The sequence below is a fragment of the Oncorhynchus clarkii genome, chromosome 22 (assembly GCF_045791955.1).
Source record: "Oncorhynchus clarkii lewisi isolate Uvic-CL-2024 chromosome 22, UVic_Ocla_1.0, whole genome shotgun sequence".
Lineage (NCBI taxonomy): Eukaryota > Metazoa > Chordata > Actinopteri > Salmoniformes > Salmonidae > Oncorhynchus > Oncorhynchus clarkii.
Window position 1 is genome coordinate 4637050 of NC_092168.1, and position 288358 is coordinate 4925407.

The 288358-nt window shown below is 42.3% G+C and overlaps 2 protein-coding genes and 2 pseudogenes across 7 annotated transcripts in view; 2 read left to right on the top strand and 2 right to left on the bottom strand.

Moving 5' to 3' along the window:
* The first annotated feature begins 3730 nt into the window (after positions 1 to 3730).
* Positions 3731 to 20648, top strand: LOC139380342 (ras-related protein Rab-17-like). The gene is made up of 5 exons (XM_071122955.1): positions 3731 to 4337; positions 8506 to 8657; positions 10740 to 10865; positions 11194 to 11287; positions 17218 to 20648. The coding sequence occupies exons 1-5, from the start codon at positions 4151 to 4153 to the stop codon at positions 17352 to 17354; spliced, it is 696 nt and encodes a 231-aa protein (XP_070979056.1). The 5' UTR covers positions 3731 to 4150; the 3' UTR covers positions 17355 to 20648.
* A 17627-nt stretch (positions 20649 to 38275) lies between these two features.
* Positions 38276 to 164439, bottom strand: LOC139380649 (melanophilin-like; annotated as a pseudogene).
* On the bottom strand, positions 92036 to 98816 carry LOC139380926 (piggyBac transposable element-derived protein 4-like; annotated as a pseudogene).
* A 101209-nt stretch (positions 164440 to 265648) lies between the features above and the next one.
* The window catches only part of LOC139380209 (collagen alpha-3(VI) chain-like), a 100877-nt gene continuing 78167 nt past the window's right edge, over positions 265649 to 288358 (top strand). For 5 of the 6 annotated variants that reach the window (XM_071122697.1, XM_071122699.1, XM_071122700.1 and 2 more), the window contains exon 1: positions 265652 to 265911. The gene's annotated coding sequence lies outside the window, so the exon portion shown is untranslated. Of the gene's footprint in view, positions 265912 to 288358 lie in introns of all 6 variants that reach the window. The other variant, XM_071122698.1, reaches the window with a different exon arrangement.

A 288358-nucleotide genomic window follows, 5' to 3' on the forward strand; every position in this document is an offset into this window, starting at 1 on the left:
GGAAGTCCAGGATCCAGCTGCAGAGGGAGGTGTTTAGTCCCAGGGTCCTTTGCTTAGTGATGAGCTTTGAGGGCACTATGGTGTTGAACGCTGAGCTGTAGTCAATGAATAGCCTTCTCACATAGGTGTTCTTTTTGTCCAAGTGGGAAAGGGCAGTGTTGAGTGCAATAGAGATTGCATCATCTGTGGATCCGTTGGGGCGGTATTCAAATTGGAGTGGGTCTAGGGATTCTGGGATAATGGGGTTGATATGAGCCATGACCAGCCTTTCAAAGCACTTCATGACTAGAGACTTGAGTGTCACGAGTCGGTCGTCATTTAGGAAGGTTAGTGTTCTTGGGCACAGGGACTATGGTCGTCTGCTTGAAACATGTTGGTATTACAGACTCAATCAGGGACAGGTTGAAAATGTCAGTGAAGACACTTGCCAGTTGGTAGGCTCGTGTCACTGGGCAGCTCGCGGCTGTGCTTCCTTTTGTAGTCTGTAATAGTTTGCAAGCCCTACCACATCCGACGAGCATCGGAGCCAGTGTAGTATGATTCAATCTTAGTCCTGTATCGACGCTTTGCTTGTTTGATGGTTTGTCGGAGGGCATAGCGGAATTTCCTATAAGTTAAGGGTTAGAGTCCCTCTGCTTGAAAGTGGCAGCTCTACCCTTTAGTTCAATGCGGATGTTGCCTGTAATCCATGGTATCTGGTTGGGGTATGTACGTACGGTCGCTGTGGGGACGACATCATCAATGCACTTATTGATGAAGTCAGTGACTGATGTGGTGTACTCCTCAATGCCAACGGAAGAATCTCGGAACATATTTCACTCTGTGCTAGCAAAACAGTCCTGTAGCTTAGCTTCTGCTTCATCTTATCACTTTCTTATTGACAGAGTCACTGGTGCTTCCTGCTTTAGTGTTTGCTTGTAAGCAGGAATCAGGAGGATAGAATTATGGTCAGATTTGCCAAATGGAGGACGAGGGAGAGCTTTGTACACGACTCTGTGTGTTGAGTAAAGGTGGTCTAGAGTTTTTTTCCCTCTGGTTGCACATTTAACATGCTGGTAGGAATTAGGTAAAACGGATTTGAGTTTCCCTGCATTAAAGTCCCCGGCCACTAAGAGCGCTGCCTCTGGATGAGCATTTTCCTGTTTGTTTATGGCCGTATACAGCTCATTGAGTGCGGTCTTAGTACAGATGAAAACTTTTGGTAAATAGTGTGGTCTACAGCTTATCATGAGATACTCTACCTCAGGCGAGCAAAACCTCGAGACTTCCTTAGATTTCGTGCACAAGCTGTTGTTTACAAATATACATAGACCATCACCCCTTGTCTAACCAGAGGCCTCTGTTCTATCCTGCCGAAAAAGCTTAAAACCTGCCAGCTGTATGTTAATCATGTCGTCGGTCAGCCACAAGTCAGTGAAACACAAGATATTACAGTTTTTAATGTCCCGTTGGTAAGATATACTTGCTCATAGTTCGGCTATTTTATTATCCATTGATTGTACGTTGGTTAATAGGACCGATGGTAAAGGTAGATTACCCTCTCGGTGACGGATCCTTACAAGGAAGCCTGACCTTCGTCTTCAATAACTCTGTCTCTTTCTCCTGCGAATGACAGGGATGAGGGCCTTGTCGGGCATCTGAAGTAAATCCTTCCCATCTGAGTCGTTGAAGAAAAAGTATTCCTCCAGTATGGGGTGAGTAATCGCTGTCCTGACATCTAGAAGCTCTTTTCGATCATAAGACACGGTGGCAGAAACATTATGTACAAAATAAGTTACAAATAACGCAAAGAAACATGCACAATTGGTTACAGGATCGTAAAATGGCAGCCATCTCCTTCGGCACCAATCAAAAGCACTAGCCTTGATAGTAGGTCCACTTAATACAGGTATGTCAATGTAAGCTCCATCAGTCCGCACTGTAGTTCTACCAATCTGTTTTACGGCCTCTGCATATGATACATCATGACTCTGAGCATATGATATCTCTGAGCATCTCTAGCCTTTCTCTGTACCTGGCATCCAACAAATGCTGCAGGTGTTCTCCCCCAAAATAACCCTCATATTGCTTCCACATTCCCCATAATCATGTTCCCCTCCACACTTGGCACATCGTTTCTTTCCTTTACACTGAGCATGTCCCATTCTTTAGCATTTAAAACAACGCAGTGCATATGGGCCAAATTCTCAAACAATGAAACTAAGGAATCCTATCTGTACTTTTCTCAAACCTCAGCATCACTGATAAGCTTTCACTTCTTTGACCCACTTTCCTTCTGATCAACCTTTTGGCCTCAATCACTCTGCCCTCCTTCACATTTTCTTTAATATCACCCATCGACATATATATTGGGACCCCAGTGATCGTTCCATTCAATCTAGCATAAATACCAGGGACACAGCTTTTAATCTTCTTCCCATTAAGCTTTTCCATGGCTACCACACAATATTAACAATCTACCATTTCCAATGAACCAAGCTAATTTCACTTCACTTGCCTCTTTCTCTACGGCATTAGTTAGTCGGATAGGGTGTAAGTGAGGCCCTGTGGTCTCAAACACTATCACCACTTTCCACTCCAACACATCATTACTCTTGCTTCCTACCTTGACCCTCTTCATGCTTTCTTTACTAGACGCTCCACTGCTTTCTGTATCATGATCTCTCTTCTTCCTATGTCTTTCCAATATCGGCAATAGCGGTCCTTGACCCTCATCCTCCCGCTTCATACCATCAGAACTGAGACCTATATTGTTCTCATTCCAGCACAGCTGTAGCTTCACCAAGTCTTTCTAAATTTCCTCCATTTCGTCTGCACTTCTCCCCACCATTTCCGACCTCCAAGACTCTCTCACACTCCCCTTCTCGCCATTCGCCATCTTGACCGATCCATAGACTATCCGTCCACCCAGCAAGGACCCCAACTCAACCATCTGCTGGACACAGGGAAACACCAGGCATTTATTCACAACCCCCCGCCCCTCACTAACCTGCAGCACCTGGAACTAATCACAATTTAGTTTCCAGTAATCTCTCCTCCTTCAGTCTTCTTCTTCTTTGGACTTTATATGGTAGTTGGCAAAAGTCTTTAAGGTGAATTACCACCACCAACTGGACTGGAGTGTGGACCTCAGTTCATCCTTCAATCAACCACGTGGGTATATGCTCCTAAAAACCAATGAGGAGATGGGAGAGGCTGGACTTGCAGCGCATCAAGCTTCACAAATAGAAACAAGTTTAGTGCCTGGCTACCGGACGGTCGTTGACGCACGCGAGCAGTGTGGGTGCAATGATTGAATAACATGCATGTGTACATTTATTTTGCAACGCTCGCGCACCAGACGCATGCGGTGTGGTCAGCATACCAAACATTGTCCTTCAGGCCAAGATATTATTAGGTTTGACATAAATCTTTCATAACAAACCACATAAAAAATCAGGCCATGCATTCCTGCAGGACATGATGGTTGTGTATGATGGTTGCGTTAAAGTTGTTTTATTATAATCAACAATAAAGTAGTAGCCAGTGAAATGACTCACTTGTTTTTTGTATTTCTCATTGAAATAAATGTAATTGTCAAGCTATATGTGTATGATGCCTTTCAACATCAGTCCATTATCCCATGTGACTGTGGGTATTTTGAAAAGCATGATTAAGTTTCAATTCCTTTATTTTGGTGTCCTATGCAGAAACCAAAGTAAAGAAGCGAAGTTAAAAAAGGCCATATCCCATATTTATCAGAATTGCAGCACTGCTCTTGCAGCTGCTCTCTGTCTCTGGGGAAATTAGTCTTGTTTTTGCTTTAGCACTTGTATTGTCTTTATCTTGACCTCTTATTTACCGTTTCTTCAGATAGCAGAATTTTTATTAGCTTTACCTTTTTACAGCCTAGCTGGTGTGAAGTGTTATATTGTGGTCTGCGATCCAACGTTGGACTTTGGTTTGATCTTCACCTATAACAAGATAAATTAGAGGACTAACCTTCATAATCCTCTAAGATTTTACTGGTTTCACATGATTAATTTAACCGTCTTGTGTACTTGTGAGTTCTAAAGCTGAAACTACAACACCAGATATTTGGATTCTATGACCGCTGGCTTTGTCTGTACCAGCAACCGTGGAGTATCCTGTGGGTGTCCCTCCTCTCTGGATGGGGAAGAGAACTCAAAGGAGGGAATCAACAGGGCCCCGGTCACCTGGGCCAACAACTCCAACAAGAGACACCAGGACAATACGGGTGAAGATGGTGCTGTTGGGAAGCTCTGGGGTGGGGAAGTCCAGTCTGGCAATACGTTTCAGCAAGGATGAGTTTAAAGGCACTTTACCCACCGTAGGCTGTGAGTACACATATACGTGATATAATTCTGTGTCATTAGTAGTATTAGGGTGGATACATGTGTATTGGTATCATATGCATGGCTATTACAGCATTATGCTCCTAGTGCCAAAGGTATGTATGTACTTCTGTGGCATGTTATTTCAGCTGTGCACATTTAGCGTTTTTCAGGAGCTTGTTTTTTCATATAGTAGTATCTTATTTTATAGCCCTAAGCTAAGTTGTCTCTCTGGTATATTTTGTCAAGAACATTGTTGCTCTGTTGTTATTTGAATACAAGATGGCTTCGCAGTCAGACATCTTTGTCTTGTCCCATGTATATATATTTTTATATATTTTTCTTCGCATTCTTTTTAATATTTTTCCCAAACCTCAACTTCAAAATACTCTCCTGCAACCCGCCTCACCCAATGTGGTGTGGATCTGTTTTTTTTCTAACGTATTTCTATTTACCTCCGAACTGGAATACCTCAACTGAAGCTAGCTAGCTAACTAGCTACCAGCTATCAACTATCAGTAAGCTAATCACTGCTAGCGGTCATCAGCTAACCTTTAGCTCGGAAAGCTCTCACCAGTTCGTACAACGCTTTTCAAACCAGAGCATACCGGACCTATTTTTCTCTCCATTTCCCTGGATTCTTACCGCAAACTCTGAACCCTTTCATCTGGATCATGGCAGCTAGCTAACCGCAACCCGGGTTGACTACTCCTGGCTAACGTTTCCGTCCCCGGAGCAAGCACCAACTAGACTGGGGCTAGCCCATGCTAGACCCATCTCCCGGCTAGGGCTCCTGGGATCCTGAAGCCCACTCCTCGGCTACAATATCCCACCCCTTCTACTGCCGGTACGGGGCACGGAACCCTGCCGATCCTTCACGACTGGAATACCAACATAATCTGCACGAGGATCCCAACATGCCCCTCAGGCTCGACACCCCGTGAAAGCCCATTCTGCTAACCGTGGCCTGCTAGCTATCTATAGCATATTGGACTGTTAGCTGATCCACCGGCCAGTTTCTTGGACCACTATACCCATTTTGCCAATTGGACTTGGACCCCTCTGCTCCTTGGAACCCTACTAATACCACGACTGGTCTATAGACGTCAACGCACGAGGAGGCAAAAACAGACTTTTCCCCCATCGCGACGTCCCTCTAAGGCCCTTATGCTAGCTTGCTAGCCCCGGCCTGCTAACTGTCTGAATCGCTGTGTCCCCAGCCAGCCCAACCACTCACTGGACCCATACAATCACCTGGCTATGCATGCCTCTCCCTAATATCAACAATATGCCTTGTCCATTACTGTCCTGGTTAGTGATTACTGTCTTATTTCACCGTAGAGCCTTTAGCCCTGCTCAATATGCCTTAACCAACCATGTTGTTCCACCTCCCACATATGCGATGACATCACCTAGTTTAAACATCTCTAGAGACTATATCTCTCTATATATTACTCAATGGCTAGGTTTACCTCCAATGTACTCTCTTCCTTCCATACCTTTGTCTGTACATTATGCCTTGAATCTATGCTATCGTGCCCAGAAACCTGCTCCCTTTACTCTCTGTTCCGAACGTGCTAGACGGCCAGTTCTTATAGCCTTTAGCCGTACCCTTATCCTACTTCTTCTCTGTTCCTCTGGTGACGTAGAGGTTAATCCAGGACCTGCAGTGCCTAGCGCCACTCCTATTCCCCAGGTGCTCTCATTTGTTGACTTCTGTAACCGTAAAAGCCTTGGTTTCATGCATGTTAACATTAGAGGCCTACTCCCTAAGTTTGCTTTATTCACTGCTTTAGCACATTCTGCCAACCCGTATGTCTTAGCCGTGTCTGAATCCTGGCTTAGGAAAACAACCAAAAACCCTGAAATTTCCATCCCTAACTATAACATTTTCCGCCAAGATAGAACTGCCAAAGGGGGCGGTGTTGCAATCTACTACAGAGATAGAACCCTACAAGTTTCTATCTTACTATCCAAGTCTGTACCAAAACAATTTGAGCTTCTACTTCCTAAAATTCACCTTTCCAGAAACAAGTCTCTCACCGCTGCCGCTTGCTATAGACCACCCGAAATTGTTGCAACCCCTATTACTAGCCTGTTCAACCTCTCTTTCATGTTGTCTGAGATTCCCAAAGATTGGAAAGCAGCTGCGGTCATCCCCCTCTTCAAAGGGGGGACACTCTTGCCCCAAACTGCTACAGACCTATATCTATCCTACCCTGCCTTTCTAAGGTCTTCGAAAGCCAAGTCAACAAACAGATTACCGACCATTTTGAATCCCACCACACCTTTCCCCGCTATGGTTTCAGAGCTGGTCATGGGTGCACCTCAGCCACGCTCAATGTCCTAAACGATATCTTAACCGCCATCGATAAGAAACAATACTGTGCAGCTGCATTCATTGATCTGGCCAAGGCTTTCGACTCTGTCAATTACCACATCCTCATCGGCAGACTCGATAGTTGGTTTCTCAAATGATTGCCTCGCCTGGTTCACCAACTACTTCTCTGATAGAGTTCAGTGTGTCAAATCGGAGGGCCTGTTGTCCGGGCCTCTGGCAGTCTCTATGGGGGTGCCTCAGGGTTAAATTCTTGGACTGACTCTCTTCTCTGTATACATCATTGATGTCACTCTTGCTGCTGGTGTGAGTCTCTGATCCACCTCTTTGCAGACGACACCATTCTGTATACTTCTGGCCCTTCTTTGGACACTGTTACCAACCCTCCAGACGAGCTTCAATGCCATACAACTCTCTTTCCGTGGCCTCCATTGCTCTTAAATACAAGTAAAACTAAATGCATGCTCTTCAACCGATCGCTGCCTGCACCTGCCCGCCCGTCCAACATCACTACTCTGGACGGTCTGACATAGAATATGTTGACAACTACAAATACCTAGGTGTCTGGTTAGACTGTAAACTCTCCTTCCAGACTCACATCAAACATCTCCAATCCTAAGTTAAATCTAGAATTGGCTTCCTATTTTGCAACAAAGCATCCTTTACTCATGCTGCCAAACATACCCTTGTAAAACTGACCATCCTACCGATCCTCGACTTTGGCGATGTCATTTACAAAATAGCCTCCAATACCCTACTCAATAAATTGGATTCAGTCTATCACAGTGCCATCCGTTTTGTCACCAAAGCCCCATATACTACCCACCACTGCGACCTGCATGCTCTCGTTGGCTGGCCCTCGCTTCATACTCGTTGCCAAACCCACTGGCTCCAGGTCATCTACAAGACCCTGCTAGGTAAAGTCCCCCCTTATCTCAGCTCGCTGGTCACCATAGCAGCACCCTCATGTGGCGCTCCAGCAGGTATATCTCTCTGGTCACCCCCAAAACCAATTCTTCCTTTGGCCGCCTCTCCTTCCAGTTCTCTGCTGCCAATGACTGGAACGAACTACAAAACTCTCTGAAACTGGAAACACTTATCTCCCTCACCAGCTGTCAGAGCAGCTCACAGATCACTGCACCTGTACATAGCTCATCTGTAAATAGCCCATCCAATCTACCTAATCCCCATACTGTATTTATTTATTTATTTATCTTGCTCCTTTGCACCCCAGTATCTCAACTTGCACATTAATCTTCTGCACACCCTACTATCCAGATGTTAAATTGCTATATTGTAATTACTTCGCCACCATGGCCTATTTATTGCCTGACCTCCCTTATCCTACTTCATTTGCACATGCTGTATATAGACTTTTTCTACTGTATTATTGATTGTATGCTTGTTTATTCCATGTGTAACTCTGTGTTGTTGTATGTGTCGTACTGCTTTGCTTTATCTTGGCCAGGTCGCAGTTGCAAGTGAGAACTTGTTCTCAACTAGCCTATCTGGTTAAATAAAGGTGAAATAAAAAATAAAATAAAATAAAATAATGTACAGTGGGGCAAAGGAGCCTCTTAAAGAAGAAGTTACAGGTCTGTGAAAGCCAAAAATCTTGCTTGTTTGTAGGTGACCAAATACTTATTTTCCACCATAATTTGCAAACTGGCCACTCTAACTTCGTATTAGGGATGTGGATTAAAGTTTGAGTAACATTGTAGTATGTCATTGTGCTTAACCTCAGGGATCTAGTTGAAGAATGTTGCCTGTTAGGGTAAGTTACTGTATGTCTTCATTCTACCTGGTGTCACAGTATATTCTGTCCCCCCCCAGGTGCCTACTTCACCCAGGTGGTGTGTCTGAGTGATGTCACATTTCACTTTGAGATCTGGGACACGGCGGGACAGGAGAAATACCACAGTGTTACCCCGCTGTACTACAGAGGAGCCCATGCAGCACTGGTGGTGTACGATATCAGCAAACGAGTAAAACTAACACACAAATGCAAACACACGAACACAAACTGTAACTTTTTCACTCATCATTATTCATGATAAATGTAGAACTGTCCATAACCATGGTAGCATCGACATTAATGTAGAAGTGTTTAGAAATATATTCTATTTATATTTACACTAAAAGTGACTGCAAAATTACACAATCCATTATTTATTTATATTGGGCACAAAATAATCTGAAATACAACCAAAACAAATAGCTAATGCATCTAACAAGTTTGTAGAGCCACAAGCTTGATGTAATCATTGTGTGCTAGAAATATGGGACCAAATACTAAACTTTTGACTGCTTTAATACACATAAGTGAATTTGTCCCAATACTTTTGTTCCCATAAAATAAGGGGACATTGTACAGAAAGTGCTGTAATTCTGAAACGGTTCACCCGATATGGATGAAAATACCCTCAGATTAAAGCTGACAGTCTGCACCTCATAGTCATTATATACACTACCGGTCAAAAGTTTGAGAACGCCTACTCATTCTAGGGTTTTTATTTATTTTTTTACTATTTTCTACATTGTAGAATGCAAGGGAAGACATCAAAACTATGAAATAACACATATGGAATCATATGGAATCATGTTGTAACGAAAATATATTTAATATTTGAATTCAAATAGCCACCCTTTCCCTTGATGACAGTTTTGGACACTCTTGGCATTCTCTCAACCAGCTTCATTCAATTAACAGGTGTGCCTTGTTAAAAGTTCATTTATGGAATTTCTTTCCTTCTTAATAAGTTTGAGCCAATCAGTTGTGTTCTGACAAGGTAGGGTTGGTATACAGAAGACAGCCCTATTTGGTAAAAGACCAAGTCCATATTATGGCAAGAACAGCTCAAATAAGCAAATAGAAACAACAGTCCATCATTACTTTAAGACATGAAGGTCAGTCAATACAGCAAATGTCAAGAACTTTTAACGTTTCTTCAAGTGCAGTTGCAAAAACAATCAAGCGCTATGATGAAACTGTCTTTCATGAGGACCGCCACAGGAATGGAAGACCCAGAGTTACCTCTGCTGCAGAGGATAAGTTCATTAGAGTTCCCAGCCTCAGGAATTGCAGCCCAAATAAAAACTTCAAGGAGTTCAGGTAACAGACACATCTCAATATCAACTGTTCAGATGAGACTGTGTGAATCAGGCCTTCGTGGTTGAATTGCTGCAAAGAAACCACTACTAAAGGACACAAATAAGATGAAGAGACTTGTTTGGTCCTTGAAACACAAGCAATGGACATTAGACCGGTGGAAATTTGTCGTGGAAATCTCAAAATTTGAGATTTTTGGTTCCAACCGCTATCTTTGTGAGATGCTGTGTGGGTGAACGGATGATCTCTGCATGTGTATTTCCCACCGTAAAGCATGGAGGAGGAGGTGTTATGGTGTGGGGGTGCTTTGCTGGTGCTTTGCTGGTGAAACTGTCTGTGGTTCAAGGGACACTTAACCAGCATGGCTACCGCAACATTCTGCAGCAATACGCCATTGCATCTGGTTTGGGCTTAGTGGGAATATAATTTGTTTTTCAACAGTACAATGACCCAACACACCTCCAGGCTGTGTAAAGGCTATTTTACCAAAAAGGAAAATGATGGAGTGCTGCATCAGATGACCACAATCCCCCGACCTCAACCAAATTGAGATGGCTTGGGTTGAGGTGGACCACAGAGTGAAGGAAAAGCAGTCAACAAGTGCTCAGCATATGTGGGAACTTCTTCAAGATTGGTGGAATAGCATTTCAGGGGAAGCTGATTGAATGCCAAGAGTTTGCAAAGCTGTCATCAAGGCAAAGGGTGGCTATTTGAAGAATCTCAAATATAAAATATATTTTTTGGTTACTAAATGATTCCATATGTGGTATTTAATAGTTTTGGTGTCTTCCCTTGTATTCTACAATGTAGACAATATTACGAATAAAGAAAAACCCTTGAATGAGTAGGTGTTCTAAAACTTTTGACCTGTAGTGTAAGTGCTGCAGTACAGAGCCAAAACAACAAAAAAATGTGTCACTGTCCCAATACCTCTGTCACTCACAGTGTGTGTGTTTAGGAGAGCTTCATAAGGGCCCAGATGTGGCTTCGGGAGCTGGAGAAGCACTATATTCCGGCTTCCACCGTGATGGTACTAGTAGGAAACAAGGGAGATCTTTCAGAGCTGCGCCAGGTGACATTACAGGTACTGTACTCACTGTATACAAACAACACACACAAATACACACTCATGCATAGTCACACTTGCACCAGCCCCTATAACACACCACATACACTGTACATATTACAGCAAACAAACACATTCACCCAGGCTGTAGGGAGACTCAGTCATACATACAGAATGTCCCATGTGGATATTAACGGTACTCCTATATGATGATCAATCTGACATAAACATCCCTTCACACACACATACACATTGTACTGTACTTTCACATTGGTCACCACATGACAGCAGTGCAATGTACCACTCATATTTGATTAATGCTTGATCCTCTCTATTCATTTCATAGGAAGGGCATAGTCTTGCCGTTGACAGAGGCTTGCTTTTTATGGAGACCTCGGCCAAGTCAGGGAATCAAGTCAGTGAACTGATGCTGGCTATTGGTAAGTAGTCAGGCACTCTAGGTGTGAAAATATTTCTCAATTTATGTTCTTTGATACTCATAATTGTGACAGCTTTGAATTTGTATCTCTGAAGATAGACCACTAGAGGGCAGCAGATAGACAAGCAAATATTGTTCATATTTCTTATAATGGAACAATATGGTCGATACAGAAAAGTGAGTAAGCAACAATGCTTGGTGAGACATATCACATGTATTTATAAAGCCCTTTTTACATCAGCAGATGTCACAAAGTGCTTTACAGATACTAAGCATAAACCACAAACAGCAAGCAATGCAGATGAAGAGGCACGGTGGCTAGGAACCTAGGAAAAAACCTAGAGGGGAACCAGGCTCTGGTGGGTTGCCAGTCCTTCTGGCTATGCCGGTGGAGATTATAAGAGTACATGGCTATTAAGACCAGATCGTTCTTCAAGATGTTCAAAAGTTCATAGATGACCAGTCAGTTGGTCAGTGCAACAGGTCATTATCTCAGGAGTAAATGTTAGTTGGCTTTTCAAAGCCAAACATTCAGAGGTCAACACAACAGGTGCGGTAGAGAGAGAGAGAAAGTTGAGGACAAGGTAGCACGTCCGGTGAACAGGTCAGGGTTCCATAGCCGTAGATAAGGTTCCATAGGACTCCATATAAGACAGGAGAATTACATCAACCATAACTCTAGCCCCTCAGCACATAGACTATTGTAGCATAGATACTGGAGGCTGAGACAGGGGGAGGTCTGGGGACAATGTGGCCCTCGGACAGGGCCAACCAGGCAGGATATAACCCCACCCACATTGCAAAAGCACAGCCCCCACACCATTAGAGGGATATCAACAGACCACCAACTTACTACCCTGAGACAAGGCTGAGTACAGACCATTAAGATCTCCTACACCGCACAAGCCCAAGGGAGTGCAAAACCAGACAGGAAGATCACGTCAGTGACTCAACCCACTCAAGAGACGCATCCCTCCTAGGGACGGCATGGAAGAGCACTAGTAAGCTAGTGACTCAGCCCCCGTAATAGAGTCAGAGAATCCCAGTGGAGAGTGGGGAGCCGGCCAGGCAGAGACAGGTTCCTTGTTCCAGTGCCTTGCCTTTCACCTTGGCACTCCCTGGTCTGACTACACTCAGTCATAGGACCTACTGAAGAGATGAGTCCAGACCGAGTCTGCGTCTCTCACATGGATAGGCAGACCATTCCATGGAAATTGAGCTCTATAGGAGAAAGCCTGGCTTCCAGCTGTTTTCTTAGAAATTCTATGGACAATATCAATCAAAAGGAAATCTGGGCTTGCTATCGCTTTTGTTATCTGAAAGAATACTAATGTAGGTATCTCTCCCCCTTATAATTTGGGATCAAATATGCTCTGAAAGCAAACATGTTGACATGAGTACCCTGATATCGTGGAATTTGTGCCATTTTGAAAAAATTGTTAGATTTTTACAGAAATTACTTTTTTCTGTTTTGTAACTACACTTTGATTTATTTAGAAAGTTAATCTTAATTTAAACTTATTTTTGTTGTATTTATTGTTTTTCCCCTGCGTCTAGTGACCGTAGTGTACGTGTAGGTATGTATGGCAGGAAAAAATCAGAGAGATAGGTTGGAGCAAGCCCATGTAATGCTTTGTAGGTTAGCAGTAAAACCTAGCACTGGAGTAATATGATCAAATGTTTTGGTTCTAGTTAAGATTCTAGTAGCCGTGTTTAGCGCTAACTGAAGTTTATTAAGTGCTTTATCTGAGTAGCCGGAGAGTAGATCATTGCAGTAATCTAATCTAGAAGTGATAGCTTTTCTGCAAAATTTTTGACAAGTTTCTCAGTTTTGCAATGTTACGAAGATGGAAAAAAGCTGTCCTTGAAATATTCTTGATACTGTATGTTCGTCAAAAGAGAGATCAGGGTCCAGAGTAACACAGAGGTCCTTCACAGTTTTATTTGAGATGGTTGTACAAACATCAATATTAATTGTCAGATCTATTTGTTTCCTGGGACCTAGAACACGCATTTCTGTTTTGTCCATGTTGAAAAGTAAAACATTTGCCACCATCCACTTCCTTAGGTCTGAAACACAGGCTTGCAGGGTAGGCAATTTTGGGGCTTCACCATGTTTCATCGAAATATACAGCTGTGTGTCGTCCGCATAGCAGTGAAAGTTGACATTGTGTTCCCAAATGACATCACCAAGAGTTAGAATATATAATGAAAACAATAGTGGCACTAAAACAGAACCTTGAGGAACACCGAAACTTCCAATTGATTTGAGGACAAACCATCCACAGAGACAAACTGATATCTTTCTGACAGATAAGATCTTAACTAGGCAAGAACTTGTCCATTTAGACCAATTAGGGTTTCCAATTGATGGTCTCTATTTCCTTTGTTTTGCATTTATTTAGTATGGTCAGGGCGTGAGTTGGGTGGGCAGTCTGTTTGTTTTTCTGTGTTTTGGGTCAGTTCTATGTTTTCGGCCTAGTATGGTTCTCAATCAGAGGCAGGTGTCATTAGTTGTCTCTGATTGAGAATCATACTTAGGTAGCCTGGGTTTCACTGTTTGTTTGTGGGTGATTGTTCCTGTCACTGTGTTTGTTGTCACAGGATAGGACTGTTTTGCGTTTTCACATTTCTTGTTTTTGTTAGTTTGTTCATGTGTAGATGAATAACCACCACGCTGCGCTTTGGTCCGCTTCTCTTCCTCCTACAGACGTGGACATGGGAGGAGGAATTAGACGGAAGAGGACCCTGGGCTCAGCCAGGAGAATATCGCCGTCCCAAAGAAGAACTGGAGGCGGCGAAAGCGGAGAGGCGCTGGTATGATTGTATGGCTACGCCAGGTAGGAGACCTGAGCAGTTGTCCTGTGGTTATAGAGAGACCGGGCAGGCACCGTGTTATGCTGTGGAGCGCACGGTGTCCCCAGTGCGGGTGCACAGCCCGGTGCGGTACATTCCAGCTCCGTGCCATGAAGCCGGCTCTACGCATCTGGTCTCCAGTGCGTCTCCTTGGGCCGGCTTACATGGCACCAGCCTTGCGCACGGTGTCCCCGGTTCGCCTGCATAGCCCAGTGCGGGCTATTCCACCTCGCCGCACTGGCAGGGCGACCGGGACCATTCAACCGGGTAAGGTTGGGCAGGCTCGGTGCTCAGCTCCAAAGTCACCACCTCCACACCCCAGCAGCTCCCCGTACCAGGCTGGCCCATCGTCCAGAGCCTTCCTCCTCTCCAGCGCTAGTCTCCCGCCTCTCCGGCGCTACCAGAGCCTTCCTCCTCTCCAGCGCTGCCGGAGCCTCCCGCCTGTCCGGCGCCTCTGCCGGAGCCTCCCGCCTGTCCGGCGCCTCTGCAGAGCCTCCCGTTCCGGCGCCTCTCGGATGCCGGAGCCTCCCGCCTGTCCGGCGCCTCTGCCGGAAACTGCCGGAATTTGCCCAGCGCCGCCACCTTTGCCCAGCGCCGCCATGCCCAGCGCCGCCAGCGCCGCCCGTCTGCCCAGCGCCGCCAGCGCCGCCCGTCTGCCCAGCGCCGCCAGCGCCGCCCGTCTGCCCAGCGCCGCAGCGCCGCCCGTCTGCCCAGCGCCGCCAGCGCCGCCCGTCTGCCCAGCGCCGCCAATGCCGCCCGTCAGCCAGGGGCCGCCAGTGCCGCCCGTCAGCCAGGGGCCGCCAGTGCCGCCCGTCAGCCAGGGGCCGCCAGTGCCGCCAGTCAGCCAGGGGCCGCCAGTGCCGCCAGTCAGCCAGGGGCCGCCAGTGCCGCCAGTCAGCCACTAGAGCCCCTCCGCCCGGAGCAGCTGCCCCTCTGTCCCGAGCAGCTGCCCCTCTGTTTTTTGTAAATTGATATTGCTGTCGTAAATGTTAGCAACACCTTCGCCTTTGCAGGATGCGCAGGGGACATGGTCACTGATGTAACCAGGAGGAGAGGCCTCATTTAACACAGTAAATTAATCAGGCTTGAGACATGTTTTAGTCAGGGCAATCACATCAAGATGCCCAAGCTAGATTGAGGCACAGACAGTCTGTGGGGATAGCTGAGCTGTCTACACTGACTGTGCTAGTGGCAGACTCCACTAAGCTGGCAGGCTGGCTAACAGCCTGCTGCCTGGCCTGCACCCTCTCATTGTGGAGCTAGAGGAGTTTTATAGTCCTGTCTATATTGATAGAAAGCACCCCTCCATAATATGAAAGCACCCCTCCAGCTACGATGGAGTCCGTCACTCCTCAGCAGTCCAGGCTTGGTCCTGTTTGTGAAAGAAAGAGGGCAAATTATTTACAATTCTATCTTTTGGGAGGGGCAGAAAGCAGTTTAACCAGGGATTGAGTTGTGTGACTGTAGAGCTCATCACTCGTCCTAACTGGGAGGGGGCCAGAGACAATTACTTGATGCTGACATATTTCTAGCTAATTTACATGCTGAAGATATGTTGCGCTTGGAGACCCCTGACTGTTTTATCCTAACATTGTTGGTGCCGGTGTGGATAACAATATCCCTATACTCTCTACGCTCGCCAGAACCCTCTTCAGATTAGCCTTCACGTCAGCATCCCTGCCCCCTGGTAAACAGTGTATGATCGCTGGATGATTTAAAAAAAAGACTAATATTGAGGATAATGGAGTCACCAATGACTAGGTTTTCAATCTGTTAGAGCTAATGGTAGGAGGCTTCAGCGGCTCAGAACCTGTAACGGGTGGGGAGGCCTGAGAAGGCTCAGCTTCTGACTCCGACTCGCTGCTGAATGGGGATAACCGGTTTAAAGTTTCTGTCGACTGAATGAACGACACTGGTTGAGCATACCGACAGCATTTCTTTCCAGAAGCCTTGAGAAAATTGTCCGGCTGCTGGGACTGTGCGGAGAGATTTATACTACTCTCTGTACTTACTGGTGGCACAGACGCTGTTTCATCCTTTCCTACACTTAAATTTCCCTTGCCTAACGATTGCATCTGAAGCTGCGCTTGCAACATGGCTATCCTCACCATAAGGCGATAGTTCTCCTGTATATTATGAGTACAGCGACTGCAATTAGATGGCATAGTGTTAATGTTATTAACGTTACTTAGCTTTTGTGGCTGGTGTAGGTCCTGTAGATAGGCTGGACACATTACATTTTTAACAATGCTTTTTTCTGATTAAAAACTAGTTCATTGCATCCGCCGTGGAGCCCAGTTTCATAATATGACCATATTTACCAGCTGCTTGCCATAGTTTATGCATGTCTGTCTATTTCGCCAAATATCTCGCAATGTGTATATTTAGATTTTTTAAAGTCGGATGCCATTTTCTTTTTTTTTCTTTTTTTCTTTTGAATTTTACTCCTTTTTCTCCCCAAATTTGTGGTATACAATTGTTTAGTAGCTACTATCTTGTCTCATCGCTTACAACTCCAATACGGGCTCGGGAGAGACGAAGGTTGAAAGTAATGCGTCCTCCGATACACAACCCAACCAAGCCGCACTGCTTCTTAACACAGCGCCATCCAACCCGGAAGCCAGCCGCACCAATGTGTCGGAGGAAACACTGCGCACCTGGCAACCTTGGTTAGCGCGCACTGCGCGCGGCCCACCACAGGAGTCGCTGGTGCGCGATGAGACAAGGATTTCCCTACAGGCCAAACCCTCCAGAGCTTGGGTGCAAACCCAGAGTCTCTGGTGGCACAGCTGGCGCTGCAGTACAGCGCCCTTAACCACTGTGCCACCCGGGAGGCCGGATGCCATTTTAATCAAGAGAATCTCCTCTTTCTAATTATGTAAATCTGGGCAGCGAGCTCGGTTGTCATCGTTCACTAGACCAGAAATAATCAGACGTATTCATTTTTTCCCGATTTTCTCATTACCTAGACATAAGCACAGGTGTGATTTTGTGGTTGTGGTAACTAACACTGGCTGTGGAAGTGCTGAGTGGCATATAGAAGGATGCGGTGTGTGTGATCCCTCTCTGTCTCAGCCCACAGGGTGAAGAGGTGTACGAGTGAGCATCAAAGCGGTCTGACAGAGTGGCAGGAGACAGAGTTAGTGAACCTGCGCCGCTCTGAGACCCTACAGCACCCTCTTGCATCCTGCTGCCCCTCCATTGGACCCTAATGTGTGTTGTGTGTGTGTGTGTGTGTGTGTCTGATATTTTTGTGAGGAACTGTATGTTCAAAGATTTAAGTTTAAGACAATGACTTCTCAATGACCTAAGATCAGCTCAGTTAATCCCTACCATTGTGACAATGAGTTGTCATAATGCTGCATCAAATGTACGTTATCTGAGGGGCGTTGGCAGACACAATGTAAGTAACTTAATTTATGTGCCCCTAATTGCACCGAATACCTCTGTTTATCTTACAGCTATTTTATGCAGTACTCATGTGCCTATGAACCAGAGTTACAATGTCAGCACTGAGGTGGTGTGCCCTAGTAGGAAGTCCACTGTGTTCAGCTCACCATGTACTATCAGCTCCAATATAAACAACATGAGCAAGTCTACTGCTGATAAGCTTCCCAGTAAATTATTAAAAACAATTAAGTAACCCAGAAAAGTGCTAGAAATAGTCAATAATGTTCTTGTAACAGATGACATCTATATTCTGACTGTCTCTGACACTCACTTAGATAATACCTTTGATGATACAGTGATGGCAATACCTGGCTATAACATCTACCGAAAATACATACATGCCAACAGGGGTGGTGTTGTGGTCTATATTCAGAATATCATTCCTGTAAAGCTTAGAGAGGATCTCATGTTAAATCTTATGGAAGTAAAATGGCTACTAAAGCCCATTCTGGTGGGAAGCTGCTATAGACCACCAAGTGCTAACAGTCAGTATCTGGATAATATGTGTGAAATGCTTGATAATGTATGCGATATCAACAGAGAAGTATATTTTCTGGGTGATTTAAATATTGACTGGCTTTCATCAAGCTACCCACTCAAGAAATAACTTGACTGTAACAAACTGTAACCAGTGCCTGCAACCTGGTTCAGGTTGTCAGTCAACCTACCAGGGTAGGTACAAACAGCACAGGAATGAAATCATCAACATATATTGATCACATCTTTACTAATGCTGCATAAATTTGCTTCAAAGTAGTATCCAAATCCATAAGATGTAGTAATCGCAATATAGTAGCCATATCTAGGAAATCCAAAGTTCCAAAGCCTGGGCCTAATATAGTGTATAAGAGGTCATATAATAAGGTTTGTTGTGTTTCTTATGTTGATGATGTAAAGAATATTTTCTGGTCTGTGGCGTGTAATGAGGAGTAACCAGACGCTGCCCTTGACACATTTATGAAATTTCTTATTCCAGTTACTAATAAGCATGCACCCATTAAAATAATTACTGAAAAAACTGTTAACCCCCCTTGGATTGATTAGGAATTGAAAAATTGTATGGTTGAGACGGATGAGGGAAAATAAATGGCAAATGGGTCTGGCAGTACTGCAAATTCAGAAATCATGTGACTAAACTAAAATAATAATTTAAATAATCTATACTATGAAACAAATTAAATTATATGAAGAATGATAGTAAAAAGCTTTGAGCACCTTCAATTAAATGTTGATTCATTGAATCAGATGGCCCCATTCATCACAAAACCCACATGCCAGCAACAAATTCTGACACTACATATCCAGGTATATCTGACCAAATTATGAAAGACAAGCTTTGCACTTTTGAATTCTGTAGATTGAGTGTGGAAGAGGTGAAAAAAATATTGTGGTCTATCAACAATGACAAGCCACCAGGGTCTGACAATCTGGATGGAAAATTACTGAGGAGAATAGCAGGTGATATTGCCACTATTTGCCATATCTTCAATTTAAGCCTGCTAGAAAGTGTGACCTCATGCCTGGAGGGAAGCAAAAGTCATTCCACTACCAAAGAATAGCAAAGCCCCCTTTATTGGCTCAAATAGCCAACCAATCAGCCTGTTACCAACCCTTAGTAAACTTCTGGGGAAAAAATAGTGTTTGACCAGATACAATGCTATTTTACAGTAAACAAATTGACAACAGACTTTCAGCACGCTCATAGGGAAGGACATTCAGTCACAGCACTTACACAAATGACTGGTGATTGGCTGAGAGAAATTGATTATAAAAAGATTGTGGGGGTTGTTTTGTTAGACTTCAGTGCGGCTTTTGACATATTCAATCACAGTCTGCTGTTGGAAAAACGTATGTGTTATGGCTTTACACCCACTGCTATATTGTGGATAAAGAGTTACTTGTCTACTGAACACAGAGGGTGTTTTAATGGAAGCCACTCTAACATAATCCAGGTAGAATCAGTTATTCCTCATGGTAGCTGTTTAGGCCCCTTTACTTTTTTCAATCTTTACTATCAACATGCCACTAGCTTTGAGTAAAGCCAGTGTGTCTATGTATGCGGATGACTCAACATTATACACGTCAGCTACTACATCAACTGAAACAACTGCAACACTTAACAAAGAGCTGAAGTTAGTTTCAGAATGGGTGGCAAGGAATAAGTTAGTCCTAAATATTTCCAAAACTAAAAGCACTGTATTTGGGACAAATCATTCACAAACCCTAAACCTCAACTACATCTCGTAATGAATAAGGTGTAAATTGAGCAAATTGAGGTGACTAAACTGCTAGGAGTAACCCTGGATTGTAAACTGTCATGGTCAAAACATATTGATACTACAGTAGCTAAGGAGCATTCTATCCATAATAAAGCATTGCTCTACCTTCTTAACAACACTATCAACAAGGCAGGTCCTACAGGCCCTAGTTTCATTGCACCTAGACTACTGTTCAGTAGTGTGGTCAGGTGCCACAAAGAGGGACATAAGAAAATTACAGTTGGCTCAGAACATGGCAGCATGGCTGGCCCTGAAAAGTAATTGGAGAGCTAAAATTAATGATATGAATGTTAATCTCTGTAAGAAGTGTTGACAAGCTGAATGTACCGAGCTGTCTGTTTAAAATACTAGCACACAGCTCAGATACCCACGCATACCCCACAAGACATGCATACCCCCCCAGAAACCAGAACAGACTATAGGAGGCGCACAGTACTACATAGTGTCATGACTACATGGAACTCTACTACACATCAGGTAACTGATGCAAGCAGTAGAATCAGATTTACAAAACAGGTAAAAATACACATTATGGAACAGTGGGGACTGTGAAGAGACACACACAAAGGTAAAGACACGCACACGCATACATTATAATATTGTTGTATGGTGGTATTATACATTTTGTATTGTAGTTATGTAGTGGTGTAATAATGTTATATGATGTACTGTTTAATATTTTGTTTTATATATAATGTAAGTGCTTTAATGTGTTTGGACCCCAGGAAGAGGCAGCAGCTAATGGGGATCCCCAATAAATACAAATACACCAAGTCACCCGGCTCTGTCATATCCTCACATGGTCTCTCCTATCATTGCTATGCAGATGACACTCAACTACTTTTCTCCTTCCCCCTTTCTGACACCCAGGTGCACATGCATGCCTGGCAGATATCTCAGCTTGAATGTCGGCCCACCACCTCAAGCTCTAACTCGACAAGGCGGAGCTGCTATTCAACCCGGGAAGGCCTGCCCACTCAAAGACCTCTCCATCACGGTTGACCGCTCCCCAGTGTCTCACTCCCAGTGTGCAAAGAACCTTGGCGTGACCCTGTCGTTCTCTGCAAACATCAAAGCAGTTCCTGCAGGTTCATGCTCTACATCATCTGTAGAGTACGACCCTACCTCATACAGGAAGCGGTGCAGGTCCTAATCCAGGCACTTGTCATCTCCCGCCCAGACTACTGAAACTCGCTGTTGGCGACAGAATGCTGCAGCCCGCCTGGTTTTCAACATTTCCGAGTTCTCCCATGACACCTCGCTCCTCCGCACACTCCACTGGCTTCCAGTCAAAGCTTGCATCCACTACAAGACCGTGATACTTGCCTATGGACCAGCAAGAGGAACTGCCCTCCCTACCTTCAGGCCATGCTCAAACCCTACACCCCAACCTGAGCACTCGGTTCTGCCACCTCTTGTCTCTTGGCTGTCCCACCCCTCCCCTATGGGAGGGCATCTCTCGCTCAGCCCAGTCCAAGCGCTTCTCTGTCCTGGCACCCCAATGGTGGAACCAGCTTACCTCTGAGGCTAAGACAGCAGAGCCCCTGCCCATCATCCAAAAGCACCTGAATCCCTACCTCTTCAAAGAGTATCTTAAATTATCCCTCCCCCCAAAAACCTTCCTGAACCAACACTTGCAATTGACTCCCCCCCCCCCCTAGCTCTGACTTTACTGATAGCAAGTTTACTGATAAAAAGTGTACTTACTATGCCTGTCATATGTGGTTGTCCCACCTAGCTATCTTAAAATGAATGCGTTAACTGTAGGTTACTCTGGATAAGAGAGTCTGCTTAATGACTAAAATGTAAATCTCAAAATATATCAGCATAGGACTCTTTCTTTCACAATGTTTTTGATTTTATTTTTCTTCACAAGATACTCAAGCAGTATTTTTTCAGAGGATCGTTCCAAGTTTCCAAAAGTGTTGCATCTTATTTCTTGCTGATTGAAAACATGGTTGTAGGTTGTGTTCATTAGGGCACGCAATGTGAAATGTTTAAAAACTTTTTTCAGGGATCCTGGGTGGCGCAGCAATCAAAGCACTGTACTACAGTGCTGAGGTGCCACTACAGCCTGGGGTTCGATCCTAGTCTGTGTCACAACCGGCCGTGACCAGGAGCCCCATAGGCCGGGGCACAATTGGCCCAGCTCCGTCTGGGGTAGGTAAGGGTTTAGCCGGTAGGGCTTTCCTTGGCTCATCATGCTCTAGCGACTCCTTGTGACAGGGCTGGGCGCCTGCAAGCGGACTCCGGTTGTCAGTCGAATGGAGTTCCCTCTGACACATTGATGCGTCTGACATCCGGGTTAAGCGAGTAGTGTGATAAGAAGTAGGCAGCCAGGTGGGTCATGTTACGGAGGACGCATGACTTGGCCTTTGCCTCTCCCGAGCCCATTAAGGAGTTGGAGAGATGTGCCAAAGGACCTAATTCGGGAAGAAAAAGGGGAAAATAAACATAAGCTTGTGGCCATACCACTCTGAACACGCTTGTTCAGGGTCTGGCCAGGTTGTACTGGGACGGGAGACCGCCTGGGAATACCAAGTGCTGTAAACAAAACAAAAGTTTTGTGATGGAAAAATGAAACTTGCATTTCTCGTTGGATAAATTAATCCAGGTAATCCGTTTTCTCCCATTTGGTCCTGAATGAGCATGGCCCGGGTCTTTATTGTGTTACAGAACTTGAGACAGAAACTTAGGGCTACTTGCAGTTCTATGATAATATGAGTGAGATATCTCACTTAATGGGGATTTACTCAGGCGTATTCTCCAACGGAAATACCAATCCCACCATATGTTGGAGACAGACAGGTCGAGTGGTGAATGAGGTAAGCCCCTTTCCTCTTCATAAGATGCCACTTGCCCTGCCTCTGGTCATTCTCAAGCATGCCTCTTTCAAGCAGGGAAAAGTGGTAAGATATCTCACTCATATTATCATAGAATCGAGGTTATGCAAGTAACCCTAAGTTCTATTCAAAATATACTATCATCTCTATATCTCACTTTATGTGGATATAAACTCCTCCCGTAACACAGGCATTTTCTCCGAAGCCAGGATATTCCTAACAATATCACCCATCAGAGGCCTCAACACTGAAAGTATGCGCCAACAATAGATATGTGACATCCACTCAGTAAGACCTCATAAACGTATGATAGGTGGCCTAAAAAGCCCAATACTCTCGCTCCATCCAAGTAAAAGTACAAAGTGCATACTGGACACAGAGGAGATGTGAGGGGTGGGCAACCAAAAGCTCTAAGGTGAAGCAAGCATAGTTGTCACTAACCTTGGACATCGAAGGTTGGATCGGGTAATAAGGTTACTTAGGAAATCCCCTGCCAACAGTAGGCAAGAATGGTGTACTTTCACCTTGTATAGCTCAATCACTCATTTTGCAGGCAGGTAGACGGTAAAGCAGCCAGAAGGAGAGGTGTTACCTCTCCACGCGTTCCACCAGCGGTCCGGAAGCCCTAAAAAGGCTTCCAGACTAGGTGCAAGCGATGCCCACCCTCTATCAAAAGAAAAGCAGAGGGTTTAACCCAACTATCGGAGCCTCTATGACAGGCTGAGATAGTGGTTTGAATGGACCTTCTTAGTGGAGATCTTCCCTCTGTCCTGAAAAGGTTATGTGATGAAGCATTAAACGCCCAGGATACAGAGCATTAAGAAATTATCTGTTCAGGCCAGACCACTTCTGAGCGTAAAAGAGGGGCACTGGCACTCTGGATGCTGATGATCCCGAATGGCAGGTGTGTCTCATTCAATCTTTATCTCTCACGGGTCACGCCCAGAGGGTAATGGCATGGTTGAGGATGGTAGATTTCTCTGTGCGTATGGGTCTGAGGATCAAATCAAATCAATCCCAGTGTAACTGCAACTGACAGGGCTGGTTGTAAGCAAGAGAGTGATCTCCGCAACCAAGGTATCCCTGGTCATCGAGGGGGCTCAAGGAAGAGGGATAAGGCTATTTTAATGGAGTGGAGAGAGCCAGGCATGGAGGAGGACTCACCCTAGTCAAAGTGTCAGCGCTTCCATCCTTTTGTCAACAGTATGTGGGAACGGAGCCTCTGCGAAAGAGTACACACAAATGTCTGCAGCATCGAATGTCACCAAGAACACAGTGGCCTCCATCATTCTTAAATGGAAGAAGTTTGGAATCACCAAGGTTTTTCTTGTGCTGGCCGCCCAGCCCAACTGAGCAATTGGCGGAGAAGGTCCTTAGTCAGGGAGGTGACCAAGAACCCAATGGTCACTCTGACAGGGCTCCAGAGTTCCTCCGCAGAGATGGGTGTCACATCTGGAGAAAACCTGGCACCATCCCTATGGTGAAGCATGATGGTGGCAGGATCGAGGCAAAGATGAACAGAGCAAAGTACAGAGAGATCCTTGATGAAAACCTGCCCAGAACCTCAGACTGGGGCCAAGGTTCACCTTCCAACAGGAAAACAACCCTAAGCACACAGCCGAGACAATGCAGGCGTGGCTTAGGGACAAGTCTCTAAATGTCCTTGAGTGACCCAGCCAGAGCCCGGACTTGAACCCGATCGAACATCTCGGGAGAGACCTGAAAATAGCTGGTAAGCGACACTCCACATCCAACCTGACAGAGCTTGAGAGGATACGCAGAGAAGAATAGGAGTAACTCCCAAAATACAGGTATGCCAAGCTTGTAGCATCATACCCAAGAAGACTCTACGCTGTAATCGCTGCCAAAGGTGTTTCAACAAAATACTGAGTAAAGGATCTGAATACTTATGTAAATGTGATATTTAACTTTTTTATTTGTAATACATTTATAATAACGTATTTTTGCTTTGTCGTTATTTGGAAAAAGTCAATACTTTCCAAATGCACTGTATTTGTGTGTTGGAGTGTCAGTGTAGAATGTGATAAATGTCAGGATCTGCCTCTGCCTCTTCTCTATCATTGCATGTCAGATTTGTAAAGCTTTGGGATGCTTGGTGACATGTCCTTTCCTTTTGCCTCAAAGCTGATCAAACTGGTCCCGGAGCCCAGCCACAAAATCTCTCCAGGAGGCCACCAAATGTACAGCGTTAGACAGTACTAATTTTGGACTGCCTGAAGGGTTGTGCTTGTATTCTGAAAACGTTGGAGTGTTGTGTTCCACAAGTTACAGAAAAAGCTGACTCAAGTTTATCCATTCGGGTATAGAGCGTTAGAGCCTCATTACGTGTGGCCAGAGTTAGATTTTTGTCCTCAAATACTTATAGAAAAGACTGAATAACATTGGCATAATTGAGGCATATTGCATTTGTGGCTTGTGCATGGGCAGACCACCTTGTACCGGAAATAGATTTGAGGGTTTCAATTCGACTGTTTACATTTGGTTGTAAACCTGATGTTATCTGCTATCGCCAAGTGGATTTGGAGCAAAGTGATTCTCCTGTGTGACTTGTTATAGTAAGGAACTTTAGGAAACGCTCCTCAACTTTACCATCAGGCGAGACATATCTCATGATAAAAGTCAGCTGATCTAAGTGGGTAACATCTGGCGTGGAATCAACACTGATAGAAAAATATTTAAATATTTTATGTTCCAATATTAATTCTAGGAGTACCCTCTCTCCCATTAACTGTACAGTTGATACAAATGGTAGATAAGACTGGTTGCCTCTTCCAGCATTCCTGTATCTTGCAGCGTGTTCATGTAGAAATGTCAACTTCAAGTATATCCAAATAATTGTCATTTGAGATGGAACCAAATAATTTGTTGTCCAATAATGGCTGCTGGTCTCAAATGGTTATTTTAGCCCCGAGTCAATTAGTCCTTTTTCTGCAATCCTAGAGATCCATGTCAGCATGCATTTGCGATGGGCCTCTGATCCGTCATGTTCGGTTATGCACACATTTGCATGTTTCCAGTACAAGTCACAAATTTTGACATGTTATCCTTTTCCCCGAACAACTGACACACAAAACAAAATAGACCGTTTTGAAGGAGAGTAAAAGAGCCACTCATGGGGAACAGACTCGCCATTCAAAAGCTTGCGATTGCAAAAGAGTTTTGAAAAGGATCACTTTTGATGTTTGTATTGTTTCTTTGAGGCTGAGAAATCGGCATTCCTATTTTGGCCTGATGTTGGTCCCGCTACCCCTTTATCTACCCAGTAGGTCCGTGCCCTGTCATTGACCTTCACGCTGTCATCGACTACGCTGTCATTGACCAATATCCCTGGTCGAGGTATGTGTTATGAGGTCTGGTGGTGGTGTCCTTTGTCAGTTTGGAACCTTGCGGTTCGCCAGAGAACAGTTAAGTAGGAAGACAGCGATCTAGTCATGCTGAGAAGATCTTCCCGAGTTAGAAAGAACTCTTCTCAAAGGAAGAGACGCAATAATGACCAGAGGCGAGTGGTGTCTTGTGAAGAGGAGTTTTAATCTCATTCGCCATTCGACCTGTCTCTGTGATTGGTACTTCCGTTAGAAAATGAATCCCCATAAAGACATAGACAGGAACAAGGACACTAAGGACAATCACCCACTACAAACTCAAAGAATATGGCTGCCTAAATATGGTTCCCAATCAGAGACAACGATAAACACCTGCCTCTGATTGAGAACCACTCCAGACAGCCATAGACTTTGCTAGATAACCCCACTAGCTACAATCCCAATACATACACACCAAAACCCCAAGACAAAACACACCACAATACAAAAACCCCATGCCACACCCTGGCCTGACCCAATACATGAAGAAAAACACAAAATACTTAGACCAGGGCGTGACAGAACCCCCCCCCCCCCCCTAAGGTGCGGACTCCCGAACGCACCTCAAAACAATAGGGAGGGTCCGGGTGGGCGTCTGTCCATGGTGGCGGCTCCGGCGCGGGACGTGAACCCCACTCAGTCAATGTCTTAGTCCCCTCTCCTCGCGTCCCTGGATAGTCCACCCTCGCCGCCGACCATGGCCTAGTAGTCCTCACCCAGAACTCCACTGGACTGAGGAGCAGATCGGTAGGTAGATCTACCAGATCCTGGATGGCTGGTGGTTTCAGCAGATCCCGGCTGACTGGCAGATCCTGGCTGACTGGCAGATCCTGGCTGACTGGCGGATCCCGGCCGACTGGCAGATCCCGGCCGACTGGCAGTTCTGGCAGATCCCGGCTGACTGGCGGATCTGGAAGAGTCTGGTTGACTGGCAGATCTGGAAGAGTTTGGTTGACTGGCAGATCTGGAAGAGTCTGGTTGACTGGCAGATCTGGAAGAGTCTGGTTGACTGGCAGATCTGGAAGAGTCTGGTTGACTGGCAGATCTGGAAGAGTCTGGTTGACTGGCAGATCTGGAAGAGTCTGGCTGACTGGCGGATCTGGAAGAGTCTGGCTGACTGGCGGATCTGGAAGAGTCTGGCTGACTGGCGGATCTGGAAGAGTCTGAAGAGTCTGATAAGAGATCTTATCAGTATCTTATGTATTCTAAATTACCGCCCATTTGGAAAAGGAAAATGCAATAAATATTTACTCTGAGCTGTGCTTCAATAGGTTGGTGGTAGTTGGAAGGCCGTGTTGCCCAACAGAGATCTTCCTTGTCCTTTGAAGAGTGTCCCTGGTGGTAAACTGAATATGTTGTAGTAACGTCGTTGTGTGGTAAACGGGATAGGTCGTCCGTCCTTTCCTAGCCCACGTTTACAGTGGCTGCTGCTAACTCTATGGCTAGGAAGTATCACTTCTGGTGTGAAGAGTTCAAAGTTCATACCAAGTTGCCATGCTTTATGCTGATGCTATATTCTGGCTGGTCTAGTCGAAATTCATCCTTTCGGCATGGAGGTCGTCACCTTCACATTGAAATTCAATGCTAATTTTGTTAGGTTCTTGCTGAGGTTATCTTAGTTCTGTAGGTGGTCTTTGTGTAACGGTTTTCTGTATGAGAAGGAGAGTCGGACCAAAATGCAGCGTGTAGATTGCGATCCATGTTTAATAACCAAACGTAAAACACGAATCAATACAAACACTACAAAATAAAGAACGTAATGAAAACCTAAACAGCCCTATCTGGTGAAAACACATAGACAGGAACAATCACCCACAAACACACAGTGAAACCCAGGCTACCTAAATATGGTTCCCAATCAGAGACAATGACGAACACCTGCCTCTGATTGAGAACCATATCAGGCCGAACATAGAACTAGACAAACTAGACATGTAACATAGAATGCCCACTCAGATCACACCCTGACCAACCACAACATAGAAATATACAAAGTAAACTATGGTCAGGGTGTGACAGTACCCCCCCCCCAAGGTGCGGACTCCGGCCGCAAAACCTGAACCTATAGGGGAGGGTCTGGGTGGGCATCTGTCCGCGGTGGCGGCTCTGGCGCTGGACGTGGACCCCACTCCATAATCGTTTTAGTCCACCTCCTTAGCGTCCCTAGATAGGTTACCCTCCTTAATGACCGCTCGGGACAGAGGGACAGCTCGGGACAGAGGTAGCTCGGGACTGATGGGTAGCTCAGCACTGAGAGGAAGCTCAGCACTGAGAGGAAGCTCAGCACTGAGAGGAAGCCCAGGCAGATAGTTGGATCTAGCAGATCCTGGCTGACTGGAGAATCTGGAAGAGTCTGGTCGACTGGCAGATCTGGAAGAGTCTGGTCGACTGGCAGTCTGGTCGACTGGCAGATCTGGAAGAGTCTGGTCGACTGGCAGATCTGGAAGAGTCCGGTCGACTGGCAGATCTGGAAGAGTCCGGTCGACTGGCAGATCTGGAAGAGTCCGGTCGACTGGCAGCTCTGGCTGCTCCATGCTGACTGGCTGCTCCATGATGACTGGCAGCTCTGGCTGCTCCATGCTGACTGGCTGCTCCATGCTGACTGGCAGCTCTGGCTGCTCCATGCTGACTGGCTGCTCCATGCTGACTGGCAGCTCTGGCTGCTCCATGCTGACTGGCTGCTCTGGCTGCTCCATGCTGACTGGCTGCTCCATGCTGACTGGCTGCTCTGGCTGCTCCATGCTGACTGGCGGCCCTGGCTGCTCCATGCTGACTGGCGGCCCTGGCTGCTCCATGCTGACTGGCGGCCCTGGCTGCTCCATGCTGACTGGCGGCCCTGGCTGCTCCATACTGACTGGCGGCCCTGGCTGCTCCATGCTAACTGGCAGCTCTGGCGGCTCCTTGCAGACTGGCAGCTCTGGCGGCTCCTTGCAGACTGGCAGCTCTGGCGGCTCCTTGCAGACTGGCAGCTTTGGCGGCATCCTGCAGACTGGCAGCTCTGGCGGCTCCTTGCAGACTGGCAGCTCTGGCGGCTCCTTGCAGACTGGCAGCTTTGGCGGCATCCTGCAGACAGGCAGCTCTGGCGGCTCCTTGCAGACTGGCAGCTCCTTGCAGACTGGCAGCTCTATGCAGACTGGCAGCTCCTTGCAGACTGGCAGCTCCTTGCAGACTGGCAGCTCTATGCAGACTGGCAGCTCTATGCAGACTGGCAGCTCTATGCAGACTGGCAGTTCTGAACAGGCGGGAGACTCCGGCAGCGCTGTAGAGAAGGAAGGCTCTAACAGCGCTAAACAGGCGGGAGACTCCGACAGCGCTGGAGAGGAGGAGGGCTCCGACAGCGCTGGACAGGCGAGGCGCACTGTAGGCCTGATGCGTGGTGCTGGCACTGGTGGTACTGGGCCGAGGACACGCACAGGAAGCCTGGTGCGGGGAGCTGCTACCGGAGGGCTGGGGTGTGGAGGTGGTACTGGAAAGACCGGACCGTGCAGGCGCACTGGAGCTCTTGAGCACCGAGCCTGCCCAACCTTACCTGGTTGAATGCTCACGGTCGCCCTGCCAGTGCGGCGTGGTGGAATAGCCCGCACTGGGCTATGCAGGCGAACCGGAGACACCGAGCGCAAGGCTGGTGCCATGTATGCCGGCCCAAGGAGACGCACTGGGGACCAGATGCGTAGAGCCGGCTTCATGGCATTAGGCTCGACGCTCAATCTAGCCCGGCCGACACGCGGAGCTGGAATATACCGCACCGGGCTATGCACCCGCACTGGAGACACCGTGCGCACCACTGCATAACACGGTGCCTGTCCGGTCTCTCTAGCCCCCCGGTAAGCACAGGGAGTCTGCCCAGGTCTCCTACCTGGCGTAGCCATACTCCCTGTTAGCCCCCCCCCCCAAGAAATTTTTGGGGCTGCCTCTCAGGCTTCCATCCGCAACGTTGTGCTGCCTCCTCATACCAGCGCCTCTCTGCTTTCACCGCCTCCATTCTACGATAACCTTCCTCGCACTGCTCCAGCGAATCCCAGGCGGGCTCCGGCACTCTCCCTGGGTCGGCCGCCCACCTGTCGATCTCCTCCCAAGTAGTATAGTCCATACTCCTGCTGTCCATAACGTCCTCCCATGTCCATTCCTCTTTACGCTGCTGTTGCTGCCTGTTGACACGCTGCTTGGTCCGTTGGTGGTGGGTGATTCTGTAACGGTTTTCTGTATGAGAAGGAGAGTCGGACCAAAATGCAGCGTGTAGATTGCGATCCATGTTTAATAACCAAACGTAAAACACGAATCAATACAAACACTACAAAATAAAGAACGTAATGAAAACCTAAACAGCCCTATCTGGTGAAAACACATAGACAGGAACAATCACCCACAAACACACAGTGAAACCCAGGCTACCTAAATATGGTTCCCAATCAGAGACAATGACGAACACCTGCCTCTGATTGAGAACCATATCAGGCCGAACATAGAACTAGACAAACTAGACATGTAACATAGAATGCCCACTCAGATCACACCCTGACCAACCACAACATAGAAATATACAAAGTAAACTATGGTCAGGGTGTGACACTTTGTCCTTCTTACATAGGGCTCTCGCCCTAATGTACCCGGAACAGCTTATTATCTGAACACTTTCAATATTGGACTATCACCCTAATGTCATCGGAACAGAAAGGTACATTTTCGTCAAGGGCTTTAAATAGGAGGGGAGAGAAGGGTGTGTTTCATAGTTTATAACCAATGTCTCTTCACATGGGCGGGCCACTGAGTGAGCAGAGCTTTAACCTTATGAAAATCCAATTCTCTCATTTGGAAGCTAAAATTACATTTAATCTTTTCACAAGTAGTTTCAAATTTAAACATTTAAATTGCACAACAATTCAATGTGAATCTGATTATGTGAACTAGAATGTGTAAACTTTCCAAGATACAGTTTATGTCACCCTTTCATCTGCCATTATGTCTCAGACGCCAACTGATCTGGCATCATATTCATTGAGTACCAACGTGTCACGGCTTCTAGGAGTAGTGGTTGGAGGAGTCAGGCGCAGAGAGCAGGGTAGTTCCAAGAACAGAGTAACGGTCACGCCACACACAAGGGCGCATAAATACACAGTTGAACAAACAGGACTAAACTGTCCGGAAAACGGAATCCACAATAATCCACACACCATGAACAGAAAAACAAGCCCGCACAAAAGCCGGCGGGCCTACCGGGTTTAAATAGCCCACAACCTAAACCTAAACAAGAAACAGGTGAAACTAATCAGACAAAATGAACTGAAACAGAAAAGGGGATCGGTGACAGCTAGTAGACCGGCAACGCCGAGCACCGCCCGAACAGGAAGAGGCACCATCTTCGGCGGGATTCGTGACACAACGTATATTTTCAACTGGTTGGATTACTGAAATATGGTTCCTTTCCTCCCACCTTTTGATGTTCCCAGACTCTATGTTTAACAAAGGCTTTTCAAGAGTCCTTCGGTAGAGTCAAGAGAGAGGAAAGGGAGAAAGGTATTTATGGGGGGTCATAAACCTTACCCACAAGCCAACGTCATGACACAACCATCAGTAAACCCCATAATTGGAAGGTGTACACAACCAGAGATACAGTAATGTGGGTCTCCTGTCCTTCATGAGATCACCAAATTAAACACACTCGTCATGACTTTACCTTAAGTGTCCACGGACCACTCCCACATTCTCAAAAATAGAAATATTGTTGAATTATTCAAACTTGATGTCCAAGTATCTCTCTCTCTCTGTTCCACAGTTGACATTCCGAACACTACAGAGCATAGGGGCAGCGTATTTTATGACCGACCATAACACAGCCGGCTTCCTGCTCTCCCCCTCTACGAGAGAGAGCAAGCTGTAGAGCGGACCCACTGTAACCGGAGAGTTATGACAAGTTACACAGGAGAGTTATGACAAGTTACAATCCTAATGCCTTCCCTCTGTGGAGAACCCCATGTGGCTCCTAAGTGTATAGTCTTCTGCAGCCTTCTCTGACACTCTCCTCCTTCTGGTGCCATGATATCTGGCTGTAGAACTCTCTCCCCTCCCTGACTTTAGCCAACCGATCCCTGGTTTGTTGTCCTGTAGCCCGGCAACTATGATTCTGATCACCAGACATACTTTTGGTTATTTAGTGTATGTGGACACTTGCTCGTAGAACATCTAATTCCAAAATCATGGGCATTAATATGGAGTTGATCCCCGCTTTGCTGCTTTAACAACCTCCACTCTTCTGAGAAGACTTTCCACTAGATGTTGGAACATTGCTGTGGGGACTTGGTCCATTCAGCCACACTGATCTTGACAAAACATTTCTGTTATGGATGACCTCGCTTTGTGCACGGGGACATTGTCATGCTGAAACAGGAAAGTGCCTTCCCCAAACTGTTGGCACAAAGTTGGAAGCACATAATTGTCTAGAATGTCATTGTATGCTGTAGCGTTAAGATTTCCCTTCACTGGAACTAAGGGGCTTAGTATGAACCATGAAAAACAGCCCAAGACCATTATTCCTCCTACACCAGACTTTACAGTTGGCACTATGCATTCGGGCAGGTAGCGTTCTCCTGGAAATTCAGATTTGTCCTTCGGACTGCCAGATGATGAAGGGTGATTTGATCTTAGGCTTGTGTGTGTCTGCTCTGCCATGAAAACCCATTTCATGAAGCTCCCGATGAATAGTTATTGTGCTGACGTTCCTTCCAGAGGCAGTTTGGAACTCGGTAGTGAGTGTTGCAACTGAGGACAGACTATTTTTACGCACTATGTGCTTCAGCACTCGGTGGTCCCATTGTGTGAGCTAATGTGGTCTACCACTTCGCGGCTAAACCGTTGTCTCCTAGATGTTTCCACTTCACAATAACAGCACTTACAGTTGACCGGGGCTGCTGTAGCAGGGCAGAAATTTGACAAACTGACTTGTTGGAAAGGTGTCATCCTATGATGGTGCCACATTGAAAGTCACTGAGCATTTCAATAAGCCAGTTCTACTGCCAATGTTTGTCTATGGAGATTGCATGGCTGTGTGCTTGATTTTATACACCTGTCAGCAACGTGTGTGGCTGAAATAGCAGAATCCAATCATTTGAAGGGGTATCCACATACTTTTGTATATATAGTGTACTAGCCAATCAGCTACAGGCAATTACCTGCGGGTTTGGACCCAACCGGATGTTTTTCAGTGGAAATGGAAAAAGAGCCTGATGCGACTTCCACTTTTGGATTTGAACAACAAGACACTCCATCTTAACTCCTCCTCCACATTTACTGGGTTGGTTCAACAGTGCAGACGAGAATCTCTTCCAACAATTCTTATGCTGTAGCCCTTTATCCTTTATCACTTGTATGGTGTTCCCTACTACTTTAAGCCTATGTTACTAGTCTTTATACCTTAGTAATCTTTATACCTTGCACACATTATTAACTGTCTAATAATAGGGGGTGTCGAGGAAAAAAATGAGCCAGTGTGTTAAAAATGCCAGAGACGATTGTTGGTCCAAGTCCGGCCCTGAACCTCCCTGTAAAATGACTGTAATATGAAGCGTAACTAAAAATGTTGTCCAGAAATGTTAAAGGTTACAATTTAGAGTCAAAGCCAAGACAAATGCACAATATGAGACAGATGTACTGTATGTAAGAAGAGCAGAATTCACCATGACACGCTAGTTTCTAAATGTTTTTATTCAATCACATCACTTCTTAATATACAAACAACAAGGAGAAATAAAGAGGCAAAACAGTTTCATGATGTATTTAATCCGTTCGCCAGTCTTTGTTTTCCATGTTGGGAATACAGACTATGTGTGGCGAGGGCCAGCCTTTGGATTCTCCCGTTCGTCCGTCGCCCAAAACGTCCTACTGGTCGGATCCCTCGTCCTGTGTACCACGAGGCATTGATGTCTGGATCTGAGTGACATAAATAGTTTTTTCAAAAGAAAAATAGAAGACACATAACCTTTCTGAAAATAAATAATGACGTCAACGTTGGGGGAGCTGAGAAATATAGGTGAGGTTGTAACAGAATCTGTGGAGTGAAAGGGACTGTGGGAGAAGTTAGAAGAGAAGGAGGGGAGTGTGCACAAGAACATGGTAGGAGAGAGTGATTGTGTGAATGCGGTCCAAATAATGAAAGTGGCGAGAGCGACCATATGACTTTATAGTAAATTAGTTTGAGTTAAAGGAAAGATGAAGAGTAAAGAAAGACAGAGATGGGAAAATAACATACTTATCTCCATGGAGCTCTGTGGATACCCAACGTGTGTCTTGGATAGAGTCCGTGACAGCAGTAACATGAGGGCATAGAGCACCGCACACACCCTCATGGTCATCATACAGATGTCGATCACTGAGTCCTAGGCTGGGGCAGACGTCAATCTGGAACAATAAAGTTTTACTTCAGAATTGAATTCTGCTAAATGAGCATAGGTTCATAGAAAGTAAATAGCATTCATCATGCAAATAATATAAATCAATGATCAACCAGAACCAATTAACATAACTTTATTGATTATAAAGGTGCTATCGAATAATGTGTTCATTGAATAACAATCAGAAGATACAGTACAACAGAAAACCAAACTCCTAGTACATGTCTGTCTTCTGTTGCCAAACTATCATAAGCGCAATACACTGACTACCAAACTATGCATGAAACAATTCTGTAAACATTGCATGGACTTACAAGAAAATAGCACAATACCCTAAGTGTTGAAAACATTGGGAACCCTTGCTCTTTCCATGACATAGACTGACAAGGTGAATCCAGGTGAAAGCTATGATCCCTTATTGATGTCACCTGTTAATTCCACTTCAATCAGTGTGGATGAAGGGAGGAGACAGGTCAAAGAAAGATTTTTAAGCCTTGAGACAATTGAGACATGGATTGTGTGTGTGTGTGCCTTTCAGAGCGTGAATGGTCAAGACAGGGTGCATGGGGTATGATAGTAGGTGCCAGGCACACCAGTTTGAGTGTGTCAAGAACTGCAATGCTGCAGGGTTTTTCATGCTCAACAGTTTTCCATGTGTATCAAGAATGGTCCACCACCATAAGGACATCCAGCCAACGTGACACAACTGTGGGAAGTATTGGACTCAACATGGGCCAGCATCCCTGTGGAATGCCTTTAACACCTTGTAGTCCATGCTGACGAATTGAGGCTGTTCTGAGGGCAAAGGGGGGTGCAACTCCATATTAGGAATTTTAGGTTGGAAAAATGTTGGTTGAAAGTTGGTTGAAAAAAAGACAAAATGCCTTTATATTGATTACTATTTGAAAATCCAATCAGTCTTCCATATTGATTCAACGTAATCAGATAGATTTTTTGGAGGTTAAAATGACGCAGAACCATCAGTGATTCATCCAGTTTTTGCTATAGGACTTGGCTATGAAAATGATTGCAGTGCCTCTAAAACACAATAGAAAAATAGCATTGGTAAATCCTGGGGATACACTGGTCAAGGAGTTCACTTGACATCAAATATGCTTCAGGCGTGTAAAAACCAATAGTCAAATTTGCTCAAAATATAACAGCTATTAAAATAAAACATCTTAGAGTTAATTCAAGGACATTTAAGAGTAAAGAATAGAAGTGAAAACTTACAATGTGGAGAAGAGCCAAGTATCCTTTGGCTTTAGGAACCTCAGGCTTCAGGTTGTCCCTCTGCTTGAATGGAGAATCTAAAGAGAATCTTCTGTTCCGATGGCTAGCTACTTGAGTGTAAGAAGTATGATAGACCAGAGTTACTCAGTGTATTTAGTCTTTGGGGAGCTGAAGTGTCTTGGCATGCCTCTGCTTATCCTGTGAGGTGGATGGAGTTGAGGTGTACGGCTGTAGTGGAGAGTCATTCAGAAAAGGACCTGCTCTGGAAGTAAGTTTATATCCACACAGAGGGGATGCTGATGTCACATTGCACATTGCGCGCACACACACACACACACACACATTGTGTCTCATTCCACTTTTGTGTACATGGATATTAAACATTGACATCTTTCTCATGAGCCTGTTATTACTTGAGGCAATATAATAAAACAATGTATTTCTCGTTTTCATGCGTCCTACTGTATCTGTACATTTGGTGACGCTGCGCACATTAGCTGGCTAAACCTGACCTTACCATACCACTTAACAAACCCTAACCACTCGTTAGCATTCATAAAATGATCGACTTTACCCTAACCACTTGCTGCATGTTGCAGTTTCATAAATGGGTATAAATGAAAGTTTAGCAAAAAAATAAAATAAATGTCATGTTTGGTTGAGAGGTCAAGTCACACATGCATCTTCTCATACATTCACACAAAGCCAATCATGAGCACATAGATGACTCACATCCTCAGTGACACCTATAACTGCATCATCTGAAATTAACAAGATATACTTACAAAACCATGAATATGCACAAACTATACAATGGTCTGAATAAATGAATTATTAAAAGGCAAGGTATGCTGCTTTCTGTAAATAGCCGTGACCACAATCCTCCATTCATGGTCCTACTTTAAATTTTGGAATAAGTGGTGAGAAAATGGAGGAGCGCAGTATATGGAATATTTTATGTCCAGCAAGGGGATTAGGAGAGTTATTAATGTTATTTAACTACATTATGACGAGCTTCCATAATGTATTTAAGGGTTTATTTAATATAATGAGTTGTGCAATCCCACTCCTTCTGTATTGTATGTTTTATTGGATAGAGTAGAGAGAGTGCTGTTGACAGCTTGACCACCCAGGCCACACAAGTGCAATGTGGGTTGTGCGGATTTTCTCTTGACCATAATGGGTGGTCCCATATAGATAGGACAAGAGTGAAACAGTATGTGTTGCGCAGAGTAATGTGTGGTAGCTATCTGTAATGGAATCCCTGCAGTGTGTCTACGTGCCCTCGCGACAGGCATTCAGCTCGTTCAGAGGCCATTTCATGACAAGGCTGGTGATAACGACATGGAAAACATCTTAGTCTCACACCAGTGGACCTCAGCGAGACCTTTCAGAGGGATCTTAGTGAGAGAGAAAAAAAACATTTTCGCTAAGGCAATGCCCGGGCACGTGGCATACTTTTCAATAAGCAGCAGCCCGAAGAAAACTAATATCCTAAGAGTATCTGATTCCATCCCCATGGCAAAGGAAATGTCGTGATCAAAATATCGCCATGTTTTCTTATAGACGGAATGAATCCTATGTCTATGGTTAAATTATGATGAGATAAGACTCCATCTGCAAGAAATACAAAAAACTTTACAAGGCTACAAATAATTATTGGTGTGTAAACCTGTGGCTGAATAATAAGACGGACGAGGAAACATATGTTGGGAGGAAAAAGTAGTTGTTGAAATAAATATCATTGACCTTGAATTTATTGAGTCATTAATGACAAAAGTGGAGGCGTGAATAAAAGACAAACACAAAAATATTGACTTTGTTTACATTTTAATTAGTACAATGTCAAAGGTGTTACTTGGCACTATAGTATTGGAAACATGGTTCACATACTTTGTAGTGATGTTCACACTAGGATATCTACTAATAAATATAAAATAGCAATTAATGGTTCATGCAGAGGATACAAATTCATTCAAATTAATTCATTCAGATGACTACAAATGTACAGAGCAATTCAGTAGCAGAAAAGCAGTATTAAGTCTATTGTACTAAAAACTACATGAATGTTACTTTACTGTTTAACATAGTACAATAGCGGCAATCAGTTCTAACCTCTTGCATCATTCACGCACCCATGTTTGTGTGTATATCCTGAATATATGCCCTAATATTAAAGCATCAAATTGCTGTATCTATTTGAACAGTCTCCTACACCGACATAACTAAATGTCCCTCTATTCCCTTTATAGTGCACTACATTAAGGGTTAAATAAATACAATTAATATAACTACTTTTGACTGTAACCCCATAGGACTCTGGTCAAAATAAGTGCACTACATAGGAAATAGGGTGCCATTTGGATGCAGAAAAAAACGGCGTAATGGGAGGGCCCTTCCAAATAAAATATTGAAATAGTGATTGTTTATTTGACCGAGACGAACGCCGACAGAACGACGCATCGATCTCTGTTAAAGCATCCGAGCGAGCGAAACAGCGCCTCTCTGTCTCAGTATGTGTAAACCATGTATCTGATGCTATCTGGACCAAAAGAGTCATACTATTTCTGGCCACAAAGCATCAGATACATGGGCAACATATAGAGGGGCGCTGTTTCGCTCGCTCGGATGCTTTCTCCCGTGATACAGCTTCAGCAGAGAGGAAGTGGCAAAGCGTGAGGGCTCACTCTTGCCATAATCTGTCCAGTATAAATTCAATGCGTTTCTATGGGAATACCCATTGTTATGTTGGAGACATGAGCAACTCGTCATTATATACAGATCTCTGGTTTCAGCCTCTTGCTAATTGGTAAGGAAAGTTTGCGTGTGCACAGTGTACTGTTAAGATGCTGGATTGCCCTTAAGTAAATGCATGTTTCTCCCAAATTATATAATTACTCCTGTGTAAATAAAATAATTCAAAACACTTCACCAGGGAGCATGATTTAGCCACAGAGGATAATTAGCTTCTTTAAAAAAATAGCTATGGATTTGTTCAAATCACAAGTGTGTTTGGGAAGCCCACAATTTGTGTAGTGCGCGTGGCAATAGGTCTACCTGATTGAGTTGCGGCTGTCAGTGAAAAGCGTCTAAAATGTGTCTTGAGTAACATTCATTGCGAATGATTGTTCGTCAGTATTTGAAAAATCTTCCCAACACTCCCAGCCTCGATAATCAAAGTCATTGATTTTGATACATGAAAACGTTATTATTGAAAATGTGCGTATAAAAATAATCAGAACTGTCACGCAGAAAATGGTAGGATAAATAGTAAGCTTCCCGAACTTGAAACCCACGAGCTGCGGATGGGCTTTACTATTACACCAATTAAAAAAACTGTGAACGCGCATGACCACGCATGAGGTCCCGTGAAAAAAACGGGCCCGCCTATGGAAAGCAAAGGCAGTCCAAATTATTTGTTCTGGCGCCGGGTCTGGGCGCAGACCATCACTCAATCTCTTGTCACTTGATGTCAGAAAGCATATAGACTGGAACGCAATGGAGAACCATATGTGCCTCCTGGAATTGGTTTATCAATTGACCTCTGAGATTTAGTTCCTACAAAGTGTTCCATGATCCCTATGGAATGAAGCCTATATGAGAAACAGCTTCAATTCTCTGGAGAAAACCCTACATATAATTGTGTAATCTGTTAATAGTGAAGTTAATAAAGCTTTTCAACAGGCTCATTCAATAGTAGTACAAACATGAGATTACAGTTAATGTACTATGGATGTCTAAGTCTAGTCATAAGTACATTTTAATAAAGTTGGCAGTTACATCATTGCTATAATGTTTTTTTAGTTTTTTTTACTGTTCAACAAATGCATTAAGACATTGTAACATGAAGCATAACATTTCACATTCTTGAATATAAATAATATTAGAAATAATATTGAGTAAATGTAATAAACAAACAGAGAGGTAATGGCATTATTAGGTTCAGTTCACAATAACGTATAGCCAATGAAAGAACTTGACACAAAATGGACTCCTGCTCCAGCAGATTCTCTGTTATAAGAATCACTGTACTCAGTTACAAGATGCTCAACTTCCTCCTCAATGACCCTGTGCCATTACTGGTTTCTGCAGAATGGAGAGTGAGAGAGAGAGAGAGAGAGAGAGAGAGAGAGAGAGAGAGAGAGAGAGAGAGAGAGAGAGAGAGAGACAGACAGTGAGAAATGGGGAGGAGAGGGAGAGAATGCTTTGATTCCATTTGAGAGTGATTGGATGATTATCCCAAACATGACTGACTTTTAAAACTGGGACATTGGGACACAAGAATAGTTCAAAATGTGTCACATAAATACCTTTGATGCTTAGTTGTTAGGTCAGCTGAAAAGAAAAGACTGGGACCACAAATTGTAAATCATACCGATGATTATAACTAATATAATTTAGGGCCACCTAAAATAGGCTGAAAAACTAACTATACCTAAGGGGCTGATGAGAAAGTGTTGTGTGTGTGCAGTATTCCTCCCACACTCATACAGCGCTCTCATAAAACTCTTGTAGAAGTCTGGCAACTCAACGCATTAAGTAATCCTCCACTAAGAACCCTCTTAAACCAAACTAGGGGTGTAACCACGTTTTAAATCAACACGAATAAGAAATACATTTTGGCATTGAACAGCACCACAAACAACTTTCTCTTGCTCGCCTCTTTCCTCATCCCTCCCTATTCTCTGTCTCTCATCATATTCCTCTTATCAGCGTTCAAAGCATGTGTCACTGAAATGGCGGCAGTGCAAAACAATCAAGGTCGATTTCTCTATGGGAGTATCTATGGGATAGAGAACGTCGTTGAGTGCATCACAGTGTTTAGAGCCTACACAGGCAACTGACGATGAAAAAAGTGAACAAAGGTTCAGCCAGAATGACTCTAAGCCTCACCACCCTGTTCTAATGACTATGCAATGTAGAAATAAGAGCATGATTATACCTCTGCAGCCTTCCATTTGGAGCCCAAAACAAGAGAAACAATGTTTTGATTCTTAGATCCACACCATTTTATGAGCTCCGGTAATGAATTAATTACCCAATGTACCTAAACAACAGAAACCCAATCAACACACAGATTAACCAAAACCAACCACATGTGGAATAAACCCAGAGAGTATGAAGGAGTATGCCAACAAGAGAAACACCACACAGAGCAACCAGTGCTTAATTTGGCATAGGGCTGTAGAGTAGAGGGCTTGCAAAAGTTGCACACATTAGGCAACATTTTGGTAGCCTAGAGACCGGGAAAAATGTGGCCTTTCATAAACACATTTCTTGCAATTCTACATCATTTTAGATGACTGGAGACTTTAGCACAATATTTTTTAATACCTCACAAATTATCAATATGACATGCTACTTTGACACTGACATACTGAGAATCTGAGATCAATAAAAACAACCTCGTCTTGAATCCATCAATAGCCTAGACCTAGGTGTGTGGTGGAGACACATATTGTAGGCTACAATATGAGGAGGAAATTATAGTCCTAAAAAAGCTTTTCCATTTCACTGACTCACCCAATGATGCACAGCTCACTCAACGCTGATGGCTGACACGCTCGTGCCCAAAGCTTACTCTCTCTGGTTTTACTTTGTAAAACAACGTTGTCAGCACAATATGCCGAGTTGGAAGGTGATCATTTGGTAGTCTACAGACAGATTAGTCTTCTCTTTTCAGCAGGGTTCATTTGTTTTCCAACCTGTTTTCCCGGGATTGGATTTGAACTATTGTGAAAGGCCTGTCTTGGCTGCATGCTGTTCACTGACAATTTTGCCACACATTCCCGACTGTAGGCATGCCTAGAAATTGGCCTACACATAATCCACAGCTAGGCATTTAAAAAAAAAGAAAGCTGTTCACTGACAATTTTGCCACACATTCCCGACTGTAGGCATGCCTAGAAATTGGCCTACACACAATCCATAGCTAGGCATTTAAAAAAAAAAGAAAGCTGTTCACTGACAATTTTGCTGAGCATTCCCGACTGTAGGCATGCTTAGAGATTGGCCTACACACAATCCACAGCGCAGCTGTGGCTAAATTATAGGTACTCCTGGTGTAGTATTCAATATTATTTCATTTCTTTCTGAACAGATTATTAATTCTATAACTGTGGCAAATGTATTTCAATTTATCATGGGTGCTGCGGCACCTCCAGCACCCTTCCATGGATTTGATTCTATAAAGAAATAAATGAAGTGCAACACTGGAGAGATGAGAGTTGCAGGCTCATGTCTATCAGAGCAGAGAGAGGGAGATGGATTATAGAAAGTGAATCTCATTTCAGTTCTGTGAGAGACATAGACTCGCTTCTCTCACCACAGCAATGGCCACGTGTTGGTCTATATAGGCCACAATGTTACGCAAACCATAGGCTAAACCGGGGCCGGCCCAACACAAATCAATTCTTTGTATATCAGGCGCGTTTTCACATTACGTTTTTTAAGGGGACAGGAGAATTACAAAGGAGTCAACTTGAATTAACTTTAATAGCTTTGATTATAATTTTTACATTGAAAACTCTTCCTCTTCACCTGGAAGTTGCGTCCCAATGTCTCCTTCCTGAATTGTGCACTCGTTCACCACTCCCAACAAGTTTAAAACATTGGATTGGTGCAGGCATGGGCTAGAGTGAGTTTCCATATTCCACAAATTTCCTTTCAAATTCAAATTTCCTTGAACAAGTGCACTTTCCTTCATGAGATTATTAGAAAGCAACCACTGTATAAAGTTGTTTGCAACCTCTCTATAAAGTGTTTTTGGGGTCCCCCACAAGTATGTCTTTTCTCATGTAGGGAAGTTCCCGGTAGCGTAGTTCTTCAATCACCATAGGAGTTAGCAAGACAGCACAAACAGTTCTGGTTCCTGGTGACACTTTAGTTCAACTATAGCCCTCACTCTGACATAGTGCTGTCATAAACATTTGATAATGTCATGTAGTGAAGCGTATTATGACGATCAACCAGAAACATATGATAATTGACATACTATAAACCTGTAACAATGTATGACACGGTTATGACTGTCAAAAGCATGGGAAGTGTTCCAAAGTTTCTTGGCCAATTGGTACACTCAGGAATGAGCTCTGCAATGTTTCTCAATCCTATCATGTTCTAAGTGAAACAAGGTTAAGACTTTAGGGTTACGAGCCCCTGTAGATTCTGCTAGCGCAGCATTTTCGGTTCTTACTTGTTGGAAGGTCATAGGCACTTCTCCTTCTTTGGGGAGGGACAGTTGACTAAAAGAAACAAGAGAAGAAAAAATAATGCTATTGTGAGGAGGACCCTGGACGCACATGAAGACTCAGCAGTAGTCTGATTCAAATTAGACACTGAGACTTTCCACGCTCTGTCTATGCTCTGTTAAGGTGACATGGGAGTTGATCTGTAAAAAAGTAAAAAAAAGCTTGTTTCATCTCTTGGAGAGCCTTGTAATCAGCCTATATGGCTGAAAATGTCACTTTAAGAAAAATACACATAACACCATGTTTTGTTTTCCATAGTATTACGCAATCTACACATGCGGGTCCTGTTTTCATCAAAATCATGAATAAGTACAGAGATACTCAAATGTGATTTTCACAGGTCCCAGACTCTGCCCACCTTACCTTTCTCCTGGTCATATCCACAGACATCCCAGCAGCACTCAGGGCAGCGATCTTGTTCTCGATGTCTGTCACCTTCAGGGGAAAAGGACATTTACTCAATGGGCCTGTGTCTCCTGGTCCCAGATTAAGCCTGCTTTTGGACTAAAAAGGTAGCTCAATAAAAAATCCCCATAGAAAGTGCTTTTTTAATCCAGGAACAGATGATTTTTAAAGACCTTTCTGAACAATGTGCCTCCTTGGTTTGAGGTGTATGGCTTGAGATATGCTGGTCAACCATCTCTAACGGTTGACTACACTAAGGGGCAGTGGCGGATCCAGGCATAAGCTGCATAATCGGTTGCTTAGGTCCTGATCGAATACACCAGGTGCAATTGGGTTGTGCATCAGCAGTTTCTCTCTTGTTATGTCAGTCACTGACAATCAACTCAAAAATCAAATCAAATTGTATTGTTCGCATAAACATAGTGCATTTGGAAAGTATTCAGACCCCTTGACTTTTTCCACATTGTTACATTACAGCCTTATTCTACAATATATTGAATCGTTTTCCCCCCCTCATCAATCTACACACAATACTCTATTATGACAAAGCAAAAACAGTTTAGACATTTTTGCAAATGTATAAAAAATGAAGAGAAAAAAATTGAAATATTACATTTACATAATTATTCAGACTCTTTACTCAGTACTTTGTCGAAGCACCTTTTGGGTATGATGCTACAAGCTTAGCACAGCTGTATTTGGGGAGTTTCTCCCATTCTTCTTTGCAGATCCTCTCAAGCTGTCAGGTTGGATGGGGAGCGTCGCTACAAGCTATTGTCAGGTCTCTCCAGAGATGTTTGATCAGGTTCAAGTGCGGGCTCTGGCTGGGCCACTCAAGGACATTCAGAGACTTGTCCCGAAGCCACTCCTGCGTTGTCTTGGCTGTGTACTTACAGTCGTTGTCCTGTTGGAAGGTGAACCTCTGCCCCAGGCTGAGATCCTGAGCTCTCTGGAGTAGGTTTTCATCAAGGATATCTCTGTACATTGCTCCGTTCATCTTTGCCTCAATCCTGACTAGTCTCCCAGTCCCTGCCACTGAAAAATATCCCCGCAGCATGATGCTGCCACCATCATGCTTCACAGTAAGGATAGTGCCAGGTTTCCCCTAGACGTGACGCTTGGCATTCAGGCCAAAGAGTTCAATCTTGTTTTCATCAGACCAGAAAATCTTGTTTCTCATGATCTGAGAGTCCTTTATGTGCATTTTGGCAAACTCCAAGCGGGCTGTCATGTGCCTTTTACTGAGGAGTGGCTTCTGTCTGGCCGCTCTACCATAAAGGCCTCATTGGTGGAGTGCTGGATAGATAGTTGTCCTTCAGGAAGGTTCTCCCATCTCCATAGAAGAATTCTGGAGCTCTGTCAGAGTGGCCATCGTGTTCTGAGCAATCAGCGAGAAGGACCAACTGATTGCTCAGTTTGGCCGGGTAGCCAGCTTTAGGAACATTCTTGGTAGTTCCAAACTTCTTCCATTTAAGAATGATGGAAGCCACTGTGTTCTTGAACCTTCAATGCTGCAGACATTTTTTGGTACCCTTTCCAGATCTGTCCCTCAACACAATCCTGTCTCAGAGCTCTACAGACAATTCCTTCAACCTCATGGCTTGGTTTTTGCTCTGGGATGCACTGTCAACTGTGGGACCTTATATAGATAAGTGTGTGCCTCTCCAAATCATGTCCAATCAATTACATTTTCCACAGGTGGACTCCAATTAGGTTATAGAAACATCAAGGATGATCAATGGAAACAGAATGCACATGAGCTCAAATGTGAGTCTCATAGCAAATGGAATGAATACTTATGTAAATAAGGTATCTGTTATTATTGTTAATACATTTGCAAAAATGTTTAAAATCCTGTTTTCGCTTTGTCATTATGGGGTATTGTGTGTAGGTTGATGAGGAATAAGGCTGTAACGTAACAAAATGTGGAAAAATTCAATGGGTCTGAATACTTTCCGAATGCACTGTATTTAGCATATGTTATTGAGGGTGTAGAAAATGCTGTCATTGAATTAGCCATATCAGCTAACAATTTTTAGCGACATAGCTGGCTAGACTAACTATCTAAACTTGTAAACTCAGCAAAAAAAGAAACGTCCCTTTTTCAGGACCCTGTCTCAAAGATAATTCATAAAAATTCAAATAACTTCACAGATCTTCATTGTAAAGGGTTTAAACACGGTTTCCCATACTTCTTCAATGAACCATAAACAATTAATGAACATGCACCTGTGGAACGGTTGTTAAGAGACTAACAGCTTACAGACGGTAGGCAATTAAGGTCACAGTTATGAAAACTTAGGACACTAAAGAGGCCTTTCTACTGACACTGAAAAACACCAAAAGAAAGGTCCCCGCTCATCTGCGTGACTGTGCCTTAACTTCTCTAGGGTAGGGGGCAGCATTCGGAATTTTGGATGAAAAGCATGCCCAAATTAAACTGCCAGCTACTCGGGCCCAGAAGATATGATATGCATATATATGGTATATTTGGATAGAAAACACTCTAAAGTTTCCAAAACTGTTACAATAGTGTCTGAGTATAACCGAACTGATTTGGCAGGTGAAAACCTGAGAAAAATCCATTCAGGAAGTATGTTTCTTTTTGGTTTTGTAGTTTTCTATTCAATGCCATTACAGTATCCATTGACTTAGGACTCAAATTGTAGTTCCTATGCCTTCCACTAGATGTTAACAGTCTTTAGAAATTGTTTCAGGCTTGTATTCTTATAAATGAGGGAGTAAAACCAGTCTGAATGAGTGGACCCTGCCGTGTTACAGAGCTTTTTCATGCGCAATCCCGAGAGAGTGCCTTTCTTGTTTACCTTTTATATTGATAATGTTATTGTCCGGATTAAATATTATCAATTATTTAGGCTGAAAACAACCTGAGGATTGAATATAAACATCATTTTATATGTTTCTATGAGCTTTACGGATACAATTTAGATTTTTTGTCTGCCTGTTTTGACTGCGTTTGAGCCTGTGGATTACTGAAGAAAACTCGAACAAAACGGAGGTTTTTGGATATTAAGAGACTTTATCGAACAAAAGGAACATTTATTGAGTAAAAGAATGTCTTCTGAGTGCAACCATATGAAGATCATCAAAGGTAAGTGATTCATTTTATCTCTATTTCTGACTTGTGTAACTCTTCTACTTGGCTGGTTACTGTTTGTAATGATTTGTCTGCTGGGCTATGTTCTCAAATAATTGTAAGGTATGCTTTCGCTGTAAAGAATTAAAAAAAAATCTGACACCGTGGTGGGATTCACAAGAAGTTAATCTTTAAACCTATGTAAAATATGTTTTGTTTTCTGAATTTTTATAATGAGCATTTCGGTGTGTCACAGCATCATCGGACTGAGCTTGCAGTCATTGCCTGCAATCTCAACGCTGTGCATTACAGGGAAGACATCCTCCTCCCTCATGTGGTACCCTTCCTGCAGGCTCATCCTGACATGACCCTCCAGCATGACAATGCCACCAGTCATACCACTCGTTCTGTGTGTGATTTCCTGCAAGACAGGAATGTCAGTGTTCTGCCATGGCCAGCGGAAAACCCGGATCTCAATCCCATTGAGCACATCTGTGACCTGCTGGATCGGAGGGTGAGGGCTAGGGCCGTTCTCCCCAGAAATGTCCGGGAACTTGCAGGTGCCTTGGTGGAAGAGTGGGGTAACAAATGCTGTCATATGCAAGAATGCAGCTGGTGTCCACACCAGATACTGACTGTGACTGGTGCAGTCACATGAACTTATTCAGTTTATGTCTCAGGAGATGCACCAGCTGTTGTTAATAACAAATATCGGGCACGCATGGCACATGATGAGCCCTGCCACCATTGATTTTGATAGTCATTATCATTCAGATATCATCTTAGCATTGGCATAAGTCAGAGGCTGCTGTAAAATTGCAAAATCTTTCTATGCACCATGGCAAAATTTGAAGAATTGCAGGAAATGAACACTGAAATGAATTGTCTCTCCACCATCAGGAGGAAATACAGTGTCTAAGCCGGCCCGCATTGAAAATGCAGCTGTATGTTACTACATGTCGTCGTTAAAGTGAGTCCAAAACGATTTGGACACAACTCTGTAAAATATAAGATATTACTGTTTTTAATGTCCCGTTGGTAGCAGAAATCAAAATCAAATCTTACTGCTGGCAACATCATTAGAATTATGCCCGCCCCCATAAAGGCCATAAATATAGTGCAAACATTTAGTATGTGGAAAGGGCAAGGCTTTTTCTTCTCCATCAACATTACCTTGTACAGTACCAGTCAAAAGTTTTGTCCCACTTAAAAAGATGAGAGAGGCCTGTAATTTTCATCATAGGTGACAGACAAAATGAGGAAAAAAAATGCAGAAAATTACAGGCCTCTCTCATCTTTTTAAGTGGGAGAATTTGTCCTGTATATAATCATGTAGTAACCAAAAAGGTTTTAAACAGATCAACATATATTTTATATTCGAGATTCTTCAAAGTAGCCACCTATTGCCTTGACAGCTTTGCACACCGGTTAGTCCAGGATTGAGACTCCTAAAGGTCTTACTCACATCGGCTACAGAGAGCGTTATCACACAGTCGTCCGGAACAGCTTATCCTGCACCAGCGATTGACGCTTTACCCCTTGTCTTACCAGAGGCTGCGGATGTTGCCTGTAAATAGATGCACTTATTGATGAACAGCTGTATAAGAGCCTATATTAGCTAACAAAACAGTTCTGTCGCATCTGTTCAGCCACAACTCTGTAAAGATTTATGGAGGGAGAGTATGCATCTCTGTGTGTGGAGTAAACTGTTTTTAACCTCTGTGCACATTTAACATGCTGGTAGAGATTGGTAAAAGAGTTTCCCTGCATTAAAATCTCCGTGCTTGTAGTTTTCCTTTGTCCACTCATTATTAGTGCCCTGCGATTGTACGTTGACCAATAGTACCGTGAGCTGTTGTTTACAAATATACAGAGATCGCCACCCCTTGTCTTACCAGAGGCTGCTGTTCTATCCTGCCGATACAGTGTCTAACCCGCCAGCTGTATGTTACTCATGTCGTCGTTCAGCCACAACTCTGTAAATTATAAGATATTACTGTTTTTAACAAGGCACCCCGATCTCCTTCTGCGATATCTCTCTCTCTTTCTCCTGCTAATGACGGGGATGAGGCCTTGTCTGGTTGTCTGGAGTAAATCCCTCTCGTCTGACTCATTAAAGAAACATTATTTGTCCAGTTCAAGGTGAATAATCACCGTTCTGATGTCCAGAAGCTCTTTTCAGTCATAAGAGATGGTATCAGCAACATTGTGTACAAAATAAGTTACAAACAATGTGAGAAAAAAACAAAATAGCACGATTGATCAAGAGCCCATAAAACGGCAGCCATCCCCTCTGGGCACCATCTTTCGACCATGAAGGCCTGATTCACGCAGTCTCCCCTGAACAGTTGCTGTTGAGATGTGTCTGTTACTTGAACTCTGTGAAGCATTTCTTTGGGCTGCTATTTCTGAGGCTGGTAACACGAATGAACTTATCCTCTTCAGCTTGTTACATATTGACTGGCCTTCATGTCTTAAAGTAATGATGGCCTGTCATTTATCTGCTTATTTGAGCTGTTCTTGCCATAATATGGATTTGGTCTTTTACCAAATAGGGCTATCTTCTGTATACCACCCCTACGTTGTCACCACACAATTGAATCGGTCAACCACATTAAGAAAGAAAGAAATTCCACAAATTAACGTTTAACAAGGCACACTTGTTAATTGAAATGCATTCCAGGTGACTACCTCATCAAGCTGGTTGACAGAAGGCCAAGAGTATGCAAAGCTGACATCAAGGCATATTGTAACTACTTTGAAGAATCTCAAATATTAAATAGATTTGGATTTAACACTATAAAGAAAAACCTTTGAATCAGTAGGTGTGTCCAAAGTTCTCACCTGTCTTGTGTTTTTTTTCTTGAAGCTCTGATTGCTAGGGTCATTTTAAGATGCCACTTTGGCACAGTGACTCACTACCCAAACCAGACGTAACTGGTTTCAAGTGGCCAAGAGACGCCATGTGAACTCCTACTTCTTACTAGTGGACAAACTGGGAATCAGACATCAATAAATAGGTAGAAACCTCCTCATATTTGACCGACCAGCTCAAATCGGTCTTATGTAGCAACATTTTTAATTGTGTTTTTTACACTGTATAACAGTAGAGACTCATGGTATATCATACACTACAGGTGAGGAACAATGGGAAAGTAATTCTGCTTTGATAGTGATAAACTTGTAAACTCACTTTTGAGAAAATGGCCTATGAATGTTTTGGTACTACTACTGTTAAGCCTTTCTTTGTCTAAACCCATTCAGCATCGTTCACACCCTCTTAAGTTTCAGATCCACCCATCTCTTTCACCCTTTCATGCGTAAGTTCCAAATATCTCTAATGGTCACCCCAGTGTGAGTTTTTTTATGCACGTGATGTTAGAATGTTCTCTCCATTGCAGAATGTGATTGTTACGCAACAGTACATTTCAAACCAAAGCACGCACGCATAATCCCTGTTTTTATTTATAGGCTGTTTTCAACTTGTCAATTTTAAATTATTGAGGTGTGTTACGCCTCATTCATTCACATAAAAGTAGTCATTTTTACTTTTACGGACCACTTAATGTTTTTGACATTTCTGACCCAGACAAAATTCCCCAAATACTTCCCAATTGTTTGTGCAGTTCAAGTCTGCAGACATTTGCTCATCTCCCGTCCTGCACACACGTGTTCACATTTTCTATCTGTTGCCTGCATCGCAATCATAGTTGTTTTCTTTACCAATAATAACTTTGGAAATGTGTGCGTTTCTATCAAAGTAAGTGCCCTATTACGTTATAATAGTTTCTGCATGTTGTTTCTACTGTCGCATGTTTTTGTGTATATTCCTTATAACCGCGGACACACGAGGTAACGTTACTCATTTCATAACCTTTATGGTGTTATACTCAATGTTTAGCTAGCTAGCTACATTCTTCTATTAGCTCTGGAAAAGTATTAGAAGTATTAGCATGTGTTGTATTTTGAAGCTACCCTGGCCTTATGACTCCCAAGTGGCACAGCGTCTCAGTGCTAGAGGCGTCACTACAGACACCCATGTTCAAATCCAGACTGCGTTTCTATCAAAGTAAGTGCCTTATTATGTTATAATAGTTTGTGTGTCATGTTATACTGTTTCTACTGTAGCTCACTGTGTGTATGGAGCATAATATATTTGTGCATATTCCTTATAACCGCGGACACGCAAGGCAACTTTACTCATTTCATAACCTTTATGGTGTTATATTCAATCGTGCTTATGTAGCTAGCTACAATCTTATATTAGCTCTGTAAAACAATGCTAATTGCGTCAGAAGTATTGGCTTGTTGTATTTTGAAGCTACCCTGGAGAACTGGAAAAATATCTTCTTATACCACTAGGTCGTTTTCTGAGTGCATTCCACAAAGCTGTTTATCATGTCTGCCTCATCCACTGCCCCCATTTTGAGGTTATAGTCAAGAACGCAGTCTGGTTTGATATTTCTTTCTCCCGTCAAGTGGTCCACCTTCCCTATGGCCGACATGGTTGCTGTATGGACAGTGGAGAGGACATGGATGTCTCGTTTGTCCTGCCACTTTACTGCCAGCTGTTGACATTTCTTATTTTGTTTAACGGGTCATTTAGGATGGCAGTAGCATTGTTGATGAAATGCAGTCATCGCAGCAGAACTAGGAAGAAGACTTGGGAAGAGGGTGGAAAAGAAGGGAGTTGCAAACATAGGATCTGTGCTCCAGCATTCTCTTAGGGAGTTCTTCTTTACTATCCCCATGAGAAGGACTGTCACCAGCAAGGTATACATTTCACTAATTGTGGTTGTCCCCCCCACTCCTGGCTCTCTCTTCTCCTGTAGCTCCAAGGCATTGTGATTGGTCTCTGCTATTTCTCCCACCAGCTCCTCTGTCAGAAACAACTTGAAGCACTGCCTCAGATGGAAATGGCAAGGGCCGTTGCACTCAGACTGGGACTCATCAAAGCAAACAGCAGGGCCAGGGGGGGTGAAATGGCTGTCAGCCTTCCAGCTACCACAGAACTCCTGTACTTCATCCACTGTCGGTCTGCCTCCATCACCACCAGCATCTTCAAAGGGAACTGGGAATTAGTCAGTGGACAAGGGGTCCTCAGATTCAGGGTTCTCACGGGCTGGGGGGAAGCTCCTCACTGTCACTGTCAGAATCTGATTCCTGACTTTCAGACTCATTGTCAGAATTTTTTTATATCTCCAGAATTTCTTCATTTGTGAGTTGTCTCCTTTTGAAAGACATTGCTAATGCTACAGCTTAGCTCACTAGCTACATACATAAACAACAACAGTGAATGGCTCAGAGTGAGAGGTTACGTGATTGACTGCCTGCACGCGCCATTTGTATCAATAAATCACTATCAGAAAATGTTTTGTGTGGTATTACTGATATATTTACTATTTTATTCACGTTTTTCAATTACCGGTGATCTGTCGGACCAAAGATGCTATAACAAAATTAGGTGAGTAAGGGTTCACAAATTTTGGGAGAACTTCAAGAAGTGAATGGTGGGATGTGAACGATGGTAGATGACACACCCCTTCAACATGCATACTATAAACAGACCAAACTCATCTGGTCTTCTCTTATTATCTTTGGTTTCTGTGAGGAAAAAAAGTATGACTGCGTGCTGAAACGAATCATCATTGGATTACTTTTGATTTCTAGAAAGTGTTTTACTCAATTATTTTGATCAATGTTGAGCTCACTCGTGATATGATTAAATATACATAGTAATTGCTATTAGCTAATTCATATTGTAGTTTGTCATCCGAGAGTTAGAAAATATGACCGCTTGTGTTTGGTCAATCTTTCCTCAGTTAGCACTAGGACATACAGTGGGGGGAACAAGTATTTGATACACTGCCGATTTTGCAGGTTTTCCTACTTTCTTTTTAAAAATAGCGGGTGGGGAAGTGAAACTAATGTGTGATAGTAAGAAGGAGAGATGTTGTGTGGGAAAATTGCTTTGTTTCACTCGATCTGTCCAACTTATCACCTTATCGCTGCTAAAATGTCAATAAAACACTATAAAGAGTTTATATAATGTGTGATTACATACCTATTTGAAGGTTTGTGTCGAATTTGAGTAAACAGTTTTTTTGAGAGTCGTGATCGCTTGCAGTGACGATGCAAAATATGACTAGGTATCCCCCCTTAACCCCATCACTGTCCATTTCTTGTTTTTAAACGATGAGAGAAGTGCTACACCTGGTGGAGAGAGATTGTAAGACAGAAATAGTTGCTTTATGCGTGCTGTACGTTACGGCATGACATGTTACGATGTAACGTAGGGTCAGTTTTTTCAACTTTGCACAGTTGGTGGCTGACTAAATACTTTTTTGCCCCACTGTAAGTATTCAGATCCTTTGCTATGACACTCGAAATTGAAATCAGGTTCATCCTGTTTACATTGATCATCTTTGGTTGGAGTCCACCTGTGGTAAATTCAATTGATTAGATGTGATTTGGAAAGGCACACACCTGTCTATATAATGTCCCACAGTTGACAGTGTATGTCAGCAAAAATCAAGCCATGAGGTCAAAGGAATTGTCCGTAGAGCTCCGAGACAGGATTGTGTCGAGGCACAGATCTGGGGAAGGGTACCAAAAAATGTCTACAGTATTGAAGGTCCCTAGGAACACAGTGGCCTCCATCATTCTTAAATGGAAGAAGTTTGGAACCACCAAGACTCTTCCTAGAGGGAGGTGTACCAAGAACCCGATGGTCACTCTGACAGAGCTCCATAGTTCCTCTGTGGAGGACAACCAACTCTGCAGTTCTCCACCAATCAGACCTCTATGGTAGGTTGACCCGAAGGAAGCCACTCCTCAGTAAAAGGCACATGACAGCCCGCTTGGAATTTAGGCATCTAAAGACTCTCAGACCATGAAAAACAAGATTCTCATGTCTGATGAAACCAAGATTGAACTCTTTGGCATGAATGCTAAGTGTCACATCTGGAGGAAACCTGGCACCATCACTATGGTGAAGCATAATGGTGGCAGCATCATAATGTGGGGATGTTTTTCAGCGGCAGAGACTCAGAGACTAGTCAGGATCGAGGGAGAGATGAACGGACCAAAGTACAGAAAGATCCTTGATGCTCCAGAGAACTCAGGACCTCAACCTGGAGCGAAGGTTCACCTTCCAACAGGACAACGACCCTAAGCACACAGCCAAGACAACGCAGGAGTCACTTAGAGACAAGTCTCTGAACGTCCTTGAGTGGCCTAGCCAGAGCCCAGAATAGAAGCCGATCTAACATCTCTGGAGAGACCTGAAAATAGCTATGCAGTGATGCTCCCCATCCAACCTGACAGTGCTTGAAAGGATCTGCAGAGAAGAATGGGTAAGATTCCCCAAATACAGGTGTGCCAAGCTTGTTGTGTCATACCCAAAAAGACTCGAGGCTGTAATCGCTGCCCAAGGTGCTTCAATAAAGTCGTTAGTAACGAGACTGAATACTTATGTAATGTGATTTTCTGTTTTTCTTGATTTATAAATTAGCACAAAAAAAAGCTTTTTGCTTTGTCATTATGGGACATTGTGTGTAGATTGAGGGGAAAAAAAACAATTTAATACATTTTAGAAGAAGGCTGTAACGTAACAAAATGTAGAAAAAAACAATGGGTCTGAATACTTTCCGAACGCACTTGTATTTTATGTCAAACCTAGACTTTCAAATCTCTTATCCCTCAATGTTTGACAACTGTAATATTCGCATGATTTCTGAGCCTTGATCAGAATCCCACAGTTCAAAGCATATGTTTGTAGGACTTGTAGATTTGAAACCAAAATGTACTTTGAGGGTACTATACAATATTATGTGTTTAGAACATTTCACCAGAGGGTGTCAGAGTTGAACAGGTTAGTAGTCAAAAGTGTTGTATTTGGTCCCATATTCCTACATCAAGCTTGTAACTCTACAAACTTGGAAGCAGTTGCAGTTTGTTTTGGTTGTGTTTCAGATTATTTTGTGCCCAATATAAATTAAATGGTAAATAATATTGTGTAATTTGAGTCACTTTTATTGTAAATAAGAATAGAATATGTTATGAATGAATCCTAATTAATGAGTGAGGAAGTTAGAGGCATAAATACAGAGTTGTAGACTCAAGTCACATGACTTTGACTCGAGTCACAAATATGATGAGTTGAGACTCAATTTATTTTATTTTCTATTAGCTTGAGACTTAATTTGGAGCATCAAGACTTGACTAACTTGAGAGTGATCACTTGAATTGACCTGGCCAGGTTTTGTACCGTTTTGTCACAAATTTTGTGGCACAGAGTCAACGTGGATTACTCTCCACGCAGCAGCCAGACACAGTAGCCGTAGCATCGCCATTGCAAAAAATCTTGCAACATATTGGCCCATGGATTGAACCCGAAACCTTTCACTCTACCTAAGTCGGGTGGGCTAGCGAAAAGATTGCTGATTTCGTCAAATTGTAGGGAGGATTGCCATAATAAATAAATATGCGGTTCCAAAAAGTTTTGGTGATCAATAATATTAACTGTTTGCAAGCTCACCAACGATGGGGTATCAAGCAACAATTACTAGCATACACCTACTGGTCTTTTGGTATGTCAAAATTTACAGAAATGTATCATTTTATTTGAAGTATTAAGCGTGCATTTGGAATTTGTTGTTACAATGAATTATTACTGTGGCAAAGAAGCACCATAGACTTTCTCCAAACTCCCACTGTCACTCCTGCTCCCTCCCTTCCTCCGGTGCTCGATCCGGTCTACTAACCACTGGTCCTGACAACCCACATTGCGCACATCTGGCAACCATCATTGCGCACACCTGCTCCCTCCCCATCGTTAAGCAAACCTGGACTTCATCACCACCCTGATTACTCTCCCTTCATATAGCCTTCAGTAAGCCTCAGTCATCAGGCAGTATTGATTTCTCTCACGTTCAGTATGCTTCTCATGTTTGTTATTTTGTATCGTTTCATTATTAAAATCACCTTCTGCCTGACTCCCTGCGTATACGTTACACCCGCCAGTGGAAAGTTCTTTGTTCTCTTGTTGAAATGTTTGCTGTTGCTTCCACACGTTTAAATGCATACAGTATGTGGTAAATCTATATTTCATTATTGCAACATTTAGACGTTTCTAATTGCTTGATACAGTACATTTTCAATGACCATTTCTGAGTGGGCGCAATGTTATTGTGCACATGAACATTCTCAAGACTCAAGTTCTGATTATTTAATTCAACGCATGGTTTCCTTTGTTCATAATTCCCAGGTTATGTCGGAGTTGCCTGTGTCCTATGTTTCGGTCATTCTGGTTGTACATAATGAGCTTTTTTTAGGGCGGGGAGCTTAGTGGTTAGGCGTTTGGCCAGTAACCGAAAAGTTGGTGGATCAAATAACTGCTGACAAGGTAAAAATCTGTAGTTCTGCCCCTGAACAAGGCAGTTAACCCACTGTTCCTAGGCCGTCAATGTAAATAAGAATTTGTTCTTAACTTGCCTAGTTATTTAACTTGCCTAATTAAATAAAGGTTAAATAAAAAAATACATTCTGTATTTGCCAATGGGCCAATTGCTTATGGGCGCTTTCCCCTGCCCAGGGGTTGCTGACATATGCCACAGCTTACAATGCCTGAAATGGTATTTTACATATCAGCTAACCACCTATGTATGTAGCAATCGGTCAGTCAATGACACAGTTGATGACATGGCTTGCAACCATTGGTTGATGCATGCAATGTCTGAGCAGGGGAACGCAACCTTCATGATTTGGTTTCTCAAGAGGAGGCTGTGCCTTCTTGCCATTTACCTGTGTCCGTTCAGATAGGAAAGGGTTTTAAGCCTGATACAAGCTATTTATTTTGGGCTATTGCACGTGTGTATATTTGGTAAATCTACTTGTATATTTTGTATTATATGGCTCTTTCACCATTGGATCACCAAGACCTGTAAATACATCTACACTCTGAGCACGTCAACCTGCCTTGCATTCTGCTTATTTCATGCATGGTTTCTAAATGGTTCACCCGATATGGATGAAAATATGCTCAAATTATAGCTGACAGTCTGCACTTTAACCTTGTAGTCGGTGTATAATTTCAAATCCAAAGTGCTGGAGTACAGAGTCAAACCAACAAAAAAAGTGTCACTGTCCAAATACTTTTGGACCTCAGTGTAAATTGACCCTTACCTCGCTCACTGTGCTCTGTACTGTGGCAGCGGCCATCGCCACCTTGCCTTCCAGCTCAAACAGCTCTGTGGTGGTGGTGGGACGGTAGCGGGGCAGAGAACTGCCCTCAAGGAAGCTCCTGGAATGTCCTGTTGAAAAATAGGCCTACAGAGAAAGATTGGGACGTTAAATGAATGACGTAAAATTAATATAACCTTAGGCTACCCTAAAATCCACTTTAACACGAAGGCCTTGCTATGTTCACCACCTAATTGTACTGGAATTAGTTGTTCGTAATTGCTATATTTTAACATGCATTATGTACACAATTCTGCCAATGATTAACCAATCTGCATCTATGCAACATGTTCTGATACATCTGCACATCTATAGAGGACATTGACGGCCGAAACTTCTTGTTTTTAATAGTTGTGTATATATAAAGTATCATGTTTTTAATTGTGAGAGTTGCTCTTTTTCCTTCTCAGTGCTCATACAATTTTATCACATAACACGTTGGTTGAGCGCCTTTTACTACTCTCTACATCAAAATCAAATAAAAAAATGTTTGGTCGCGTACACAGTTTAGCAGATGTTATAGCGGGTGCAGCAAAATTGTTATCTTACTAGCTCCTAACAATGCAGTAAAATGTCAAACAAGTACACAAATAATTTAAAAAACAATGACAAGAAATCAAAAAATGTCAGAACGAATCCAATTAACAACCCAAATTGCATTAACAGTAATCAAATGAAATCTATGCTTATACAGTGGGGCAAAAAAGTATGTAGTCAGCCACCAATTGTGCAAGTTCTCCAACTTAAAAAGATGAGAGAACTGTAATTTTCATCATAGGTACAATTCAACTATGACAGACAAAATGAGAAAAAAAAGAAAAAAATCACATTGTAGGATTTTTAATGAATTTATTTGCAAATTATGGTGGAAAATAGGTATTTGGTCACCTACAAACAAGCAAGATTTCTGGCTCTCACAGACCTGTAACTTCTTCTTTAAGAGGCTCCTCTGTCCTCCACTCATTACCTGTATTAAATGGCACCTGTTTGAACTTGTTATCAGTATAAAAGACACCTGTCCACAACCTCAAATAGTCACACTCCAAACTCCACTATGGCCAAGACCAAAGAGTTGTCATAGGACACCAGAAACAAAATTGTAGACCTGCACCAGGCTGGGAAGACTGAATCTGCAATAGGTAAGCAGCTTGGTTTGAATAAATCAACTGTGGGAGCAATTATTAGGAAATGGAAAACATACAAGACCACTGATAATCTCCCTCGATCTGGGGCTCCACGCAAGATCTCACCCCGTTGGGTCAAAATGATCACAAGAACGGTGAGCAAAAATCCCAGAACCACACGGGGGGACCTAGTGAATGACCTGCAGAGAGCTGGGACCAAAGTAACAAAGCCTACCATCAGTAACACACTACGCCGCCAGGGACTCAAATCCTGCAGTGCCAGACGTGTCCCGCTGCTTAAGCCAGTACATGTCCAGGCCCGTCTGAAGTTTGCTAGAGAGCATTTGGAAAAGGAAAGAATGAATGGGGCCATGTATCGTGAGATTTTGAGTGAAAACCTCCTTCCATCAGCAAGGGCATTGAAGATTAAACGTGGCTGGGTCTTTCAGCATGACAATGATCCCAAACACACCGCCCGGGCAACGAAAGAGTGGCTTCGTAAGAAGCATTTCAAGGTCCTGGAGTGGCCTAGCCAGTCTCCAGATCTCAACCCCATAGAAAATCTTTGGAGGGAATTGAAAGTCCGTGTTGCCCAGCAACAGCCCCAAAACATCAGTGCTCTAGAGGAGATCTGCATGGAGGAATGGACCAAAATACCAGCAACAGTGTGTGAAAACCTTGCGAAGACTTACAGAAAACATTTGACCTCTGTCATTGACAACAGAGCGTATATAACAAAGTATTGAGATAAACTTTTGTTATTGACCAAATACTTATTTTCCACCATAATTTGCAAATAAATTCATTAAAAATCCTACAATGTGATTTTCTGTATTTTTTTTCTAATTTTGTCTGTCATAGCTGAAGTGTACCTATGATGAAAATTACAGGCCTCTCTCATCTTTTTAAGTGGGAGAACTTGCACAATTGGTGGCTGACTAAATACTTTTTTGCCCCACTGTATACACTGGATGAATTTACACAAGATATGCTAAGAATATGTACAGCAGTACATATCAAAATAAATAAATATACGGTGTGTGTATAAACAGTGTAACTAAAATGCAATGTACGGCAGTAGAACTATTAGAATGAGCTGTCGATACAAAGTATAAAACCCTGAGGCAAAATGGATAGAATTTCAGGGAATTAGCTTCTGGACCACCCCGTTCAATAGAATGTTAGAATGGGCATGGTGTCGAAGTCAGTGGATAGATCTAGGAGGATGAGAACAGAGGAGGCAATCAGCTTTGTGGTGTGGGCCTCTGTAAGCCTCTTTGACACAGAACAGCAGTCCCTGTTGAATGACCCATCTTGAAGCCTGACTGGTTAGGGTCAAGAAGAGAGAAAGACAGTAGTTCTGAAAGATAGCAAGAGAGTTGGTCAGAGAAAGCACACAAGTGTTTTAGAAATAAGAACATACTGGTCTGTAGTTTTTGACATCAGGGGAGTCCAGTGTTAGTTTCTTGAGGAGGGGAACAACTTGGGCCATTTTGAAGTCAGAGGGGATGCAGCCAGTGGTCAGGGGTGAGTTGATGAGGGAAGAGAGGAATGAGAGAAGGTCTCCAGATATGGTCTGGAGGAGGGGATGGGGTCAAGCGGGAAAGTTGTCGGGCAGCCGGACAACACTAGTTGCAGAACTTAATCTGGAGCGAGAGGTGAGAAAGAGGTCAAGACGTAGGGTAGTTCTGTGTGAGTGGGACCAGTGGACTCAATAGGCTGAGTGAATGAGGAGCGGATGTCATCAACCTTCTTTTCAAGTGGTTGACAAATTCATCCTCAGAGTGGGAGGAGGGAGGGAGTGGAAGGAGGAGGATTAAGGAGGGAGAAGTGGAAAATAGTTTCCTAGGTTTAGAGGCAGAAGCTTGACATTTTGAGTGATATAAAGTGGCTTTAGCATCAGATACAGAGGAAGAGAAGGGAGTAAAAGGATGATAGGTCCTCCAGGAAGTTTAGTTTTCCTCCATTTTCACTCAGCTGCCCACGGCCCTGTTCTGTACGGTCACAATGACTTACTCAGCCACAGAGCAGGAGGGGAGGGCCGAGCCGGTCCGGGAGGAAAGGGGATAGTGCGAGACATAGGATGCAGAAAGGGAAGAGAGTAGTGTTGAAGAGTTGAATCAGGAGAAAGGAGGGGAGAGGATTTAGCAGAAGGGAGAGATGACAGGATAGAAGAGGAGAGAGTAGTCAGAGAGAGATAGCGAAGATTGAGGAAGCGCAAAACCATTTAGGTAGGGGCTGAGTGGCTAGGGTTGGAGGAGACAGAAAAGGAAACAAAATAGTGATCAGAGACCAGATCAGCCTCTAGTAAAGATGAAGTCAAGCAAATTGCCTGCCTTGTGATTGGGAGTGGACTGGGAAAGTGTGAGGTCAAAAGAGGAGGGGAAAGAAAGAGTTGGAAAGAAATTAATCAAAGGCAGACGTCGGGAGGTTGAAGTTTTCCAGTACAAAGAGCTGTAAGCCATCGACAGGAAATGAGCTTATCAAGGTGTCAAGCTCATTGAGGAACTCTAAGAGCACCTGGCAGGCAATAGATAACAACAATGTTCTTCTTGAGTGGACAATTGACAGTGACAGTATGGAATTCAAATGAGGAGATGACAGGTGAGTGAGAGAGTAAAGAGAAGAGTAGCCCTGTGCCACCACTGTCATGAACAGATGCTCTTGGACTATGAGAGAAAACATAGTCAGATGAAGAGAGAGCAGATGGAGTAGCAGTGGTGTTAGGGGTGATCCATGTCGCCGTCAGGGCCAAGAAGTCAAGGGATTGAAGTGTACCATAGCTGAGATGAACTTGGCGTTCTTGACCGCAGATTGGCAGTTCCAAACGCTACCAGAGACCAGGAATTCCACAAGGGTTGTGAGTGGAGGGTACACTAAATTAGAAGGGTTGCAAGGGGTGGGGAGCGTCTGTAAAGCCTACAGGGAGAGGCACAAACAGGTATAGAAAACAAACACAGTTGCCAAAGCTACAAAAGAGCTAAATGAGATCATCAGAAAATAACTAGGTAAGATATTGAGAGAGTGGTGTGGAGCTTCCTCGAACCACTCCGCAGAACAACTCGGCAGAACCGTCTTAGTTTTGGGACAAGACTTCCACTGACATGACTGCCGCCTACAGCTGCCACTGAGAAAACATGGGACACTAATTGATAATTGCCTTACAGAGGTGAAGAGCACACCTCCCACTAATTACTGATTGCCTAGGAGAGGGGAAACCACTCCCCCTCCAATACAGCCACTGATTACAAAAACAACAATAGTCACAAATTGCCCTTCCACTTAATCCTGATTGATGTGTCAACAATCATCTGCAAGTTATGAGCAGTCCACACAGCAAGTACTGGAAAGACACAGCAATTAAAGTAGATGGCCCTAGCTAGCAAATAGACAAAGACAACAACAGATAAGTAAAATGTTTGTCTAAATCATTCCTGGAGAAATTAGGAGTCCTCTAGCTAGCTACCACTATAGTCATTCTATCACTGTTGTATCGTTAGCAAACTTGATGATTGAGTTGGAGATGTGGGTGGCCACGCAGTCATGAGGGAACAGGGAGTACAGGAGGGGTCTGAGCACGCACCCCTGTGGGGCCCCTGTGTTGAGGATCAGCGTGGCAGAGTTGTTGTTGCCTACCATCATCCCCTGAGGTCAACCTGTCAGGAAGTCTAGGAGCCAGTTGCACAGGGAGGGGTTCAGACCCAGGGCCCTGAGGTTAGAGATGAGCTTGGAGGGCACTATGTAGTTGAAAGCTGAGCTGTAGTCAATGAACAGCATTATTACATAGATATTTCTCTTGTCCAGGTGGTATAGGGCAGTGTGCAGTGCAATGGCAATTGCGTCGTCCGTGAATCTGTTGAGGTGGTATGCAAATTGTAGTGGGTCTAGGGTGTCGGGTAAGGTGGAGGTAATATGATCCTTAACTAGCATCTCAACACACTTCATTTTATTTATTTATTTAACCTTTTTTTCACTAGGCAAGTCAGTTAAGAACAAATTCTTATTTTCATTGACAGCCTAAGAACAGTGGGTTAACTGCTTTGTTCAGGGGCAGAACAACATATTTTTTTTTACCTTGATGACAGAAGGGAGTGCTACGGACCGATAGTAATTTATTTAAGTTACCTTCACTTTCTTGGGTACAGGAACAATGGTGGACATTTTTAAGCAATGGGGGCAACAGACTTAGATATGGAGAGATTGAATATGTCCGTTAACACTCCAGCCAACTAGTCTGCAGATGCTCTGAGGACGCGGCTTGGGATGCCGTTTGGGCCGGCTGCCTTGAGTGGGTTAACGCTTAAATGTCTTTCTCACGTCGGCCACAGAGATCCGGCACACAAGGTCCTCGTGAACGGAGGGGCCCACGTTGGCGGTTCATTGTTGTTTTCCTCAAAGCGGGCAAAGAAGATGTTTAGCTTGTCCGGGAGAGAGGAGTTGGTGTCCGCGATGGCTGGCTTTCCCTTTATAATCTGTGATTGTCTGGAGTCCCTGCCACATGCGTCTCATGTCTGAGCCATTGGATTGCGAATCCTCTTTGTCTCAGTACTGTTGTTTTGCTTCTGAATGCCTTATGGAAGTCATAGCTGGTCTGTTTGTACATGTCCATGTCCTACCTGTAGCAAATTATTATTTTTCTATTCACTTACTGGCTAAGAGAAACTGCGCTATTAGACTTGCTCACCAAAGGCTACAGGTGGATAAGACAAAATTCTAAGACATGAAAGAGACTTCATTCATCCTGAAAAATGTATCTATCCAGAATAGTGTGTTACACACAGTTTTAGAGTCAACATCATTTTGGCTAGATGTACTCTATGTCCTTCTTTTCATTAAGTTGCTATTATTGAATCAAACCCAGATGACGCGTTTCAAAAAAGGGGCTGATGACAAAGAAAGAGCTCTATTAGAGTAACGCCTGACCTTTGAACTTCTGTTCTGTTTCTAAGGTAACACATGCTTTAGAAGTTCAGTAATGAAAATCTTCAATATCTGAGCACAAAATGTCCACCATTCTGGCTTCACATTTTGAATGAATAGATGTGGCTGCCCTAAAACATTGAATGGTTTTAACTTCAGGTGTTGCATGGTTTTTGCTTTCCATTAGATGCCTTCACATCTTAATGTTTGTTCACCCATGAGCCTTTACAACTTAACGAATAGATACATTGTGTGTGTACACAAATATCTGTTCTAAAAAGTTGGTGTTTTGTGTCATTGGGTGTTAAATGACATGTTTGAATAAACACCTTATCACGCTTTAATATAATTTATGGTCAGGTGATAATAACGAGTTTCAATAAAAAATGTCCAAAATATGTTGAAAAACCCATGTTCGCTTTTTCAAGCGAACATGATTGAAATCTGTATTGAAACAGTTTTGAATTTGCAGCAGAGACCACTTAAAGGAAATATGTTCCCTGTTCTGCCAATTTTTCAATAAATCTGTTAGAAACGAGCTGTTTGAGAAGGAACATGTAAACAGGGATGCTCAGCAACTTGAATAATGGCTGAGCATGCACTTCAGTGAAGTGGCTGAAAAAGCTATTCTCCAGCCAATGATATCCAGTGAAAAAAGGTAGAATAGATTGCTAAAAGATTAAAAGTGAAGGCAAAACCTACACTGCAAAAAAAGTATGTATTGATTCAACGTACAACTATAAGGCAATTAGCTGCAATAGAATTGTGAGTTCTCAACAAGATTTCACAAAAACATTTTAAACATTGCAAGCTGGTTGCCTTACAATTGTACGTTGAATTTCTGCTAGTAAGTTTATATATCCATAACACAACGCAAGTGTGACAACTTTGCTACAATGGGCATGTTTGTTTACAATATATGTGTGTGCGCATGTTTGTAATGTTGTGCATATGAGTATTAGTGATGAATTTTTTTGTAAACTTACATGCAAATCTTCCATTGACTCAAATATCTCAGGTCAGGATTCAGTGCATTGGAGGTGTGTAATAGGATGAAATTGAGGTGGTTCGGTGAAATAATATGATGATTAACCTTGCTTGAGACCTAAAGATTTGCGTTAGCTCCCTGAGCTATTGCCTTAACTTTAGCTTGACGGGCTAACAATATTGTGGCCCACAGATGACTGAGGGCAAACCCAGTCGGTCACCCTTGCGTTTCTCTACCTGTACTTCAGAGGGCTCCTGCAGTTCATCAATGGGTGGGCTGATCATGATGCCCGGTCTGGAGGAGGGTCTGGAGAGGGACCCGGATGGGCTCACGGGCGCCTCCCCCACCCTGGGCTCTCCTTAGGGGATGGGGGCCTCTTGGGTTCATCCTCCTCCGAGGACAGACCCTTGTCACTGATGTTGCCCGTCAGCTGGTCCAGCTTCTGCCTCAGCTGCAGTTCCTCCAGGTCCACCTCCTCCCACTGGGGCAGGGGAGAAGTACAAGACTGGCCCTAGGAAAACACAGAATGGGGAGAAATGAGTCATCACTTATAAATATGGTTATTTTGTTTGTTTAATTTCATTACACAATGGCATAATGATTATTATGTTATGGGAAAAAAAAAGCATTATTGTCCCCCACGATGAGGGGATGAGGGGACAGAGGATCCGTGGACCTGTCTCTGTCTATTAGTACATTCGTCACACGTGATATCTCAGACAGCACTGACCAATTTTGACGGCACATGGGTGAATGATGCGTCTGAACATAGAGATCCGGCATTTACAAATTTCACTGATTGGCCAGATGATGGCGCTATAACAAGCGATTGAAAATGCTAACTTTGAAAGGTCACGCCTCCCACCCCGTTTGACCTAAAGTCGTGAAATTCTGTACGTAGGTCCCTCTCCTGCCACAACAGCTTCAATGCGCCTTTGAATTGAATTTTTTTGGGGATAGATTTTGGGATAAATTCTTGGCATAGATTGTACAAGTGGACCTAAACCATGCCAGGAAAATGCACCCCACACCATAACATATACTTTGTATCACTCATTTACTCAAGTGATTTTATTTTATTTTGGGAGTTACTGGTATGTCTAGTCGGAAAGGCAGTATTTTGGGCAGCATGCGTGCCAAATATACAGCTTGTTGCCATAGAAGGCTTTTGGAACCTCTTACTCCCGCAATGTGACTGTTAAACTCATGGGTACACTAGCAATGGCTGCAAGTCCTGACTTGAATGCGAACTGTCATCTATGGATTATATTTATATGTTTTTTTTTACCTTTAGCTTCCCCCCCCCTCTCAAAACAAAGTCCCTGGGCGCTGCATCATTCGTGGGGCACGACATGGTTACTGTTGCCTTGTTTGAAGTTGCGTTACTTGCTATACCAGTTAAAACGCATCTATATATTTTTGTTTAGAGTTGAGCATGGCAAATAATTCAATAATAATAGAAAAAGAAGCAGAGACACAAAAGTAATTAAATGTAATCCAGTCTGACAGAGCAATGGACTACACAAACTTACTGTATGAACCCCCTTTATTAATACAATAAAATCCTGCTTTTAAAGGTGAAGACACTATTACCATAACAATTTTTACAAAATAAAAGTCTTAAATAAATCATAGCAAATATTTTTGACTTTTCTTTTGTCAAGGAAAATTGAATTTATCAGAGGGTTGCTGAACAGATAGACTACTGTAATAACTACATAAACATAGGCCTACTGCAGATGTATTATTTTACAAACAATTCTTGACAGATGTTTATAGGGATGAATAATATTCTATAGTTGTGTAACCAGAAGCCAACATTTTTCAAACGTCCAAATGTTTTCTTGACTTTGTACGGGAGATGCTTTACAGATGCTTTGCAGATCCTGCTTTCACAAAAATGTTTACTGAACGATAATTAATGTAATAGTGCATTAGCCACAAAAAGGCAAAGCATGATTCGTTTTGGAAGCAAAAAAGAATGAGCAATCAAGCTCAAAGCCTGCCTTGTTTATAGTGAAGTGTTTTGAATTTAACTTAATACACATTTTCAAAGGTCTGCTGGTTTTCCCCTGGCAACTGACGGCTTGGACACGAGGTCTCGGAAGTGTCGATGCAAAAATGTTATCTCAGACTTGCGTGACAAACCATTAATCATGAGATTTTAGTGTATATGGCTCCTCTTCTCTCATTAACAAATGGTTAGAGTGAACCTGCTTTCAGGTATAACATTCATGAGACAAAATAGCTTTTGAGCATACCAATAAGTGAAAAACATAGAGCTTTAGAACCGACTGGTGTAGAGCACTGTCCCAAACATTCTGTTCTTTGTACAGTCTCTAGGGGTAAGGCCCTTTACCTGGTCATAGGGGGATGTCACTTTCTGTTCCAGACGGTTCAGTAGTTTCTCAATGACCGACATGCGTCTGTTCAGCTCAGTTATCTGCAGCAGAGAGACACACACAGAGACAAGGAAAGGGAGGAAAGGAGAGACAGGAAGACAAAATACCCATTGTGACTGTATGGTATGTGTTGTAGTGTAAAACCTGCACTGTGTATAAAATTAAAGCACAAGCTTCAGCCATGGGTTTTGGGTCATTCAAGCATGGTGGTGGCTGCATCATGTTATGGGTATTCTTGTCATCAGCAAGGGAGTTTTTTGTTGTTGATAAAAATAAATGTAATAGAGCTAAGCACAGGCAAAACCCTACAGAAAAAGCTGGTTCAGTCTGCTTTCCAACAGACACAGGGAGACAAAAATCACCTTTCAGCAGGACAATAAGCTAAAAACACAAGGTCCAATATACACTGTAGTTGCTTACCAAGATGACATTGAATGTTCCTTAGAGGCCTAGTTACATTTTTGACTTAAAATCAGCTTGAAAATCTATGGCAAGATTTGAAAATGGCTGTCCAGCAATGATCAACAACCAATTTGACAGAACTTGAATAATGTTTTTAAGAATAATGTGCTACTATTATACAATCCAGGGGTGCAAAGCTCTTAAAGACTTACCCAGAAAGACTCACAACTGTAAATCACTGCCAAAGGTGATTCTAACCTTTACTGACTCAGGGGTGTGAATACTTATGTAAATTTGATATTTCTGTATTTCATTTTCAATAATTTAGCAAACATTTCGAAAACCTGTTTCCCTTTGTCATTATGGGTTATTGTGTGTAGAAGGTTGAGAAAAAATATAAAACATTTAATTCAAGCAGTAAAACAACAAAATGTGGGATTAATCTAGGGGTATGAATACGTTCTGAAGGCACTGTATCTGAAGCAGTGGGTTCCCACCCAAACCAATAAATTCTGAAAACACTTCCACAATTATTGAGAGGTCCAAAACCGCATTCCTTTCAATTTTAATGAATGGGTGCTATTTTGATCTACAATGCTATCTGCATTTTATGTATACTGAACAAAAATAGAAAAGCAACATGCAACAATTTCAAAGATTTTACTGTTCATATAAGGAAAATCCATCCATAAGGAAAATCCATCTGTAATAAAGCCCACAAAAGGGCTTTATTACAGATGGAAATACTCCTGACAAAGTTGGAAGCACAGAATCATTTAGAATGTCATTGTATGCTGCAGAGTTAAGATTTCCCTTCACTGGAATTAAGGGGTCTAGCCTGAACCATGAAAAGCAGCCCCAGATCATTATACCTCCTCCAACAAACTTTACAGTTGGCACTATGCATTCGGGCAGGTAGTGTTCTCCTGGCATTCACCAAACCCAGATTCATCTGTCGGACTGCCAGATATAAAGCATGAGTCATCACTCCAGAGAATCATTCCAGAGTCCATGGTGGCGATCTTTACACCACTCCAGCCGACACTTGGCATTGCGCATGGTGATGTTAGACTTGTGTGCGTTGCTTGGCCATGGAAGCCCATTTCATGAAGCTCCCGACGAACAGTTCTTGTGCTGAAGTTGCTTCCAGAGGCAGTTTGGAACTCGGTAGTGAGTGTTGCAATGGAGGACAGGTGATTTTTATGTGCTTACGTGCTTCAGCACTCTGGGGTCCCGTTGTTGCTCCACTTCACAATAACAGCACTTACAGTTGAATGGGGCAGCTCCAGCAGGGCATAAATTTGACAAACTGACCTGTTGGAAAGGTGGCATCCTATGACGGTGCTACGTTGAAAGTCACTGAGCTCTTCAGTAAGGTCATTATACTGCCAACATTTGTCTATGGATTGCATGGTTGTGTGCTTGATTTTATACAGCTGTCAGCAACGGGTGTGGCTGAAATAGCCAAATCCACTAATTTGAAGGAGTGATCACATACACTAAATATACACAAGAGTATCTACAGCACCAGTTTGATTGAATCCAGCTCTTGATTTGAAAACACAAGATGAATGCCTAGTCTAGCAGTACACAATAGACAGATCATATGCCAGATGAGCTAACATAGACACTGAGAAAGGCTTGCCAATGGCTGCCGAAAAGAGTTTGGAGACTGATGCATAGATTGATGTCATGCCTTCTTTTGATCTCTGACAAACACATGTTGCTCTGCTGTCTGCTCTGTGTTTGACTGAGCTGCTCTCTTCTTCTCAACATCTCCCTAACTGCCCTAGTGTTGCCCAGATGTGAGACTAATTTAGCATGACACAGGGTATCTCAATATTTTCGAAGGTGGGAATGAGAGAGAGAGTACAGCTGGGATTGAGAAGATAAAGCTCTTTGATATTGCGACAGACGACTGTCTTAATGCCTTTTTGTTTTGTTCTTTTCTCTGGCATTATCCCCTCCTCAGTGATAGATGATCTGATCGTTTTGGGAAACATTCATATTTGATAAAACATTTATTTAAAAAGACATGTTGTGTTATGTCTCCTATCTTCCGATAAAAAACTCGATACAAGTAGTGAAATAAGCTATATTTATGTTGTGGAGAGGACATTGATTGATTGATTCAATGATAAACTGACCAACTAATTAGTTGAGTGTTTTTGCTTGATTGACAGACATAAACATGACCATGTCAATAGTTGTACATGTACAGTGCCTATCATAAGTATTCACCTCCCTTGGAACCTGTCACATTTTGTTGCATTAAAAGTGTGAATTAAAAGGATTTCATTGATTTTTGGTCATTGATCCACACAAAATACTCCATAATGTCAAAGTGAAAAGAAAATTGTTTGGTCCCTCAGTCAAATAGTGAATTTCAAGCACAGATTCAACAACAAAGACCATGGAGTTTTTCAAATGCCTCGGTAAGAACTGTTACATTCTCTAAAGACAAACCTAAATGTTGTCGCCCAACAGAAAAAATAACTAACAAAGTAGTCACCTTGACACCCACCATGGATGCCCACTAGATTTGCTTTAGAAAAGACAAACTATAAGAAAACCCCACATGAACTGAGGATAGTGAGTAAGAAAGCACAAACTATGAATATAGACCAACTAAACAGGGGTAAACGCCAGATTCAGGCTTTGTTTGGCTATGTAAAGTGAAAGAGCTGTAGCTCGCAACTCAGCTAATGTGAGGCAAAATTATTAGCCCCTTTACTTTCAGTGCAGCAAACTCTCTCCAGAAGTTCAGTGAGGATCTCTGAATGATCCAATGTTGACCTAATGACTAATGATGATAAATACAATCCACCTGTGTGTAATCAAGTCTCCGTATAAATGCACCTGCACTGTGATAGTCTCAGAGGTCCGTTAAAAGCGCAGAGAGCATCATGAAGAACAAGGAACACACCAGGCAGGTCCGAGATACTGTTGTGAAGAAGTTTAAAGCCGGATTTGGATACAAAAATATTTCCCAAGCTTTAAACATCCCAAGGAGCACTGTGCAAGCGATAATATTGAAATGGAAGGAGTATCAGACCACTGCAAATCTACCAAGACCTGGCCGTCCCTCTAAACTTTCAGCTCATACAAGGAGAAGACTGATCAGAGATGCAGCCAAGAGGCCCATGATCACTCTGGATGAACTGCAGAGATCTACAGCTGAGGTGGGAGACTCTGTCCATAGGACAACAATCAGTCGTATATTGCACAAATCTGGCCTTTATGGAAGAGTGGCAAGAAGAAAGCCATTTCTTAAAGATATCCATAAAAAGTGTCGTTTAAAGTTTGCCACAAGCCACCTGGGAGACACACCAAACATGTGGTAGAAGGTGCTCTGGTCAGATGAAACCAAAATTGAACTTTTTGGCAACAATGCAAAACATTATGTTTGGCGTAAAAGCAACACAGCTCATCACCCTGAACACACCATCCCCACTGTCAAACATGGTGGTGGCAGCATCATGGTTTGGGCCTGCTTTTCTTCAGCAGGGACAGGGAAGATGGTTAAAATTGATGGGAAGATGGATGGAGCCAAATACAGGACCATTCTGGAAGAAAACCTGATGGAGTCTGCAAAAGACCTGAGACTGGGACGGAGATTTGTCTTCCAACAAGACAATGATCCAAAACATAAAGCAACATCTACAATGGAATGGTTCAAAAATAAACATATCCAGGTGTTAGAATGGCCAAGTCAAAGTCCAGACCTGAATCCAATCGACAGCAACTTACAGCTGTAATCAAAGTATTAACTTAAGGGGGCTGAATAATTTTGCACGCCCCAGTTTTTGAATTGTTAAAAATGTTTGAAATATCCAATAAATGTCGTTCCACTTCATGATTGTGTCCCACTTGTTGTTGATTCTTCACAAAAAAATACAGTTTTATATCTTTATGTTTGAAGCCTGAAATGTGGCAAAAGGTCGCAAAGTTCAAGGGGGCCGAATACTTTCGCAAGGCACTGTATATACAGGTGGTACCGGTACAGAGTCAATATGCAGGGGCACCGGTGTCGAAGTATTTGAGGTAATATGTACAAGTAAGTAGAGTTATTAATAAAGTGACTATGCGTAGATAATAACAGAGAGTAGCAGCAGCGTAGAGGGGGGGTGCAATGCAAATAGTCTGGGTAGCCTTTTGATTAGATGTTCAGCAGTCTTATGGCTTGGGGATGGATAGAAGCTGTTTAGAAGCCTCTTCAGTCTCCTGAGGGGGAATAGGTTTTGTTGTGCCCTATTCACGACTGTCTTGGTGTGCTTGGACCATGTTAGTTTGTTGGTGATGTGGACGCCAAGGAACTTGAAGCTCTCAACCTGCTCCACTACAGCCCCATGGATGAGAATGGGGGCGTGCTCGGTCCTCCTTTTCTTGTAGTCCACAATCATCTCCTTTGTCTTGATCGCATTGAGGGAGAGGTTGTTGTCCTTATACCACCTCCTCGTTATAGGCTGTCTCATCGTTGTCGGTGATCAGGACTACCACTGTTGTGTCATCGGCAAACTTAATGACGGTGTTGGAGTCGTGACTGGGTGAACAAGAAGTACAGGAGGGGACTGAGCACGCACCCCTGAATGGCCCCCGTGTTGAGGATCAGTGTGGCCGATGTGTTGTTACCTACCCTTACCACCTGGGGGTAGCCCGTCAGGAAGTCCAGGATCTAGTTGTAGAGAGAGGTGTTTAGTCCCAGGGTCCTTAGCTTAGTGATGAGGTGGAAAGGGCAGTGTGGAGTGCAAAAGAGATTACATCATCTGTGGATCTTTTGAGGTGGTATGCAAATTGGAGTGGGTCTATGATTTCTGGGATAATGGTGTTGATGTGAGCCATGACCAGCCTTTAAAAGCATTTCATGGCTACAGACGTGAGTGCTACGTGTCAGTAGTCATTTAGGCAGGTTACCTTAGTGTTCTTGGGCACTCGAATGACCCTGCTGGAGAGGAAGTGAAAGTCACTTGCAACCTTATGTTACAGCCACCAGACACAAACAGAGCAGACGAAGCCAACAAGCATCATTCTCTGTTCTTGGATCTGAGTCAACTCGACCCCAAAAGAGAAAAAGAAACGAGAATGACTGCTCATGACCTATCCATAAACCGGAAAAACATTGTTATGCATTTTGAAAGGTGCAAGAGTGATGCCAAAATGGCCACGTTCTCACAGTTCAGTTTTTAGCCTGCTAGCTACGTTAGTTGCTAACCTTAGTGTGTTTAATGTTCAGCTAGCTAACAAGTCTACTTAGCTAGCTAACATCTTCTGTATTCTGACTGTTTTGTATTCAAATGAATCCAACGATAGCATCATGTAGCTACACTGCATAAACCCCACAAGATGCATAATGCTTTATTTCAACTAGCTAAAGCTAAATATGCAGATTGCTGACATGATAGTGCGTTTCCTTTGTAGATAATGCTAACTACCTAGGTGGTTGCATTATTTTCAGCCCAGGACCACTCCAAAAAATGAATCTAGCTATAAAATTCAGTACGGTAACATCACACAAAAATATATTTCTCAGGGAGATACAGGTGGAGAAGGTCTGATTTCGAGGGAACCTGAGGCTGTAGAAGTTGTGGTTGTGCAAACCCCAACACAAGAAATTCTCACAACCAACAGAAAGAAAACCCAATACAAAACTTTTTTAAACATTTTCTATTTTTCTATTATACTTATTCCCCCGGACGAGCCAATCCAAAACAAAACTTACATCTACAATACAGCAAAACGTGCAGCCAAACCAAATGTGCACCAGGTCTACTTACTGGCAAAACACAAAAATCATATTGACTGCCCACCCTCGAAAGAACAAGTTGTCCTTACCACGGACAAGCCGAACTTCAAGGGAAAACTCCTGCAACATCAGAAGACAGTGAAAGGAGTCAGCGTTTTGTGGAACTAGTCTTTTGCAGGAATATGAGAGGATTGTGATCAGTATAGACAACTTGCGGAGTAGAAGCCGACACAAACCTCAAAGAACTGAAAAGCCAGGATCAAAGCGAACGCTTCTTTCTCGATTGTGGAGTAGTGTTTTTGATAGGAGGTTAACTTCTTTGAAAAGTACCCCATAGTGTGCTCAATTTCACTGTCTTGCTGTAGAAACATAGTACCTTCTCCTTAATTACTGGCATGTGTACAAAGAAAATGGAGAACGGCCATCTGGAGCAGTAAGCACCGGTGCGGAGACTAAAATGGCCTTTGTCTTCTAAAACACAGCTTGACAGTCTGAGCTCCAACGAAAAGTGACTTTAGTACTGGTCAAATCCGTAAGCGGGAAACAGCCTGGGCAAAGTTCTTTCAAAATGCCTGGTAGTAGCCAGCCATCTCCAAGAATCGGCACAGTTCCTGGCGAGAAGTTGGCACAAGAAGGTTATTGATGGCCTCCACTTTTGCCATGACTGGTCAACTTTTCCTTTGCCCACCACTTTACATTGGTATTTTACTCTTTGACAGGTTAACTGTCAAGTTGGCAGACGCAAATAGTTCAAACCGGCACCATAATATCCTGAAGGTGTTCTGGCCAGGTGGCACTAAATACTACCACATCATGATACGAAGAACCAGTTTTCTGCCCATCCCTGTCTTTGGGCACTGGGGAAAAAGACTGCTGAAAACTTGTAGTTTGAGGTGACTTATCTGCATAGTTTTTTGTGTAGGGATAATAAGTACTTGGTGCCTTGCTTGTGAAGGTAGTTTTATGTGTCAACACAAATTCATCTGTGAGAACTGTGCTCATTAATGTAGGTAGCAACTCTTTCTTGAAGGCAATTCTTGAACTACTAGAGCAGTATGAGTGTCTTTAATTCTTGACCTCTTGAGAAGCACCCCACCAAAAAGACATGCTTGTTCCTATGTGACAGTCTTTCGGCAATGTAGGGAACTGTTCTCTCAATGGGGTAAGAGCCTGAAAAGTGAGCTTGTCCCAGAACAGGCAACAAAAATGCGACTTCAGGCCATTCGATCATACAGGACTTTCATTTTCATTTACGTCTTTTCCATACGATCACTGGCAAACTCAAAGGAGCGGTTCAATCTGTATCGAAAAGTGCTAATGTGCTCCAACGGACCTCTGACATAATGTCCAAACAAGCTAATTCGGACTGAAACTGAGACTCCTGAACATTCTCCAGAACTGCAAATAGCACTATGGCCACCCAAAGTGCTATTTGCTTATGCAACTTTCAAACTGATTTCACCAATCTTATAACACCTACATTGTTTGTCAGTGACAGAAACTGTACAACAAAAGTGTTGTTTGAACACATATCTAGAGCTTCAGAGTAAGTCATGAGTGACTACAACAATACTGCAACTACTATAATCTTGGAAAAAAAGATCCCGGACGAGCCCCTAATTTGTTACGTATCCTGAAGACAAACCTGGATGTTGTCGCTCAACAGAAAAATTATCTAACAAATGAGTCACTTTGACAACTACATAAAAACAGAATGGGTTTCAAATGGTGTCTGAAAGTTGGCAAAGCAATACAATTTCCCCTCATTTTTTTGTGCACTGAGCAGATTTAATGTCTTCTGAGCACAAACTTGAACATTGCGAAAATTCTGTGCAACTTCCTGCGCGTGTTTACTGTGAACACTGAGGCTGTACCCACTTTAAGTTACAGTTTTAACAGTGGCAATGTAGGCTACTGTGGCTATTTGATCATAACGTAGGCCACCCAGAGAAGCCTACCATCAAAAGCAAATGGAGAAAATGCATAACATTTGAAACCAGATTCAGGAAACTAGGCATATGTCACAAGTCACGACTTCACAGGAGAACCGTTTGAACGTAAAAACTTTTTTTTAAATCAAAATGTGGTTTTTGGCAGAAATGCCGTCTCGAACATGTGAACAGAAAAAGCTAGCAACCTTCCCACTAGCCATGATTGGCTGAGATAACGAGTGGGCTGGACATGCCGAGAGAGGAGAGAGGATTGGTCTACCATATAGAAGGCTTCTGTCTATTTGAGCTCGTCAGTCTGTGTTGGTAATCCTGTCGAACGCTGTTTTTTAAAAGATGTATTGTGTAGTGGAGCTACATAAGTGTTGCTCTCCACTTTCTGGAGGATCAAGTTTTGAAATCAGTGAAATTAGAGTATGATAGCTAAAGAGATGGATAAAACACTTGTCTCTGGATTACATCTTCTAACTATGGGCAACTGTGGTATGGCAATCCTGACAGGGAGACACGTCCATCACGCATGATAATGTAAACAGGTAAGATTGTCGAGTGTTAGATGTTAGCTACATAATTACCTCAATTACCTCGACAACGGTGCCCCCCGCACATTGACTCTTATCTCTTAATTTTTTAATACCAGTGGTAACAACAACTAAGTATCTTGATTTTCATCCAGACTCTAACCTCAGTTGTGACACACGTGGAGCAGTCAGTGAGGAAGGACTCAAAACGCCTGTTCTTGCCAGAAATGGCCTACCCACTGAAGATCTGGTCACAGTCTATACTACACTGGTCAGGCCTTGTCTGGAATACAGTGGAGTGTGGTTAGTTGGATGCAGTAAAAAGCAGTAAGCCCAACTAGATAGGGTGCAGAGGAGGGCCTTGAGGATCATCTCCAGAGTTAGAGCAGTCCAGCCACAGCTCCCATCACTGCAGAGCATGCGAGAGCAGGCAGTAGTGCACCTAGTGAAGGACATGCACACTCTTGACCATCCACTGAATGAACAGCTCCCTCCAAAAAGGAGGTAACTGCATCTCCAGGCTCCTGAGAAACAGCCACAAACTGTCCTGTATAACTGCCAGTACAAACTGCCTGCGAAACACCACTCCACCCACTGCTGTCATAACTCTAGCTCTTAAATGGTTCTCCCAAAGGTTCTCTTTCCATCCCTCTAAGTGAGCATTTCTCCTTTGCCAAGATAATCCATCCTCCTGACAGGTGTGGCATATCAAGAAGCTGATTAAACAGCATGATCATTACACAGGTGAATCTTGTGCTGGGGACAATAAAATACAACTTTAAAATGTGCAGTTTTGTCACACAACACAATGCCATAGATTTCTCAAGTTTTGAGGGAGCGTGCAATTGGCATTCTGACTGATGGAATGTCCACCAGAGCTGTTGCCAGAGATTTGAAAGTTAATTTCTCTACCATGAGATGCCTCCTCCAATGTCGTTTTGCAGATCACGTGACACCGGCACATTTTGGAATTCTAACACCTTAAAACATTGTGTTTGAGCTATATAATTCTGTATCATTGGATTAAACTATTTCTTCTGCATCCATTGTACAATTAGTCTGTGTGGTTAACAGGGGCTGAGCTAAAGAGGTGTTTGTGAGACAAGTATGGATCCCAAAGGTTTCCGGTCCGGGTCTTTTTTTAAAAAGATGTCTGCTATCTATGAAAAGCTGAGACTCTCACAAACATGCATGATTTGCTCTATGACGCTCACAAGCTACACGAGTCATTAGAAGGGGTTCTTCTATATAGCAGAGCATTGTTGATCCCAGGACTTAGTGTCTGTAATACTGAATTAAGCTCACATAGTTGCTCTCACAAACTGCAAATTCTACACATGTTTTACTAACTGGTTGGATATTCATCTCTGAGAAAACATTTTCTGTATTTACAGCATTCATATTAATTCATTTTTGTCAGGTTTTTGCGTCGGATGACCTTTTCTTGTATTGACGTTTGTGACTAGATTTCCCATTTGAATTTGATATACCATTTCCAAGACTGTTTTTTTGGTACATTTTCTAAAAGTACATACTCAGAGTTTAAACATTAAATATCATACACTGCAGTTGGGGGAAACATTCTTATTTAAAATGTGATAAACGTGTTATTCCACCTTGTAGACAAGTACCAGAAAACCCCCTTAAGTTTTTCACACTTGCTCGAGAGCTCTTTTCTTGAGTAAGCCCATTCAGGTTCATCCATACCCTCTTAAGCTTTAGTTCGACGCATCTCTTTAAGTATTCCCGTCAGGCCATGTGCTAAACTGAGTGATTAAGGTGGTGTAGGAAACAAGTGGTTGAAGTAGTAACCTAAAAGAAGGTACATCTCCAGGTAAACATACACTTTATCTAGTCCTTGACCTATATCCTAACATGTTGTTCTTCACATTGTTTCTGGTAAATACAAATATATCAAACTATATACTATATATATAACAACAAAAAAAGATGTGAAGATGGGCCGATAGACAGGGCCGCCTTGTTTCTTGTTTAGCTCCTAAGCAACTTTATAGTATTATTTTTAAATGTTCTTTCTCATGTTATTAGCCCAGAATTTTGTTTTGTATTATTATATATAGCCTGAAATAACTTTTGGATATCAAAGAGGCAGTAACTCACCAGCATTTTGACCAGGAATACGACTTTCCTAAATTGGAACCTTTGTTTGTACGTTCCAAGGCGATTTAACTTATCCCAGACGCCGCCGGAGAAGAAGTATTCGGAGTGGACTTTTAGTCTGACTCAGGAGGCGTGCACACCCTCCACCGCATCCGGGTATATTACTCGCTTATTTTCAGTCCCTGGACAATAAAGTTGAAGAGCTCAGGGCGAGGAATCTTCTTCCAGAGAGGCATCAGTGACAGTAACATGCTCTGTTTCACAGAATCATGGCTCTCTCCAGATATACTGTCCCCATCCATACAGCCAGCAGGGTTTTCAATACATTGTGCGGATAGGGATAATGAACTCTCTGGGAAGAAGAAAGGCAGAGTTGTATGTCTCATGATTAACTACCCATGGTGTGATTGTGGTAACGTACAGAAACTCAGGTCCTTTTGTTCAGCCGACCTGCATATCCTGAGGCCGCATTTTTTTATAGCTAAAGATAAAGCAAATCTGAGAAAAACAGTACCAAAGTTCTATCAACACATTGCCTGCAGTACTCACACGTCAAAAACACTCAACCGTTGTTACTCTCTGTTCCGGGATGGCTGCAAGGTCCTTCCCCGACCTCCCTTCGGCAAATCAGATCACGACTACATTTTGCCCCTCCCTTCCCATAGGCAGGAAGTACCCGTGCTAAGGTCTATTCAATGCTAGTCAAGACTGTTTTCATCTCGAGGACTGGGACATGTTCTGAGAATAACATTAACGTATACACTGACACGGTGACTTCAGCGTATAGGGGATGCTGTTCACACTGTGATGATTAAAACTTGACCAAAAACCGTAGATAGATGGCAGCATTGAAAGCGTGAACCACTGCATTTAACCACGGCAAGGTGACTGGGAATATGATTGAATACAAATAGTCTAATTATGCCTCGGCAATCAAACAGGCAAAATGTCAGTACAGAGACAAAGTAGAGTCACAATTCAACGGCTCCGACACGAGACATACAGTGCCAGTCTAAAGTTTGGACACAGCTACTCATTCCAGGGTTTTTCTTTATTTTCACTACTTTCTACTTTGTAGAAAAATGGTGAAGACATCACATCTATGAAATAACACATATGGAATCATGTAGCAACCCAAAAAATGTGAAACAAATCAAAAAATTATTCAAATTTTAGATTCTTAAAAGCAGCTTCCCTTTGCCTTGATGAAAGCTTTGCACATTCTCTCAACCAGCTTCATGAGGTAGTCAAGAGGAATGCATTTCAATTAACAGGTGTGCCTTGTTAAGTTAATTTGTGGAATTTCTTTCCTTCTTAAAGCGTTTAAGCCAATCAGTTGTGTTGTGACAAGGTAGGGGTGGTATACAGAAGATAGCCCTATTTGGTAAAAGACCAAGTCTATATGTCATGAACAGCTCAAACAAGCAAAGAGAAATGACAGTCCATCACCACTTTAAGACATGAAGGTCAGCCAATATGGAACATTTCAAGAACTTCGAAAGTTTCTTCAAGTGCAGTTGCAAAAACCATCAAGCGCTATGATAAAACTGGTTCTCATAAGGACCGCCACAGGAAAGGAAGACCCAGAGTTAGCTCTGCTGCAGAGGATAAGTTTGATAGAGTTAACTGCACCTAAGATTGCAGTCCAAATAAATTATTCACAGAGTTCAAGTAACAGACACATCTCAACATCAACTGTTCAGAGGAGACTGAGTGAAACAGGCCTTCATGGTCGATTTGCTGCAAACAAACCACTACTAAAAGGACACCAATAATAAGAAGATATTTGCTTGGGCCAAGAAACACGAGCAATGGACATTAGACTTGTGGTAATCTGTCCTTTGGACTGATGAGTCCAAATTTGAGATTTTTGGTTCCAACCGCCGTGTCATGTGAGACGCAGAGTAGGTGAACGGATGATGTCCGCATGTGTGGTTCCCACCGATAAGCATAGAGGAAGATGTGTGATGTTGTGGGGGTGCTTTGCTGGTGACACTGTCAGTAATTTATTTACAATTCAAGTCACACTTAACCAGCAAGGCTACCACGGCATTCTGCAGCGGTACGCCATCGCATCTGGTTTGCACTTAGTCCCACTATCATTTTTTTTTCAACAGGACAATGACCTAAAACACACCTCCAGGCTGCGTAAGGGCTATTTGACCAAGAAGGAGAGTAATGGTTTGCTGCATCAGATGACCTGGCCTCCACAATCACCCAAACTCAACCCAATTGAGATGGTTTGGGTTGAGTTGGAATGCAGAGTGAAGGAAAAGCAGCCAACAAGTGCTCAGTGTATATGGGAACTCCTTCAAGACTGTTGGAAAAGCATTCCAGGTGAAGCTGGTTGAGAGAATACCAAGAGTGTGCAAAGCTGTCATCGGGAACACATTATTCCATTTCTGTGAGTAACTTGTCTGTGGAAATTGTTCAGTTTGTCTCAGTTGTTGAATCTTGTCATGCTCATACAAATATTTACACATGTTACATTTGCTGAAAATAAATGCAGTTGACAGTGAAAGGACGTTTATTTTTTTGCTGAGTTATATATATATATATATATATTAACTTTTATTTAACTAGGCAAGTCAGTTAAGAACAAATTCTTATTTACAATGACGGCCTAGGAACAGTGGGTTTACTGCCTTTTTCATGTACAGTTGAAGTAGGAAATTTACATACACCTTAGCCAAATACATTTAAACTCAGTGTTTCACAATTCCTGACATTTAATCCAAGTAAAAAACTCAATGTTTTAGGTCAGTTAGGATCACCACTTTATTTTAAGAATGTGAAATGTCATAATAATAGTAGAGTGAATGATTTACTTCAGCTTGTATTTCTTTCATCACATTCCCAGTGGGTCAGACGTTTACATACACTCAATTAGTATTTGGTAGCATTGCCTTTAAATTGCATAATTTGGGTAAAACATTTCAGGTAGCCTTCCACAAGCTTCCCACAATAAATTGGGTGAATTTAGGCCCATTCCTCCTGACAGACCTGGTGTAAATGAGTCAGGTTTGTAGGCCTCCTTGCTAACACACACTTTTTCAGTTCTGCCCACACATTTTCCATAGGATTGAGGTCAGGACTTTGTGATGGCCACTGCAATACCTTGACTTTGTTGTCCTTAATTGGAAGTATACTTGGGGTCATTGTCCAGTTGGAAGACCCATTTGCCACCAACCTTTAACTTCCTGACTGATGTCTTGAGATGTTGCTTCAATATATCCACATAATTTTACTTCCTCATGATGCCAACTATTTTGTGAAGTACACAAAGCCCTCCTGCAGCAAAGCACCCCACAACATGATGCTGCCATCCCCATGCTTCACGGTTGGGATGGTGTTCTTCGGATTGCAAGCCTTCTTCGGATTGCAAGCTTTCCTCCAAACATAATGATGGTCATTATGGCCAAACAGTTTTAATTTTGTTTTCTCAGACCAGAGGACATTTCTCCAAAACGTACAATCTATGTCCCCATGTGCAGTTGCAAACTGTAGTCTGGCTTTTTTATGGAGGTTTAGTAGCTTCTTCCTTGCCGAGTGGCCTTTCAGGTTATGTCGATATAGGACTCGTTTTACTGTGGATATACAGTGGGGCAAAAAACTATTTAGTCAGCCACCAATTGTGCAAGTTCTCCCACTTAAAAAGATGAGAGAGGCCTGTAATTTTCATCATAGGTACACTTCAACTATGACAGACAAAATGAGAAAAAAAAATCAGGAAAATCACATTGTAGGATTTTGAATGAATTTATTTGCAAATTATGGTGGAAAATAAGTATTTGGTCACCTACAAACAAGCAAGATTTCTGGCTCTCACAGACCTGTAACTTCTTCTTTAAGAGGCTCCTCTGTCCTCCACTCGTTACCTGTATTAATGGCACCTGTTTGAACTTGTCATCAGTTTAAAAGACACCTGTCCACAACCTCAAATAGTCACACTCCAAACTCCACTATGGCCAAGACCAAAGAGTTGTCATAGGACACCAGAAACAAAATTGTAGACCTGCACCAGGCTGGGAAGACTGAATCTGCAATAGGTAAGCAGCTTGGTTTGAATAAATCAACTGTGGGAGCAATTATTAGGAAATGGAAAACATACAAGACCACTGATAATCTCCCTCGATCTGGGGCTCCACGCAAGATCTCACCCTGTGGGGTCAAAATGATCACAAGAACGGTGAGCAAAAATCCCAGAACCACACCAAGTGAATGACCTGTAGAGAGCTGGGACCAAAGTAACAAAGCCTACCATCAGTAGCACACTACGCCTCCAGGGACTCAAATCCTGCAGTGCCAGACGTGTCCCCCTGCTTAAGCCAGTACATGTCCAGGCCCATCTGAAGTTTGCTAGAGAGCATTTGGATGATCCAGAAGAAGATTGGGAGAATGTCATATGGTCAGATGAAACCAAAAGATAACTTTTTGGTAAAAACTCAACTCGTCGTGTTTGGAGGACAAAGAATGCTGAGTTGCATCCAAAGAACACCATACCTACTGTGAAGCATGGGGGTGGAAACATCATGCTTTGGGGCTGTTTTTCTGCAAAGGGACCAGGACGACTGATCCGTGTAAAGGAAAGAATGAATGGGGCCATGTATCGTGAGATTTTGAGTGAAAACCTCCTTCCATCAGCAAGGGCATTGAAGATGAAACGTGGCTGGGTCTTTCAGCATGACAATGATCCCAAACACACCGCCCGGGCAACGAAGGAGTGGCTTCGTAAGAAGCATTTCAAAGTCCTGGAGTGGCCTAGCCAGTCTCCAGATGTCAACCCCATAGAAAATCTTTGGAGGGTTGAAAGTCCGTGTTGCCCAGCAACAGCCCCAAAACATCACTGCTCTAGAGGAGATCTGCATGGAGGAATGGGCCAAAATACCAGCAACAGTGTGTGAAAACCTTGTGAAGACTTACAGAAAACGTTTGACCTCTGTCTTTGCCAACAAAGGGTATATAACAAAGTATTGAGATAAACTTTTGTTATTGACCAAATACTTATTTTCCAGTTGGAGAAGTTGGAGAACCTGCACAATTGGTGGCTGACTAAACACTTTTTTTGCCCCACTGTAGATACTTTTGTACCCGTTTCCTCCAGCATCTCCACAAGGTCCTTTGCTGTCGTTCTGGGATATATTTCCCTTTTTCACTCCAAAGTACGTTCATCTCTAGGAGACAGAACGTGTCTCCTTCCTGGGCGGTATGACGGCTAAGTGGTCCCATGGTGTTTATACTTGCGTACTATTGTTTGTACAGATGAACGTGGTACCTTCAGGCGTTTGGAACTTGCTCCCAAGGATGAACCAGACTTGTGGAGGTCTATATTTTTTTCTGAGGTCTTGGCTGATTTCTTTTGATTTCCCCATGATGTTAAGCAAAGAGGCACTGAGTTTGAAAGTAGGTCTTGAAATACATCCACTAGTACACCTCCAATTGACACAAATGATGTCAATTGGCCCATCAGAAACTTCTAAAGCCATGACATCATTTTCTGGAATTTTCCAAGCTGTTTAAAGGCACAGTCAACTTAGTGTATGTAAACTTCTGAACCACTGGAATTGTGTTACAGTGAAATCTGTGAAATAATGTCTGTAAACAAAAATTACTTATGTCATGCGCAAAGTAGATTTCCTAACCGACTTGCCAAAACTACACTTTGTTAACAAGAAATTTGTGGAGTGGTTGCAAAACAAGTTTTAATGACTCCAACCTAGGTATATGTAAACTTACGACTTCAACTGTATACTTACCGCCCCATGTATACGTACGTATGTACATACAGTATATCACAAAAGTGAGTACACCCCTCCCCTAACATTTTTGTAAATATTTGAGTATATATTTTCATGTGATAACACTGAAGAAATGACACTTTGCTACAATGTAAAGTAGTGAGTGTACAGCTTGTATAACAGTGTAATTTTGCTGTCCCCTCAAAATAACTCAACACACAGGCATTAATGTCTAAACCGCTGGTCACAAAAGTGAGTACACCCCTAAGTGAAAATGTCCAAATTGGGCCCAATTAGCCATTTTCCCTCCCCGGTGTCATGTGACTCGTTAGTGTTACAAGGTCTCAGGTGTGAATGGGGAGCCGGTGTGTTAAATTTGATGTCATCGCTCTCACACTCCCTCATACTGATTGGTCACTGGACGTTCAACATGGCACCTCATGGCAAAGAGGATCTGAAAAAAATAATTGTTGCTCTACATAAAGATGGTCTGGGCTATAAGAAAATTGCCAAGACCCTGAAACTGAGCTGCAGCACGGTGGCCAAGACCATACAGCGGTTTAACTGGACAGGTTCCACTCAGAACAGGCCTCGCAATGGTCGACCAAAGAAGTTGAGTGCACGTGCTCAGCGTCATATCCAGAGGTTGTCTTTGGGAAATAGACGTGTGAGTGCTGCCAGCATTGCTGCAGAGGTTGAAGGGGTGGGGAGTCAGCCTGTCAGTGCTCAGACCATATGCCGTACACTGCATCAAATTGATCTGCATGGCTGTCATCCCAGAAGGAAGCCTCTTCTAAAGATGATGCACAAAAAAGCCCACAAACTGTTTGCTGAAGACAAGCAGACTAAGGACATGGATTAGTGGAACCATGTCCTGTGGTTTGATGAGAATCAAGATAAACTTATTTGGTTCAGATGGTGTCAAGCGTGTGTGGCGACAACCAGGTGAGGAATACAAAGACAAGTGTGTATTGTCTACAGTCAAGCATGGTGGTGGGAGTGTCATGGTCTGGAGCTGCATGAGTGCTGCCGGCACTGGGGAGCTATAGTTCATTGAGGCAACCATGAATGCAAACATGTACTGTGACATACTGAAGCAGAGCATGATCTCCTCCCTTCGGAGACTGGGCCGCAGGGCAGTATTCCAACATGATAACGACCCCAAACACACCTCCAAGTGAACAACGGAAGTGGACAATAAAGTATATTTTGAATCTAATGGCAGGTAGAATCAAGGCGAATTGGAATATTCTCCAAAATAATGGGGCATGGAGCAAAGTAGTGTGATGAGAATGTCCCTTCGTACAGTATAACTTTAGACCGTCCCCTCGCCCATACCCGGGCGCGAACCAGGGACCCTCTGCACACATCAACAACAGTCACCCACGAAGCATCGTTACCCATCGCTCCACAAAAGCCGCGACCCTTGCAGAGCAAGGGGAACCACTACTTCAAGGTCTCAGAGCAAGTGACGTCACCAATTGAAACGCTATTTAGCGTGCACCACCGCTAACTAGCTAACATCCGTTACACAGGGCACCTCTCAAGGGGGTTATATCTGGCATCTCGTGGGAAGTCGATGTTGAAGTATTCCTGGAGGGATTGATGCAATTGTGGTGGGAACCACGAAGCCACTTCTTTCGAATGCCCGACAAGGATGAAAGAGAAATAAGGTGGCCAAAGTCAGTGCTGTTCAGAGCATTTCACATGCAACAGCTGTTAAAACAGTTGAGGGTTTGAATTATGCTCCTGAAGAGTCCATGGTGGTGGATAGGCCAGCATTGCGGCTGCAGGGGTTGCCTTTCACCAGCAGGACCCTGACATTTTAAAGGTTAAGATGGTGGACTTTGTGTCCTTTATAGCTATGGTGATTAATGGCACTGCCAAGGTGGAGAGACGGTCCAGGAAAATCTATATCATTGTGGATGCGGTGGAGCGGTTCCTGGGACTGAAACATTTCTCGGCGGAGGAGTTACATGAAATATTGCCAAAAAGCTGTACCACCCTCTCAGGCCCTAGAGCTTGAGAAGGGAGATATGGAGATTTGAAAGAAGAAAGAAGAGTGAGTTTTTGCTTTTGTCAATGTACTATTTTTATTTGGGTGGATTAAGTTAGTTTCGCTATCACGTCCGGATTTGATTTTTACATTGTTTTGGTTTTTCAACCCGTCCAGTTGGTGGCGGCTTTACATATTTTGGGGTTGTAGTCTGCCATAAAATGAAAGATGTCACGTAGTAGAAATGCAAAAGTGTTGCTCTCCACTTTCTGGAGGACCGAGTTTTGAAATCAGTGGAATGCCGATTGGAATTAGAGTATGATAGCTAAGGAGATGGAGACAATTCTGGTGTTTGATTGCAAATATGCAGACGGAGTCAAAAAGAGAACACTGAAGGATGTTGTATAAAACACCTATCTCCAGATTACATCTTCAAACTAAGGGCATCCCTGGCATCCGTCACAGAGAGGGAGAAGCGTCCATCCAGGTATATGGGTAAGATAGTCTATCTAGCTACATTTTCAGATATTATACCTTTTAACTTTGTCAGGTATTCATTTTCATTTCAAGTTAAAGTGTACTGTTAGCTAGCTGGCTATCGTTAACTGGCTGGCTCGCTAGCTAATGTTACGTGTATGATCTGTGTAGTAATATTATTTGTATCTTAGAGCCATTTGCATTGCTAGTTATAGCCTAATGTTAGCTAGCTAGCTAACATTGAACCTGGTTGGTTAGATACCTGCAGATTCATGCAGGGTAGTAATGTTATGATTTGGGATTATGGTTCATTGTTTAGCGAGCTAACTAAATGTCTAAAGAAAAGACTCCACTATGCAAGTAACCATTTCAGTACACCGTCTGTATCCTGTGCACGTGACAAATAAACATAGATTTTATTTGATATAGCAATGAAACAGTGTCCAAGTTCACATGTGAATCCATAAAGAGATGGGTGAGGCTAAGGCTTTAGAGGGTGTGAACGATGCTGAATGGGTGTCAACAAAGTAGAGCTCTCCAGTAGGTTTACCAAAACATTTTAGCAACCAGGAAACAATTCTAATTTTAGCAAACAGGAAATGGCGTAGCAATTTCTCTATAGTACATCTAAGTAAAAGGTATTCTGTTATTTGCGTTTCTTCTGCTCAGTTTTCTTGGGAAGTTGTGTCATTTCGCTCCACTTCACACTGACAGTGTACCATCACTATAAGAAAACTCTGCAATGTCTGGTTCAATGACAATGTTCTTGTTACCCAAGTCAAGGATTTGATCATCATCTGATTCATTTTCAGTCTTAGAGAGTCAGCTCGTCTTCCTTCAGAAATAAGTAAATCACAACATTCTCAACAATCAAGGCTAGCCAGGAAGAATCCTTTGTTTCTCCATGAAAAATAAAACTAGCTAGTAACAATTTATTTTTCATTCATATCACCTATGAGTTTGTTATTGAGGCACATGAAAGTACACATGTTTAATAAGGCGTTTCTGCCCCCCCCCCCCCCCCCCCGAATAAACATTGTTATGAAAAAATATTATTTGAATTAGAAATGTCGGTTTTACAGCACACTTGAGAGATCCAGACACATTTGTCAATAAAACAGATGAATGCAACTGTTTATGTCAAATTGTTTTGTGTTCTACTTGTAGCCTTGGTTGTCCTGAAAAATTAGTTGTGAGGCTAAATAGGGGTTGGACATGCAGATAAATGAAATGTCGATTTTTGCTGGAGTCTTGGGTCTGATAGGGTTAATCCCACTTTGTAACACAATAACATGTTAAAAAATCCAGGGGGGGGGTGAATATTTATGATCGGCAAAGGTCGGAGTCAGTAGTAACATATGAATATGATGCAATATCCTGTTCTCCATATCTCCCTTCTAACAGCTGTGTCTCCACTCCATGTGTCACACTGATGTTGTTCCCTGTGTTGGTGGGGACCCTGGGTGAATGCTTGCATGAGAGTCTCAACGTAACTCAGCTCAAGTGATCACTTCCTGTCTATGTTACAGAACCAACATCCAGACAAGAGTTCAACGATTATGCAAGATAAAACACTCAGGTTGTGTTTACACAGGCAGTCCAAATCTGATATTTTGCCCAATTATTGACTCGATCTGATTGGTCAAAAGACCATTTAGTGGGAAAATATCAGAATTGGTCTGCCTGTGTAGACACAGCCTTACATACACTTATCCTGGCAAGACGGTTGGTCTCAATGGATGGTTAACTATTCATTATAGACATCCTGCAAACCTAGTTGGAGTCCCATGGTGTTTGTGGGTGTGTCATTTCCAATGTCCTATACATCTGGCGGAGCGGAGCCCCTTAGTGTGTCTGTGTCCTTTACCTGTGGCGGTGCCCCGTGGTTGAGGCTTTCCTGTGAGGAGAAGTGGCTGTGACTACGTCGGCGCGACGGCAGACGCTGGTACTGGCGCTGGTACTCTTCCTCTTCCTCCGAGTCCTCCAGGCCATACAGTTGTCCGCTGCTGCGAAGGTGCCCGTTGTTGGCACTGCCACACGAAGACTGGCTCATCCTGGACAAGGATCGTGCCCGCATCATCCAGTTCTCTGGGTACGGCACCTCGTCTGTCCGGATAGAGAGTTCATAGACGGGAGGGCCTAGTGAAGTTATTATTACGGAATCCATGTTCATGTAGGAAAGAGCAAGAGATGTTGTACCTAGTGTAATAATGTGTACCTTTTGGGTGATCCGTTATATTCTACTTCTAGCAGAGTGCGTTCTTGCCAGAGTGCATTCTTGGTTCAAATAGTATTGGAGTACTGGAATACCATATTGAGTGCCAGATAGGTTGGATTTGCACTTTTTGGACTATTCTATTTTGCTCCAGGAAAGCTCAATCAAGCACAGCAAGGGTTGCAAAGCTACCAGTAATCTATGGCAATCTATGGTAACTTTGGTCATTTGTACTTAAATATATATATTTTTTAAGTTATTCATATATAGTATTCATTTTTTATATCTATGTTCATATTGTCCATGAGTTTTGGTTCAAGAAAAAATTGCCTAATTAATTAAAAAAGCATCTAATAAACAATGCCATTGTTTTCAATGAGATGCATCACTTCAATGTATTGACTTTTTTCACAACCAGTTTGCCAACAAAACATTGGTTGTAAAATAATATTTCATGCTGAAATCCTAATATTAAACACCAATGGTGTTCACTAAAATGATGGTTTATATTTAGGATAATGTTTTACAGCTTTGTCATACATTTTTTACATTTAAAAATCATCAAATTGTATTATTTTATATATTTTACGTGGCCACACAGAGGGCCAGAGATAATCAGAAGTGATAATCTGAAGTACCTGAAAATGCCACTAGATGTCATCTGTTAAAATGAATTTGAAAAACGTAAACGTTACCAAAGTTCTCGTAGTGTAACGGTAAACTTAAAAAGTTACAGTAATATACCCTCCCTTTGCAACCCTATTAACAGGTAAGGCATTTAGGCTTGGCCCTTGGCTACATTGTATGTATGTACTTTGTGTCCTAATATCAATGAGCACATACACTTCTTCTATTGTATATAGTAATGTATGTTAGTGGGGGTGTACGTCTAACACACATGGTGTAGTCCTCACCGAAGCGGGCCGGCTTGTCCAGCAGACTCATCCGGCGGCTGTGGAGGACCTCCGTGTTGAACTCGGAGTGTCTCTCACCCTGCTCCTCCAGGATCTGCTGGAACATGCAGGCCATGTCGGCCTCGGCTGTCAGGGACTCCCGTGTGCCGCCCTCCAGACTGCTCTGTGGACTCTGGAGACATCACCACCACCACCATGTCAGTAATTCTCTAGGCAAGATTATTTTAGAAAACATTTGTTTTTCACTAATGTTTGTCATCGTGCCATTGTGTTGTTTTGAGCCCGGCTGTGCTAATTACAAACAAGCGCGAAAATTAGCTACCTTTAACCGTTCTACCAGAGTTTCACTGCGATTCTGCTAGTGGCCTGCGTCTATCAAAAATGATGCAGCGACCAAAGATTATCAGAGGGATTTGCAGGCTGATGGGAAATCAATTTCCAACTCTGAAGTGATGTAACAACCTAATGTTAGCTAGCTTGCTAGCCTAGCTGGGTCAGTTAGCTAACTTAACATCCTGTATTAAACTGTATTAAACTCTGAAAGCCATCAGCTAAGTTAAATCAAATAGATATATTTTGGCATACACAGTCAATCAAGGTAGCTTATGACATGATACTGCTAATTTAGTCATTGCTAGACTGTTAGCTACCTTCAGCATATTAAACATGTTTGTTTGTTTGTTCTATCTTTGACTGACATTAGCTAACGTAAGCTAGCTAATGTTACTCTTATTTGGTAGCCAACTATTCCACCCTTGTTTGGAAAACACTCAATTACTAAAAATATAATTTTTGAAATAGCCAATTCACTCTCTGTTTGTGGGTTGGTAGCAATGATGAATGTGTTTAAATCATCTATGGTTGATTGGCTGACAATATTGAAATGTCCATGTTAGGTATGCTTAGCTAGCCAGTCTAACAGAGATCAACACAATTAGTGGGGTGGCTAAATTGTGTATGGTTCTGTACTCTGTTGTAGGTGGTACAGAATCTGATTCCACCAACATGCGCTTCTAACCCCTAGCTCTTAGACAAAATATTTACAAGCTAACGGTTAAAATAGCTGAATGTACAGTAAGCATGGTTTAAACAGAAATTGGGTAGTGTTTGTATGGTTTGTGTTTGTTATGGGTAACAGGTGTTTAGAGGTAGCCTGAGAACCACAGAATACCTTCCAGACCATGTAATCAATTTAGTCTACCCCTCTTTTTTGTAAAAATCACGTTATCTGGAGTCATTCCACAGTGCCCTGCTAACAAATACCCCAAAGCGGGGGCATTTTGGGTACACAAGCATGAGGGAGCGGACACACCTTGCAGTTCTCAAGGGGCACTGAAAGGTATAAAATGAAGACTACAATAGTAATGTCACAACCACCTCATTCTTCTGTCTGCAGATTCTCAAAACACAAAGACGAGTCTAAGAATAATACAAAAAGCAAAAACATACAAACAATAAAAAATAAAACATTGTAATAATAATATATTGAATGCATTAACAGAAATAACCATAACCAAACAAACATTGTAGCTTAGAAATTATGGTAATTAACGGTAAACCTACTACTGGTGATACTGACTCCTGAACATCTAATCAAATGGGTACCCCCCCCCATTTTACGCTGCTGCTACTCTCTGATTATTATCTATGCATAGTCATTTTAATAACTCTACCTACAAGTACATTTTACCTCAATCACCTTGACTAACCGGTGCCCCTGCACATTGACTTTGTACTGGTACCCCTATATAGCCTCGCTATTGTTATTTTACTATTGCTCTTTTAAATGTTTTTATTTATTTCACCTTTATTTAACCAGGTAGGCTAGTTGAGAACAAGTTCTCATTTGCAACTGCGACCTGGCCAAGATAAAGCATAGCAATTCGACACATACAACAACACAGAGTTACACATGGAATAAACAAAACATACAGTTAATAATTCAGTAGAAAAATAAGTCTATATACAATGTGAGCAAATGAGGTGAGATAAGGTAGGTAAAGGCAAAAAAAGGCCATGGTGGCGAGGTAAATACAATATAGCAAGTAAAGCACTGGAATGGTAGATTTGCAGTGGAATAATTTGCAAAGTAGAAATAGAAATAATGGGGTGCAAAGGAGCAAAAATGAATAAATAGCAGTAGGGGAAGAGGTAGTTGTTTGGGCTAAATTATAGATGGACTATGTACACGTGCAGTAACCTGTGAGCTGCTCTGACAGGTGGTGCTTAAAGCTAGTGAGGGAGATGTGTTTCCAGCTTCAGAGATTTTTGCAGTTCGTTCAAGTCATTGGCAGCAGAGAACTGGAAGGAAAGATGGCCAAAGGAGGAATTGGCTTTGGGGGTGACCAGTGAGATACTGTATACCTGCTGGAGCGCGTGCTACGAGTGGGTGCTGCTATGGTGACCAGTGAGCTCAGATAAGGCGGGGCTTTACCTAGCAGAGACTTGTAGATAACCTTTAGCCATTGGGTTTGGCGATGAGTATGAAGCGAGGGCCAGCCAACGAGAGCGCACAGGTCGCAATGGTGGGTAGTGTATGGGGCTTTGGTGACAAAACATCGAATTTGTTGAGTAGAGTGTTGGAGGCTATTTTATAGATGACATCACCGAATTCGAGGATCGGTAGGATGGTCAGTTTTACGAGGGTATGTTTGGCAGCATGAGTGAAGGATGCTTTGTTGCGATATAGGAAGCCAATTCTAGATTTAATTTTGGATTGGAGATGCTTAATGTGAGGCTGGAAGGAGAGTTTACAGTCTAACCAGACACCTAGGTGTTTGTAGTTGTCCATGTATTCTAAGTCAGAGCCGTCCAGAGTAGTGATGCTGGACGGGTGAGCAGGTGCGGGCAGTGATTGGTTGAATGGCATGCATTTAGCTTTACTTGCGTTTAAGAGCAGTAGGAGGCCATGGAAGGAGAGAGAGTTGTATGGCATTGAAGCTCGTCTGGAGGTTGTTAACACAGTGTCCATAGAGGGGCCAGAAGTATACAGTATGGTGGGATTCGAAATGGTCGGTAATCTGTTTGTTAACTTGGCTTTCGAAGACCTTAGAAAGACAGGGTAGGATAGATATATGTCTGTAGCAGTTTGGGTCTAGAGTGTCACCCCCTTTGAAGAGGGGGATGACCGCGGCAGCTTTCCAATCTTTGGGAATCTCAGACGATACGAAAGAGAGGTTAAACAGGCTAGTAATAGGGGTTGCAACAATTTCGGCAGATAATTTTAGAAAGAGAGGGTCCTTACTCATTTGTAGGGGTCAAGATTTTGTAGCTCTTTCAGAACATCAGCTATCTGGATTTGGGTGAAGGAGAAATGGTGGGGGCTTTGGCGGGTTGCTGTGGACAGTGCAGGGCATTTGACCGGGTTAGGGGTAGCCAGGTGGAAAGCATGGCCAGCCGTAGAGAAATGCTTATTGAAATTCTCAATTATAGTGGATTTATCGGTGGCGACAGTGTTTCCTAGCCTCAGAGCAGTGGGAAGCTGGGAGGAGGTGCTCTTATTCTCCATGGACTTTACAGTGTCCCAGAACTTTTTTGAGTTCGACAGAATGCACATTTATTTTAGGAAAGCTAAGGCTAGCTTTTTCAAACTGCCTGTGTATATTTGTTCCTAACTTCACTGAAAAGTTGCATATCACGGGGGCTATTCGATGCTAATGCAGAACGCCACAGGATGTTTTTGTGCTGGTCAAGGGCAGACCGGTCAGGAGTGAACCAAGGACTATATCTATTCCAAGTTCCACATTTTTGGAATGGGGCATGCTTTTTTAACCCTCCCGTTGTCCTGGTATTGTGTCTAGTCCCCGCGTCCTCCGGGTCACCCTGTCCCGTCCTGGCTAAAAGCCCAATGTGCGGAAGTGTGACAGTAGGCATGTGAACAGCCTTTGCAGATGTATTTCTTACACCTGCAGCACACCGTGTCTGTCTTGGAGTCCTTCTTGGGTGGGCAGAGCTGACACCTCTTCCTCTTACTTGCCCCGGTGGCCCAGCGGCCGTGCCAGTGGCGGGGCCCTCGCGCTGTTGATCACGAGGCGCCGCAGCCACCGCCGCCGTAGCACTCTGTAGGACTTTGACAAGCGCTGACGCCGCTTCGGTGCGGGGCAGATGCTGCCTTCTTTGGATCAGCGGCTCGAGGAACACCCTGCGCTTGTTCCGCTTGCCAGGCATCCAGTCGGGCTTGATCTCTCGCCATATGACAAAGGCGTTGTAGGAGGACACGTCGAGGATGTTGTGGAAGACGACCAGGGGCCAGCGGGCAGTCATCCGTCTGCAGCTGTAGGTGCCCACCACCTTGTCTAGGTTGTCCACGCCGCCCTTGTTGCAGTTGTAGTCTAGGATGAGGGCCGGCTTCCTGTCGCGGCGATCGCTAATATGGCCCTCTGTGTGCAGCGTGCTCAAAAGTAGCACGTTCTTGTTTCTCTTTGCCAGGTAGGACACCAGAGTGGCGGTGGGCGTGAAGGCGAACCTGGAGGACAGGACCTGTCTGCCCCTGGACTCGAGCAGCGCGGGCGGGAGCTCGGCCTTGTTCTTTCTCACCGTGCCCACCATGGTGAGGTTCCTCTCGAGGAGCCGCTGGCCCAGGTCGTAGGAGGTGAAGAAGTTGTCGCAGGTGACGTTGCGACCGCTCAGGCCCGTTGTCAGATCGAGGACGACGCGCATCCCCTGGTTCTTCTCGGGGCCTCCGCCGACCGCCTTGCCGGTGTACACTTGCATCTTCCAAGCGTAGCTGGACTTGGCGTCGCAGGCCACCCACGACTTGATGCCGTATTTGGCCGGCTTGCTGGGGATGTACTGACGGAAAGGACAGCAGCCTTTTGGAAAGGGGACAAGACATTAGTGTGGTTACTGTGTCACGGGGGGCCAAGGGCCAACTTTTGTGTTACACACACTGCCAGCGCTGCTACAGCCGCTGCTTGTACCGCTGCTACGGCAGCACTGCCTCTCTGTATAGACATATAAGCACGCGCGCGCACACACGAAGCAAGCACAAGCGCAATCACAAGCACAGTACCTCTGAACGGGACCAGTTGCTCGTCCACCGTCACGTCGGGCCCCGGGTTGTAGAGGGCCGGCAGCCGCGCCTCCCACAGGTCCCAGACCTCCCGTATGGCCGTGAGTTTGTCCGTGGCGAGTCTGGCGGGTCTCGACTGGTGGTCGTCAAATCGCAGCAGCCTCGAGTACCTGTGAAAGACCTTGAGCGGCATGGTGGCTCGGAACACGGTCCTGCCGCTCTCGGCGTCCCACAGGCTGGCCGCGGCCTCGCCCCGGGACCTGTAGACGCCCGCTAGGATCAGCAGCCCTACGTAGGCGCGCAGGTCCGTTACGTGGGTCGCCAGCCGTCGCCGTATTTTCTGGCCCCGTGCAGGTTCGTCATTTCCACAATTATCCTTTCTATCGCCGGTGTGACAAACAGGTGGAAGGCGGACGCGATGTCGCGGGCCTGTGTCGCGGCATAGGCCGTGGGGCTCGGAGTCTGGTCCGGCCCGACGTGGCAGATCGCGAGGGCCCCGCTGCGGCGGCCGTAGGCCACGGGGGACCACTCGATTTTGACGTTTTTCGACAGCAACGGCGGCTCCCGTTGGTCCGGGGCCGAGGAGATCTCTTCCTCGCCGCGGTCCTCGCGCTCGTCCTCGGGCGGCTCTTCCTCGGGTCGCTCTCCCTGAGAAGAGGGAGAAGAGGCATCATCGACCTCGCGGCGCTCGGGGTTGTATTCCTCCCCGTCTTCGTCTTCCGAAACCTCTTCCTCCTCCTCCTCCTCCTGGCAATCCGAGTAGTCTTCTTGGTCCACGCTGGACAAGATCTGTTCTAGAACCTGCGCGGCCGTAAAACGCGTGGCCATGGCCGCTCGGCTCCACTGATCGGGTCCGCTGAGCTGCGGGCAAGAGCGCACTTGGCACGGGTGGGGCGCCGGTCACTTTGTGTGTGTGTGTGTGGGTGTGGGTGTGGGTGGGTGCCGCTGACAATATTAGTATCCTCTCTACGTAGGGCCGGCCGGGCCGGCTTACGCGGGAGACCGAGACCCGAAAATGCTCGAGGCTCGCTTGCGCGCTCGTGTGTAGCCGTGTGCAGTCGACCCACCCCAGCCGAGCAACAAGAACACTCGGCAGCTCACTAGCGCACGACGGAGCACATCTGGACCTGTGCAGCGGCTGGCATGGTCGCTCTGAGCCACGAGCGCAACAAGAACACTCGGTTGCTCTCTAGCACACAGCGGAGCACGTCCGGACCTGTGCAGCGGCTGGCAGGGTCGCTCTGACCCGCGAGCGCACAACCTTGCTACACTCGCAGATGCTCTAGTACGCTCCGCGGCAGACGCCTCACCAGTGGCTGACAGGGTCGCTCTGACTCGCAGAGCGCCAGCCCTGGAAACACTGGGCCTGGGTCGCTCTGACCCACAGAGCGCAGAGCGCAACAAGAACACTTGGCTGCTCTCTAGCACACGGCTGAGCACGTCTGGACCTGTGCAGCGGCTGGCTGGGTCGCTCTGACCCACAGAGCGCAGAGCGCAACAAGAACACTCGGCTGCTCTCTAGCACACGGCAGAGCACGTCTGGACCTGTGCAGCGGCTGGCTGGGTCGCTCTGACCCACAGAGCGCAGAGCGGTGAGCCCAGAGCGCAGAGCGCAGAGCGGGGAGCCGGGCACAGCCTCGCCACACTCGCAGACACTCTACTACGCTCAACGGCATACGCCTCGCCAGTGGCTGACAGGGTCGCTCTGACTCAGGAGCGCAGAGGGCAGAGCGCGAGCCCTGGAAACACAGGGCCTGGGTTGCTCTGACGAGCGCAGAGCGCAGAGTACAACTACAACACTCGGCTGCTCTCTAGCACACGGCAGAGCACGTCTGGACCTGTGTAGCGGCTGGCTGAGTCGCTCTGACCGAAGAGCGCAGAGCCCAGAGCGCAGAGCACAGAGCGCAGAGCGGGGAGCCGGGCACAGCCTCGCCACACTCGCAGACACTCTACTACGCTCGAAGGCATACGCCTCGCCAGTGGCTGACAGGGTCGCTCTGAGCCACGAGCGCGACTCTAACACTCGGCTGCTCTCTAGCACACGGCGAGGCACGTCCGGACCTGTGTAGCGGCTGGCTGAGTCGCTCTGACCCAAGAGCGCAGAGCCCAGAGCACAGAGCACAGAGCGCAGAGCGGGGAGCCGGGCAACAGCCTCGCCACACTCGCAGACTCTCTACTACGCTCGAAGGCACACGCCTCGCCAGTGGCTGGCACGGTCGCTCTGACCCGCCAGCGCAAGAGCGCCAGCCCTCCACACACAGGGCCTGGGTCACTCTGACCCGCGAGCGCAGAGCACAGAAAGGGGAGCCCTCCACACACAGGGCCTGGGTCACCCTGACCCCAGGACCACGGGAGGGTTAAGATGGTGAGGAAGGCACTTTTAAAGAATAGCCAGGCATCATCTACTGACGGGATGAGGTCAATGTCATTCCAGGATACCCTGGCCAGGTCGATTAGAAAGGCCTGCTCGCAGAAATGTTTTAGGGAGCGTTTGACAGTGATGAGGGGAGGTCGTTTGGTCGCAGACCCATTACGGATGAAGGGAATGAGGCAGTGATTGCTGAGATCTTGATTGAAAACAGCAGAGGTGTATTTGGAGGGCGAGTTAGTTAGGATGACATCTGAGGGTGCCCGTGTTTACGGATTTGGAGTTGTACCTAGTAGGTTCATTGATAATTTCTGTGAGATTGAGGGCATCAAGCTTAGAATGTAGGATGGCTGGGGTGTTAAGCATGTCCCAGTTTAGGTCACCTAGTAGCACAAACTCCGAAGATAGATGGGGGGCAATCAATTAACATATGGTATCGAGGGCACAGCTGGGGGCAGAGGGAGGTCTATAGCAAGAGGCAACAGTGAGAGATTTGTTTCTGGAAAGGTGAATTTTTAGAAGTAGAAGCTCAAATTGTTTGGGTACAGACTTGGATAGCCTGCAGAGTTCTGTATTACTATCTCTGCAGGAGATTGCAACACATGCCCCTTTGGCAGTTCTATCTTGGCGGAAAATGTTATAGTTAGCGGTTAAGACATCTGGGTTGGCAGAGTGTGCTAAAGCAGTGAGTAAAACAAACTGAGGGAGTAGGCTTCTAATGTTAACATGCATGAAACCAAGGCTTTTACGGTTACAGAAGTCAACAAATGAGAGCACCTAGAGAGTGGGAGTGGGGCTAGGCACTGCAGGACCTGGATTAACCTCTACATCACCAGAGGAGAAGTAGGATAAGGGTACGGCTAAATGCTATACGAACTGGCCGTCTAGCACCTTCGGAACATAGAGTAAAAGGAGCAGGTTTCTGGGCACGATAGCATAGATTCAAGGCATAGTGTACAGACAAAGGTAAGGTAGGATGTGAGTACGTTGGAGGTAAACCTAGGCATTGAGAAATTATGAGAGAGATATAGTCTCTAGAGACGTTTAAACCAGGCGATGTCATCGCATATGTAGGAGGTGGAACAACAAGGTTGGTTAAGGCATATTGAGCAGGGCTAGAGGCTCTACAGTGAAATAAGACAGTAATCACTAACCAGGACAGTAATGAACGAGGCATATTGATATTAGAAAGAGGCATGCGTAGCCAAGTGAACATATGGGTCCAGTGAGTGGTTGGGATGACTGGGGACACGGAGATTCAGACAGTTAGCAGGCCGATGATAACAAGCTAACAGTTAGTAGGCCGGGGCTAAACAAGCTAGCAGTTAGCAGACTGGGGCTGGCAAGCTAGCAGTTAGCAGACCGGGTTTGCAAGCAAGCAGTTAGCAGGGGCTAGCAGTTAGCAGACCGGGGCAGGCAAACTAGCAGCACTTTAATTATTTGTTACTTTTATTTCTTGTTTTTTAAGGTATTGTTCTTAACTACATTGTTGGTTAAGGGATGTAAGTAAGCATTTCACTGTAAGGTGAATGTGACAAATAACATTTGATTTGACTGGTGTACCATCCACGTGGCCTCTGCAAGAGATTAGTCCACTCAGACAGGCGTGAATCAGACAGGTGTCTAGTGTGCCATAGTTTTTATAAACATATTAGCCACTATTCGAATAAAAAAATATCAGTCGACCAAAACCAAACAATCGACCAGTTGACTAAATGGGGTCAGTCCTACAAATTAAAACCAATTAGTGGAAAAAATATCAGAATTGGGCTGCCTGTGTAAACACAGCCAGTGTGGCTCAGCTTAAGACAATGTCGAACACACAGCAGACTGCTGAGGGGAGGACGGCTCATAATAAATGTCCAGGAAAGGAGCAAATGGAATGAGATTTGATGTATTTGATACCATTCAGGCTGTCGTGACCGCCTGAGAGCAGTGGATTACTGAACAAAACGCACCAACAAAACAGAGTTTTTGGGACATAAAGGGGGACTTTATCGAACAAAACAAACATTTATTGTGTAACAGGGTCTCTTGTGACTGAAACCATATGAAGATCATCAAAGGTAAGTGATTGATTAATTTTATCGCTATTTCTGACGTTTGTAATTCCTTTACTTGGTTGTAAAATGTTTGTATTTCAACGGATGTTGGCCAGGTGGGACCCTACCGTCCCACCTGCTTATAATAACACTTTTTTGGTTACTACATGATTCCATATGCGTTATTTCATAGTTTTGATGTCTGCACTATGATTCTACAATGTAGAAAATAGTAAAAATAAAGAAAAACCCTTAATGAGTAGGTGTCCAAACTTTTGACATCTACTCAACGAGTACCATTGAAATACTTTTAGCCAGTTGAGTCCAAAGTTTCTTCAAGAATGTCCTTTTCTATTTTGCTTATAAAATCCCAAATTGACAAAGTTGTAACGCGACGATTCTCTTCACTGCAGATCCCTAATCTATGGATTTCACATGACTGGCAGAGGTGCAGCCCCTTGGCAGCCAGGCCCACCAACTGAGGAGCTTTGTGAACAAGTGGTGGCGGTGGGGTTATGGTATGAGCAGGCATAAGCTATGGACAATTAACACAATTGCATTTTATAGATAGCAATTTGAATGCACAAAGAGATCATGAGGTCCATTTCATGCCATTCATCCGCCGCCATCACCTCATGTTTTAGGATGATAATGCACACCCCCATGTCGCAAGGATCTGTACACAATTTCTGGAAGCTGAAAATGTCCCAGTTATTCTATGCCCTGCATACCCACCAGACATGTCACCCACTGAGCATGTTTGGGATGCTCTGGATAGACGTGTATGACAGCGTGTTCCAGTTCCTGCCAATATTCAGCAACTTCGCACAAACATTGAAGAATAGCGGGACAACATTCCACAGGCCACAATCAACAGCCTGATCAACTCTATGCGAAGGAGATGTGTCGTACTACATAAGGCAAATGTTGGTCACACCAGATACTAACTATTTTCAGATTTTTTATAAGGTATCTGTGACCAACAGTCATGTGAAATCCATAGATTAGGGACTAATGAATGTATTTCAATTGACTGATTTCATTACATGAACTGTAACTCAGTCAAATCTTTGAAATCGTTGCATTTATATTTTTGTTCAGTGTAGAGCACTAAGACTATCTGTTTATCCATGGATAATTCCCTCAATTACCTCGACTGTCCTGTTCCCCCCCGCATATTGACTCTGTACCGGTACACCCTGTATATACAGTAGCCCCTGTATTTAGCCTACTGTTATTTTATTGTTGATACTTAATTATTTGTTATTTTTCTTCTTTACTTTTATTACATTTTTTATATGTACATATATATGTACATATATATATATATATATATATGTACATATATATATATATATATATATATATATATATATATACTTTCTCCCCAGTTTATTTTAGTAAATACTTGCTTAACACGTATTTTTCTTATTGTTGGTTAACCTGTTGTATTCAGCACATTTGACAAATACAATTTGATTCGATTTGATTTGATGAAGTGTGGCACCAAAAGTCTTTGAATTCACCGAATCACATTTCAGTTTAAATCGACATACATCTCATTCTGAGATGTATGGTATTACCGGTTTAGTACACAAGGGGGCGCCAAGAAACTAAACATACCTTTGGGTATCTTCCTAGAATGCTAACAAAATTAGCACAAGTTATATATATGTGCTAATGAGCACAAACGAAAATAAACTATTTACAGAGACAGGCAATCTAGCTCATAAAGTTGTACATATATAGGTAAGAGTTACCAAATGTCATTTTTGCTGAAAGTTTTGAAGCAAGCTTATCTGCTCTGAAGTAGCATGTGTACACTCTGTGTCTGTCTGGAGTCCCTAGGGCAATTGGCCTGCCTGCTCTGCTTGGAGCAGATGGGGGAGGAATGGACAGGCTGAGAATGGAGAGAAAAAAAGGCAAGCAAATCAAAAGATGTCAGTGGCAGCTGTATAGATAACTTTGACTTCTCAAACACAGGAGAAAGCTTACACAATATGATGCCCCATCACCTTATTCAGTCAGTAACTTACTTAGATAACTAGCAAGTTAAACTTAGGAGTTGTGTTAATGCATAATTCTTAATTTTTCACACGGGAAAAAATATAAAACGAGTAAGAAATCCATTACTGAGCTTTGTAAACGCTGATCTAAAATGCTTCTTATTGTAATTTCTGCTCTGCATCAGACTAACTTTGTGCATCTGTTGCACTTCTCCCCACTTGGATGAGAATTCACTGAATGGGTATTCTATCAGCAGACAGCCCGCTCTGACTGGTTTTGTAGCTTTTATCTTCTATTTGGTAGGCCTACTTTTTTCTCGGTGTAGCCAGCCTACTTTTCTCTGGTAAAATTCCAGATGAACTTTAAACAAAATATTAGGACATGCAGCTGGCTACATTACTTCTATGATAAACAGAAAAATGATGGCCATGCATCGTTTTTGCAAGCTCAATTAGGCTACATGTGTGGCTGCCAGCCAAATAACTTTGCATTTCTGTTGTCATTTAATGAAAATGAAGTTGTTTTCTGTCAAATGTGTTGCACTAATGTATTTTCTGTGAAGGAAAACTATAGTTGCACTTTCCTGATCAGTCTATTGAAGCAAAAAAAAACACTGTTGACTTTCAATATAAATCATGTCCCCTGCCAATACACAGCTGGACTCACCCGCTCCCCGCTTTCACCCTTTGTGCTATTTACAAACATATGACTGGTTCAATTGTTCTGGGGAATTATAGTAAGCTTCATAATGTAAAATAATGTGACAGTTGAAATGAAGAATGTGATCTGCTTTATCTCCTAATGTATTGCACAAGTTGACACCAGGTATTTACTTAAAAAGTAGCTACAAATACAACAACATATTGAACAAATAAAAACTTTTAATGTTATTGAAAAACCATCCCCTGGCTATTTCAAATACCCAGGTATATAGGCCCTGAAAATTGTCAAAGACTCCAGCCATCCTAGTCATAGACTGTTCTCTCTGCTACCACATGGCAAGCAGTACCGGAGCGCCAAGTCTAGGTCCAAGAGACTTCTAAACAGCTTCTACCCCCAAGCCATAAGACTCCTGAACATCTAGTCAAATGGCTACCCAGACAATTCACATTGCCCCCTCCCCTTTCCACATCACTGCCACTCTCTGTTTTCATCTATGCATAGTCACTTTAATTAACTCTATGTACATACTACCTCAACTAACCGGTGCTCCTCCACATTGACTCTGTACCGGCACCCCCCTGTATATAATGTTATTTTTTACTGCTCCTCTTTAATTACTTGTTACTTTTATCTCTTATTCTTATCCGTATCGGTTAGGGGCTCTTAAGTAAGCATTTCACTGTAAGGTCTACTACACCTGTTGTATTCGGTGCATGTGACTAATAACATTTGATATATACGGTATACGGCCCAAGCCTATTAACAACAGTTACAATAACTAATTGACAATAAACTAAACTACCTTCTTACAATCCCTTGTATTTACAAAGTGAAGACCTGTTGCACACAAAAATGCCATGTTAGCCCTAGCACATAAAGTCAAGTAGTTTAGATTGGTCTGGAGATATTTTGAGCCTCCCCTAGGGTATCTGGCTGGTACAATGTGATTGTTTTATTGAATCAAGCTCAAATGTGTTCCAGACTTGATAGCGCAACTCAACATTCACAGTTAAGAATTATTGTCCACTTTGAAAGCGAAACCAGAGGAACCATGCTGACTAGACTGCATGAATAAAACAATAGATCTAGAAATATGGCCAATTGAATATAGTTACTGGATTAAAGTTAATGCCAAGAAAGACACTACTCTGTGTGTGTGTGTGTGTGTGTGTGTGTGTGTTTGGTTTTATTATCCTTGTGGGGACCAGAAGTCCCCACAAGAATAGTAAAACAAGTAAAATTGAAACAATTTTAGGCATAGGGATTAGGGTTAGGGTTACAATTAGTGTTAGGGAAAATATGATTTTTTAAATGGGAATCAATTGTTTGGTCCCCACAAGGATAGTAAAACAAACATGTGTGTCTGTGTATGTATTTACGTATGTATTGTGTGGTTATATGGGTGTACCTTTTTATTTTTACAAGCCAGGGCTATGAGAGAGTCAAAGGGAGACAGAGGACTTTCTCTTCCAGTCAGTACCTGACAGGATTCTTGTCGAGACAGAGAGTGGGTGGAGTAGTTAAGGTCCAGACCGAAGTCGACGGGGTGCACAGTGAGCAGTCGCTTGGTCGTTTTCATCTTCAAAAGAGTAGAGATAAAGACATCATCACACATAGAACCAGGAGAGAGGAGAGGAGACAGGGAGGACACCAAAGATGGGTAAAGGCGGTGAGTAGTGGCAACTCTCCACTAATGAGAACTACTGAGACACACTCAAGAGCTCTGATCCCCTCCAGAGCTCTTGAGGGAGCTCAAGATAGAGAACCTTATACCTGGAATACAACCTTTCCTCTTAATGTGTACCCTAGTGGGGTTAGCATTGGTCCAATAAGCATTACCATGCTGACATGTTTTTTAGGAAGATGATCCTTTTACTGAATGTGACAACAGATGTTTGTTCTTCTTTCCAATACTGTATGAGTCAATAAGGCTCAGTTGGTAAAACACAGCACTTGCAATGCCAAGGATAAAAGTATTTGCTAAATGACAGATATTATGCAGGCCATGCAAATGCATTATTCCCATGGTTTGGGTGGGCTGCCATACGTTGAATGACAATGAGGACGACGTTCCCTGAGTAAATATCACTATATGATGGAAATATCACCATAAGTTTGTTGCTGTGGTCATTTATGGGAGATGGTGTCACATTTCCTTTTTTGGAATAACAAAGGATCACCATATGCTAAACTGAGGCTCTTGAAGGTTGGATTTGAGTTGTTTCAGAAATTAACAGTACATAAGAGGAAATAAGCATTTCACCCAACTACACGGCTCATGTCTCCCTGAGTCATTCAAATGACTTGTTCTGCTCACACCACTTGAGGGTGCTCTCCCTCTCTATCTTTCCCAAGGTAACCAAAGCAGGAAATGCTGGTAAGATCATGCTAAAGTTGTGAATCATAAACATGAAAACAGAAGTATTCACTATCACTTCAATTGCAACAACAAAATTAGGTTTAAATCATAGGCTAAATGGACATGGACTAGCAAGTGTCTTCACTGACATTTTCAACCTCTCCCTGTCCGAGTCTGTAATAGCAACATGTTTTAAGCAGATCACCAGAGTGCCTGTGCCCAAGAACACTTAAGGTAACCTGCCTAAATGACTACCGACCCGTAGTCTGTCGCCATGCAGTGCTTTGAAAGGCTGGTCATGGCTCACATCAACACCATCATCTCAGAAACTCTAGACAAACTCCAATTTGCATACCGCCACAACAGTGCCACAGATGATACAGTCTCTATTGCACTCCACACTGCCCTTTCCCACCTGGATAGAAGGACCACCTATGTGAGAATGCTGTTCATTGACTACAGCTCAGCGTTCAACACCATAGTGCCCTCAAAGCTCATCAATAAGCTAAGGACCCTGGGACTAAACACTTCACTCTGCAACTGGATCCTGGACTTCCTGACGGCTGCCCCAAGGTGGTAAGGGTAGGTAACAACACATCCGCCAAGCTGATCCTCAACACAGGGTCCCCTCAGGGAGGCGTGCTCAGCCCCCTCCTGTACCCCTTGTTCACTCATGATTGCATGGCCAGGCACGACTCCAACACCATCATTCATTTATCCAAGATGGTGTAGCAGTCAGACGTCTTTGTCTTGTCGTGTCCCGTGTATATTTATTTTTTCTTCGTATATATTGTTTATACACTGCTCAAAAAAATAATGGGAACACTTAAACAACACAATGTAACTCCAAGTCAATCACACTTCTGTGAAATCAAACTGTCCACTTAGGAAGCAACACTGATTGACAATAAATTTAACATGCTGTTGTGCAAATGGAATAGACAGCAGGTGGAAATTATAGGCAATTAGCAAGACCCCCCCAATAAAGGAGTGGTTCTGCAGGTGGTGACCACGGACCACTTCTCAGTTCCTATGCTTCCTGGCTGATGTTTTGGTCACTTTTGAATGCTGGCGGTGCTTTCACTCTAGTGGTAGCATGAGACGGAGTCTACAACCCACACAAGTGGCTCAGGTATTGCAGCTCATCCAGGATGGCACATCAATGCGAGCTGTGGCAAGAAGGTTTGCTGTGTCTGTCAGCGTAGTGTCCAGAGCATGGAGGCGCTACCAGGAGACAGGCCAGTACATCAGGAGACGTGGAGGAGGCCATAGGAGGGCAACAACCCAGCAGCAGGACCGCTACCTCCGCCTTTGTGCAAGGAGGAGCAGGAGGAGCACTGCCAGAGCCCTGCAAAATTACCTCCAGCAGGCCACAAATGTGCATGTGTCTGCTCAAACGGTCAGAAACAGACTCCATGAGGGTGGTATGAGGGCCCGATGTCCACAGGTGGGGGTTGTGCTTACAGCCCAACACCGTGCAGGACGTTTGGCATTTGCCAGAGAACACCAAGATTGGCAAATTCGCCACTGGCGCCCTGTGCTCTTCATAGATGACAGCAGGTTCACACTGAGCACATGTGACAGACGTGACAGAGTCTGGAGACGCTGTGGAGAACGTTCTGCTGCCTGCAACATCCTCCAGCTTGACCGGTTTGGCGGTGGGTCAGTCATGGTGTGGGGTGGCATTTCTTTGGGGGGGCCGCACAGCCCTCCATGTCCTCGCCAGAGGTAGCCTGACTGCCATTAGGTACCGAGATGAGATCCTCAGACCCCTTGTGAGACCATATGCTGGTGCGGTTGGCCCTGGCTTCCTCCCAATGCAAGACAATGCTAGACCTCATGTGGCTGGAGTGTGTCTGCAGTTCCTGCAAGAGGAAGGCATTGATGCTATGGACTGGCCCGCCCGTTCCCCAGACCTGAATCTAATTGAGCACATCTGGGACATCATGTCTCGCTCCATCCACCAACGCCACATTGCACCATAGACTGTACAGGAGTTGGCGGATGCTTTAGTCCAGGTCTGGGAGGAGATCCCTCAGGAGACCATCCGCCACCTCATCAGGAGCATGCCCAGGCGTTGTAGGGAGGTCATACAGGCACGTGGAGGCCACACACACACTACTGAGCCTCATTTTGACTTGTTTTAAGGACATTACATCAAAGTTGGATCAGCCTGTAGTGTATTTTTCCACTTTAATTTTGAGTGTGACTCCAAATCCAGACCTCCATGGGTTGATAAATTTGATTTCCATTGATAATTTTTGTGTGATTTTGTTGTCAGCACATTATGCACAACTATGTAAAGAAAAAAGTATTTAATAAGAATATTTAATTCATTCAGATCTAGGATGTGTTATTTTAGTGTTCTTTTGAGCAGTGTATTTCTAACCTCAATTTCAACCTACTCTCCCGCAACCCGCTTCACCCAATGTGGTATGGATCTGCTATTTTCTATACTTTAGAACGGGAACCCCCAACAGAAGCTAGCCAGCTAACTAAGTCAGTTAGCCACTGCTAGCGGTCATCAGCTAACCTCAGCCCGGACAACTCCTGTCAGTCTGCACAGCGCGATTCAACCCAGAGCATATCGGACTGCTTTTTCTCAAAAACATCTACCACATCTCTGGATTCCAACCGCAAGCCCTGAACCTTTTCACCTGGATCATTGCAGCTAGCTTGCTGCTATCCAAGTGGCTACTCCTGGCTAACATCTCTGTCCCGAAGCAAGCACCAGTTAGCCTGGAGCTAGCCTCGTGCTAGGCCCAGTTCCTGGCTAGCTAAAGAGGTCCATCAGTCAATTTCTTGGGCTACAATACATATTTTGCCAATTGGGCTGGACCCTTTTACTGCCTACACGAAGCCCTGCTGTTCTGCCGACGTAACCGTCCGTAACCGTCCAGACTCTTCCGTCACGACGTCCCCTAAGGCTCCTTCTGCTCGCCTAGCTACTCACTACACCCTATGATCACTCGGTTGTGCATGCCTCTCCCTAATGTCAATATGCCTTGTATTTCACTATACAGGCTCCAGCCCTGCTCAATATGCCTCAGGTAGACCTTTTGTTCCACCTCCCACACATGTGGGGATCTCACCTGGTCTAAATGATGTCTTTAGAGACAAACCTCTCTCATCGTCACTCAATGCCTTGGTTTACCTCCACTATATTCACATCCTACCATACCCTTATTTGTATATTATGCCTTGAATCTATTCCTCCACGCCCAGAAACCTGCTCCCTTAACTCTTTGTTTCCGAACGCACTAGACGACCAGTTCTTATAGCATTCAACCGTACCCTTATCCTACTCCTCCTCTGTTCCTTTGGTGATGTAGAGGTTAATCCAGGCCCTGCAACGCCTAACTCCATTCCCGAGGCACTCTCATTTGTTGACTTCTGTAATCGTAAAAGCCTTGGTTTCATGCATGTTAACATTAGAAGCCTCCTCCCTAAGTTTGTTTTATTCTCACTGCTTTAGCACACTCTGCCAACCCGGATGTCATAGCCGTGTCTGAATCCTGGTTCAGGAAGGCCACAAAAATCCTGAAATTTCCATCCCTAACTATAACATTTTCCAACAAGATAGAACTGCCAAAGGGGGCGGAGTTGCAATCTACTGCAGAGATAGCCAGCAGAGTTCTGTCTTACTATCCACATCTGTGCTCAAACAATTCAAGCTTATACTTTTAAAAATCCACCTTTCCCGCTTGCTATAGACCACCTTCAGCCCCCAGCTGTGCCCTGGACACCATATGTGAATTGATTGCCCCCCATTTATCTTCAGAACTCGTACTGTTAGGTGACCTAAACTGGGACATGCTTAACACCCTGTCCATCCTACAATCTAAGCTAGATGCCCTCAATCTCACACAAATGACCAATGAACCACCCAGGTACAACCCCAAATCCGTAAACACGGGCACCCTCATAGATATCATCCTGACCTGATCAAACAGAAATTTGCATCCTGTAGCTCAAAGTTCAGGGACACTAAAGTCCATGGAGAATAAAATAACCTCCTCCCAGCTGCACTGAGGCTAGGAAACACTGTCACGATAATTGAGAATTTCAACAAGCATTTTTCTATGACTGGCCATGCTTTACACCTGGCTACCCCTACCCCGGTCAACAGCTCTGCACCCCCCACAGCAACTTGCCCAAACCTCTCCCATTTATCCTTCACCCAAATCCAGATAGCTGACGTTCTGAAAGAGCTGCAAAATCTGGACCCCTACAAATCAGCTGGGCTAGACAAACTGGACCCATTCTTTCAAAAAAATTATCTGCCGCAATTGTCGCAACCCCTATTACTAGCCTGTTCAAACTCTCTTTTGTATCGTCTGAAATCCCCAAAGATTGGAAAGCTGCTGCGGTCATCCCCCTCTTCAAAGGGGGAGACACTCTAGACCCAAACTGTTACAGACCTATATCTATCCTACCCTGCCTTTCTAACATCTTCGAAAGCCAAGTTAAACAGATCACCGACCATTTAGATTCCCGCCGTACCTTCTCCGCTATGCCATCTGGTTTCCGAGCTGGTCATGGGTGCACCTCAGCCACGCTCAAGATCCTAAACGATATCATAACCGTCATCGATAAAAGACAATACTGTGTAGCCATATTCATTGACCTTGCCAAGGCTTTCGACTGTCAATCACCACATTCTTATCGGCAGACTCAACAGCCTTGGTTTCTCAAAAGACTGCCTCGCCTGGTTCACCTTCTCAGTTCAGTGTGTCAAATCGGAGGGCCTGTTGTCTGGACCTCTGGCAGTCTCTATGGGGTGCCACAGGGTTCAATTCTCGGGCCGACTCTTTTCTCTGTATACATCAATGATGTCGCTCTTGTTGCTGGTGATTCTCTGATCCACCTCTACTCAGACGACACCATTCTGTATACTTCTGGCCCTTCTTTGGTGTTAACTAACCTCCAGACGAGCTTCAATGCCATACAACTCTCCTTTCGTGGCCTCCAACTGCTCTTAAATGCAAGTAAAACTAAATGCATGCTCTTCAACTGATCGCTGCCTGCACCTGCCCGCCCGTCAAGCATCAATACTCTGGACGGTTCTGAGACTTAGAATATGTTGACAACTACAAATACCTAGGTGTCTGTTTAGACTGTAAACTCTCCTTCCAGACTCATATTAAGCATCTCCAATTCAAAATGAAAATCTAGAAATGTCTTTCTTTTTCGCAACAAAGCATCCTTCACTCATGCTGCCAAACATACCCTCGTAAAACTGATTATCCTACTGAACCTCGACTTCGGCGATATCATTTACAAAATACCTTCCAACACTCTACTCAGAAAATTGGTTGCAGTCTATCACAGTGCCATCTCTTTTGTCACCAAAGCCCCATATACTACCCACCACTGCAACCTGTATGCTCTCGTTGGCTGGACTATGCTCTCGTTGGCTGGCCCTCGCTTCATATTCATCTCCAAACCCACTGGCTCTAGCTCATCTATAAGTCTTTGCTAGGTAAAGCCCCGCCTTATCTCAGCTCACTGGTCACCATAGCAGCCCCCCCCCCGTAGCACATGCTCCAGCAGGTATATTTCACTGGTCACCCCCAAAGCCAATTCCTCCTTTGGCCACCTTTCCTTCCAGTTCTCTGCTGCCAATGACTGGAACGAATAGCAAAAGTCACTGAAGCTGGAGACTCATATTTCCCTCACTAACTTTAAGCATCAACTGTCAGAGCAGCTTACAAATCATTGCACCTGTACATAGCCTACCTGTACATCCCAATATTGTTATTTATTTATTTTTGCTGCTTTGCATCCAAGTATCTCTACCTGCACATTCATCTTCTGCACATCTATCACTCCAGTGTTTAATTGCTAAATTGTAATTACTTCGCCACTACGCCTATTTATTGACTTTTCTATTGTGTTATTGACTGTACGTTTGTTTATTTCATGTGTAACTCTGTGTTGTTGTTTGTGGCGCACTGCTTTGCTTTATCTTGGCCAGGTTGCATTTGTAAATGAGAACTTGTTCTCAATTGGCCTACCTGGTTAAATAAAGGTGACATTTTTTTTTAATAAAAATTTAATTTGCCGATGACACAACAGTGGTAGGCCTGATCATCGACAACAATGAGACAGCCTATAGGGAGGTCAGAGACCTGGCCATGTGGTGCCAGGACAACAACCTCTCCCTAAACGTGATCAAGACAAAGGAGATGATTGTGGACTACAGGAAAAATGCATAGTCACTTGAATTAACTCTACCTACATGTACATACTACCTCAACTAACCAGTGCCACCTCACATTGACTTTCTACCGGCACCCCCAGTATATATTGTTATTTTTTTACTGCTCCTCTTAATTACTTCTTACTTTTATCTCTTTTTCTTATCCATATTTTTTGAAACTGCACTGTCGGTTAGGGGCTTGTAAGTAAGCATTTCACTGTAAGGTCTACTACACCTGTTGTATTCGGTGCATGTGACTAATAACATTTGATTTGATATGATATGTGGTATTACATTTCTAAACTTTGACACAATGGCCCATATTCACAAAGCATCTCAGAGTAGTAGTGCTGATCTAAGATCAGGTCCCCTGCTTTAATAATTAATTATGGTTTAAAAGGAAAAACTGATCTTAGATCAGCAATCCTACACTAAGATGCTTTGTGGATATGGGCTCGCGCCCCCCCGCTGTCCATGTGATCTTATTCATTATGATCTAAAAGACAAAACTAATCCTAGATAAGCACTCCTACTCAACACTGTAAATACAAGCCAAGGATTATTGTATCAGCAGACAACAATGAGAGAAAGTGCTTCGTTTTGGTTAGTTATTGTGATTTGGAACTCAACAACCAATCTAGACTGTCAGACAATCATAACAAAAACCAGCAGGAGACACTTCAAGGTCTCTCTCACACTTTCTCATACACTTGACGTTTCTGGGGCTTGCATCCCAAAAGGCAACCTATTACCTATGTAGTGCACTACTATTAACCGGGGCCCAAAGGGCTTTGGTTAAAAGAAGGGTTTTTGGGATACAACCTGGCACTCTTTAATGTTTGTCATGATCTATGACAGCCTGGTATTTATTCACCAATAATGCACCGGGCCAGCGCTGACTCTGCAATGCCTTAACCCTGACCAGCTGCTCATCAGGGTTAAGGGTCAGCAAAAATGACCAGATATATAAATCATCTCAACTGTTAAACAACATGAAGGGTCCTCCCGAGTGGCACAGTGGTCTAATGCAGTGCATCGAGGTGCTAGTTGTGCCACTAGAGATTCTGGGTTTGAGTCCAGGCTCTGTCGCAGCCGGCCGTGACCAGGAGACCCACAATTGACCCAGCGTCGTCCGGGTTAGTCCGGCAACGATGTTCTTGTCCCATCGCGCACTAGTGACTCCTGTGGTGGGCCGGGCGCAGTGCACGCTGACATGGCACGGTGTTTCCTCTGACACATTGTTGCGGCTGGCTTCTGGGTTAAGTGGGCATTGTGTCAAGATGCAATGGTTGGGTTGTGTTTCGGAGGACGCACAGCTCTCGACCTTCACCTCTCCCGAGTCCGTACGGGAGTTGCAGCGATGACACAAGACTGTAACTACCATTTGGATACCACGAAAAATAAAAATAATAATATAAATTAGGATTTTTTAAATATATTTTTTAAAATATAAATAAAGATGAGTTTAGATGGTTTAGATCACCTAGCTTAGGCCAATGATACAGAAGATGCTACATAATATATATAATATTTATACCATTTAGCAGATTGTTTTGTCCTAAGCAACTTACAGTCATGCGTGTATACATATGGGTTGTCCTGGGAATCGAACACACAATCCTAGCAGTGCAAGTGACATGATTTACCAACTGAGCCATACAGGACCACATATCTTTCAAGTAGGACCAATTAAATGACTTATTGTTGATATAACATTTCATCCTTTCCTAAACTATGGGCTAAGGCGGCTGTACAAACATGTCCACTTTTTGAAGTCTGAATTCGCCTTTACTTGCACACAGGGATGTCTCAACCATAAACATGAACTAAGGTGTCTCAAACACTCAAGAAGACCTGTACAAGCAACTTAACCCTCATACTACCAACATATTATACATACATGGATTACCAACTGGGGTCATTTTGACCCCAAGAAGAAACTATTTGAAAAAGTAACAATCATAGCCAAATATCAACTTCATTCTTATAAAAACATAATTAGAAATCATTTTATCAGAAATAAAGAATAACCAAAATATACTTATTTTGGCTAAATTACAGGTCATTTGTATATTCTGTCAAATGAAAATATATATTTCCCCTTAAATAATGTACAGCTTTTGGTAACACTTTATTTGGACATGCCACCTGTAGAGATCTACAGACTATCAGTAACATTTCAACTAACTATCTACTAACCCTAACCTAACCTTAAGCCTTAACCTAACCATAACCTTAGGAAGCAGTTGCTTATCAACAGATAGTATGACCATCTGTACAGCATCTACAGATGGACTATCCAAATAAAGCCTGACTCGTCTTTTTGTCCATATTACAAATCAACATAGGCACTAAAAAGATAATTTGATTGATTTGTAATGAAACAGCAGGGAGCAGGTCTCGAACCCTCAACCTTCTAGCCCGAGGTCTGGCGCGCTATCGACTGTGCCGCAAAAGCATGCTCGAGCGGCAGAGTCGATTTCCGCGCTTATAAACCCAGGGTCGTTGCACGATTATCATTTAGACTTTAGAATTGTGCCATATTTTGGGGCGGTACACCAACATTTGTAATATACTTAATTTTATTGACAAAAGTCCATTGATCCTGAGAGGAAATTACAAAGAATATGCCTTTGTTTTCTTTATTCACTTACCCCAGCATTAGCATCGCTGTCATTGAAACAATGGGAGTGGTTGAGCCTATGGCAGGATGATTCAAAAAGCATGCTCAAACTAAATGTTATAGCAACCCAAATATCACATCAACAATTTCAATTTCAAGTTGCAAATATAGAATATTGGAAGATATTTTGGGAATTCTGGTATTTATATAACGTTTACCGTAGAAAAACTATTTTTCTGAGAATACACACCAATACAGGTCTGATCCCTATGTGTACATTTAGAGGGTAGCTGGTAATTATGTACCCAGATAAACTTAGATTCAAATAAAGGTCCTATTTACCAAATTACTATAGGCTGAATTAGGAGTTTTTGGCTGGGGAAAAATGTCTGTACTATGAGGGTTAAAATAAACATATAAAACGTATAAGACATAAAGCAGGTACTGTAGAGAAACTAGGTTTTCATTTGTGTATACATGTTACTATGTGTCAAGGTCTCAATGCTTCAGCATGGATTACCATTGAGAAGACCCAGCCACATTTAAAATGATATACTGCTGTATGCACACTAATGAGTCACTGTTCATTTTACATTTTGTGTTTGTTTTATGGATATGGAACGTACAGTATAACACAAACGTTTCCCATAATTGTTCATAGGGTAAGGTTGCACATGTGTGTTCTAGCCAAGCACAAGCACAACCGACTCAACTATTCCACTATTCCTCAAGACCCTTTGTTAGTTGAATCGCAGGGCTGGAATAAAAATGTGCAACACTCGGGCACACCCGAGGACCCAAGCTAAGAAACACTGCCATAGAGGGATGTCTTCTACCCACCAACATAAACAGTCAAGGACACAGTTGACTGATTAACACTATAGGGCCAACCCGAACCATACTGTGCTGGCTCTGATATTTTCTCTTACATTGTCCTTTCGCGAACAGTTCCAGCAACTTTGGTGTATGTGAACCCAGGCCATCCCAGTATACTTTGGCTTGGCTCGGTAGTGTGAAAAAGGTAAGACTGTAATTCAAGAAGTCAGGAATTGAGAGTGGGCAATACCATTCTGTAGTGTCGTCCATCTGCCACGGTGTCCATGTTGTTCTCATCATAGAGATCTGATGAGGAGGAAGAAGTGTCTCGTGTGAGTTACATTTTTTTTTATTTTATTCAATTCCATAAGACTTAAATTATCTCTCAAAAAGCAACTGTGCTGGGCAAAACAGTGCACGTTTAAATACATTAGGTACATGCATACACACATTACATAATAAAGTGCCTTCAGAAAGTATTCACTTTTCCACAATTTGTTGTGTTACAGCCTGAATTTAACGTTGATTACATTTAGATTTGGTGTCACTAGCCTACACACAATACCCCATAATGTGGAATTATGTTTTTTGAGCAAATAAGTATTCAATCCCTTTGTTATTGCAAGCATGAATAAGTTCAAGAATAAAAATGCGCTTAACAAGTCACATAATAAGTGGCATGGACTCACTCCGTGTGCATTAATAGTGTTTTAACATGATTTTTAAATGACTACCCCATCTCTATACCCCACACATACAATTATCTGTAAGCTCCCTCAACTGAGCAGGTAATTTCAAACACAGATTCAACCACAAAGACCAGGGAGGTTTTTGTGGTAAAAGAGGTTAGTAATGTTTGAGCCTGTTGTCGGGACCGGCCTGCGGCATATTTTGCAGAGGACGGTTTCTGGTCGGTGTCAGACTTTTTATGCCTAAACCACGTCCAAGCGACCGAAGTAGCCCCTCTTTTAGGTACGAGCTCTGTGTCTCCGTGCTCTGTGTCACGCTCACTCTCGTCAATGTTTGTTTGTGTTGCAAATTTCCTTCTACACGGGAGGTGTGGAAGAAAGCAAAGCGTCGTCCAATTGACGAAAAATATTGCCGTAGTGTGATTTGCAACATAACAAAATAAACGATAGAAAAATGTCTATAGTTTTAGATTATGCTCTATCATCACATGATATATATCGTCATATTGCCCAGCCCTAACGTACAGTGCCTTCAGAAAGTATTCATACCCTTGACGTATTCCACATTTTGTTGATAGATCCTCAATTCAAAATGGATTAAATATTGATTTTTTTTGGGGGGGGGTTCATTCCTCTCCAGCAGCTGTTAGGAAGGATGCCTATATCTTTGTAGGGACTGGGTGTATTGATATACCATCCAAAGTGTAATTAATAACTTCACCATGCTCAAAGGGATATTCAATGTCTGCTTTTTTTTACCAATAGGAGCCCTTCTTTGCGAGACATTGACTACGCAAGAATCATGTGAAACAAACCCCAGACTGAGACATTGCAAGAGGCTTTTGCCCGCAGCACACCATATGGCAAAGAATCACAAAGATGGAAGGAGAGAACAGCTGCCGTTACAACTTACATCTGCAAAGACATGGCCTCAATGTATACAGTCGAGAAACGGGGGTTTCGTGAGTTGGTGCTAACACTCGATCCAAGGTACCAAATGCATATTGGTACCCCCCCAAAAAATATATATTTTAGGCCCATATTTATTTTGTTTGCAACTGTAGTTGAAGTGTTTTCTATTTACCTTTTTAGATTTTATACATTCATATTTTATATTTTGTTACATGCTTAATTGAAAATGTGCACAAAGGTTTTAAATAAAATGAGAAATAATCAAATATGACTAAGTACCTTTTATTTGTTGAGTATAATTCAAAATGCAATAAGAAATAAGCCTTTACAGGTGACCACATTTTATATAAACAATTTATTCATTGAATTTACAGAAAATGTCTGTGTGGGTGGAACAATTCAGTTTGCCTGTGATGTGTATGCCGAGGAACTCAAAACCCTCTCCACTACTGTCCCGTCGATGTGGATATGGGGGTGCTCCGTCTGCTGTTTCTTGAAGTCCACAATCATCTCCTTTGTTTTGTTGATGTTGAGTGTGAGGTTATTTTCCTGACACCACACTCCGAGGGCCCTCACCTCCTCCTTGTAGTCCGTCTCGTCGTTGTTGGTAATCAAGCCTACGACTGTAGTGTCGTCCGCAAACTTGATGATTGAGTTGGTGGCGTGCATGGCCACGCAGTCGTGGGTGAACAGGGAGTACAGGAGAGGGCTCAGAACGCACCCTTGTCGGGCCCCAGTGTTGAGGATCAGCGGGGTGGAGATGTTGTTACCTACCCTCACCACCTGGGGGCAGCCCGTCAGTGAGTCAAGTACCCAGTTGCACAGGGCGGAGTCGAGACCCAGGGTCTCGAGCTGGATGACGAGTTTGGAGGGAACTATGGTGTTAAATGCTGAGCTGTAGTCGATGAACAGCATTCTCACATAGGTATTCCTCTTGTCCAGATAGGTTAGGGCAGTGTGCAGTGTGGTTGAGATTGCATCGTCTGTGGACCTATTTGGGTGGTAAGCAAATTGGAGTGGGTCTAGGGTGTCAGGTAGGGTGGAGGTGATATGGTCCTTGACTAGTCTCTCAAAGCACTTCATGATGTCGGAAGTGAGTGCTACGGGGTGGTAGTCATTTAGCTCAGTTACCTTTAACTTTCTTGGGAACAGGAACAATGGTGGCCCTCTTGAAGCATGTGGGAACAGCAGACTGGGATAAGGATTGATTGAATATGTCCGTAAACACACCAGCCAGCTGGTCTGCGCATGCTCTGAGGATGCGTCTGGGGATGCCGTCTGGGCCTGCAGCCTTACGAGGGTTAACACGTTTAAATGTTTTACTCACGTCGGCTGCAGTGAAGGAGAGTCCGCAGGTTTTGGTAGTGGTCCATGTCAGTGGCACTGTATTGTCCTCAAAGCGAGCAAAAAAGTTATTTAGTCTGGGAGCAAGACATCCTGGTCCGTGACGGGGCTGGTTTTCTTTTTGTAATCCGTGATTGACTTTAGACCCTGCCACATACCTCTTGAGTCTGAGCCATTGAATTGTGACTCTACTTTGTCTCTATACTGACGCTTAGCTCGTTTGATTGCCTTGTGGAGGGAATAGCTACACTGTTTGTATTCGGTCATGTTTCCGGTCACCTTGCCCTAGTTAAAAGCAGTGGTTCGCGATTTCAGTTTCACGCGAATGCTGCCATCAATCCACGGTTTCTGGTTTGGGAATGTTTTAATCGTTGCTGTGGGTATAACATCGTCAATGCACTTTCTAATGAACTCGCTCACCGAATCAGCGTATTCGTCAATGTTGTTGTTGAACGCAATGCGGAACATATCCCAATCCACGTGATTGAAGTAGTCTTGAAGCGTGGAATCAGATTGGTCGGACCAGCGTTGAACAGACCTGAGCGCGGGAGCTTCTTGTTTTAGTCTCTGTCTGTAGGCTAGAAGCAACAAAATGGAGTCGTGGTCAGCTTTTCCGAAAGGAGGGTGGGGGAGGGCCTTATATGCGTCGCGGAAGTTAGAATAACAATGATCCAGGGTTTTACCAGCCCTGGTTGCGCAATCGATATGCTGATAGAATTTAGGTAGTCTTGTTTTCAGATTAGCCTTGTTAAAATCCCAAGCTACAATGAATGCAGCCTCAGGATATGTGGTTTCAAGTTTACATAGAGTCAAATAAAGTTCGTTCAGGGCCATCGATGTGTATGCTTGGGAGGGAATATATACGGCTGTGATTATAATCGAAGAGAATTCCCTTGGTAGATAATGCGGTTGACATTTGATTGTGAGGAATTCTAAGTCAGGTGAACAGAAGGACTTGATTTCCTGTATGTTGTTATGATCACACCACGTCTCGTTAATCATAAGGCATACCCCCCCCACCCCCGCCCCTCTTCTTACCAGAAAGATGCTTGTTTCTGTCGGTGCGAAGCGTGAAGAAACCAGTTGGCTGCACCGACTCCGATAGAGTCTCTCGAGTGAGCCATGTTTCTGTGATGCAAAAAACGTTACAGTCTCTGATGTCTCTCTGGAATGCTACCCTTGCTCGGATTTCATCAACCTTGTTGTCAAGAGACAGGACATTGGCGAGTAGTATGCTAGGGAGTGGTGAGCGATATGCCCGTCTCCGGAGCCTGACCAGAAGACCGCTTCGTTTGCCCCTTTCACGACGTTGTTGTTTTGGGTCACCGGCTGGGCTCCGATCCGTTGTCCTGGGTGGAAGGCAGAACACAAGATCGCTTCGGGAAAGTCATATTCCTGGTTGTAATGATGGTGAGTTGATGTTGCTCTTATATCCAGTAGTTCCTCCCGACTCTATGTAAGGAAACCTAAGATTACCTGGGGTACCAATGTAAGACATAACACGTAAAAAAACTAAATTACTACATAGTTTCCTAGGAACGCGAAGCGAGGCGGCCATCTCTGTCGGCGCCGGAAGTTGATTTGATACGTATCGTTATCAGATTATGAAATGACCTATATAGGGATATGACATTTTGGCCATATCGTCCAGCGCTACTGTACGTCAAAAAACATTATCATATTAGCAAAGACTAATTTAGCATTAGCGCAAAGGTGCTTTTCTTTTCTATATTGTAGCTGTATAGTGTTTGTTTCTTTTTATAGCTCTCTAAATAGATAAGGTAATGGAAATGCAGGAGCTAAGTGAACTTTTAAGAAACACACGTCAGAGAGCAAATCATATGGTGCTTCTGTCTGCCAGCACGAAAGCAGCACAAGTAGGTAAAGTGCGAGCACACAATGTGTTTCTCAGTCTCTTTTTATGAGTGTGTTTATGAGTGACTTGCTTTGCTCAGTAACATTTTGTTCTACTGGATCCTGCGCTTATTGAATCAGAGGACACAAGGAGACAGGGAGAGGAAAAGAGAGAGAGAGAGAGGAATAGAGAGAGCGAGGGAAAAAAATAGATGCTAAGTGGGAGAAGATTTAAGGATGAGCAGCTGCTCTGCAAAAAAATAAACAACAAAAAATTGAAAGATAGTAAAAGTTAAGATCGTGCAAATTAAGTAATGGCCGTGCAGCAAACAAATGGCACAGTAGATGCTTAAAACACACATGCACATGCTCACACATGCTATGCATGCACGTGCACACACATAAAAAATACACCAAGTTACCCTCTAATAAATTCCACAACACTCTAATTGACCTAAAACGTCCCGGACTCGAATACCTCTGTTGGCATACCAATGTGCGGTGGTGTAAAGTACTTCAGTAAAAATATTTTAAACTACTACTTCTTTGGGGTATCTGTACTTTACTACTGACAGTTGAAGTCAGACGTTTACATACACTACAAACTATAGTTTTGGCAAGTCGGTTAGGACATCTACTTTGCGCATGACACAAGTCATTTTTCCAACAATTGTTTACAGACAGATTATTTCACTTATAATTAATTGTATCACAATTCCAGTGGGTCAGAAGTAAACATACACTAAGTTGACTGCCTTTTAAACAGCTTGGAAAATTCCAGAAAATGATGTCATGGCTTTAGAAGCTTCTGATAGGCTAATTGACATCATTTGAGTCAACTGGAGGTGTACCTGTGGATGTATTTCAAGGCCTACCTTCAAACTCAATGCCCCTTTGCTTGACATCATGGGAAAATCAAAAGAAATCAGCCAAGACCTAAAAAAAACAAATTTGAGCTCCACAAGTCTGTTTCATACTTGGGAGCAATTTCCAAATGCCTGAAGGTACCACGGTCATCTGTACAAACAATAGTACGCAAGTATAAACACCATGGGACCACGCAGCCGTCATTCCGCTCAGAAAGGAGACGCGTTCTGTCTCCTAGAGATGAACGTACTTTGGTGCGAAAAGTGCAAATCAATCCCAGAACAACAGCAAAGGACCTTGTGAAGATGCTGGAGGAAACAGGTACAAAAGTATCTATATCCACAGTAAAACGAGTCCTATATCGACATAACCTCAGTAAGAAAGAAGCCACTGCTCCAAAGCCACCATAAAAAAAACAGACTATGGTTTTCAACTGCACATGGGGACAAAGATTGTACTTTTTGGAGAAATGTCCTCTGGTCTGATGAAACAAAAATAGAACTGTTTGGCCATAATGACCATCGTTATGTTTGGAGGAAAAAGTGGGAGGCTTGCAAGCCGAAGAACACCATCCCAACCGTGAAGCACGGGGGTGGCAGCATCATGTTGTGGGGGTGCTTTACTGCAGGAGGGGATGGTGCACTTCACAAAATAGATGGCATCATGAGAAAGTAAAATTATGTGGATATATTGAAACAACATCTCAAGACATCAGTTAGGAAGTTAAAGCTTGGTTGCAAGTAGGTCTTCCAAATGGACAATGACTCCAAGCATACTTCCAAAGTTGTAGCAAAATGGCTTAAGGACAACAAAGTCAAGCTATTGGAGTGGCCATCTCAATCCCATAGAAAATTTGTGGGCAGAACTGAAAAAGCGTGTGCGAGCAAGGAGGCCTACAAACCTGACTCAGGTACACCAGCTCTGTCAGGAGGAATGGGCCAAAATTCACCCAACTTATTGTGGGAAGCTTGTCGAAGGCTACACAAAACCTTTGACCCAAGTTAAACCATTTAAAGGCAACGCTACCAAATACTAATTGAGTGTATGTACACTTCTGACCCACTGGGAATGTGATGAAATAAATAGAAGCTGAAATAAATCATTCCCTCTACTATTATTCTGACATTTCACATTCTTAAAATAAAGTGGTGATCCTAACTCACCTAAGACAGGGAATGTTTACTTGGATTAAATGTCAGGATTTGTGAAACTGAGTTTAAATGTATTTGGCTAAGGTAATGTAAACTTCCGACTTCAACTGTATATTCTTGTCAATGTTAACTTTTACTTCACTTCATTCCTAAAGAAAATATTTTACTTTTTACTACATTACATTTTCCATGACACCCAAAAGTACTGCTACATTTCGACAGGAAAATGATCCAATTCACACATTAATCAAGATAACATCCCTGGTCATCCCTACTGCGTCTGATCTGGAGGACTCACTAAACACAAATGCTTAGTCTTAGTGTTGGCGCGTCCCCCTGGCTATCTGTCAATAAAAAATAATTTTACTTTTGATAATTAAGTACATTTTAGCAGTTCAATTTACTTTTCATACTTAAGTACATTTAAAACCAAATACTTTTAGACTAAAACTCAAGTAGTATTTTACTGGGTGACTTTCACTTTTTATTGAGGGATTTTCTATTAAGGTATCTTTACTTTTACTCAAGTATGACAATTGAGTACTTTTTCCACCATTGCCAATGTGTCGGGATGTGACAGGCTAACTATGTGCCAGCCAACCCAAAGGGCGCTTGGTAAGTGGCCAAGCTACAATGCCCACGGCTCTGCCTAGAGCCGCTGTCTTTTTCAATCAAATAAATGTAAATGAAGTTGTATTTAATATTTTACCTTAATTAGATTTCCTAAGCCATAACCAAATTGTGCTCTGGCTAGCTGGTTAATATCTATGTCTGTCAGACTGCCCTTATCTAAACGATAAAAATACATCCACTTTAAACATTACCTAATAGGTTTTACGGTAAAATATGTTTGTGCTTCACAAGAAATCAGATTCCAAAGTCTGAAAAGCCCATTCTTTACTGTATGTGGATGGAGTGAGTGAGTGATCAGTGAGACAAGCCGTTCTTGGTAGAGTGTCTATGGAATGACACTGGACAAAGCCATTGTGCTTGATAATTGTGCAGAGACACAGAGCTCTACTTACTGTGGCTTTCGGGCATGCTGTGTGTGTCATCTTCACGAGGCTCTGGGAGGGAGAGACAGAGGGAGAAAGACTAACTATCTGAGGTAAAATCAAACAATTCAAAAGAAAGGCCCCTGACGTCATCAGTAGTGATGGTCCCTTTGTAAATAAATGCACAATCAGAGATAATCTTGATGACATAACATAAAATGTAAGGATACACTGTTGCTATAGCTGCTTATTTCAATGTATGCTCATATGTGAAGAATGAGACTTGTACTGTGCATTTGTTAAGAAACCTTATGTAGTTTTGCTCCTCAACAGAATGGAAAGTCTCAACATAAGTTTTTGTAATAGTCTCTCTGTACACCAGAAGACAGTGGTGTGGGGATGACACCCTCTGAGCTTTGGGGGCCTCATGGACCACTGTCAGAAAGGATTGTGTGTTTGTGCACATGCACACTGTTCTGGCGTATGCAGCATGTGTGTGTGATGCAATATGTTCACATTGGTATGTGCTTGCGTGTGGACTCTGTATAGACTGTGTATGCATCTGTTTGTATATGTATTTGTAGGTGTGGGTGTTTCTGTGTATATCTTTACATGTGTACATGTACATTTGCCTAAATGTGTGTTACTAATTTAACAAAAAAGCAAAACCGGTGTCTGTTCTCTTTTGCCCTGTATCTGGCCCATTGAACCCTGCAGGATTGGATCAACCAAAGACATGACATTTCAGACACAGAGACAAGACGTGATCATGCAATCACACAGACTGCTGGATCCAGCCAACCAGCTCCCTCCTCATCCTACCCACAATCCTCCATAGTGACTTAACTCTTTTCCCTATAATTCATATTTGCATGATTTCCTTTTCCTATAAGCAATGTCACAAACTCGTCAGGGCCAATACATCATAGGTCTCATCGTTTTAAAGAGGCCTTGGGTGTTGCTAGCAGGTAAGCTCCATTGTATAGTTAACATCAGGCAAATAACATGTCAGTTTTGCTTGGATTAAACCCAATCGTCACTGCGTTAAACTTTAAACATGTCAGACAAACATACACAAAGCGTTTCATTGCTATGTCAATAAGTCTGGTAACGTAGGCAACGTCCGGAACTGATTGAGTCATATAGGAACCAACGGAGGCAACGTTTCTCTAACATTGTTGGTCAGTGGAGGATAAAATGGCATGACATTTAGACTGAATCCAGGCCTTTGTGCTCCAGTACTCTTAACACAGCTCCACACACAGTTGTAGGAAGCCAGAAAAACAGAAAAGATGGAAAAGATTAAGTCCCTCTGTCCTATTTGGCAGGCAGCTCCCTGAGAAGGGCTTACTGACTGAAAAGAGAGAAAGAAAGAAAGAAAGAAAAACTTATTTCCTATGATTCAGAATTCACAGAGTGGGACAAATTAGTCATGTGTATCACTCCAGTCAAGTTTGCATGTAAATCTTCAACACCCGAAAAGCACTATGCAAAGATGGGTAAAATGTTACTTTAACAGATTACAAAAGCTCCCGTGTTAGATATCATGCAAATGTTGGATTTATAGAGTGTAAATGGTAAGTTGAGAAGGGAATTGGTTTAATTGGTGACATTTAAAATGCCTGCATAGGCTGTTATAAACACCATCATTTTATGAGTTGTGTTTACAAAAAATGACGACCAGTGATTTAAATCATGTCCGATTCCAGAGTTAACATGGTGATGCATACACCACACCACTGACCTGACATGGCCTGACATTGTAATCATTTTGGGTGATATTTTCTATACCATAGATGCAGCCTACAGTAAATACATTCCATCCACCATGACAAGAAGTTATTAACTTCCAGCCACTGTATAAAGCTTTTCATTTATTGTATATTTAGAACAATAAGCTTCAGCAGATCTTGAGCAACAATAAACTCCCTACTGTACCTAGTGGGCTCTGTAGCACTGCTGCCGTGTGCTACGGGGTTTCCTAAGAGTTTATACAGGGGTGATGGGGTCTCCTAAGGGCTTGTTCAGGTGTGGGTATGGAACCCATAGTACCCACCTCTCAGGTCACTCTGGGAGGCGCTGAGATCGCCACTCAACCTCTTGTAGAGCGAGCGCATCACCTTGGCACTGCCAAAGCGCTTGAAACGGGAGCGCACATTCTCATGGTACCACTCCAAAGTGCCAATCTTAAGGACCCTGGAGAGAGAGAGAGAGGACTTCAATAATGGCTGGCTATACAGACAGATGGATGAACAGAGCAGGGACAGACATTGACAGATTTAATAGACAAACACTGTAAGTTACTGTATGGCTCCAAGGTTTAAATCTGAAGCAGCTATTCTAGGAGTATGTTCTTGAGGTATATGTTGAGCCTTTTTTGTTGTTGTACATTAACGCATCACTACGTCAAGGAAAATATAGTATCCTTTCAAAACAAAGATATCTACATAATAGTTTTTAAAAACATACCTTATCCTGGGTATGGGCTAAGTTGAGCACGCCTACAAATGTATATACTGAATCAAATATTACCAGAACCTTTTTAAAACCCATGTCTATCTTTATTTCCCAAACACAATTGAACACAATCAGAATCACTTTGTCTTTTAGTAATTTTAAGCATCTGTTAACACATGTTTAAAACTTAACATAGGCTTAACACCTAACAAACACTTGTACTGTTTTAACACTTTTAACATAGGCCAGGCCATGGTGTTACCTCATATCCCAGTGATAATGCCTTGAATTCAATTTGCTCAACTTTCCATTGGCTCAAGCATTGGCTCAACTTGCCCCACAGCAAGCTTTTTTACTATATTAGCCCAAAAAGCTACAAGGATGCACTTTCATATTATGTTTAGGACTTCATATTGAAGTTTATAGATACACCAACTGATGAATAGAACAGTTTACAAAACTACAGTATGTTCTTTGGTTTACATAAAATAATCATGAAACCTGTACCCCAAATAATTCATTTGATGGTGGAAATCAGTTTTTTGGACCTAACTTGTTTACCACTTTTTCCCGTGTGATTTTTTCCTTCACAAGAATGCATGAAATTATGACCTCTTCCTAAATATTTGTTCACATTATTCATTTTGTGTATAGTTTCCTAGAAACAAGGGGTGTCTCAACAAACCCTTAGGCTGAACTTACCCCACTCTCCCAAGTGAGTAGGGTAAGCATTTCAATGTCAGGAATTGTGAAAAACTGATTTTAAATGTATTTGGCTAAGGTGTTTGTAGACTTCCAACTTCAACTGTATAACATGGTGCAGTCACCACCATGCTTGAAATTATGAAGTGTGGTACTCATTGATGTGTTGTGTTGGATTTGCCACAAGCATGATGTTTTTACTTTAGTGCCTTATTGCAAACAGGATGCATGTTTTGGAATATTTTTATTCTGTACAGGCCTCCTTCTTTTCACGCTGTCATTTAGGTTAGTTTTGGGGAGTAACCACAATGTTGTTGATCCATCATCAGTTTTCTCCCTTCACAGATATTCAACTCCGTAACTGTTTTAAAGTCACCATTGGCCTCATGATGAAATCCCTGAGTGGTTTCCTTCCTCTCCGGCAACTGAGTTAGGAAGGACGTCTGAATCTTTGTAGTGACTGGGTGTATTGATACACCATCCAATGTGTAATTAATAACTTCACCATGCTCAAAGGGATATTTCATGTCTGCTTTTTTATTTTCACCCATCTTACCAATAGGTGCCCCTCTTTGCGAGGAATTGGAAAACCTCCCTGGTCTTTGTAGTTGAATCTTTTTTCGAAATTCACTGGGACCTTACATATAGTTGTGTATGTGGGACACAGAGATGAGGTAGTTATTCAAAAATCATGGTAAACACTATTACACAGAGTTAGTCCATACACATTATTATGTGACTTGTTAAACACATTTGAACTCCTGAACTTATTTAGGTTTGCCATTTCAAAGGGGTGGAATAAGTGCTTTTCATTTTCAGCTTTTCATTTTTAATTCATTTCAAGAAAATTCTACAAACAATCCATTTTAAATTCAGACTGTAACACAACAACATGTGGAAAAAGTCAAGGGATGTGGATACTTTCTGAAGGCACTATATATTAGCATTACAGTTGTTGTGCTAATGTCCTAACCTTAGCATGTTTGTTCAGTTCACCTGGTCATATGGCAGGAGTCGCACACCCAGCTGACATACTTTTTGTTGTAGAGGCTTCAGGCCCTAGCATGTCAGCATATTTTAGCGTGAAGGTTGTTATACCGAGATGTTAGTATTAGTATGTTTCTCCAGCTCACCTGGACATGTGGCAGGGGTCGCATACCCATCCGCGCTCCTTCTTGTTGTAGCGGCTGCAGGCTTTGCAGGCGTACAGCTGGCAGTCCAGACACTGGCGCTTGCTGTTAACAAGGAACTTGAAGGGCTGCAAGCAGCGGATGCAGTGGGACTCTGTCAGGCTGGTCCCAGTGCCCAGCAGCTCTCTCTTGGTGTCCTCCTTCTCTAGCTGCGTCTTTAGCTCCCTGCAAAATACACAAGGTTGGATGGATAAATTGATTGACAGAGAAATATAAACAGAAGATGATGGATAGCTTGGCAGAGAGGCTGTAGAGTGCAGGGATTATCAACTAGAATCAGCCGAGGGCTGATTTATTCTTGAGAGGATGGTCAAGGGGACGGAAAATAGTTACAAATAATTTGTTGTCTGCAAATTGACCGCAAGAAGCCCAAACAGATAATATTAGACTAAAACATAATAATTTCAAACCTTGCTTGAATTTGTATACAATCACATAGAATGAGTATACCAAACATTAGGAACAACTTTCTAATATTGAGCTGCACCACCGCTTTTGACCTCAGAACAGCTTCAATTTGTTCTGGGCATGGACTCTACAAGGTGTCGAAAGCATTCTACAGCTGGGCACAGGAAAAGGAATGCTCGCCCTTTTTGATTCCAATGCTTCCCATAGTTGTGTCAAGTTAGCTGGATGTCCTTTGGGTGATGCACCATTCTTGATACACACAGGAATCTGTTGAGCGTGAAAACCCGAGTAGCGTTGCAGTTCTTGACACAAACCGGTGTACCTGGCAGCTACTACCATACCCGTTCAAAGGCACTTAAATACTTTGTCTTGCGCATTCACCCTCTGAATGGCACACATTCAAAATCCATGTCTCAATTGTTTCCAGGCTTAAAAATCCTTGTTTAACCTGTCTCCTCCCCTTCATCTACACTGATTGAAGTGGATCTAACAAGTGACATCAATAAGAGATCATAGGTTTCACCCCCCCAAAAAAGCTATATATTTTTTTTGCCCAGAAAACTTAGGTGGCCAAATAAAATCACCTGCGGGCCAAATTCACAGTTGGGGAAACCTGCTGTAGTGGATGGATGGATGGATGGATGGATGGATGGACAGACAGAAGTAAAGACAGAAGAATAGACATAGAAAAGGCCAATGGAGGGACAAACTGACAGTAGATAGGACAGACAGTAGATTGATTATTCTATAACAGTCACAGGAGACAATGGCCCAATTTCTCTGTAAGCCGGCAATCAGTCCCTTTCCTATCCTGTAATATGTTCAGGGATGGACCAAGGCATGCGTATCCTTGGGCTATCCAAAGTAATGAAGGTGCACTGGTATCTATAAAGGCTTTCTATGAAGCCCGAGAGGCACGGCTCATATCTGTGGTTACATATATTTTACATAAGCTGCAAACATGGCCCCGGGAAACAAGTCCATGAGGCCATGTGAGCCATCTCATATACAGCAACATGACTAGCCCAAAGGCTAAAAAGCTATCACTTTGCAGATGAAAACCGAAGCATTATTGCTTCCTTTAAGCGGTACCATATGTTTATTTATTTTTTGCCAAATATAAAAGCCTTGCTTGCTTGTAACAATAAAAGACAAACGTAACATATTTACAATCCATGGTAAGGGAATGGTAAATGTCATAATGTGCTTCTTGATTGAAAACTGACTTTTAGCTAACTTGTTTAGCTCTAACCTGCATTAAGCCAATTCGTTCACAACTGGCTGCTGGGCTGGTGGCTGCATGGGAGTTCTCGGTAGCAGCTGGAAACATGGAGATTTCCATGCATATTGATACAGTACCTTATCTGCACTAGACATGTAGAGTTAGTAGAACCTGACAGAAAAGTTCCATGTATGCATAATGGCTGAATTCTAACATTGGACATACAGTTGAAGTCGGAAGTTCACATACACCTTAGCCAAATACATTTAAACTCAGTTGTTCACAATTCCTGAAATTTAATCCTAGTAAAAAATCCCTGTCTTAGGTCAGATAGGATCACCACTTTATTTTAAGAATGTGAAATGTCAAAATAATAGCAGAGATCATTATTTATTTCAGCTTTTATTTCTTCAATCACATTCCCAGTGGGTCAGAAATGTACATACACTCAATTAGTATTTGGTAGCACTGCCTTTAAATAGTTTAACATGGGTCAAACCTTTTGTGTAGCCTTCCACAAGCTTCCCAAAATAAGTTGGGTGAATTTTGGCCCATTCCTCTAGACAGAGCTGGTGTAACTGAGTCAGGTTTGTAGGCCTCCTTGCTCGCACACACTTTTTAAGTTCTGCCCACACATTTTCTATAGGATTGAGGTCAGGGCTTTGTGATGGCCACTCCAATACCTTGCCTTTGTTGTCCTTAAGCCATTTTGCCACAACTTTGGAAATATGTTTGGAGTCATTGTCCATTTGGGAAGACCCATTTGCCACCAAGCTTCAACTTCCTGACTGATGTCTTGAGATGTTGCTTCAGTACATCCACATAATTTTACCTCCTCATGATGCTATCGATTTTTGTGAAGTGCACCAGTCCCTCCTGCAGTAAAGCACCCCCACAACATGATGCTGCCACCCCCGTGCTTCACGGTTGGGATGGTGATCTTCGGCTTGCAAGCCTCCCACTTTTTCCTCCAAACATAACGATGGTCATTATGGCCAAACAGTTATATTTTTGTTTCATAAGACCAGAGGACATTTCTCCAAAAAGTACAATCTTTGTCCCCATGTGCAGTTGCAAACCATAGTCTGTTTTTTTTATGGCGGCTTTGGAGCAGTGGCTTCTTTCTTACTGAGGTTATGTCGATATAGGACTCGTTTTACTGTGGATATAGACACTTTTGTACCTGTATCCTCCAGCATCTTCACAAGGTCCTTTGCTGTTGTTCTGGGATTGATTTGCACTTTTTGCACCAAAGTACATTAATCTCTAGGAGACAGAACGCGTCTCCTTTCTGGGCGGAATGATGGCTGCGTGGTCCCATGGTGTTTATACTTGCATACTATTGTTTTTACAGATGAACGTGGTTCCTTCAGGCATTTGGAAATTGCTCCCAAGGATGAACCAGACTTGTGAAGATTTAAACATTTTTTTGGCTGATTTCTTTTTGATTTTCCCATGACAAGCAAAGAGGCACTGAGTTTGAAGGTAGGCCTTGAAATACATCCACAGGTACACCTCCAACTGACTCAAATGTTGTCAATTAGCCTATCAGAAGCTTCTGACATCATTTTCTGGAATTTTCCAAGCTGTTTAAAGGCACAGTCAACATAGTGGATGTAAACATCTGACCCACTGAAATTGTGATACAGTGAATTATAAGTGAAATAATCTGTCTGTAAACAATTGTTGGAAAAATGACTTGTGTCATGTTCAAAGTAGATGTCCTAATCGACTTTCCAAAAATATAGTTTGTTAACAAGACATTTGTGGAGTGGTTGAAAAACTAGTTTAAATGACCCCAACCTCAGTGTATGTAAACTTCCGACTTCAACTGTACATTAAATAAACTCAAATTGTCCTTGATCTCAAGGACCCAATAATACAGTGCGGAGAACAAGTATTTGATACACTGCTGATTTTGCAGGCTTACCTACTTACAAAGCATGTAGAGGTCTGTAATTTTTTATCATAGGTACACTTCAACTGTGAGACGGAATCTAAAAAAAAAATCCAGAAAATCACATTGTATGATTTTTAAGTAATTCATTTGCATTTTATTGCATAACATAAGTATTTGATCACCTACCAACCAGTAAGAATTCCGGCTCTCACAGACTTGTTAGATTTTCTTTAAGAATCCCTCCTGTTCTCCACTCATTACCTGTATTAACTGCACCTGTTTGAACTCGTTACCTGTATAAAAGACACCTGTCCACACACTCAATCAAACAGACTCCAACCTCTCCACAATGGCCAAGACCAGAGAGCTGTGTAAGGACATCAGGGATAAAATTGTAGACCAGCAAATCATATGTTTATATGAATATGAATATGAATATGTACATCAAAGACATTGATAAAAAGTTTTAGTGAATGAATTAAATGGAAGAGCAGTAATGTGTAAGCATAGAAAATGTGTAATCGTACATAAAATGCAAATGCTTAAACTGTATACAGTAGATGCTAAAACAAATGTAATAATTTACAAGGTTTAGAAACAAGTAGGGTGAATTCATATAAATCAGGTCTTCACATTCAAATTGCTGCAAAGAAACCACTGCTTAGGGACACCAATAATAAGAAGAGACATGCTTGGGCCAAGAAACACGAGCAATGGACATTAGACCGGTGGAAATCTGTCCTTTGGTCTGATGAGTCCAAATTAGATTTTTGGTTCCAACCGCCATGTCTTTGTGAGACGCAGTAAGTGAACAGATTATCTCTGCATGTGTGGTTCCCACCGTGAAGCACGGAGGAGGGGGTGTGATTGTGTGGGGGTTCTTTGCTGGTGACACTGTCTGATTTATTTAGAATTCAAGGCACACTTAACCAGCATGGCTACCACAGGATTCTGCAGTGATACGCCATCCCATCTGGTTTGCGTTTAGTGGGACTATCATTTGTTTTTCAACAGGACAAAGACCCAGAACACCTCCAGGCTGTGTAAGGGCTATTTGACCAAGAAGGAGAGTGATGGCGTTCTGCATCAGATGACCTGTCCTCTACAATCACCTGACTTCAACCCAATTGACATGGTTTGGGATGAGTTGGACCGCAGAGCGAAGGGTAAGTAGCCAACAAGTGCTCAGTATATGTGGGAACTCATTCAAGACTGTTGGAAAAGTGTTCCAGGTGAAGCTGGTTGAGAGATTGCCAAGAGTGTGCAAAGCTGTCAAAGGCAAAGGGTGGCTACTTTGAAGAATCTCAAATACAAAATATATTTTGATTTGTTTAAAACTTTTTTGGTTACTACATGATTCCATATGTGTTATTTCATCGTTTTATGTCTTCACTATTATTCTACAATGTAGAAAATAGTAAAAATAAAGAAAAACCATTGAATGCGTATGTGTGTCCAAACTTTTGACTGGTACTGTATATCTCACTAGGTCAGGATTTTTAAGCCTCCATACAGTGCCTTCGGAAAGTTTTCAGATCCCTTCACTCTTTCCACATTTTGTTAAGTTACTGCCTTATCCTAAAATGGGTTAAATAATAAAAAAAAAATCCTTAGCAAGTCCAGCCAGAGCCCAGACTTGAACATCTGTCACGTCCTGGTCTTAGTATTTTGTGTTTCTTTAGTAATTTGGTCAGGCCAGGGTGTGACATGGGTTTTGTGTGTGTGGTATGTTTTGTCTTGGGGTTTTTGTTAGGTATTGGGTTTGTATTATAGTAGGGGTTTCTAGCAAAGTCTATGGCTGTCTGGAGTGGTTCTCAATCAGAGGCAGGTGTTTATCGTTGTCTCTGATTGGGAACCCTATTTAGGCAGCCATATTCTTTGAGTGTTTCGTGGGTGATTGTTCCTGTCGCTGTGTTTATTTGCACAGCCAATCCAACAGTTTCTGAAATGTTGTCACTTCCTGAGATCTGTTCGGATCTCAGATATGTATTCAAATAGATTTTTAAAAAGTAGTTACTTTCTGAGATCGGTAGTCAAATAGTAGTTGTCACCTCCAAAGTAAATATTTGTTTTCCCAATTATATTTTTTTACTTAAAACTATAGCTATCCCAGGTCTGCAAGGTTCTGAACCTTTCACTGAATACACCCCTGGTTAACAGACTTATGCCATGATATGGGGTCATGCTTTTCGAACTGTGCACGGTTCTCAGGAGTCAGAATAGGAAGGCTACTGCTTAGTAGCTATGCAAGATGGTGTTTCAGAGATACAGCAGTACAGCTGTGAGGCATTAGCAATGGGATATACATTTTATATCTGTTAAATCTGTCCTCCTCTGAAAGCCCAAATCCCAGGGACTTGGTATATATCCTGTGCCTTCCTGATTTGAAAAGCGAGGATATCCGCACCATGGGCAAAGTCCTAGCTAGTTGCATGGAGGCGTGTGGCAGCATCGTCTCTCAAGGTTCCATTCAAGACCCCTCTGGTTAGAGATCCGGAAGATACGCACCTGGAAAAATAACTACCTTACAATGAAGGCTAGATGTGACATGTGCAAGTGTTAACATGTTTTTAAATGTAAAAAATTATACATGATAGCATTAATATGCTATGTCAATAAAAGCAATTTCACTTGGAATTTTATTTCGTGCAAACTAATAAAAAAACAATGTTTTGCACATGATCTTTTTGTACTTCAATTGTAGCCTGCTATAGATACAGTAGATATTTATGTTTTCTCTTTCAATGTGATCTTTAGTGTAGACAGATTGAACCAAGTTTGAGTCTGTGTAAGGGTTCTAAAAATTAAATAACTTTACAAGTAGACAGATATTAGAGAGGTTTTATAAAATACACAGGATTAGCATGTCCCTAGGATTACATTAAACTAAATTGATTATGACCTTAAACCAGAAAGTTCTGCTTAGCTGGCACTCCTTGGGAGTCCTGGTATGGGAGCCAGACATCCACATTCTTGGAAGATCCAATTCAGCAGACTGTTCCCATACAAGGATATCTCCTGGATGCCCATCAACACCAGTCCCCCCTCCCCCCACACATCCTTCATAGCCCACATTAAGTTAAGGGGAGTGAGAGAGAGAAGAGAGAATTATAAAACCATAACATAATAGTTTCCAGAGACGGAAAAGCAACCCACGGTTCAGAGCAGACTACTAGGCATTAAGAGACATTTTCCCTTTCGATCCCAAAAACCTCAGCTTGATTTGATAAATCTTTGGCCAAACAGTTCTGCTAAATGGACCGGTTTCAACATTACAGTTACATAATGCGGGGATCAATGTGAATGCATATATACAAGAGTAAGAGTGTTTATCGTAAGGTGTTAACACCGGTGTCCTGGCAAAATTCCCAATTTAGCCCCATTTCCATCATGGCCACCGAATTACCCCTTTGTTCCTAATTGTCACATAGTATCACACCTCACCTCTCCTCTACATAAATGCAATCAGTTATTATAATATTATTAAATTAAAGCTTCATTCTGGGATTCAAAAAACAACCAAATGGCCATCCCGCCACTTGTTTTGGTATACAGATCATCCCAGTTTACAATTGGCTCATTCATCCCCCCTCCTCTCTCCTGTAACTATGCCCCAGGTAGTTGCTGTAAATGAGAGAACGTGTTCTAAGTCAACTGACCTGGTAAAATAAGGGTAAAATAAAAATAAATACAGCTGACAGATGGGCCTAAGAAAATGTAACCCCTCTCAAATGCAAATGCAAACCTCTAATGAGGGTTATGGCCTGAGTTTTAAAGTGGAACTGACAGCGTTTTAGCAACATGAAATCTTTTTAAAATCAGCTCAATATACACCCCCAGGAAGAATATGAAGCCTTTAAAAAACATCTGACAAGCAAGCAAATAGATATGGTAATTTAAAAATGTTATTAAATTCGTAGAATGTTTGGGAATGACGTAGAGTAAGCCATTTGTGAAACTTCTATAGAAATAAAGAGTGGAAACGCAGCCGTGCGTTTGGACAGTTAATAGACACTGCAGTAAATTATACATCTGTCTTGTCTATGACCGGAGTCGACACAGACAGGTGTGCCATTGCCAATCAGAGCTACAGCAGGCCTATATGCAAATAAGCCCTTTGCCACATGGGCAGTGTTACCAACAATATTTAGTGGGTTTTCAGACCTCTCCAGCGACTTTAATTGGTAACATTTTCTAGCGACACATTCAGCTACCTACACGGGCCTATCATTCACTTTGAACTGGACTGTGTGTTTACAGTTATAAACGATGGGGAATAATAACCTGCTCACCCGTCTGCAGCTTGTCTGCCAATGCATGCTTGTCCAAAACCACATTTTGAGACTGAATGGGAACCCATTTGATCGATGCCAAAATACACTTGATTGACAACTAAGAGTTATATAAACAGTCAGCATAGCATGCTAACAAAGTGATTCACCTTTCTTGCTAGTTAACCAAACGACACCTGGATCTCTAGCTGTAGCCACAGAAAAATAATATGGGGGGAGAAGTTGGCAAATCATCCACTCTTCCAATGACAACATCCTCCAAGCAGATAGGTAACACTAGGCTCCTTGTTTTTAGCTTGCTAAATAGCTACATAAATACAGTTGGAGTTGGAAGTTTACATACACCTTATCCAAATACATTTAATCACAGTTTTTCACAATTCCTGACATTTAATCCTAGTAAAAAATTCCCTGTCTTAGGTCAGCTAGGATCACCACTTTATTTTAAGAATGTGAAATGTCAGAAAATTAGTAGAGAGAATGATTTATTTCAGCTTGTATTTCTTTCATCACATTCCCAGTGGGTCAGAAATTTACAAACACTCAATTAGTATTTGGTAGCGTTGCCTTTAAATTGTTTAACCTGGGTCAAACATTTTGGGTAGCCTTCCACAAGCTTCCCACAATAAGTTAGGTGAATTGTGTCCCATTCCTCCTGACAGAGCTGGTGTAACTGAGTCAGGTTCGTAGGCCTCCTTGCTCGCACATGCTTTTTCAGTTCTGCCCAAACATGTTATATGGGATTGAGGTCAGGGCTTTGTGATGGCCACTCCAATACCTTGACTTTGTTGTCCTTAAGCCATTTTGCCACAACTTTGGAAGTATGCTTGGGGTCATTGTCCATTTTGAAGACGCATTTGCGACCAAGCTTTAACTTCCTGACTGATGTCGTGAGATGTTGTTTCAATATATCCACATAATTTTACTGCCTCATGATGCCATCTATTTTGTGATGAGCACCGGTCCCTCCTGCAGCAAAGCACCCCCACAACATGATGCTGCCACCCCTGTGCTTCACGGTTGGGATGGTGTTCTTCGGCTTGAAAGCCTCCCCCTTTTTCCTACAAATGGTGATTATGGCCAAACAGTTCTATTTTTGTTTCATCAAACCAGAGGATATTTCTCCAAAAAGTACAATCTTTGTCCTCATGTGCAGTTGCAAACCGTAGTCTGGCTTTTTTATTGCGGTTTTGGAGCAGTGGTTTCTTCCTTGCTGAGCGCCTTTCAGGTTATGTCGACGTAGGACTCATTTTACTGTGGATATAGATACTTTCCTCCAGCATCTTCACATGGTCCTTTGCTGTTGTTCTGGGATTGATTTACACTTTTCGCACCAAAGTACACTCATCTCTAGGAGACAGAACGCGTCTCCTTGCAGAGCGGAATGACGGCTGCGTGGTCCCATGGTGTTTATACTTGCGTACTATCGTTTGTACAGATGAATGTGGTACCTTCAGGCGTTTGGAAATTGCTCCCAAGGATGAACCAGACTTGTGGAGGTCTAAAAAAAGAATTCTGATGTATTGGCTGATTTATTTTGATTTTCCCATGATGTCAAGCAAAGAGGCACTGAGTTTGAAGGTAAGCCTTGAAATACATCCACAGGTAGACCTCCAATTGACTCAAATGATGTCAATCAGCCTATCAGAAGCTTCTAAAGTCATGACATAATTTCATGGAATTTTCCAAGCTGTTTAAAGGCACAGTCAACTTAGTGTATGTAAACTTCTGACCCACTGGAAATGTGATACAGTGAAATAATCTGTAAACAATTGTTGGTAAAATGACTTGTGTCATGCACAAAATAGATGTCCGAACCGACTTGCCAAAACTGTAGTTTGTTAACAAGAAATTTGTGGAGTGGTTGAAAAACAAGTTTTAATGACTCCAACGTAAGTGTATGTAAACTTCCGACTTCAACCGTAGATAAGCTAGCCTTTTCTTCGTAAGCCATTCTTGTGATTTTTGTTGAGCACCCCTCCATTGCTTTGTTTGCAAAAGCATGAAGGCCCACCTGAACAGATAAACTAGCCTGTTAACACCGTTATGACTGACTAGTGATCATTGCTCTTGCAGTTTGATTGTTTTAACATTCCCTGTTACATTCATGTGTTTTTGTCCAAAATATTGAGAAATTGAAACTGAAACAGTGCATCCCAAATGGGTGGCGGGAGCAAACAATGTACCAGGCCAAGTGTGATTTACAACCTGATAGCAATATTTGTTGGACTACCAAGAAATGTATAATATGAAATGCATCATTCTAATTGATCATTAGAAAACCATTTTGCAATTTTGTTAGCACAGCTGAAAACTGTTGTTCTGATTAAAGAAGCAATAAAACTGGCCTTCTTTAGACAAGTTGAGTATCTGGAGCATCAGCATTTGTGGGTTTGATTACAGGCTCAAAATAGCCAGAAACAAAGACCTTTCTTCTGAAAATCGTCAGTCTATTCTTACAATAGTCATTTACAACATTAACAATGTCTACACTGTATTTCAGATCAATGTCATGTTGTTTTAAAGAACCAACAATGTGTTTTTCTTTAAAAGGACATTTCTAAGTGACCCCAAACTTTTGAATGGTAGTGTATACCTGCACTTTCTATTTGTCTGTTGTCAGTTCATCTTGTCTTTGTTTTTTCCTGTTACTTAAGTTTTTGTTTATAGTCTTCCCGGTTCTGACCCTTCTGCCTGTCCTGAGTGCCTGCCGTGAAGTACCTGCCCGATTCTCCTGGATTACGAACCTCAGCCTGCCCTCAACCTGCCCTTTGCCTGCCCCGTGTTATAATAAACATTCTGAGATTCAAATTATCCAGCTCCTTTGTCTGCATCTGGGTCTTATCCTGAGCTGCGATAATTTAACTGAATCCATCTAATCTGCCAACAATGCCTTACTCTACATTATGCTATTTTGAGTCAAATAGGACCTATTTTTAAAACCTTGGTTTTGTAATTTTATGTTTTACTGATATTATGATTGTCTGTTTGTTTTATCTGCAAAGTAGTTAAAATGCAGTTCCACTTTAATTAAAATAACCTTTTACAGTGTTCAGATCAAAAATGATGCAAAAAATAGGTTTATCTGACTGTAGCCTATCAATCATTTTGTTTTCCGTACTGACATAACCTTGACGTTTGTCAACGACGTGTATAAATGGAAGCATATAAATATATAAAAAATATTTTAAGAAAACATGTATTATTTGGCCTTAATGCTATGAGCACATACAAACGCATTGAATAACAGATTCACTACATTGAAAACAGATTGTCCGGCCCAAAAAAATTGAAAGAAGGTTTGTTCTGAAGTGTCTATCCTAAACTCAGCAAAAAAAGAAAGATAATTCATAACAATCCAAACAACTTCACAGATCTTCATTGTGAAGGGTTTTAACACGGTTTCCCATACTTGTTCAATGAACTGTAAACAATTAATGAACATGCACCTGTGGAACGGTTGTTAAGACAGTAACAGCTTACAGACGGTAGTCAATTCAGGTCACAGTTATGAAAACATAGGACAATAAAGAGGCCTGTCTACTGACTCTGAAAAACACCAAAAGAAAGATGCCGAGGGTCCCCGCTCATCTGCGTGAATGTGCCTTAACTTCTCTAGGGTAGCATTCGGAATTTTGGATGAAAAGCATGCCCAAAATAAACTGCCAGCTACTCTGGCCCAGAGGATATGATATGCATATAACTGGTAGATTTGGAAAGAAAACACTTTAAAGTTTCCAAAACTGTTACAATAGTGTCTGTGAGTATAACAGAACTGATTTGGCAGGCGAAAACCTGAGAAAAATCCATTCATGAACGTGCCTTAGGCATGCTGCAAGGAGGCATGAGGACTGCAGACGTGGCCATAAAATTGCAATAAATTGCTACTGTGAAACGCCTAAGACAGCGCTACAGGAAGACAGGACGGACAGCTGATTGTCCTCGCAGTGCAAACCACGTGTAACAACACCTGCACAGGATCGGTACATCCGAACATCACATCTGCGGGACAGGTATATGATGGAAACAACAACTGCCCGAGTTACACCAGAAACGCACAATCCCTCCATCAGTGCTCAGACTGTCCGCAATGGGCTGAGAGAGGCTAGACTGAGGGCTTGTAGGCCTGTTGTAAGGTAGGTCCTCACCAGACATCACCGGCAACAACGGGCACAAACCCACTGTTGCTGGACCAGACAGGACTGGCAAAAAGTCTTCACTGACGAGTCGCGGTTTTGTCTCACCAAGGGTAATGGCCGGATTCACGTTTATCGTCAAGTAAATTAGCGTTACACCGGGGCCTGTACTCTGGAGCGGGATCGATTTGGAGGTTGAGAGTCCGTCATGGTCTGGGGCGGTGTGTCACAGCATCATCGGCTGAGCTTGTTGTCATTGCCTGCAATCTCAACGCTGTTCGTTGCAGGGAAGACATCCTCCTCCCTCATGTGGTACCCTTCCTGCAAGCTCATCCTGACATGACCCTCCAGCATGACAATGACACCAGCCATACTGCTCGTTCGGTGCGTGATTTCCTGCAAGACAGGAATGTCAGTGTTCTGCCATGGCCAGCGAAGAGCCCGGATCTCAATCCCATTGAGCACGTCTGGGACCTGTTGGATCGGAGGGTGAGGGCTAGGGCCATTCCCCCCCAGAAATGTCCGGGAACTTGCAGGTTCCATAGTGGAAGAGTGCGGTAACATCTCACAGCAAGAACTGGCAAATCTGGTGCAGTCCATGAGGAGGAGAGGCACTGCAGTACCTAATGCAGCTGGTGGCCAAACCAGAATCTGACTGTTACTTTTGATTTTGACCCCCCTTTGTTCAGGGACACATTATTCCATTTATGTTAGTCACATGTCTGTGGAACTTGTTCAGTTTATGTCTCAGTTGTTGAATCTTGTTATGATCATACAAATATTTACACATGTTAAGTTTGCTGAAAATAAATGCAGTTGACAGTGAGAGGACGTTTCTTTTTTTGCTGAAAACATTTCTTCTTATATCTGAAAGCTATAAGAAAGATCAGGAAACATTTGTTAGTTTTTAACCCCATATATGTGTCACTAAACAGCCTCCATATTCTGTTTACTTCCATAATTGTTTTGACTGGTACTGGGGGACTTTCAGACGAGTCTTGTGATGCCTGTGGGCTTCCTAGAACAAAACAACAGACATGTAGGTGTTCGTGAGAGTCACCTTTACACAGAGGGGTCATATTCGTTTTGTAGGCCAAACCGTTCGGACGCTACAGACTATTTTGTGAGAAGACTGATTTTATCAGGATGGTCTGACATACATTGCTCTAGCTCTTTCACCTTTCACTGCAGATGCATCCAATGCAACAAAAAAAAACATTTCTCGAGCTGATGGACTTTTATGGGAATGTTCTTATTATGCTAATTAGATTTCCGCGGGGCACGGACATCGACCTTAGAGGGTTAAGGACAGTAAGCCAGTGATGAATAAGCTCCATTGTTATGTGGTTAATATTCTTCACAATAGACTATTTTCACATAGAGAGCAGAGGTACACCAGTACACCAATCTCTCAAACCCCATTTTTCTATGTCTTATTCAGTGCTAAGAGACTAGGCCTAAAACTGATTGAATCCACATGAGTAACAATGTGTCCAGATTCCACTAGTTAATGGACTTAATCAACAACAAGCATCATGACAAAAACAGCTTTAACTTTAACAGAGAACACGGAGAATAAATAGCTGGATCAAGACGTTGGCAAAGTGTGTGGCAGAATTTGGAACGGAAGAGGAGACAGTGAGTTGTTTGTGTTTTGGGAAAGAGACAGACCAGGAGAGGGAGAGGAGAGAGAGAGAATCTTGTTTTTCATTCAGAGATTGAAATAGTCTGGCTAAAATTGGCCTTGTGACTGTGACATGGCTGTGTTCCTCTCTACAATGGGAAAGAAAATTCCACGTACATTACAGAGCCATGGAGACACTCATGGCCTAGACAACATAGACCATCAGCAACTGCAACCAAGCATGCTTAGGCCTACTGTATAGCTGTGACTGTAGCTAAAGCTTTCTAACCACAACAAACAACCACACTGAATATGGATACATGGGAGTTTAATCTGGACACAAAATGGACCGTTAGTCCTGTTTTATTGCTACTGTGCATCTGTGTATTTTTGTATTTTCTCTATATTAAGTTATAGAGACATGTGGAGCAGCAGAGGTCAGCATCATGGCATCGGGGAACTTGGGGGATTTCTGCAAATCTGCAAAAGAGCTCTGAGTATGCCAGGAATGATTGGTTGATTAGATCAGGTTAGATTTCTGACCAAAGGGCAGGGCGTGTGCCAAACTGGTGCTTCTTTCTCTGCTATGTTCCTTCCTTTTCTGTCTCTCTCTCTCAAACCCAAACATACACACAAATAAGGCCATATGCACAAAGGCACATGTACAGTACATATGTGGGCACACACGCACACACGCACAACCCAGGCATTCGCAAACACCTGTAGAACATCAATATATCTACGATTAATCATCCTACATGTTACTACCGAAGAATTACAATCATTCAAATGCTTAATGTAAAATATACGTGACATGCAAGTTTAAAAACCAGACATGGCATTTATCATGTTAAATATAACTTTGTTATCTTGGCTTTCGAAGACCTTAGAAAGGCAGGGTAGAATAGATATAGATTCTTTGGTTCACGTTTCCTTCAGCATCTTCACAAGATCCTTTGCTGTTGTTCTGGGATTGATTTGCACTTTTTTCGCACCAAAGTACGTTCATCTCTAGGAGACAGAACGCGCCTCCTTCCTGAGCGGTACGACGGCTCCGTGGTCCCATGGTGTTGATATTTGCATACTATTGTTTGTACAGATGAACGTGGTATCTTCAGGCGTTTGGAAATTGATCCCAAGGAAGGACCAGACTTGTGGGGGTCTACATTTTGTTTCTGAGGTCTTGACGGATTTCTTTTGATTTTCCCATGATGTCAAGCAAAGAGGCATTGAGTTTGAAGGTAGGCCTTGAAATACATCCACAGGTACACCTCCTCAGAAGCTTCTAAAGTCATGACATGATTTTCTGGAATTTTCCAAGCTGTTTAAAGGCAGTCAACTTAGTGTATGCAAACTTCTGACCCACTGGAATTGTGATACAGTGAAATAATCTGTCTGTAAACAATTGTTGGAAAAATTACTTGTGTCATGCACAAAGTAGATGTCCTAACCGACTTGCCAAAACTACAGTTTGTTAACAAGAAATTTGTGAAGTGGTTGAAAAACGAGTTTTAATGACTCCAACCTAAGTGTATGTAAACTTCCGACTTCAACTGTACTTAGCTAGCAAATGCGGCTAGCTAGTTTAGCCTACTGAAACACTGTGCTCAAACAGAGGGATGCTATGTTAGCTAGCTGGCTATGACTTTCCAACACAACACTGGAACTGTTCCAAGTCAACGTAACGTTAAGCTTTTGGTTTTACTAATTTATTGCCACTGGGTCTCGCCGGTGTAACTGCTTACTGATTGTACACTAACATTACTGCACGATTGTAGCAGGTTTACCGACGTGTTAGTTCTATTAGCTATGCTATTACATTGTAGGCTGTTTGTAGAGGTTTGGCTTGGAAAGGTTTTCTCGCCTGGCCGCATACAGCTGATTTGTTGTGCATTGAAGACCGCAAGCGAAGGGAAAAGAAGGAATACAATGTGGCTGTTTTGAAAGGGAACTGTTTACCCGTGATCAGGGGTGTATTCATTCCGATTCTGTTGAATAATTACATTATTGTTTGTGTAAACTGTGTTATTGGCTAGCTCCTATGATACAACACTCTCCTGATGAGAGAGCACATTTTCTATGCGAAATCGCCTGTCCTCATTAGCTCATTGTATGGATATATCCAAATAAATGTCACTAGAAAACAGCTAAAACAAATGCAAATGCAGCTACTGTTGTTATTCTGGCTGCACTGTTTGATGTGACTGTAAGTTAGCTGTAGTTGGCTAGCTAGCAAGCTAGGGACAAGAACGTTTCCAGCCAGTATGGCAATGGAACATTTAGAAAGCACATCAAATTTGTCTCTTGACCTGTGTTCACCTGCGTTGTATACTTTCATTCATAGGCTAGATTGTAGCAACCTAATGATGGGTATAGGGAAAATTTGAGTATCATGTAGTAGCCTAAACCTATTGCTGTTACATTGAACTGGGTGAATGGAATATGAATGAGTCATCCAATATGCTGTAATAGAAATAAGGCCATGCTCGTTTTAAACGACACTGAACTCCACTTAATCCTGAATGAAATGACTGAGCCATAAGTTAAGGATCAATGAAATCAGATTCCCTCCCTCTTGCAAAGATTGCGTCATCATCCCCTTCATTTGAGGAAGACGACTGATTGAATATTTTATTAATAAATAAAAGAATTGTGTTAAAATGTTTTAGTATTAAAATATATCCCATTACACATTTAGTAATGACAATGTATTTTAAACTTCACGCACAGTAACACTTTTGTATGACTTAATAAAACAATTGTATCGATGTGCTTGTGCATTGATAAGTACACCAAAGTTGACAAGTAATGAAATAAAGTCATCACTTCTAAAAGCCTATTTCACACCATAGCCTGCACAAATAAAAATGTGCCACTGATTCGCCCTTGGATTAACGTTTCAACATTGTCTCAATGAAGAGTTTGGCGTTCGACTAGCAATGTGCAACATGCACGCAGTTACAAACCTGCTAGAGTCAGAGGCAGGCGGACGAGCAATATCCACTGTCATAGTATGGATGAAGCTGGAGCTGGAATGTGAAGCTAACTGAAGCTGGTTAGCTTTAGAAAACCCTGAGTAGATCTAGCTTGCTTTGTAGGATACCTCTCTGGTGTGATCAGACATAGCATGTTGTCTACAATTATATTAGGCTACTAAGTGATAGTGATCCACGGATGATCAGGATTGATTGTTTGCTGATCAACTGGAGTCACGTAGGAATCCAACATGGTATATACTCCATCAGAAGCCTAGATGTGATGTCAAAAAGTGTAAATCCAAGTGGTTGGTTTAGGATCTGCATACTGCATATTGGTAGAGGTAAAGAAACAAAGGTAAGGCATTAAGCAAATCTAAGGTAGGTCAAGACCGTTGCATAAACCCGTTGCATAAATCCGTTTTGCATGGCGTTTGAACACATCATAAGCACTGTGCATCCCTTTGAGTAACAAATTCATGCAATTAGTAGCTCATTAGATTCAAACCTACTGACTAACCGATTATTCAACCCCAGATCCTAACCTTCACCATTACGAGGATCAAAACAAATCTGACCCTGGACCAGCTTACATGGAACTTTGTCCAAATCTGCATATTGGATGAGCAAGATTTAGACCTAACCCAACAGAACTAAATCCATGACACAGCCAGGGAAGGTCCCATTATCCTCATCCCATCATGCTTATCTCTCCCTACCATCAGAGGCGCTCTAGAGAGTCATATGATGGCCGGGCTAGGTCGAGCAGTGCATCCCGGAGTCTGGACATAGTCCACATCGTCTGCTGACTCCTGCATGGCACAGATAGTCCTGAGACTCATTACCTAGAAACCCACACAGCGTGAGAAGGGAGAGTCAATGCTCTTCATAACATTGCTAGCGCTGACCTGACTCCTATGAGAATCAATGCATCTTACCACAAGTTTATATATATATTTTTTTTTAACAATTGATTGGCATTTTATGATGTGGGAGGGCATTTTTGTAAAATGTTCTAAGGTGTTTGACATATTTTGTTTAATTAACGCCATACAAGTGAGGTGAACCTTCAAGTGAAACAAATGTGAGTGTCAAACCACAATTGTATCATGCAACCTTGCCTTTATGTAATAATATCATGAACTGCCCAGTCAGCTGACTAGTAGACTCCATCTCTACCAGAGAAAAACACACTGGGACATCAGAAATGTGCCAATTATCTGGCATTACACGCCTGGGCTACAGTACAGGTCATGTGATCTGTGGCTCACTACCAGGCATCCCAGTAGAGCTTAGATATATAAAGGCCCTCTATCAGTGTTCACTATCATGCCTACCCACTGGGTACAAACAGGTTGAAAGGACATTGCTTTAACGTCTTGTTAACATTGTAGGATTATCATTGTATCAACATGGAAATCAAAATGGATTTGAAGAATTTCAAATGCCTGAAATCAAAGGCCATCACAGGCATCAAGGTTTTAGTTAACTTCACGTTAGTCTAACACGCTTGGTTGACATCATCAGAGGGAGTAAAGAGAACAACAAGTATGTACAGTATGTACAGTATGTACAGTATGTACAGTATGTACCGTATGTACAGTATGTACAGTATGTACCGTATGTACTGTATAATGCATTTGACTCTGATGTGAACCTTGAGGTCAGTCCTAATCCCAGTCTACAGAAAACTGCAATTAAAATGAGAAGTATTAACACGTCTCCTGGAGAGTCGTCTGAACCAACAAAATATCCTGATCTGCACTAATCTACACTATTAATCCACGTGGTCACACAGTGTAAATTCAATGGTGGATATATTCAAAAGTAGCCTTTGTCAGCTGGACCCAACTCTGCTATTCTCTGGGTAGAAAGAATGATTCCCTCAACAAAGTGGAATGATAATCCTTATTCAAATTTTATGTAATGTCTATAGACTCCGATATATAGTCAAATGTATCAAAAATAATTACATGAAATTAATAAAGAATAACTGATTGATCCTGCATGGTAAGTGATCTTTAAAGTTGCTGTTCCAAATTACAGAGCAGTAAACCTCTGACATTTCAACCTATCCAGTAACTCAATTAGATTGTTACTAAGATATGACATTGTTAATTCTTAGGCGAGATCAGTCACTGGTAGACAGAATAGTGATGAATAGCAAATATATAGCAATATGCATAATATTTGCATACTACTTCAATATAACATACTGAAATCAAACCAATAATAACAAACTTCTTAAATTGAAACATGTAAGAGGCCTTTTGTATGAGTCCAGCTCTTGGTCATTTTTGCTTTAATTTCAACAAAGTAGAGATGTGTTTTTTTGTGAACCAACAAACCTCTATGTTCAAATAAAAGGAAAAACAAAAGGATCAATAATATATCAAATGAAAAGGGGTTTGCCTACCCCAGTCTGTCCTCCTCTTTCTTCCTCAAGTCAAAGTCTCTCTGGACGACTTGAAACACGTGCTGGGCCTCCTCCTCTGTCAGTGTGGAGAGATCCAGCTTCTTCCCTACAGCGGTGGTAGGCATCATGGTCACCTTGGGCGCCCGGGGACCATTCACTGCTTTATATTGGACTGCAAGAAGTGGGAGAGAAAACCAGTTAGATTGCCACCATAGTGCAACAGAAAGATACAGGACAAATGGTTACTCAAAACCATTATAATACAAAACGACAGTGTCATCAAATATAGAAAAAAAACTACATGGAACAGCAACTCAACGAAGAAAAGCCAAATCCCCTAATAACTACTACATAAAACACTACAGTTGATGTTCCAAAGTCAATGTTTGATACAGCTGAATGGAGTAGTAAAGCTATAGCAATTTTAGAAGGAAGATAATTGCAAGCTTTGCTTTGCTGCAATTCACTTCTTGTCATGAAAATGTCTGTTTTTATCTTGCAACAAAAGTAATACAAAAGCTTGCAGACAGTGTAACGGACAAAACAACATGAGGGAGGTAGGGAATGTAGTCCACTAAAATATTCTGGGTTGTTTGGTTGACCCAACAGCTGGTTTGCAGGTGTTGGGTCACTTAGTTGGGTTGTTTTCTTTAAAAAATAGAAAGGTTCCATTGTTGATACTGGGTTATTGGTGTTGGGTTATTGAGATATGACCTAGCATGTCAGATCAGAAGACTGGTCGTGTAGTTTAGTAGGGGTGTAGCTTTCAGATTATTATTTTTACCCACCTGTGAGAGTAAATGTCATTCCTGTTCATCTGTTCTGTTGTATAGTTGTCACGTTAAGGTTGAACATTAACATTTTTGTTGTTCACTGAGGCTTACAGAAGTGTACGAGGTTCCTTAAAGCCTATGTAAATCCCATTGTTGGGCTAGATACCACCTTATTATAACATGTAATACATTATCTTAAAATTCTAGAAGAATGTGTAAAAAGCTTAAAATTTTAAGGACAAATTACATTTGCTATATGTAAACTTAACATGATGAATGGGAATGACATTTGTGACCCGTTTCAGGAAACTAGGCGTATGTCGCAGGTAACTTCTTCACAGGAGTGCTGTTTGAACGTAAACTTTTTTAACTTTTATCAAAATACATTTTTTTTGGCACAGGAGACACATCCATCCATGATGCATATGTGTAATATAGTCTAGCTAGCTACATTTTCAAATATTACAAATTGACAGAAAGTAGTCATTTCAAGTTAAGGTGTACTGTTAGCTAGCTAACGTTAGCTGGCTGGCTCACTAGCTAACGTTACGTGTATGACCTTATTCTTTGTTTCTCAAAGAAATTAGCTTGACTAAGCTAGCTAATATTGAACCTGGTTGGTTAGCTACCTGCAGATTCATGCAGGGTAGTAACATCATGAGTTGGGATTATGGTTCATTGTTTACCTTCCTAGCTACATGTTTTAACAAAATACTATTGTCTGAGTGTGCCAGTGCGCAGAATTGTGTGTCCATTGCACGCTCTGAACTCTCTGAGAGTGAAATGCTCTGAATTTACCAACAGACAATCTGACAGCACAGTTGCAGTCACCAACACTCTAGATAACATAACAGCCTAACCAGCTCTGCTAGGGCAAGTTCAGTGTGCTGTTCTCTCATTTGTGTCTGGAAGTAGCTAGCAAGTTAGCTTGGGTGATTGACTGCTGTGTGTACAGAACACCCGGATCAACCCTTAAAGAGATGGGTGGGGATAAAGTTTAAGAGATGCTGAATGGGTGTAGACAAAGAAGGGCTCTCCAGTAGTAGTTCCAAAACATTCAAAGACAATTTTCTCAAAAGTGAGTTTACAAGTTTATCAACTTTCAAAGCAAAATTACTTCCCATTGTTCCTCAACTGTAGTGTATGATATCACATTTTGTAGCTCTGAGTAGGGTTGCAAAGGATCAGAAACTGTCCGATAAATTGACAGAATTTTTCCAGAAATGTTCCATGGTCAGTAAAGCCTGGGAATTTAGCTCAAATTCATCAAAAAAGTTAGCTTACAACAGTGAACCATTTTATGTTGGATACACATAAGGCAAATCTAGGTCTTGTGGCATATTTTGGTTAAAATATCCTCCATTCAATGGAATTGCAACCCTCTGCATGCACAGTGCATTCTTCCATCACATGTGCAGTGCACTTTTGCATCACATGTACAGCTGATTCTCAAGATCTTGCACACTAATGAGATGCTGTTGAGCCCACACTACTACACTGTCTAAGCCAAGGACTACATGCTTTTGATTACAATACTGGGTGGGGTGAATATATTTTATAATGCATACATCATTTTTTGTTAGCTAGTAAATAGTTATTTGCAAGAAATTGCAAGATCGAATCCCTGAGCTGAGAAGGTAAAAAAAAATGTGTTCTGCCCCTGAACAAGGCAGTGAACCCACTGTTCGTAGGGTGTCATTGAAAATAAGAATTTTATCTTAACTGACTTGCCAAGCTGCAAGATTGAGAGCATCTTGACTGGTTGAATCACTACCTGGTACGGCAATTGCTCGGCCTCCGACCGCAAGGCACTACAGAGGGTAGTGCGTACGACCCAGTACATCACTGGAGCTAAGCTGCCTGCCATCCAGGACCTCCACACAAGGCAGTGTCAGAGGAAGGCCCTAAAAATTGTCAAAGACCCCAGCCACCCCAGTCATAGACTGTTCTCTCTACTACCGCATGGCAAGTGGTACCGGAGTGCCAAGTCTAGGGCAAAAAGGCTTCTCAACAGTTTTTACCCCCAAGCCATAAGACTCCTGAACAGGTAATCAAATGGCTACCTGGACTATTTGCATTGTGTGCCCCCAACACCTCTTTTACGCTGCTTCTACTCTCTGTTTATCATATATGCACAGTCACGTTAACTATACATATGTACATACTACCTCAATTGGCCCGATCAACCAGTGCTCCCGCACATTTGCTAACCGGGCTATCTGCATTGTGTCCCGCCACCCGCCAACCCCTCTTTACGCTACTGCTACTCTCTGTTCATCATATATGCAGTCACTTTAACCATATCTACATGTTCATACTACCTCAATTAGCCTGACTAACCGGTGTTTGGATGTAGCCTTGCTGTTTTTCTAGCCTCACCACTGGATATATCCTCACTACTGTTTTTCACTGTCTTTTTACTGTTGTTTTTATGTCTTTACCTATTGTTCACCTAATACCTTTTTTGCACTATTGGTTAGAGCCTGTAAGTAAGCATTTTACTCTAAGGTCTCCACCTGTTGTATTCAGCGCACGTGACAAATAAACTTTGATTTGAGATAAAAATAAAAAGTAAAAAAAACAGCAAAGTGAGTTTAAATCATTTCTAACTTGTTAACAATTTATGCTAGTTAGTTTTTGCTACCATGTGGGTTTTAGCTTGCCTGTTCACCTGTTTCCATACATGTTTCATTTTAAAACATTTATCTTACAAATTAGTTAATTAATCTAACTGCTTAACTATTTATCTGTACATGGAATTGTATTTGGGCTTTTTTACTCTTTTTTTTTTCAAGTATTTACAGGAAAATGCCACGGGCACTATCTGATGTGTGGAGACATTTCACTGCAGCTAATGTAGAAGAAAAAGCTATGTACATTTGCAAATACTGTGCCTAATCATATGTGAAGAATGCAACAAATCTGCAGAATCATCTGGCCAAGTGCATAAAGTTCCCTCAGCGCTCATAACATGCAACCTCTGACAAAAGTCCCTCTACTTCTATTCGAGGTGAAAATAATGAGTCAGACACCTTATCGATAGCAACAGCTCATGGTCCTCCTGGAATAAGTAGTTTGTTTTACTCAATGGAGAAATGTAGTCAGAGAAATACTGATGAATGTCTTGCTCGAGCTGTGTATGCAACTGGTTCACCTCTGGTGCTCACAGGAAATGTGTATTGGAAGAGATTTCTGAATGTTCTTTGCCCAGCATACACCCCTCCAACAAGACATGCTTTATCTACTCATTTGCTGGATCCAGAGTTCAACAGAGTTCAAGTGAAGGTCAAGCAAATCATAGAGAAAGCAGACTGTATTGCAATCATCTCTGATGGGTGGTCGAATGTTCGTGGGCAAGGAATAATTAACTACATCATCTTCACCCCTCAACCAGTATTCTACAAGAGCACAGACACGGACAGACACAAGGGACAACAGACACACCGGTCTCTACATTGCAGATGAGCTGAAGGCAGTCATCAATGACCTTGGACCACAGATTTGCACTGGTGATCGACAATGCTGCGAACATGAAGGTGGCTTGTTCCAAAGTGGAGGAGTCCTACCCTCACATCACACCCATTGGCTGTGCTGCTCAAGCATCAAATCTACTCTTCAAGGGCATCATGGCACTGAAAACAATGGATACAGACTACAAGAGAGACAAGAAAATGGTTAGGTAAGTGAAGAGTCATCAAGTTATAGCAGCAATCTACCTCACCAAGCAAAGTGACAAGAATAAGAGCACCACATTGAAGCTGCCCAGCAACATCCATTGGGGTGATGTTATCATCATGTTTGACAGTCTCCTGGAGGGGAAGGAGTGTCTCCAAGAAATGGTCATATCACAGTTTGCCAATATGGACAGCCCCATCAAGAGGCTCCTCTTGGATGATGTATTTTGGGAGAGTGGTAAGCAGCCTGAAACCTATAACAGTAGCCATTGCATGGATCGAGGGAGACAATGCCATCCTGTCTGATGTTCAGACTCTGCTTGCAGATGTATGAGAAGAAATCTGTACTGCCCTGCCCACTTTACTGTTGCTCCAAGCAGAGGAAACTGCAGTTCTGAAATACATCAAAAAGCTTTTAGACTTCTGCCTGAAGCCCATACACGCCGCAGCTTACATGTTGGACCCCAAGTATTCTGGCAAGAACATCCTGTCTGGTGCAGAGATCAACAAGGCCTATGGTGTCATCGCAACCATGTCACGTCACCTTTGCCTAGATGAGGGAAAGGTTCTTGGCAGTCTGGCAAAGTCCATTTCCAAGCAAGGGCTTTGGGATGGAGATGCAACATGGCAGTCGTGCCAATATCTCTCATCAGCCACCTAGTGGAAGGGACTTTGTGGATCTGAGGCTCTTTCCCCTGTTGCCTCCATCATCCTCCAAATCCCACCAACATCAGCCGCCTCAGTGCGCAACTGGTCCTTGTTTGGGAACACACACACCAAAGCACGCAACAGGTTGACCAATACCTGGGTTGAAAAATTAGTGGCCACCCGGGCAAATTTAAGGCTTTTTGAGCCTGACAATGAGCAATCCTCAACAAGGTTGGAAAATGACATTGAAGATGAGGCCTCAGAGTCTGATGTTCAAGAGGTGGACATTGAGGAGGTCAAGGGAGAAGACATGGAAGCCTGAGAGGAATAGAACCAAAGCATTAGTTTCTTGACTATCATTTTACAGGTGTATGTTGAAAACGTTTTTGGGAGATCCAATGGATCATTGGGGATCCTTCAATATTACCTTTCTTTTGTTTTTCAGTGAAATCATCCCATGTGAAGAATCAACTGATTTAATTAAAGTTCAATTCGTAACTAAATTGTTTTTAAAATGTCTATTGAAAGGATTCAATCATTTGCAATTCTGTCTACTTATGATAAGGTAAAAGGTTTTTGTTTCTGTCTCTATATGATATGGTAAATATATCCAATGCAAAAAACATCTACATTGAAATGGTATTAATATTAATTTGCATATATTTCTGTTAATTCCCATATATTCCCGTTAGTTCCTATATATTCCCGTTAATTCCCATATATTCTCATTAAATCCCAGGGAAAGTTTCCCCTTCTGAATATTCCCCAAAATGTCCAACCCTAGCTCTGAGTGTCTACATTTATCCAATGTAAAAAACACAATTTCAGATGTTGCTACATAAGGCCGATTTTAGCCGGTCGGTCAGATTTACTCTCATGGGTGGCCAATTAGATCTATCTGAAAGCCACACCCCTAATAAGACACTTCTCCTGAAAATAACCTAAGGATTACATTCAAAAAGACATAGCTGCTAGGTCAACCAAGCATGAAAGTAAAAAAATACCCAACTGATGGTTAAATTAACCTATGTTTGAGTAATTCCAACAACCCAACATGTTGGGTTATTCACACAATATTTACCCAGCGCTGGGTTACCAAATAACCAAAATTGGGTGGAGGACTTGGGGGCTCTTTCATTTTTGTCCACTTTGCCTCTATTTTACCTGAAGCAGTTCCTTGGACTGACTAAATGCAAAACAGCCAACGTAAACAAGGTACATAAAATACATATTATCAGGGGAACGTGTAACACTCTAGAATACTGCAAAATTAGGCCTACCCATCCTATATTTCCCTTTTCCTCATCATTTGGTGAGGGTTAGATAGCCCCACCGGAAATGTACACATTTGATATGCTTTGAATGCAATCATATTTATGGTATTCATATTGTGTTGCAATGTTATTCAAATCCATTTGTGAATGACAAATGAAATGTATTCATCTTGAGTTTAATGTTCAGTAGGGAGGTGGGTAGTAGTTTTTTTCATTCAAGCAATCCAACACTTAGTTTACAAGTCTTGCTAAGTTGCCTTCTCCCAATCCAAGCCTCATGTATTTAAGTGATAATGCCCGGGAAGCCGGTGTTTAGAGGAAATATTGGCATGGGTGTTGTTACATATTAAAATAATGATTGACATACAGTACAAGTCAAACGTTTGGACACACCTACTCATTCAGGGGTTTTTCTCCATTGTAGAATAATAGTGAAGACATCAAAACTATGAAATAACACATATGGAGAAACCAAAAAAGTGCTGTTATATTTTGGATTCTTCAAAGTAGCCAGCCACCCTTTGCCTTGATGACAGCTTTGTACACTCTTAGCATTCTCTCAAACAGCTTCATGAGGAATGCTTTTCCAACAGTCTTGAAGTAGTTCCCACATATGCTGAGCACTTGTTAGCTGTTTTTCCTTCACTCTCTAGTCCAACTCATCTCAAACCATGTCAATTGGGTTACACAGCCTGGAGATGTGTTTTGGGTCATTGTCCTGTTGAAAAATATATGATAGTCCCACTAAGCGCAAACCAGATGGGATGGTGAATCGCTGCAGAATGCTGTGGTAGCCATGCTGGTTAAGTGTGCCTTGAATTCTAAATAAATCACAGACAGTGTCACCAGCAAAGCTCTCCCACACCATCACACCTCCTCCTTGATGCTTCACAGTGGGAACCACACATCTGTTCACCTACTCTGCGTCTCACAAAAACATGGCGGTTGGATCCAAAATTCTCAAATTTGGACTCATCAGACCCAAGGTCAGATTCCCACCGATCTAATGTCCATTGCTCGAGTTTGTTGGCCCAAGCAAGTCTCTTCTTCTTACTGGTGTCCTTTAGTAGTGGTTTCTTTGCAGACACTCGACCATGAAGGTCTGATTCACGCAGTCTCCTCAGAAAAATTCAGGTTGAGATGTGTTCGTTCTAAATGTTCCATTGCCATGGATGGCTGGCAACGTTATTATCCCTTACTTGCTAGCTAGCCAACTTTGGCTGACACAGTCATGTCAGACAGTGCAGCCATAATAACATCAAAGTAGCTGCATTTGTGTTTATTTAACTGTTTTCTAGTGCTTTTCTGGGAAACATCCATAACAATGAGCTATTGATGTGTGATTTCACCTGGCATAGAACATTTGCTCTCTCACCAGGCCACTGTTCAGAAGAGATAGTCAACTACACAGCTAACACAATCACTTCAAACTGAAGCTGGAATGACAGCAAACTAGCTGCATTTCTTGTTTTTCTATTGGCATTTCATTGTATATATCCATAAAAATGATGCTCATTCATGATTTTGATTGGCTGAGAAAAGCTTGTCTGTCTCATCCTGCCTCCTGACACGTTCATTACCATAGTACAGCTGGAGATCGAATTTCAATATAGAAACAATGTTGCAAATGTCAGATAGACAGACAACAATGTTATTACAAATCTCCGCTGTTGAAACCCAAATGCTAGTCTAAAAGAAATGTCCTCATGCTTTTTACAGCGTAGCTCTAGAATATGAATTGCCTGGCTGAGCTGATGAGACAGTGGATTGTGCAGTCAGATGGAACAGAGTAAATAGACATTTCAACATCATAGACTTACAGTGGTAACTTGTGGAGTAAACACCAGCTGCAATGTGATTTTAACCAATCAGCATCCAGGATTAGACACACCCGTTGTATAACCACACATATCCACTGTATCCCCATGCCAAACCAGTCATATAGTTGGCAGTATTTTTTTATTTCTACCATTGAGGTGGTGATAAATCTCAACAGATTGTGTAAAAAATCGGAGTTTAATAGCAGCGTTCTGGACTACAGCAGTGTAAGGCCTCCAAGGAATTGGGCAATTCATTTCATCTGAGGAGTGAACAGACAGTAGGCTAATACTATAATAAACTAGTTATTTATAGTATATGTAGGTTTTATTAGGCTAAATAAGCATTTCAGCATTTAAAAACATACAGTGGGGCAAAAAAGTATTTAGTCAGCCACCAATTGTGCAAGTTCTCCCACTTAAAAAGATGAGTGAGGCCTGTAATTTGCATCATAGGTACACTTCAACTATGACAGACAAAATGAGAAAAAAAAAATCCATAAAATCACATTGTAGGACTTTTAATGAATTTATTTGCAAATGATGGTGGAAAATAAGTATTTGGTCAATATCAAAAGTTTATCTCAATACTTTGTTAAATACCCTTTGTTGGAAAGGACAGAGGTCAAACGTTTTCTTTAAGTCTTCACAAGTTTTTCACACACTGTTGCTGGTATGTTGGCCCATTCCTCCATGCAGATCTCCTCTAGAGCAGTGATGTTTTGAGGCTGTTGCTGGGCAACACGGACCTTCAACTCCCTCCAAAGCTTTTCTATGGGGTTGAGATCTGGAGACTGGCTAGGCCACTCCAGGACCTTGAAATGCTTCTTACAAAGCCACTCCTTCGTGTGTTTGGGATCATTGTCATGCTGAAAGACCCAGCCACGTTTCATCTTCAATGCCCTTGCTGATGGAAGGAGGTTTTCACTCAAAATCTCACGATACATGGCCCCATTCATTCTTTCCTTTACATGGATCAGTCGTCCTGGTCCCTTTGCAGAAAAACAGCCCCAAAGCATGATGTTTCCACCCCCATGCTTCACAGTAGATATGGTGTTCTTTGGATGCAACTCAGCATTCTTTGTCCGCCAAACACGACGAGTTTGGTTTTTACCAAAAAGTTATATTTTGGTTTCATCTGACCATATGACATTCTCCCAATCTTCTTCTGGATCATCCAAATGCTCTCTAGCAAACTTCAGACGGGCCTGGACATGTACTGGCTTAAGCAGGGGGACACGTCTGGCACTGCAGGATTTGAGTCCCTGGCGGCGTAGTGTGTTACTGATGGTAGGCTTCGTTACTTTGGTCCCAGCTCTCTGCAGGTCATTCACTAGGTCCCCCCGTGTGGTTAGCCACAATTGGTGGCTGACTAAATACTTTTTTGCCCCACTGTATATCATTTATAATGGCTACATGAAAGACAATGTTCATTTATTTGAATAAATTCAGCGAAAGATGGAATACAGCATTACTTAAGTCTCTAATGAATGTTTGGTATTCTAAACAGTTTTTGTGCTTTTTACAGTTTAAGTCTCCTGCACAGTATAATTTCAAGATGATACATGCATAGCCATGTGTAGCTGTCAGAAGCATCACTACAGATCCGGGTTAGATCCCGGGCTGTATCACAACCATCCATGATCGGGAGTCCCATAGGGCGGTGCACAATTGTCCCTACGTCGTCTGGGTTAGGGGAGTGTTTAGCAGGGGGGGGCTTTACTTGGCTCATTGCGCTCTAGCGACTCCTTGTGGCAGGCCGAGCACCTGCATGCTGAGCGCCTGCAGGCTGACCTCCGCCATCAGTTGAACGGTGTTTCCTCCACCATATTGGTGCTGCTGTCTGCAAGGTTAAGCGAGCGGGTGTAAAGAAGCGCGGTTTGGGCATGTTTCGGATGCTGGCCTTCTAGGCAGATTTGCAAAGGAAAAGCCATATCTCAGACTGGCCTATAAAAATAAAAGATTAAGATGGGCAAAAGAACACAGACATGAGACAAAGGAACTCTGCCTAGAGTCCAGCATCCCGGAGTCGCCTCTTCACTGTTGATGTTGAGACTGGTGTTTTGCGGTTACTATTTAATGAAGCTGCAAGTTAAGGACTTGAGGCATCTGTTTCTCAAACTAGATACTAATGTACTTGTCCTCTTGCTCAGTTGGGCATCGGGGCCTCCCACTCCTCTTTCTATTCTGGTTAGAGCCAGTTTGCTCTGTTCTGTCAAGGGATTAGTACACAGCGTTTTACGAGATCTTCAGTTTCTTGGCAATTTCTCACATGGAATAGCCTTCATTTCTCAGAACAAGAACAACCTAATGAGTTTCAAAAGAAATTCTTTGATTCTGGCAATTTTGAGACTGTAATAAACTAGTCTGAAGGACAGTTTTATTGCTTCTTTAATCAGAACAAAAGTTTTCAGCTGTGCTAACATAATTGCAAAAGGGTTTTCTAATGATCGATTAGCCTTTTAAAATGATCAAATTTGATTAGCTAACACAACATGCCATTGGAACACTGGAGTGATGGTTGCTGATAATGGGCCTCTATATTTCTTCAAAAATCTGTCGTTTCCTGCTACAATAGTCATTTACAACGTTAATAATGTCTACACTGTATTTCTGATCAATTTGATGTTATTTTAATGGACAAAAAATATGCTTTTCTTTCAAAAACAAGGACATTTCTAAGTGCCCCCAAACTTTTGAACGGTAGTGTATGTCTAAAATACAAATCTGGATTCAGAAGTTGTCAGGATATGGTACAAATTCACAAAACTCTAAATATGCATTGGAAAGGGGCTGTATTCTCTGGAATATCGTAACTGTGTCATGAAAAGATTTCCCCTGATATGGACCCTGATTTAACCAAAGAGGCACCAATTTCATCATGACTTTTACTGAAGTAATCTTTTAAGTTACCATTTACATCCATCACCATTACATCAGGTGGATGAAACTGAAGCAGAGAAGGACAATAAATGTCCTTTAAAGATGCACTATGCAGAAATCACTCCGCCATTTCCTGGTTGCTAAAATTAGAATAGTTTATGTGACAAAACAAGCAAGTATAGTGTAGATAATCAAACAAAACATTGTCACATGTGCCGAATACAACAGGTATTAGACCTTCCCGTGAAATGCTTACTTACAAGCCCTTAGCCAACAGTGCAGTTCAAGAAAGAGTTCACTTCACTAGGGTAGGCGGCAGCATTCGGAATTAAACTGCCTGCTACTCAGGCCCAGAAGATAGGATATGCATATAATTAGTAGAGTTGGATAGAAAACACTCTAAAGTTTCCAACACTGTTAAAATATTGTCTGTGAGTATAACATAACTGATATGGCAGGCGAAAACCTGAGGAAAATCCAACCAGGAAGTACTATTATTTTGAAAGGCTGTTTTTCCATTGAAAGCCTATCCACCATACAAAGACGTAGGACCCAGTTCATGAGCTTTATGGCTTCCTCAACATGTGACCAGTCTTTAGGCAATGTTTCAGGCTTTTACTCTGAAAAATGAGGGAGATGCAGCACTTTCAATCAGTGGCCAGTGGAAATATCCATTCATCAGCCATGAGCCTGATCCGGAACACGCCTTTCTTGTTTCTCCTTTCCTATTGACAAAGCTTTTGTCCGGTTGAAATATTATTGATTATGACAAAAACAACCGGAGGCTTGATTTTAAACATTGTTTGGCATGTTTCTACTAACTTTTATTGTACTTCTTAAAAACTTTTCGTCCGGACTTAGTGCACGCACCTTCTACATTCGGATTACTGGACAAAACGCACCAACAAAGCGGAAGTACTTGGAAATAAAGATTAACTTTATCGACCAAAACAAACTTATTATTACTTATTGTCTAACATGGAGACCTGGGAGTGCCACCAGATGAAGATCAAAGGTAAGTGATTAATTTTAATGCTATTTCTGACTTTTGTGACACTCTCCTTGGTTGGAAAATGGCTGTATGGATTTCTGTGGCTTGGTGCTGACCTAAAATAATCGCAAAGTGTGCTTTCGCCGTAAAGTTTTTTTCAAATCTGACACAGCGATTGCATTAAAGAGAAGTTTATCTGTATTCGTATGTTTAACACTTGTATCTTTTATTAATGTTTATGATCAGTATTTCTGTTATTTAATGTGGCTCTCTGCACTTTTACTGGATGTTTGTTTTACACAATGCATTTCTGAACATAAAACACACCAATATCAAATGAGGTTTTTGGACAAAAAGATTAACTTTATCGAACAAAACACAAATTTATTGTGTAACATGAAGTCCTGTGAGTGCCATCTTATGAAGATCATCGAAGGTTAGTGATTAATTTAATCGCTATTTCTGACGCTAGCGTCCCACATGTACCAGAGAGGAAAATATTTACCAAATAAAGAAAAGTAAAAAATAATTAAAAAGCAACACAATAAAATGACAATAATGAGGCCTTTCAAAGCTTGTCATTGCTACCGATGTGAGTGCTACAGGGCAGTTATCATTTAGGCAGGTTACCTACCTTTAGGGGCGGCAGGTGGTAGTGGTTAGAGTGTTGGGCCAGTAACCGAAAGGTTACTGAATTGAATACCCCAGCTGACAAGGTAAAAATCTGTTGTTCTGCCCATGAACATGCAGTTAACCCTCTGTTCCCCGGTAGGCCGTCATTGTAAATAAGAATTTGTTCTTAACTGACTTGCCGAGTTAAATAATGGTTCAATAAAAAAAACATTTAAAAACCTTTGCTTCCTTGGGCACAGGGACTGTGGTGGTCTGCTTGAAACATGTAGGTATTACAGACTCGGTCAGGGAGAGGTTGAAAATGTCAGTGAAAACACTTGCCAGTTGGTCCACGCATGCTTTTTAAATAATATTTGTTTTACCTTTATTTAGCTTCTTATGGCTGGGAGCAGTATTGAGTAGCCTGGATGAATAAGGTGCCCAGTTTAAACTGCCTGCTACTCAGGCCCAGAAGTTACGATATGCATATTATTAGTGGATTTGGATAGAGAACCCTCTGAAGTTTCTAAAACTGGTTGAATGATGTCTGTGAGTATAACAGAACTCATATGGCAGGCAAAAACCTGAGGTATCTGAGGTTTGTAGTTTCAACTCTTTGCCTATCCAAGATACAGTGTAAATTTGGTACGATTGCACTTCCTAAGGCTTCCACTCGATGTCAACAGTTTTTAGAACCTTGTTTGAGGCTTCTACTGTGAAGGAGGAGAGAATGAAAGCTGTTTCAACCAGAGGTCTAACTGAAGGCCATGAGCTGATCACGCTTGCTCCCGTGAGAGATAGCTGCGTTCCATTGCATTTCTAAAGACAAAGGAATTCTCAGGTTGGAACATTATTGTAAGATTTATGTTAAAAACATCCTAAAGATTGATTCTATACATCATTTGACATGTTTCTACGTAATTTAACTTTTTGGACAATTCGTCTGAACAAGTGCATTATGCATTTGGATTACTGGGCTAAACGCGCAAACAAAAAGGAGGTATTTGACAATAAATTATGGACTTTATCGAACAAAACAAACATTTATTGTGGAACTGGGATTCCTGGGAGTGCATTCTGATCAAGATCATCAAAGGTAAGTGAATATTTATAATGCTATTTCTGACTAATGTTGGCTCCACAACATGGCGGTTATCTGTATGGCTTGTTTTTGTGTCTGAGCGCTGAACTCAGATATTGCATGGTGTGCTTTATCCGTAAAGCTTTTTTGAAATCTGACACAGGGGTTGCATTAAAGAGAAGTATATTTATAATTCCACACATAACACTTGTATCTTTTATCAATGTTTATTATGAGTTTTTCTGTAAATTGATGTGGCTCTCTGCAAAACCACCGGATGTTTTGGAAGCAAAACATTACTGAACATAACGCGTCAATGTAAACTGAGATTAAGTTTATCGAACAAAACATACATGTATTGTGTAACATGAAGTCTTATGAGTGTCATCTGATGAAGATCATCAAACGTTAGTGATTAAATTTATCTCTATTTGTGCTTTTTGTGACTCCTCTCTTTGGCTGGAAAAATGGCTGTGTTTTTCTGTGACTAGGCGGTGACCTAACATATATGTTTGGTGTGCTTTCGCTGTAAAGCCTTTTTGAAATCGGACACTGTGGTGGGATTAACAACAAGTGTATCTTTAAAATGGTGTAAAACACTTGTATGTTTAAGGAATTTTAATTATGAGATTTCTGTTGTTTGAATTTGGCACCCTGCGCTTTCACTGGCTGTTGTCATATCGATTCCGTTAGCGGGATTTCAGCCGTAAGAAGTTTTAACTAGGCAAGTCAGTTAAGAACAAATTCACATTTTCAATGATGGCCTAGGAACAGTGGGTTAACTGCCTTGTTCAGGGGCAGAACGACAGTACACGTCCTGGTAATCCATCTGGCTTTGTGAATGTTGACCTGTTTAAAAGTCTTGCTCACATCGGCTACCGAGAGCGTTATCACACAGTCTTCCGGAACAGCTGGTGCTCTCATGCATGCTACCGTGTTGCTTGCCTCAAAGTGAGTATAAAAGGCATTTAGCTCGTCTGGTAGGCTCCTGTCACTGGGCAGCTCGCGGCTGTGTTTCCATTTGTAGTCCGTAATAGTTTTCAAGCCCTGCCACATCTGACGAGCGTCAGAGCCGGTGTCGTAGGATTCAATCTTAATCCTGTATTGAGGCTTTGCCTGTTTGATGGTTCGTCTGAGGGCGCATCGGGATTTCTTATAAGTGTCCGGATTTGTGTCCAGTTGAAAGCGGCAGCTGTAGCTTTTAGCTCGATGCAGATGTTGCCTGTAATCCATGGCTTCTTGTTGCGGGCAAAGACGGCACGGTCGGTGGTGATGCAATGTCAACACAATAGTCCACGTCAGTTTCTCACTGGCATCAAATGACTGTTTTACGAGAAGGGCCTTGAATTATAGTTTCAGTAACATGTGGGCATTTAATTGTTAGTTTGGCTTCGGCCTGTTGGGCAAACACATTTCCATGTGTTGATGTTGCGCAAAAACAAAGCAGCTTTTTGTTGTTGAAGAGCTTAAAAAGTTGTTATTTTGTATTCTTGAGACACTCTCACACCAACAATTAGGCTATTGGGACTCTGTGATTTGAATTGGAGCCTAGCAGAGCACGTAGGGGGTAAATAGGGTAGAGAAAAGTAAGAATGGAGGCTACTTCCAATGCTGTACCCCCCCCCCCCCCCAAAAGAAGAAAAAACTGACCTGCCTACGTACATTGCATGCAAATGTCCCCACTCGAAAGGGACACAGGGACAATGCAGTATGTTCAAGAGTGCCTTGTTTGACGTCAGTGAATTGTAGCAAACGCATGCCTACTGGTAAGAGAGCGAAACGATTAGAGGTTTCTTTCGTTTCACAGTTAAGGTGAGCTACAGTCAGGTCCAAAATTAGTAATAAGTAATGTATTTTTTTTTTTTTACGTATAGTCACTGTGGGGATGACGTTGCTGATGCACTTATAGATGAAGCCGATGACTGAGGTGGTACTCTCCTCAATGCCATTAGATGAATCCCGGAACATATTCCAGTCTGTGCTAGCAAAAGAGTCCTGTAGCGTAGCATCCGCGTCATCTGACCACTTCCGTATTGAGCGAGTCACTGGTGCTTCCTGCTTTAGTTTTTGCTTGTAAGCAGGAATCAGGAGGATAGAATTATGGTCAGATTTGCCAGGTGGAGGGCAAGGGAGAGCTTTGTATGTGTCTGCGTGTGTGGAGTAAAGGTGGTCTAGAGTTTTTTTCCCCTCTGGTTGCACATGTGAGATGCTGGTAGAAATTAGGTAAAACGGATTTCAGTTCACCTGCATTAAAGTCCCCGGCCACTAGCAGGCCCGCTTCTGGACAAGCATTTTCTTGTTTGCCTATGGCCTTATACAGCTCATTGAGTGCGGTCTTAGGGCCAGCATCGCTTTGTGGTCGTCAATAGACGGCTACGAATAATATAGATGAGAACTCTCTTGGTAGATAGAGTACCTTATGATAAGCTGTAGACCACACTATCTCAGGCGAGTAATACCTTGAGACTTCTTTAATATTACACTTCGCGCACCAGCTGTTATCGATAAACAGAAACACACCCCACCCCTCGTCTTACCAGACGTAGATTCTCTGTCCTGCCGATGCATGAAAAATTACGCCAATTCTATATTATCCGTGTTGTTGTTCAGCCACGATTCGGTGAAACATAAGATATTACAGTTTTTAATGTCCTGTTGGTAGGATAATCTTTTTTTCTTTTCCAATGATTGCACATTGATCAATAGAAATGTTGGCAGTGGAGTACACACTCGCCTACAAATCTCAGAAGGCAGCCCGACCTCCACTCCCTTTTTTTCTGTCTTTTCTTCACGCAAATGACGTGATCATTGTGCCACCTAAACTGCTTTGAAATACAGTATATTTTCCATAACCAAAAATATTGCTTTTTCAGCTGTTTGAAGCTGGTGTACAAAACCAAAAGTAAAAGAAGCAAAACAACGTATCTTAAGCACCGGAATCATAGAAACAGTTCTACCGCTTATTAGATTTGCTTTTAATAAATATGACAGATCTACCATTTCTATGTGAATTTGGTTGGGTCATCCAAAACGTTACATATTGCAGCTTTATTTAAATGTGATCCAAGGGATTTTGATACATTTTCCAGATTTTCTTTGACAGAGGGGAGCCCACATTCACAAAAAAAAGTTATTAAATTCACATGAGAACATCAGGATCACTATGGGTATACTTTGTTCCATCACAACTGTTACTATTTGTGGGCTAGCTAGTTAGCAAGCTAGCAGGTGGGGGTAGTTGACTCGTGGAGAAATCCATGTATGGATGAAATATATTATGGCCATAAAAGTATTTTCTTGCAAGTTGTGACCTTTTTATTTTGTTAAAGGGATAGTTCACCCAATTTACAAAATTACATACAGTGTATTCACGCTAGAGGTCGACCGATTATGATTTTTCAACGCCGATACCGATTATTGGAGGACCAAAAAAAAAGTCGATACCGATTAATCGGACGATTTATTTTATTTATTTATAATAATGACAATTACAACAATACTGAATGAACACTTAATTTATCTTAATATAATACATCAATGAAATCAATTTAGCCTCAAATAAATAATGAAACATGTTCAATTTGGTGTAAATAATGCAAAAACAAAGTGTTGGAGAAGTAAGTAAAAGTGCAATATGTGCCATGTCAGAAAGTTAACGTTTAAGTTCCTTGCTCAGAACATGAGAACATATGAAAGCTGGTGGTTCCTTTTAACATGAGTCTTCAATATTCCCAGGTAAGTAGTTTTAGGTTGTAGTTATTATAGGAATTATAGGACTATTTCCCTCTATACCATTTGTATTTCATTAACCTTTGACAATTGGATGTTCTTATAGGCACTTTAGTATTGCCAGTGTAACAGTATAGCTTCCGTCCCTCTCCTCACTCCTCCCTGGGCTCCTACCAGCAACACAACGACAACAGCCACCATCGAAGCATCGTTACCCATGCAGAGCAAGGGGAACAACTACTAGAAGGCTCAGAGCGAGTGACGGTTGAAACGCTATTAGCGTGAGCTAACTAGCTAGCCATTTCACTTCGGTTACACCAGCCTCATCTCGGGAGTTGATAGGCTTGAAGTCATAAACAATGCAATGCTTGACGCACAACGAAGAGCTGCTGGCAAAACGCAAAGAAAGTGCTGTTTGAATGAATGTTACGCGCCTGCTTCTGCCTACCACCGCTCAGTCAGATACTTAGATAATTGTATGCTCAGTCAGATTATATGCAACGCAGGACATGCTAGATAATATCTAGTAACATCATCAACCATGTGTAGTTAACAAGTGATTATGATTGATTGATTTTTATAAGATACGTTTAATGCTAGCTAGCAACTTACCTTGGTTTACTGCATTCGTGTAACAGGCAGTCTCCTTGTGGAGTGCAACGAGAGAGAGGCAGGTCGTTATTGCGTTGGACTAGTTAACTGTTGGGTTGCAAGATTGGATCCCCTGAGCTGACAAGGTGAAAATCTGTCGTTCTGCCCCTGAACAAGGCAGTTAACCCACCGTTCCTAGGCAGTCATTGAAAATAAGAATGTGTTCTTAACTGACTTGCCTAGCTAAATAAAGGTATAACAAATCAAATAAAAAAATCTGCAAATCGGCGCCCAAAAATACGGCCATTCCGATTAATCGGTCGACCTCTATCTGTAAGGAAATTCAGTTGAGCAGTAAATGTCAAGCAGTGAATTTCAAACACAGATTCAACCACAAAGACCCTGGAGGTTTTCCAATGCCTCGCAAAGAAGGGCACCTATTGGTATATGGGTAAAAGAAAATACTTTGAATATCCCTTTGACCATGGTGAAGTAGTTAATTACACTATGGATGGTGTATCAATAACCCAGTCACTACAAAAATACAGGTGTCCTTCCTAACTCAGTTGTCGGAGCAGAAGGAAACCACTTAGGGATATCACAATGAGGCCAATCGTGACTTTAAAACAGTTACAGAGTTTAATGGATGTGACAGGAGAAAATTGAGGATGGATCAACAACATTGTGGTTACTCCACAATACTAACCCAAATGACAGTGTGAAAAGAAGGAAGCCTGTATAGAATACAAATATTCCAAAGCATGCATCCTGTTTGGAATAAGGCACTAAAGTAAAACTGCAAAGAAATTTGAATGCAAAGCATTGTGTTTGGGGCAAAACCAACACAACACGTCACTGAGTACCACTCTTCAAACATGGTGGTGGCTGGATCATGTTAAGGGTATGGTTGTCATAGAAAAGGTCTATGGATTTTTTTATCCCCAATTTCCATCTTGCCTCCCAAACGGGCTTGGAAGGCTAAAATCGAGTCATACGTCCTCCGAAACATGACCCACCAAACCGATCTTCTTAACACCCGCCCACTTAACCCGTACGCCAGCCGCACCAATGTGACCTAGGTCATTCAACTGATGACCTAGGTCAGCCTGCAGGCGCTCGGCCAGCCACAAGAAGTCGCTAGAGCACGATGAGCCAAGTAAAGCCCCCCCCGGCCAAACCCTTCCCTAACCCGGACGATTCTGGGCCAATTGTGCGCCGCCCTATAGGACTCCCGATCACGGCCGGTTGCGACACAGCCTGGGATCAAACCCAGGTCTGTAGTGACACCTCTAGCAGTGCGATGCAGTGCCTTAAAACGCTGTGTTAATCAAGAGGCCCTAGTGAGTGTATTTTTTAAATAAACGGAATAGAGCTAAGCACAGGCAAAATCATAGCGGAAAACATGCTTCAGTCTGCATTCCAACAGACACTGGGAGAAATTCACCTTTCAGCAGGAAAATAAGGCCAAATCTACACTGGAGTTGCTTACTCCCTGCCAAAGGTGATTCTAACATGTATTGATTCAGGAATGTGAACACATATATAAATAAGATATTTCTGTATTTCATTTTCAATATATTAGCAAAAATGTCTATATTACATCATGTTCAAAACATCTATAAGTGTCTTTGTTGAGCTTCACAATCAATTGTAGACACTTTCGGGTGATTTGGATATGATGCGCAAAAAAAATTATATTATCGGTCACATGACATAAATGGAATTTGTGCCACAAATGCTAAAATGTTAGCATGTGGAAACGGTGCCAGGGTAACGAAACCATAACATGGATAGCTGTCATACTTTGTCGAAAGACTGCTTAAAGGGTAAATAAACTAATGTAATTTTGTAATTTGGGTGAACTAGCAAGCTGGTGGCATTGATGAACCCATGCTATTACTTAGCTATCCGCCTAGCGCCACATTTTTTTATTAATTTTTTTTAAAAGATTGTAGAAGGTGGGTAAAATAAGTATTAAACGATATCACAACATGCTTCAGTCATATCATATATGTATCAACATTGGTGTCCAACACTAATCATAATCACACCTCATTCCTCTATATTTTTTAAATAGTATTTTCCTCCATGATTCTGTTTGTGGTGAAAGGTTCCTCTGTCTGCTGCGCCAGCACTATCATGTGACCTAGCGTTGGCACAACTCAGAACCATCACATCACTCTCCAGTGGAGCAGATTATAGCCAGTCTGTCTGGACTCCGTGCAATTTAGCATGTGCACATTTTCCCAGACCCAGGCATCACAATACATGTATTGAGATAAGCTGAAAATGAGGCAACTTACACTCATGCCCACAGACAGACAGACAAGTCATTGTGTGAGGGGAAACAAGCATACTTTGTCACACCAATAATAATGGTTTCCACACTGGGCCTTGCAGCAGAATGTAACAGGTGTATAAGCTAAATGTGCTCACTATTCACTATTTGCAAAAAGTATGAGTTTGCAAAACTTGAGGTGAACATATATTTGCACTTATGGGAAATTAGTCATTATAAACTATACTCAATTTCTCAAAATACAATTTGGCTCAATGCCGCATAAACCACGTTAAGCAGTGAATTAATATTTATTGGGAAGAATGCACAGCTATAAAAAAAACATTAAAAAAACTATGGTGAAATGATCAAAGTTGCACTTGCAAAAGGAATACTGAGACGACTCAAAACAGGGACCATATCACGCCATCCCTCATGTTACATTTGGGAATGTAGAAGGCAAAAGGTATTAACCTATTTTACTCCAGGGCCATTACTATAGGCCTATACTTCTACAAAGAGGTAATGTAGCCTATTATTAGCACAGTAAAGTTGTAAAATATTACACTTACCTTGACCTGCGCGCTAACTTCGTTCGTAGCCTTCCCTGTGGCACATTCCCTTGAGAGAACTTGACAGACCGACTGCATAGGGCGCAAATCCAGAAATGTTAATCACATGTCTTGTTAACAAGAGAGAAGAAAGTCTCCGCCTCCCTGCACTAACTTCAAAAGGTCAGGCTCAATAATCCTCACTAAATCCTTACGTGAATTTGTATGATGTTGATTGCTATTTGGATTTGTCTCTATTGTCGACATAAGAGGTAGGCCCTATTAAGCCTTAATAAGCCTTACATAAATATAAATAATATGAAAAACTTCCTAAAAAGTTATTCATATTGATTCAGTTTAGACAATATGGCCAAAAATATAAAAATATATTTGGGCCATGAGTATATATTTTTTAACTTGTATTTATCCTTTATGTAACCAAGGAAGTCACAATTGATATTGACATCTCTTTTTCAAGTCTGAGTGTGAGTGAGTGTGTGGTATTAGTGATTGTGCTTCAATACAATGTGTCAAAGTGTTTTGAATGTTTCCCTTATTGGCATTTCAGGACATGACATATGGAGGCAAGGTATTAGGGAAAGCAGGAAGACTTCCTGTTACTTTCTCTCAAATTAACTTAAGAAAAACACTCAGTACACAGCTGAAAGGCAAAACAATGGCTCTCTCAACAGATCCTCAGTTTCCAGGTTATAATGACAGGTCTCATGGAAATCTAGAACACTTGAACTTCAACATCTCACATAGTATTTACGTGACTGCCTACTGTGGGGTGTTTCAAGGTGTAACTGGAAGACACTTCATCATTAAGGCTAACATGCTGACCACACCGCTCAAGTCACGTGCGCTGCAAAATAAATGTACACATAGATGTTATTCAATCATAGCACCCACACTGCTCGCGCGCGTCTGCATGGCCAGGCGCTAAAATAGAACTTGGTTCTATTTCTGACCCTCAACGCGGTGCAGTTCCTGCTTCTCCCATCTCCTCACTGGTTTTTAGGAGCATACACCCACGTGGGTGATTGAAAAATGAACTTAGGTCCACACTCCGGTCGGTTGTAGTAATGCTGTAAAGTTGTTTGCCAACCGCCATATGAAGTTCAAAGAAGAGAAAGAAGCCTGAAGGAGGAGAGATGACGAAAAACTATTTTGGTTTACCGTTTTATCTGTGGATTAGTTGTCAGAGTAGAGGACCTTGTGCATTTGGAACGAATGGAACGAATTGCAAAAATCGCTGAAGTTGGAGACTTTTATCTCCCTCACCAACTTCAAACATCTGCTATCTGAGCAGTTAACCGATCGCTGCAGCTGTACATAGTCTATCGGTAAATAGCCCACCCATTTTTACCTACCTCATCCCCATACTGTTTTTATTTATTTACTTTTCTGCTCTTTTCCACACCAATATCTCTACCTGTACATGAACATCTGATCATTTATCACTCCAGTGTTATTAACCTGCAAAATTGTAATTATTCGCCTACCTCCTCATGCCTTTTGCACACAATGTATATAGACTCCCCCTTTTTTTTCTACTGTGTTATTGACTTGTTAATTGTTTACTTACTCCATGTGTAACTTTGTGTTGTCTGTTCACACTGCTATGCTTTATCTTGGCCAGGTCGCAGTTGCAAATGAGAACTTGTTCTCAACTAGCCTACCTGGTTAAATAAAGGTGAAATAAAAAATATAAAAATAAATACAATTTCAGGTAAAATAACAACCCAATGTTTATACACCAGGACAAATTAGCTAGCAACAGCAAGCTAGTTACCTAAATTGTCATAAATGTTTAATTATTTTTGACCTGTCCCCAAATTAATAATTAGTTCAGAGTTTGTTTTGATATTTCAACCTGTGTGTCATGATCACTTCTAGTGTTGGTGAACAAAATCAACTTGCGCGCGATGTAGGACGTACGCATGCGAGGAGCATGTGAGGTGCACTAGCAAATGGTTAGGGCCCCTCTTCCACCCCTCTCCTATCTTACAAGACCAGCCAGATGACCGAACTGACCACCTTCCCTTAAAAAGCTGTTACCTAAAGGTCCTCACCAACTATATGATTTTAGCTATCTCTAGGCAGAGTTCCTCTGTCCAGTGTCTGTGTTCTTTTGCCCGTCTTAATCTTTTCTTTTCATCGGCCAGTCTGAGATATGGCTTTTTCGTTGCAACTCTGCCTAGAGGTGTCACGTTCTGACCTTTATTTCCGTTGTTTTTGTCATTATTTAGTATGGTCAGGGCGTGAGTTGGGGTGGGCAGTCTATGTTTGTTTTTCTATGATTTGGGGATTTCTATGTTTCGGCCTAGTATGGTTCTCAATCAGAGGCAGGTGTCATTCGTTGTCTCTGATTGAGAATCATACTTAGGTAGCCTTGGTTTCACTGTTTGTTTTGTGGGTGTTTGTTTCCGTGTCTGTGTTTTTCACCACACGAAACTGTTTTGGGTTTCGTTCGTTCCACGTTTATTGTTTTGGTATTTCAGTCATGTTCATGTGTAGTATTTCTTATTAAAAGAACCATGGACACTTACAACGCCACATATTGGTCCTCCGATCCTTCTCGAGAGGCCAGCATCCCGGAGTCGCCTCTTCACTGTTGACGTTGAGACTGGTGTTTTGAGGGTACTATTTAATAACGCTGCCAGTTGAGGACTTGTGAGGCGTCTGTTTCTCAAATTAGACACTAATGTACATGCCCTCTTGCTCAGTTGTGCACCAAGGCCTCCCACTCTTTCTATTCTGGTTAGAGCCAGTTTACGCTGTTCTGTGAAGGGAGTAGTACACAGCATTGCACGAGATCTTCAGATCCTTGGCAATTTCACACATGGAATAGCCTTCATTTCTCAGAACAAGAATATCCTGACAAGTTTCAGAAGAATGTCTTTGTTACTGGCAATTTTGAGCCTGTAATCTAACCCACAAGTGCTGATGCTCCAGATACTCAACTAGTCTAAAGAAGGCCAGTTTTTAATTCATTACAGTTTTCAGCTGTGCTAACATAATTGCGAAAGGGTTTTCTAATGATCAATTAGCCTTTAAAAATAATAAACTTGGATTAGCTAACACAGCGTGCCATTGGAACACTGGAGTGATGGTTGCTGATAATGGGCCTCTGTACGCCCTTGTAGATATTCCATAAAAAATCTGTCGTTTCCAGCTACAATAGTCATTTACAACATGAACAATGTCTACACTGCATTTCTGATCAATTTGATGTTATTTTAATGGACAGAAATAAGCTTTTCTTTCAAAAACAAATACATTTCTAAGTGACCGCAAACTTTTGTACGGTAGTGTATATACCTGTATATCCACACTATGATGATGGAATAATAGAAAGTGTAAGAACTGTTTTTTGGAACTAGTCTTTTAGAGGAATACGAGAGGATTATGATTGGTATAGACAACTAGCGTGTCACGCCCTGACCTTATCTTTGTTTTCTTTATTATTTCGGTTAGGTCAGGGTGTGAGAAGGGTGGCATGGGTGTTCCGTCTTGTCTAGGGTTTTTTGTACATCTATGGGGTTTTGGTTTGTCTAGGTAAATGTAGGTCTATGGTGGCCTGAATTGGTTCCCAATCAGAGGCAGCTGTTTATCGTTGTCTCTGATTGGGGATCCTATTTAGGTTGCTATTTTCCATTTTGGATTTGTGGGTTATTGTCTATGTGTAGTTGCATGTCAGCATTCGTTCTTTATAGCGGCACGACACAAAGCTCAACGTGCTGAAGAGCCAGTATCAAAGCAAAGGCTTCTTTCTCAATGGTTGATTAGTGTTTTTGGTAGGAGGCCAAGTTCTTCAAAAGTACCCCACAGGGTGCTCAGTATCGCTGTTGTTCTGCTGTAGGATCACAGCACTTGCACCGGTGCTGAGACTAAAAGGGCCTTCGACTTTTCAAAAACCACTTAACAGTCTGGGATCCAAAGGAAAGTGACTTTGGATTGGTCAAATCCATAAGTGGGGCAACAATCTCAAAATGTCCGGTAGTAGCAAGCCATCCCCAAGAATCAATGGGATAAGTATGGCTTCAACATGTTGACATGAAGCAGCTGTGTTTTTTTCTGCGTGATGAAGTAATTATGATTACTTGAGGTAAGGGCCTGAAAATAGAGCTTACAACGGTGACCGCAGAACGAGTAACAAAACTAGGACTTGGTCACCCACATCGAAAGTGCAACTTTAAATCATACCAGACTTAAATGTTTTCCTTATTCTTACTGGCAAATTCACAGAGGTGGTGCAATCTGTATAAAAAGTGTTAACATGCTCCAACAGATTGGCTTTGAGGTGTTGTCAATGGAGAGTTTGTCCTGCAGCAAGCTCAATGGATCTCTGACATAATGTCCAAACACAAGCTTATTCGGACTGAAACCGAGAGATTCCTGAACGACCTCCAGTGCTGCAAATGGCACTCAAGGCACCCCTTCATTCCAGTCTTTTTCTAACTCAAAGCAGTAAGCTTTCAACATCGACTTCAATGTCTGATGAAATCTCTCAAGAGAGTCTGGGTGGAAGGTACTAAAGGGGCAATGGGTAACTCCCAACTGCTGTAACACTTGCTTGAAGACCTTTTGAATCATGGTCTGACTGCACTGCGGAGCCCGGACCTTGAAAATTATTTCACAAGGGCCTTAACAATACAGGGAGCAATGGCTTTGGGGAAATGAGTGGAAGAACACATGATGGCTAAGATAAATTGCTTACCACTCTTGAAATTTGGGCAAAGGACCAACTTAGTCGACCAGAGCCCTGCTGAAAGTTTCGTCAAAAGCAGTTATAGGCTGCAAAGGTGCAACCGGCACATTTTGTTTTTGTTTACCTGTCAGCTGACAAACACGACAGGATTCAGGGTAAACCCCAACATATTTTTTCAGACCTGGACAGAATTATTTACTCAAGATACGGTCATATGTATTGTTGACCCCAAGATGGCGTGCCATACTACCATTGTGAGCCAACATCAGTATCTCTTGTCAGAGTGTAACTGTAACAACAACTTAAGAAACACTGGGCCAATCATCTTGACCAGAAGTGGCGTTTCATCAGAAACCCATCTATGTCAAAGCAACCCACACAAACTTAATCAAACGCCTCTTCTGGACATATCTCCACAATCAGCTGCTTCCGAGACAAAGTTTTTTTTGTTGTTGTTATTTTTAGTTTAACTTTTAATTAAGGACCATTTAGGGACTCTCTCTTCTTTCAGAGGTCCCCCGAACTCACTCACCTTTGGGGTTTTCAAAAGAAAGGTCAACTCGAGGTTTACCAAAGTCAGGACCACACATACAGTTGAAGTCGGAAGTTTACATACACTTAATTTGGAGTCATTAAAACTCATTTTTCAACTACTCTACAAATTTCTTGTTAAAAAAAACATTGTTTTGGCAAATCGGTTAGGTCATCTACTTTGTGCATGACAAGTAATTTTCCCAACAATTGCTTACAGACAGATTATTTCACTTATATTTCACTGTATCACAATTCCAGTGGGTCAGAAGTTTACATACACTAAGTTGACTGTGCCTGCCTCCCGGGTGGCGCAGTGGTTAAGGGCGCTGTACTGCAGCGCCAGCTATGCCACCAGAGACTGGGTTTGTGCCCAGGCTCTTTCGTAACCGGCTGCAACCGGGAGATCCGTGGGGCGACACACAATTGGCCTAGCGTCGCCCGGGTTAGGGAGGGGTTGGCTGGTAGGGATATCCTTGTCTCATCGCGCACCAGCAACTCCTGTGGCGGGCCGGGCACGCTAACAAAGGTTGCCAGGTGCACTGTGTTTCCTCCAACACATTGGTGCGGCTGGCTTCCAGGTTGGATGCGCGCTGTGTTAAGAAGCAGTGCGGCTTGGTTGGGTTGTGTATCGGAGGACGCATGACTTTCAACCTTCGTCTCTCCCGAGCCCGTACGGGAGTTGTAGCGATGAGACAAGATAGTAGCTACTAAAACAATTGGATACCACGAAATTGGGGAGAAAACAGGGTAAAATTATAATAAAGTTGACTGTGCCTTTTAAACAGTTCGGAAAATTCCATAAAATTATGTCATGGCTTTAGAAGCTTCTGTTGGCAGATTAAATGGATTCAGTAAGAATTATCACAGCTCAGTATAAGACCCAGATGCAGACAAAGGAGCTGGATAATTTGAATGTTTATTATAACACAGGGCAGGCAAAGGGCAGGTTGAGGGCAGGCTGAGGTTCGTAATCCAGGAGAATCACGCAGGTACTTCACGGCAGGCAGGCTCAGGACAGGCAGAAGGGTCAGAACCAGGAAGACTAAAAACAAAAACTTAAGGAACAGGAAAAAACACGCTGGTACGACCTAACAAAGACAAGATGAACTGGCAACAGTATACACTACCATTCAAAAGTTTGGGGTCACTTAGAAATGTCCTTGTTTTTTAAAGAAAAGCACATTTTTGGTTCTTTAAAATAACATCAAATTGATCCGAAATAAAGTGTAGACATTGTTAATGTTGTAAATTACTATTATAAGAGTAGACTGACGATTTTTCAGAAGAAAGGTCTTTGTTTCTGGCTATTTTGAGCCTGTAATCAAACCCACAAATGCTGATGCTCCAGATACTCAACTTGTCTAAAGAAGGCCAGTTTTATTGCTTCTTTAATCAGAACAACAGTTTTCAGCTGTGCTAACAAAATTGCAAAATGGTTTTCTAATGATCAATTAGCCTTTTTAAAATGATTAACTTGGATTAGCTAACACAACGTGCCATTGGAACACAGGAGTGATGGTTGCTGATAATGGGCCTCTGTACGCCCATGTAAATATACCATTAAAAATCTTTGTTTCGTTTCAGGCTACAATAGTAATTTACAACATTAACAATGTCTACACTGTATTTCTGATCAATTTTATGTTATTTTAATGGACCAAAAAAAATGCTTTTCTTTCAAAAAACAAGGACATTTCCCATTGACCCCAAACTTTTGAACGGTAGTGTAAATACACTGGGGATAATGGGGAAAATGGGAGACACCTGGTGGGGGTGTGTAGACAAGCACAGGTCTACAGATCATGGTGTGACTTCAACAAATTAATAACCTAATTTATATTATACATTTCTTGGTAGTCCAACAAATATTTCTATCAGGTTGTAAATCACACCTGGCCTGTTTGCTCCCGCCACCCATTTGGGATGCACTGTTTCAGTTTCAATGCCTCAATATTTTGGACAAAAACACATGCATGTAACCAAGGCTGGGAATGTTAAAACAATCAAACTGCAAGAGCAATGATCACTAGTCAGTCATAACGGTGTTAATAGGCTAGTTTATCTGTTCAGGTGGGCCTTCATGCTTTTGCAAACAAAGCAATGGAGGGGTGCTCAACAAAAATCACAAGAATGGCTTACGAAGAAAAGGCTAGCTTATCTACGGTTGAAGTTGGAAGTTTACATACACTTAGTTTGAAGTCATTAAAACTTGTTTTTCAACCACTACACAAATTTCTTGTTAACAAACTATAGTTTTGGCAAGTCGGTTCGGACATCTATTTTGTGCATGACACAAGTCATTTTACCAACAATTGTTTACAGATTATTTCACTGTATCACAATTCCAGTGGGTCAGAAGTTTACATACACTAAGTTGACTGTGCCTTTAAACAGCTTGGAAAATTCCAGGAAATTATGTCATGACTTTAGAAGCTTCTGATAGGCTGATTGACATCATTTGAGTCAATGGGAGGTGTACCTGTGGATTTATTTCAAGGCCTACGTTCAAACTCAGTGCCTCTTTGCTTGACATCATGGGAAAATCAAAAGAAATCAGCCAAGACCTCAGAATTGGTTTTTAGACCTCCACAAGTCTGGTTCATCCTTGGGAGCAATTTCCAAATGCCTGAAGGTCCCATGTTCTTCTGTACAAACAATAGTACGCACGTATAAACACATGGGACCACACAGCCATCATGCTGCTCAGGAAGGAGACGCATTCTGTCTCCTAGAGATGAAAGTACTTTGGTGTGAAAAGTGCAAATCAATCCCAGAACAACAGCAAAGGACCTTGTGAAGATGCTGGAGGAAACAGGTACGAAAGTATCTATATCCACAGGTAAACAAGCCCTATATCGACATAACCTGAAAGGCAACTCCGCAAGGAATTAACAAGCCACTGCTCCAAAACCGCCATAAAAAAGCCAGACTTGCAACTGCACATGAGGACAAATATCATACTTTAAGGAGAAATGTCCTCTGGTCTGATGAAACAAAAATAGAACTGTTAGGCCATGATGACCATCGTTATGTTTGTAGGAAAAAGTGGGAGGCTTGCAAGCCGAATAACACCATCCCAACCGTGAAGCATGGGGGTGGCGGCTTCATGTTGTGGGGGTGCTTTTCTGCAGGAGGGACTGATGCACTTCACAAAATAGATGGCATCACGAGGAAGTAAAATTAAGTAAAATTATGTGGATATATTGAAGCAACATCTCAAGACATCAGTCACGAAGTTAAAGCTTGGTCTTCCAAATGGACAATGACCCCAAGCATACTTCCAAAGTTGAGGCAAAATGGCTTAAGGACAACAAAGGCAAGGTATTGGAGTGGCCATCACCTCAATCCCATAGCCCTAACCTCAATCCCATAGAAAATGTGTGGGCAGAACTGAAAAAGCGTGCAAGGAGGCCTACAAACCTGACTAAGTTACACCAGCTCTGTCAGGAGGAATGGGCCATAATTCACCCAACTTTGTATGTGAAGCTTGTGGAAGGCTACCCGGAACGTTTGACCCAAGTTAAACAATTTAAAGGCAATGCTACCAAATACTAATTGAGTGTATGGAAACTTCTGACCCACTGGGAATGTGATGAAATAAATAAAAGCTGAAATAAATCATTCTCTCTACTATTATTCTGACATTTCACATTTCGCAAATAGACTCATTCTTAAGGACAATGTCAAATGTGCTATAACAAAGCACCTGAGTGATCTATGTGAGAGTGGATTCTCGGCCCTCACTAGCATGAAATCTAAACACAGGCACAGACTGTGTGTGGAAAATGATTTAAGACACTCTCTCCAACATTGCATAGTTATGTGTATCCTTTCAAGCAAAATAAAGAGCAAAATTGTTGATTATTATTTGTGCCTTGGGTCCTATAAGAGCGCTTTGTCACTACCCACAACCCGGGTTGTGACAAAAACTCCCACTCATTTTGTTTCATAAATGTTTAGTATAGTGTGTGTATTGCAGGCTTACAATGATGACAAAAAACAACATTTGAGAGTGTGCTGACCCTGGTGCTAGAGGGGGTACGCAGCTGGAGGTTGAATGTTTGAAAGGGGTACGGGACTATAAAAAGTTTGGGAACCACTGCTCTAGGGAATATCTCTGATAACCCATCAGGTTGCTCTACTCTGGGTACCTTATAAACGACAAGATTTAGCACATCCTTCCGAACAGCAATCATTGACAAATTAATTAATCCCCCTTCAAAGGTAGGCTAGGCCTCACTCCAAAGACCACAGGACCAGAAACAAGATCAGACTGGAGTTCCACATTACACAAAGGAACATCCATGCAGTCCATCTCCACACCTTGAACTAACACACTGTAATCAGTTGCTGAAGTGTTAGACAAAGGCAAAACACCCTCCAAAAGTAAGAACTGGGCTGCCCCAGTGTCCCGCAGTATCTTCACAGGCTGCTTAACAGCATCACCACTCCGCAGAGACACGGACCCATCTGAAACAATGGGTTCATACAAATCTGATCCAAAATCTTGTTTAGTAGATAAACCAGACCCAAACAGACACTTTCTACCGCAGATATTGAAGCCCGACATAGGCGTATGCGGTATTTGAGACACAGCCCATGCAATAAAAACATATCTTTAGCTTAAAGTCGCGGATTTTGATGAGGATGTTTTATTATTATGTTAATTAGATTGACGCATGGGTGCATCAATAAACTCTTTAAGAATTTGAATGGGCTGGAGGGCTCAGTTTTTTTGTTTCAATTAAGGACAATCGCTAGGCTTCCATCCAATTGCAGACAGATTTTCATGCGAATATTCACAAATCTGCCTAAACTTAAATGCGCATTTTCCCACCAGAGATGTGTTTCCATCAAACTGTCTTGCATATGTAAGGCTGTTCATGATGACGTAGTGCACTTACTGAGCAAGATGGCACCGTCAGAGAGGGTTACCTTGCTTCTTTCTAGTCATTAGAAAACTATGCAGTATTCGTTTTTTTATGTATAATTGCTTACATTGTTAGCCAGAAAATCCCATTAACGGCATGAAATGACAACAGCCAGTGAAAGTGCAGGGCGAAATCTCATAATTAAAATTCCTCAAACATACATGTATTTTATACCGTTTTAAAGGTAATCTTGTTGTTAATCCCACCACAGTGTCCGATTTCAAATAGGCTTTACTGCGAAAGCACCACAAACGATTATGTTAGGTCACCACCAAGCCACAGAAAAACACAGCCATTTTTCCAGCCAAAAAGAGGAGTCACAAGCACAAATAGAGATAAAATGAATCAGTAACCTTTGATAATCTTCATCGGATGACACTCATAGGACTCCATGTTACACAATACATGTATGTTTTGTTTGATAAAGTTCATAGTTATATCCAAAAATCTGAGTTTACATTGGCACGTTACGTTCACTAGTTCCAAAAACATCCAGTGATTTTGCATAGCTACATCGATTCAACAGAAATACTCATCATAAATGTAGATGATAATACAAGTTATACACATGGAATTATAGATATACCTCTCCTTAATGCAACTGTTGTGTCAGATTTTTTTTTAACTTTAAGGAAAAAGCAAACCATGCAATAATCTGAGACGGCGCTCAGAAAATAAATACAATTTTCCGCCATGTTGGAGTCAACAAGAACCAGAAATCACATTATAAATATTCCCTTACCTTTGATGATCTTCATCAGAATGCACTCCCAGGAATCCTAGTTCCACAATAAATACTTGATTTGTTCGATAATGTCCACTATTTATGTCTAAGTAGCTACTTTTGTTAGGGCATTAAGTACACATGTCCAAATGCTCGTGCAGGTCCAGCATAACTTCGGACAAAAACTTAAAAAAGTTATATTACAGGTTGAAGAAACATTTCAAACTAAGTATAGAATCAATCTTTATGGTGTTTTTAACATAAATCTTCAATAAAGTTCCAACCGGCGAATTCCTTTGTGTCTAGAGAAGCCATGGAACGCAGGTTGATATCATATGAAATGCACGTGACCATGACTCATTCAGCTCTTATTCAGCCCCACAACATAGTAGAAGCCTAATTTATTTCCCTGGCCACATCTGCAGTCCTCATGCCTCCTTGCAGCATGCCTAAGGCACGCAGATGATCAGGGACCTTGGGCATCTTTCTTTTGGTGTTTTTCAGAGTCAGTAGAAAGAGTCTGCCTTTGTCACGGTAGTAATGACAAAATGGTGAATACAATGCCAAACCTTGCCTTTGAGGAAAAAGACTGACATCTCGTCGTGGGAAGTTACTTTTCTGGATAGTGTTTTGTGTAGGGATAAGTACCTGGTGCTTTTTTTGAGGTAGATTTTTATGAGTCAACATAAGCTCATCTGCAGGGACTGCAGCTTTCTCAAGAGTAAGATCCTTCTGCTCATAAATGAAGGTAGCAACCCTTTTGTGAAGGCCACTCTTGAACTGCTCAAGAGTGTCTTTAAATCCACAAGGTCCTTGACTTCTTGAGATGGACACCATCGATCAAAAAGAGAAGCTTATTTCCTTGCGTATTAAACATGACTGTGCGACTGTCTTTCGTAATTTACGGAACTGTTGCCTGTATGCCTCTGGGACCAACTCATAATCCCCAAGGACAGCAGCTTCAAGTGTTATATTCTGAACTCTGATCAAGAGATTAAGCGGCATACACTTTAACTGTTTCCCAAAAGAACACATTGGAGGAGCAGTGACCAGATATTGTGTAGCCATTTTAGGGATGTGGCAATCCACTCAAATAGAGTAAAATATCTTGGTCGGACCAAGGTCAAACTCTATTGAAGGTGCAGGATGGCCTGACTGGATTCTGAAAATTTTACAGATCTATCTCGTTGTAATGCTACCAGATCTCTCTTTTAATCGAATGGTTTATGCTCAGGTTCTTTCGCCTTTGCTGCACGTTCTTCTTGTACTAGTCTGGCTGCACATACTTATTCCTTTTCTATGTGCTCTTACTCAAGTTCCCTTTTCCTGTACTCAATCTCTAATTTCAGTTGCTCTAATTTTGCCTTTAGTTTTAACTCCCTCAGTTGCACGTCTAATGGGGTTTAACCTACTACCGGAAGCGCCCTTTTCATCAGCTTCACTCCCCTGAAGGATTTCCTTCTCCACCAAAGCAGCATCAAGCAACTCCTTGAGCAGTCACACTGTCATAATGCTTTGCAATAATTATCGGATTCGTATTCGTACATTCATCTCGTATTTCCCAAGTAGGGTTTTCCACAAATGCTTCCAAACCAAAATCCTGTGTACTTATGCAATTTTCAAACTGATTTCACCAAACTGATTTCACCAATCTTATAACCACAATGTTGGTTGTCAGTGGCAGAAGCCCTACAATGAAAGCATTATTTAAACAGTCATACCTGAGCACAGTAGAGCTTCAGAGTAGGTGATTATAGTGACTACCATACTAATTGGAAACAATATCCCAGACGAGCTCCAATTTTGTTAAGTTCCCACAAGACAAAATATGTCGTAGGATAGGAAGTAAAACTAATATGGAGCCAAACAAACAGGGGAAAACTCAAACCTCAGGCTTCCTTTGGCTAACTATAGTGGTTGAGCTGGACCTTCCGGCGCCGAAAAAGATGGCCGCCTCGCTTTTTCGTTCCTAGGAAACTATGCAGTTTTTTTTTTTACGTGTTATTTCTTACATTGGTACACCAGGTCATCGTCAACTCACCATCAGTACAACCAAGAATATGACTTTCCTGAAGCGGATCCTGTGTTCTGCCTTTCACCCAGGACAACGGAATGGATCCCAGCCGGCGACCCAAAACAACGACTTCGTAAAAGAGGGAAAAGAAGCGGTCTTCTGGTCAGACTCTGGAGACGGGCACAACGCGCACCACTCCCTAGCATACTTCTCGCCAATGTACAGTCTCTTGACAACAAGGTTGATGAAATCCGAGCAAGGGTAGCATTCCAGAGGGACATCAGAGACTGTAACATTCTTTGCTTCACGGAAACATGGCTCATTCGAGAGACGCTATCGGAGTCGGTGCAGCCAGCCGGTTTCTCACGCATCGCGTCGACAGAAACAAACATCTTTCTGGTAAGAAGAGGGGCTTTATGGTTATGGTTAACGAGACGCGGTGTGGTCACAACAACATACAGGAACTCAAGTCCTTCTGTTCACCCGATTTAGATTTTCTACCAAGGGAATCCTCTTCGATTATAATCACAGCCGTATATATTCTCCCCCAAGCAGACACATCGATGGCTCTGAACGAACTTTATTTGACTCTTTGTAAACTGGAAACCACATATCCTGAGGCTGCATTCATTGTAGCTGGGGATTTTAACAAGGCTAATCTGAAAACAAGACTCCCTAAATTGTATCAGCATATCGATTGCGCAACCAGGGCTGGTAAATCCTTGGATCATTGCTATTCTAACTTCCGCGACGCATATAAGGCCCTCCCCCGCCCTCCTTTCGGAAAAGCTGACCACAACTCCATTTGTTGCTCCCTGCCTACAGACAGAAGCTAAAACAAGAAGCTCCCGCTCTGAGGTCTGTTCAACGCTGGTCCATCACGTGGACTGGGATATGTTTCGTATTGCGTCAATGTTTGACAAATACGCAGATTCGGTGAGCGAGTTGTCGTTCCCATAGCGACGATTAAAACATTCCCAAACCAGAAACCGTGGATTGATGGCAGCATTCGCATGAAACTGAAAGCGCGAACCACTGCTTTTAATCAGGGCAAGGTGACCGGAAACATGACCGAATACAATCAGTGTAGCTATTCCCTCCGCAAGGCAATCAAACAAGCTAAGCGTCAGTATAGAGACAAAGTAGAATCGCAATTCAACGGCTCAGACACAAGAGGTATGTGGCAGGGTCTACAGTCAATCACGGATTACAAAAAGAAAACCAGCCCAGTCACGGACCAGGATGTCTTGCTCCCAGGCAGACTAAATCACTTTTTTGCCCTCTTTGAGGACAATACAGTGTCACTGACACGGCCCGCAACCAAAACATGCAGACTCTCCTTCACTGCAGCCGAGGTGAGTAAAACATAGGTCCACAGACGATGCAATCTCAACCACACTGCACACTGCCCTAACCCATCTGGACAAGAGGAATACTTATGTGAGAATGCTGTTCATCGACTACAGCTCAGCATTTAACACCATAATTCCCTCCAAACTCGTCATCAAGCTCGAGACCCTGGGTCTCGACCCCGCCCTGTGCAATTGGATACTGGACTTCCTGATGGGCCGCCCCCAGGTGGTGAGAGTAGGTAACAACATCTCCACCCCGCTGATCCTCAACACTGGGGCCCCACAAGGGTGCGTTCTGAGCTCTCTCCTGTACTCCCTGTTCACCCACGACTGCGTGGCCACGCACGCCTCCAACTCAATCATCAAGTTTGCAGACGACACTACAGTGGTAGGCTTGATTACCAACAACGACGAGACGGCCTACAGGGAGAAGGTGAGGGCCCTCGGAGTGTGGTGTCAGGAAAATAACCTCACACTCAACGTCAACAAAACTAAGGAGATGATTGTGGACTTCAGGAAACAGCAGAGGGAACACCCCCCTATCCACATCGATGGGACAGTAGTGGAGAGGGTAGTAAGTTTTAAGTTCCTCGGCGTACACATCACAGACAAACTGAATTGGTCCACCCACACAGACAGCATCGTGAAGAAGGCCCAGCAGCGCCTCTTCAACCTCAGGAGGCTGAAGAAATTTGGCTTGTCACCAAAAGCACACAAACTTCTACAGATGCACAATCGAGAGCATCCTGTCGGGCTGTATCACCGCCTGGTTCGGCAACTGCTCCGCCCACAACCGTAAGGCTCTCCAGAGGGTAGTGAGATCTGCACAACGCATCACCGGGGGCAAACTACCTGCCCTCCAGGACACCTACACCACCCGATGTCACAGGAAGGCCATAAAGATCATCAAGGACAACAACCACCCGAGCCACTGCCTGTTCACCCCGCTATCATCCAGAAGGCGAGGTCAGTACAGGTGCATCAAAGCTGGGACCGAGAGACTGAAAAACAGCTTCTATCTCAAGGCCATCAGACTGTTAAACAGCCAACACTAACATTGAGTGGCTGCTGCCAACACACTGACTCAACTCCAGCCACTTTAATAATGGGAATTGATGGGAATTGATGTAAAATATATCACTAGCCACTTTAAACAATGCTACTTAATATAATGTTTACATACCCTATATTATTCATCTCATATGTATACGTATATACTGTACTCTATATCATCTACTGCATCTTTATGTAATACATGTATCACTAGCCACTTTAAACTATGCCACTTTGTTTACATACCCTACATTACTCATCTCATATGTATATACTGTACTCAATACCATATACTGCATCTTGCCTATGCTGCTCTGTACCATCACTCATTCATATATCTTTATGTACATATATTCTTTATCCCTTTACACTTGTGTGTATAAGGTAGTAGTTTTGGAATTGTTAGTTAGATTACTCGTTGCTACTCGGTGCTATCTGCAACCTAATAGGGTTCTTCAGCTATCCCCATAGGATAACCCTTTGAAGAACCCTTTTTAGGGTTCAATGTAGAACCTTTTCCACAGAGGGTTCTACGTGGAACCCAAAATGATTCTATCTGGAGCCAAAAAGGGTTCTACCTGAACGAAAAATGGGTTATTCTATGGTAACAGCCGAAGAACCATTCTGGAACCCTTTTTTCTAAGAGTGTAGCCCAAAAAGGCCAGCACAGATAGAATGCAAGAATTGACTGTATTCTAATAATTATCATGTGTCAACATATTGTCACAGTCCGTGCCATGGTGAAACTTGCACACCTGTAGATTTGAAATAATTGGATGGTGAAACTTGCATTGCCAGCCGGAAAAGCAAGGCAAAGCAATTAATCCATTCTTGAAAGTCAGGACAAGGATCCTTCAAAGAAACATTGTTTTTATAGTTTAACAAAAGATTTAGCAGTCTGTAGGCATTAAAAACTTCATATAGAATGGAGTAAAAAAATCGAATGAAGCGCAATTTCACCAAAATGTGCTCTCTTGTCAGGACACTGTTGTTCAGAGGAGCTAACACAATCACTTCAAACTGAAACTGGAAAAACTAACTGCGCTTCGTTGTAACTTTATTCAATTGATATTTCTTTGTACATATCCATCAAAATTATGCTCATTCAGGATTTCGACTGGTTGAGAAAAGCTGCCTGCCTGTCTGTCTGTCTTATCCCAACTCCTGACGCGTTCATTACTATGCGACAGCTGGAGATTGAATTTGAATTTTGAAACAATTTAGCAAATCTCAGAGAGACAGACAGCAAGGTTTATACAAATGTCCCCTGTTGAAAACTAAATGTTAGTCTAAAAGAAATGTTAGATAATGTCTAAATGCTTTTTATAGTGGAGATCAAGTTTATTAATTGCCTGGCTGGGCTGATGAGACAGTGGATTGCACAGTCAGATTGAACAGAGTAAATTTACATTTGAACCTCATAGATTTAGCTGGTGGTAACTTGTGGAATAGAAAGGGAAAGGGGGATACTTAGTCAGTTGTCCAACTGAAATGTGTCTTCCACATTTAACCCAAACCCTCTGAATCAGAGAGGTGTGGGGGGCTGCCTTAATCGACATCCACGGCGCCCTGGGAACAGTGCCTTGCTCAGGGGCAGAACGACCGATTTTTACCTTGTCAACTCGGGATTCGATCCAGCAACCTTCCGGTTACTGGCCCAACACTCTAGTTTTTGGTCAATAACAAAAGTTTATCTCAATACTTTGTTATATACCCTTTGTTGGCAATGACAGAGGTCGAACATTTTTTGTAAGTCTTCACAAGGTTTTCACACACTGTTGCTGTCATTTTGGCCCATTCCTCCATGCAGATCTCCTCTAGAGCGGTGACGTTTTGGGGCTGTTGCTGGGAAACATGGACTTTCAACTCCCTCCAAAGATTTTCTATTGGGTTGAGATCTGGAGACTGGCTAGGCCACTCCAGGACCTTGAAATGCTTCTTACGAAGCCACTCCTTCGTTGCCCGGGCGGTGTGTTTGGGATCATTGCCATGCTGAAAGACCCAGCCACGTTTCATCTTCAATGCCCTTGCTGATGGAAGGAGGTTTTCACTTAAAATCTCACGATACATGGCCCCATTCATTATTTCCTTTACACGGATCAGTCGTCCTGGACCCTTTGCAGAAAAACAGACCCAAAGCATGATGTTTCCACCCCCATGCTTCACAGTAGGTATGGTGTTCTTTGGATTCAACTCAGCATTCTTTGTCTTCCTAACACGACGAGTTCAGTTTTTACCAAAAAGTTATATTTTGGTTTCCTCTGACCATATGACATTCTCCCAATCTTCTTCTGGATCATCCAAATGCTCTCTAGCAAACTTCAGACGGGCCTGGACATGTACTGGCTTAAGCAGTCTGGCACTGCAGAATTTGAGTCCCTGGCGGCGTAGTGTGTTACTGATGGTAGGCTTTGTTACTTTGGTCCCAGCTCTCTGCAGGTCATTCACTAGGTCCCTCCGTGTGGTTCTGGGATTTTTGCTCACCGTTCTTGTGATCATTTTGACCCCACAGGGTGAGATCTTGCGTGGAGCCCCAGATTGAGGGAGATCATCAGTGGTCTTGTATGTCTTCCATTTCCTAATAATTGCTCCCACAGTTGATTTCTTCAAACCAAGCTGCTTACCTATTGCAGATTCAGTCTTCCCAGCCTGGTGCAGGTCTACAATTTTGTTTCTGGTGTCCTTGACAGCTCTTTGGTCTTGGCCATAGTGGAGTTTGGAGTGTGACTGTTTGAGGTTGTGGACAGGTGTCTTTTATACTGATAACAAGTTCAAACAGGTGCCATTAATACAGGTAACGAGTGGAGGACAGAGGAGCCTCTTAAAGAAGAAGTTACAGGTCTGTGAGAGCCAGTAATCTTGCTTGTTTGTAGGTGACCAAATACTTATTTTCCACCATAATTTGCAAATAAATTAATTAAAAATCCTAGAATGTGATTTTCTGGAGAAAAAAAATCGCATTTTGTCTGTCATAGTTGAAGTGTACCTATGATGAAAATTACAGGTCTCTCTTATCTTTTTAAGTTGGAGAACTTTGCCCCACTGTATATACAGTGCCTTTGGAAAGTATTCAGACCCCTTGACTTTTTCCACAGCCTTATTCTACAATGGATTAAATAAAAAGTGTTCCTCATCAAGCTACACACTATACCCCATAATGACAAAGCGAAAGCTGTTTTTAAAATGTTTTCACATTTATTACAAATAAAAACAGATACCTTATTTACATAAGTATTCAGACCCTTTGCTATGAGATTCGTAATTGAGATCAGGTGCATCCTGTTTCCATTGATCACCCTTGAGATGTTTCTACAACTTGATTGGAGTCCACCTGTGGTAAATAAAATTTTCACTTTGTCATTATGGGGTATTGTGTGTAGTTTGACATTTATTTTTATTTAAGCCATAACGTAACAAAATGTAGAAAAAGGGAAGGGGTCTTCATACTTTCCAAATGCACTGGGCAGAGTACTGGGTGGTTGACGCAGTGATTAATGTTCTGCTCTCTCCCCATGCAGTTTTCCACACAGACCTAGCCTCTCCCCCTGTCACTCAAGGAGCGCATTTGTTGTTCCTCGACCCTGAGACACTTGCGTTCAGTCTGCATGGTCAATGCAGCACATTCAACAAAATGTTGATGACAACGATGCTGTTTTCACATTGTGTCGCAATTTAAATCCACTAGCGTTCTATAATTACACTATTAGTTTGTGTTTCTTACATCTGCAAACTGCTAGTTTGTCTTTTCTTAGCAAGTTGGGCCTAAATTCTGTTAGCTGCTAATGCTAATCTCATGTTAACTGGTTAGCTAGCTAATAATAAATGTACTGAGCAAATGTAATTACCTATACAGTCCGATAAGACCAGTGATGGTGTAGACTTAAATCAGCATGTTGTTTGTGCCACAGTATCTTCTAAATCAAAGAGGAATATGCGAAGCATGAAGTAGCTAAGAGAACATACAATGGGTCCCCTAGGAAACACTTAACTACAATCTGGTTCCTACCATGTCACAATAACACAATTATATTTGGTTAAAAATAAGGCACAGATTGATTGTGTCACGGAAGTCAAAAGAAGTGGACCAAAGTGCAGCGTGGTGAGAGTACATTTTACTTTATTTTAAAATGTCGCCAACAAAACAATAAATGAAAGAAACAACCGTGAAGCTTACAGGGCTAAGTGCCACAAACAAAGTTAACCACCCACACTGAAAGGAGGGTAAAAGGGCTACCTATTCCCAATCAGAGACAACGATAGACAACTGTCCCTGATTGAGAACCATACCCGGCCAAAACATAGAAATAAAGAAACATAGAAAAGAAAAAATAGAATGCCCACCCACCACACACCCTGACCTAACTAGAGAAATAAAATGGGCCCCCCCCCCAAAGGTGCGGACTCCTATAGGGGAGGGTCCGGGTGGGCATCTATCCGCGGTGGCGGCTCTGGTGCAAGACGTAGACCCCGCTCCACCTCTGGCTCACCCCGCTTTGGTGGTGCCTCTGGTGTGGGGACCCTCTCTGCGGGCCCCGGACTGGGAGGACCGTTGCTGGAGGCCCCGGACTGGGGGGACCGTTGCTGGAGGCCCCGGACTGGAGACCGTTGTTGAAGGCTTTGTGCCATGGATCATCACTGGAGACTTCTTGCCATGGATCATCACTGGAGGCTTCGTGCCATGGATCATCACTGGAGGCTTCGTGCCATGGATCATCACTGGAGGCTTCTTGCCATGGATCATCACTGGAGGCTTCTTGCCATGGATCATCACTGGAGGCTTCGTGCCATGGATCATCACTGGAGGCTTCGTGCCATGGATCATCACTGGAGGCTTCGTGCCATGGATCATCACTGGAGGCTTCGTGCCATGGATCATCACTGGAGGCTTCTTTCCATGGATCATCACTGGAGGCTTCTTGCCATGGATCATCACTGGAGGCTTCTTGCCATGGTTCATCACTGGAGGCTTCTTGCCATGGATCATCACTGGAGGCTTCGTGCCATGGATCATCACTGGAGGCCAAAATGCAATTTTCTTTCTCCAGAAAATCACATTGTAGGATTTTTTATTAATTTATTTGCAAATTATGGTGGAAAATAAGTATTTGGTCACCTACAAACACGCAAGATTACTGGAGGCTTCGTGCCATTTATCATCACTGGAGGCTTCGTGCCATGGATCATCACTGGAGGCTTCTTGCCATGGATCATCACTGGAGGCTTCTTTCCATGGATCATCACTGGAGGCTTCTTGCCATGGATCATCACTGGAGGCTTCTTGCCATGGATCATCACTGGAGGCTTCGTGCCATGGATCATCACTGGAGGCCTCGTTCGTGCAGCCGGCACAGGACTCACCGGGCTGGAGAGACACACAGGAGGCCTGGCGCGTGGGGCGGGCATCGGATACACTGGACCGTGGAGGCGCACTGGAGGTCTCGAGCGTAGAGCTGGCACGACCCGTTCTGGCTGGATGCCCACTTCCACCCGGCAAATACGGGACGCTGGCACAGAGCACACCGGCCTGTGAATGCTCACTCGAGACAACGTGCGCATCACCCCATATCACGGTGCCTGACCAGTCACATGCTCCCCACGGTAAGCACAGTTAGTTGGCTCAGGCCTAAACTCTGACAATCTCCCCGTGTGCCCCCCCCAAATGTTTTACAGGGCTAAGTGCCACAAACACTTAGCTACCTAAGTATGATTCCCAATCAGAGACAATGATAGGCAGCTGTCCCTGATTGAGAACCATACCCTGCCAAAACAAATGGGGAATGTAAACCAGGTGTGCAGGGAACAAGACAAAACAAATGGATCAATGAAAATTGGAGCGGCGATGGCTAGGAAGCCGGTGACGTTGACCCCCGAACGCCGCCTGAACAAGGAGAGAAGCCGACTTCAGGCAGAGGTTGTGACACAAATACACCTCACAATATCTACTTTAGTTGGCACGTTTCTAGTGACACGCATGCATGTGGTGGCTATTCATATTACACTCGGCCTTTGGCTCAGACACTCTTTGGCACGTTTACTGTATGCATGACTGGGTTCAAAGCAGCAAACGTCTCATATATTACAAAACACATTACAACATGTGTGGTTGGGTCTTACGCACCATCATATGTGACCGACCACCTCGATTCAGTCTTATGTTGGAACATTTGAAATTGTGTTCATTTACATTGGATAAAAGTAAAGACTCAGAGCTACAAAATGCTATTTCAAACACTGCAGTTGAGGAACAATGAGAAAGTAGTTCTGCTTTGAAAGTTGATAAACTTGTAACGTCATTTTCTACAAAATGTCTGTGAATGTTTTGGTACACCTACTGGAGAGATCTTCTTTGTCTTCACCTATTCAGCATTTTTCACACCCTCTTAAGCCTTAGCCCCAACCATCACTTTAAGGATTCATATGTGAGGCCATGTGCTAAACAGAGTGAGTAAGGTAGTGTAGGTAACAACCAAAATGTCAAGACTAAAAGTGTTGAAAGTAGTAGTCTACAATAAGGGAAAATCTCCAGGTAAAAATACAATATCTAGTCCTTGGCCTAAATCCTAATCTAACTTTGGGGCAGGTCATGTTGTCCTTCACAATACCGTCTCTGGTAAAACACACTATATCAAATCAAGATTTATTTGTCACATGCACAGGATACAGAAGGTGTAAATGGAATAGTGAAATGATTACTAGCATATTTTCATTTTAGCAATATCAAAAATAGAAAGTGTCCAGATAAAAATATTGTATAAATATTTTATACACTGAACAAAAATAGAAAAGCAACATGTAGGTCCCATGTTTCATGAGCTGAAATAAAAAATTCCCAGAAACGTTCCATACGCACAAAAAGCTTATTTCTCTCAAATGTTGTGCACAAATGTGCACAACATTAGTTAGCATTTCTCCTTTGCCATTATAATTCATCCACCTGACAGGTGTGGCATATCAAGAAGCTGATTAAACAGCATGATCATTACACAGGTGCACCTTGTCCTGGGGAACTTGAAAATTCCACCTTTGACCAAAAAAATAACACAATGCCACAGATGTCTCAAGTTTTGAGGGAGCATGCAATTGACATGCTGACTACAGGAATGTCCACCAGAGCTGTTGTCAGAGAATTTAACGTTAATTTTTCTACCATATTCTGCCTCCAACATTGTTTTAGAGAATTTGGTAGTACGTCCAACCGGCCGCACAACCGCAGACCATGTGTAACCATGCCAGGCCAGGATATCACATCCGGCTACTTCACCTGTGTGGGCGGGGGCTCATTCCGATTGGCTGGGCTTGGCTCCCCAGCGAGTGGGCTTGGCTGCCAAATGGGTGGGCCTATGCACCCCGGCCCAGTCATGTGAAATCCATAGATTAAGGCCTAATACATTTATTTCAATTGACTGATTTCCTTTTATGAATTGTAACTCAGTGAAATCTTTGAAATTGTTGCATGTTGCGTTTTGTATTTTTGTTCAGTATAATTATTAGATGATGCTTACCCAGACACGCTTGTCTAAATTGATGGTTCCTGTGAAAGAAAACCACCCCCTGCCACATCTAGCTAAGTGGATGGGACACTATTGTCTAGACATGTACACAAGTTTATGAAATACAATAGAGGGCCGTAAACAATCCCAAACACATGGCTAATTTGATGGGTCATGCAATCATCTGGCAAAGTGGAGTATTTTATTTAGACAAGCAGCTAGCTAAATAATGAACCATAATCCCAGCCCATGCAGTACAAACGGATTGTCATAGCTAGTCACCATGCATGAAATGCTGCAGTATGAATCTGCAGGTAGCTAAAGCTAACCAACTAGGTTCAATGTTAGCTAGCTGGCTAAGATTAGGAGGCAAATGGATTTCAAGGCAAATGGATTTCTGAGATATGAATAATATACTATCACTGTTTCTTCCCCATTACTGTCATCAGAAGACTACAATGTCTGGTTCAATTAAAATGTTTTTACCTAAATCAGGGATTTCCTTTATCGTAAAATTAATTTACAGAGTCAGAGAGAGTCAGCAAGGTATGATCGTCTGCCAGAAAGTAGTATATCATAACTTTTTCCCACTTATCTTTGTTGATAGCGCCTGCTAAATTCAGGCCAGCAACGTTGTTGAGAGCAGTAGCAACACTTTTGCAGTTCTCCAAGATATCTTTCAAAAAAGCCATGGTAGCAAAGATTATCTACACATACTGAGCAGCTCAGAAGCATGGCAGACCAATCCGAACTAATCTCTTGGCATGCCTAGCCCATCCATTATCTCAGCCAATCATGGCTAGCGGGAAGGTTCCTTACTTTTTCCTTGGGTATACCAACTAGGATTGTAATTTAACCATTTTATTTGTATTTACAGATGGCATACCAGTTTGTTAATAATGCACATTAAAGTTCACATGTTCCCAAAAATACAGTGCCTTGCGAAAGTATTCGGCCCCCTTGAACTTTGCGACCTTTTGCCACATTTCAGGCTTCAAACATAAAGATATAAAACTTTATTTTTTTGTGAAGAATCAACAACAAGTGGGACACAATCATGAAGTGGAACGACATTTATTGGATATTTCAAACTTTTTTAACAAATCAAAAACTGAAAAATTGGGCGTGCAAAATTATTCAGCCCCTTTACTTTCAGTGCAGCAAACTCTCTCCAGAAGTTCAGTGAGGATCTCTGAATGATCCAATGTTGACCTAAATGACTAATGATGATAAATACAATCCACCTGTGTGTAATCAAGTCTCCGTATAAATGCACCTGCACTGTGATAGTCTCAGAGGTCCGTTAAAAGCGCAGAGAGCATCATGAAGAACAAGGAACACACCAGGCAGGTCCGAGATACTGTTGTGAAGAAGTTTAAAGCCGGATTTGGATACAAAAAGATTTCCCAAGCTTTAAACATCCCAAGGAGCACTGTGCAAGCGATAATATTGAAATGGAAGGAGTTTCAGACCACTGCAAATCTACCAAGACCTGGCCGTCCCTCTAAACTTTCAGCTCATACAAGGAGAAGACTGATCAGAGATGCAGCCAAGAGGCCCATGATCACTCTGGATGAACTGCAGAGATCTACAGCTGAGGTGGGAGACTCTGTCCATAGGACAACAATCAGTCGTATATTGCACAAATCTGGCCTTTATGGAAGAGTGGCAAGAAGAAAGCCATTTCTTAAAAAGTGTCATTTAAAGTTTGCCACAGGCCACCTGGGAGACACACCAAACATGTGGAAGAAGGTGCTCTGGTCAGATGAAACCAAAATTGAACTTTTTGGCAACAATGCAAAACGTTATGTTTGGTGTAAAAGCAACACAGCTCATCACCCTGAACACTGTCAAACATGGTGGTGGCAGCATCATGATTTGGGCCTGCTTTTCTTCAGCAGGGACAGGGAAGATGGTTAAAATTGATGGGAAGATGGATGGAGCCAAATACAGGACCATTCTGGAAGAAAACCTGATGGAGTCTGCAAAAGACCTGAGACTGGGACGGAGATTTGTCTTCCAACAAGACAATGATCCAAAACATAAAGCAAAATCTACAATGGAATGGTTCAAAAATAAACATATCCAGGTGTTAGAATGGCCAAGTCAAAGTCCAGACATGAATCCAATCGAGAATCTGTGGAAAGAACTGAAAACTGCTATTCACAAATGCTCTCCATCCAACCTCACTGAGCTCGAGCTGTTTTGCAAGGAGGAATGGGAAAAAATGTCAGTCTCTCGATGTGCAAAACTGATAGAGACATACCCCAAGCGACTTACAGCTGTAATCACAGCAAAAGGTGGCGCTACAAAGTATTAACTTAAGGGGGCTGAATAATTTTGCACGCCCAATTTTTCAGTTTTTGATTTGTTAAAAAAGTTTGAAATATCCAATAAATGTCGTTCCACTTCATGATTGTGTCCCACTTGTTGTTGATTCTTCACAAAAAAATACAGTTTTATATCTTTATGTTTGAAGCCTGAAATGTGGAAAAAGGTCGCAAAGTTCAAGGGGGCCGAATACTTTCGCAAGGCACTGTATGTGTACACGTGTGGATCCTGGAGTCGCAAGGGCAATCGGCCTGTCTACTCTGCTCAGAGAAGATGGGGGTGGAGCAGACGGCTGAGAACCCGAGAGAAGAAAAAACCCAAGGAAATCAAAAAAATAGCAGTGGCAGCTGTACAGATAACTCATCCAAAAGACTTTGACTTCTCAAACACCGTAGAAAGCCAACACAATATAATTCCCCATCATCTTATTAATTCAGCCACTCACTTTGATAACTAGCGGTTTGCTTTTTCCGTAAAGTTTTTTTGAAATCTGACACAGCGGTTGCATTAAGAAGAATTATATCATTAATTCTGTGAATAACACTTGTATCGTTTATCAATGTTTATTATGAGTATTTCTGTGAATTGATGTGGCTCTCTGCAAAATCACCAGATGTTTTGGAACTACTGAACATAATGTGCCAATGTAAACTCAGATTTTTGGATATAAATATTAATTTTACCGAACAAAACATACATGTATTGTGTAACATGAAGTCCTATGAGTGTCATCTGATGAAGATCATCAAAGGTTAGTGATTCATTTTTATCTATATTTCTGATTTTTGTGACCCCTCTTTGGCTGGAAAAATGGCTGTGTTTTTCTGTGACTTGGCTCTGACCTAACATAATCGTTTGGTTTGCTTTCGCCTTTTTGAAATCGGACACTGTGGCTGGAATTACAACAAGTGTATCTTTAAAATGGTGTAAAATACATGTGTGAGGAATTTTAATTATGGGATTTCTGTTGTTTTGAATTTGGTGCCCTGCAGTTTCACTGGCTGTTGACACGTACCCTAGAATGGTTAACTGACTTGCCAAGTTAAATAAAGGTATAAAATAAAAGTTATGAGCTTCATGGGAACTATGGTGTAGAACACTGAGCTGTTGTCAATGAATACCATTCTCACATAGGTGTTCCTTTTATCCAGGTGAGAAAGAGCAGCTTGGAGTGAGATTGCGTCATCTGTGAATTTGCTGGGGCGGTATACAAATTGGAATGGGTCTAGGGTATCCGGGAGGATGCTGTTGATGTGAGCCATTCCAGCCTTTCAAAGCACTTCATGGCTACCGACGTGAGTGCTACGGGGCGGTAATCATTTAGGCAGGTGACTTTGCTTCCTTGGGCACAGGGACTATGGTGTTCTGCTTGAAACTTGTAGGTGTTACAGATTTGGTCAGGGAGAGGTTGAAAATGTCAGTGAAGACACTTGCCAGTTGGTCCATACATGCTTTGAGTACACGTCCTGGTAATCTGTCTAACCACGCGGCTTTGTGAATGTTGACCTGTTTAAAGGACTTGCTCACATTGGCTAACGAGAGCGATATCAAACGGTTGTCCGGAAAAGCTGGTGCGCTCATGCTTCAGGGTTGCCTGCCTCAAAGCGATCATAAAATGCATTTATCTCGTCTGGTAGGCTCGCGTCACTGGGCAGCTCGCGTCTGGGTTTCCCTTTGTAGTCCGCAATAGTTTTCAAGCCCTGCCACATCCGACGAGCATCAGAGCCAGTGTAGTAGGATTCAATATTAATAATGTATTGACGCTTTGCTTGTTTGATGGTTCATCTGAGGGCATAGCGGGATTTCCTATAAGTGTCCGGATTAGTATCCCGCTCCTAGAAACCGGCAGCTCTAGCCTTCAGCTCAATATCGGATGTTGCCTTTAATCCATGGCTTATGGTTGGGATATGTACTTAAGGTCACTGTGAGGACAACGTTGTTAACCTCTCTAGGGTATGTGGGGCGTTAGCATCCTATCTGGCCAAAATCCAGTGAGATTGCAGAGCGCCAAATTCAAATACAGAAATACTCATTATAAAAATTCAGAAAACAAAACATATTTTACATAGGTTTAAAGATTAACTTCTTGTGATTCCAACCACGGTGTCAGATTTAAAAAATGCTTTACGGCGAATGCATACCTTACAATTATTTGAGAACATAGCCCAGTTGACAAATTATCAAACAGTACCTGCCAAGCAGAAGCGTTACAAAACTCAGAAATAGAGATAAAATGAATCCCTTACCTTTGATGATCTTCATATGGTTGCACTCAATAAATGTTCCTTTAGTTCAATAAAGTCTGTTTATATCCAAAAACCTCTGTTTTGTTTGCGCGTTTTCTTCAGTAATCCACAGGCTCAAACGCAGTAAAAACAGACAGACAAAAAATCTCAATTGTATCTGTAAAGTTCATAGAAACATGTCAAACGATGTTTATATTCAATCCTCAGGTTGTTTTTTAGCCTAAATGATCTATAATTTTTCAACTGGGCAATAATATAAAAGGTAAACAGGAAATGCACTCTCGGCATTGCGCATGAAAAAGCTCTGTGACACGTCAGGGTCCACCCATTCAGACTGGTCTTACTCCCTCATTTATAAGAATACAAGCCTGAAACAATTTCTAAATACTGTTGACATCTAGTGGAAGGCATAGGAACTGCAAATTGAGTCCTAAGTCAATGGATACTGTAATGGCATTGAATAGAAAACTACAAAAAAATAAAATAAAATCCTGAATAGATTTTTCTCATGTTTTCGCCTGCCAAATCAGTTATGTTATACTCACAGACACTATTTTAACAGTTTTGGAAACTTTAGAGTGTTTTCAATCCACATCTACCAGTTATATACATATCATATCTTCTGGGCCCGAGTCGCAGGCCGTTTAATTTGGGCATGCTTTTCATCCAAAATTCCGAATGCTGCCTCCTACCCTAGAGAAGTTAATGCACTTTTTCCTCTGGTTGCACATGTGAGATGCTGGTAGAAATTAGGTCAACGGATTTAAGTTTTCCTGCATTAAAGTCCCCGGCCACTAGGAGCGCCACTTCTGGATTAGCATTTTCTTATTTGCTTAGGGCTTTATACAGTTGGTTGAGTGCGATATTAGTGCCAGCATCGATTTATGGTGGTAAATACACGGCTATGAATGATATAGATGAGATCTCTCTTGGTAGATAGTGTGGTCTACAGCTTATCATAAGGTATTGTACCTCAGGTGAGCAATACCTCAAGACTTCTTTATATTAGACATTGAGCACCAGCTGTTATTGACAAATAGACCCCCCTCCCCCCCCAACGTCTTACCAGATTAAGCTTTTCTGTTTTGCCGGTTCATGGAAAGTTCCGCCAGGTCTATATTATCCGTGTAGTTGTTCAGCTGCGACTCGGTGAAACACAAGATATTACCGTTTTTAAATGTCCCGTTGGTAGGATAATCTTGATCGTAGGCCATCAATTGTATTTTCCAATTATTGCACGTTGGCCAATAAGGAATAAGGAATTCTCAGAAGGCAGCCCCAATTTGATCTGTTAGGTCTCTAACCTTCTTACTGATGATGGCTGGGCTGACTGTTGCTGGCATTGGTACTGCTACCCAAAGGGACCAGCTATCCTACCTGTTTATCCTGAAATGTTATCCTACTAGAATACATGATTATAGCATTTTACTAGTTGCGTTGTAGTTTAGACTACACAGGGCAAGGAATGATTATTGTTACCATTTGATTTTGGAGGTGGAAAGAGTACTGGATTTTTATGACCAGTGTGGTACACCACAGTGATATCTCAGATGTATTCTAAGATTATCCCCATTGAGGAGCTTGTCCACTCGTCCCTGTTCTCGTAGGGAAGTTGACAACTAGATTTGTTTCCTGCTTGGACGACTTCGTACAGTGTTGTACGTGGTCTCGTGGGAATCATTGGGTCAGTTGCGGGACTGGCGTTAGTTTCATTGTAAGAGGTTTCTGTCCCCCTCAAAGTGGAACACGTATCAATGGAAACAATAGTCCACTCTGCTTATCGATGCTTTTATTCCTAAAGTGGCCGCAGTACTTGCAGAAGTGTCCGAAGGACAAGAGAGGTTAATGTCAGCTACAGTATTGCATGACTCCAAGGAGGATAGAGGTTTCTCATTCACAGAGACTGCTGACTCGAAATCATGAAAATAATGGTCAATCAGGTTTGCTGATTAAATGTGACGAGAAATCATAATATCTCCTTGGGTCAGATTCTTCACCAAGTGGTTTCAAAATGCATTTTTCCCAAAGGGTGCTGGTGACAGATACCCCTCGTGGAGGACTGCATTGCATCAAGCGTCATGAGAAGATGGTGTGGTCAGTGGAGACGGCACTGTGACCTGTGACCATATTTGGTTGGTTTTCCATTAGTGAAGGTAAACGATCCATCAAGTCTGCTCCGAGTCGCAGGGGTTCAGATTCGAGGCTGGTAACAGACACAGGGTGAACAAGCAATATGTGCTGGAAGTGTAGTTTCAGCATGAGTCTCAAGGTGAGGTAGTCTGAGTGAAACCTCAAAGTGTAGTGTTGCATCGTTCTGTTTTTAACCAACATTTAGCTGGCTTCAAAGCACTTTTGAGTTAATTGAAAAACGTTTCAGAAATTAGCGACATTGTCGCGCCTGAAGTAATTAGCGCATCACAGGTTAAGCAGTCCTCCAGGACTGTTTTCAGGTATGGGCTGTTTGAGTTCTGTTTTTTGGTCATATTTCCCACAAAGTGGAGTGGTTGTTCGCAACTACGTGATATGTCATTTGTGTTCATGGTGAAGGCAAGGGGTGGTAAATCTGGCGGACGTCTTGTCCGGCAATTCCACGTCTAGTCATAGTAACTTGTCTTTTTCCCCTTTATCAACATTTTCTTGCTTTAGTACTTCATGTAGAAGAACATCTAGACAGCATCGGTCTACGTTTTGATCATCGTCAAACTCTTTGTGGCGCTTTTTACCCTTGTGTTCTGACACTTTGTGTGGGTTGGGTGCAGGATCGTATTGATCAGGTTGATTGTAATGGTAGTCATTTCGCTGGCGACGTACTTTAGTTATTTTGACCATGGTGGGTATTGCTATTGTGGTTTTGTGGTAGAAACCGTTGTGGGCGTCATCTCTCAATGTTCCAATACCTGATTATGCACCCTCTAACTGGAGTGAGTTCTGCAGTTAAACTTCAAAGCCAAGATGTCAGGCATTCAGTGCTGCACACTTTTGATGCCTCAAAACTGTGCTCCAAAATTCTCTGAGTTCTGAGATTTGCAAACCAGTGTGGGCTGTAGGGCCCAAGCAATGAAGTTGAGATACATGTTCGACAGACACATTTGTTTGAATGACAATAGCTATTCCATTCCTGTTTCAGTGAGTAGGCCAAAGTTAGCTGAACGAAGCCTATGATTGTAAGCTTATGAGTGTTCATTCCGAGCTTGTTTGACAGCGAGTCTCAGAACCACTGAATTCTATTTTCAAAGATGTGGCAAGTTTAGCGGTTGTTTTTGTAGGTGTTGCTGTTGTAGAGGAATGAACCTGGTCATGTATTTATTCGCCGTTCGCATCAACAGGTGCCTGTCAGAACCCGTAGCATTTGGTTAGCCATCCAAGACATCCGTTATGTCTCAGTGCTGTTTGGCTTACCTGGAATGGGGTCAAAGGTGCAGACGTTTTTGACGATTTTGTCACGGTGTTCCGTGCCAAGTGGGCGGAGAGGGTTGGCTTCATCCTGTGGGGAAATTGAGGCCCGAAAGGCCAAGAGAGAAGCCAAGCTTTGTTGGCGAGGAGGCGCCATATTACTCTGTGCCGAATGGCCAAGAGGAGAACACTGAGGGACACCTGAGAGAGGCAAAGTCTGAAACCTTCTGTCGTCTTCACTCCTTTGTGTACCTTTGTCTACTGGTTTGCAGGTAGAGGTCTTGAGCACGGAGCAAGAGGTTCAGTAATGAGATTTCCTCCACTTGCTTAGAAATTAACATTTCCATCTTCATCACCTGAGTTCTCTCATCAATCATTTGGTCAGTGACTTCAATAAGTTCTGCTGATTTGTCATCCAACTTGGTCAGTGTGTTCATTAACTGATTGTCTTTGGTCTGCAGCATTTGGACTAGAATATTATTGCTTTGAGTAACGTTCATCAAAACAGCATTATCAAGTTGTGCACTCCTTTTTGTAGATAACTCGTCCGATATATCCAGTTTGGCGTGGACTTCATCATATTTCGTTTTGGCTAAATCTAGTTGTTCCTGTAGATAACCATTTTGTTGAAGATTTTGTGCTTGATCAACGTCATAAGTATTTACTGCAATTACTTTTAATTGTTCAATTTTCAAACGGAGTTCCTTGCCTAGCAGAATGTTTTCCTTTTCTGCAGTTTCCCGGTTCTCTCCACCTGTCCCTTCATAGAACCGTTTCTTGCTCGTGCGTCTGCTGTGCACTGCGATTCTGGACACATGTCAATCTCTGATAGAGACCATACATCAGGGCTAAACTGAAGAGAACCTTTACAAGAGCTGCTTGTTTTCCGCTAATGGCATAGTTAGGGTTTTTATTGCTGCTGGGGTCGGCGATCAATACTTTTATGGGTGAAGGTTCACTAATTAGCAGGGGAATGGGGACATGATAGCTTGCACATTATTTGAATTTTTTTAAGTTTGGGTTTTGAGTCATTGGAAGCTGAAAAAACAATCTATTTATATACGTTAATGAACCATCAATACTAGATCAGTAATGTGGGAGTTGGACATGAATGAATTTGCAATAGCAATTTAATTGATGAATCAATGTTACTGATTAATCGCACCTGTATAGGCTATCTGGGAATTAAACTTTAATTATCCTGAAAGCATCGCTGCATCTAGGTTCACGTGGAAGAGTTACAAATGTCTCATTGGTTGAAACAAATCAATTTGGACCTTATCCAAATGATCAACCTGAGAAGGTTTGTTCGGCAATTTAACTTTCTTGTTAAATTGAAAGAGACAACGATATCCAGTTGAGATTGGCTGGATACCATAAGTGTAAAGAGTAGTTAAAATGTGACTTATGTAGCAAAATGTAAAATTGTGTTTTTTTTTATACAGTGGATAAAAGTAGAGACTCCGAGCTACAAAGTGGTATATCATACACTGCATTTGAGGAACAATGGGAAAGGAATTCTGCTTTGAAAGTTGATCAACTTGTAAACTCACTTTTGAGAAAATCGCCAATGAATGTTTTGATATCTAGTGGTATCTCTACTTTGTCTACACTCATTCAGCATCGCTCACACCCTCTTAAGCTTTAGCCCCACCCATCTTGTTTCGCTCACTTGACCCTCTGGCCGATGATTTGTTTACCTCTGGATAACAGGAAAACAGCCTAACCAGCTCTGCTGGCAACAATTTCACTACGCTTTTTTGCAGATGTTAATGTTTACTGACACCGGCCATATTCAACGGGTGTTGTACACACGTCACGTAGCATTAGCTAATGAGCTAGCCAGCTAATGTTAGCTACTTAAACAACAATGAACAAAGTGCCAACAATGCCACAGTGCTGGGAGCCAACCAACCAGGTCCAATGATGGCTAGCTAACATTAGACTAACTATAAAAGTAAACAGCTCTGGGAAACAAATAATGTCAGCTAGGGAGCCAACACTACACTTTACCTTGAAATGAAGCCACTTTGTCAAAATTAGAAATGTGTAATATCTGAAAATGTAGCTCCCTAACGCTGGACTATCTTACCTGCATACATCAACATACATCATGGATGCCTCTCCCTGTCTGGAATGCCATACCACGGTTGCCCTTAGTTTGAAGATGCATTTTCTCGATCTCTTTAACTATCAAACTCTAATTCCACTGATTTCAAAACTTGATCCTCCATAAAATGGAGAGCAACACTTATTCAGCTCCACTACACAATAAAAAAAATGTGAAGCAGCGTTTGACATGATTACTAACACAGACTGACAAGCTCAAATAGACAAAAGCCTTCAATATGGCAGACCAGTCCTCTCTCCTCATGTCCAGCCCACTCATTATCTCAGCCAATCATGGCTAGTGGGAAGGTTGCTACATTTTTCTGTGAATTAACCAACAAGGCTCGTAATTTAACAGTTGTATTCGTATTTACAGATGCATACAAGTTTGTTATTAAGGCACATGAAAGTTCACATGTTCGAGAAGGCATTTCTGCCCAAATTTTGATAAAAAAATATATGTTTTACGTTCAAAAGGCTCTCTGGTGTAGTGGGTCACAAAATAGTATCCGCAAAACACCAGTCTCAACGTCAACAGTGAAGAGGCGACTCCAGGATGCTGGCCTCCTAGGCAGAATTCCTCTGTCCAGTGTCTGTGTTCTTTTGCCCATCTCAATCTTTTACATTATTGGCCAGTCTGAGATATGGCTTTTTCTTTGCAACTCTGCCTAGAAGCCCAGCATCCCAGAGTCGCTTCTTCACTGTTGATGTTGAGACTGATGTTTTGTGGGCACTATTTAATGAAGCTGCCAGTTGAGGACTTGTGAGATGTAATGGTTGTCGTCTGTAGATAGAGGACCAAAGCGCAGCGTGGTTAGTGTTCATCTTTTTTATGGAAAACTGAACACATCAAAAACACAAAACAACAAAGTGACAACCGAAACATTTCTATCTGGTGCAGACACACAAAGACTGAAAATAACCACCCACAAACCCCAACAGAAGACAGGCTACCTCAATATGGTTCCCAATCAGAGACAATGACTAACTCCTGCCTCTGATTGAGAACCATATCAGGCCAAACAAGAAACCCAACCTAGAAACACAAAACATAGAATACCCACCCAACTCACGTCCTGACCAACTAAAACAAAGAAATAACACAAGAACTAGGGTCAGAACGTGACATGAAGCATCTGTTTCTCAAACTAGACACTCTAATGTACTTGTCCTCTTGCTCAGTTGTCCTCTTGCTCAGAGGACCTCCCAGTCCTCTTTCTCTTCTGGTTAGAGACAGTTTGCACTGTTCTGTGAAGGGAGTAGTACACAGCGTTGTACGAGATCTTCAGTTTCTTGGCATTTCTCGCATGGAATAGCCTTCTTTTCTCAGAACAAGAATAGACTGACAAGTTTCAGAAGAAAGGTCTTTGTGTCTAGCCTGTAAGCAAACCCACAAATGCTGATGCTCCAGATACTCAACTAGTCTAAAGAAGGACAGTTGTATTGCTTCTTTAATCAGAACAACAGTTTTCAGCTGTGCTAACATAATTGCAAAGGGTAATGATCAATTAGCCTTTTAAAATGATAAACTTGGATTAGCTAACACAACATGCCATTGGGACACAGGAGTGATAGTCGCTGATAATGGGCCTCTGTACGCCTATGTAAATATTTCATAAACAATCTGCTGTTTCCAACTACAATAGTCAGTCATGTACAACATTAACAATGTCTACACTATTTCTGATCAATTTAATGTTCTTTTAAATGGACAAAACATGTGCTTTTCTTTCAAAAACATGACATTTTTAAGTGACCCCCAAACTTTTGAACGGTAGTGTATGTTGATTTGTTTAACACTTTTTTGGTTACTACATGATTCCATATGTGCTATGTATTAGTATTGATGTCTTCCCTATTATTCTACAATGTTGAAAATAGTAAAAATAAAAAATAAATACCTTTGAATGAGTAGGTGTGTCCAAACCTTTGTCTGGTACTGTACATAAATACACCAAATGGCTTACTGGTGTTCTGAACTGGAATGGCCAATAACTCAACAGTGCACGTTTGTCATTGAATTATACAGAGGTAAATTGGAGTGTAGGCATTGGTTGTAGGTCAGCTTTAGGTCTCCCCCTATTGGTAAGATGAGCACTCTGTATCAAAATGTTGATCTGGTATAAATGTGAATCAATCTTGTCTCCAAAATAATGCATTCTCCAGCAATGCAATTGCAAAGCACAAGAGTTTGGAGTAAAAATCAATTCAAATTGTATTGGTCACATACACATGGTTAGCAGATGTTAATGCGAGTGTAGCGAAATGCTTGTGCTTTTAGTTCCGACAATGGAGTAATATCTAACAAGTCATCTAACAGTTTCACAACAACTACATTGTAAAGGGATGTATAAGAATATGTACACATAAATATATGGATGAGCGATGGCCGTGTGGCATAGGCAAGATGCAGTAGATGGTATAGAGTGCAGTATTTATATATGAGATGAGTAATGTAGGGTATGTAAACATTATATAAAGTGAGTTTGGTTTAGTATAGTCGAAGGCCCTGAGATTAGTTTTAGAATTGTTTTGAATTCTGCATTTGACATCATACAGCATGTAAATGTGCCTAACCACAAAGACACTGGAACTGAAGGTATTGTTATCTTTTATTTTTGACTTAACTTGGATTCACAGTACAACAATGCCTATTATAGCTTGTGTGGCTGTTGCAGTACACTCACCCTGCACACATAACGCACTACTATGTCAATTATACAGTACTGAAAATTACTTCTTGAAATGCTTAATGATCCTCTAGGTTACCCCTGTGGAGTTGTTAATGAGTTATTTCCTGCTCTGCCCTTGAAATGTTGGAACCCTTCTCCGGGTAATCACTGAAAGCAGGAAGAGGGCCTGGTTTCTCTGCTGCGCAGTGATAAACCAGAAAGCGATGCCTATCAATGTCAGCAAAAACAGCAGGAAATGGTCACATTCCTTCACTGGGTCCCAAAGTCGGGCAGTGCACCAAGCCTCACATCATTAAAGTCCTCCTCTATTAAAAGGACATCCCACAGTGAAATGTATATTTCTCACAGTTTGACTGAGCACTTGGTCTGGCTTGGCTGTCCCGCGTCAGATCAACATCCGTGTTCACATCAGAAACATGCCGCTGGTGGTGATGATGTCATCCACAGATGTCCATTCACCTGCTAATATACAATAGGCCTTTAAATGATGAGGACATTTTTGAAGAGAAATGTATGACAAAATAAGTCTCATACGGTTGTGATTTCCTTGTTAGTTGGAAAGATATGGCTTGGTTTTACTGCTGTTGCTGACTGTCAGTAAACCATAGACTTAATAACACTGTTAGCAAACAACATTCCAGAATTCTTGGTTTGATGCGTAGGGGAGCATTTGTCTCGAGATGGTAGAAATAGTCGTTTTTATAGGAATCCCTCCTTTAAAGTTATGGAGCTTGGTGTTGGATGGCTTTTCCTTTCACACACCCAGCTAGGCCCTGCTGGCTATTAACGGCACATTTTTACTCAATTACAGCAGTCTTGAGAAAGTGACAAAAGTTTTATAGAATCTGTTTGGCTACTGTCTTACTCAAGGGACAATTTGCAACATCACATGTTCCAAACCTTGGAGGACAAAGCGATATGAATACTAGTTTAGTTTCCTTGTGCAAGTCATTTGGTTTTGCATGAGAACATGAGGACATAGGAGTGGCAACTTTTTTGCTCCTACAAATGATACTATCTGAACTGAACAGCTCTGTTTCTGAGTGAGAGTGAGCGCTGCTATAGATGAGAGCATATGAAATTGGTTTACTGTGTGCCTGCGTGCATGTATGTGTCTGTGCACATGTGTTTGTGAGCCGTTGAGACTGTGAAAAAGTGAGTGGAATAGATTTTGTTTTCTTCAAATGGACCCCTAGTTAAATGCTTACTTGCCAGTACGGTTGGGCAGTATCCAGATTTTCACAACATCATTCTGTCCTCTTATACCAGGCTATACGTTACTACCGGCTTACTACACAAGGGGGCGCCAAAAAAAGCAACAACAAAAAGCCCATTGGACGTCTATTACCAGGATGCTAACAAAATTAGAACAAGTAATGGCAAATGGAGGCTGCTAGCTACATATTCTAACAAGCTCAGCCTAAATAAACGAATTGCAAAGACAGGCAATCAAGCACATAAAGTTATACATATACAGTTGAAGTCTGAAGTTTACATATACTTAGGCTGCAGTTATTAAAACACATTTTTCAACCACTCCACAAATTTCTTGTTAACAAACTATAGTTTTGGCAAGTCGGTTAGGACATCTACTTTGTGTATGACACAAGTCATTTTTACCAACAATTGTTTACAGACAGATCATTTAACTTATAATTCACTGTATCACAATTCCAGTGGGTCAGAAGTTTACATACACTAAGTTGACTGTGCCTTTAAACAGCTTGGAAAATTCCAGAAAATGATGTCATGGCTTCTGATAGGCTAATTGACATAATTTGAGTCAATTGGAGGTGAACCTGTGGATGTATTTCAAGGCCTACCTTCAAACTCAGTGCCTCTTTGCTTGATTTCATGTGAAAATCAAAAGAAATCAGCCAAGACCTCAGAAAAAATTGTAGACCTCCACAAGTCTGGTTCATACGGTTTGCAACTGCACATGGGGACAAAGATTGTACTTTTTGGAGAAATGTCCTCTGGTCTGATGAATCAAAAATAGAACTGTTTGGCCATAATGACCATCGTTATGTTAGGAGGAAAAAGGGGGAGGCTTGCAAGCTGAAGAACACCATTCCAACCGTGAAGCACGGGGGTGGCAGCATCATATTGTGGGGGTGCTTTGCTGCAGGAGGGACTGGTGCACTTCACAAAATAGATGGCATAATGAGGAAGTAAAATTATGTGGATATATTGAAGCAACATCTCAAGACATCAGTCAGGAAGTTAAGGATTGGTCGCAAATGGGTCTTCCAAATGGACAGAGACCCCAAGCATACTTCCAAAGTTGTAGCAAAATGGCTTAAGGACAACAAAGTCAAAGTATTGGAGTGGCCATCACAAAGCCCTGACCTCAAACCCCTAGAACATTTGTGGGTAGAACTGAAAAAACATGTGCGAGCAAGGAGGCCTACAAACCTGACTCGGTTACACCAGCTCTGTCAGGAGGAATGGGCCAAAATTCACCCAACTTTGTATGGGAAGCTTATGGAAGGCTACACGAAACGTTTGACCCAAGTTAAACAATTTAAAGGCAATGCTACCAAATACTAATTGAGTGTATATAAACCCACTGGGAATGTGATGACAGAAATAAAAGCTGAAAGAAATAATTCTCTCCTATTATGCTGACATTTCACATTCTTAAAATAAGACCGGGAATTTTTACTATGATTAAATGTAATTGGCTAAGGTGTATGTAAACTTCCGACTTCAACTGTATGTTATCATCTGATGAATGTTAAGCTATTTTCTGTAAAATGTGTTGCACTAATGCATTTTCTGTGAAGGAAAACTATAGTTGCACTTCCCTGATCACTTCATTGAAGCTTAAGCTTAGCTTAATTTCAAGCGATTAATAATAATAATGTTCATTAGTGGACTGTAATGACATATAGTTCCCAATTTCCCATTGATAATTGCCGTGGTGAAAGGTAAGAGCCCACCTATAATGCATTCCAGTCTTACACCAAAAGCACAGATCAACAGAGTAAGAGAGCTGTCTTGATCTATTTTAAAGGCCCTGTCATAGTGAAATGTTGGAATGTTATCTTGGTTTATGTTAAATGTGTTATGTGTGCTATTTTTAGCCTTTGTTGTGTTGAATGTGCTCAGAACTAGGGTTGTGACAGTCATGACATTTTATCAGGCGGTGATTGTCATTCAAATAACTGCCGGTCTCACTGTAATTTACTGTTAATTATACAAAAAAATATATAAATGCAAAATGTGAAGTGTTGGTCCCATGTTTCATGAGCTGAAATAAAATATCCCAGAAATGTTCCATACGCACTGAAACGCTTATTTCTCCCAAATGTTGCACAAATTGGTTTTACGTCCCTGTTAGTGAGCATTTATCCTTTGCCAAGATAATCAATCCACCTGACAGGTATGCATATCAAAAAGCGAATTAAACAGCTTGGTTCAATAAAAGGCCACGCTGAAGAGTGCAGTTTGGTCACACAACACAATGCCACAGATGTCTCAAGTTTTGAGGAAGCGTGCAATTGGCATGCTGACTGCAGGAATGTCCACCAGAGCTTTTGACAGATAATTAAATGTTCATTTCTCTACCGTAAGCCACCTCCAACGTCGTTTTAGAGAATTTGGCAGTACGTCCAACCGGCCTCACAACCGCAGACCACGTGTAACCACTCCAGCCTTGGACCTCCACATTCGACTTCTTCACCGGAGGGACTGTCTGAGACCACCACCTGTACAGCTTATGAAACCGAGGAGTATTTTTGTCTTTAATAAAGCCCTTTTGTGGGGGAAAACTCATTCTGATTGGCTGCGCCCCTGCCCAGTCATGTGAAATCCATAGATTAGGGCCTAATTTATTTATTGCAATTGACTGATTTCCTTATATGAACTCTAACTCATTAAAATTGTTGAAATTGTTGCATGTTACATTTATATTTTTGTTCAGTATAACATAGCATCTCCGTCTTCCACGCATAGCCTACAAGCCACTGATGTTGACCTTTGGAACAACTACATTTCAAAAATGTCTAATAAATCCATTTAATATAGCCTAGACCATCACAATAAATCCATTATTTATTTTAGGCAGGTCTAAAGAAACCTAGCCTATTTCAGAAGAACAGAATAGCATATTCTGAGTCGTCATTATGTTAGGTCCTGAACTGTCTATGCCCTATGGCTGTGAGCTACACTAGTTCATTTAGCAGGCAATATTTGCTTATAATTCCTGTGGCATTATTTTACACAATTTTATAGTAAGATCAATACAATGGAACATAGCTGAAGAAATGACAAAGAATATATTTCCGCAAAATATTTTCGAGGGAGTGCGTGCACATGCGGCTATTCTGTGTTGAACAGTTAACAAAGAAACAGGTCCATGTACAGTGCATTGCGAAAGTATTCGGCCCCCTTGAACTTTGCCACCTTTTGCCACACAAACATGAAGATATAAAACTGTATTTTTTTGTGAAGAATCAACAACAAGTGGGACACAATCATGAAGTGGAACGACATTTATTGGATATTTCAAACTTTTTTAACAAATCAAAAACTGAAAAATTGGGCGTGCAAAATTATTCAGCCCCTTTACTTTCAGTGCAGCAAACTCTCTCCAGAAGTTCAGTGAGGATCTCTGAATGATCCAATGTTGACCTAAATGACTAATGATGATAAATACAATCCACCTGTGTGTAATCAAGTCTCCGTATAAATGCACCTGCACTGTGATAGTCTCAGAGGTCCGTTAAAAGCGCAGAGAGCATCATGAAGAACAAGGAACACACCAGGCAGGTCCGAGATACTGTTGTGAAGAAGTTTAAAGCCGGATTTGGATACAAAAAGATTTCCCAAGCTTTAAACATCCCAAGGAGCACTGTGCAAGCGATAATATTGAAATGGAAGGAGTATCAGACCACTGCAAATCTACCAAGACCTGGCCGTCCCTCTAAACTTTCAGCTCATACAAGGAGAAGACTGATCAGAGATGCAGCCAAGAGGCCCATGATCACTCTGGATGAACTGCAGAGATCTACAGCTGAGGTGGGAGACTCTGTCCATAGGACAACAATCAGTCGTATATTGCACAAATCTGGCCTTTATGGAAGAGTGGCAAGAAGAAAGCCATTTCTTAAAGATATCCATAAAAAGTGTTGTTTAAAGTTTGCCACAAGCCACCTGGGAGACACACCAAACATGTTGAAGAAGGTGCTCTGGTCAGATGAAACCAAAATGGAACTTTTTGGCAACAATGCAAAACGTTATGTTTGGCGTAAAAGCAACACAGCTGAACACACCATCCCCACTGTCAAACATGGTGGTGGCAGCATCATGGTTTGGGCCTGCTTTTCTTCAGCAGGGACAGGGAAGATGGTTAAAATTGATGGGAAGATGGATGGAGCCAAATACAGGACCATTCTGGAAGAAAACCTGATGGAGTCTGCAAAAGACCTGAGACTGGGACGGAGATTTGTCTTCCAACAAGACAATGATCCAAAACATAAAGCAAAATCTACAATGGAATGGTTCAAAAATAAACATATCCAGGTGTTAGAATGGCCAAGTCAAAGTCCAGACCTGAATCCAATCGAGAATCTGTGGAAAGAACTGAAAACTGCTGTTCACAAATGCTCTCCATCCAACCTCACTGAGCTCGAGCTGTTTTGCAAGGAGGAATGGGAAAAAATTTCAGTCTCTTGATGTGCAAAACTGATAGAGACATACCCCAAGCGACTTACAGCTGTAATCGCAGCAAAAGGTGGCGCTACAAAGTATTATCTTAAGGGGGCTGAATAATTTTGCACGCCTAATTTTTCAGTTTTTGATTTGTTAAAAAAGTTTGAAATATCCAATAAATGTCGTTCCACTTCATGATTGTGTCCCACTTGTTGTTGATTCTTCACAAAAAAATACAGTTTTATATCTTTATGTTTGAAGCCTGAAATGTGGCAAAAGGTCGCAAAGTTCAAGGGGGCCGAATACTTTCGCAAGGCACTGTATATATGCTTTATTTAGAGTTATTTATGCAAATTTAGTTTTGATACAAACGTTAAGTTATATGTTTTGATTTCTAATATATTCTAAGGCTGCATGATGCGACAGAAGATGATTTGAAAAAATTTGTATGAATGGCAGGCTGCACACACTTAATCAGTCTCTGATTCACAATTTGACCATTTTCTCAACCAGTATTCTCCAATTTCTCCAACTGGTCTTTACATAAAGAGTGGAATTATGTTTTATTTAGAAAGGCTCTTAAAAAATTTTTAATCCATATCCTGTACTTCAATAGCGAATGGAAGTTATGTGCAGTTACTTTTTTAATATGCCAGGTAGGCTACACCGTTTGTAAAGCCGATTAATGTGCTTAATGTTTAAGAATTTAGAAATAAATATAGCAGTACGAGAAAGCTGAGAAGTTTTTAAATAGTGGCCAGTCAAAACTGGTTTTCACATGCAATTGTGCAATGACTCGACTTATAAGAACACGTTTCACTCGGCTCTGTAGGCTATGGGCTCTCCAACCATGTTCCAGGGGTCTTTGGCCTATAGGCTGTTTTGAGTTATTTGGCCACTTTAGTTGTGATACAAACCTTAGGAAAACATATAGGCTTTATGGGCCAGGCCAACATGATGCATGTGACTATGATTGGAAAAAGTTGCAAAAAAAATCCAGCATTCACAAGTGATAATATTCTTACCATTCTGACTATTCTCAACTTAATCTTGCCTTTACATATACTAAATAATATGTGTGAAATTAGTTTTGATTTAGAATTGGCCATTATCATGTACCTGTTGGAACAGTGGGAGGGTAAAAAAAGATTTCATCCATATGCACTTGAATAACAAATGGAGGATGCTTTTCTCGCAGCGCAATAGTGACTTTGGTAGGCTACTAATGACCATTAGAGGCATCAGAGCACCGTTTTGGAGAAGCCTTGTTACCGTGACTAAACAGTCACATGGAATCTGACTGTGGTTATGACTCCTTACTGTGGCGGTAATACGGTCATTGTAACAGCCCTACTGAGAACCAGCTGGAGGTAATCAAAATGCACTTTCAGACTGCAGCTCTCTTGTGAAGTGGGTGGTACGCTTTCGACCATGGGGGACTAGATACTTAGGAGCAGCTACTACAGAGAAAAAGTGAATGTCCGAGACAGTGAGGCGTCCTTAAAAAGAGCTCCTGGCGTGTGTATGATGAACATTACTAGCTAGTTACATTGCTCCAGAACAGCCTGACTTCTTCGGGACATTGACATTTCTCTCAATTGGTATCAAGGGCTGCACAAGTACCAGGAAAACATTCCCCACATCATTATACCACCGCCAGAAAACTGTACCGTTGACACAAGGCAGGATGGTGCCATGGACTCATGCTGCTTACCCCAAATCCTGACTCTGCCATCTGCATGACGCAACAGGAACCGAGATTTGTCGGATCAGGCTATGTTTTTCCACTCCTCATTTGTGACTCACAACCTGGATTCGGTCTTATGTAGCAAAATGTGAAAAGGAGTTTCTTACATTGGATAAAAGTAGAGACTCCAAGCTACAAAATGGTAGCGCACACACTGCATTTGAGGAACAATGGGAAAGTAATTCTGCTTTGAAAGTTGATAAACTTTTGAGAAATACGCCAATGAATGTGTTGGTATCTGGTGAAGAGCTCTTCTTGTCTACACTCATTCAGCATCGTTCACACCCTTTAGCCCCACCCATCTAGTTTCGCTCTCGGAGGGCACACTTGACGCTCTGTCCAATGATTTGTTTACCTCTGTCTAACATGAAAACAGCCTAACCAGCTCTGCTGGCAACAATTGAATTACGCTTTAATAATAACGTCCACTAGGGAGCCAGCCAGATAACGTTAGCTAGGTAACAATAGACTTTAGTTTAAGACAAACAATGAACAAGATCCCACACGTCACGGGCCAGCCAGCTAACAAACGGCTCTGGGATACGAATAATAACATCAGCTAGGGAGCCAGCCAGATAACGTTAGCTAGCTAACAGTACACTTTAGCTTGAAATGAAACCACTTTCTGTGAAAATTAGAAACATGTAATAGCTGAAAATATAGCTAGCTAACATTCAACAATCTTACCTGTATACATCATCATGCATGATGGACGTGTTTCCCTATCAGGAATGTCATGCCACGTCCTTAGTTTGAAGATGTAATCCAGAGACAGGTGTTTCCTCCATCTCTTTAGCTATCATACTCTAATTCCACTGATTTCAAAACTTGATCCTCCAGAAAGTGGAGAGCAACACTTAAGCAGCTCCACTACACAATAAAACAATTTTAAGTCGCATTCGACAGGATTACCAACACAGACTGACGAGCTCAAATAGACAGAAGCCTTCAATATAGGAGACCAATCCAAACTCCTCTCTCAGCATGTCTAGCCCACTCATTATCTTAGCCAATCATGGCTAGTGGCTATTTTTTTCTGTGGCTTAACCAACAAGGCTCATAATTTAACAATTTTATTTGTATTTACAAAAGGCATACAAGTTTGTTATTAAGGCACATGTAAGTTCACATGTTCGAGAAGGCATTTCCGCAAAAAAAACGCATTTTGATTTTAAAAATATTTTTTTACGTTCAAACGGATCTCCTGTAAAGTCATGACTTGCGACATACGCCTAGTTTAATGAATCGGGTCACAATTGTCACGTTCCCACTGGAGCTGCTTTTACTTGTGTTTAGCTAATAGGAGTGGAACCCGGTGTAGTTGTCTGCTGCAATAGCCCATCCGTGACAAGGACTGACGAGTTGTGCGTTCCGAGATGCTATTCTGAACACCACTGTTGTACTGTGCTGTTATTTGCCTATTTGTGGCCCAACTGTTACCTTGCACGATTTTTGCCATTCTCCTTCGACCTCTCATCAACAAGCTGTTTTTGCCCACCAGACATTTTTGTTCGTTCACCATAAACCATAGATACTGTAGTGCATGAAATGCCCAGGAGGCTGTCCGTTTCTGAGATACTAGAACCGGCGTGCCTGGCACTGACGATCATACCACACTCAAAGTTGCTTAGGTCACTTGTTTTGCCCATTCTAATGTTCAATTGAACAGTAACTGAATGCCTCGGTGCCCGTCTGACTGATTTATATAGCGATGGACACCAGACTCACTGTCTGTAGGAGCAAACCATTTTTGCGAAAAGTGTGGTGTATAATATTTGTTTTCATGTAAATTGTAATCGCAATTCAGCCCGTTTCTGTCAGTTGTACAATGTTGTAACCATTCTCTCTTTTACACACACACACACACACACACACACACACACACACACTCCATTTTGAAGTTTTCCGTTTCTGTGAACTTAAGTAACACTCGCCCAGTGCAGTAAACCAATAAAATTGCAGGAGGTCCAAGGTCTTGAAGACACCATTTAATTTAGCTCGAAAGCCAAGTGTAAACAATTTATGCCAGGATCAACATGTAATATCAGAGTTTCAGTAGCAAATATTTTGATACACTATATAAAAAAAAAGTATGTATGTGGACACCCCTTGAAATGAGTGGATTAGGCTATTTCACCACACCCTTTGCTGACAGATGTATGAAATCGAGCACACAGCCATCAATCTCCATAGACAAACATTGGCAGTAGAATGGCCTTACTGAAGAGCTCAGTGACTTTCAATGTGACACTGTCATAAGATGCCACCTGTCCAACAAGTCCATGTCTGCCCTGCTAGACCTGCCTCGGTCGACCGTAAGTGCTGTTATTGTGAAGTGGAAAGTCTAGGAGCAACAATGGCTCAGCAGCAAAGTGGTGGGCCACACAAGCTCACAGAACGGGACCGGCGAGTGCTGGACCGCGTAGCGTGTAAATATCGTCTGTCCTTGGATGCAACACTGTCTCTGGAATCAACGTCAGAGCAAAAACTGCAGGAGCTTAATGGAATTGGTTTCCACGGCCGAGCAGCCGCACACAGGCCTAAGATCACCATGCACAATCCCAAGCGTCGGCTGGAGTGCTGGAGTGGTGTAAAGCTCACCGCCGTTGGACTCTGGAGCAGTGAAAAAGTGGTGGAGGAATAATGGTCCGTGGCTGTTTTTCATGGCTAGGCTGCTTTGTTCCAGTGAAGGGAAACCTTAATGCTAAAGCATTCAATGACATTCTAGACAATTCTGTGCTTCCAACTTTGTGGCAACAGTTTGGGGAAGGCCCTTTCCTGTTTCAGCATGACAAGGCCCCCGTGCACCAGGCGAGGTCCATACAGAAATTGTTTGTGAGCCCATGATTTTGGAATGAGATACTTTTGGTCATGTAGTGTATATATTTGTATGGGATGGTGAGTCCTAGATGTTGATATCAGTGAACTGAAGTTCACAATGGCCACAAGTGCTGAATCAACTTCTCCACTGTAAAATCTTTCATGTGACAAGTTCAATGGAACTTCATTCTGTGTCGTGTTGGTTGATTTTGAATAAATTGGTATTTACTTCAATAATTAAATAATAACACAATATTGTGATGAAGCAGCTTATTTCACTTTTGAAAACCAGAAGAGGTTTGGAAACATCCAGTACAATTCATCATCAATTTCTCCTGAGGGAGCAAACTCTGTCCTCCCTCCTTTTACAGTACAGTACCCTAACATGACATACAGAAGAAGAGAGAACAAGCTTATAAGCCTCATGAACAAAATGGTTACCAGATGTACTCCAGTTGCCCCATTTATCCAAATCATGGAAATTATAACTCCTAAAGGTAAATAGCAACCAGGGGTGGAAAAGGCGAGTGACTCAGCTACAAAACATGCTGAAACACTGAAGGGCCTCTTTTCAAGGCTGTTTGGACTGTTTAGTCACTGTGCACGGGCTACACCGAACAAAGTCTGATTTTTCCATCTTAGTTCCATTGCACCGGGCTTAAAATATATTTTTAGTTCATGAATATGGATGACAAAGTTATTGTGGAGTTGCTATGGCTACCAGGCTCAGCATTAATGATTTCCAGCTGCCAATTAAAGACACCATTGAGATTTCAATGGTGGGCATTGTTCAGTCCGATTGGAGAGTCAAAGAACCACCAGGGGTGGGAGGCTGCGCAGCTTCACTTAGCAACGAGAGAGTATGATACACCAGATGCTAGTTACAGTACAGCAATTACTGTTGGAAAAACTGTTTGTCCCAGCCTTGTTTTGTGCAAGAGCCCAAAAAGTTACTTGGACGATGGTTTTACAAAATGTACGAAAGGTTCATGCAAATCTACATTAAGAAAGGTCTTACAAAAGGGTTTTCTGTCAATGTTAGGCCTACCAGGGGGTAAATGAATCAGGGTTAATGAGTAAGCAAGCTAAAACAATGTAAACAATCAAAAACAACAGTTTTATTGTTTCACAATACCTCCGTGCCACTAAGTTAGCTGGCTAATACATTGCGGTACTGACATATTGAGTTCACCAAACTGTTAAAACTGCTTTGTGATGTCTCCTCATCATGCACGGGTTGTCTTTGGGGGAGGTGCGGTCATGATCCCCATTGATGCAATGCAGGAAGAAGTGTAATAGTGCCTGAGGTTGGCCATGGGAAAGCTCAGAGGAATATTCCAGAAACTGCCTCCAAACCCAAATGGATATGGAAAAATGTGTCCATCACGTTTTGGAAAGCTTTTTTGTTGAAGTGGTTTTTCAAAGAAACATTGTAAATCCAACTGAAGAGAACAAATGGAATAATGGTTTTTGGACTGATCTTGATTATTCCCTGACTATTGACTGTTTGAATTTTCTAATGCATAAGTAATCCTTTCATCCATATAAAAAGTACAAAATAGACACCAGTTTAGACTGATTGTATATGTGTTGCATGTCATCTCAGATTTTCAAAATATGCTTTACAGCCAAAGCTAGACAAGCATTTGTGTAAGTTTATCGATAGCAGCAGGCAACCTTGTCACAAATCAGAAAAGCAATCAAATTAAATTGTTTACCTTTGATGAACTTCGGATGTTTTCCCTCACGAGACTCCCAGGTAGATAGCCAAAGTTAATTTTTTCCCAAAATATAATTTTTGTAGGCGAAATAGCTCCGTTTGTTCTTCAGAAATCGACCGGAAATTGCAGTCACGAAAACGGCGAAAAATATTCCAAATTAGCTCCATAATATCGACAGAAACATGGCAAACGTTGTTTAGAATCAATCCTAAAGATGTTTTTCTAATATCTATTCGATAATATATCCGTCGGGACAATTAGTTTTTCAGTAGGACCGATTGGAGTAATGGCTACCTCTGTATTTTATGCGAGAATCTCTCTCGGAGCCACCATGTGACCACATACGCTATGTGGCTGCCTACGGCTATTCATCAACAGAAATGCGTAAAACTACGTCACAATGCTGTAGACACCTTGGGGAATACGTAGAAAGCGTAAGCTCGTTGATGGCACATTCACAGCTGAATAGGGACTCATTGGAACGCAGCGCAATCAAAACCTGGGGCACTTCTGGATTGGATTTCTCTCAGGCTTTCGCCTGCAACATCAGTTCTGTTATACTCACAGACAATATCTTTACAGTTTTGGAAACGTTAGAGTGTTTTCTATCCAAAGCTGTCAATTATATGCATATTCTAGCATCTTGTCCTGACAAAATATCCCGTTATATAACGTTTTTTTTCTTCCAAAAATGAAAATACTGCCGCTAGAGTCGCAACTGGTAAAATCTAAATAAAAAATACAATTTGAATTACAAACCTTGATGTCTCCATCTTCATGTATTTGTATCCCATAAGGTAATTCAAGGAATTGTCTAGAGACAGGTGTGCATCATTCAGGAGCAGCACTCTCTCTCTTTGTCCTTCTCGTGGTCCGAATCACACATAGGACTATTGCTAAATTATAAACTTCTTCTAATTATCAGTGTTTACATAGCCCATTTAAATCTCACCAATGTCTCTAATCTTTGTAGTGAGGGTGATCAGGTCTCACCAGGAAGTCAGAACAGAGGTCAGTAGGTTAGAAACAAACAAATATCCCTCAACAGCTGGATCCAGACACTTTTACACTGGACAGTACACAGTGACAATAACTGCTCTCCTAAAGCACCTGCCTAAGGAAGCCTCTCAAAGGGATAGACACAGAACCATTGGAAAACATAAGAAAAACTTGGTAGCGGACCTTCCATACATCCTGGAAGAAAGAAAATAAACATCTTTCAGTCCTAAAAAAATGATAATCTTAAACGAGTTTACTGCATCTTGGGCATGAAGTTTTGATAAACCCATGCATATACAGAATTAAAGTATCATTAATATTTTGCTCTTACTGTAGTACTGTAGGCCACTCCCGACCGGTCACATTATACAGTTTCTGAGTGGTGCAACGGTCTACGACACTGCATAGCAGTGCAAGCTGTGTTACTACTGATGCTGGCTCAATACTTGTGCTGCCCTCAACTGGGAGACCCATGAGAAGATTGTACATTTTTGATTTCGCTCCCTCTAAAAACAGAAATATATAATTCTAAATAACAGAGTGGCAACAATGTCTCACCCCATGTTCAATAATGGCCTTTTTATCGCTCATTTTACCTTATTTTAAAATGAAATCATCTCCAAAATATTGTTATTTTTTAAACAAAGCGATTATTATTATTATTAATTTAGACCCCCACAACGCCACACTGGAAACACTAAGGGACAGTTCACTAATAATGGCACTGACTAGGGAAACATTCAAACTAAAAGAATGTAACTAATCTTGGCATCTTTATGCTATTGTTAATAACATAATGATAAAAGGCAGAGTCAACCTATCTGGCGGGTTCGTCAGGTCGTCGGTTCACGCTGACATTTCCATTCCTCTTCTGACAACAGAACTTGACCAACTGCCCACCAGGCACAGCAATGGCCGTCCGGACCGTTATGCTGTTCTGCTATTCCAAGGATGTGTAACCAAAGAGAAATACCACGAGTGGGCACAGAATACCAACTGGGATCCCGAGGCAAATGGATCCCGAGGCAAATGTGGCTTACAAGTGAACCTCCGGGTGTTCATCATTAATACTGTGTCTCAGAAGTTTCTGTCCATGACTGATGCAACCCAAAAACGTATTAATGACAGAGTTAATTAGTACTTGAGGTCACCGAGAAAGTCTGGACATGGCCAGCTCTCCCTTATGTAAGGAATTAGGCACTTTCCCATGTTTACAACAGTATATATTGTAGGCTATGTTTACTTGTCAGACTGCACAGTAGCCTAATACACAAATGCAGGTGGCTTATATCTTCAAAATGCTTTAAATGCTTTATTATCCAAATGTAAAAGCATATGCTGTACAGTACTGTATTTCTTCATCAGAATCTTTATGCTTTTGTTAATAAAATAATGATAAACATACTCTTTCAAACACAGACAGCGCCATTATGGCTATTAGCAGGGCTATATTTGTGTTTTGATACTTTGTGGATGGGGGCTCCCACAGTGCAAAATGAGTTGCTACAGATGCAGGTTCGATACCCGTGCCGGCCGCCACCAAGAGGTGGCTTTTGGTTTTAATTTAGAAATCCTCCAATCCTCTATATGTAATTTTTTGCCGGAGAGTCAGGTCATATTTTTTTTATATACTGTAGGCCTACCGTAGGCAACATGAGTCTCACTAGTGTTGAGTAATGTGCTGTTAAAAGTGGTGTAGGTCTTATTTATTTAAAGAGCATATTGAAGTTAGAAGCAATAGGATTTGAAGCAATAGCCTACAACTATTTTTGCCCCATTTCACGCTGCTCTGAGACAAGCATGGAGACTGGTCTTGATAAATCAATGAGATTTGTATTTTCACTGACTCTTCAGTTTGGCCTGTGTTGTCTTTTAGAGACTCAAACTTTGTTTTGAGCCTGTCAATCGTTGATCGTTTTTATTACAGCCTTTTTCATTTGTTGAAACATTGCCGTGGTAGAATCTTATTGTTGGGTGTCTGACAAAATCTTTGCAAGAGTTCTCGAACAAATTCTTATTTCGGGGAATTCGGGCTCCCACGTTTCCACACGACACAGAGGCTAATTAGAACTCAAAATGGTGCTAGCTGCTGCTTGTTGGGCCTGGGTGTCACGTTCTGACCATAGTTCTGTTATTTTATTCTTTGTTTTAGTATGGTCAGGGCGTGAGTTGGGGTGGTCAGTCTGTTTGTCTTTCTTTGTTGGTTTTTGTGTTCAGCCTAGTATGGTTCTCAATCAAAGGCAGGTGTCGTTAGTTGTCTCTGATTGAAAATCATACTTAGGTAGCCTGTATGGTTGGTTTGTGGGTGTTTGTTTCCGTGTTTGTCGCCACACGGTACTGTTTCGGTTTTCGTTTTCATCACATCGTTTATTGTTTTGTATTTCAGTGTTCAGTTCATTTTTAATAAATCGTCATGAACACTTACCACGCTACATCTTGGTCCGATCCTTACTCCTCTTCAGACGAAGAGGAAATCTGCCGTTACACTGGGCCTTTGAAGACTTTGCGTTAGCTGTTCTGTTGGTTTTCGTCACCATATTTCACTTTTTCGCTGATAGTTGGTGCTTGGGTTATATACTAAACAATGTGTATATATTTTATTGCATATTTGGAACTAAAACAGTAACAATTCAAGATTTAAAAATGAGCGGAGAGAAGATCTGAAGGAACGCTTCTACTCCATACGCATGCACACTAGCAGCGCCCCCCCCCCAACACCATAATATTAATTAAATAAATTAAGCAAGTTCCAGTCAAAGGTTTGGACACACCTACTCATTCCAGGGTTTTACATTTTTTTACTATTTAATGCATTGTAGAATAATAGTGAAGACATCACAACTATGAAATAACACACATGGAATCAGTTAAGAACAAATTCTTATTTACAAGGACAGCCTACTCCTTCCTCCTTGTTGGGGAATTGAAGCCCGGTGTCCTGTGTGCCTGTATTCTCTAGTACAGCCACTATTGAAGGCTGTCAAGTACTTCTCAAAGATGCCCTCTGGTGGTCAAGCTAGCACTAACCAGCATTTTACATTGGCGCGTTACGTTCAGTAGTTCAAAAACATGCAGTGGTTTAGCTTAGAGCCCCATCAAATTACAGAAATACTCATAATAAACATTTGTAAAGATACCACTATTATACATGGAATGAGAGATATACATTGTTGGTTAAGGGCTTGTAAGTAAGCATAAGGTCTACTAAACCTGTTGTATTTGGCGCATGTCTCAAATCAAATTTGATTGGATTTTGATTTAGTCTCCATATTTATTTCCCTCAACTTGGACTCCCTTCCCAATAGGAAGACATAAACACGATTACTTTCTCCATAATGGAAGGCATTGTTTTCATTTTATTATACCCTACTCTATAATTATATTACCAATCTCTGTTGGATATTCACTTTCTGCTTCAATATTTATTAAATGTCTATTATTTTAATATTCATATGTAATGCTTTGGAGGAATCAAAATGTATTAACTGGGCTGGCACTGTTTATCGGTACCCTGTAGATGACATGGTGCTCTGTACATAATAAGTCTCTACCTAGCAAATTAAATGGTTGAATAGGTGAATACATAAAATCATTGGGTCTATTTAAACAGGTATGGGGTTTGTTTCAAAATGTGTTACGAGGGTGGAATAAATCTCATAAGCGTTTTTAGTTTTATTGGTTAGGGGTAAGTCAAGTCCCATACAATGCTTATTTTTTTTAACCCATTTTTTACTCCCCAATTACATGGTATCCAATTGTTTGTTACAGTCTTGTCCCATCGCTGCAACTCCTGTATGGACTCGGGAGAGGCGAAGGTCGAGAGCCATGCATCCTCAGAAACACTAACCAGCCAAGCCGCACTGCTTCTTGACACAATGCCCGCTTATCCTGCACCAATGTGTCAGAGGAAACACTGTACACCTGGTGACCGTGTCAGTGTACATGCACCCGGCCCACCACAGGAGTCGCTAGAGCACGATGGGACAAAAACATCCCTGCAGGCTAAACCCTCCCCTAACCTGGACAATGCTGGGCCAATTGTGTGCCGCCCCATGGGTCTCCCGGTCGCAGCCGGCTGAGACAGAGCCTGGACTCAAACCAGGATCTCTAGTGCCACAGTCCACTGGGCCACTCGGGAGGCCCTTCCGTACAATGCTTTAAGCTTATCTTTATCAAATTATCCATAAAGGGACCACTCTGAACATTTCTCAGAATACTTTTTACACCACTAACGTACGTCACCACTAACATGTGGGTGTACAAATTGTATATATATATTTTGTATTGTTACTTCATCAGATCTCTAGGAACCCATTATACTAAATATTATGTTACTTTAACTCTAGTATACATTTGTGTTACATCACACATTCCTTCTCTACACCAGTGTTCTATTCATACAGGGGTTTAAATATTCACTTAAGTGTTTTATTTATCAGCATATTCAGGAATAGGCCTCTCTTCTTTCAAATCTCTATACAGAATCCTTTTATAATGTTATAGATCATCAATGCCTACAGACATCCACACCAGTCATGTGCATCTTCAAACACTCTAAATGCCTACAATAACACTTTGTGCTATTATAAGTGGTTCTCAGACCACATAGACTATTTTTACACACGTGCTATTAGTAGAAGCTGCAGACACACGCAGACACTTCTTAGGCATTCGCCATATGTATCTTCAACGGTTCCAGTGATTCTCCGACCACGTAGACACTTGTCTTTTAAATGCCTACAAACAATTATCAGTGAGGCATCCTGTCCTCACTCTAGCCTTCTCTTAAGACTAGCTTGCTGCTACTTCATGTAAATATATAATAACCGTAGATAACATTGTAGATAAAAAAAGTCACAGAACTGGTTGGGGTATTCTTTCAGAAACGCACCTCTTTCACGCTCACACAACTCTCACATCCACATTCACTGAGTACTATTCCCAAGCACACTCGGTAATCTCCCTTATTACCCCATGTGCATCTTCAACAATTCTCCTGTTGTTACTTCCTATGCACAATATGTGCCTTTTTATACATATGGAATTGCAACGTGTGCTATTATCAGTGGCTGCAGACCATGTAGACATGTCTCTAATAAATGCCTACAGACAGTTGTCATAGGGGCTTTCCATGGCACCATTACTTGTCCTCACTCTAGTCTTCTCTATAAGACTAGCTCCAGCCTTCTGCTGTCATATGTATCACTGCCGCTGTTTCTCTATAGTCTCAACAGTCGCCATAGTCTCTACAGTATCTATACCATATAGTATCAATAGTCCGCGTATCTATAGTCTCAGTAGTTTATATAGTCATAAATACTATGTTCCCTATAGATTGTATAGTCTTGCAGCATTTGGAATAACACACGCAATTTCACACATTCACTCAGTACTTTTTATCCAAATTCCAATCAGCTTATTATCCACATTTCAATCACTTAACTAATATTTCTTAGTTAAGTGATTTTCTATTTCTAATATCCAAGTGCCAATCTTTTATTATCCAAATTTCAATCAGCTTAATAGCCAAATTTCAATTCTGTTATTATACCAATTTCAATCAGCTTAATACTTTCCACACTCACACAACATTCACATACACTACACTCACACACCTTACATCCACATTCACTTTGTGATATTACTTGACATTGGACTAGTGGTACTCCTCTATTTTTATGTTTAGTTTTTTCTATTTTATATATTTTTTTCTATTTTCATACAACTTGAGGTTAAATTGATTTGCTGAAATCAGTTGCCGTGTCCCTCAACTGTTCACGGATGATGTGTCTCCTCCTGGGCAGCTCACAATAAGGGTCTGGTCTGGGTGGGTCTCGTCCTCTTTTGGTCAGATGGGAATTTCCCTAATGCTTCATCAAATGCGCCACTGGCTTTCCTCGCAGACCCCCACTGGAATGCTCCGCAGGCAGAATCAATCATCCTGTTCGTTGATGCCAAATTGTTGTGGAAATTCTACACAGGGACACAAAGTCAATCCTAAATGAATAATTCTTTATTATGAGCACACTGGAGAGGTTCCAACCAACTCAATGCAACAAGTACACATTTCGATCAGGAGCTCTAAAGGGGCAATCCCGTTAGTTCTCTTAAGTACTGCTTACACAGAAAGTAATATTAGCATGATTTAGCTTAGTCATTATTCATAATTAATTGATCATTAACGTTTTTTTTTTTCATTCATGTGACCGACCAATACAGGGTCATGCAAGTGACAGACCAATACCTCACGAGGCGTCTTCTCTCAAAGCTGAGACCTTGAAACTTCAAGGAACACAGGTTTTGTTTTCATTCTCAAAACAAGGGTCTGGCCATACTGCTAAATTGTATATACTGATAGTAAGGATTTATTCAATCAGTCACTTACATGAACACAAAAATTGGTAAATAGAAAAGCACAAACATAACATTTCCACTTGAGATTGATAACTTGAAATCATCTGGGCAGGTTTTGTAATGCTTTCTCAATAATTTCCTGGCACAAAGTCTGCAGTCTCTGTGAATTACTCCCCACACAGCCAGAGACTGATGCCTCATTCAGAACAACTGGGAACTCAACAAAAAAAAACTAACTCCAACTGGATTTTGTATTTGAAAGGTCATCCAACTCAAAATTCTGAGTCGGAAACTGGGGCATCTTTCTAGAGCTCTGACTTTCTGACATGATCACCGAAGTCGTGATTTGACCTTATTTTTTTCCCCATTGTTCCCAGTTGTCTTGAAAGCCCCGAGGAGACGCAGCGCCGCCCTAGGAAGAAAAAAATACTTATGAAACTCACACTTGACCCTGTGATTGGACCAGCAAACTGTCAATCATCACAGGTTGGGTGAGCTAGGGATCAGATTGCTTATTTGCTGTACAGCTATTGGATCGGGTGCAGCACAAACATCAAATTATAGGAAAGAGAGGATTGCCATATTAAATCTGCAGTTCCACAAATTGTTTGGTGATCAAGAATATGAACTGTTTACTTTGCACACTCGAAAATAAAAGTGAGCCGCACACTCTCAGATGCAAAAATGTAATTACCAACATTGACAGCCAAGCTGTCTTCAGCTCACCAGCAATGGGGCATCAAGCAACAAGTACTAGCACAGGCCTATTTGTCTTTTGTCATGTCAAAATTGCTATAAATTGATAACTTACTTATTAAGAAGCTTCCATTTGGAATTTGTTGTTAAAATTAATTATTACTTTGGCTAAGATGATGCATAGGCACGTCTCTCCACCTACGCTCTCCAAACTCCCACCAGTGGAGAGTGCTTTGTTCTCTTGTTGAAATGTTTGCTGTTGCTTTCACACGTTTAAATGCATATGTGGTAGATCAATACTGAACAAAAATATATGTTTTTATATGTTTTTATATGTATATTTTATATACATGTTAAGTGTTTTCTATCAAATTTTGTGCACAAAATTGTTTCCAACCTGTAAGTAAACATTTATCATTTGCCAAGATAATCCATACACCTGACATACAATCCATACACCTGACATACACCTGACATATCAACGAGCTGATTAAACAGCATGATCATTACGCAGGTGCACCTTGTGCTGGGGACAAGAAAAGGCCACTCTAAAATGTGCAGTTTTTTTTACAACACAATGCCAGAGCTGTTGCCAGAGAATTAAATGTTAATTTCTCTTCCATAAGCCGCCTCCAATGTCATTTTAGAGAATTTGTCAGTACATCCAACTGGCCACTGGAGACCACGTGTAACCACACCAGCACAGGACCTCCACATCCAGCTTCTTCCCCTTCGGGATCATCTGAGGAAGGGGAGGAGCAGTTGTTGATGAGTATACCTGTCTGAAATAAAGACCTTTTGAGGGGAAAATTGGCTGGGCCTGGCTCTCAAGTGAGTGGGTCTATGCCTTCCCATGTCCACTAATGGTTGGGCCCCTGCCCAGTCATGTGAAATGCATATATTAGGGCCTAATTGACTGATTTCCTTATATGAACTGTAACTCAATAAAATGTTAGAAATTGTTACATGTTGAATTTATATTTTTGTTCAGTATATACTGTATTCCATATAATACAATAATTACTAGCGTTTCATCATTCCATCCGTACCGTTCATTGCAAAACTCTATCATGTTATCTTTTTATGGCTGCAGGGGCAGTATTGAGTAGCTTGGATGAAAAGGTGAAAACGGCCAGCTCCTCAGTCTCAGTTGCTAATATATGCATATTATTATTAGTATTGGATAGAAAACACTCTAAAGTTTCCAAAACTGTCAAAATATTGTCTGTAAGTATAACATAACTGATATTGCAGGCGAAACCCTGAGGAAATCAAAACAGGAAGTGGCTTCTATTTTGAAAACTCCATGTTCCATAGCCCCCTTTGCTGGATTTAAAGGGATATGAACCAGATTCCTTTTCCTATCGCTTCCTCAAGGTGTCAACAGTCTTCAGACATAGTTTCAGGCTTTTATTTTGAAAAATGAGCCAGAACAATAACATCGCGTCAAGTGGTCACATGAGTTTTGCTCGCTCAATAGAATTTGGATAGGTATTGCTTTTTCCTCTCCTACTGTGAAAGACATTTGCGGTTGATATATTATCAAATATATATTTTAAAAACAACATGAGGATTGATTATAAAAAAACGTTTGACATGTTTCTGTAGACATTATGGAAACTATTTGGAATTTTTTTCTGCGTTGTCATGACCGCTCTTTCCTGTGGATTTCTGAACATAACGCGACAAACAAACGGAGGTATTTTGGATCTAAAAATAATCTTTATGGAACAAAAGGAACATTTGTTGTGTAACTGGGAGTCTCGTGAGTGAACACATCCGAAGATCATCAAAGGTAAACAATTAATTTGATTGCTTTTCTGATTTTCGTGACTGAGCTACCTGATGAAAAGCTACCTGATAAAACTAATGTTTTATCGTACCATCAATAAATTTACACAAACGCTTGGATTGCTTTCGCTGTAAAGCATAATTTCAAAATCTGACACGACAGGTGGATTAACAAAAGGCTAATCTGTGTTTTCCTATATTGCACTTGTGATTTCATGAATAGAAATATTTATAGTAATATTTATTGTATGTAGCGCTATGCTATTCAGCGGATATTGGGATTGCAGCTATAACAAGTTAAACGATACATTTTCATTTCCCATTTCTTTCCGTCTTGAGTGGGCGCAATGTGTTTTTTGTGCACGTGAATGTTCACAAGACTCATGAGGTAGAAGTTTATTTAATTCAATGTATGGTTTCCTTTGTTCACATTTCCACTTGTGGTTCTAAAGGAACATTTTATGCTTCCAGGAATTGTGTACAGATCTTTGTGACATGGGGCCGTGCATTATCATTGTGAAACATGAGGTGATGTCGGCAGATGATTGGCACGGCAAGGCCTCAGGATCTTGTCACGGTATCCCTGTGCATTCAAATTGCCATTGATAAAATGAAATTGTGTTCATTGTCCGTAGCTTATACCTGCCCATACCATAACCCCACCGTCACCAACGTTGACATCAGCAAACCTTCCTCCCACGCAACGCTATACACGTGGTCTGCGGTTGTGAGGCCGGTTGAAAGTACTGCCAAATTCTCTAAAACGACGTTGACAGTACAGATTCTTATGGTCGAGAAATTAACATTGAATTATCTGGCAACAGCTCTGGTGGACATTCCTGCAGTCAGCATGCCAATTGCACGATCCATCAAAACTGAGGCATTGTGTTGTTTGACAAAACTACACATTTTAGAGTGGCGTTTTATTATAAACAAATTTGAGCACAACATTTTGGAGAAATAAGCTTTTTATGGAACGTTTCTGGGATATTTTATTTCAGCTCAAGAAACATGGGACCAACACTTTACATGTTGTGTTTAGATTTTTGTTCAGTATACAGTACATATGACAATATAGTTGTACATGCAATTGGAATATATAACAGGAATTAAAATTATATTAACATAGCAGCATATACACATCAACAAAAACATATGTATATAAACTTCTCTCTGGAGAGAGGGAGAAACTAATTACTCTGACGGGCTAGATTTATGGCCCTCTCTATCCAGACTGGTGGAGATCTTATCTAAACTGTCCTGGCGCCACATGGTTGTAAATTACTTTGCTCATGCACTAGCTCCAAGACCCATATCTGAAATATCTATTAGGTTCTAGAAACTCGCCATGGCATAGTACTAGCGCAAACTATGAATGCGCAGTGGTAGCATGTGCATAAACTTAAGGCTATACAATAACCATCTCTAAACTAACATATTATGCATAAATACTCATGCAATTAAGGCAATGTTGGCACAGAATATAAAAAAACATGCAGATATCATATCTGAAATATACACGTACATTAGCTGCATGTTACAAACAGTACTGTATGCGCAGTTATAAATGTAAGAAAGTAACTATAGGTGACTGAGCATTGCTAACAGCATAAAACCCACAACAGTAAACCCACAACTCCAAATGAGTCCAAATATGCATTCAGGCACTCTGATTGGTGGAATCCAGGAGGCTGTTATAGGCAGCTGAGAAGCTCAGAAATCACCCTAACGGGACTGTGGGGAAAGTCACGTGCACAGGAATGGCCTTTTGAACAGAGTCAGTAAACTGAATAAGAGAAACATTTTCATGTACAGTGGCTTGTGAAAGTATTCACCCAACCCTTGGCATGTTTCCTATTTTGTTGCCTTACAACCTGGAATTAAAATGGATTTTTTGGGGGGTCTGTATCATTTGATTTACATAACATGTAAATTGAAGAACAAACAAGATATAATATTTTTTTTTTTAAATAGAGAACTTGAGCATGCATAACTATTCACTCCCCCAAAGTCAATACTTTGTAGAGCCACCTTTTGCAGCAATTACAGCTGCAAGTCTCTTGGAGTGTTTCTCTATTAGCTTGGCACATCTAGCCACTGAGATGTTTGCCCATTCTTCAAGGCAAAACTGCTCCAGTTCCTTCAAGTTGGATGGGTTCCGCTGGTGTACAGCAATTTAAGTCACACCACAGATTCTCAATTGGATTGAGGTATGAGCTTTGACTAGGCCATTGCAAGACATTTAAATGTTCCCCCTTAAACCACTCGAGTGTTGCTTTAGCAGTATGCTTAGGATCATTGTCCTGCTGGGAGGTGAACCTCCGTCTCAGTCTCAAATCTCTGGAAGACTGAAACAGGTTTCCCTCAAGAATTTCCCTGTATTTAGCGCCATCCAGCATTCCTTCAATTCTGATCAGTTTCCCAGTCCCTGCCAATGAAAAACATCCCCACAGCATGATGCTAGGATGTTGTGCTCGGGGTGATGAGGTGTTGGGTTTGCACCAGAAATAGCGCTTTCCTTAATGTACAAAAAGGCTCAATTTTAGTCTCATCTGACCAGAGTACCTTCTTCCATACGTTTAGGGCGTCTCTTACACGCCATTTGGCGAACACCAAATGTTTTTGCTTATTGTTTTCTTTAAGCAATGGCTTTTTTCTGGACACTCTTCCGTAAAGCCCAGCTCTGTGGCGTGTACGGCTTAAAGTTGTCCTATAGACAGATACTCCAATATCCACTGTGGAGCTTTGCAGCTCTTCAGGGTTATCTTTGGTCTCTTTGTTGCCTCTGATTACTGCCCTCCTTGCCTGGTCCGTGAGTTTTGGTGGACCTATTTGGAGAGCTCCTTGGTTTTCATGGTGCCGCTTACTTGGTGGTGCCCCTTTCTTAGTGGTGTTGCAGACTCTGGGGCCTTTCAGAACAGGTGTATATATACTGAGATCATGTGACACTTAGATTGCACACATGTGGACTTTATTTAACTAATTATGTGACTTCTGAAGGTAATTTGTTGCACCAGATCTTATTTAGGGTCTTCATAACAAAAGGCGGTGAATACATATACACGCACCACTTTTCAATTAATTTTTACAAGTATTTATTTTCATTTCACTTCACTAATTTGGACTATTTTGTGTATGTCCATTATATTAATTAAATCCAGATAAAGGTTGTAATGCAACAAAATAGGAAAAACACCAAGAGGAATGAATACTTTTACAAGGCATTGTATGTATGAATGGTGATGAAATATCTTTAGTAATCATTAAGTTTGTATTAAGACAAATATACTAATTTAGGACCAATTTATAGGTTGTAATTGCCAATAGTATGGTCCTGGGAGGGGCCAAGTGCTTATACGCTTATACTGAATGTGCCTGTTTGAGGTGCTGTTAGACAGAATGGATTTGGTTTCTCAAGGGGAGGCTGTGCAGTCTTTTCCTCTACCTGTGTCCTTTCAGATTGGACATGATACAGAGGCTATTTCTTTTGTGCTATTGTCGTGTATATTTGGTATATCTATTTGTATATTTTGTTTGATTTGGCGCTTTCACCATTGGATCACCAAAACCTGTAAATAAATCTACACTCTGAGCACGTCAACCTACCTTGCCTTCTGCTGATTTCATGCCCCTACGGCTGCCACAAGGTCCCTATTTTACAATTAGGCCTACATAATCAAAATAATGAAAAGGGCTGTCTGATAGTCTCAATAATTAGACAAAGTTGAATAAGTCATTGCATGTTTAGATTTGCTTATTTATTTTTATTCTTAGAATGCACGACTTGGACTTGACTCGAGACTCAGACCTCGTGATTTCAGACTTGCTTGTGACTCTAATAATAATGACCTGGTCCCACCTCTGGGTTTTAATGTTCAAAATCTGAAAACAATCCTGGATCAAGAGTATGAAGCATGTTTTCAATTCCTGCTCTTCACATACAAAATGGGATGCAATTAGGGCCAGATTGTGCCCATCTGTATGTGTGCATGTGTGTGTGTCCGTGCACGTGTGTGTGTCTGTGCATGTGTGTACGGATGTGTGTGGGTGCGTTTGTGCGTACATGCATGCAGGCTTCTTGCACATGTGTGAATTTATCGAAACACATTGCCCACTGGGAAAAAACTGGTTCAATCAACGTTGTTTCCACAACATTTTTTTTTTTAAATGTGTAAAACTGATTGGATTTGCAAAACGTCATCCATGTAAGGAATTTGAACCTATATCCAATGCCATGGTGACAGTTTTTGTTGATTTCATGTTGAATTCACATTAGATGACACCACAACCACATGTAAATCAAAAATAGACGTTGAACTGATGTCGGTGCCCAGTGGGTGTGATCCCCTTTGATGGGATGATGAAACGGTGTAACTTTCAAAAATAACCCTATGATGATGCTTCAGGTTCATATGGCCGCTGGTGACGTAACATTGTTTGAGTTGGCACTGTCTGTGACTAAGACTAAAGAGTGTTTCTTTTAGAAAGGGCCTTCAATGTTTTGATTTGGGGGCCACCCTTGCTTCATATAAGGTGATGGCTGCGTCTTGCTAACTTTGTCTGCCACTATTGACCCTGGTTTGTACTGTTTACCCATTACAACAAATCTGATCAATCACAGTTTTGAACAGATGCCAACAGCTGGCTGGATGCAAGGCATCAGTACGAACATCCATTATCAGTGGGCCATTGGTTCCAGACTGTAACCTAGCAGTTGGTGGAACACATTCTTTGAGCTTTTCTGCAGCTAAATTGGTCATGCAAACCCTTGAAATACATGGCAAAAAACTTCAAAAAAATACAGGTGCTACTGACAGTCATCCAGAACCAAGGATTAGTGACATTAGTGGGGGAAAAGATGGCGCCACAGTGGGGGAGTGAAATGCATTCCTTTTGAGACCAACAGGTTTACGTTTCCTCTCTATGAACCCCCATATACTGGTGATTCACACTTGGTACTCCAGTATTGGAGAGTTTATGTGCTGGACTCAGTAAATAAACAACAGATAGAACTGGCTGTGGGATCCAAATGAGTCATCAACGGCAAGTTGATCACGGTCTTGTCACTTGTTATTATGTAAACAAAAAAGTTAATCGCTCTTTCAAACGAACTAATTTGTTCAACCAGTCTGGTAGGCACATTGGAAGCAGATCATCAAAGCCATCAATTTAAAAGCTTAATGAAGTCTGTTCAATGATCATGTCAGATGTTATGTATTGCTTATGCGTTATGAAAATCTCACCTGCACCCATAGTGTAATTACGAGTTGCCTTCATGGCAGCCCCTCTTTAAACCTCTACAGGATCGGTGTCCTCCCCCGCAGGATGGTTGAGCTAACGTAGGCTAATGTGATTAGCATAAGGTTGTAAGTAAGAAAAGCATTTCCCAGGACATAGACATATCTGATATTGGCAGAAAGTTTAAGTTCTTGTTAATCTAACTGCACTGTCCAATTTACAGTAGCTATTACAGTGAAAGAATACCATGTTATTGTTTGAGGAGAGTACACAGTTTTGAACTTGAAAATGTATTAATAAACCAATTAGGCACATTTGGGCAGTCTTGATACAACATTTTGAACAGAACTACAATGGTTCATTGGATCAGTCTAAAACTTTGCACATACACTGCTTCCATCCAGTGTCCAAAATCGATATTGTGCCTAGATTCCTAAGTCATATATTGGCCTTTCTCTTGCATTTCAAAGTGATTTTCCTGTCACAGCCATTAATGTGTTATATTCTCCTACATTCATTTCACATTTCCACAAACTTCAAAGTGTTTCCTTTCAAATCGTATCAAGAATATGCATATCCTTGCTTCAGGTCTTGAGCTACAGGCAGTTAGATTTGGGTATGTAATTGTAGGTGAAGATGTTAAAAAAGGGTCTGATCCTTTTAACTCATCACACTTACTGTAAGGGCTCTTGTGTTGACATTGCCAGCGTACCCATGCACACACCTCAATCAAACCCACTAACTGAATGCAGTCATTTTGTGTTCAAAAGCAAACCCAGGATTTGAAAGCGAAAGGACTGTTTCTATAGACTAACTCTGACTTCCAGGTGTGAGACCCAGATGAGTCACTCATCTGTCCACCGCCGCGGATCATCTGGAGGGCCTGGTGTCTTTCCAAAATATCAATGTTTAATCCCTTTAAGAATGAGGGGAATCAAAGGAAATGGGTTCACTGAGAGATGGCTTGCAGCTGTGCCTGTGCTTCCCATGTGCGCAGCACATTTCAAGCTTATTCGTCCTCTTGGGTCCAAGAGCTTTCTTTTTTATTCCGCCTTCTCTCTTTTTTTCATTTGGATGGCTGTCAGGGATGTCTGCTTCCCATTTAGTCTTTTTCTTTTAAAAATTCCTCCCTTACTTGGGCACCCTAGAGACGACAGGATGCCATTAAAATAGCAAACTGGTCAGTTTCACCTACACCAAGCTCTGTAGCATTTACTCCTACTAAGAGAAGTTTTGGAGATTGACAGTCATTGTGAGACATCATTGTTATTTGCTTAAAGATGCATATGATGGGCTAGCTTTGGTTTTCCTTCTGTCAAATTTACGACCGTTGGAATTCCAAAAGGATTTTAACTAAATATAGTAAGTGAATCATTAACATTACTGGATAATGGAACATTTACAGTGCCTTCAGAAAGTATTCATGCCCCTTGAATTATTCCACATTTTGTTGTGTTACAGGCTGATTTCAAAATGGATCAAATAAAAACAAGTATTTTACCCATCTACACGCAATACCCCATAATGAAAAATTGAAAACATTTTTGAAATTGTTGCACATTTATTGAAAATTAAGCACAGAAATATCTAATTTAAACAAGTATTCACACCCCTGATTCAATACATGTTAGAATCACCTTTGGCAACAGAGTTACAGAGTCTTTCTGGGCAAGTCTCTAAGCGCTTTGCACACCTGGATTCCACATTATTTGCCCATTATTCTTTTCAAAATTCTTCATACTCTGTCAAATTGATTGTTGATCATTGCTAGACAACCATTTTCAAGTATTGCCATAGATTTTCAAGCAGATTTTTACTGAACAAAAATATAAATACATTTCATATAAGGAAATCAGTTAATTGAAATAAATAAATTAGGCCCTAATCTATGGATTTTAGCCGACTGGGCAGGGTTGCAGCCATGGGTGGGGAGCCACTGGGTAGCCAGTCCCAGCCAATCAGAATGAGTTTTTCCCCACACAAGGGCTTTATTACAGACAGATATACACCTCACCGGGTTTTCCTCTGATATTTTACCTGTGCATAGCTCCATTCTGTTTCTTTTTTGTCCTGAAAAACTCCCCAGTCCTTAACAAATACAAGCATACCCATAACAAGATGTACCCACCACTATGCTTGAAAATATGGAGAGTGGTACTCAGTAATGTGTTGTATGGGATTTGCTTTAAAAAATAAAGAGTCACACACTGTATACACACACACTATAAGCTCCCAGTAACGTATTGGGTAAAACACCAATGTTTCGGCATCACTGTGCCTTCTTCAGGGTAATGTCATGAATGGTTGAACCAGGTTTTGGAGACAAACAGTGCAATTAGTGTAACCAATTACAATAGTGAGGGTGTGTCATAATTATTAGATTGATCAGAATTAATTGAGTGAAACTCTTAAAAAACAATTGTTTACAGCATATAGAATGCATTAGGTAATTGCTATCATATGGAAACATGATTAGATATTGTACACAATATTACCATCAACATGCATTATTGTTTCATTTAATTTCACATATATATTTAATTGTTTCCAAGAGAAATAGGATTTCCTGTTTTTAGATAGGAAATCCAGTAGGATGCACACTTTAGTAGTAGAATACCAATGCTACCTCCTCTCCATGGTAGAGTAACATGCTCAATGCCTGTGTATTTGAGGGAGGAGATTAGCTGGTTAGCTTCCACAAAGTCAGCTGCTACTGGATAGTCAGTGTTCTTACACCTGATTGAGCGGCGGTGTTCAGCTTTGAGATTCAGCTATGTATGGATTTGCACCAAACATAACACTATGTATTCAGGAAATTAAGTGAATTGATTTGCCAAATTTTTTGCAGTTAGTGCCTTGTTGCAGACATGATGCATGTTTTTAACTATTTTTATTCTGTTCAGGCTTCTTTCTTTAATCTTCCAATTAGGTTTGTATTGTGGAGTAGCTATAGTGTTGATGATCCATCCTCAGGTTTTCCTATCACAGCCATTAAACTCTGTAACTGTTTTAAAGTCACCATGGTGAAATCCCTGAACAGTTTCCTCTACGGCAACTGAGTTAGGAAGGACACCTTTATCTTTGTAGTGACTGGGTGTATTGATACACCATCCAAAGTGTAGTTAATAACTTCACCACTCTCAAAGGGATATTCAATGTGTGCTTTTTTTGTGTTTAACTATCTACCAATACCCTTCTTTGCGAGGCATTGGAACTCATTCCTGGCCTTTGTGCTTGAATCTGTGTTTGAAATTCACTGCTCGACTGAGGGACCTTACAGATAATTGTATGTGTGGGTTACACAGATGAAGTAGTCATTCAAAAATCATATAGAAAAAAAGAAAAGGAGAATGGCACTCTAGGAGCTCAGATGCAATAATTTAATAATCTAATATCCAACGAAACGACAGACAAGCTTTATCATTGCACACAGAGTGAGTCCATGCAACTTATTATGTGACTTGTTGAACAGATTTTCACTCCTGAACTTATTTAGGCTTGCCAAAACAAAGGGGTTGAATACTTATTGACATTTCAGCTTTTCATTTTTAATTTGTAAAAATGTCTACAAACATAATTCCGCCTCTTCAATTTAAAGACCACGTAATTCCTCCCCTCTCTCAGAAAATACAATATCATAGATAAGTTGGGAACATGTCTAGTTGCATATTTGTTTGCCTTGATGACTCTCTGGTTTAGAACTTGTGCAGTTCGCTTCCCAACAATCTCTGATCTTTAACGAAATGATAACAAACCCACATATAATTACAGTTAAGTTAAACAGATCTACCGTATGATGAGCTGAGTGCTCCACCAATGGCTTTTCAAGGTTGTACTGGGGGTTTGGGTTGGCCCTGCGATGGAAATCGCCTGTATAGTTTTGCCATCCCCTGTGGCCTGTAACTTAGCATCCCCTCACACATGTACACACACTTATACACACAGTGTAAAACCTGTCAGCTGTGTTTGCCATTTCCACGCTTTCAGGGGTCCGTGCTTGAATCAGTTATGATTTTGTCTATGTTTCAACACACTTTGTCCCTGTGAGAACTCCTCCCTGGACTGTGGGCTATCAGTGTCAGTCAACACACACACAAACACAAATACACACAGACAGACGCACATGTTTGTTTTACTATCCCAGTGGGGACCGAACAGTTGATTCCCGTTAAACATCATATTTTCCCTAACCCTTAACCTGACCTTATCCCCTAACCCTAATTCTAACCCTAAACCTAACCCCTAAACCTAAAATAGCCTTTTTCCTTGTGGGAACCGGATAAACGTCCCCACGTCTGGTCCCCACAAGGATAGGAAAACCAAAGCACACACACACCCCATATTCCGGATGTTGTTATAAGGGGAACGTGCCCAAAGAGACCATTTCCAGTGTATAATGGAGACAGCAGACTCCCCAGTCAGGAAGTAGTCTCATTGAGGAGGACAGATTCAACACTGGAGAGTATAACAGTCAAGGGCTCACTAAACTGCATACCACATTACTGCACATTACTTTGTAACATATTGCATCACTTCCATACATACTTCTCACAACTGTATGCTGGCAATGTCAACACAAGATCCCTTACAGTAAGTGTGATGAGTTAAGTTAAAAGGTTCGGCCCATTTTTTAAAAATTTTCCTCTAAAATGACATCCCCAAATCTAACTGCCTGTAGCTTAGGCCCTGCAGCAAGGATATGCATTTTCTTTGGTACCATTTGAAAAGAAACACGGAAGTTCGTAGAAATGTGAAAGGAATGTAGGAGAATATAACACATTAGATCTGGTAAAAGATAATGCAAAGAAAAAAAAACAGTTTTTTGTATTTTCTTGTACCATCATCTTTGAAATGCAAGAGAAAGGCCATCATGTATTATTCCAGCCCAGGTGCAATGTAGATATTGGCCACTAGATGGCAGCAGTGTATGTGCAAAGTCGTTTTCTGATCCAATGAATCATTGCATTTCTGTTCAAAATGTTGACTGCCCAAATGTGCCTAATTTGTTTATTAATAACTTTTCATATTCAAAACTGTGCATTCTCCTCAAACAATAGCATGGTATTATTTCACTGTAATAGCTACTGTAAATTGGACAGTGCAGTTAGATTAACACGAATTCAAGCTTTCTGCCAATATCAGATATGTCTATGTCCTGGCAAATGTCCTTGTTACTTACAACCTCATGCTAATCGCATTAGCCTATGTTAGCTCAACCATCCCGCAGGGGACCCACCAATCCTGAAGAAGTTTTAACTGCTGTAAGATCCCTGCTAAATAATCAAGGAAACTAAATAGGTATTTAGCTAACCCCCAAAAGATGCCAACAAGCAACAACATTATAGTGTATTTTCTAGGGCAACAATAATGATGACAGATCACCAGATAAGGAGGCATTGGCCAGACACCAGTCATGTTTTAGATTAATGGAGGACATAACCCCCATTGACAATCTAATCAGTTCTGTTTGTGTATTGTATGTTGTAAGAAGGGGCCTACCATCCATGGTGCTACAATGGACTACTCCTGGGCCAGGCTGACTAATGCCAACCAGTCAGTGCCATGCTGGCACATGTCCCTTGTGAATTAGCTGTGAATCATAATATCTGATTGGCTATGTTCAACCGTGTATTTACTGTTGGCTTCCATGACTGTATGGTGACAGTTTCTCTCTCTCGTCCCTCCCTCTCTTTCTCTGTGATAGAAGCTGGGTCGGATCTGTAGGTCAGGCACCTTCATGACCAGTATCTGTGACGAGAGTGGCCTATAGCTGATCTACTTGCGCTGGCAAGCACCTCAGAAGGGACAAAACGTGATTACTAATAAGACAGGACATCACAAGTGTTGAGTAATATCTGAATCACCTTTATTCTCCAAAATAATTTTACATGTACAGAAATTTGACTCAGTGAAATAGTGCTGACACAATAAACATAATTTCCAGACAGACAAACTGAATATACATGGACAAGATAACAATACCCATTTTATGTGTCATTCATCAACTATACCTATTTTTTCAACAGATGGAGGACAGGAGAGAAGCTTTGCTCATGGAGTCCTCTGATGGAAAGAGGTTGATACTGATGTCTGAATAGGGAGAGACATTGAAATCAGCATTATAATTATGCAAGACACATCTATAACTTTTTAATTATTAAATCGAATGGTACTATCAATGGTGGCCAGATACTGGACACCATACAAGAAGGTCTCACGACTGACAGTAGTCCCAGCACCACCAAGCAAAATGTTGATAGGTACAGTATCTGTATCGGCTGTGAATGACAGTAAATGATGAAAGAGTAATATTTGCAAATTGTTATATTAGCAGAACAGTGCTTCTACATTATTATGTGAATGATTATTTATTCTACATGGAACTGTTACAGTTCAAAATTATTAAAACACTTTGTTTAGAATATCTACAAAAGTTCAGCAATTGCGTTCTTCTCATATTTCTTTGTAGGCTACTCAGTATGAGAAGAGTGCCATCCTCCTGTACTTCACAGCTGCCTGTAGTTATCGATCTCTGCCTGCTGGACCCATGAGGCAAACTCTGTCATATCCAGGATGGAGTGTCAGGAACTACACCCCTCCTGCCACCTGACTGCACCTGTCCATAACCTGTAATACATTACATCGATGGAAGGGACTTCATCACCATGGAGACTTGAAGACAGAATTTCACCCGGAGAGCTGTGCATGTTAGTGTTTGGTAATCCTTAGATTTGACCAAATAGACAAACAGAATTCCATTCCACTATAGTTCTGCTTGGACAGCTGAAGTTGTTCTCTACACACAACTTATTTTCATTTGCTAAGTAAGTGTAGACATACCTTCTTTATTAGCACATCATTATGATATTTACAGCATAAAATGTTTTGTTTTTGGAACGTGGACACACATCCATTTTTTTGTTGATAAATGTATCGACACTTAAGCTGGGCGATGTTTACGCAATGTCCACATGTAGCATACTCCTGTTGTAGGGATATTTGTAGTTCTGGGATTTGTACCCCGGGAAAGATCTATCACTGGACATAAGTAGAGATGAGACAAAATTAGCCAGATATTGAATATTGTGTTGCAGGACAGCTGAGCTGACTCAAGACCGGGCATTCAACTCACAGTTGATACCGTTTACGCAGTAACATGTATTTACATGACGTGATGAAATGTTGTAAGCTTCTTTCGTAGCAAAGTGTTGTCGAACAAGTGTCAAATGAAACACATTGCAGACATTGGCTCTTGCTATCGTGCGATAACTGATTTGGCAGAGCAATATCATCTAAATAGGATAGCCAGCTGCAGCTATCACCAAGCTATGCTAGCTAGCTGCTGTCAGCTTGGCTGAACACAAGGTCGAATCAAATACATTTTATTTGTCACCTGCACCGAATACAACAGGTGCAGACCTTACAGTGAAATGCTTACATAGAAGTCCTTAACAAACATTGCTTTAAGAAGTTAGGAAGAAAAAAGTGTTAAGTAAAAAATAGATAAGTAAAAAATTCAATAAAAGTAAAAAATTATTAAACAGCAGCAGTAAAATAACAATAGCAATAGCGAGGCTATATACAGGGGGTACCAGTACAGCTAGTCGAGTTAATTGAGGTAATATGTATATGTAGGTAGAGTTTAAGTGACTATGCTTATATAATAAACAGACAGTAGCAGCAGCGTAAAATAGGGGTCTGGGTAGCCCTTTGATTAGCTGTTCAGGAGTCTTACGGCTTGGGAGTAGAAACTGTTAAGAAGCCTTTTGGACCTAGACTTGGTGCTCCGGTACCGCTTGCCATGCGGTCTATGACTAGGGTGGCTAGAGTCTGACAATTTTCGGGCCTTCCTCTGACACCGCCTGGTATAGAGGTCCTGGATGGCGGGAAGCTTGGCCCCAGTGATGTACTGGGCCATACGCACTACCCACTGTAGTGCCTTGCAGTCAGAACCCGAGCAGTTGCCATACTAGAGAGTGATGCAACCATGCTCTCGATGGTGCAGATGTAGAACCTTTTCAGGATCTGAGGACCCTTGCCAAATCTATTCAGTCTCCCGAGAGGGAATAGGCTTTGTCGTGCCCTCTTCACCACTGTCTAAGTGTGTTTGGACCATGATCGTTTGTTGGTGAAGTGGACACCAAGGAACTTGAAGTTCCCACCATGCTCCAATGTAGCCCCGTCGATGAGAACGGGGTGTGCTCGGTCCTCATTTTCCTGTAGTCCACAATCATCTCCTTTGTCTTGATCACGTTGAGGGAGAGGTTGTTGTTCTGGCACCACACGGCCAGGTCTTAGACTTCCTCCCTATAGGCTGTCTCATCGTTGTTGGTGATCAAGCCTACCACTGTTGTGTCATCGTCAAACTTGATGATGGTTTTGGAATCGTGCTTGGCCATGCAGTCATGAGTGAACAGGGAGTACAGGAGGGGACTGAGCATGCACCCCTGAGGGGCCTCCGTGTTGAGGATCAGCATTACGGATGTGTGGTTACCTACCCTTACCACATGGGAGCGGCCCATCAGGAAGTCCAAGATCCAGTTGCAGAGTGAGGTATTTAGTCCCAGGGTCCTTAGCTTAGTGAAGAGCTTTGAGGGCACTATGGTGCTGAACACTGAGCTGTAGTCAATGAATACCATTCTCGCATAGGTGTTCCTTTTGTCCATGTGGGAAAGGGCAGTGTTGAGTGCAATAGAGATTCCATCAACTGTGGATACGTTGGGGCGGAATGCAAATTGGAGTGGGTCTAGGGTTTCTGGGATAATGGTGTTGTGAGCCATGACCAGCCTTTCAAAGCACTTCTTGACTACAGACGTGAGTGCTATGGGTCGGTAGTCATTTAGGCAGGTTACCTTAGTGTTCTTGGGCACAGGGACTATGGTGGTCTGTTTGAAACATGTTGGTATTACAGACTCAATCAGGGACAGGTTGAAAATGTCAGTGAAAACACTTGTCAGTTGGTCAGCACATGCTCGGAGTACACGTCCTGGTACCTGTTTAAAGTTCTTACTCACATCAGCTATGGAGAACATGATCACACAGTCGTCCAGAACAGTTGATGCTCTCATCCATGTTTCAGTGTTTTTTGCCTTGATGAGAGCATAGAAGTAATTTAGCTCGCCTGGTAGGTTCGTGTCACTGGGCAGCTCGCGGCTGTGCTTCCCTTTGTAGTCTGTAATAGTTTGCAAGCCCTGTCACATCCAACGAGTGTCAGAGCCGGTGTAGTACGATTCCATCTTTGTCCTGTATTGAAGCTTTGCCTGTTTCATGGTTCATCGGAGGGCATAGCAGAATTTCTTATAATCTTCCGGCTTAGAGTAACGCTCCTTGAAAGTGGCAGCTCTACCCTTTAGCTTAGTGCAGATGTTGCCTGTAATCCATGGCATCTGGTTGGGGTATGTACTGTCGGGACGACGTCTTTGAGGCACTTATTGATGAAGCCAGTGACTGATGTGGTGTACTCCTCAATAGCAAACCTAGCTTAGCTCACCTCCCTACTGCCCTTGTTTGTATGACTGAATGGTAAAGACACACCCAAGAAACACCCACATCAAACCACACCCCCAAGACAACTTTCGTTTGCCTTAACTCATTGCCACTAGCATTTCTTCATGCGCATTGATGAACAATAAGCCCATTTCTTTAATTATAGTCACCCTTTAATTGTCATAAAAATTACAGTAAATGTTAGTTGTTTTACCACAGATTTGCACAGAGGTCTTTTGTTGAACACAGCTTTGAGCTGACGTTTGTAAACTCAGTAAAAAGGAATCGTCCTCTCATTGTCAACTGTTCATTTTCAGCAAACTTAACATGTGTAAATATTTGTATGACCATAACAAGATTCAACAACTGAGACATAAACTGAACAAATTCCACAGACATGTGACTAACAGAAATGGAATAATGTGTCCCTGAACAAAGTCGTGGGGTCAAAATCCAAATTAACAGTCAGTATCTGGTGTGGCCACCAGCTGCATTAAGTACTGCAGTGCATCTCCTCCTCATGGACTGCACCAGATTTGCCAGTTCTTGCTGTGAGATGCTACCCCACTCTTCCACCATGGCACCTGCAAGTTCCCGGACATTTCTGGGGGGAATGGCCCTAGCCCTCACCCTCTGATCCAACAGGTCCCAGACGTGCTCAATAGGATTGAGCAAGTTCCTTCAATCCTGACCAGTTTCCCAGTCCCTGCCGATGACAAACATCCCCACAGCATGATGCTGCCACCACCATGCTTCACTGTGGGGATGGTGTTCTCAGGATGATGAGAGGTGTTGGGTTTGCGCCAGACATGTTTTTTTCCTTGATGGCCAAAAAGCTCAATTTTAGTCTCATCTGACCAGAGTACCTTATTCCATGTGTTTGGGGAGGCTCCCACATGCCCTTTGGTAAACACCAAACGTGTTTGCTTATTTATTTCCTTGGCTTTTTTTTTTGGCCACACTTCTGTATAACCCAGCTCTGTGGAGTGCACGACTTAATGTGGTCCTATGGACAGATACCCCATTCTCCGCTGTGCAGCTCCTTCATTGTTATCTTTGGTTTCTTTGTTGTCTCTCTGATTAATGCCCTCTTTACCTGGTCCATGAGTTTATTTAGAGTCTTCATAGCAAAGGGGGTGAATACATATGCACACACACCACTTTTCCGTTTTTTTTTAAACAAGTCATTTTTTTCATTTCACTTCACCAATTTGGACTATTTAAATTTCACTTCAACAAATTTTGACTATTTGGACTAAATAGAAAAAACACTTTGGGTGGTGAATACTTTTGAAAGGCACTGTACCTTATTTACATAAGTATCAGTACAAAAATGAAAACAACATTTCAAAGACATGTCCACTGTCAAAGCCAACAACCAAAAAAATATTATACATTTTAGTTAATATATATATTTTTAGGGTCAACAATAACTTGTACCATAGAAACAATTACAGTGTCTTATAAAATGTTGATTGTTGGCCTATTTAGTTTTTTTTGGGGGGGGGGGGGTAAATGTATATATAATTTGTTGGGATTCTGTTGTGATATAAAACCAATAAATTAAACCAGTCTCCCATATCTCCTGAAGGGGCAGAGAGTCACCCTGAGGACTGGGATAAAAAATTTTTTGGTGTCATCCTTGTTTTCATCTCCACCACTCTTGACAACAGTGTTTCTGAATGTGGGGTAGGAACTGTGTTAGTTATGTCCACATCTGGATGATACTGCAATCCCGATACATCTGAGCACTGATGAACATTGGGTAGAAACAATGTGCTTATGTGTTATCGCCATTATGATAGCCAATCCCACACTGGGTTCAGGGACTGGCAAGCAGTAACTTGTCCCCTGACCAAGCCACTTGGGAGCACTTTTGCCACGGTAAATTCTTGGGAAGGAAGGCCCAGAGAACACGCCCCCTCCCCAGGACTCCATCTAGGGGCCGAGGTCTGCTTCTTACCCCGCGGAACTATCTGTATTCACCCCACTCTCCTTTGACCCAACACGGTATCTGTGCCAAGATGACCGCTGCTGCACAGAAGCACCAAGATGATCAAAAACCAACATTGAAGTCACACCCTGGCCCAGGCAACCCGCCTCTGGCCTGGACCCTTTCCACCAAGCCTTGGGAGCTGCTGAGCCGACCCTCTGAAGGATTTTCCTGGGAAAAGGACCGAATCGGGCCTGTAAGGATTACCTAGTCGAGCCAAACAACCTTGTTGGAGAACACGTTCAGCCACTGCGTTCTCATTCGAACCCTTGGTACAACAATCTCGACCGTTAAAAATAATTGCGTGCAATACAGTTTTGGAAACTTCAGAAACTAAACTTTCATATTACTATTTTACAAATACAGAAGATACACTTACTGTGCACAGTTTATACACAAATTCCCACGGAAGTGTTACTAAACTAAACTTAAAAAATACATTTCCCTTTTTCAGGACCCTATCTAAATAACTTCACAGATATTCAGTGTAAAGGATATAAACACTGTTTAAAACCATGCTTGTTCAATTAACTGTCAACAATTAATGAACATGCACCTGTGGAACGGTTGTTAAGACACTAACAGCTTACAGACGGTAGGCAATTAAGGTCACAGTTATGAACACTTAGGACACTAAAGAGGCCTTTCTACTGACTCACAAAAAGTCACAAAAAGAAAGATGCCCAGGGTCCCTGCTCATCTGCGTGAACGTGCCTTAGACATGCTGCAAGGAGGCATGAGGACTGCAGATGTGGCCGGGGAAATAAATTGCAATGTCCGTACTGTGAGACGCCTAAGACAGTGCTACAGGGGGACAGGATAGACAACTGACAATCCTCGCAGGGACCACGTGTAACAACACCAGCACAGAATCGGTACATCTGAACATCACACCTCGGGACAGGTACAGGATGGCAACAACAACGGCCCGAGTTACACCAGGAATGCACAATCCCTCCATCAGTGATCAGACTGTTCGCAATAGGCTGGGAGAGGCTGAACTGAGGGCTTGTAGGCCTGTTGTAAGGCAGGTCCTCACCAGACATCACCGGCAACAACGTCGCCTATGGGCACAAACCCACTGTCGCTGGACCAGACAGGACTGCAAAAAGTGCTCGTCACTGAAGAGTTCCGGTTTTGTCTCAACGGGGGTGATGGTCAGATTTGTGTTTATCGTCGAAGCAATGAGCATTACACAGAGGCCTGCACTCTGGAGCGGGATCAATTTGGAGGTGGAGAGTACGTCGTGGTCTGGGGCGGTGTGTCAGCACCATCGGACTGAACTTGTGTCATTGCAGGCAATCTCAACACTGTGCATTATAGGGAAGACATCCTCCTACCTCATGTGGTACCCTTCCTGCAGGCTCATCCTGACATGACCCTCCAGCATGACAATGCCACCAGCCATACTGCTCATTCTGTGCATGAGTTCCTGCAAGACAGGAATGTCAGTGTTCTGCCATGGCCACCGAAGAGCCCGGGTCTCAAATCCCATTGAGCACCTGTTGGATCGGAGGGTGACTTGGTGGACGAGTGGGGTAACATCTCACAACAAGAACTGGCAAATCTGGTGCAGTCCATGAGAAGGAGATGCACTGCAGTACTTTATGTAGCTGGTGGCCACACCAGATAATGACTGTTACTTTGGATTTTGATCCCCCCTTTTTTCAGGGACACATTATTCAATTTCTGTTAGTCACATATCTGTGGAACTTGTTCAGTTTATGTCTCAGTTGTTGAATCTTGTTATGTTCATGGAAATATTTACACATGTTAAGTTTGCTGAAAATCAACGCAGTTGACAGTGAGAGGAAGTTTCTTTTTTTGCTGAGTTTATTTGTAACTATACATCCTTGTGAGCTATTCCCATCCCAGCTCGCACTACCCTTATCCACCCATCAAGATGTGAGGTGAGCTTCTGTTTTGGCACACTCCTAGTCCCAACAAATGAAACTCTTAATCTACTGGTTTATAGAGGCAAAGGCTCAAAGGGAACTGAATCATACCACAGTGCGACATATTCATGCTGAAGCCCGGGTGTCACAAGCTTGTCCAGATGTATCTTGGCCATTTAAGATTAGTGGATTTGGGAAATGAACAGTGGTGAGGGAGTGTTTGTTAAATTCCCACCGGGCTTCAAAATAGTGCCCTCTGCTTAAACCCAATGGATGTGGTAACATGATGTGCAGCCCCTCCTTATGTGACATACACTGAGTATACAAAACATTAAGAACTCCAGTCTCAACAGTGAAGAGGCGACTCCAAGATGCTGGCCTTCTTAGCAGAATTGCAAAGAAAAAGCCATATCTCAGACTGGCCAATAAAAAGAAAAGATTAAGATGGGCACAAGAAAACAGACACTGGACAAAGGAACTCTGCTTATAAGGCCATAATCCTTGAGTCGCCTCTTCACTATTGACGTTGAGACTGGTGTTTTGCGGGTAGTATTTAATGAAGCTGCCTGTTGAGGACACGTGAAGCGTCTGATTATTAAACTAGACACTCTAATGTACTTGTCCTCTTGCTCAGTTGTGCACCAGGGCCTCCCACTCCTCTTTCTATTCTGGTTAGAGACAGTTTGCGCTGTTCTGTGAAGGGAGTAGTACACAGTGTTGTACGAGATCTTCAGTTTCTTGACAATTTTTCGCATTGAATATCCTTCATTTCTCAAAACAAGAATAGACTGACCCGTTTCAGAAGAACGTTTTTTGTTTCTAACCATTTTGAGCCTGTAATCGAACCCACAAAAGCTGATGCTCCAGATACTCAACTAGTCTAAAGAAGGCCAATTGTATTGAAAACAACAGTTTTCAGCTGTGGTAACAAAATTGCAAAAGGGTTTTCTAATGATCAATTAGCCTTTTAACATGATAAACTTGGATTATCAATAGATTATCAGACACGCAACAAGAAGGTCTGATATCATTATTACTGAAACAGGACCCAAGTGGTATATATAAAGATTCAGTCCATTAAAAACATTGGAGACCTCTTGCACTTCAGTGATATGATGAAAAAATCTGAGCAAAATGCTTGGCGCATAGAATTTAAAAAGTATTTTCAGATATTATTCATCCTAGTCAGACAGGTTTTTTACATGGACGATACATTGGAGATAATATAAGACAAGTACTGGAAACAATAGAATACTATGAAATATCGGGGACACCAGGCCTTGTTTTCATAGCTGATTTTGAAAAGGCTTTTGATAAAGTACGACTGGAGTCAAATTTGGGGAATATCTTATAAAATGGGTTACAGTTATTTATAGTAACTCCAGGTGTAAAATAATAAATAATGGCTACATCTCAGAAAGTTTAAAACTATCTAGAGTAAAACAAGGTTGTCCACTATTGGCATATCTATTTATTATTGCCATCAAAATGTTAGCTGTTAAAATTAGATCAAACAGTAATATTAAGGGATTAGAAATCCATGGCTTAAAAACTAAGGTGTCATTGCACGCTGAAGATTCATGTTTTCTTTTAAAACCACAATTAAAATCTCTCCACGGCCTCATAGAGGATCTAGATACTTTTGCTATCCTCTCTGGATTAAAATCAAATTATGATCAATATTACGCATTGGATCACAAAAAAATGCAGATTTAACATTACCGTGTAGTTTATCAATTAAATGGTCTGACAGAGATGTGGACATACTCGGTATACAAACCCCAAAAGAAAGAAAATCACTTCAATAGATTTTTTATAGAAAGTTAGCAAAAATAGATAAGATCTTGCTACCATGGAAAGGAAAATACCTGTCTATTTGTGGAAAAATGATCCTGATTAAATGACTCATTAGTCATTTCACAGTTTACCTATTTGCTTATGGTTTTGCCTACACCTAGTGACCTGCTTTTTAAATTACATGCACAAAAAATGTTAAATTTAATTTGGAATGGCAAGCCAGACAAAATTAAAAGGGCCTATTTATATAACGGATATGAATTCGGAGGGCAGAAATGATTAAATGTTAAAGCATTAGACTTCTCACTAAAGTCCTTTGTTCAATAATGGCCTTTTCCCTTTATTCAGATTACAACTGCTCACTTCAGGTTGTTTGAATATAAATAATCTCCAAAATATATTTTAAACAAGCCTTAGAAATTTGGTTGCAATTTCAGGTTAATCCACCTGAAAAGACAGAACAAATAATACAACAAATATTGTGGTTAAAGTCAAATATACTAATTGATAAAAAATTTATTTTTGAAAGAAATTTTATAAAAAGGTATTTTTGTGAATGATATCATAAATAGGACTGGTGGAGTTATGTCACACATGCAGCTAACACAGATATATTGTAACGTACTGGGTGTCATGAGTGTGAAGTCAGGCGCAGGGAAACAGAGAGTTAAATATAGTGCTCTTTTAATGCACACACGGTGAACCACGGCCACCCCACTAAACACTGTGTGCTCAAAACCAAAATGCCCCAGACACGGGGAACGAAAACAGCCCAGCACTATATCCACGAACATACACCAACACGTTCATCTGTATCAAACACCAGGGTTACAATAATCAATCCCGCACAAAGAAACGGGCGGACCGGCTGGCTGACTAATAAAGCCCACTAATTACAACCAACTCAAAACAGTCAATCAATAAACACACAAGGAGGGGGAGAAAATAATCAGTGGCAGCTAGTAGGCCGGTGGCGACGACCGCCGAGCGCCACCCAAACAGGAAGGAGAGCCACCTATGGTCGGAGTCGTGACAGTACCCCTCCCCCTGACGCGTGGCTGCCGCAGCGCGCCGACACCGGCCTCGAGGTCGACCCGGAGGACGAGGCGCAGGGCGATCCGGATGGAGGCGATGGAAATCCCTCAACATTGACGGATCCAAAATGTCCCCCACCGGTACCCAGCACCTCTCCTCCGGACCGTACCCCTCCCAGTCCACGAGGTACTGCAGGCCCCTCCCCCGGCGTCTCGAGTCCAGAATGGCACGTATCGTGTACGCCGGGGACCTCTAGATGTCCACAGGGGGAGGAGGGACCTCCGGCACCTCACTGTCCTGCAGGGGACCAGCTACCACGGCCTGAGGAGAGACACATGAAACGAGGGGTTAATATGATAATAGGAAGGGAGTTGTAATCGACTAGTTTATTCTCCTCATGACTTTGAAGGGCCCTACACACTGCGGACCCAGCTTCCGGCATAGCAAGCGGAGGGGCAGGTTTCGGGTCGAGAGCGAGAGGCCTCACTGCGGTAACTCCACTAGCTTGTTGGAGGGATTCCTGGACGGCCCTCCAGGTCTCTTTGGAGCTCTGCACCCATTCCTCCACCGCAGGAGCCTCGGTCTGGCTCGGATGCCATGGTGTCAGGACCGGCTGGTACCCCAACACACACTGAAAGGGGGACATGTTAGTAGAGGAGTGGCGTAGTGAGTTCTGGGCCATTTCGGCCCAGGGGATGTATCTCACCCACTCCCCTGGCCGGTCCTGACAATACGACTGCAGAAACCTACCCACTTCCTGGTTCACTCTCTCCACCTGCCCATTACTCTCGGGGTGATAACCGGAGGTTAGGCTGACCGAGACCCCCAGATGCTCCATGAACGCCCTCCATACTCGGGACGTGAACTGGGGGCCCCGATCAGAAACGATGTCCTCCGGCAACCCGTAGTGCTGGAAGACGTGGGTGAATAATGCCTCCGCAGTCTGTAGGGCTGTAGGGATACCGGGCAACGGGAGGATACGGCAGGACTTAGAGAACCAATCCACAATCCCCAGAACCGTAGTGTTCCCCTGAGACGGAGGAAGATCGGTCAGGAAATCTACGGATAGATGAGACCAGGGACGTTGTGGAACGGGGAGTGGTTGTAACTTCCCTCTAGGAAGGTGCCTAGGAGCCTTACTCTGGACGCATACCGAACAGGAGGAGACATAAACCCTAACGTCCCTAGCCAAGGTAGGCCACCAATACCTCCCCCGAAGGCTCCCCACTGTCCTCGCCACCCCAGGGTGACCCGAGGAGGGTAGGACGTGAGCCCACCGAATCAGTTGGTCCCGAACACCAAGCGGCACGTACTTCCAACCCGCCGGACACTGAGGAGGCTTCCTCAAGAAGAAAGGGCAGGGGCAGAGTTTTGGTGGCGTACCCGAGCGCTGTGATAGCACGGCACCGACTAATAAAGCCCAACTAATTACAACCAACTCAAAACAGGTGTAATCAATAAACACATAAGGAGGGAGAGAAAATAATCAGTGGCAGCTAGTAGGCCGGCTACGACGACCGCCGAGCGCCACCCGAACGGGAAGGGGAGCCACCTTCGGTCAGAGTCGTGACACATATGGAAATGTCTGCTCTACCCAAAATTACAACCAACTAATTGCAGCAATAACAGAAGTGGCAAGTAGAAGGGGAAAAAAAGTAAGGAACTTGTATGTCTGCCCTGTATTAAAGTACATAAATGGTTTAAAGAAAAGTGTGATGAATAAAAACATATACCAATTTCATTTAAGGACCAAAAAACTTACAGCTGTGCCATATAAATTGCAAAATAGTTGGGAAGAGATTTTCGATGTACCCATTCAATGGCACATGGTTTATGAATTGATACGCAAAACAACGCCGGATTCAAAACTTCACATTTTTCAATATAAATTACTATACAAAATGTTTGCAGCCAATAGAATGTTATATATATGGGGGATACAATCTTCCCAGCTCTGCAGATTTTGCTGTGAGGAGGCATTAGATCATTTATTTTGGTACTGTCCATGGCTGAAGAATTGCAACATTTGCCTAGAACTAACACTGCAGATAGCAATACTGGGTGATTTGAAAAGCCATAGTCAATCAATCAATAATATAATAATTATTTTAGCAAAAAAAAATATTTTTAATTTACAATCTCTAGAAATTATGAGAATAGAAAGGTTCAGTACTTTTGTCAAGCATCACAGCACAGTTGAAAAATATATGGCAAGTAGAAATCCAAAATGGATGGTGTTGAGAGATAGATGGGAGGGGTTGAATGGACCTGAAGGGTGGTACTAATAACAAGATAACCAATGTAAAACATACTGGGTCTGTAAAATGTATATAGGTTCCGAAATTTTGTGAAATAGCACAATTACAAATAGAACTGGATTGGAAATCGAGGAAGGACTAAAAACAAACAAAATATAACTATTTAAAATAGATTGTGTCTGTAAAATGTGTATAAGATGTATATACTGTAGGTAGAAGCTTAAGTGTTATTGATTATTAGTTTACTCCAATTGGGGGAAGGGTGGTAGGGTTTGGGCCTCTACACTGAAGGGGGATTGGAAATGAGACAGAAAATAATTGATGGAAGCAACAATCTTTCCACAATATTAAGCTTATCCACCCTTTAAAAAAACACACAACATGCCATTGGAACACAGGAGTGATGGTTGCTGATAATAGACCTCTGTACGCCTATTTAGATATTCCATTTAAAATCTGCCGTTTCCAGCTACAATAGTCATTTACAACATTAACAATGTCTACACTGTATTTCTGATCAATTTGATGTTATTTTGATGGACCAAAAAACATGCTTTTCTTTAAAAAAAAAAGACATTTCTAAGTGACCCCAAACTTTTGAATGGTAGTGTCTATACATATTGTTGGAATTTTCCAACTTGATTGAACCCCCTCCCCCCAGGTACCTCTGACTCATAGGCATTTCTTCAGTTGGTGGTTATGGAAACAACAGCACATGAGCCTTTTTAATGTGTTGAAACCTACAGGAACATACCATACAAACCACAGAACATAACATACAAACCACATAAATTAATGGACCATTTTACTGCTGTGCATGTGGAACGCATGTGGAGCGTTCCACATTGCTGGTCTCTACACAACAAGGAAAGTTTTCCCTATGTTGTGCTGATTAGCCCTCTATGTTTTACCACCATATAGACCTCATAATTTGGTCAGAGTTAGTGTACCACTTTCTTACAAAATGTGATCTCTCTCTCTCTCTCTCTCTCTCTCTCTCTCTCTCTCTCTCTCTCTCTCTCTCTCTCTCTCTCTCTCTCTCTCTCTCTCTCTCTCTCTCTCTCTCTCTCTCTCTCTCTCTCTCTCTCTCTCTCTCCATTAATCCAAAACATGTCTTTCTGTGTATCTTTCCTTTTCCTGAGAGCTGATTGTTCTCTCCTCAGAACTGAGAGACTGAGGTTGAGAGGCAGGAAGACAGAAACATTGAGAATGTGCAAAAAAAATTGAGTGGGAAAATAATTGTATGAGTTCATCTGTTTTTCAGAGGGGGGCCATCTTTTCAAAATGTGGCATTGAGCAGCGTGTATAGAGTCAGCTGTTAATGTGTCCCGTGAGAATCCACCTCAGTGTAGAGGCCCTACTGCAGTGGGCCTCATCACTCCTTTCCCCAGTTGGGGCCTCAAAGTTCAGGAGAGCCCTAAAGGGTTGTACAGGGTTCATGTCTTTGAACAACAGCGCAAGCTAAAATGCAATATGTGACATCTGAACTCACAGAGATTGCCCCTACTTTAGTGCACACTGACTTTTAGTCCTTTCCAGCTTGATCAAATGGCCTCAGGTGAGGCCAAATGTGAGGAAGACCATGGGAATGTCTTACATTTGCCCAAAGATCCAAAGAAGATATCAGAACAGTTCAAACAAATTAACAGTAAATGTTGTTATTTCATGAGTGGTTGCAGCTTGGATCAGCGGAGAAATACTTTTGTAATGAACTCTACTTTAAAGCTACAGTCTTGAATTGGTACATAAAAAAAAATCCAATTAATAATATATAGCTACTGATTCTTAAAGAATATGACATATAAATACCTCATGAGCAAAGTGCAACTGTTATTCCATCAGAATCCCATATATAAGCTTGTTTTACTCCATTGTTTGTAAAACATGTCTAGCTTCAAAACATGGTTAAAACTATCATTTGGATGTAATGGATTGTCAGTCCCTGCATCTAGAGCACTGAATTTGAAAGGGGATAGATTTCCTTAGCCCCATCCCTTAGCTGTATGTCAAAATAAATGGTGGGGAGGCGGCTTTGTTGCTTATAGAATCGCAGACTCTACACTCTCAGAAAAAACGGTTCCAAAGGGGTTCTATGGCTTTCCCCATAGGATAATCCTTTTTTGGTTCCGGGTAGAACCCTTTTTGTTACAACATAGAACCCTTTTTGGTTCAACCCTCTGTAGAAAGTGTTCTACATGGAACCCAAAAATGTTCTACCTGCAAATAAAATATTATCCTATGGGGACAGCTGAAGAACCATTTCATGTTGTAGATACCACCTTTTTTTCTAAGAGTCTATGGCTCAACAAGGTCTCAGGCAAGGCCAAAGTTAAGGAAGCTCATGGGAAAATCGTAAATTTGCCCCAAGATCCACAGAAGAGAAAACAGTCCAAGCTATATAAGGGTCATTTTTGTTGATTCCCGAGAGGCTGCAGCTTGGCCAGCTGACTGTGAACAAAAAGTAAAGTCTCAAGTCGACACTGCAAGAAGGCACAAAATCAACACACATCAATCGAATAAAAGACCATAATTGCCTGTAACATCACATACATTGGTGTGATGTGGTGCCAGAACCACCTTTAATGCACTATCCCTGTCAGATTCGTATGACCTTGTGTGAGTATGGCAATGTTGCTTGTTGTGGATAAACTGTGGTATTAGAGAGACCACAAAGAAAAGGATGCATGTTTAGTAATAACAACTATTACATCTGAGGTAAATACCTTGCACTGCAGCTGGAATGTAGGCACACTTCCTCTAAATAGCTGAGTGATGTGGATAGGCTAACACAGTGTAGAAGAGTGCATTCACTTTTTACTCTGGTTTATAGAGATTTGTTCTTTAGGATCACACAATATAACACATTATGATAAGCAGAGCATGAGATAAACAAGAGTGAAACAGAACCTGAAATTTAGGCCCACTTCATCTAAATGCAGTGCCCTCCATAATTACTGGGACAGTGAAGCATTTTTTCTACTTTTGGCTCTATACTTCAGAAGTTTGAATTTGAAATCAAATAATGACTATGAGGTTAAATTTGATTTGAGGGTATTTTAATCCATATCGGGTGAACAGTCTAGAAATTACAGCACTTTTTGTACATAGCCGCCCTTTTAGGGCAGAAAAAGTATTGGGACAAATTCACTTATATGTATTAAAGTAGTAAAAAGTCAAGCATTTTGTCCCATATTCATAGCACGCAATGACTACATTAAGCTTTTGATTCTACACATTTGTTGAATAAATTTGTTTTGGTTGTTCAAAGATTATTTTGTGCCCAATAGAAATTAATGGTAAATAATGTCACTTTTTTTTAAATAAGAATATAATATGTTTCTTAACACTTCTACATTAATGTGGATGATACTATGATTACAGATAATCCTGAATAAAATGTGAAAAATAAAGATACAAATATCATACCCCAAGACATGCTAAACTCTCACCATTACAATAACTGGGAATGTTTACATTTTTGGGGGGTGTGATATTTGTGCTTCTGTAACTTTCTCACTCATCCTTATTCAAGAATAATTTAAATCAAATTTATTTATAAAGCCCTTTTTACATAAGCAGAGGTCACAAAGTGCTATATAGAAACCCAGCCTAAAACCCCAAAGCTGCTGCTAACTTTCTGGATCATTGCTACTCGAACTTCCGTGATTGCCTTTGGCAAATCTGACCATGCCTCCATTTTGTTGCTCCAAGCCTATAGACAGGAGTTGTTCCCGCTGTAACCATTAAAACCTTCCCTAACCAGAAACCGTGGATTGATGGCAGTATTCGCACAAAACTGAAAGCGCAAACCATTGCTTCAAATCATGGCAAGGTGACCGGAAACACGACCGAATATGAACAGTGCAGCTATTCCCTCCGCAAGTCAATCAAACAAGCAAAGCGTCAGTAGAGTCACAATTCAAACAACTACTTTGCTCGCTTTGAGGACAATACAGTGCCACTGACACGGCCCGCTACCAAAGCCTGTGGGCTCTCCTTCTCCGTGGCCAACATGAGTAAAACATTTAAATGTGTTAACCCTCGCAAGGCTGCCGGCCCAGACAGCATTCCTAGCTGCGTCCTCAGAGCAAGCACAGACTAGCTGGCTGGTTTGTTTACGGACATATTCAACCAATCCCTATCCCAGTCTGTTGTCCCCACATGCTTCAAGATGGCCACCATTCTTCCTGTTCCCAAGAAAGCTAAGGTAACTGAACTAAATGACTATCGCCCCATTGCACTCACTTCTGTCATCATGAAGTGCTTTGAGAGACTAGTCAAAGACCATATCACTTCCACCCTACCTGATACCTTAGACCCACTCCAATTTGCTTACCACCCCAATAGGTCCACTGACAATTCAATCGCAATTACACTGCACACTGCCCTATCCCATCTGGACTACCTGTGTAAGAATTATGTTCATTGACTACAGCTCAGCATTTAACACCATAGTGCCCTCCAAACTAGTCATTTAGCTCGAGACCCTGGGTCTCGACCCTGCCCTGTGCTACTGGGTCCTGGACTTTCTGACGGGCCACCCCCAGGTGGTGAAGGTAGGAAACAATATCTCCACCCCGCTGATCCTCAACACTGTGGCCCCACAAGGGTGTGTTCTCAGCCTTCTCCTGTACTCCCTGTTCACCCATGACTGCATGGCCATGCACGCTTCCAGCTCAATCATCAAGTTTGCAGACGACACTACAATGGTAGGCATGATTACCAACAATGACGAGACTGCCTACAGGGAGGAGGTGAGGGAAAATAACCTCTCACTCAACTTCAGCAAAACAAAAGAGATGATTGTGGACTTCAGGAAACACCAGAGGGAGCACACCCTCATCCACATCGACGGGACAGTAGTGGAGGAGGTGGAAAGTTTTAAGTTACTCGGTGTACACATCACAGACAAACTGAAATACAAACTGAAATGGTCCACCCACACAGACAGCATAGTGAAGAAGGCGCAACAGCGCTTCTTCAACCTCAGCAGGCTTATGAAATTTGTCTTGTCATCTAAAACACTCACAGGCTTTTACAGATACACAATCCAGAGCATCCTGTTGGAATGTATCACCGCCTGGTATGGCAAGTGCACCGCCCTCAACCGCAAGGCTCTCCAGATGATAGTGCAGTCTGCACAATGCATCACCGGGGGCAAACTACTTGCCCTCCAGGACACCTACAGCACCCGATGTCAAAGGAAGGCCAAAAAGATCATCAAGGACAACAACCACCCCAGCCTGTTCACCCTGCTATCATCCAGAAGGCAAGGTCAGTACAGGTGCGTCAAAGCTGTGACCACGAGACTGAAAAACAGCTTCTATCTCATTGCCATCACACTGTTAAACGGACATCACTAACATAGAGAGGCTGCTGCCAACATTCAGACTCAAATCTCTGGCCACTTTAATACACAGACTTAATAAAGGTATCACTAGTCACTTTAAATAACGCCACTTTTGTTTACATATGCTACATTACTCATCTCATGTATATATTGTACTCTACACCATCTACTGAATCTGCCTGTGCCATCACTCATCCATATATTTATATGTACATATTCTTATTCATGTATGTGTATGTGACCATTAACATTTTATTTTATTTGATATGACAGGAGAAATACACCAGATATCACAGACTGACCCTAGCCCCCTGGCACATAGGCTATTGCAGCATAGATCCTGGAGGCTGAGACGGGGGGCAACCATCGCAGGGTATAACCCCACCTACTTTGCCAAAGCACAGCCCCCACACCACTAGAGGGATATCAACAGACCACCTACTCAATACCCTGAGACAAGGCTGAGTATACCCCATGAAGATCTCCTTCACCGCACAAGCCCAAGGGGGGCGCATAACCGGACGGGAAGATTACATCAGTGACTCAACCCACTCAAGTGACACACCCCTTCTAGGGACGGCATGGAAGATCACTAGTAAGCCAGTGACTAGCATCAATGTTTTGTCCAAGTTTAAAAGTAAAACATTTCCCGCCATCCACAAACACAGCCATCCAGGATAGGCAATTTTGGGGCTTCACCATGTTTCATCGAAATGTACAGCTTTGTGTTGTCCGCATAGCTGTGAAAGTTGACATTGTGTTTCCGAATGACATCACTACAAAGTGGTAGAATATATAGTGAAAACAATAGTTCAACCTAGGTGGGCCAAGCACAGGAAGTAGCTCTTTCATTCTCCTCAATTAGGTTGGAAAAACAGGATGATCGAGCAACAGTGAGGGCTCTTCGATATGACACAGTTATCAGGATTATCTGTAAAGTCTTCCGACTAGCTTGGAAAAACAGTACCGTGCAGTATCGAAGAGCCCTCACTGCTGCTCGATCATCCTGTTTTTCCAACTTTATTGAGGAAAATAAGAACAGTCCTAAATTTATTTTTGAAAAAGCCAAACCTTGACCCATAAAATTTAAAAAACTATCGGCCTATATCGAATCTTCCATTCCTCTCAAAAGTTTTTGAAAAAGCTGTTGCACAGCAACTCACTGCCTTCCTGAAGACAAACAATGTATACGAAATGCTTCAGTCTGGTTTTAGACCCCATCATAGCACTGATACTGCACTTGTGAAGGTGTTAAATTACCTTTTAATGGCGTCAGACCGAGGCTCTGCATCTGTCCTCGTGCTCCTCGACCTTAGTGCTGCTTTTGATACCATTGATCACCACATTCTTTTGGAGAGATTGGAAACCCAAATTGGTCTACACGGACAAGTTCTGGCCTGATTTAGATCTTATCTGTCAGAAAGATATCAGTTTGTCGCTGTGAATGGTTTGTCCTTTGACAAATCAACTGTACATTTCGGTGTTCCTCAAGGTTCCGTTTTAGGACCACTATAGTTTGCACTATATATTTTACCTCTTGGGGATGTCATTCGAAAACATAATGTTAACTTTCACTGCTATGCAGATGACACACAGCTGTACATGTCAATGAAACATGGTGAAGCCCCCAAAATGTACTTGCTAGAAGTCTGTGTTTCAGACATAAGGAAGAGGATGGCTGCAAACGTTCTACTTTTAAACTCAGACAAAACAGAGATGCTTGATCTAGGTCCCAAGAAACAGAGATATTCTGTTGAATCTAACAATTAATTTTGATGGTTGTACAGTCATCTCAAATAAAACTGTGAAGGACCTCGGGTTACTCTGGACCCTGATCTCTCTTTTGACAAACATATCAAGACTGTTTTAAGGACAGCTTTTTTCCATCTACGTAACATTGCAAAAATTAGAAACTTTCTGTCCAAAAATGATGCCGAAGAATTAATCCATGCTTTTGTTACTTCTAGCTTTGACTACTGCAATGCTCTGCTTTCCGGCTACCCAGAAAAAGCACTAAATAAACTTCAGTTAGTGCTAAATACGGCTGCTAGAATCCTGACTAGAAACAAAACATTTGATCTTATTACTCCAGTGCTAGCCTCCCTACACTGGCTTCCTGTTAAGGCATTTTGGTCCTGCCGTAAATACCTACACGTACGCTAAGGTCACAAGATGCAGGCCTCCTAATTGTCCCTAGAATTTCTAAGCAAACAGCTGGAGGCAGGGCTTTCTCCTATAGAGCTCCATTTTTATGGAATGGTCTGCCTACCCATGTGTCGTGACGTTGTATTAGTTAATGTGACGACTGTTGCTCATCGAATGATTACAAGTTTCTAATTGCGTGTTTAACTGAATCAAGCAATTATTAACTCATTAACCTGGGGCACCATGGAAAAACTAGTTTTTATTGAGTTTCTATTTCCAAAATTAACTCAAAGATGATCAGAATATCGATTTTACAACAGCCGCTAATTAACCAGTTACCTCTACAATCTCGTTCTGAACGTCGTATAGTCCGTGAATCTGCACGGACCCGGGTCTCACCAATAAATTCGTACGGCACCAATCTTAGTTGAATATTTATTTACTAAAAAGCTAAAATGATGATACACTAGACAAAACACATTATAGGCTATTGATTAGAACTTAATATAAGGGGCAAACACACTATGGCGCACTATGTTACCCAAAATGGGGATTTCAAAGACAGAGAGAAAAAAGAAAGTACACAAGAGAAATATACATTTGGGTGAATTTGTCAGCTATGCTTATTCTAACCCTAGCCTTGCCCCAAACTGCCGCTCTCATGGGTCAGAATATAATGATGTAATTACGTGGGGAAGTTCGCTGTGGATCCTCTGCGTGGACTGTTCAGGCTGCTCGATGATGCACTTCTCCGGCGCGCCTTTCTGGTCATCCTCACGATGTCAGTGTCCTTTTGGCTTAGGAGTCTGTTCCCTCACCCTTGCTATGGAACGAGTCTTCTGAAGGAGTCTTCTGACAGACAGCTCTGTAGCTCAGAGCTCACAGCATAGGAATGAAACCTTTTAGATATCACGATTCGCTGGGATTGGATGCTAAGGGGGTCTGGCTTGAATTCATCCGCTTAGACACAGCTACTCATCCGTAGCTTGGGTAGAAAAACATTTATTTGTCTTCAAACTTGTGTTGCTTTCTGGGTTCGTTGACTTTTTAGACCTTGGCTGCAGCTTGGGTCGCGTAGTCTTCTCTGGAAATTCTTTACTCACAAGTGTTATACCCTTGGGTCAGAAGTGGGCGTAACCGCCTTTGGGGAAATTCTCTGGGCATACCAAGTTAAGAGGGCAAGGTCTGGACTAACTTCACATTTCATCTTCCCCAAAACATTCTCTTTGATTTGGATATTTTCCATCATCAAACATATACTAGGAAAACTCTTCACGTTACAATGTTTTCGTAATAACATCATCTATTAACCTTTAATAACAAAACAAAAATTACATACATTTTCATATTCCATCTATCGTCATGACCACCATTGTAGCTGACAAAAACCACTGTTCCAAAGTCCCTTTATTTCATGTTTAATGTTCTGAGGCTGGTTCTCCATAGTAACAGGACAAAGGAATTTGTCTGTGGCCTGAGATTTACCAGGGGCGTGAGGGGTCATAAAACCATCACATCTTCAGACCCCTAGATCTCTCCTCCTCTGTTGGGGTTGAGAGATAATATGTAGGGTTGTGGTCTCCTGTAACCTGACCTGATCAGGACAGTCATGACAGTCCCCCTCTGGTAGGTTCAACTTGGAATGATTCTGCATGTTGCAACCCACCATAAGAATGACCATCGGATGTCCTGGTTTGTGGATCATCATAGCAGTCCCCCCTCCAGTTTTGGTGGTTCACCCTCGTAGGATTTCTGCAAGCTGCGGACCACCACCAGAATGGACCTGAGAGGTCCGGCAGTGGCTCTGTGTTCCGGCCCGTCGTCCGGTTATCCCGGCTAGTGGACCTAGGCAGTAACTTGGCAGACGTTAATAACGCACAAAACTCAGACAATACATCATTATATTTCCTCCCCAAATTAGCGGCATTGGGCTCTACTGCTTCCTAAGTGTCAAAGGAAATGAAACGAAAAATAATGGAATAAAAACATAAAAGTATACAAAATGTGTCTACCGCACCTTAATCATCTAATTTGGACTGTGTTCTATATATGTCCAAGGTCTTGGCTAAATTACTCTATCATGGCACTGTCTCTAAGGTCATGTCTAGGGTGATCCTACTTGCAGGTGGGTAGTTCAGGCACTTGGAAAAACTTGGCCCCTGAAGGTCAAAGCTTACATTGGGCACATTACTGGGCTGACCTAACGAGTTCGGGAGAGGAGGCTGGGACTGGGCCCCTTAGGGGGTTTCAGGATCTATTGCCAATTTGACAAAAATCGGGATCGCTTCCGTCCCACGGGTGATCCTATTATAAGACCTCATTAGGTCTTCCATTGCACCTGTGTACGTAGTAGGTGCACACGCCAAGGGAAATAAGACCAAGGATCATGGTAACAGTCAGGATACTGTCCGGCACCGTCCAAGAGCGGGCGACAGACCAATCTTTTGGTCTGTAGTCAATCGGGACAACTGAAAGTGCCTCATCCCGTACACTAAGATCAACAGTCATGGGTCCCTCGTACTGGATTTTGTGTTGAATGGTTTGTGGTAACTCAAGGGAACGTTTAGCAAAAGTGTCTGGCATTTCAATCTCTGTGTCTATCCTGTCGTTGGGAAGTTGGTATAGAGCGAGGTCGTCTATGTGAATAATCGCCCCCCTCTGGTACCTTAACAAAAACTGTTTGTTTGGGGTGGTTCAATTGGGTAATGGAGTCATGGCGTTCGTAAGTCATAGTGGCGGACGCGAACGGTGTGTTGACCAACCATCGGTTCCCTACCACCTCCACTTGTGTAGATATTCTCCAGTTCAACAACCGGCAGCGTCAGTAGAAATCCCACTTCATTACGATCAACAGCAACGTGTATTTGGATGGCCGACCCCAGATTATAGGCCAAATGTGACTGTAATGGCCTTATCGTGGTTGAAGTAGCTGAGGTCAATATGTTGTGCACCATTGAGAGGGGCACTAGATATGAGGGGATTCTATTCATGGCCAAGTGGTCCATAGAAGAGCTAACTTCACGGAGAAAATCCTCCAGTAAACAATCAAACCAATTGGACATGGGCATAGTCATTGTTCATGACCTCTGCTAGCTTTCCTACAGACAGGATAGTTTTGTTCAGGAGAGTAGCGTGTGTGTTGACCACCAGAATAGTGTCCTGGAGAGACTTTCCCACATGCTGCAACCTGAGGGCCTGTGCCTTCATCTGCTGCTGGATAAGTGGCATCTATTCAGTAATCTCCCTAACATTCCTCTTGACTGTGGCTAGACTGACTGCGTGGTACCTAGGGCAAATAGTGACCCTGTGGCTGCCCCTATCGATAGTAGCGCCCCGACGAATCGTATCTCTCGCCTGGGCTCGGCTAGTTCTGACTGGGCTACTGTGAACTTTTAGAGTTGGGCCAACATATGGGCAGTGTCAACCTGGTCGTGTTTAATTGCCTGGCTGGTCCAGTCAGCCCCGGCCCAATTCAAATGTGACGCAGGTGGAATGTGTTGGCGGTACACATTCTCTGCATCTAGGCGGACATACACCCTCTGTGTGTGTACTCTGCAGTTAGTAAGGAGGAGTCCTGGGTCGTCGCGGAGAACAATTCCCGTAGGGGGTCCGTTCGTGAATACGTCTGCTGGGTTGGTTTTGACCAGGGCGCAGAGTGTCAGGATCAGCCAAAGGAATTCCATCCTACAGAAATGCATAATCCGAGATTGTTAGATTATTTAAATTATTTGTTTTTGTAAACAAAATGTTTTGACAAGTGTTTTTCTGGTTTTCTTGTTTTGAAACAGTACAGCGCAGGATGATATCAATAGCGTCAACATATGTATATCTGGTAGCTGGGAAGCAAATAATAGATGTTAGGTGCAACGTACTGATCTCATGGAAGGGATCAGCTGAGGGTACTTAAGAATTTTCTTAGTACCTCTGACTTTGCTAGGTTTTTATCTATTCGGTGCTGGCTAGCACCCCTTCTATTCCCATGGGGGGAGTGTACAACATGATTTGGTTCCGGTGGACCCACTTTAATGTGGCGTTTTGTCGACCTTTGCTGATTCTGATCTGGTAAGCTACAGGTGACAGCTTCACCACAATCTCGTGTGGCCCGTCCAGTGGGGCAGGAACTTTGTTGCGACGCCTGCGGGTTTGGTGTATATGTAGTACCACACCTTATCCCCGACCTCAAACGCCTGGTGAGAGGCCTTTTTGTCGTAATAGGTCTTGCCACCTTCTGCACTTCTTTCCGACTGTCCTTGAGCATAAGCAAAGGTAGTCTGGAGATGGTTCCGCAGGTCGGTCACATATTGATGAGCCGTGTAGGCGGTGGCTGTGGCGACATCTCCCGGTTGGTACAGGAGATGCAGTGGATGCATCATTTGTCGGCCCGTCATCATCTCGAAACGTGTTATTCCTGTAGCCTGTTGCGTGTGGCTCTGATCGCCATCAGTATCAATGGGAGTTTGAGGTCCCAATCTTTGTTATTGGCTGCCACATACTTCCTCAAGATTCTGACAATTGTTTGGTTGCTCCTTTCTACCCTGCCCTAGCTCCTAGGGAGGTATGCGATGTGGAGTTTAGCTTGACTCCCAGAACTCTCCACAGTTCGGTCATTACAGCTGCCGAAAAGTGGGTTCCTCTGTTGCTGTCCACGTTTTCTCCTGGCAGGCCAAAACAACTGGAAACGTGGTTTAGCAAAAGAACGGCCGTGGTTTCCGCTGTGTCATTGGTCGCCGGCAGGCACTCATTGGCCACCGGCAGGTCGCCGGCCGGCAGGCGCAAGTCACTGTGAGGAGATACTTGTTGCCTCTGGCTGACCTAGCAACTGGGCTGACCCAGTCAATCTGGATCGAGCTCCAGGGATAAGACACACCCTTGCGTTGCAGGGGTGCTCTGTGAAGTGGCTTGGAGGGTTGAAACTGGCAGCAAACTAGACACCCCATCACGTATTGTGCCACGTCTTGTTCCATGTGAGGCCAGTAGGCCACTTGTCGCAATGTTTCACATGTAGCCTTGACCTTGACCCCCCAATGGCCTCCACATGGCTCATGGCTCACATAGGTCATCTACAAGTGTGAGGTGCTGTTTAGTTGCGTACAGCAAACGCAAGTCGTGTGAACCTGCCAAAGCCAGTTCGGACACTGGGTGGTTGACAGGATGGTTGACCTCCCTATGGCCTCCACATGGCTCGTCGTGGGCATGGGCTATCATCATCCCCCTCTGTGTTTTATGAACCACCCACCTTTGAGTGGTGTTGGTTTCTGAAACATAGGTCATCTACAAGTGTGAGGTGCTGTTTAGTTGCGTACAGCAAACGCAAGTCGTGTGAACCTGCCAAAGCCAGTTCGGACACTGGGTGGTTGACAGGATGGTTGACCCCCCTATGGCCTCCACATGGCTCGTCGTGGGCATGGGCTATCATCATCCTCCTCTGTGTTTTAGGAACCACCCACCTTTGAGCGGTGTTGGTTTCTGAAACATAGGTCACCTACAAGTGTGAGGTGCTGTTTAGTTGCGTACAGCGAACGCAAGTCTTGTGAACCTGCCAAATTCGGACACTAGGTGGTTGACAGGATCCGACAGGAACGCCATCAAAGTGGCGAGGGACACATCTTGGTGTTGCATTACTACCAGATCGCTATTCAGGAATGAATGCGTTAGCAGCACAATATGTTCGTGCAAAGACGTTTTCTGTGGTGCTACATGGCTACGCGTTACTGCAGACAACATAGCTTCCTCAGTGGTTTTTCCGTCTCGAGCATCAAACATCCAAGCAGTACCGTGAATTGCACCGGATTTCGCCATGCTGTCGGCATGGTTGTTGCCAAGTTTGTCACGACCAGGTGATTTGGAGTGTCCCTTGACTTTCTTCCAATACACCTGTATGTCGTGTTTGGTGATGAGGTCATCACAAGCTAGGATGAGCTCTTTGTTTTTCACCCCTTTACCACTTGAAGTAGTCATGTGCTTTTGTTTCCAAAACGGCAAGTGGCATAAGAAGGTGAGTCTCGCGTAGTTTGAATTGGGGCACCAGTTCTGACAATTTGTATTTCACCGCCGTTTGCAGGGTGATCAGCACGCCAGCCACTTCTGCAAACTGGCTGGTCTTGTTGCTAAGCTGAAATTGAAGTGGTTTGCACGGAATGTCGTTGTGCCATACCAATCCCACCCCAGCTTGCAAGTGGTCTAGATGGCAGTAAGAACAGCCATCTACAAATGCCATCGGCATTTCAAGACACACGTTCTCTTCGAAGTAGTGATGGTTCGAAGGCAATGGCGGAGCGATGTTGCTTGCTTCGAAGCAAGCATATAAGTAATTTAGCTCATATGGAAGGCTCATGTCACTGGGCAGCTCTCGGCTGTGCTTCCCTTTTTAGTTTGTAATAGTTTGCAAGCCTTGCCACATCCCTCGAGTGTTGTCCTGTATTGATGCTTTGCCTACTTGAGGCTTCGTCGGAGGGCATAGTGGAATTTCTTATAAGCTTCCGGTTAGAGTCCCGCTCCTTGAAAGCGACAGCTCTACCATTTAGCTAAGTGGGGATGTTGCCTGTAATCCATGGCTTCTGGTTTGGTTATGTACGTATGGTCACTGTGGGTCAACGTCATCGATGCACTTATTGATGAAGCCAGTGACTGATGTGGTGTACTCCTCAATGCCATCGGAAGAATCCCGGAACATATTCCAGTCTGTGCTAGCAAAAGAGTCCTGTAGCTTAGCCAGTAGTCACTGGTGCTTCCTGCTTTAGTTTTTGCTTGTAAGAATCATGGTCAGATTTGCCAAATGGAAGGCGAGGGAGAGCTTTGTACACGTGTGTGGAGTAAAGGTGGTCTTGAGTTTTTTTTCCCTCTGGTTGCATATTTAACATGCTGGTAGAAATGAGGTAAAACTGATTTAAGTTTCCCTTTAAGTCCTCTGCCACTAGGAGCACTGCCTTTTCCTGTTTGCTTATTGCCTTATACAGCGCATTGAGTGCAGACTTACTGCCAGAATCTGTTTGTAGTGGTAAATAGCTATGAAAAATATAGAACTCCCTTTGGTAAATAGTGTGATTTACAGCTTATCATGAGATACTCTACCTCAGGTGAGCAAAACTTTGAAACGTCCTTAATATTCGATTTTGTGCAGCAGCTGTTGTTTACAAATATACACAGACCGCCATCCCTTGTCTTAACGGAGGCAGCTGTTCAATCTTGCCGATGCAGTGTTATCCCATCCAGCTGTATTTTATCCATGTCGTCATTCAGCCCCAGCTCATTGAAACATAAGATATTACAGTTTTTAATGTCCCGGTGGTAGGAAATTCGTGATCGTAGCTCATCTATTTTTCTATCCAATGGTTGTACGTGTGCTAATACGACTGATGGTAGAGGAGGAAATCCCACTCGCTGTCAGATCCTTACAAGGCACCCCGACCTACGTCCCCGATATCTCCATCTCTTTCTTCTGCGGATGACAGGGATGTGGGCTTTGTTGGGTGTCGGAAGTAAATCCTTCTCGTCCGACTCGTTAAAGAAAAAATATTTGTCCAGTACGAGGTGAGTAATCACTGTCCTGATATCCAGAAGCTATTTTCTGTCATAAGAGATGGTGACAGAAACATTATGCGAAAAAACACACACGATAACACAATTGGTTAAGAGCCCGTAAAACGGCAGTCATCTCCTCCGGCGCCATTCAGTCTAAAATTGGTTGAGGCATTCTCTCAAAGAAATATGGCAAAAGCCTTGCGGCCAAATCTAAACTAGAAATTGATTAACAGAATTATAGAACACAACATAAAAATGCTTATATTGATCGCAAAAATGATTCTAAAATGGTATGGAATACAGTTAAGGGCTTACTTGTTATGTCTATTTCATCATGCCCATCTAATGTGGAGGTTGACGGGAGAACAATAACAGAACCAGCTGATATTGACAATCATGTTGCTATTTTTTTACAAAAAAAAGTAATTTACTGAGCGATATTGTAAACACCCATTCTTCCAAACAGGCTTTTGTTCAATGGATTGATGATCATATAATTAGCAAAAAAAAACTTGCTCTTCTAGTCTTCAAATGATGTCAGTAGAGGAGGTGTCATTACCCGATTTAAATTATTACCCAATGGTATATATTTGTTACATTGCTTTGCTGCTCCCAAGATTGCAGCACCACTGGAAAAGGGTATATTTGCAAATGTATGGAAGCATGCTAAACTGTGTCCGATCCCAAAAGACAGCAAATAACCCATTATTCCTGCCAATAGTCGACCAATCAGGCTACTCCCTTCACTCAGTAAGATATTGGAGAATTGTGAGTAAACAAATATGGAAGTACATGGAAAAGAATGATCTGATTACAGCCAATCAGCATGCTTATCGCAAAACAACATTCCACTACCACTGCATTGGTTGACATGACTGACCAGTGCCTTAATGCTCTGGATAATGGAAGGTTTGTGGGTGTACATTTATTTTATATTAGTGCAGCATTTGTTTTAGTGAATCATGAAATAATTTTGACAAAATTATTGCATCATGGGTTTAAGGAGGCAGCATTTAATTGGGTACAGTCATATCTAACTGACAGGAAACAGTCAATGGGTCGTTTTCTTCCCCTCATGCTTTAAACTGTGGAATACCGCAGGGAAGCTGCCTTGGGCCACTTCTTTACTTAATATATACCAATGACCTTCCTTATGCCTTGTCTGAAACTCAAGCTACTATTTTTGCAGATGATACTACAAATTATACAGCAAGACAATCGCTTCAACAAGTACAGCAATCTCTACAAGTAGATCTGGGAAATATCAGGGAGTGGGTTTGCCGGAACAAACTTGTTTTGAAAACCAAGGTTGTTGGTCTGTTCCACCAGGAAATGGCCAACATAGCATGGGATACAATTAAGTATGGGGGGAGTACAAATTGGGTAAGTGGCAGAAATCAAACTACTAAGGGTGCAGCTGGACAACTGCGACTCATGGTCGTCTCAAACAACTCATCTATGTAAAAAACAAAATGCATGAATGATCAGAAGGATAGCTAAATATTTGCAGGGAAAGATTCTTAAGCAAACAACCTAAGCATCAGCAAGTTAATGTAGGAGGCTGCAGATTGCACAGAACAAAGCAGCAAGGATTATTTTACGGTGGGTATATGGTTCTTCTGTTGTAGTCATGCTCAATGCTCTTGGTTGGTCATCAATCAACAAGATAATTGAAAAAAAAACATGGTTATTTTATTTAACAATGAACACTATTTAAAACTGCCAAACTCTATTCACAACAGTATTCAGTTGCAAAGAGACAGATATTCAGTAAATACCAGGAATAGATTGTCCACCATCTGTGTTATCCAGACATAAAAGAGAAATAGGAAAAATAACATTTTGATTTAGAGCAATAAAGAAACTGAATAATTTACCTGAGAAAACAAGAAACCTTTCAACTTATACATTCAAACAATGCTTTAGACCCATTTAAATATAATAAATTGGAAGGTTGTGCGGGACTATGATAGATGAAGGAATTTATCTATATTTTCAGACTTCAAGAGTATTTATCTGGTCAATATGTCAGTGTATTGTCTGTTTGTAACAGTGTGTTAAATGTGAACAGTTTTTTCCTTTTGATAATGTGTTTATGGGGGAAGGCAAGGAGAGGCACCAACAGGAAGACTAGCATGAATACTTTGGTTATGACAGAGACAGTATGCTGTTGCTTATGAATAGAAAATAAACTAGCACACTGAGCATTTCTTTGCGGCTTGACTAGGAATAAGAAAAACATTTCCATTTCATAATTTCCATATAGGCACTGAACACCATGTGAACCACACCCATAGAATCATCAGGATGAGAATCCTCTGAATGCTAAAGAAAATGGCATCCTCGTCCATTGTAGAGTTGAAAAAAATCAGTCCCATAGTCTGCATTGTGTCAGCAACCTGCTTGTTAGTATTACATCTGAAAGCTGGCTCTCATTATAGAACGAGCTGAAAAGCACCATGAGAATACCCTCAGAATGCTTTTATCCACCCAAATTAAGTCACTTAGGTGGCATGCGTTGAATGAGATTCTTAGCACAGATGTCAGCTGAGCTCTGCCTTGACATGTTGGTCAGTTGCTTAAAGTTGTGAGGGAGACATTAATAGTGTGCAACAATCATTAGTGCTTGCCACATCGGAACCGTGAAATATGTAAGACATGTTTCCTTTTGCTCCGAGACCTTTTGTAAAAGGTGTAAAGAGACATGGGGCACCAATTAGGCCACAAACTTCACATTAGTATTTTAGATATTAATATGAGGGGTTGGTTGTCGGTAATGCAATATATGGTGACAACATTGGCTGTGATAGATGATGAACCAGGAAGAATTTAATTAAACACCGACTTTCAACTAGGCCTATTTTACAGCATACATGGAAAGGCACGGACAGTTAATACATTGAACTGCATTTTAACAATTTATAATCAACAAAAAAGTTGAAATAATTTATAAGAATGTAGCCACCCCTCATTATTGTAACATTTTCAGTTTAGCTAGCTGGATAGCACACTCAAATATGCATGTTGTGTCTGAATTTAACACAGCTTGTAACTCAGTGGGATACAACAACATTTCTGGGAAGCTGTTGCCTAGCACCATCATAACAGTGTAACGCAATGCAGGACATATTGGGGGGGGTGCTAGTAAAACCTTACAGACAGGCTGCAGCACAGCACAGGGACCCAGACACATCATTTAGCACTCTAGAGTAGACAGACTGTGAAGGTTTCCAGGCAGTTAGCATAGTCCCAGCAGGCAAAACAGATTGTAATGATCTCATGACGTCATGGTCAGGTTTTATACTGGTTGTAAATCTATGTTTTGTAAATGTCTTTTAAGCAACCAGAAAATTACGTCTTTATCGGGTTGGTAATTTGGTGACATCCTCTCAACCAGAAAACCAGTTAACAACCAGAAAATTACATCACGATATGTGCCTGATTTTGCCTGCTGGAGTAGGGAATTTCTTATTTTTCTTAGCTTATAGCTTGTAGAACTTTTCAGCAATGTTAAAATGAATGTGAAGAACAAATGTTACTTTAACAGTGCAGTGACAACTGTGAGAACGCCTGGGTTTGCTCATATTCAGAAACATGCTGCTGTCACGACTCCCACCGAAGGTGGCTCCCCTGCCGGTTCGGGTGGCACTCGGCGGTCATCGTTGCCGGTCTACTAGCTGCCACCGATCCCCTTTTCCTTTTCTGTTTGTTTTGTCTTATTGGTTGCACCTGTCTCTTATTTTGTTTTTGTTTCAGTACTATTCAAGCCTGTTAGGCCTGCCTGTTTTTGTGCGGGCTTGTTTTCTGTTAGTCAGGTTGTGCGTGTAGTGTTCCTGTCTGTTTGTGCCCTGTGTTGGCTTGGACATTTTGGTGATTATTTCGCCTGTTGTTTTGGGCGTTGGCATTGGAAACCGAAACAAAGTCTGGTTTCCCAGTATCCTCTGCTCTCTGCGTTTGACTCCGCACCCACCACTCCAGGCGTTATGACAGCTGCGGCCTCTACTTACAGCTACTCTTTTAGGCTTTTTTCTGCAGCCATTCTTCTCATTGGCTTAGATTTTAACATTTCGTATATTTTTGGGATGTTGTGAATTGCTTAAATTCTCATAATGCAAGTTCAGAGTGAAATTAAAGCAGTTACATTATATCATGCATTTTGTATATGCAGTTTTACCTTGCATGGATTATTGGCAGCCTGCATAAACTTCCCAGAATTAGAGGTTGGAATAAATTATTAAATAGTATTTGGAGTATTGCAGTCTTTTTTAAATTGTCAAAATGGGGCCCTGGAGGTTCTGCACTGTCGTTTCAAGAAGTTGCAACAAAACATTACAAAGCATTATCAGGAACTTGTGTACCAGTATATGACTGTATTTTAATTAGGTCCATGGCATTGTATGGTTCTTTTAGCAGACTTTCACTAGCAGCAGTATTGCATTTCCATCTGGTGCCAAACTATTTCATTAGTGCTCAACACTGTCTTGCACATTCCTGAAGAACATCTTGACACTAAGCAAGTGTAATCATCTAATTTGTGGGGGCTCCAAACCAAGGTCTTGGCAGACCAACAAATCATCCATCCACATTCTGAGATGTTGTGCACAGTCAATGGCCCTGGAATCATTTTCACAGCACGGGACCTGTCTATTCTCTCTTCTTCTCTCTCCCTATCCCTCTCACCCTCTCTCTGTTACAGAGCGAGAACCAGCTGAACCAAGACCCAGAGGTAAGACTCTGTCCCAAGTTTCAAAGAGCCTTGTCATTCCATTTAGCATGGCTAAATGAGAGGGAATCGCTAGTGGTGTGTCACATTAAAACCACATGCCAGTTACTTAAACTGCTTACAAACTTGACTCAACTTTGACATCAAGAGAAAAAACAAAAGAGTAGAGTGATAACTTAATGATGCTGTTTTGGTGTTGTTGTTTTTTCCTTTTGAAACAAATATCCAGATCTCCAGGTTGCCAGGTTAACCAAAAGGGCCCTGCAGCGTTGGAGGAAGAAAAGAAAGGAAGGAGGGGAGGGGAGAATCCTGCTCTAGGTTTGTGACATCACATCTAGATCAAACAGGGCTGTGCATCTGGTTTTTGTTTTTTTCTCTCCCCTACCCCTCCTCAATATTTTCATTTTTTCCCTCTTTGGAGAAAGTGGGAGGAGGAAAAGAGGGGTGGCAGTGCTCCAGGAGGTTGGGAGTTTGTTCCATCTCAACCTTAGAGTCAGTGCCACAGTTCCTCTGCAGAGTGATCGGGAGGGTGTCAGTCTGTTTCTGAAGTGCTGAGTTTCAGTGTGTGCCGATAACCAAGGCTCCTCTGCGGTCTATCAGCCCATCTCCACCACGCTCATCCGCCTTCCTTCGGGGGAGCTGCACAAGCCAGCTGCACAGAGAGGAAATACCAGGAGGATAATGACCTAAAGGCCTTTGTCATTTTGCAGATTTTTGTTTTTACCAAAGGCTGTGGAATACAGCTATTTCAGCTCAGGGTAAGTGATAATTTTTAACTTATGTTTGCCTGAAACTGGCCATGGTAGGTTGCCTCATTATAACATGTGAGCATGCAAGCACATCTTGCATAATAATAGGTTTTGTCTGACATGTTGAGTTTATCTCTCATAAATATCAGACACCATGTATTTGAAGGCAGAGTGATAGCTACACTTAGAGTGGTTGAAGAGTGGAAGGTTTAGACGTGAGCTGCAGTTACAGTGGGGCAAATGAGGAGTGCTTAAAGGGCAATTCCGTCACTTTTCAACCTCATATTCATCATCTCCTGCACCAAACCAGTGTCTGCATATGTGGAAACATAGCTTTTCTATGATCTGTAGTCGAAAAGATAAGGTCATAACATTTTTTGAGACATCAAAGGGTAGAATTAAAAGTAAAAACTGTGAATTTTCAATCTTTACAGCCCAAGGGGGGGTATTTTCTTGTTCTCCACATCACATTGAATCTCATTGGGTAGAACCTTTTAACTTTATATATTTTTTCTACAAAACTTTGAAATTCACCATTTTCACATATGTTGACATTGGTGTTGTGCTATATATAATGAAAATTAGGTTGAAAAGTGGTGGAGTTTCCCTTTAATGATAGGGCAAAATGTAGATTTCTTCCTAAATATAATTGGAATGTTACTATATTTAGAAAGCATTCCAAACAAATTATTGTTCATGAGCTGGCCATAAACAATAACTGCAATAACTGGTAATGTTGAATAGTTTTAGAAAAGTCTGGAATTCACCTTTCTGGTATTTAAAAAAATATATTTAAATTAGAGGTGTAGTCACTTTTGAGTACACAAGCTTAAGTTTATAGTACAAATATTATGAAAATTTAAAAATCATTCGATTTTTTTTCTATTCATCAAAAGTGGAGCAATTGGTCTCGAAATGACTGAAATGCTTTCTAAATATATTAACATTCCAATTATAAACAATTTACTATAAGATTTCACCTTTCTTATAGCTGTAAAAATAAATATGTTCATACTTAGTGACAGTACAATATTGGCACCATTTCATATAACTGACAGATATTTTTCTTCCAAACGCCCACTGAGTGGAGCAGAGACACATTTCAAATGTGTGCAGACTCGTTAGAACGTCAGCTTTAAGCTGAAGCTTTGTCCATCCGTGAACATGGGAAAGTTAACTTGTTTAAAATTATTGAGTATTTTTTCATGTTGAGAGCTCTAGAACCAGATGTGAATATCCCAGGATTTGCTAGACTGACACATTTCATATGCTGTCTCCCAAGCTGGGCTCCATCACTCACAGGAAGAGCAAAACAATTATTTGTATGGCACTCCCAATGCAAATGTGTGGTCTAAAACCTGACACTTTAAGTCTGCTCCGCAGAGAGAGTAGTAGTGGAGAGCAGCCAGATGGATCTTTCTGGCACTATAAGGCTCAGGACCCTACAACGTTCACAGATTGCTTTGTTCACCAAAATGTCAGTCGGAACCGGTCCAGAACCGCTAAAATGCATAATCTCTGCAACTCGACATTGGGTGCTTGTTTCAAACTTGTTTTTTTTGTTGCTCACTTTGGAAAAACCCTGAAATACCTGCATCAAGATGAAATCCAAGTCCAGAGCATTTACCAGACCAGAGTTGTGAACATATAAGGGACTGCATTCCACAAAGTTGGGCAGTCACGCTCTCCTCCACGGACGTGTGGTGTATTTGAGAAGTGTTTGACCTAATTCCAATGTAGTGTTCATTTAAGGCTTTATTGGAGCCCTGTGTAAACAGGCATATCACAATAGCAGCACTGAATTAAATGTGTTCTCCAAGAAGCTCATGTCAAAGTGTCCCAGAGTCACTTGTTCATTGTTTGCTTCTTTTAATATGCATATTATTTTAGCATTTGTCCATTTAGCGTAACATAAGTGTCCTCCAATAGCTGTTAGTATAAATAAATACACTGTATTCCAGACTGATAGAACTGGCTTGACACGGAAACGTCTGGAATACGTTTCACAATCTATTACTGGAATAGATTGTGTCCCTACACTGGCGATTCAACACCACCGATCGGTGGCGGTTGAGTGTAGAGATGTTTTCAGCTCCAGCTCCAAACCACACCCTCTGTAACGAATGGGATAGTGGAAAGTGTGAAGAAAGAGCATTTTCCACACTACCAGCCAGATGGACTGAGAAACCTGGGGGAGTTTGGTCCTTCCATATGAAATCTAGAGTCGGGGAAAACCAGGTGTACATCATTAATCTTTACCCTCACATCCATGGCTGTCCAAGTGTAGACACTGGAATTCAGCTCTGCCTTCATCACAGTGTTTTATGACTTGCTGAGGGATATGGTCAGAAAATACATTTTATTCCTTCCCCCAAGTGAATGCAGAATTGAGTTACACTGAAAATAGTCATAAATAGTTGTGTTATGCGCTACTGCACCAGGACTGTTTGATGCGACCATTTCTATGATTTAAGAAGCAACATATTGTTGAAAATGTATTTCAGCAGAGGCACAAAGAAAAAACGTGAAGTCAGTGAAGTCAAAAGTGAAGTCAGTGAAGTTAGTCATGAGTATGTTTTTGTAAGTGCTTAATCTTTTCCATTTCACTCCCGAAAATGTACTCCCTACACAGTTGTACTCCCACAGCCAGGCTTTTGGAGAAGCTCTTATCATTAAACACTGGCAGAGCAGCAATAGGAAAATATTTTTGAAGGAGTTGCTTTGTAAATCAGGCTAGCTGTACTTTATTGCTCCTCTGTGCTCTCCAACAAGGTCTTAGTTTTTTTTCCACGCTGCAGCACAGACATTTGGGTGGGTTTGGAGCCATTTTTAAGGCACATATGAAAGAGTTTGTCCTCAAGGGTAATTTATTTCAGAGTGAGCATTTTCTCCAAGTTTCATGACTTCATGATTCACTACAACTGATGCCATTACTCATCCGAATGGTTAATGTCTAGATCCATGTGTGGCTAATTAGTTGTTCCATCAATGCTTTGGAACTCTTTGAAACTATACTTAGTTGCTAGATCATGTGCTGTGCTTTTGTGTCTTGTGGAAGGGAGTGTCATTGTAATGTAAACTTTGCAGTCATCACAAAGTCTTGAGAAACCATTTGCCACTGCCTGTATTCACAAAGAATCTCTGAGTAGGCGTGTTAATCTATTATGATCTCTATAAAACATAACTTCTAGATTAGCTCTAGATTAGATTCTAGATTCTAGATTAGCTTCTAGATTAGCTTTCCTACTCACATGTTTGGGAATACGAGTCCAGATTTTGATAATGTGCAAAGAACATGGAGTTTCTTGGTGATTATCACCTACTTGAACATGATGGGACTGTTTCTTTATATCATACTTTGTTCGATTTCTCGTACAAACTTAGTTTGTTCAATAGCAGTGGCTGGGGTAAGGGGTCAAAGTCAGCGAGCCTGAAGCATTAGGATACACATCTGCTAGGTGTCAGACAGGCTAACAGGGACCATCTGTGTGAAACTCGCCTGCCTGCATGCCTGGCGCCTGTCCTCTTTTAACTTTAATTGATACTTCATCTGCAGCACATACTGTATGTCATATCCTGCCAGATGGTTGGAGAGGCCTTTTGGCCAGTGTGCCCCTTTGATTGGCTCATTCACAGGGGACAGACTTCAGGTGTTCTTAGTTGGCACAGTTTGAGGTTAATGTTGAGAAATAGAATGCAGAGAAGACATTTAATTTGGAAAGTAGCAATGTCCATTCTAGACCCTCAATTTCTACCTGAAACTTTTCTTGTTTTTATTTTCTGTTGTGCCAGCAGAGTACAGCTCAGAACTCATTGTAGCCAAGAGGCCTGATTAAGCATGGGGCTCTGTCCTAGAGTTATAGGTTCTATACAGTAAGATCACATTTGGATAGCTGCTGGTGTAGTGTTAATGTGTGAACCCCACGTTACATTGACCTTGCATCATGATTTGTGGGAGACAAGCAGCATGTGGGAGCAAGGCCCTGTATTGCACAGATCATGGCCATTTAGTGTAATAGAGCCCAGTGGGCCGCTTAGCTCCAAAAATCTGAAACAATCATATTTTTTTGTGAAAAGCACAAAATTGTAAATTTAGATGTATGTACCCTGAAAATATTTAGATATGGAGCCAACCCAGATTTGGCCCCAGAGGGGGTGTGGCCGCAATTTTTCAAAATTGTAACTAGAGCTGTGTTCAAATACCCATACTAACTGCACTATTTATGCTGTATATTGAATATGTGGTATGCTTGTTGGTCATAGTATGGATATAGTTAGTATGCCAAAAGATCCCGGATGTCGTACTACATTCACCAAAGTAAACAAGCAGTGGACCCTATTGCTGTGCTTTTAGGGCCGATATGTAAGGGCGTTCGTCTGTAGGAGGAAGAGAAGCGGACCAAAGCGCAGCGTGGTGGTTATTCATGTTTTAATAAATCACTACACATGAACAAACTAACAAAAACAAGAAATGTGAAAACGCAAAACAGTCCTATCCTGTGACAACAAACACAGTGACAGGAACAATCACCCACAAACACACAGTGAAACCCAGGCTACCTAAGTATGATTCTCAATCAGAGACAACTAATGACACCTGCCTCTGATTGAGAACCATACTAGGCCGAAAACATAGAAATGCCCCAAAACATAGAAAAACAAACATAGACTGCCCACCCAACTCGCGCCCTGACCATACTAAATAAATACAAAACAACAGAAATAGAGGTCAGAACGTGACATCCAAAGGTGCGGACTCCGGCCGCAAAACCTTGACCTATAGGGGAGGGTCTGGGTGGGCGTCTGTCCGCGGTGGCGGCTCTGGCGCGGGACGCGGACCCCACTTCACCATTGTCTTAGTCCGCCTTATTGTCCGCCTCCCTGGCTTACTCACCATGACCACCCCTCTCAATGACCCCACTGGACAGAGGGGCTGCTCGGGACAGAGGGGCAGCTCGGGACAGAGGTGAAGCAGCTGCTCGGGACAGAGGGACAACTGCTCGGGACAGAGGGGCGATAGCAGCTCGGGACAGAGGGGCGATAGCAGCTCGGGACAGAGGGGCGATGGCAGCAGCTCGGGACAGAGGGGCGATGGCAGCAGCTCGGGACAGAGGGGCGATGGCAGCTGCTCGGGACAGAGGGGCGATGGCAGCTGCTCGGGACAGAGGGACAGCTGCTCGGGACAGAGGGACAGCTGCTCTGGACAGAGGGACAGCTGCTCTGGACAGAGGGGCAGCTGCACTGGCGGCCCCTGGCTTACTGGCGGCACTGGCGGCCCCTGGCTGACTGGCGGCACTGGCGGCCCCTGGCTGACTGGCGGCACTGGTGGCCCCTGGCTGACTGGCGGCACTGGCGGCCCCTGGCTGACTGGCGGCACTGGCGGCCCCTGGCTGACTGGCGGCACTGGCGGCCCCTGGCTGACGGGCGGCACTGGCGGCCCCTGGCTGACGGGCGGCACTGGCGGCCCCTGGCAGATGGGCGGCACTGGCGGCTCCTGGCAGACGGGCGGCACTGGCGGCTCCTGGCAGACGGGCGGCACTGGCGGCGCTGGGCAGACGGGCGGCGTTGGCGGCGCTGGGCAGACGGGCGGCGTTGGCGGCGCCGGGCAGACGGGAGGCTCAGCTGGTGCTGGGCAGACGGGAAGCTCAGCTGGCGCTGGGCAGACGGGAAGCTCAGCTGGCGCTGGGCAGACGGGAAGCTCCGGCAACGCTGGAGAAGAGGAAGGCCCTGGTAGCGCCGGAGAGGCGGGAGACTCCGGCAGCGGCGCCGGACAGGCGGGAGGCTCCGGCAGCGGCGCCGGACAGGCGGGAGGCTCCGGCAGCGGCGCCGGACAGGCGGGAGGCTCCGGCAGCGGCGCCGGACAGGCGGGAGGCTCCGGCAGCGGCGCCGGACAGGCGGGAGGCTCCGGCAGCGGCGCCGGACAGGCGGGAGACTCCGGCAGCACTGGAGAGGAGAGAGCCCCTGCAAGGATGGGCCGGAGAGACAGCCTGGTACGGGGAGCTGCCACCAGAGGGCTGGTGCGTGGAGGTGGTGATGGATAGACCGGGCCGTGCAGGCGCACTGGAGCTCTTGAGCACCGAGCCTGCCCAACCTTACCCGGTTGAATGGTCCCGGTTGCCCTGCCAGTGCGGCGAGGTGGAATAGCCCGCACTGGGCTATGCAGGCGAACCGGGGACACCGTGCGCAAGGCTGGTGCCATGTAAGCCGGCCCAAGGAGACGCACTGGAGACCAGATGCGTAGAGCCGGCTTCATGGCACTTGGCTCGATGCCCACTCTAGCCCGGCCGATACGCGGAGCTGGAATGTACCGCACCGGGCTGTGCACCCGCACTGGGGACACCGTGCGCTCCACCATAACACGGTGCCTGCCCGGTCTCTCTAGCCCCCCGGTAACCACAGGAAGTTGGCTCAGGTGGCGTAGCCATACTCCCTGTTATTTTTGGGGCTGACTCCCGGGCTTCCTTGCCAACCGTGTTCCCTTATCGCCGGCTCCTCTCTCCGGCTGCCTCTGCTCTCCTCGCTGCCTCCACCTGATGGAAGGCGATCCTTTCCCGCCAGGCATGTGTATCCAACACATCATCCCAAGTCCATTCCTCCTTGTGCCGCTGTTGCCCGTTACCACGCCGCTTGGTCCTGTTGCGGTGGGTGATGAGGGCGTTCGTCTGTACCAAAGCGCAATTCATGTTTTAATAAATCACTACACATGAACAAACTAACAAAAACAAGAAATGTGAAAACGCAAAACAGTCCTATCCTGTGACAACAAACACAGTGACAGGAACAATCACCCACAAACACACAGTGAAACCCAGGGTATGATTCTCAATCAGAGACAACTAATGACACCTGCCTCTGATTGAGAACCATACTAGGCCGAAAACATAGAAATGCCCCAAAACATAGAAAAACAAACATAGACTGCCCACCCAACTCACGCCCTGACCATACTAAATAAATACAAAACAACAGAAATAGAGGTCAGAACGTGACACGATAATGCATATCCTCAGAAAATGACTACACAACATTTTCTTTAAGTCCAATGAGAAAGGATACAAATTCATTGCTTTAACTAATTATGACAAATGTCAAATAAATGTTGAGCAATATAATAAAGTAATGACTTCAAATAAGTTACGTTACATGTTGTGTTGGCTGACAATTGTTAGCTACGCTGGCTACATAGCATATCATTACAGCAATTGCTGGTATGTTCCGGTAATATAGCTAGATACCTAACGTTAGTTGGCTATTAATATATAAAACTTGACAGTATTGTAACTACTGTATATGCTATCTAACTAACTACCCAACGTTTATTGACTTGATTATTCACGTCATTCTTAGCATAGCCAAGTTGTATAATCATTGTGTGTTCTCAATGGACATTGTTAATGAAGTTGTAAGATGTCTAGTTGGTAATTTATTAGCTATGCTAACAAGCTAGCAAGATTTTGCCTAGCAACATCATCTACTTCCGGTATTTGGCACAGAGGCAGATATGTGGAGCCACCACAGATTGGCCCGTGAGGGCCTTGTCAGCTATTTTACTAAAATGCTGCAACCTGAGCCACTATTTTGCTAACTTTTAATCTACAAAAAGTCATTCCTATCATTGTTTGATTTTAAAAGTAATATATTTCTGCCATATACAGTACTTCTTGCCATGAATCACAGAGTATATTCAAATTAGTACAGAGTGAAATGTAACATTTCTGGGATGAGTGTAGCGGAGGGGAGTTTAAATGTTCTATTGATGAGGTAGCCCTGCCTGCGACTTAAGCCACCCTCGACCAAAGACGGAATATTTTTGGGGTCTAATTGTTAAGACGTTTGGTTATGGAGCAGGAGACTGGGGGGTTCACATGCTACCAGTTACATGAGCATGTAAACAAATGGCTACACAAGCTACTTTGCAATGCCCATATAAGGAGCAAATTCGGACTAACTACAGCTGTAACTGGGAGAATATAGCAGCCATTAGGGTGGAATAGTTCACAATTGCTGTGGAAAATCCTCTCAAGCTGTGTTTCAGTTAGAACTGTGCCTAGCAGACAGAATGTTTTACTTTCAACCTGTTTCATGAACAAAGGTATGAGAACTTATAATCCTGTAATTGGAACCAATTAAAGGCCATGTCACAGTTTAGTATAGAACCAACTCAGTGGCATTGTGGTGTGTCTGCCCTGAGATTGTAAGTTTGGGAGTTCGATCCACAGCGGAATCATACCAAAGACTGTAAAAATGGGAAATGGTCCTTTTGAATTCCACAATAGTGTTACCGTTTTGAAAATGTCTGCCCTTTTAGTCAACTAAATGGCCTTTAATTTTAGAAATGCCATGAATAGAGCCGACACTATTCCTTATTCAACATGTCAGAAAGGCATGTTTGTTCTACATAACATATTTCTATCTACATATTTCTATCCTGCTGAACGAGCCCCAGGTTGTTAGCTATAGCTAGCTAATGAGGTAACATGACTGAAAAAGGTGTAGCCTATGTAAAATGCGACCAAAAATCTATAGTTAGATTGAAGACATTTTCTCTGAGGAAAGATGGAGACTAGGCTAGTACGTTGGCTACAGAACCTGGCTACAAAATACAATGGGGAAAGTGCGAGAGTTGAGCGAGAAAAAGGGAGAAAAACATAGCTAGACGGTTGTTTCACTATTAAACTTAAAGCTACATTACTGTATGTAACTTTTTGGTTGACCAGGCCAGATTCCCATAGAAATGTGAGTTATTGATCTTTCATTCATGTTGAAAGCAAGTCTATGAAGCAGTAGATCTGTGTGTGCGATTTTTATTCTTCCCGATCAGAAGTTTAGTTTTTGCGTCTTTTACTTTCGATTTTGTACACCAGCTTCAAACGGTTGAATAGACAATATTTTTGCTTGTGGTAAATATATTCCACAGCGGATTAGATGGTACAATGACTGCTTGTTTTGTCACATAAACTGAAATTAGGCAAACTATTAGAATTTTATCAACAAGGAAATGTTGGAGTGATTTCTGCATGGTGCATCTTTAATGTTTTTTTTATTTTGTAAAGCAGCTTGTGTTTCTTAATAAGCAGGCAAATCTTACTAGAAGACTGGTGATGACTGGATAGCTATGGGGAAGCAAGAGAGTTGCGTGCACAATGTGTATAATCAGAGGCAGAGCTGAAACGGAGCCTGTCTGCCCACACACATCGCTTGCTCCCCTACAGTTCACCAGCTGATGTAGGCTAGGCTGTGTGTCGGATCCTTCCCTCTGCTGAACAGAACTGCACAGCGCATCTGTTGTGCTTATCACTGTAAAGCTCTCAATCTCTCCAAAAATGATTGTCCAGTTCATTTAATGGTCAGATAATTTAGTCTCAACTCTTTTTTAATAAAATTAAATAAAATCATTTTTGTTTAGTTATAGTTTTTTCTGGGTCTATTTAGTCAGTTATAGTCTAGTCAATTGCCACTGAAAAATAGGTGTGTTTGACTCATCCTGAAAAACATGAAAGGTCACTTTTTGCTCTCCACAATACGGTGCACTTATCTCAAATTGAAAGCTAATTTGAGCAATCTGATTATGTCAGTTAAGTGGTTATGAAGATAAAGTATGAGCCAAAAGTTGTAGAGGCACTAAACATTAGTTTTGAACTAAAAATGGGTTTCGTGGCAGAATGAATCAGAGACATGTTTGGGAACTGGTTTGTGAATGAAGGCAATAATTGTGCTTTTTTTCTATCCCACACTGTTTTATCTCTATATTCAGCTTGTTGTGTTTCTGGCTCATGATGACCTGTGCAATATGGAAATGAGTGTGCTCCATGTTTTTCTTTGTGCAGCTAGGCAGAGTGAAAGCCATAGTGATGAGATGTTGGTCAGCTTAGCTGCCTCGGCAGAGACACTTCTCGGCAGAGACACTTCTCGGCACAGAAGTGGCTTTCGAGTGACCCTGAAAAGACTTCAGCACATGAATGGAGAGCACAGCTTATAAGCCTTTTTCTCAATATTTTTATTTGAAGTTGGAAGTGTTTGACCTTGTCTAGACAACTTTGTCTGCTTAGACTGGAGGCCTCAGAACACACTGTAGTTGTAGTATGTATTGTAGTTGAATACTGTACTGACTGATCACTAGTACTGGACAATAACAAATTAGACTTCTGTGAGATCGCATGTATAGCAAAAAGCATCAATCACAAAGCACTCATCTTTTCTGTTACCCATCACTACAGTGAATTCCTATGAAATGAAAAACAGCCTCTATCTCAAGGCCATCAGACTGTTAAATACTCACCACTAACCGGCCTCCGCCCAGTACCCTGCCCTAAACTTTACTCACTGTTACTCACTGGCTACTACCCGGTACTGAACCTTGCACCTTAGAGGCTGCTGACTATGTACAGTGCATTCGGAAAGTATTGAGACCCCTTAACCCTTAATTCCATTCTTTGTTACTTTACAGCCTTATACTAAAATGTATTAAGTAGGTGCTTCAATAAAGTACTGCATAAAGGCTCTGAATACTTATGTAAATGTGAAATTACAGTTTTTTTCATTGTAATAAATTAGCAAAAATGTCTAAACCTGTTTTCACTTTTTCATTACTGGGTATTGTGTGTAGCCTGATGAAGGATTAAAAATATATATATATTTTAGAATAAAATTGTGGAAAGAGTCAAGGGGTTTGAATACTTTCTGAGTGCACTGTATGCTATTCTATACTACTATTATATGCTATTCTATATTACGTATTCTTGAGGTATATTACACCCCCTGCTATAATGTGGATAAAGAGTTACTTGCCTAACAGAATACAGAGGGTGTTCTTTAATGGAAGCATCTCAAATATAATCCAGTTAGAATCAGGAATTCCCCAGGGTAGCTGTTTAAAACCCTTGCTTTTTTTCAATTTTTACTAACGACATGCCACTGACTTTGAGTAAAGCCAGAGTGTCTATGTATGTGGATGACTCAACACTATACACGTCAGCTACTACAGTGACTGAAATGACTGCAACACTCAACAAAGAGCTGCAGTTAGTTTCAGAGTGGGTGGCAAGGAATAAGTTAGCACTAAATATTTCTAAAACTAAAAGCATTGTATTTGGAACAAAACACTCACTAAAACCTAAACCTCAACTACATCTTGTAATAAATCATGTGGAAATTGAGCAAGTTGAGATGAATAAACTGTTTAGAGTAACCCTACATTGTAAACTGTCATGGTGGGGAGAAGTCTGTATATAATAAAGCGATGACTTCATCACTACTTTTATTTACGAGAGGTATTGATTGACATGTTGAATGCACTGAGATGTCTGTCTAAACTACTGGCACACAGCTCTGACACCCATGCGTACTCCACAAGACATGCCGCAAGAGGTCTCTTCACAGTCCCCAAGTCCAGAACGACTATGGGATGCACACAGTATTACATAGAGCCATGACTAAAAATAACTCTCTTCAAGTAACTGACGCAAGCAGTAAAATAAGAAGGGCTATATAAATACATTTGATTTGATTTGATTATGTCTCCTAGAGATGAATGTACTTTGGTGCGAAAATTGCAAATCAATCCCAGAACAACAGCAAAGGACCTTGTGAAGATGCTGGAGGAAACAGGTACAAAAGTATCTATATTCACAGTAAAACAAGTCCTATATCGACATAACCTGAAAGGCCGCTCAGCAAGGAAGAAGCCACTGCTCCAAAACCGGCATAAAAAAGCCAATCTATGGTTTGCAACTGCACAATGGGGAAAAAGATTGTACTTTTTGGAGAAATGTCCTCTGGTCTCTGATGAAACAAAAATGTAACTGTTAGGCCATGATGACCATCGTTATGTTTGGAGGAAAAGGGGGAGGCTTGCAAGCCGAAGAACACCATCCCAACCATGAAGCACGGGGATGTCAGCATCATGTTGTGGGGTTTCTTTGCTGCACTTCACAAAATAGGTGAGGAAGTAAAATTACGTGGATATATTGATTCAACATCTCAAGACATCAGTCAGGAAGTTAAAGCTTGGTCGCAAATGGGTCTTCCAAATCGTCAATGACCCCAAGCATACTTCCAAAGTTGTGGCAAAATGGCTTAAGGACAACAAAGTCAAGGTATTGGAGTGGGCATCACAAAGCCCTGACCTCTATCCTATAGAACATTTGTGGGCAGAACTGAAGAAGTGTGTGTGAGCAAATAGGCCTACAAACATGATTCAGTTACACCAGCTCTGTCAGGAGGAATGGGCCAAAATTCACCCAACTTGTGGGAAGATTGTGGAATGCTACCTGAAACGTTTGACCCAAGTTAAACAATTTATAGGCAATGCTACCAAATACTAATTGAGTGTATGCAAACGTCTGACCCACTGGGAATGTGATGAAAGGAATTGTGAAAAACGGATTTAAATGTATTTGGCTAAGGTGTATGTAATTTTACGACTTCAACTGTATATTAATTGAAATGCTAATCCTTTGCACATGAACGCTCACTCATTCGAGAGTATTTGCAATCAATATATATTTACGCCCAGTGTGTCGTTGTGATCTCTGTTGGAATCGTCAGTCTGCGGAGAGTCCGTTCATCAGAGCGTCTCTCTCTCTGCTTCCCTGAAGTCTTGGGTGGTTAGAATGAATACTTCAGAGTACCGTTCTCATAGAATAGATGTTTCGGTGGTTGTCGGTCTTCGCATCCCAGGTTGACATAATTTCTAGCTGCAGACTAGTAATTATTATTTATGATTTGTTCTTATTCGGTAGGGATCGATAGTCTCAGAGTTTAACCATTTCCAGCCATGTAGCCAATGCTCCACGTATGGTATGGTTAGGAATTCGACAACCATTACAACCTTAGCTAATACTGAGGTGTTCCCTCAGTGTCCATCGAGGTACACGTGGTCTGAAGAGGATTTCCTCAGGAGGGGTTTTTATTCGTAACAGTAGAAAAGGGATGTTCCATGACGCCAGATCATGTCTGTGCTCATGGCGGCGGGCCAGTGATTTAGTCAAACTTTAAAGGGAATACAATTCTTTCACATTAAAGGTTTAACATCAAATTATATAATTTCACAAATAGTTTAATCTTTACTCATTCATTTTATACAATAATTAGATGCAAACACCATAATTGAGAAATGTACATATTCAGAGGTTTAGTCATGTGTGTTTCCTGTCCTCTCTGAGGTGTACCAAATTAAACACACTCATCATACCTGTCCCTTAAGTGTCCACGGACCATTCCCACCTTCTCACAAGTGGACATTTTCTATCAAATCCCTATTTTGTGGATTTAGGAGTTCACCATGTGAAATCCTTTGTTCTCTCTTTGTGTCTCTTTCTGCATGGCCAGGGGGAGAGAGTCTCCTCCAGAAATAAATGTATGATCTGAGATAACAGAACCTGGGTGTAGGAGAGAGAGAGGGGGGGAAGCCATGGGCTATACCCAAAAAGGGCCACGTCATAACACTACTTTGAAATATCTAAAATATTAAATATTTTTAAATTTGTTTTACACTTTTTTATTTACTAGATGATTCTATGTGTTATTTCATAGTTTGGATTATTCTTTTAAAACCCTTGAATGAGTAGGTGTGTCCAATTACTTTACTGGTACTGTATATATACTGTGTAACACATCCTAGATCTGAATGAATGAAATATTCTTATTAAATACTTTTTTCTTTACATAGTTGAATGTGCTGACAACAAAATCACACAAAAAATATCAATGGAAATCAAATGTATCAACCCATGGAGGTCTGGATTTGGAGTCACACTCAAAATTAAAGTGGAAAACCACACTACAGGCTGATCCAACTTTGATGTAATGTCCTTAAAACAAGTCTAAATGAAGCTCAGTAGTGTGTGTGTGGCCTCCACGTGCCTGTATGACCTCCCTACAACGCCTGGGCATGCTCCTGATGAGGTGGCGGATGGTCTCCTGAGGGATCTCCTCCCGGACCTGGACTAAAGCATCCGCCAACTCCTGGACAGTCTGTGGTGCAACGTGGCGTTGGTGGATGGAGCGAGACGTGATGTCCCAGATGTGCTCAATTGGATTCAGGTCTGGGGAACGGGCGGGCCAGTCCATAGCATCAATGCCTTCCTCTTGCAGAAACTGCTGACACACTCCAGCCACATGAGGTCTAGCATTGTCTTGCATTAGGAGGAATCCAGGGCCAACCGCACCAGCATATGGTCTCACAAGGGATCTGAGGATCTCATCTCGGTACCTAATGGCAGTCAGGCTACCTCTGGCGAGCACATGGAGGGCTGTGCGGCCCCCCCAAAGAAATGCCACCCCACACCATGACTGACCCACCGCCAAACCGGTCATGCTGGAGGATGTTGCAGGCAGCAGAACATTCTCCACGGCATCTCCAGACTCTGTCACGTCTGTCACGTGCTCAGTGTGAACCTGCTTTCATCTGTGAAAAGCACAGGGCTCCAGTGGTGAATTTGCCAATCTTCGTGTTCTCTGGCAAATGCCAAACGTCCTGCACGGTGTTGGGCTGTAAGCACAACCGCCACCTGTGGATGTCAGGCCCTCATACCACCCTCATGGAGTCTGTTTCTGACTGTTTGAGCAGACACATGTACATTTGTGGGCTGCTGGAGGTCATTTTGCAGGGCTCTGGCAGTGCTCCTCCTGCTCCTCCTTGCACAAAGACGGAGGTAGCGGTCCTGCTGCTGGGTTGTTGCCCTCCTATGGCCTCATCCATGTCTCCTGATGTACTGGCCTGTCTCCTGGTAGCGCCTCCATGCTCTGGACACTACGCTGACAGACACAACAAACCTTCTTGCCACAGCTCGATGTTCCATCCTGGATGAGCTGCACTACCTGAGCCACTTGTGTGGGTTGTAGACTCCGTCTCATGCTACCACTAGAGTGAAAGCACCGCGAACATTCAAAAGTGACCAAAACATCAGCCAGGAAGCATAGGAACTGAGAAGTGGTCTGTGGTTATCACCTGCAAAACCACTCCTTTATTGGGGGTGTCTTGCTAAATGCCTATAATTTCCACCTGTTGTCTATTCCATTTGCAGAACAGCATGTGAAATTTGTCAATCAGTGTTGCTTCCTAAGTGGACAGTTTGATTTCACAGAAGTGTGATTGACTTGGAGTTACATTGTGTTGTTTAAGTGTTCCCTTTATTTTTTTTGAGCAGTGTATATATATATATATATATATATACATACACACACATACTCCGGACTCCGACATTGGTCATCCTAATATTTCTTAATTCCATTTGTTTACTTCTTTAGATTCATATGTATTGTGCATTGTTAGATATTACTGCACTGTTGGAGCTAGGAACACAAGTTTTTCACTACACCCACAATAACATCTGCTAAATGTGTGTATGATACCACAAAATGGGATTTAATTTGAGGACCTGACCAGTTCACCAGCATTGACATTATCAACACTGAGTGTTAGACTACACTGTCAACTGTGCAGTGGGGTCTGGATAAACAGTAGGCAAAGTTGAGTGTAAACAAGTCATCCAGATCCTTCCCTCAACGCTCAGTGTTGCATTTTTTTATGAGAGGGTAGTGTTTATGCTTTCCTTATTGCCGGGTATTGTGGATGGCTTAGATTCAAAACTCTGCTGACCTAGGCTTTAGGTCTCTGTGAAAGGGAGTCTTTTAGCCTATTTTACAATTACAATTCATTTAAATGGAATTGTGGATCAGATTTTGTGGGATTGGATGGAAACTGGGTCCAGAAATTAAGACGGCAACTTTTTTCCATGAACAGTGAGAGCCAGAATGGAAACTGTGTTTTCCAGTACTTTGGCCCAGATTTACTTTGTGTTTCTTTAAAGTGCATTTCAGCCTTTAGCTCACCCTGATTTTAACCTTTTGAAAGAGATAGGTGCTAAACTAGAGGATAACAATTCCTGTGTAACAAAAGTAGCTCCACTGTAAGTCTGTCTTCGCATTACCTACTTTGAGTTTCAGGTTCTTTATTTGCTCTCTTCAGAATTTCCTCCTCTTTATGCTTCGTGCTTGTAGGTATAAATTCCTCCATGTTTCAGCAATGAAATGCTTAATTAAATCAAGACAGGAAACTTGAGTATTGGCATCAGCTGATATTGCACCATTTTTATATTAATCCCTCTGATTTAGTATGGCGTTCTATTTAGTCATTCAGGTTCTGCACACACATTATCTGATGGATGCGCTTTTGTTCCTGGTAGCATGCTATGGCAGTAACGTATATGTACACTAGGAAGCAGGTGCGTATACAGGGAAGGGGAGTTTAATACAGAAAATAAGCAGCTAAAGAAAACAGGAGAAGAGTACTGAATGTGAACAAAACCAATACTGCCTGAAAACAGAGGCTACTGATTTCTCAATAAAGGGAGAGTAATCAAGGTAATGATGAAGTCCAGGTGTGCATAACAATGGGTAGCAGGTGTGCGTAATGATGGTTGCCAGGTGTGCGTTATGTGGGTTGCCAGGACCGGAGGTTAGTAAGACCAGCTGCCTCAAAAGCTGGAGAAAGGGAATTGGAGTAGGCATGACACTAGTTTCTGGTGTCCCCACACATTGACTCTGTACCGGTACCCCCCCTGTATATAGTCTCGCTGTTATTTTACTTCTACTCTATAATTACTTGTTACTTAATTTCTTATTCTTATCTCTATTTTTTAAAACTGCATTGTTGATTAGGGGCTCGTAAGTAAGCAGTCCACATTCCACCTGTTGTATTTGGGCGCATGTGACTAATACATTTGATTAGATCACTGTCACCTGCTTTTACATGCAGATGTGCACAGGTTTTCCAGGTGGAAATTGATCAACAGGGTTTATGTACTGAGGTGTGAAATCCAGGCATTTCTAACCCAAAATAAATAAGATCTAGCTCTGCACCTGCATGCAAGATGATGAATGATTTCCGAAACTGGCATACTTCTCTGATATACTTGACACCATTTCAACCAACACAACCTATCTATGCAGACATTTTCCCCAAAAACTATCAAATTGGCAATTTCAAGCATAAATTGTGGCGTCTGGAGAGACCTAGTAGATAGAGGCATGTTCCCCCTATTCTCAACTCTGGCTGACGAGGGTGATGTGGACATGGATCACATGCGTAAATTGACTGGGTCACATCTGAGACAAACCTTTCCTCAAATTCGAGGATTACTTTCTATCACAATCTGCCCCACACCTGAGGAAAGCAGTGGATGTGTACAGGTGAAGTCGGAAGTTTACATACACCTTAGCCAAATACATTTAAACTCAGTTTCACAATTCCTGACACAATTCCTAATCCTAGTAAAAATTCCCTGTCTTAAGTCAGTTAGGATCACCACTTTATTTTAAGAATGTGACATGTCAGAATAATAGTAGAGAGAAGGATTTATTTCAGGTTTTATTTTTTTCATCACATTCCCAATGGGTCAGAAGTTTACATATACTCAATTAGTATTTGGTAGCATTACCTTTAAATTGTTTAACTTGGGTCAAACATTTTGGGTAGCCTTCCACAAGCTTCCCACAATAAGTTGGGTGGATTTTGGCCCATTCCTCCTGACAGAGCTGGTGTAACTGAGTCAGGTTTGTAGGCCTCCTTGCTCGCATACACTTTTTCAGTTCCTCCCACAATACCTTGACTGTGTTGTCCTTAAGCCATTTTCCCACAACTTTGGAAGTATGCTTGGGGTCATTGTCCATTTGGAAGACCCATTTGCAACCAAGCTTTAACTTCCTGACTGTCTTGAGATGTTGCTTCAATATATACACGTCATTTTCCTTTGTCATGATGCCATCTATTTTGTGAAGTGCACCTGCAGCAAAGCACCCTCACAACATGATGCTGCTTCACAGTTGGGATGGTGTTCTTCGGCTTGCAAACTTCCCCCTTTTTCCTCCAAACGTAACGATGGTCATTATGGACAAACAGTTCTATTTTTGTTTCATCAGACCAGAGGAAATTTCTCAAAAAGTACAATCTTTGTACCCATGTGCAGTTGCAAACCGTAGTCACCTTCCTGAGCGGTATGACGGATGTGTGGTCCCATGGTGTTGTTTGTTCTGATGAACGTGGTACCTTCGGGTGTTTGGAAATTGCTCCCAATGATGAACCAGACTTCTGGAGGTCTACCTTTTTCTCTGAGGGCTTGGCTGATTTCTTTAGATTTTCCTGTGATGTCAAGCAAAGAGGCACAGAGTTTGAAGGTAGGTCTTGAAATACATCCACAGGTAAACCTACAAATGACTCAAATTATGTCAATTAGCCTATCAGAATCTTCTAAAGCCATGACATAATTTTCTGGAATTTTCCAAGCTGTTTAAAGGCACAGTCAACTTAGTGTATGTAAACTTCTGACCCACTGGAATTGTGATACAGTGAATTAAGTGAAATAATCTGTCTGTAAACAATTGTTGGAAAAATTACTTGTGTCATGCACAAAGTAGATGTCCTATCCGATTTGCCAAACTTTGTTTGTTGACAAGAAATTTGTGGAGTTGTTGACAAACGAGTTTTAATGACTCCAACCTAAGTGTATGTAAACTTCCGACTTCAACTGTAATTCATTCACTAGCACAGAAGAGACTTTCATCTTGTTCTTGCAACCTGGTCTCAGTGCATTTTTCATTATTTTGTATGTTAATCTGAGACAACCATTTAGTATGATATGTTGTGTTTCATATGATATGTATTAATTTAATTTGTGGATTACCCATTCCGTCTGATATGTTACAAATTACAATTCATATTATTTGTTACGGATTTGCAAAACGTAAAATACATTCCATAATTACAAAATGTATGATATGTTACAAATTCTAGCTAGGTAGTGAACATCAGATAGTTGGCTAATATTAGCTAGACTAGGGGTTAGGGTTTAGTTTAGGATTTAGGTTAAAGGGTTAAGATAAGGGTTATCTAAAAGTGTTAAGGTTAGAGGAAAGGTTTGCTAAAATGGTTATGGTTATGGGGAGGGTTAGCTAACATTCTAAGTTGTTGCAAAATAGCTAAAAAGTAGTTGCTAATTAGCTAATATGTCGGTTGTCGGTTGTCGGTGATGAGATTCAAATTTGCAACCTTTGGGTTGCTAGACGTTTGTTTTAATCCAACCCCTCCACCTTGACCAACCACTCTACTTTTGTTTTTGCCTTAAGTAACCATCTGTCTTATGTAACCATACCAAATGTAACATACTGTATCATACTAATTTGAGTGATGCGGATTTATATTTAATATGTTACATTTAGTCTATGAGACCAGGCTGGTTCTTGAGAATGACCACTATGACCATGTGAACATCTGTGAACATGTTTTAATGAGACAAGCTTTCCACATTCTGGCTGTTCAGCATTCGAGATTACCCGCAACACCGCAAGATGGCAGTGAAGTTGTTAATATCTTTTCAATCTACCTACTTACTCTATGTGAGACCAGCTTCTCCTCTCTTGCTGCAACATAGTCTAAATATTGCAGCAGACTGGCTACTGGCTGCTGAAAACACCTTGAGAGTGTCCCTTTCCTTCTTTCCGAGATTTGACCTGATGGTGTCCGAGAGACAGGCACACCCATCTCATTGATTGTGTGAGTCAATCATGTACAATTCCATTTTTTTTATAATATATATATTGAAAGAATTAAAGATTATTTGTTCATAAAGATTCAGTTGTTGTTATAGTTTTTTTACACTGACAGACCGACCATGAGTTCAACAGACAGACAGATAGATAGACAGTCTAATACATAAAGTAGAAAGTAGGAGTAAAAGTTTTTTTTTTAAAGAAAACGTGATTGTCAGTTATTTTTTACCAAAGCGGTCCATAGAGGATGAAGGTCATGCCTTGCTGGTCCCTGGCACAATAAAAGTTTGAGAAAGCCTGGAGTAGAGTGAAGTAGGGTTCAATACATTATTCTATTGTATTGTAATACAATACATTTTTCCTCGCCGTAATGTACAGTACTGTGATGTACTCTATAGTCCCGAGAACTGTGATATGCCTTTCTCTGCGCTCACCACAAAAAGGAAAAGCAATTGCCCAGCACTGGGAGTGAACTTGTGATGCTCAGAGCCAGAGATCACTGCTGAGACCACTGTGCTACAGTAGTCCTCAATGCTCAAGTAACCTGCGAGAATACTGACAATACCTGATGGTAGTTTGGACTTAACCACTTGGAATTAATACCTAAGCGTAACCCTTTGTGTCGTTTCTTTTTTAACGCAGAATTAATGGCGTCAAAAATTAACCATCCATAATATGTCATATGATTGGTTCAGATTCGATTAGGTCAGCACCAAATATCAACATCTGTGGACATTGAAATCAAAGCTGTTTCTGACCACACCAAAAAAGAAAAGGGGGAAAAATGGCAGCTGGTCAGGATGGCGTCGGTCCATGATTAGTGGGATCAGTAATGACTTGCTCAGACTTAACCAGAAATCACATCTGATTGGGGTGAGAGTGTTTGACCTTCTAAAATGCATGATTATTTCCTTAAATGTCTTAATTTTCACACTTAAAGAAAAGTATGAATTCCCCAACTCCTGAATTTTGCCCCATTATTGTGTAACTGCCCTATATACCAATACATTTCAATTGTTCTTAATATCCTCACGCACACTTTTCCTTCTGTAATCTGTAATCTGTGGATCATTCAGCTGCCGTCCGATGTGAGTTGGCTGCAGTTGCTGCCAGAGCGCTGTCTGAGGGCACTTAGGACTGTAAAAAGAACTCAACTAAAGGGCATATGACTGCGTTCACCTTCATCATTATGTTAATGTTGGATACCTTTCCAGTCATGGGCCATCTATGCCAGCCCGAAGCGATAGCATTTTTGGGGCCCTTTTGTTTGGTGACAATCTTTATTTGTCTAGGCGAGAATTTCCGTAATTACAAAACAGCTCAGTTGCCAGTTGGGATTGTAAATATTGGTTTTTGGTTGGATTTTACAGTGAACTGAGGTTGGGTGTCATGCAGAAAACAGCAAAGTCAGCATGGTGCTGTATATAGCTCTTTCTGTCCCTAAATGTCCGCAGCATGAACGTGACATTATCGATAGAAATTCCAGAGTTTAGAATACATCTTGAGTTTGCTAAGGTTCCCCACCATGCAGTATCTATGCAGGCCTTCTATTAAAAAGGAACTCTGCTTTTAAAAAAATATATATATATTTTACCTTTATTTAACTAGGCAAGTCAGTTAAGAACAAATTATTTTTTTCAATGGCAGCCTAGGAACAGTGGGTCAACTGCCTGTTCAGGGGCAGAACAACAGATTTGTACCATGTCAGCTCAGGGGATTTGAACTTGCAACCTTCCGGTTACTAGTCCAACGTTCTAACCACTAGGCTAACCTGCCAACAGTAATGGATCGACAACACCAGCTCTGTGTGAATGGTGCTAAAATGAGACCCTTGTTGTGAATGGAAGTGCTCTGACAAGTTATCCACTGCTTGGGGGATGTGTGTGTGTGTGTGAATCTCGGGTTGGTCAGCAGCCTACAAGGCATATGATTACTGTGTTTGTAAACACATTCTCAGAGATCCAATAATTCCTGAGCTCAGCCAATTTGGCATATGTCCTTCAGCCATGGCATTTTCATGATAGGCTACTAGAATGCAGACCTGAGTTCAAATACTGTTTGAAATCATTTCAGATACTCTGTCTGTGCTTGATTGAACTTGTTTGGCTTAAGGGACCAATATAATAGTTACAAAATGGTAAACACCGCCCATCTGGCACTGTAGACAGGCTAGAGCAAATGCTCAAAGTATTTGAAAGATGTCAAATAGTATTTCAAACCAGGTCTGCCAGAATGGTGGCTGGATGACTTATCACTGGCAAACACAAGGAGAAGCCAAGTGTGCATGAATACCCTTTTTGGTTCCAGGTAGAAAGAACCCTGTTTAGTTCCATGTAGAACCCTTTTCACAGAGGGTTCGACATGGAACCCAAAGGAGTTCTACCTGGAACCAAAAAGGGTTCTACCTGGAACCAAATGTCTTTCTTTAATTTATTGTATATTTAACCTTTACTTAACTAGGCTAAACTTACTGTGAACACTGAGGCTGTACCAGTTAAAGTTTCAGTTTTAACAGGGGTCAAGTAGGCTACTGTGGCTATGTGATCATAACATAGCCTACCAGAGTGGCTTAGCATCAAAAACAATGGAGAAAGTTCATCCTATGATTTTATTTATTTTTCCCCCCTTTTTTCTCCCCAATTTCATGGTATCCAATTGGTAGTAGTTACAGTCTTGTCTCTTCGCTGCAACTCCCGTACGGACTCGGGAGAGGCGAAGGTCGAGAGCCATGCGTCCTCCGAAACACAACCCAACCAAGCCACACTACTTCTTGACACAATGCCCATCCAACCCGGAAGCCAGCCATACCAATGTGTTGGAGGAAACACCATACACCTGGCGACCGTGTCAGCGTGCACTGCGCCCGGCCCGCCACAGGAGTCGCTAGTGCACGATGAGACAAGGATAT

Excerpts from the sequence above, each read along its gene's own strand:
- LOC139380342 (XM_071122955.1), top strand. The coding sequence starts at position 4,151 with ATGGGGAAGAGAACTCAAAGGAGGGAATCAACAGGGCCCCGGTCACCT. Across the intron at positions 10,866-11,193 it reads TGCGCCAGGTGACATTACAG|GAAGGGCATAGTCTTGCCGT; the intron begins GTACTGTACTCA and ends TTCATTTCATAG. Across the intron at positions 11,288-17,217 it reads TGAACTGATGCTGGCTATTG|CCCACAGGGTGAAGAGGTGT; the intron begins GTAAGTAGTCAG and ends TCTCTGTCTCAG.